General features: G+C 43.1%; 8 protein-coding genes across 9 annotated transcripts in view; 3 read left to right on the top strand and 5 right to left on the bottom strand.

Moving 5' to 3' along the window:
- The window catches only part of dpysl3 (dihydropyrimidinase like 3), a 73,583-nt gene extending 48,566 nt beyond the window's left edge, over window positions 1-25,017 (bottom strand). Inside the window, exons 1-5 of the mRNA XM_083776991.1 lie at window positions 24,810-25,017; window positions 7,842-7,930; window positions 4,413-4,597; window positions 1,160-1,324; window positions 477-538 (exon numbers count right to left, since the gene is read on the bottom strand). Of these exons, the coding sequence (XP_083633117.1) occupies window positions 477-538; window positions 1,160-1,324; window positions 4,413-4,597; window positions 7,842-7,930; window positions 24,810-24,857 (549 nt within the window). The 5' untranslated portion in view covers window positions 24,858-25,017. The remainder of the gene's footprint in view (window positions 1-476; window positions 539-1,159; window positions 1,325-4,412; window positions 4,598-7,841; window positions 7,931-24,809) is intronic.
- Window positions 25,018-46,546: 21,529 nt separating this feature from the next.
- Window positions 46,547-47,746, bottom strand: LOC310854770 (E3 ubiquitin-protein ligase rnf8-like; the record flags this gene model as incomplete). Its single annotated transcript, XM_083759450.1, has 1 exon — window positions 46,547-47,746. The coding sequence occupies one exon, from the start codon at window positions 47,744-47,746 to the stop codon at window positions 46,547-46,549; it is 1,200 nt and encodes a 399-aa protein (XP_083615576.1).
- A 7,797-nt stretch (window positions 47,747-55,543) lies between these two features.
- On the bottom strand, window positions 55,544-129,367 carry jakmip2 (janus kinase and microtubule interacting protein 2; the record flags this gene model as incomplete). The annotated part of the gene is made up of 23 exons (XM_083767779.1): window positions 129,288-129,367; window positions 100,751-101,002; window positions 95,508-95,762; window positions 94,486-94,728; window positions 83,442-83,657; window positions 81,631-81,729; window positions 80,517-80,663; window positions 76,326-76,466; window positions 75,354-75,410; window positions 74,781-74,903; window positions 74,012-74,140; window positions 73,224-73,307; window positions 73,037-73,099; window positions 72,141-72,239; window positions 63,043-63,144; window positions 62,459-62,512; window positions 62,276-62,341; window positions 61,652-61,720; window positions 60,562-60,639; window positions 59,857-59,907; window positions 57,152-57,304; window positions 56,436-56,501; window positions 55,544-55,594 (listed from the first exon to the last, which is right to left on the bottom strand). The coding sequence occupies exons 2-23, from the start codon at window positions 100,877-100,879 to the stop codon at window positions 55,544-55,546; spliced, it is 2,475 nt and encodes an 824-aa protein (XP_083623905.1). The 5' UTR covers window positions 100,880-101,002; window positions 129,288-129,367.
- Window positions 67,418-69,087, top strand: LOC310860695 (E3 ubiquitin-protein ligase TRIM21-like; the record flags this gene model as incomplete). The annotated part of the gene is made up of 1 exon (XM_083767793.1): window positions 67,418-69,087. The coding sequence occupies one exon, from the start codon at window positions 67,418-67,420 to the stop codon at window positions 69,059-69,061; it is 1,644 nt and encodes a 547-aa protein (XP_083623919.1). The 3' UTR covers window positions 69,062-69,087.
- Window positions 129,368-131,255: 1,888 nt separating the features above from the next.
- Window positions 131,256-176,076, bottom strand: LOC310867280 (prolyl 4-hydroxylase subunit alpha-2-like). Of its 2 annotated transcripts, none has more exons than XM_083777204.1 (15): window positions 175,938-176,076; window positions 158,798-158,900; window positions 157,021-157,117; window positions 154,426-154,577; window positions 151,870-152,007; window positions 150,101-150,340; window positions 142,701-142,903; window positions 141,608-141,784; window positions 140,479-140,549; window positions 138,333-138,432; window positions 137,481-137,534; window positions 136,267-136,326; window positions 133,830-133,898; window positions 132,593-132,689; window positions 131,256-131,985 (listed from the first exon to the last, which is right to left on the bottom strand). In XM_083777204.1, the coding sequence occupies exons 2-15, from the start codon at window positions 158,880-158,882 to the stop codon at window positions 131,915-131,917; spliced, it is 1,614 nt and encodes a 537-aa protein (XP_083633330.1). In that variant the 5' UTR covers window positions 158,883-158,900; window positions 175,938-176,076; the 3' UTR covers window positions 131,256-131,914. The 2 variants fall into 2 exon arrangements, with proteins under 2 accessions (XP_083633330.1, XP_083633329.1); XM_083777203.1 differs by lacking the exon at window positions 136,267-136,326 and adding an exon at window positions 136,130-136,195.
- Window positions 143,887-145,683, top strand: LOC310869277 (serine/threonine-protein phosphatase 2A regulatory subunit B'' subunit gamma-like; the record flags this gene model as incomplete). Its single annotated transcript, XM_083779931.1, has 2 exons — window positions 143,887-143,892; window positions 144,310-145,683. 2 exons carry the CDS (start codon window positions 143,887-143,889, stop codon window positions 145,681-145,683), a joined length of 1,380 nt encoding a protein of 459 aa, XP_083636057.1.
- Window positions 176,077-187,547: 11,471 nt separating the features above from the next.
- LOC310854761 (beta-1,3-galactosyl-O-glycosyl-glycoprotein beta-1,6-N-acetylglucosaminyltransferase 3-like) lies at window positions 187,548-190,698 on the bottom strand (the record flags this gene model as incomplete). Its single annotated transcript, XM_083759438.1, has 2 exons — window positions 187,548-187,606; window positions 189,498-190,698. 2 exons carry the CDS (start codon window positions 190,696-190,698, stop codon window positions 187,548-187,550), a joined length of 1,260 nt encoding a protein of 419 aa, XP_083615564.1.
- Window positions 190,699-196,554: 5,856 nt separating this feature from the next.
- On the top strand, window positions 196,555-198,723 carry LOC310854754 (bifunctional UDP-N-acetylglucosamine 2-epimerase/N-acetylmannosamine kinase-like; the record flags this gene model as incomplete). The annotated part of the gene is made up of 1 exon (XM_083759428.1): window positions 196,555-198,723. One exon carries the CDS (start codon window positions 196,555-196,557, stop codon window positions 198,721-198,723), a length of 2,169 nt encoding a protein of 722 aa, XP_083615554.1.
- Between the last annotated feature and the right edge of the window lie 11,277 nt (window positions 198,724-210,000).

The raw sequence follows: 210,000 nt of genomic DNA, 5'->3' as shown, positions 1-210,000 counted from the left end.
TAGTAATGAACAGCAATAACTTTGGTCTGACTGATGTATTTATATGTGTTTCAAGCCTTATGACCTGCTGTAAAACCTTTTGCCCTTGGGGACACCAACCTTGAACCTTGAACATCATTGAGACATTCCTTGTATGCACAACCTCATTCTGATCACTTCCTAATGTCTTTGAATCATGAAACTTGAACCCCTAATGCTCACTTACTGTGAGTTACAGATCAGTGGTTCTCAAACGTTTTAATTCAAATGACATACATCTGAGAGTGTACAAATGTAACCAAATTGACCTGTAAGTGTCCATTCAGTTCCATCTGTATAAGGAGTTACAGACCTGTAAGGGTCCATTTGGGTAGATGGAACCCCCTCAAGGAACACAAAGCGTCCCTGGCCCGGACCCCACTTTGAGAAGCACTATTCTAGATAGCAGTGTCAGTTTAAGTCCCATTATGTGGATGTAGATGTTAAAGAGTTCGTACCTCACTGTTGGTCATCTGGTAGTAATCCTTGTACGCCATGTACACCTGGAAGGAGTTGACACCTGCAAAGGTGGGGTGGGACAGGGGATTTTTGAAAACATTTTGTGCCAGGGACCCCCATAAGAGAGGACGTGTGTTTAAATGATTAACAATTATTCAAAGTGTTTCATAATTCTTCAAGATTTTTCAAAAATGCACCATCTACAAGCTCAGAACACATTTCCAGTGCGACTTGTTGTTTGTATAAAGTAGGATTAAGTGTTTAAACCCATGCTATATCAACACATGTGGAATCCCGTGGACAGTGCGGGCAGCCATTGCAGTGCCGTCTCATGGAACCCGCCTTGGTTTCTTTCTTTTTATTATATATTTTTTGTTTAACAAATAAGTCCAAAACTAGTCCAAAAGACAGGAGTCGGATTCAAACTCAGCTTCCAAGTTTTTGTTCCATTTGTGAGTTATAGGATCTATATTCTATAATATCAATCGTTTAGCTGGGAAAACAGAATCACTGTCATATAAAACCATAGTAGCTACCCTGGTCAATCCCGATAACGGGTCAAATTATAGTTTCCACGATTATTGTTGCGTGAAGGAAACCACTGCTGTGGTGGGTTCATTCACGTTTTCTGTCTTTCCTTCCCAAAGGTCATTGGGATATCCGGAGAACATTGACTACCTACCTTTCTCCTTGATGAGAGTCTCCACCTCCTGCCTGACGCTGTCGCTCCAGTGTGTGATGTCCACATGGAGGGCGTAGTCACAGCAGCTCTTCTCGTCCGCCCACTGCCTCCACTGGTCATAGGCCTGCAGCAGGCTACTGCCGGGCTCCGGGATCACATGGTCCACTGCAGGAGAGGAGAGGAGAGGAGAGGAGAGGAGAGGAGAGGAGAGGAGAGGAGAGGAGAGGAGAGGAGAGGAGAGGAGAGGAGAGGAGAGGAGAGGAGAGGAGAGGAGAGGAGAGGAGAGGAGAGGAGAGGAGAGGAGAGGAGAGGAGAGGAGAGGAGAGGAGAGGAGAGGAGAGGAGAGAATCAGATGAGAGGAAGCGCGGTAGCAGATGAGGTAGAGGGCATTGTTAGGGTTGACAGGAAGGATGAGTGAGAATGGAGGGGCGATAGAAAAGGAGAAAGTGCAGAGAGAGAGAGACAGAGAGAGAGAGAGAGAGAGAGGGGATTTGTCGTTGGAGAGAGAGGATCAATAAAGTAGAAGATGAAAAGGTGGAGAGGAGGCCGGAAGGGAGGAACGGACAGTAAAGGAATTAACAGGGAGGTGAGAAACACAGAATAGGAAAGGGAAGAGAACAGTCAGCATGTGTGTGTGTGTGTGTGTGTGTGTGTGTGTGTGTGTGTGTGTGTGTGTGTGTGTGTGTGTGTGTGTGTGTGTGTGTGTGTGTGTGTGCGCGTGTGTGTGTGTGGGGGGTATTTTATCTTACATAACCCTCCGGTGTTTCCAGCAGTGTTCACTCAGTCAGTGGGAACCAGTCCTGTCATATGTCATGCTACGTTTGCAGTGTCTTAATTTCTTGGCTTATACTGCAAGTTCCTTGAAGGATTTGGGACCGTCTGTCGCTACTGGCGACGTCACAAAGCATTGACATGATTTGTGGTGACCCACAGACTTCGTCCATAACAGCAGAAGTGTCACAATATCACTTTTACTTTCACTGCAAGTTTGTAAAGTTTCAAGATTTTGCTGAAACAAATCGGAAACATATAAATGGAGTATATCAGGTTTACAATTAACTCTCCATTGATCCAACATGTTTCTGGCTCTGTACTTGGTCTGCTCCTTTTTTTCCCTCTACACCAAAACATTGCTGATCTACAAGCTATAGGCCGGCTACTTTCGTTCGCCCCAGATTAGGAACGTTATAGGGTTCATGTGGTTACGTTGCCATCCCTTCTTAACCATACAGTACCACAATTCTTCTGCGGTAGAGCAGGGCTGCCTGCTGGTCTGCCATCTGACCAGCCTCTGTATCTCATTAAAAGACGACCCAATCTGCTTAGAGCCTGTTTTGCATGTTAATGGGATGAGGCCTGCAAGCCGCAGCCAAAGAAAAGCCCTCTTTGTCTTCAACGGGAGCCGGTATGAAATGCTGTCTTGTTCGCCCGGATGCTCAGACAGACATGACAGGGAATGGACCGTTGATAGAGACGAAGGGTAGTCACTAGTCAGTATGTGTAAAGAAGAGAGACGAAGTTGCACATGTATGAGATATGTGCAACCAGACACAAAACACACGTGCACATGACAAACATCACACATACAGCTACGTGGGCATGCGCTTTCTTGCTCTCATTAATGGACACACGCACGCACGCACGCACGCACCCCTTTCATTTACAACCCTGACTGATACATGCCTAACCTTAACCTTTACCTCATGAAACTGCAATAAAAATCCTTAAAACCTTTCACAGAATGCTTAGAATTCCCATTTATCGGAAGAAACAACATGCAAAACAACTGTGGGCTCTGTGCATGAGTGTAGTCCCAGGCTTCCAGAAGGTGGCTTCCTGTTTTAGTGCAGTAGTGCCCCACAGCTTTGTCTGATTGGCTCTGCATCAGAATTTAATGGGAAACACCTGATTCCCGTTCAAATCTGCTGCCGAGCCAATGAAATGGGGAATGTGAACCGGAAAAGGGAAAAAAGGTACAGCATATGTCACCTTAACACACACAGGAACTTAATCCCAGTATGGATGGAGCCTGTGAATAGACCAGACTACAGTGGCGTGGCTGTCTCCTGAAGCAAAGAACCAGGCTGCCAGGCACTGGGCAGGCAGTACAGTAGCGGTCAGTTCAAAAGGAGTCTGACCGCAGCATCCGGCAGCTGTCAGCTAAGCCGGGACATGGTCTCAGATCAGATCAGCGCAGTCACACAGACACACACACACACACACACACACACACACACACACACGGTTGATCTATTTCCATAGGGATAAAGTTTCAGTGTTTGCGTGTTTCTATGTCTGTCTGTGTCTCTGCCAGTCTGTGTCATAAACATCCTACCACCCACCGTTGAGTCCTTTGTGCTGCTATTTGGATGGATGCCCGTGAGAACAGCCCCCTTTGGGAACACAACAGACATCCCCAGTACACACCCCACCCACCCTCTCTGTTTGTGTGCTTCCGGCTCATCCAAATATGGGTGATGTTGATGTGATGGTTTAATCATTTTTATTTCAGAAAAGGGGATTATTTACAGCGTCAAAGGAAAAAGACAAAGACAAACGCAACCTCCCCCCCCCCCCCCCCCCCCCCACACACACACACACACACACACACACACACACACTTCTCTTTTCTTTATTACCTCTATTTTAGCTAATTTAATTTCACATTTAATTTTGTGGGAATGCCACATAAAACAAAACAGTGTGCCAGACAACTTTTGCTGTCTGGATTGACCTGATGGGGGGCAGCTAACCTCACCCACCGTTTGATTAGCCTCCAAGGAGGCTAATCAAACGCTATAGGATGGATTAGTAAATATGGTCTAATAAGGGGCTAAGCCCACCCGCCTGGCATGCCATGGAGGAGGCCTGCTGTAAATCAAAGGCTATAGCATGGATGAGTAAATATCGTCTGAGTAACATCTGCATACAACCAAAGAGAAGCAGCGCCTCCCATGTACAGTACACTATGTATCTGCAGTATACCATTCATAGACTCAACCTGTACCAGCCATCAGCTGGGTGAAGTTGGAACTGAATTCCCCCCCCCCCCCCCCCCGCCCCCCGGGGCGTCCGCTGGCCAAGTGGTCCAGGCACATGCCACATATATAGGCTCTGGCCTGACAGCGTGTCACGTGTTCGAGTCCCGTTCATGACAACCCTTGCTGCGTGTCTCTCCCCTTCTCTCTCTTTCCTGTCCATGTTCACTTGATGCTATCAATAAAGAAAAAATACAAATCTCCCTCCTGCTCACCGATCATGGTGGTTCCTCCGACCAGCGCCGCCCTGGTGCCCTGGTTGAAGTCGTCGGCGGTGACGGTGCCGCGGTAGGGCATCTGGAAGTGGGTGTGGATGTCGATGCCACCAGGGATCACCATGCGCCCGTTGGCCTCCACGGTCTTTATCCCGCCGGGCACGATCAGGTTGTCTCCAATCTGCCTGGAGGTGGAGAGGTGTTTAGGGGCTCGTTCACCAGCAGAGGGCACACGCACAAACCTTAACAGAGGGGCTTTGTTGTATAGTGTGTGTGTGTGTGTGTGTGTGTGTGTTCAATGAACTCTGGGACCCAATCTACACTTTCCTCATGTGTTCATTTAACTCTGAGAGTGTGTAATTGCAATTGGTACCAAATTGACTTGTAACGGTTCATTTTACATTATGTATAATTTCTGAGTTACAGACTTCAGTGTTCATTTGGTTCCTAACGGTCAATCATTTACTGCACATAGCTGGGGACCCCCAGGAAACACCTCATGGACCCCTAGCCCCAGACCCCACATTGAGAACCCCAACTGAGTTTTAATAGTTCTAATTTAACCTCTCTGCCTTGGCTTCATCTATTCTTTCTCTTCAAGAAAAAAGTGGTCGAAATGGGAAAATCCAGCTGCATTCTACTTGGTCATGGACTATTTTTGTTATGAATTCTTTGTGACACAAAGAATGTATAACGTACTGTGTACTGTATACCACCTAGAAGACACGGCTCGTTGCTTATGATGCTAATTTAGCTAAATAAAATCAAGTAGCCTAGTTTAGAATTAAAAAAATAATAATGAGTGCACTGTTTGGTGGTAGAACATTGTGAAGTTCCAGAAGGAAGTCATCTTTGGCTGTCATTCACTTGTTGAAAGATGCTGAATTTAGGGTGAGCCTGAAACAAATTAATCCTGAAGCAACAACATGTCATGCTGTCACAACTCTGACATCCCTATTGTCATAGGCGTGTCAGGCAAAAAAATAATAATTAAAAAAGAAATTGTAGAAAACGCTTAGTTACATACCGACGCTTGGAACACATTGTGAGCTTGTATAAATGTGGGGTTTTCATACTTTTTTTTTTTTTTTTTTAATGTTGAAACCTTTAAACATGTTTTTAAATGGGGCTCAAGTGGTTACAAAATACGTACACCCCTGCAATGCTAAGTATACCACACATGAGCAGAGGGTAGTGTGAGTGTCTGCCCACCGCTATAGCCGTAACCCAGGCTAATTATTATGCAAGTCCGAGGTTCCTGTGTGTGCGCCTGCCTCAGTGAAGAGATGGGTGGTGGTGGTGGGGGCACATGAAGGGGACAAAGGGACTAATTGGCAGATGGAGTGGGAACAAGGACAAGGGGGTGTGTATAGGGAACCAGGCAGAGAGAGAGAGAGAGAGAGAGAGAGGCAAAGAGGGAAACAGGGACAGGCAAAGAGAAAGACAGACAGAGACAGATGGGGAGGAGAATTTGGACACAGAATGAGAGAGAGTGTCTTCCTGAGCAGAGTAAGCATGATTCCTATAGTGACTATCCCTGCATGCCTCTTGTCTGGTGGGACAGTAAAATAAATACTTTCCCTGGTAAATAGAAAACAGGGACTATAGGCTGGGCGTCAGCAACTGGCCCAACGCCCTATTGGCAGAGAAGTAGACATGAGTCTTTAATCCTGTAGTGTAGGTCCCTGGTTTACATTTCAAGGACCCCCAGTTTGACATGCATTAGGCCACAGACCCAGACATTTACAGGCCTGTAAGGGTCCATTTGTTGGTTCCTAACTGTCAATCTTTTATCCCTGGACCCCACGTTGCTGTAAGCTGTATTGTGGATTTAAGCAATATTACACGAGAGGGTGTGGTTTAACGTGATTATTGCCACCACAGTGATGAGGTCAGGAACGAGATGTAGTCGAGTTCCGCAAGCATCACTGAAGTGGGAATAATCATGTTAAACCACACCCTCTCGTGTAATATTGCAATGATACAACAGTTACCCTTAAAACTAAGAAAATCGCATGTTTTTTTAATGACAGATGTAGTCACTACGACCACAAATGTCCCAAGAAACTAGCTAGCCTAGCCACAGAGTTTGCTGTGCTCTGGGAAAACAGAGCAGCTTCTTTGTTTTGATTAGGTGTGGAGTGGTGCTCGTTTGAACCACGGCTAGAAGGCTGTTTCAACCAATCAGATTGCTTCCTCGAAACGACCTGTTGTATAATGTGTGATCACTAGGGGGGAAAATAGATCGGACACTGAGCAAGTACACAGTAGACAGAGTGGTGATAGTTTAAGTTTAAGTTTAATCATGAGATAAAAAAAAGTTTTTGGTCTGTTTTTGGGGGATCTGTTTAACTCACTACTATACTAGAATTATGAGAATGATGTTGAAATCGTCTCCCGATTTATCAACTCAGGAATATATCCACGCTCAGATCAATTTAAAACACCAAAGTCACTTCACAAAAGTATTGTTATGTCTTCATGCCCTGACAATGGTGTTTTAACATGTCTTACACAATTAATCAAAACAAAAAAACACTGAGAGCTTTAACTAAAACCAGGAGAAAAGAACATTATTACTATATTATTCTTTTAGGATTGCTCTAAGATTGTACTGATTACTTTGAAGGCACATCATGGCCTCATGGCGTTATTAACCCCTTACGAGCCTGTGTGCAGCCTCATCCTTCGGATTATATCAATGCACTGAATCACTTTAATCAGACTATTGCATGGTCTACTGACCTACTGTACAAGATCTCAGTAGCTGCATTCTGTGCATTGATGACGGCTACTCCTTTGACCGCGACGGAGGGGCACCGTCTCAAGCGACCTTGAGCAACGAGAGCCACCACCGATTGAGCTAAAGCGAACAAGTTGCCGTGGCGAACGTTGCGAAGTTCGCTGGAGCCGACTCGATGGACAGTTGCACAGAATCGTAAATAATGTTGTGGGGAGCACATTCGCCCCAAATGAGATCTATAATGGGGTGAAAGCCAAGCCTTTGTCGCTGTCAAAACACTGAGATCTGGGCCATGGCTCAATGGTCCAGGCACCTTGGCTGGTAATCCAGTCTGGCAGTGTGCCGCGGGTTCGACTCCCGATGTCGACGGCCTTTACTGCATGTCATGAAACCTTTGTCGCAATGATGAACGATCAGCAAGGCCAAAAGGTCAAGATGATCATTTTCATGAAACTCGTTGAGAATTACAAGACGGCTGCCCTCGAAAGACAAGCTTAATTTAAGACACGGTCATGATTAAGCTTTAAGCGCAAAATTAAATCGGCCATACATCAGGAGCGGAAAGACGTAGAGCAAGTGCATTTTTTATTTTGTTCAGGAAGGGAAGGGAATGGTGGCGGGAATGGTGGCGGGAATGGTGGTGGGAATGGTGGCGGGAATGGTGGCGGGAATGGTGGCGGCCTTACTTAATGACGCCATCCTCCATGTAGATGTCAGCGTGGAAGGACTGGTCATCATTTACGATCCGCCCGCCTTTGATCAGAAGCCTGTCGCTCTGCAGAGGATGAGAGAGAGAGACAGTGAGAGGTAGACAGTCAGACAGACAGACAGACAGACGGGGGAGGAAGAGGAGGACCTTATAGCACTGACCTACTTTGAGTTAAAATGTGCAGGTTAACCACTTTAAACTTGGCGTCCCTATTTTTGTCATATTATAGAACATAAATATTTTAAAATAAATACAAAAATGTAACACTGAAACTATTTTAAAGATAGCCAGCCTCCAAAAATTGCAGATCAGCTATTTTCGCTTGTAGATTGACTACTTTCGCCATTTATTGTATGACAATTATCTTGACCTGAGGTTAACTTCACCACAACTTCAAGCAGGATTTTAAAGTGCAGAGATCTTCTGCCTTGCGCCTCAGATGAGGTCATGTTGGATGTGCATGCAACTCATCATCAGAATTCCCCCCATCTCTCTATGATTTCCTGCTATTTTTTCCGCCCTCTGCAGATGTGCTCTTGGACGGTGTGTTTCCTTAGCAGCTAGTGGGAGAAGTTGGGCTGTTGTCATGCACAGCCCTGCCTCAAACTCCCCCATCCTACCCCCCCCCCCCCCCCCCCCAGACACACACACACACACACACACACACAGCCTTTTCCCTATACTGTCATTGCAAATGTATTCCATTCAATACCAACATATGATGAATGATGTGAAACGTTCAGCATCGAGATATCGTTCATAATTTTATTTTCATTGTATCGTTCCACAAAAGTACAAAAGTAAAACCATTTCAGATGACAGACTGTGAAGTAAGGAGAGTCAATGTGATACATGGCATTGCTGTGATTTATGGTAAGTACATTCCAAGTAAATCCCATTTCACAGCGACTATGCAAACTCCATTATGTGACAGCTGAGCCAGAAGGCAAAGCTCTCGATCTATCAGTCAATCTCCATGTTCTACACTCACTATGGTCGTGAAATTGGGGCCATCATGGCCGAAAGAACAAGATTGATTGATTGGAGTATTTATTAACCGTTTGCAGAATGGGTGTATACACTTCACATGGAAGCACAACTCAATACAAAGACTGTTACGACGCACTATTAAAGCATTACACTTGTTTACAACAGGGTCCACCTTTGAGGATACGTTTTCTCAGGAGTGTGGCTGGCATATCTCCCTTACGGATATAGGGCCATCTAGTAAGGATGGTTGCTGGGCACCTCCCCAGGGAGGTTCTTCAGGTAAACCGCCGCAACTGGGAAGAGACCACACTGGGCAGACCCAGGCAGGACCATGGGTGGAGGGTTTACTCTACTGTATACATCTACCTCAGGATCCCACAGTTAGAGCTGGCTGATGTGGCCACGGAAAGTAAGGTCAGAGTTTCTCTACTGGTACTGTACGACCCGACTCACTCCAGATAAGAGAATACAGATGGATGGATGTGACAGACCACACGTCCTTGAGTCTTTGTAATATAAAAAACCTTTGAGTCTTTGAGCCACGGCCCTCTGAGTCTTTGTGTGACCATGCCGTGCCTCTTTTGAGTCTTTTTATGGTACAGACCAGACCCAAATGGAGTGATCACAATCATCCTTCACACATCACTTCATGCTGGCATCTTAATGTTTCAATGAGGATATAGTGACACGTGAGATCATTATCATCTTGTAATGTTAAGAGCAGTTATTACCAAAAAGTGGTAATAAAAAGTGTTCAAAAAAAGAATAATACCATAGACGAATAACAGTTTAAGTCCACACTAATTATCCATAATGTATAAATGATGGATAAGGGGTCAGGACAACGAGGCCTTTTCGTGGAGGGGTCAGAATAAAATTTGGACTTAAACTGTTATTCGTCTATAGTACTTATCACTTAGTTTCTATCAAATGCATTGTATGTATGATTAATTACAGTATGTGTGATACTGTGATTAATGCTCTGTCTACAGTATAGTGCAAACCTACAAAGTGATATGAAAAATTTGATATAAATACTGCACAAATGTGAGGAAAATAATCACTTTAGAAAAACAAAAGCCTCAATGATGAGTCAGTTTATACAGTAACCATTATTCCCCGTGGTGTTGTATGATTAGACACACACACACACACACACACACACACACACACACACACACACACACACACACACACACACACACACACACACACACACACACACACACACACACACACACACACACACACACACACACACACACACACACACACACACACGGTCATTGGCTCCCGGTCGCTGCCCGCACAGAATACAAAACTCTGATGCTGGCATTCAAAGCAACCAAAGGTATGGCTCCCCCATATCTTACAAGTATGATTGAACCCTACAAACCCTCCCGCGCACTCAGATCAGCCAACGCAGGGAAGCTGGAAGTACCCTCACTAAAAACGCCGGGACAACGCTCCACACGTCCCAAACTCTTCTCCCTTCTGGCTCCAAAACTGTGGAATGCACTTCCCATTGCAGTCAGAACTGCAGCATCACTCCCAATCTTCCGCCGTAGCCTGAAAACCCACCTTTTCAGACTCCATCATGGCCCTTAGCACTTACCCTAAACCCTTAGATAGCATTTCTGTTGGATTATATAGCATTTGATACAGACTTATAGCATGTTATGTAGACAGCACTGTAATTGTATTGTATGTAGTCATAGCACGCCATAGTACACATATATAGCATAGTAGTAAAGATGTATAGTTTATATGTATAGTGTATGTATAGTTTCACTATATAAATATTCCACTGTTACTTTCTTAGCTTATGCATGTTTCATGATAAATGCTTTTTATGTGATGTATTCCCATGCTTTGTTCTTGCTTAAAATGTAAGTCGCTCTGGATTAAGAGCGTCTGCTAAATGCCTAAATTGTAAATTGTAAATTGTCATTTTACAGTCAAGTCCATTACTTGAGGTGTCCTGAGACCCACTACGAGTCTACGACAGTCATAAAGTAGTAGTCTCTTCCTCTGGTGTTGTTTTATGGAGGAGACCTACAGCAGTCTCACGGATAAAATTTTTACAGTAATGGGTTGCCGATAGCCAAAGTGCTTAAGGTACATAGGTGACCATATAACGGTTGACTCTGAACGAAGATGATTGTGAAGATGTAACATTGAAACGTTAGTCGTCGTCTTGTGTATACTGTGTGTGTGTGTGTGTGTGTATGTGTGTGTGTGTACAGTATATACTATACATGTCTTGTATATACTTAGCCTATCTTAGCTTAATATTACTTGCACAAGTACTGTAATCGGCTGGGCGTATGTCTGTGTTTTCCGACATAACTACGGTACGTTTCGTGATCGGCTGGGTGTGTACAGTATGCATGCATGTGTATGTATGTATGTGTGTCGGGGTAAGAATGGTGGTCCCTTATTGGCTGTTGATGGTGACGTAACTAAGGTACGTTTCAAGGTTGATATAAGGTCAATAACGGGTCTAAGGGCTTCAGAACAGCAGTTGTAATAGACATTAGTTAGTAGCAGTACTTGCACGCTCTGCTACTAAGGCGCAAGTTGGCAGCTCGACAGAGTGCATTTCTAGTTACTTGCGCGAGAAGTGCAGTTAAAAATTTACTTTTTCTGCTTTTATACAGTGAAGCGTATTCCTTGTGGTGTCGTTTGATAAGACCTACAGCAGTCATAGTGATACGTCTTGGGTGGCTGACAACAGATTCAAAGTAGATTTTACAGGCTGGCTGAGATCTATCCACCCGTCCTAAGTCCTTAATTAAAGCATACATCACTTCACTTTAATATGTTAATAACAACAGGCAAAATAGTAATTCTACTCTAAGTAGGCCTGGATCTGCTCAGATAGATAGTCTACTCTAAATGGATACATTTAGTTTTTTTATTTATCCTTTGACAACAATAAATAAAAGTGTCTCTAGTAGGCCATAGTATGAATCACACGTAGGATACAGTAACATAATCATGTGCAGCGAGCACAGCTGCGTCTTTGGCTGCGAGCAGCTCTTCAACCATCCCTCTGATAACATGGTGTGATTGGGGCGTTGCCACGACTACACAGACACAGTCAGACGTTAGCGATGCTGCCACTGCGCCGCAGACGGCCACTAGCAGGCCGTTGCTATGGTGACAGCTTAGCTGCATTGAGGGAGAGCCGGGGAGAAGGTTTGTCTGGCTGAATAGCTAGCTGGCTGGCTGGCTGGCTGACTGAGGGGCTGCTTAGTCTACTGACAGGCATGTGGCCTGCTTATACTGGCCTGCTGAGCAGAAAGAAATGGTTACATGGCTAGCTGGGTAGAGGCTTGGATGGTGAGTTGAGTGAGGTTTGGCTGAGTGGTTTAGGCAGCTGGCTGATCTCCTGGCTGTAAGAACAGTTGGATGCATAAACAATCAAACCGCAGACAGTAACTGTTATAATTAAAATCCTGCTGACTGTACAGTACATCATACTGTAGCAGCTAATTCTACCCCGCAAATTGCAGTAAGTGATTTTTCTTGTTAAATTATATAAAGCTCTATGATCGGATAGTTATTGATGCTACAGCGTGTTTGTTCATTCAGTAACAAGAGTGTTTCCAGATCTTTAGTAATCAGAAGCAGGATATAAGAGTGAAAGTGATGACAAAATAGATTAGTAGACATTATTGTAACTGGAACACTAACTAACACTAACTAATTGAAGCTTATCAGTTTATCAGCCATTTATCAATAGGTAGGCCACTAGGCCTACTCTCTTCTGAATTAAATGGGCAACAAAGCCATTTAGTTTGAACTATACAATATCATTTACACGACCTTTAACAGCACCATACCACAACAAGCATCTTATACTACTATTGTCTGCTTTTATATAAAGTTCTCACTTGATGCCAGAAGGAGCTGGTAATCTAATCCAGAGTTCCAGACACAGTTGTCTATCTCAAAAGCCACCGCTGCCCCAACACAAGGCCTGGGTGACTCGGTTCAACGATGAGCCAAAATCAAAATGAGTCCCATGAGCCATGGGGCCTCAAGAGGTGTTTTAGGACCATCATAATGCTAGTCTGGTCGATACACATTTATGCTTCATATAATGCTCTCACAAATGGGAAGGTTATAATTAACAAATAAGCATTTAGCAGATGCTCTTAGCCAGAACTTACAGAAGTGCAAGGTTGAAATAAGCATCATGAACATTTTGTCAGGCTAATGTGCCCATGGGATTAGTGGCCAATGAGAACACATGTTACGACAGTAATTGATTGAGATTGAGTAAACAACACTCCTGGCACACAACCCTTTGTCAAGTACTAGTGTGGTGAGAGGACCCAAAAGCAGGACAGCCAGGCAGGTAGTGGTCAAAACCCATGGTTGGAAAAGGAAAGGAAAGGTACTATGTTTACCCAGGGTAACTGGACTAAGCTCAATAACTTGTTTACAGCCAGGCCCTGCTCATAGAACATTTCATGGTAAGGGTTCAAGGGCACTTCAGCGGTGGTAATAACGTGCCGGTCCGGGGATACGAACTAGCGACCTTCCGATATCAAAACGCAAACCGTTCGGCCACCGTTGTCTCATTGTGAACAGAAGAGATTAACACAAACTAACATAACATGACACCAAACAGTGATCCAACAGGGACTGAGGAATAAGACTAACATATACACAGGAGGGCTAATTACATGAGATACACCTGTGGAAGACAAGAACGTAGAACCATGAAAACTAGAACATGAACATGAACATGAACAAAGAACTATAGGCAAGACTCAAGACGGGTACAGTCTGACTGACCCTTGCTCCGGTTGAGAGTTTGAGGTGCAGTCCGAAGAGGTTGGTTTCAGAGGTTGTCCATTACATTGGGCCACTTATTTGCATTTTCAAGTTTCAACCAAGCTTTTGTTAGTTTCAAAATAGATCCTTATCCTTATACACTGTTGATAAAGTTGTTAATTATCCAGTGTAATTCAACATTAAATCGTCGGTAAAAGTGCTTTAAACGCTTTAAGTGTACAGTATGGCAAATAATAAACGTGTCTGCCTAGGATGAAAGACACACAGACAGTGGAATCAGATGCCTATTTCAGGGTGATGGAATCTTTGAAAGAGAGCCTTCTTCTCCAAAACGAATGTCAGAATCGGTATAGGCATTAGTAAGATCCATAACAGATGACCACGGGTTGGCTTTCACAGCAGGAATGAAATGGCAGTTTACACGTTCTACATGTTCCCATGAGCGCATCATGTGTGCAGTGATTTACTGTCCTCTGGGAGACCCCGGTCAGTGGGAGGGGTCTGCAGCCCCTCCCTTTGCACCTCACTGAGTCACTGCACTGTACTGCATGTGGTGATGTAAGACCAAGACGTGAGCTCACACACACACACACGCACACCAACGCACACGCACACACCAGACAACGCAACTACACAGATAATGTGTTGCGTTTGTGTTGTGTGAATGAATGCACTGGTCCCTTGTATTGGTGTTATTCTGTGTTGTGTCTTGGTGCTCGTGTGGTGTGTGCGTGCATGGTGCATGTCGTGTGAGTGTGTAATGTCCATGTAGAAGTGAGACTGATGGAACGCTCCTTTCCAGCCTGCCACGCCCTGTAGCTCTACGGTACATTTCAGCATCCAGCCCTCAGTGGTTGGACCACGTAGTGGTGACGTTACTGTAAGCATAGATCATCATATTCTATGTTAAACCTCATTGGGTTACACTTCATTTCCTCCCAGACAGCTCCAAGTTACAGTATCACACCCTATAGTGCACTACGTACAGTATTAAAAGACAAGCAGCTTAACCCATTTTGACCTGACGTCGATTCTACAAATGGCTTCTAAAATCACGACGAAATCGGTTCTCAAACATTTTCATGTCAAGGACCCCCAAAAATGTATGTACTGTAATTGGCCACCAACCCCCATCTGAAAATATGTTGTTCCAGGGACCCCCCAGAAGTAAAGATTTGAGTTAAAAACGTTTATATATTCAAAGGAATATATATTCAAAGATTTGCGCCACAATTTCACGATTTCTGAGTGGTGCAACCACTCCCTTACGGAGCTATGTGTGTGGGTGGGTGGCTGGGTAGCTGGGTAGCTGGCTGGCTGGGTATGAGCACGAAAACAACATGGTTGTTTTTCACCACCTGTGCGCAACCTAAAGCACACACAAACACACACGCACATATTAACTGTATATATGATGCTTTCGGGTGTGCCAGTACAGTACAGTGACAGTACAGTACAGTATAGTAGAGGGACTGCCACACGGTAACTGTCATTTCTCAACCATTTCGGACGCGGGGTGGCACGCCGGAACCGGCCGGCCCCCTGGGCACGTTCCTGGGGGTCTGGAACTCCCCCCCCCCCCCCCCCCCACACCCCTGGGGACCCCCACATGGTGTAACTGTCATGTCTCTACCGTTTAGGACGCGGGGTGCCTCGCCGGAACCGGGCCGGCACCCTGGGTGCGTTCCTGTGGGTCTGGAACCCACACGGAGTTGCACCACTCACTTCACACGGGTGTGATTTTTCTAAAATAGTAGACCTACAAGCTCATAGCGTGGCACTCAGTGCCGCACTATGAGCTTGTAGATCTGCTATTTTTTTAATAGCTAAAGTTTAACATAATGCTTAAAACACCAAAAGGGGTTCCCTTAAGACAAGCGGAATGCAACCTGATTGACCACTTCAACCTTCTCTTTATGTCCTACTACCCAAAATTTGAACCCGGGTCAACCATGCAAGTGCTGACATTTTATTTTACGACTGAGATTGCTGAGACTGCTGCTGTTTTTCGGGGGGAAAACAGTGGAAAAGTCATCAGGGACCGTTACTGAGGGGATTCGGGGGAAACATTGTCAGACTCTACAACTAGATATCAATTTCTCAATAGAAGACCATGGAGACCAAATAGAAATCACCGCAATCAGTCATAGTTAGCACGTAACGTAACTATAACTTCAACATTGCTTACGGGACATTACCGGTAGATCTTTTTATGTATTCCATGGAAAAGAAACACCCTTGATATAGACAAAAAAACTGGGTTTTGTCCATGTAGGCCTACAGTACATGAAACAGAACAAACAGGCCAATAGAATACAACATAATTATGAATTATCATCTACTTGGCTAGAGGAGATGTGTGTCTTTGAGTACCTGAGGGGAGGCAAGCCCTTTCTTTTTCATTAGCCGTTAGGCTGGTCGATGGAGGGGTCGTCTATATGGCCTGGCCCTGATGTACTGTGCTGCAGTAGAGGGTGTGCCCCTGCCCTGGTGCATGGGTCCCTTATGCTATACTGCAGTGCCATGCTAATAAGCCCTCACAGATGCATGTGTGTGCACGCATGCAGACATCCCGCACACACGCGTGTGCACGTGCGCGTACACTTCCCCCACTCCCCACCGCGCCATGAAAGAGAGCACAGTCACTGTAAAGATCAATAGCCTTCCATTACCATTGCAAATCAGTAAACCTTAGTCTGCTAAATGAAACATTACTTCCCCTTTGACTCACTGCAACTCATTACACGCATATTTATCATTTGCGTGGATTGGATTTGAGTCTTATTTGAATTATAAAATAATTTCATTAGGCACTGAAAAACAAATATGTCAACTTGTCAAATAGTAGACTATGCAACTATATTGATACAGTATAGAGCGTCGCATTTCATTTCATTTTCCCCATAGAAATTTCAAAAAGTATTTATTTAAAGACCTTTTAAGCCTCGTACAAAGCCAGCTCGAGTTGTGACAAATCATGACAACAAACAATGTTTTGGGCCGGTCAAATAATTAGTAAGAAGAAAAACAAAACAAAAAGTGTTGTACCCTGCCTTTTTTTCTTCTTTCTAATTATTTCAACAATCAACACGATCCGAGTTGGCTTTGTCCACGGCATAACAGTCTTTAAATAAATAGTTTTTGAAAAGTCTATGAGGAAAATAAACAGGAAATTATTTCCTGGGTGATCCTCGTAGGGGGCGGGACTGCGACGTTCTATCGTTTGAGCTGCAATGAGGGGTGACCAAACAGTCAGAGCCTTTTAAAAGACACATTTATTTTGTTATCTCTAGGAATGTGTAAGAACTGCATTAAATGTTACTAATTTCCTCCACACCATGATATGTTTTATCCTTTCATAATATGCACATGACATCCTTCCATTTAGCTACTGTTAGTGGCACAGATACACACAATGTATCCAAACAACACAACAGTTTTAATTTCAAGGATGCCCAGTTTGATTAATTAGGCCATGGACCTCTATTTGATATGATTTCTATCTCTTGAGCCCCAATCTACACTGTAAAATCAAATCTCCAAATGAATGAAACCATGGTTTCATGTGTACCCATGGCCATAACATAAGGGCCCATTTCGTTCCTAATTATCAATTAGTAGCTGGGGACCGTTGAGAACCATTATTCACTGTATCACCTTCTGTTTCATCATACCAGTTTCTATCAACATACACGTAACTCTTCATATTACTGTCACTAGATGCATGCAAGCTACATTGCAAAGGTAATTCTTTCAACCAACACTGTGGCACCCTCATTATGATATTAAGAGTTTCAGAGGCAGAAAAGGCTAGATACAGTCATTATTGCAAGGCGGTTTTGGCTAAGAAAGGCATGTAAGTGATGGCCAAAAGTTTAATCATAATGCTTAGTTAATTCCCGTTGGTTTCAACTGTAAACCAAACTCCCTCATTCGTGAAAGCAGTACATTCCTCTCTCTCAGTCCGTACACCATTATTACAGAGAAATTACTTTGTGGTTAGCAGCATGAAATATGCACCCTTTGTTACAACATTAATGTAACAAAGCAACACCCACAGGGTGACAATAATACATATGCAGTACTGTAGTCTGACTGTACTCCGAATTTATATTATACCAGCCTAATCAATTCGGCAGTGGTTTGGTTTAGCGTTCTTTAAATTTTCTGCGGGCAGAACGTTTCGACGGCATTTGATGGAGGTTTGTGTGCAATGTGCATACGTCACATGATAGCAGTCCTAATCCCACAGATGTTTTTGGACGGCACGCCACTGCTCGGAGATGGCCAATTCAGACGTTATGACATCATACAGTAAATATTGCTGATGTGCAACCCATGAAAGATTTCCTCATTTGAACGTGTTCCAGCTTTCTTTTTTTTTTACGATTCTCCTTTAACCACTTGAACCTTGCAAAAACACTAGGAGATACTGCAGATAGACACTAGATAGAGACAATAGATAGAGTATGCTATATAGAGAGTAGCCTTAAATCTGCTTTCTTCCTCAAAATGACAAAGTGAATGAGATTAATTTCTGAACGTGTTCTTTCTGCTAAATAATAGTGATTAGGATATATGACATATCTACTTTGTTTGTCACTGTCAGTCTCATCAATCTAGCATATGGTGCTGCATTTTACCATAATCTACTCATATATTCTGCTTTTTTGTGTTTGAAACATTTAAAAAGACCCATCTTGTACTACACCATAGTACAAGATGGGACACCATAGTACTACAAACACCATAGTACTACAAAGTACACCATAGTACTACAAAGTATAAAACAGGAGATCCAGACAGCACAAACAACATTACCCATGTTGCCTCAGGCTGTCTGATGTGGGCATGGTTAAGTGCCATTACATCATCAGTGAATAGTGATCCTTCAGCTGGTCATTTTGCTCTGACCTTCACTAGGAGTCTAGGACTAGGTCATCGACATTATAATGTCCTCGCCTGTCAATCATGGAAATGCTACACAGCACAGAAAGAGTAATACAACCGTGAGATACAATTTAAGGCACCATTAGAGAATAAGCCACAAAGCTCAACATGCGAAGCACACAGGCTACAGTTGCCATGGATTTAAAAACTTAAAATAGAAAAAAGCGAAGCATTAAAGCCACAATGGAGCAATAATATTGTTTTAAATGATCCAATGTCACTTGAGTGGGCCAATAGCGAAGCACTTGGCTGACGGCTATTGCTTTTGACAAGGAAAATGTATGGAAGACATTTGAAAATGTTTTCTCGTCATCTTGTCATCCCGTATATTAACACTTTATGGGAGTATCGATAACCATAGAGAGAGAAATCTGAGAAACATATATTGAAGAGTGGTCCAGTTTCCCTTGGGTTTGGCGACAAATGGTATTCAGTTGCTCGTCGGCGTAGCCATTGACAGGTCTTTGAAAGGCATGGCGGCTCATGGGAGAACATCTGTTAGTGCACATTTACATTCACAGTTTCAAACATATCGAGTCACAGGGGAGGAACAGGCCACACTCATTATTCCATCTCTTGAAAGAGGGATATTCAAGCATGGCAGATATCTTAAGGCTGACAAAGTTAATAGAGCATGCACATCCACTCTAGCCCAGGTGCTGGACAAATGGCAGTACAAGAGAAAGGAATAGAGTCTGCAACACTGGTAAGGAAAAAACTCAGCTCCACTGGTTTATTAATTCAACGTTTTCGATCACTGGGATCTCCTGAAGAAGATCCTTTACCTTCTTCTTTTTTCAGTGTTTTTTTTTTACCAGTGTTGCGGACTCTATTTCATTCTCAGATATCTTAAGGATCCCACACAAAACATGTGAAAACTGTCTGGAATATACTGCAAAACATAAACCAATGTTTTATCTATGATGTACAATATTCAGCCAGTGAAACAATGCAGAGACAGTGCTCTCCCAAAATAACAGGATTTTAAGCCAAGTCAAATCTTATGTTTGGGAGTCCTACAGTAAACATGTTTTGAGAGATGACACACAAAGAATGTGGCCCTGAGGATTATTAAAACTCCTTGCTCTTCCGTGGTTAAATTATTTTCCCTTGTCCACTACTGATGGACAAAGTAATCCACAGTATAAGACATTCTTCCTGTCTGGACACAAGCAAATTGGCTAATGGTATTTTAGGCTGCTGTCTTGTGATAGAAGATTCAATTTAAACCAAAGGAAACGGGGAAATGGAAGGCAAAACATTGTCGACTCTAAAATAATTCTACATTGTAAGGCCTTTGTGTGTGTGTATCTGTTCACCAGTGTTTAGCAAAGTGTGAGCACTGCGGCGAACATTTAACAGGCCACCACTGCCTATGATGAGAGGCATCACACCCGGAAGTTATCCGGGAACACCTACTGAGTGGCAAAAAACTACTTTCTGGCCTTGACATCTGATTGTATGAAATGACATTAAACAACGTTAAACTCACTTTGCCACTAACTTTGCCACTCACTTTATGCATGCACATATGCATACGCATGCGCATACAGTGAAGAGGATCATTTCAGATGCCATGAGAACACGATTGTCTGTAAATTGCCAGCCAGTGATTCAATGAATATATCCATATCAATTTATGCATTCGATACAGATTCATAACACAAAATCCCAGCACAAAGCTATTCAGCCATTATTATTTGTTAGAGAACTAAGTAAACAAAAAAGGTTTCAAGATAAAGACGTGTAATTTTGATTTATGGTGGTGAACTACCAAAAACCTGACCCTTCTAGAATCACAGGAATAGTACCTTCTGTAGAACTTCTCCAATAATCATAGGCTCCTATTTCAGCCTATAGCACCAGCCTGATATCTGAAACCTATTCAGAGTTAATTGAAGACAGGATACTAAAACTATCAGTTCTGTCATGTACTTTATACAAAGACAGCAGCACGGGAAACTGTCCCTGCACCACAATCAAAAAATAGACCACAGGATGTGCTGGACTGCTGGTACAGTAGCATGCTGATACACAGTGACATCTACTGTATCAGGATGAAGCAAGAAGCCTGATCGCAAACTGGGACACGAGCTAATTGGGGGGGGGGGGGTCATGTCGCTCACTGGCTTAAAACAAATAATGATACGAACAACCGTGTCCTGTGTTTCCTAATGTTGCAAAACAGCAGTGCCAGAAACAAACATGCAGCCAGAAGCCAGTGACAGGATACGAGTTCTCCATTAGCTCCGAGAGAGAAAGGGAGGGAGGGAGAGAGGGGGAGAGAGAGAGAGCGAGAGAGCGAGAGAGAGAGATTTCTATGCATGGACAGTGGGCGTGAGGGCGGGGATGGCAAGGACACAGGGGAGGGAAAAGTGGAAGAGGAAAGTCATTCTGCATGCGCGCCAGTGCTTCTGCTTCAGCCCTGTTGCCTGGTGACCCCAAAATATTTACACTTTTCTCAAGAGCGCATGGGATTTTTTTTCCCTGGCTTTTTTTTCTCTCTTTTTCATTTCTTTCTTCTTTTCTTTTTTTTTTTTTACATGTTGGAAAAGTCAAAACAATGAGGCTTATCAATCTAAATCAGGCTCCAAATCAGATAGAATCACACAGATATAAATTGTGGTGTTTTAGGAATCTGGAGGCTCACACTGTGTCCTGGTCGCCTGGGCACGCGGAGGCCCTGATTCGCTTCTGACTGCCGACACGTTCTCTCAAGTGGTCTGAGGAGAGTGTGTGTGTGTGTGTGTCTGAGGTTTAGGCTTTGTGTGTCTGAGTATGAGGGAATGTGTGTGTGTGTGTGTGTGTGTGTGTGTGTGTATCACATCATTTCCCCTGCAAGGAGACCTGAGACGCACGCGGGTGGTGTATTTTTTCCTGACATCAGTTCTGTATGCCGGTCACCATGGTGAGTCGCACGGCAACCTGTGGGTGGTCACACACACACACACACACACACACACACACAGCGCTGTGCGTTGCGTTCTCAGTCAAGCCCCGCTTTCCCCCCCCCACCACCACAGCCCGCGTGGGGCTGGCATGGACCCCCAGTTCTGTGGCGTGCCAACAGGGGTAGGAGGAGGAGGCGGAGGAGGCGGCGGGGGGTGGTTTGGTTTAGAGAGATCCACTCTCTGCCTCGCCTGCCGCTGCCCACAGATGCTCCTTCCAGCTGGAGAGGGATTATTGATGACATGCACCAGCATGCTACACACAACACTGTGGCTACTGTTATAGCGAATGAAAGAAGGAAGGGAGTGGGGGTATATATACAGTATATAAAATAAATAAATAAAAAGCAAGAGAGCCACACCTTGGAGTCAGAGCCACCGTGGCAGCGAGCAGCAGACATTGAGGAAATGGCTGGAATGGAACCGACCAGCGGCAAATACAGTAGGAAAATTATTGAGTGTGGGCTAAGATGCTCGCCAGTCAATGTCCTCTCACTCGCCATGGCAACAGATGTGCTGCCCTGTATTCCCTATACCGCCAGGATATATACAGACAGTTCATGGTGATTTAGGTGCTGGAGGTGAATTTGTGGGGCGGGGCATACTGCAAATGGAACAAAATTCACATCCAGCGGTATATGTGTATAGCCAACGGTCAGTTCTATGGCTTAGGGCTATCTATCGGCTGTGTGCAGTCTTCTTTTACACCGTGAAATCCTTGAGTAGGGTCCACTCATTTGCACACCCTCATAGTTAAATGAACACCAGGGGGAGGTTTTACAGTATATGTCACACATGTAGCACACGATCGCATGACCAGGCAGCTCAGTAATCTCTGGATATCTCCAACCCCAGACCAGCACGGCAAATCCCCCCGAGGGTTTATTGTAGTCGACTTGGTGAACGCGGAGATCGCGTTTCGGGCTCTGATCTGAATGCATCTTGTGGACGTGCATCAGCAAAAAAAGAATGCCCCCGTTACACAGGATTATGTTTCTGCTGTGCGGCAGAAATTCTGAGAGTGGAGAGTCGTTGGGATACTGGATTGGAAAACGCAGGGACCATTTAAATCCAACAATTTAATCAGGGCAGTTGCCACGAGAGTAATATTTTATGATTTACTTTAATCTCCTGTTAACGGATATAGGGAGCATCAGATGTAGGTCCACCAGAGGTATACGACAAACAAATAAAACCAGGGAGGGAACAGATATGTCAATGGACCTCAATTTCCATCCTTTCTCATGACATTTAAAAAAAAACGTGGATGGAAAATATTGACCTGGTGCTTATTATAGAAACCCAGCATCTACTTTAAAACACTGTCCTGTCCTATTTTTGATCTACCACAGAAGCTTAGAGTGATGCTGCTCTCAGCTAAAACACCCCTGCAGGCCGGCTCTGTATTGGTCTCTCCCCCAAAATCTAAAGAGCTGAGCAGAGACAAAGGGTGTCTCTCTTTCTCCTGGGGAGGAGAAACACACCCCTTTGCCTGTTTGGTTGCAGGCATGCAGCCTGTGCTGCAACAATGCACTCACTGGCCAGCATGTCTGTCTCACTCACACTCACACTCACTACACTCTCTCTGACACACACACACACACACACACACACAACACTCTCTCTGACACACACACACACACACACACACACACACACACACACACACACACGCACACACGCACACGCACACTCACTACACTCTCTCTGACACACACACACACACACACACACACACACACACACACACACACACACACACACACACACACACACACACTCACTACACTCTCTCTGACACACACACACACACACACACACACACACACACACACACACACACACACACACACACACACACACACACACACACACACAGTATAGGCTACTATAACCCCAACATGAATGTTAACTCCCCATTTCTGTTTTAACGACCAAACAACCATTAACACCTGTCCTCACAAGTAGGCTATCGTTTACATTAGACGCGCGTGCGACACACACACACACACACACACACACACACACACACACACACACACACACACACACACACACACACAGAGAGAGAGAGAGAGAGAGAGAGAGAGAGAGAGAGAGAGAGAGAGAGAGAGACAGAGAGACAGAGAGAGAGAGACTACAGAGAGAGAGGGGGCTGTAATGTTCTTGCGCATCGACACAAACCCACCCATCCGCGACAGATAGCGCGCTCACGCGCTGCTCTCCCTCCCTGAATCCAGCCCACAGACCCATCGCTATACTGCAACCGGCATGAATCTCAGTCAAAATGCGTTACGAATCTGCAGTGCTGCTGCTATAGTGATGATGATGCAGAGTTCCAGTCCAAGTGGCCTATCTAAAGGAGCGGCTTCATCACTCACAACTCATGACACATCATGGGCGTGGGGGAGTTCTTTTTGCTCTGCAGCTCAGCCCCAACATGTAGCCTAGCGTGTAGTACGAGTAGATAGATCAGATTTAATAAGGCTTAGGCTAAACAAGGTCGGAGTGACTTTAGAACAAGAAGAGTAAGCACTATATACGGTTTACTGTTGCGTGGTGTGGTGGATCAGGATCAGCATGTCATGTGACGTTAGTGTCTTGCTGTCACTTGCATGCGGGCAGACGGCAATAAGCCACACTGTGAAATTGTCATAACTATACGAGGCCTATTGTCATATAATGAGTTATTCCGATTAATTATTTAAAAATAAAACCATTAATTTGGGGTACAATACAAGAGCTGGACTGCTATAACGTGAGGCACTTTTTTTTTTTTTACAATCCATGGCCTCAGTCAAATCCTTATCCATTTAACCAAGTGGACCCTCTTAACTCATTGGCAGTCGTCACATGCGGAGTCAGTGCATGCATGGCAACGCACCTTAACAAAGGATGCCGGGTACCTTTAAGAAAACGCCTTGCCTTGTCTCCCAGACTCCCATGCAGGCTGGCTGTCACTGTGGCAGCCAGACAGACACTATTTCATCATATTCTGCATGGTTTTCCCCCACCGGCTGCCAAGTCCGACAATATTATGAACGAACACATTACCCCAACTCTTTAATTTACACTATAATCTATAATAATCTACAGCAGCACCGTTGCACCAGGGCAGGCAGGCAGACAAGAGAACCTATGCAGTGGTTTTCCACAGACAGCTAGTGCAGACATCTAAGTTCTTCTGACAGAAGGACAGTAGGACACAGGAGCCAGCCAGTGAGGCATAAATACACTGTCGTACTCACTGTGATCTTCGGGATATTCTTTTTGCCTTGATAGGACATGTTCGACATGATCGCTGCCGCCTCTTAACCGACGCTTTATATGATGAAATAAAATTAAAATTAAAAGTGATATTCCCTTCTGGGTGGATGCTGCAGAGCGGGCCCTCGGCTGGATAGGAGAATCAGTGTGCTGGGTGGTGGTGCGATGGAAAGTGCGTCTCGCAACGAAGCTGAAGCTAGGAGCGTCTACTGTCTGATCCACCGGCCCCTCCCTCAATAGGGTGCTCTGCTTCGATCTTTCCACGCGAGGGCGCAGTGCAGCAGCTGGCGTCCAGAAGACCATTCTCTATGAGTCTAACTATGGGACAGTGCCCACACATCACACAGATTTATCTTTAGAGATACTTCTCACACGTTTTGCTGTACGTTCAAGTCATTGTGAAGCCAATACATTTATCTTCATAATAAACGTAGGCCTACATTAGTTTGGCCGGACCTGGTCGGTTTACATTGGATTGGTAATATCTAATATTGTTCACTGGAGTGACTGGACAGATCTGTTCAAGATTAATTTGTGTCAGTCATAGAGATGATGAATTGGTGGAGGACAAAGCTAGGGTCCTTCTGAGTAACAAGTTAACAACGCAGCCCAGCACAATGTTCTTAATCAGACAACATGCATGATGATTATATATTTGTCTGGATAGGTTCTTATATTCTTTATTTTGTTTTACTGAGAATAAGGTTGGAAATAAGTTTAGGTTTAGACATAGTTTTACTGAGGTTAAGGTGAGGAATAAGAATAGGTTTAACCGTTTAAGCATAATTTACTTATAGGTTACTTTAGGAATACCAGGCTGCACAGTTCCGCCGGCTGTGCGCCCGGGGCGAGTTGGTAAAGGGGCGAGTCGTCTGGTATTCGTCCAGGACAGGCTTCAGACGCGATAGACGCGCCTCCCCCCAGAGACTTGGCTCAGATCTGAACCCATTTGATTTGGCGTTAGGAACCCGTTGTGACCGCATGCCCTCGCTGACGTGGACCCCAGGCACGGTTCGAACCCACAACCTACAACCACAACTAACACTATAGGAACAGCGTGTTGATACTTATATCACCATGATCAAATGACACTGTGTTCTGTCCCGTTAGGAATCTGTGTATGGATGGATGTAAATAAAATCTCATCACCCATGTGGAAGCTACAATGTCACTTGTCTATCTTGTCAGTTATTGAATTGACCCGTAGGCCTGCCACTAGGAGGAAGGTGGTCTCTATGGCAACCGGGTTTATAGTAGGCTATAATCTAACTACTTAGAAAGTGATTAGCTAACATTGCCTCCATTTAAACTTGCACAAGGAATAAAAAGTCAAAGTTGACCAGGCAACAAAACAAAATAAAAGCTTTGTAATCTCTCTGAACAGATTGCAATGGCTTCCGGGATTGATTGCCAAGTAGCTGTGGATTAAACCTGCATTTGCAAGACATTTTACAACTTCTCAAAACTATGCATAACAGTCTGAAGTATTGTAGACTACACGTGACGTGTGATGATCTATATTAGTGTTAGTATTACATTTGACCAATTCATACTGTAGTATTGTAGACTACATGTGATGCGTGATGATCTATATTAGTGTTAGTATTACATTTGACCAATTCATACTGTATCTACAAACTGAGCTACTGAAGTTACAATATGACAAACATGTATGACAAATGTGTGTACGCCTGTAATCTACAGCTGGGGGGAATTTTGTGTATGGTTTGTTCTTTCATAAGTAGGCTATAATCCTAATAATCTGAAGGGAGAGTTCATATAAATCTTTTGTGACAGTGATCTGGCTAATTATTGTCTGGACTGCTCACTGTTGTTTTGATTAACTCAGGAGAGGTCTGGAGTAGCAGCTGTTAGCCCCTCCTCCCAGTACACCCTACACATAGGCCTACACACACGCACACACCCACCCACCCACCCACCCTCTATTGTCTGGCACTCTGGCTCTCAGCCCCACTTCTCTACTCCCCCACACTATTCCATTAAATGCCCCCCCCCCCCCCCCCCACACACACACACACACAGTACACACACGTCACTAGGTCCTGTCCGGTATAATGTACATGAGTGCTCACCAATATATTTCTAAATCATACAGGCTAGACAGTCATAATATAAGATCAGATAAGAGTATGGTAACTATGCTGTTAAGGTATAATGTTTAAATACGGTATAGTCAAGTTGTGTGTGTGTGTGTGTGTGTGTGTGCGCGCGCCCATAAAACCGACAGACTTAACCACTCTCACTTTCATCATTTAAAAAAAATAGATCTTCACGTTCACAAGCTTTGTACAGTAGTTATTTTCACTACTTTTGTTTGACACGGTATAGGGCATTAATGTACAGGAGAAAATGTTTTATGCCTGAGTTTCTACCCGACAGCAACGATATCTCAACCTGGTATTGATTAAACATTGATATGTGAGTGCTTCGTTGATACTTTACCCTCTTCTACTCCTGGCTACTAGCACCCAGCACCCGGCTGTCTGCTGCTGACGTGTCCTTTCATGGCAGTAAGACATTGAGACATTAGCCTTCCGAAGCATTCTCAGGCCCTAGAGAATGCATCAACAATGTGCTTGGTAATTTGGCGTACACGCTTCCTCAACACGTGAGCCACGCTAACCACCTGGACATTGACAGACAGGAGCATTCACAGGTCTGTTAGACTATGCATGTGTAGTCTGGCACCTGTATTATTTGGCCTGTATAGCCATAGTAACAGAATGATGGTGGTCTGTGTGTTTTGGTGGCCGTGGGATGTGGGTGGTCTCCGCATAAAGTGCCTGGTATAATACATGTACATGCTTGTTTGGGCAAACTTACAACCTGCATGTTTATGTATGGCTCTACATGTAATTGTATACTATACGCATGCACAGTAAACATGCAGAGAAAATTAATACTTTACTGCTTGCTTCTAGGTCAGCGTGTATGTGTGCGGGTGTGTGTGCGCGTCTGTGCGTGTGTGTGTGTGTGTGTGTGTGTGTGTGTGTGTGTGTGTGTGTGTGTGTGTGTGTGAATTCTGTAAAAGCCCCCATCCCATAAACAAACACCCTGACAGACAGAGGACAAAGAGACCGTTCCTCCCCTGGTCCTGTGGGCCTGCCTGCCATTCCTCATCAGACTCCATCATCTCGTTACCAAATTCATGGTTTCTATGAAACGTGGTCCAAGTTTTAAACTAAGTAAGCTGTGCCGCTTTACTCACACAAATGATTCCATTCCAGGATAAAATCCACACACAAACTACTGTGAGATATCATATGACACAAAACTGACATTCTGAATTGAATGGGCTCAAAGCATGTATTTGGAGTCCACATGAGAAGATTAGTCAACAAAATGAAAACATGTAAACACCTGGAACCCCCCCTCCAAAGGATCCGGTCCTCGGACCCCACTTTGACAACCAGTGGCTGCCTTCAAAGACCATACCAGTGGTCTGGCATGTTTAGCCCATTGCATATGACTCACAGTATATATATTTGACATTACTGCCGACCATTTTCCAAAACATGCTGCAGTGTGTTTGATTTTAGACTAAGCCGTTGGATTCCGTTCATTTCAGTGCGGTAGGATACCAACGTCGATGAGAACATAGGTATTCCCACGCACAAAATATCAAGGCATTATAAAGTGCTGATTCATTTGTTAACAGTCACTGCATGGGGATTGATTCATGAACAAAGTTAGGACACGTTTTAATTACTTTGGAGGAAACAAACAAATATATCTACAAAATAAAGCCATTATGTGCGCTGTCGCTATATGACCAAAGCTGTGAACAGACAAGTGCATCTTGTGGGTATGGTCCTTTAAACATAGGGTATAGCCCAAGTAATATTTTTGTGTTAAAACAAAAAGGTCTGTAACTCTTGAGTGTATATTATGGGTCCATTTATACACACTCAGTTATGGGGGTCCTTGAAATGAAAAAGTTCACTAACAAAAACCTTGCTGATAGCACTAATGCTGACCTATGTCCATGCACGTCCAAGGGAAAGGAAACAACCATGACGTAAGTAGGCTACCCCTCGTCTGTGCTGTCAGTCTGATGTCCTCACGCCATGTTAGGTTCCTGATTCAAGCGACAAACACTCATAGCCTCACTGTCTCGCTGTCTGTTCCTGCTGAGTCAACCATCCCTTCTGGAGATGCACTTTTGCACTTTCATGCTCAGGCCACATGGGGGGGAACCTACAGCTGCACGCCATGCTAGACATGTCCAAGGGACTATTATTATGTAATGGAGTTAAAGGGAAATGTTATTGAAGTTAAGGTCCCTTTGTTTATTAATTTTTTTGCACTTCCGGCACATATTGCTTTCTTTTTCTTTTACCATATTGTTGTTATTATGTACACATGTGCAAATAAACTAAACTAAACTAAGGTAATAAAAAGGAGGCCACTTTCAGGGTAACTAAATTAGTTTATGTTTAGGACTCGTTAAGTCCATGCGACATATAGCGTATGGATGTACTTGCACATCAAGCTGCAGCTCTACAGAAACAGGAGTTAGGCTCCTGGCTGGCAAGGCTTACTATAACTTAGAACTATAGGCTTACTTACTTAGGTCTATAGTTAGGATCTTCACAGAAAACCACTCACAAACCGCTAACCCTGGATGACAGAGCGTTAAATGAAAATCATGGTTTCGAGTATCACCAGGGGTAAATTGTGAGGCCATTATCTTTAGCCACATGGGAAAACAGAATCGATGGGGTCAAAAAGTATGCCCCAAATATTATACCACTCAGTTTATTATGTATTGTGTGTTCTGTCTAGAGGCTGTGTCCTGACTCTCTCAGACAGGTACTACACTGCCATTGGCTATCACTGTATGTGTGTGAGAGAGAGAGAGCTAGAGAGAGCACATATAACATCTACAGGCGTGTTTCCTCGAGAGTACATCCTTCTCCCATCCGGCCTTCGCTTGCGAGCCCCCTGTGCCACAAAAAACAGGCACACACATTCCTTTGTCCCGGTCTCTATTCACACACTGAATGCTGCTGTGCGTAGATCGAGGATATAACCTTATGATGAGCACTTTTACTTTTTACTGTATTATCTTGTGCCTATGTCTATGCACACGCACTTTTATGACCTATCGCATAGCACTTTAAACGCCTGCACTTTAATGGTTGTGTGCACCTTTTACTCTGGTATCCGCTATGTGAACCGTTTGTTGTCTGTACTGTTTTATTCATTGTTTAATGTACTATATGCTGCAACCCAATTTGCCCTTCGGGGACACTAAATAAACTTGAACCTTGAACCTTGAACCTTGAACCTCTATGTTTTCAGTTTGATCATTTCAGACTGAAGTTGACATGTTGTTGGAACATATCACTAAATTATGATGGTACGGGTAGTGATGGGGGTGTTTGTGTATGTACTGTATGTTATGTTGACGACCTTGTAATCACTCTCACTTAGTCTAATAGCTTTTCTCCTCTCTGAGCCAAGACACAACTGCTTTGTGTGAGTGTGTGGGTGTGTGTGTGTGTGTGTGTGTGTGTGTGTGTGTGTGTGTGTGTGTACACAGTACAGTAGGGTGTGTAGGGTGTAAAACTCTTACGTCCGTAACTCTTTTCAGGATTCTAATTCAAAGGGAGCAGATCAACAAGCTCTGATCTGCTACTTTTGATGCTTTTTCCACAAAAGCATCAACAAGTAGCAGATCCACAAACTCAAAAGGTTGTGTGTGACGCTAGGGCAGTGGTTTCTAAAGTGGGGTCCGGGGACCCCCAGGGGTCCTTGAGGGAGTTCCAGGGGGTCCCCAGCTAAATCATAGTTAGGAACCAAATGGACCCTTATGGGTCTGTAACTCAGAGAGTGTACAGATGGAACCAAATGGACCCGTACACTCTCAGTTAAATTAACTTTGATTTTACAATATAAATTGGGGGTCTCAGAGATAGAAATACCATTAAATGGGGGTCTGTAGACTAATATGCATGTCAAACTGGGGGTCCTTGAAATTAAACAGGTTGAGAATCACTGCTTGAGCCGTCAAAATCTTCTCTTATGGGGGTCCCTGGCATATATTTTTCAAATGCGGGTCCTATCTGATTGCATTAAACAACGTTAAACAATGTTAAACTCACTTTGAATGTTGCTTTGCCACTCGATTTGCCACTCGACGTGCCATTCACTTTAAGCATACGCATCCACCTCAAGTCCAAATTCAAGTCCAAGTCAACAAAATTGTGATGAGTTACACTAAAATCTAAGTCACATGACTCGTGAATCCACATTAATTCAAAACATTTAGCACAAGATTTAATGCAAAATATATTCATAGGAGATAAATAATAAGAAGCGTGGCGGCACTGGCGGGGCAATAAGAATAAGTGAGAATGACTTGATGAGATCACATACAGATTCATAATATCTTGTGAGCAATGCACACGTTTGAATCCAAACAGTTTCAAAACATGTGTAGAACATGATGCAAACAATAATTAGTGAGGATCTACAACAGCCTATTGACAGCTATAATGTGCACAAGAAATCTGTACGGTTGAGCGGCTCGGGAGCTCAGGACTGACACACAGACTCTTATAGACAGCTTAGCCTCTTTCAGTGGAAAGAGACTTCAGTGCTCACTAGGGAATCCCAGTTGCAAAGCATTTATTAGACCTTTCTATCAGAGCTCTTCATCAGCTCTAAAAAGCCTTTCGGACATACAGACACTGAAATGTCTCGGGCTCAGAAACCTCTTTGGGTACGTGTACAACTGTCCCAAACATTCCTCCTACTTATGTTATTGCATTGCACTCACAATGCACTGTAAGTAAAGGGCGCTAAAGCCGCTATCACTTTAACAGGGGCCTCAGATAGACAACATTTAGATCAGTACATCTGATGAATGTACCAATGAACTCGCACCAAGCGTAGAATGCAGAAGGTGATTGCCGACCCCTCTCGCCCTGCCAGCTCTCTTTTTGCACCCCTAGCCTCTGGTAAAAGACTTCGGTCGCTAAAGTGCAATACCTCCCGCTTTAAGAACAGCACTTATCCTGAGGCTGTTCGCCTCCTGAATGCTGACCCTCGGCCTCTTTTCACTCGCACTTTACAGCGTGAAGCTGCTTTGTAAGAACGATGAACTGCGAGGAATTGCTATTTATTTACCATGAACTGTAACGTTGCATTCTTCTCATTTATTGGTCTCTCTCTCTCTTGTAACGTTTTGCATTCTTCTTATTTATTGGTCTCTCTCATATGATGTTTGCACTCTTGTATCTTTTTCTACTGTCTGAATACGTGATGTGAATATGTGTCTATTTGTATGTCTGTTTTTAGAGCACTGAAACAAATTCCAAACAACTCTGTTGACATGCCAATAAAGTATTGCATCTTGAATCTTGAATAAAGCTGTCTATAACAAAGATCTCTTCGATAAAGATAAGATCATTAACATTTGTTTTTGTTAATTAAATCATCACCATAGAGTGGATATATACCTGCCCAATAGGTCCACAAATGACAACGCCGCACAGTTTTTGATCAGTGTTGAGTGAACAATTGTTTTACCTGTAGGGATTTAGAATGGGAAAAACATGAAAGGTGTGTGTAAAATGAGTGTAAATATCACCAAATCCAAAATATAAGAGCTCATGACACTGTGCACGTGTCTGACTACACTTAAGTCATTTGACCCTCAGTGACTAATTCATTGAAGTCACTACATACATATCCAATATACCTCCCTTTGTAGTAAGAGGTTGTGGATCTTCCCTCTTCTAAGGGATACCTTCTCTTTTCCCACATTATTTTAATGACGCAACGGAGTGTCCCATTTTATTTAGGTGTATGGCCAGTGGGCTTGTGGGATTTGTATTTGTCCTGATGCTGGCTCAGTGTTCACCGATACCTGTCTTTAGGGCCAAAATAATGTGGTCCCTCATAGAGACCACACAAATGTCACACATGGACACTGCACACATGCTGTGATGGAAAAGGTCCATCACATCACCCAGTCGCTGTGCTTAAACTCCAGTAGAAAGAATATGGAGATGGAGAAAAGAGCCTGCTTCTAGACTTATTCACCATTGGGAAAGGAAATCAACAACATGATTTGCATTATTATTTCCGCAATTGTTTAAATAGGGCTTGCACTCTAATGTCTAACTCTAATGTCTAATTATTATACTTCAATGACTGGGGGTCTAATACTTGGTCCCTATCTTTTTCCCCTCTACACAAAATCTCTTCCCATGTTTTGGCCAAATGTTCACCTATTTTGTGGGGAAAAAACCTAAATAAAATTACAATGGGAAGTATGATACACATAGTACATGCTGTAATGCCCTTGAGGCCATGCCTATGTGGGACAAACTAGCAGAGCCATAAACAATAAACACCCATATCAGTGAACACTGATCCAACTTCAGTACAACAATAACAAATCCTGAACGCCCAGTGGCCATACACTGTATACAGTATATGCTTCAATAAAATAGGCCATTCTGGTACGTCATTACTTGCGCAAGCAGAGCGTGCAAGTACTGCGATCGACTGTATGTATGTATGTATGTATGTATGTATGCATGTATGTATGTATGTCGGTGTCCTCCAACAGCCAATAAGGGACCACCATTCTTGGTGACGTAATTAAGGTACGTTTCAAGGTTGGTATAAGGTCAATAATGGGTCTAAAGGATCTAGGACTCAGAGCAGCAGTCATACAGCAGCAGAGATTTGCCGACAATGAATGGAGAATTCAGGTCAAATGTCCGCTAAATCCTGTCCCCAAACGTCTCAATATTTGCCATTAACAATGAACGGAGAAATTACGTCAGAATTCCGCTAAATATGACGTAAATTAAACATCAAATACTGTACCATTGACATTGAAGGGAAAATGTACGTCATAATTATGTAAACGAGCAAATAAGCTATATAACCAATAACAGGCATTCTGATTGGCCATGCAGTATGAGATGATACATGATGATAAGAGCTGACAATTCACCTAAATAATGAGTAAATTATACATCAAAACATTAAACGCCATTGACATTGAAGGGAAAACTTACTGTACGTCATATGTAAACAAGCAAATCGGCTAACCAATTGGGATGGAGTTGGCGTTGGTGGGAGCGCTTGGCCAATAAGGGACCACCTTATGTACCTTACAATGTCCGTACGATGGCAAGAGCGCCCCTCATTTCACACTGGTGTGATTTTTTTGTATTACTTGAATTGATTGTGTCACCAACATGATGAACTCACTGCTCACTGTTTCCACAAAGACAAAGTGCAACCTGTCTGGGCAAATGTTTTATTTATTGTGGTATCAGCCTCTAAAATATAGGCTAATAAAATAAAACGTGTACAGCTATAGCCAGCTATAGTCTTCTCATCTTAAAAAAAACGACTTTAGCTGATAAGAATTCTTATCAGCATTTAATATAAAATAAATATCAAATAAATATCATATATTTAGTAATTGATGAAGTGTCCAAAGTTAATGAGGTCTTCCAGCCTATCGGTAGCCTATAGTCAACAGTATGTGTTCAATAATTGATATAGGCTATACTTATTATATAGACATTTCACAATGTCTATGTCAGACTCAATTCAACAGCGCATCCGGATGCTCTTGGCACAATGATGCTGCACATTATAATCATCCCAGGCTAAATATTGACATATAAAATGCATCAGCACCAACAGTTACAGAGTCTATGGCGTATTTCGTGTTGAATTCCCCCTTGTGGAATTACTTTCAACAGAACTTGCGGGCGCGATGGATAATCTGAGTTCCCAGAAGTTTTCGCCAGCTCCCGCATTACAAACGGGAGGGGCGAGTCAACAGGAGTCGAGTCAGTCGACGCGACACATAATATGTGCACCAGTTAATATCTGCAGCTTGATGATGGTGAATGATATCATTTCAAACTAAGTTATACGGCTCACCTTCTCGTCTCCCAGATTCTGCAGAACCTCTTTGCCGCCAGCAGTTGTGATCTCAACGCCAGAAGCTTTCACCTGCTCCTGGCTGCTTGCATTCGGGGAGCTCATCCTCACCATCACCACCGTGCCACTTGACGGGCTGTCCTCTTCTTTGGCCGGGTCGCTGCGAGCGCTGCTCGGCGTGCGCGATCCCCGGCTCTGCTGCCCGACGCTCAGGGCATCGAAATCCAGGGTTTTATTCTCGTAGGCTCCCTCGACGCTGGAAAACATGCCGTCGTATTTGCGCCTGGGCACCTGGTCGGCGGTGCCGGGTCGGGCGAGGTAAACCGGAAAGTCATCACGGTCCGCGGCGGCGTCGCCCTGTCCCCTGTCCCAGTTCCGCCTGGTGCGTTCTGCCATTGTGGCGCTCTGGTGATGGTGTGACACAGAGAAGTATAGAGTCCTGAAAGTGCTCTGCCGTGTCTGTGTGGAATAGCCTGGAGCTGCGGGAGGGGGCAGCGGAGTTGAGTTCAGAACCAGAGGTGGCACTATAGACTAGAAGAGTCTAGACTTAGACAAGACAAGACAATAAGGCTATGCTGCGAGGCTTGCGAGCACACACACATGGCCCTGTATCGGTCCTCGATGGCAGTTTGTTATCACCTTTATTACAAATTAAACTGAACTCCTTAATTGATTAAAAACAAAACAACTTTCAGTTGCACATATAGGGCGTGGAGTTGAAGCCTATATGGGACTGAGCTCATGATTTGTGTTCATTTCAGACACGCGCAAACATATACGCACGTGCCGTATAGGCTACGCACTGCTCTTTCACATAAGCTATAGCCTATAGGCAAATACGGTTTTTTTCCCCCGCACACACTTAAGGAGTCATATCATTTGTGATCCATCTATATTTTAGTCATTTTGAAAATAGCCGCAATCGCTGGAGGCACGCCGGTCTTTGGCGCTGTCCTTTCAGCACCCCTTCAAAGGCGTTCGATACCGACACGCTTTCCGTAAAGTAGGCCCTATTTATTAACAGTTTGCAGAATTACAGTACATTTCAAGCTGCACAACTCAATACAAAAACTGTTAACTGTGGACGACAACACCCTAAAGCATTACACTCGTTTACAATAGGGACCGGTCCACCATTTTCAATTCATCAGAACATTTAGAGACGTATACAAAGATACACTTCTTTAGCCAAAAACAGGAAATAATCGTAAAAGGATCGGTAAAAAAAGGGGGGGGGGGAGACATATAAAGTGACGGGGAAAGGGGTGGGTGGGGGATTCAGATTTTACAGGGGCCTGCAGTTTCGTCTTGCAGCCGTCCTTATAGGTGCCCTTTGAGAGCGGTTTTGAAGGAGTCAAGGGGCCTGTTTGCAGACAACCGCGACACCCCGAGTGATTACTTAAGCACAAATGAGACAGGATGGTGGGTGTCAGCAGCTGAGTGGAAGACAGCTTTCTGACACACCGCTGAGTGCTGAGGGCAGCACAGCAAGGGATGCTATATAGACATTAACAAACAGACAGTGATGATGTAATGTAACTGGGCCTAAAGCCTACTATGCTGAAGTTAAGTAGGCCTATACAATTATTAGGTCCTTTGTACAGTATAGGCTGCCTACTTTGGGCATACTTGAGTATTTCCATTTCAGGCTTATATCTAAACACAATTATTAGACAGCATTACGTATTATAGGCTACAAAACATTAATCTGACTCTGCCAGACATAGCCCATGCCATAACTGATCAATTATAACTATTATTATAACTACCCAGAATTCAACTATACATTGAATTTGTATTCAGTGTAAAACGCTTGACCCAGTGGTCTGAAAATTGAGGCCTATTTGTCAAGAGTGTTATTTGGTTTCACCGTGAGGTGAAATACTTACTGGGAGTAACACTGCCAGTAACACCTTAAGTAACACCTGGCTGTTGAGACATCACAACTGTGTATGCGTGTGCAAGTGTGCGTGTGTGTGTCTGACATGAGGACAGTGACAGAGAAGGAGTCTCTCAAGGTCACTGCATGCACATTAAGATAAAACAATGTTCCACTGTCTCTGATGTCTCATCTTATCACTGAAATAAGGCTTGGCATGCTGTTCACTGTGCACTGTGACCAAACCAGACACTCATGCTTTATTTCCTGTTGTAACACAACTCCGGTCAGGAAACAAAGGTTCTATGTTGTTTTCAAATGACTATAGGCCTATTAAATAATTGTATTTATTTTTGAGGGGCACTATAGAACGCGTGGCTTTCCGAAATTACGTCATATGCCAGCCATGTCTATGGACGTTTTTCAGAGCCTAATTATACATTTCCAGTCCCAGGCAAAGACTGAGAAAGAATGAGTGCCGTGATTTTTGTACTTTTTCTGTTTTGCATGAGTTAACATTACTCTAATCTAATAGAACAGCAAGTGTGGTTATAATATTCAAATAATCTTCCCTGTGCATTTTTGGTTTCGTCCTGAAAGCTGAAAACCTTTGAGTCAAAAAGGCCCAATCTAAATAACACCATGCATTTTAGTGACATCATAACCCTAACCCCTCCCATATTATCATACAACAGCTGTGGGCGAGGCTTAAGTTCAGGTGGGTGGTGCTAAGTATGTGGCCAGTGGCGGAACAACATTGGGCCGGGCCGGGGTGTGAGACAGCACGACCGGGCCTCACCGAACATGACTCCCAACAGCACCCCCCCCCCCCCCCCCCCCCCCCCATCGGGGGAAAAAAAACATTTACGCTAACAGTTGCTGCAAATTTGAGCAGGCGTGCATGAGCGAGAGAGGAGTTGTGTGTGTGAAATAAATAGGCTACTACTCATCTTTGTGTTCTGTTTCACCTTTGCTGAGTGATCGCACACAGGGAAAAGCAACAAGAAGGGGTTTAGAATCGAAACAGTCCGTTGTGGAATCACACAGAGTGATTAGCCTACTAATGAGTGACAGGTCTTGCCACTTTTGTAGCCCTGGCTGGACCTCTTACAGCGACTCTCTCTCGGCAGCGCGGTAAATTAAATTCTCATCAGACAGACATGATATTTTGTTAAAGTGTAGGCTATTATAGGCTATATAGGCTCTGTATCTGGTTAATTCAAGATTCAAGATTCAAGATTGCTTTATTTGTCATTCTTTAATTCCAACTGCAGCAGCAGAACAAAACGAAATTGCGATGTGCTGAGTGCACGGGCCGCAGCAGCATGGGTCGCGCAGCTCGCGCTGCCACAAACTTCTCTTTACATCAGAGAAAAAAATAAAAAGAAGAAAGCGACCGGCGACTTCTTCAGAAGCAAGAGGAGTTAGTTAGTTAATTGTGGGAGCCTATGCAGGATTCGCGGGGGCCCGCTGGTTTTATCAGTCGTGAGTGACTGTGTAAAAAATCGTCCATCGATCATCTGACAGTCCGGGCCCTCAGGAGGTCCGGGCCGGGGTGTGACCACCCCCCTACACCCCCGGTAGCTCCGCCGCTGTATGTGGCCACATTAACATAATTTTAACACTTTCTGTACACCTTCCTCCTAGTATAATCATATATTATCTGATGATCATGTTTTTGGGGAGGGGAAAATCACGGCACTCTATATTTAATGTTTGTTTAGGGTAAATTGTGATGTAATTTGTAACACAAACATTGAAGACAAGGTGAGGACGCAAATTCTGATTGGCCGTAATGAGATGATGTATGATGATAAGATTGCCCCTCACTTCACGGGTGTGATTTATTTTATTATACAGTAGGGATAGGGAGGGTAGACAGTTCTTAACCCATTTTGACCTGGTAGGTAGGTAAAGTTAACTTAAGTTGTGGCAAATCTGCAAAACAAATGCTTACCACTAGCTTTCTTCACAGATGTGTTCATAAAGGTGTCTACTATCACAGAAAAAAATATTCCAAACTTTGTGACAGCTGCTGAAGGTTGGGGTACCATTATCAACCAATATAAGGCAAAGAAATCCAAATTGCATTATACTTTAAGTAGCATGTGACATTCTGAATCCATTGCAAGCATTCGTTTTGCACAAAAAAAACACTCCTTTGCTTAAAAATGCCCATAGCCGTCATCACAAATGTGATGAGGTCAATGTGATGACTCATTAGCCTGGTTAATAAACCAGACCGAATCAGCCGTTGGCAAAAAAAATTGTCTACCGGGGGATTACCCGCGGATCCGTGCGATATTAGTCTGGTTTATTAACCAGGCTAATGACTCATCACATTGACCTCATCACTGATGAGGTCACATAGTTTGTCATGTCACATGCTACTTAAAGTATAATGAAATTATTTGCCTTATATTGGTTGATAATGGTACCCCAACTTTCAGCAGCCATCACAAAGTTTCCCAAGGGAGTTTGGTTGGAACACATGTTTCTGTGATAGTAGCTAGACACCTTTATGAACACATCTGTTAAGAAAGCTAGAGGTAAGCATTTATTTTGCAGATTTGCCACAACTTAAGCTTTACCCAACTATGGGAACGATTCTACAAATGTCTTCTAAATCCTGACAGTTTTCTGAAAAACCCTGTTTCTGTATCAGTGACATTTTCATGTCAAGCACCGCCAGAATTATATGTAATTGGCCACAATCTGAAAGAAAATATATTCCAAATTTTCCACGACCTACAAGCTTGTAGCGCGGCACTCGGTGCCGCGCTATGAGCTTGAAGATCTGCTATTTTTCAATAGCTAAAGTATAACCTAATTCTTAGAACACCATCTTCACCCATGCAGCTGATGGCTGTGCAGATGCTTATGATGAGAACTCAGGTGGGAGTTGTTAAGTGGGTTAACTGTCTTGCTCAGAGACACTGTGTCTCACAGATATGTGCAGGCCAGGAGGCAAACCTATATGACCTTCTGAATCAAGAAGGGATTATTAATTTACTCACAGGTCCAAGCAGCAAAATTGTTAGTGCATGTTCCGCATAGACTGATTACCAAACAGCCTCTCTACGGGTTTACCATTAAATATTCAATATTTTATTGCCAAAAACAGCTTTAGAATTTGTTTTGGTGCTCATATATAACAACAAACATAATACATACCATAAATGTCCACACATTACAGTATTGCAAGTGACAAATTAAAGTGCATGGGCTTACAGTAGCTTACTGGTGAAGCATTTAGAAGTGTGCTGGAAGCGAGATGTCTTCTCGTAATACTGCAGTCAATCTTTTTTAGTCATACTATAATTTGAGGAACCATCCACGATTCCACTAACAAGAAAGTCAGTTGTTCAATCCCCCCGACAAGCAATATTGAAATCGACCACCCTATCCTGTACTGTTTGTAACAGTGTGTGCTACTGAATCCAACTCAACATGACATACTGTACTGTACCGTACCGTACTGTCTGACACATGTGGAAAGCGAGAAAAAGGAGGAGTGCCATTTAAGGTAGGGCAAGTGATATTCTATTTCTAATCACAGTACCTATTTATCAGCTTAAATGTTGGTGTTCCATGCAGTTCTGTCTGCGCATTTCTTTGTGTCATCCTCACTTCCCATTTCACTTCTTCATGCTGCATGAATTCTCTTTCCTTGTTGGAGTTTGAGAGCATGCAGGGGAGACCCATGTCACTGAGTGATCAATCACCAGATAGAGCTCTTTAACACTTATTTTAACAAAAGGGAAATAAATTACTTACATGCATCTTTTTTTTAAAGCCATTCCACAGCAGTATGGCGCTCACAACGATCCATCGACAGTCGTTCACTGATGGCAAGTCTGTCTTTTTTGTTGTTGCAGGAAATAAATTCAGGTAAATGTATTCAGGGGATAAAAGCTAGCTTTACTTCTCCAGTGACGGGATACAGGAACAACAAAGGTAAGCAGAGATACTCTCAGTACAAGAACAGATAATCAGACACAGACAAACCAGTTCACAGGGTTAAGCCCTGGGCTAACAGGCTAACAGGATACAGGTGGACACACTCAGCACAGGTTAACACATGACACAGACAAGGGGACGGATAGAGAAAGCAAGGGAGGGACACGTGATATGAAACAAAAGCACATGGTGGACCAAAACAATGAAGGCAGGACACAGCTGACAATCAGAATACTACTGGAAGGCAAAAGAAAATCTCTAGGAAATAACATTGCTGGAAGAGAAGGGTACTGTCCCAACCCTACATCAGGCTATACAGCAGTGATTCCTCTCAGCAGGGAGTGTTGGGTGGGTGGGGCTCCTCTATGGCAGGTGAGTCAGGAGAAAAAGGGGAGAAACCCCCCCCCCACCCCCCAGAGGAGACTTGTGTAATTTATTTAGTATAAGTTATATATATATATATTTTATAACTTTGTTTATTGGTTTTTTTCATAGAAGCATTATTGAAATACTGAGTTTGAAAAATAATAATTAACATTAACAGCTTCTCTTAAATAAACCCCACAAGTATGACATAAAAGAGTAAACACATTGAATTTTCACCCCAAAGAAAAAGGACAACAGAAAACAAGACAAACAAACCTTAAATACAAGATCAGTAAAAGTTGAAAAATAAAAGGCAGACAAAAACAGACAAAACAACAGTACACAACATCCTATATAAAAAAAATCATAGGTACATGATACATCCATAATCCAATCCAATACAATCCATACAATCCAATCACAGTATAAGCTACTTTTAAAACAAAAGTCCAGCAGACCTCACTCATCCCCAAGCAGAGACGGATTCAAATTCTGAATGAATTGAAAGAATGGGCCCCATATCCTCCCAAACCTATCGGAAGAACCATTCAAGGAGTGTCTAATCTTCTCCAGTTTTACACAGTACAAGGTGTCCCTAACCCAATGAGTGTGAGAAGGGGAAGTGGGCGATTTCCAGTTGGTCAGAATTAGTCTCCTAGCTAACAGAGTGACAAAGGCCAAAACATCCCTCTCTGGTTTAGAGAGCGACGGTATTGAGGGAAAAACACCAAACAGGGCCCCCAAAGGTGTGGGCTCCACTCTTTGCCCGACTATCTTTGATAAGGAATCAAAGATATCGGTTCAATATTTGTGTAGAGAAGGGCAGAGCCAGAACGTATGGATGAGGTCTGCGGGAGCCTGCCGACATCTATCACACTCAGGAGACACATATATATTCTAGACAACCTGGCCTTGGTGTAGTAGACACGTTGTAGTAATTTACATTGAATAAGAGCATGCCTCGCACAAATAGAGGACCCATGTACCCGATGTAGAATTGTATCCCAAACCTCCTCAGTTATCTCCTCTCCTATATCCACCTCCCAACGAGCCTTTAATGAATCCAAAGACTCTGGGCACAAACAAGTTATATTATTTGGTTAAAACGTTTTTTTGTGTGTGTAATGATTGGGAATCTGTATTTTCAGTCTGTTTGTTCAGTAACAGACTGTTTATTCAGTAACAGTCTCTTCAGGTCTTTAATAGGCTTAAAATACATGAATGTTTATGGATAATGCTGCTCAGGCAAAGCAAGAACTGTAAAAGATGTTGAAAGATGTATGGGTGATAATGGAAAGACTGAACAGTATTAAAAAAAAAGTTGGATTTTGGTCCCCCATGTCTAATTTCGGACTTCAAAAAAGCTGGATATTTGGTGCGTATGTCTGTCTATTTTCAGACACCACATGCTGAATATGCGACAGTGCTGAATATAGCACTGTCACAGATCTGTCACAGGTCCTTTGGATCACACGATGTCAGGCCAGTAAGAACAAAATCCCCGTCACATGAATGTGATTAAAGCATCAAGGTTTCAAGAGATGCCCTTATCTTTTTAACATTATTGCGACTGTAGGTCGCAGATTACTATGAAAACCTGCAAAACCTGTCAGTAACTCCGTCACACCACCATATATGGTCGTCAGTCCGCCACGCCTCATGATATGCTTCATACAGTACGTACGTACATACGTTCATATGGCCGTCTCCATATATGAAGATCACGACACTTCAAACCCTGGATAGCCATACATGGATAAGACTGGATTATCGCCTAGATCTGCATACTGTATGGAGCCGGCCAGCAACTCTACATCTGACCTCAAACAATTAGATCGCCATATATGGAGCTGACCTGTTCTGACATTCCATGTGTTGATCCTACCCCACCCGTCCTTCCTCTTCGAACTCATTCAAACTCTAGACGGGCCTGCCCCAAAGTTATTAGTGCAGCTGCGCCTGGCAGCCGGCGAAAACTAGAGTTCTCAACAGGCCTACCTGGGCCCTCATCAAACCCTGTACACTCAAGACACTGCCCCCACTGCCACCCTTAGATCTCCATATATGGAGCTGACCTGTTCTGACATTCCATATGTTGATCTGACCTCATGAAACCCTGTACACTCAAGGCACGCTCCATATATGGCTAGACCTCATCAAACCCTCTACACTCAAGTCACTGCCCACACTGCCACCCTTAGATCTCCATATATGGAGCTGACCTGTTCTGACATTCCATATGTTGATCTGACCATATCAAACCCTGTACACTTAAGACACGCTCCATATATGGCCAGTACAGAATTCATTCCATAATTATGTTGATCTGACCCCCCCACGTCAAATCGCCAGCGCTCGCCCAGCAGTCTGCTGTCACCTAGGATGCGTGCACGCGACCACAAGTCGTCTTACTGGTTGTATAACTGTACCTCTGTACTTTTTGCAAACTGGTAATTTAATCAATCAATCAATCAATCAATCAATCAATCAATTTGAGTTTAGTAGTTATTCATGTTTTGAGTTTTGTAGTTATTCATGTTTTGAGTTCTGAATTTAGTAATGAGAGGAGTTTTTGTATTTAGTAATGATATATTTTGTAGTTCGGCATCTGGTATCAGAGCAGCTACTGTACACACAGTTTGTGCACAAACCAGCATAAGCATAACACTGACTCATCTGGCAGTCAGTCAGAAACTTTATGCTATCTCACAGGATATTGCTCTCGCTTAATAAGCTTTTAGACCAACAATGATACTCAGTGCTGGAGAATGGAAGGATATTATCACCCATCCCATTATTAAAAATGGATGAAAGCGGAGGGGAAAATTAATGCCCCATATAAGACAAGGGGTCTTGGCTTGAGTGCATGTTCGTTCAGGCAGGATAACATGCTGCCAGGCAGGACACACTTTAACACATTCAGAACGGGAACCCCTTTTGGTGTGAGACTTATGTTATACTTTAGCTATTGAAAAATAGCAGATCTACAAGCTCATAGCTACGAGCTTGTAGATCTGCTATTTTTTTTAAATCATGAAAATGTGGTGCAAATCGTTTATTATATTATTTCACAGCGAACGCTTTTAACTAAAATCTTTGCTTCTGGGGGAGTCCCTGGAACAACATATTTTCAGATGGGGGTCAGCAGCCAATTACATATAATTTTTGGGGTCCTTGACATGAAATATTGAGCGCCACTGACATAGAAACATAGGTTTGAGACATTTTTAAGATTTCGACATCAGGCCTAATGGGTTAACACATTCACACCCAGCAACCTTCATGGATGTTGGCATGCAGGGCTGCAAGCCTTTAAATGCGTAAGTAGGTCGCAGCTCACTAGGCGTTTACTCAAATGCCAGGCGTCAAAAAGGCGTATGAATAATTGGCTGACAAAAAAAATCACACTTGTGTGAAGTGAGGGGCGCTCTTATCATCATACATCATCACATGTAAAAAACGCCCATATGAACATATACATTTGGCTTAACTAATCTCTGTGGGGAAGAAACCTCTTAACTCCATTTAATTTTTCAGGAAATGAAAATGATAGATTTTTCAGGAAATTAAGAAAACCAAAGCAATACTGCCTCATCAAAGTTGGTGTTGTGAGTTTATATATTGTCAAGTACTTGCATGAGAGGGGAAGCGGTGGTGGAGTTAGTTGCTTTAGCAGACAGTTTGAGGGTCCAATGGAGTTAAGAGGTTTTGTCCAAAGCGTTTTTTACTACTTTCCATTGGTTCAATATTTTTGAAACAACACGTAAAGGGTCTTCAATAGCACTGATTTATGCAAAAATCTAAAACCTCAAAAATGGAGTTAGGAGGTTTCCTCCCGACAGCAACGTTCAATACAGTCTATCATTGAAGGAGGTGAGTAAGTCACACAATGTATTGAATTAAATAATGTTTGTGTACATGACTGGACTCCAGCAAATGTGCATTTGATAATTTTGTACAAATAAAAAATAAATACGTTAGTTTAGAAAGCATATGTACTGTGGAGAACAATGAAGTGCATAGTAAACTCAGAGTGAAATAAACACTGAGGATTTGAGTGTGTGAGAGCAGGTCATTGATTAGGAGCTGCTGGCCAGAGCAGACAGAGCAGCTGCATCCGTTCTGTGGACAGTTTGGCTGCTGGCCGTCTGTTGCTCAAACAAGGTTAGAGAGACGGTAATGATGTAGCATGAATGAACGATTCACAGATATGCACAATCACACAGAGGGCCACACACACGCGTGGGCACGTGCACACACATGCATGCTACAGTACATGCACTCTCAGATCTTTGTTGTGCTGTACACACTGTATATGCAGCATGTATGTATACAGACGTGTGCTGAATATTCACTATGAATGAAGAGGGTTTTACATAGATCCAACATTACTTGTTGAAAATGTAATAATCTGCTTAATGCCTAAAAGTTTTTTTAGCACAAAGACTGCTGGTAAAGCCCCTACTTTATACAGCATGCATGCATGACGTGCCCCCTCCCAAAAATGGGATCATTTTGGCAATTTCCCCACCTGTGTTGTTATTTTGAAGGCGTTGGTCTGCAAGAGTCTATAACTGTGTGTGTGTGTGTGTGTGAGAGAGAGAGAGAGAGAGAGAGAGAGAGAGAGAGAGAGAGAGAGAGTGTGTGTGTGTGTCCGCAGCTAATCTTACAAACTGCTGGACAGATCAGCACCAAGGTTTGTGTGCACACATCGCTGCCAGTATAGGACACAGAAGTGCCTAGACTATTTACCTATAGAATTAATATTTAATAACATAAATGTTGTTATAATTGAAGTCAGGAGCCCTGAAACCTTGCCCACATTTGGTGTCATACGTCTTAGATATGTCATAGATGATGACGTCATAGAAGACGCCACACTCAGATGAGCCACATTGGAGCCTCATTGGTTTTTTTTATTTGTTTGGCCTAACTTATCTTAATTGCCTTTTGTTCAATACGACCGAGACACGCAAACGACTGTAAGAGCAAAAAAAAAAGAAGAAAAGCCATTAACCTCTCACAATTTGAGCATTGGACCTCCACAGGCACGTGCACACATAGACCTCAAAGGGGGCTTGAGCCCCTGCCCTTTTACCCGTCTGTAGAACACAACTGCCCTTTTACCAATCTGTAAAACACAACAGCCCTTTCCAGACCACGGAATGCAGCATTTACTATGGTGAAAGAAATGCAAATGCCGGAAGCACCATTCAGGAGAATTGCTCTTTTTCCTGAAATCTCCTGAACTTGAACGCAGCATTTTGCGTTGAACTAATTTGTTTCAAAATCTATGTCGCACACTGCATCTCCAGTAGATAAAGAGTGCTGGGTTGCGCCCCTAAATAGCTGATCTACAAGCTCTCAACGCCTCGCAGCGCGACGCGTTGTGAGCTTGTAGATCTGCTATTTTCGCTATTTTTTGTCAAAAAGTGCCCTCTTGCGGGGATTTCAGCCCCTGCCTCTCTAACACTCTCTGCACGTCCCTGGACCTCCACAAAGAGGGCAAGCCCACATTTCTGTAAACTCCTCAACGAGACAGTCGGGGGGAACGGAACGAACGTCCACTTACTCATTCTCTTCCTCAGTATCACTACTACTATTGTAAATGATGCGGCGGCTCAGGACCATCCAGTAGTCATCGTCCTCATCAACCTCATAAGAATCGCCCTCATCAAATTCAAAATCCTCTTCAAAGTCCTCTTCATAGTTCACATCATCATCATCATCATCATCAACTAAATTATCATCGGTATAACTACTGGACCCACTGGACTCGACGGAGACGTGATTGTCCTCATCAGGGATCACCGACACTTCCTCTGGTTTAGTGGCCTTCCTCTCCGAGACCAGGGTCTGGCGCCTGGCTCTCATGTCGATGCTGAGGTTCTCCACCATGTGTTCAATGCAGTTGTCCAGTGCCAGGCAGCGGGTCTGAGACAGGACCGTCTGACGGCAGATGGGGCACTCGTCGCTTCGCTTGCGCCACTCCCTGATGCAGTGCGTGCAGAAGCTGTGGGAACAGTTCAGGATGGCTGCCTCTATGAAGAGCTCTGTGCAAATGATGCACTGGAGTTCATTCTTCAGGACCTCCGTCACCTGGGTTGCTACTTCCACTTTCTGAGCTTGTGCTCTCTCCTTTGTCGTCTGCAGCTCCTTGTCTTTGGCCAGGAGAACCTCCTCGAAGCCTTGCTGAGAGAGGGCCCACTCTTCCATCATATTATTGTGCTCCTGCAAGGCGTCTTCGAGCAGTTCTTCCCGGTGTGTTTTCTCTGCCTCTATCTTTGTCCCCTGCCTCTCCAACGTCTCCACCGTGGTCCTGAGCATCTGCAGCAGCCTGAACTGCTCCTCTCTGAGCGGGTCAGCGCACGGCGGCTCTCCCTTCAGCGACGCTACCTGCCTCTGGGTGTCGTCGACCTGCTCCCGCAGCATCCGGACGTTTTGGCTGAACCTCTGCAACCTGTCCAAATCACAAGGATCGCCGGAGCCTTCCGAACTAATGTCTACTCCGTGGAGATGTACGCTTGAGCGTGAGATGTGTGGTCGTTTTGATCCATCCGGCCTCGGTTGGTGCTCCAGCACAGGGCCTGACTGGGCAGGTGAATGGTCTGGGCTGGAACGATGATAGTGCTTGGGTTCGGGTGAGGTGGAAGGCTCAGTTTCATCTGTAATGTAGTTGTATTTCCTTTTGCTCCTCAAACACCACACCTTCTCGTCACAGTTCTCGTCCCCTTCGGCCGCAGAAGAATCAGGCGCCTCGACGTACATTTTACATTACCAACTACAAACGAGAGACGGCTTATTGTTATAGAGTATATTTGCTATATTCAGTGAATTAAATACTATACTAACATTACGTTGTGATGTCATGCCACGCCTTTTAAAGTTGCTAATTTATGTAGCCTATTACCATAAGATCAGACACACACACACACACACACACACACACACACACACACACACACACACACACACACACACACACACACGCACACACACACACACACACACACACACACACAGAGAGACGGACAGATAACCGAGATTTTTGTTCCTGGACATCCGCCTGTCCAACCTACTTCCCCCTCTTCACAATACACCCTGGGGTCCTCGTCGACAGGGACGGCAAGTTTGAAGTTGTTGGCTGGATAGTGCTCGACTTATGCTGGGGACAGACAGACAAATAGACAGACAGACACAGAGATTCCATGCATTTAGATGCATTCTTTAATATTTGTCCTTGCAGGAATTCAATTAGCACCAAGCATATTATAGATAGGTTGATACCCATCGGGAATGCATTTCCCGTCAGTTATGCAATACCCATTACATTATACCCACCAGTGCCCTACCCGTTATCATACTTGAGGCCAGTCTATGACGTGTGCTATTCATTATATATGGGGATTTGTCTTGCCCCTCACTTCACACGAGTGTGATTTTTAAACTGATTTACAGCACAATTACTTTTGTCCGTGAAACACTTTCCTGGATGATTGCTGATGTGCATAAATAAGCCCCAATCACTCACCACGTCAGACAGTGTGTAACTTCACAGCCTCAGAGAGGGATGGATGTGTCAGTGATACTAGCTGCTGAAAGAGGAGTGGACAGATAGTGGAGCTCGTCTTTGGCAGACATCCTTTGGCATACAGCGCTGGTCCATGGGACATCTCTCCTACCTTTCCTTGTTTTTGTGTTCTGGAATTGGCAAAAACAACCAGGACTAAAGTGAAAAAGCAGACTTTATCCCGGATAAAATGACAAATCTCCTATGATGTCCTCTGAATCTCACGCAAACAAAAACCCCAACAGAATGAAAATCTTGGAAACGCCTCCAACATAACTGGTAGGTCTTATGATTCTCATAATGCATCAGTCCAACTCTCTCAATTAAGGGCCTCAACGCATAAACTGTAAAATGAATGTAGTCCTTGGAGAATGTCAAGTGGACCATGTGTGCAGAGCACATCAGATGCTGTAATAACCAAATAAGAGACCTGAATGAGCTCTCACCCTGAGCAGCAAACAGACACAATGGGACTATGACAGCAGGAACAAACAGAGTAGGCCTGTCACAATATTGCATACATTATTGGCTGATTGCAATTATCTCAGCTAATCACAATTGTTTCCCATAATAATCATTTCCATCCATCTGTATACACACAGCTGGATGAAATGAACAGAAATGTCATTAATCACAATTACTTGTATGACAAATTAATCAACAATGAACATAAATGTCATTAATCACAATTACTTGTTTGACAAATTAATCAACACAATTGTTCAACAGCAGAACAAAATGGTGGCTATGCAGTGAATGACTTATTGAAAACCTTGTGTAAATCGTTGTGTATAGGTTGGCTTAGTCATCTTATTTTTGTGTATAGGTTGGTGTAGTCAGCTTATTTAAGTAGACATGTCCCATGATTGTTTAGCTGAATTATTAGACTTGACAGTTCGTAGTGGTACTTATACTACTTGGTGGGATCGGATGCAACAATACATTATGGTGCTCAATTGGATTTAGGTCAGGGGGATGAGAGAGGGTAAGTCACTAGCAACAATGTCTTCATCATCTATATAGGAACTGTCTACACATCCTGGCCAATGGAGGCCAAGTATTGTTCTGCACCAGGAGACCCACTGCACCAGGAGACCCACTGAACCAGGAGACCCACTGCACCAGGAGACCCACTGCACCGGCATACAGTCTGTCAATACCTAACAGCACTGAGGGTACCGTTGGCTATGTCATGGAGGTCTGCATGTGCAACCCTCCACAGATATTATATGACTCACGACGAGACCCACCACCAGAATGGTTACACTGGATGATGTTACAGGCACTCCAGGCTCTTTCATGCCTGTCACATGAGCTCAGTGTGAACCTGCTCTCACCTGTGACGAGAACGGGGCACCTGCCAATTCTGGGTGTTCTGTGGTGAATGCCAGTCGAGCAGCACATGCTGGGCTGTGAGCACATGGACACTCACTACAGCACTGGTTCCCAAACACTGGGTCGGGACCCATTTGTGGGTCACGGACACATTTTTATGGATCCCATTTTTTTTGTTTCCTATACTCAAAAAGAGAATTACATGAATTAAATACAAAATAAAAATATTTTTTCAAAGTAATATCATGAATAAATAAAAGAAACATCTAAGATATTCCATAAATTAGAAAACTAATGTTTAAGAACTAGTGAAAATAGCCAATCTACAAGCTTGTAGAACAGCAATTTCTGTCTATTTTCACTAGTTTGGGTCACGTGTTGATGCACATTTGTCCACACAAAACGTAATGTAAATTGTATTAAGCCTAGGGCAATATGTAGGGGGTGTGTGACAATAACAATTATGGTTAATTATGGTTAAAAATCATTTTACATTGTATTTCACTCATTCTATTCAGGTGTGTAAAATATTTTTGATGACCCAAAATAATTTCGCGACCCCACCATCAGTGACCCGAGACCCCATGTGAGGTTCCGACCCCTACTTTGGGAACCAGACGATGAGACCTTGGTCTGACAGTTTGGCCAGAAACATACACACCAATAGCCTGTTGGAGTTCATTTTGTCAGGGTGTGGCAGTGCTCCTCCTCATTCCTCCTCACACAAAGAGGCAGATACCGGTCCTGCTGGGTTGCCAGGTTGGTGACCTCCTATACGGCATCAGTTTGCCTATGAATGAAGTGTGGGTAAAATTAATGAAGGTAGTGAATGGAGCCCAGAGGCCTAAAATGAACTACCTTCAATTATGCAACTCTGAGTTACACATAATATACCAAAAATACATGAAACAAACAACACTTTCGCATTCAAGATCAAAGGCAATGAACTTTTATTTTTTTTCAGCATTATTCCTTTTTTCTTTTGTTCATTTAATAATATACACGAAAGTAGGAGGGGGTTAAATTCTTATTGGAAGACAAAGGGTATAACGATAAAAAAAGAAGGGGGGAAATAAATCAATCCTCTGTGAAATAAAAACGATATAGATCACATTATAATATATCAACCGCCTGAAAAAATAACCGTTAAAAACGGAACATACAAATTGACGAGGGGGAAAAAAGCGCATTTAAGGCAATTAGCTATAGATTAGCTGAGTTTGCACAAAAATAGTCTCAATCATTCCCCTACATGAGATAAAGTGAGGGAGGGGCCATGTATAGCACTGTAGGTAGACAGATGTAATGAGATGCCAGAGGCTACCCTAGCCCATTCTGGGCGGGAACCCCTTTTGGTGTTTTAAAGCATTATGTTATGCTTTAGCTGTTGAAAAATAGCAGACCTACAAGCTCATAGCCGCACTACGAGCTTGTAGGTCTGCTATTTTTGAAAAATCGTGAAAATGTGGCGCAAATCTTTGAATATATATATTCTTTCAGAGTGAACTTTTAACTCAAATCTTTGCTTCTGGGGGGGTCCCTGGAACAACATATTTTCAGATGGGGGTCGGCAGCCAATTACTGTACATATACTTTTTTTTGGGGTCCTTGACATAGTTTGAGAACCACTGACATATAGAAACATAGGTTTTTCTGAAAACTGTCATGACCGAACTTGGGTCTAAATGGGCTAGACGAGTGAATGTTGCCAGGTTGGGGGAATGGATGGGGTGGAGGTAATGGATACACTATAGCTCAGGTGGTGCACTGGGAACAAGCAGGGCCAGGTAGTTAATATTGCAGGAGTCGGGGCGCAGTTAGTCAGCTTGGGGAGTGAGCAGAGAAGTCAGCGTGGGTATAGTGTTACGCTATAACTTTCCTCTATTTTCATTTGGAAAAGGGGGTGCATGGAGTCCTTCGTTAAAGGGCCGTACAGGAAAGAGGGGTCAAACCAATCACCCCACCAGTGTGTGTGTGTGTGTGTTTGGAGAAGGGGGGGTTCATAGCATTTAAAAAGTATTAGTAACAGTGAACTGTGGTTAGTAAAAAAGAATGGATGGGGAACTGGATAAGTTACATTGCACTGCTTTTTAAGTTACAGCATTCTTGTCGACGGTGGGGAGGGTTTGAGAAAACTGAGGTTCCATATAAATTCCATTGTCTTCCCGTGTATTTTAGCCATCCAACAGTCAGCTCTTGAAAATAACCACTGTCTCGTAAACCATACTATTGCTGTACTGAAAGTCACCTGACTTGGATTATTGATTGCTGAAGTAGACCTAATTAGATTTGAATTTGAACAGACTTTCAACTACTGACCAAGGTTGACCAAGAAGTTCAGTAGTTAGCATGGACATATTTACAGATTTGTCAATAGATTATCACATTAAATGTAAAAGGGGCAAGTGGAATATCAGTCAGACGAAAACCAACACCCTCTGCTGGTCAACCAGAGACACATCCTTTAGCAGTAGAAAATGGAGACAGGGCACAAAAGGGGAAGGAGAACTGGCAAATATTCCATATTCAACGTTCATATTCCAAATATTCTTCCTGTCACAATCTTTAAGGAAATAAAGTTCATCTCTGCAGCCGTCACCACAATAAAACCCGAGCAATTCATATACCTTTTCGAGTTAATTTATAAACTGCCAGAAACTGTTCGAGCTGCGGGAGAGAATAGAGAGGTGTAACTATTCACAGAAAGAAGAGAAAGAGTGACTACTGGAAATAACAGAGACACATGTACATATCAACAAATGTATATATATATATAATATACACAGCAGTACAGATTCAGGGACCTGCGTGGAGAGTCTTGGGTATGCAGCGACTGACTGTGGGAAGGGCAGAACTGTAACAAAATAAAACAGAAAAGAAGATGGAAAAATATAAAACCAGAGATTCAAGTTTATTCGGTCTGCTGGTTCTTTGAGGGGGAAAAAAACAAACAGACGCCAAGAGGTTGTTTCACAAGCCCTGGTGTGGTAATGGAGATCACGTGGGCTTGCCTTACAGCATGGGAATCCTGCGTGGAAAATCCTTTTCTTCTCCATATTCGTTTCTTTCTCTCTCTTTCTCTGTCTCTCTGCTCCCTCTTATCAGGCGGAGACTCGCGTTACACCCACAGTCGTCCCCCTACAGTTATAAGAGAGCCAAAAAGTCTTTGCACAAAAGTCTTTGCACAGAGGGCTCGCCTGTATAGAGCGAGCTGAGGCCAGCAGAGGAGTGTCCAGTTTGATCTGACTTGAGGCCAGTCAGTCTCCGTACTCAGAGGCCCAGAGTCTGCTTGCTGCATGTTGCGATTGAGAGGACCGTTCTGTCAGGTTTGGAAAGAAACGAACAGGAGAAAAGGAGAGGGTGCGTGGTTCAGTGAGGTCAAGGAGTGTCTGTTTGTTGAGCTGTCTGTCTGTCTGTCTGTCTGTCTGTCTGTCTGTCTGATAGTGTATTGTTACCCTGCATGGCAGAGAAAACATCTCCTTGACTTTGCTTTGGTTTTGTCAACAGATTGTTTGCATACGTGTCGTGCATGTGGGTGTGAGTGCTGTGCGCATGTGTGTCCTACACTACATGTGATTTGTGTGTGTATGTGTGTGTGTGTGTGTGTGTGTGTGGGGGGGGGGGGGTCAGTTTAGTCGACTCATCTTGACATGTTGCCAGTATCCACCTCTATGTGTATTTATTCCATTGTACTGATCTGTTCCGGTTCTTCTTCTTCCCAGCTGAGTGGGGAGTTTCCACGCTCCCCAGGACGGCATCCCGGAGTGTGTATAGAGAAAGACGCAGCCCCACACCCCTCACACCCCCCACCACCCAAACAAAAACGGGTCCAAATATGTCCTGGGACCGTCTGATGCCCTTACAGACAAGAGGTGACCATCAGGACACTTAGCAGCCACCGCTACAGTACGTACACCATGTGCTCCACGATCTGCCAGAAAATAAATAACACTGCAGTCACAAACTATATCTCCAAGCTGCCACACCACCTGGACAAAGAGAAAGAGAGGGGCAGAGTTAAGGCTATGCGTATTTAGGTCTAAGCTGTGTGGACTGCCAAGCAAGCACTAACTGAAGCCCAGAATCATGTCAAAATGGGAATGTGCACGGCTGCACGCGCCTATGATTCTCAACAGAGATGTACAGTGTCTGCTACCAACACCTCCTTTCAAAGCCAGAGTTGAGCTATGGTGTGCTCGTCATCTCCTCTGATATTTGTCTCAGAATCCAATACAATATACGAAAAAATAATAAGTATATGTTGAATTTGGCTTACAGTTAACTGTAAGCCATCATGTCCCCTTCTGACATTTGATCAAGCTCTTACTAATTAGCAGTATACTCTACTACAGTATAAACTGTAAGTTTGACAGATTTTGACAACAGTATGTCTTCGACATTACAGTTACTTCACATTAACATACAGGTGGAGTTAAATTTGAATACTGGAGCCCTTTGGAAAGCCAAGTCTCATGTGATGGGATCTATCTAGTAAGCCACAGGCTTAAATGAAGCATGGCCCATGTAGGGAAAACACACTGAAGCTAAAATGACAATTACTGTCTAACATGTGTTCCAAGAGATGAGAGGGAACATAGATATGAGGAAAAATAAAAAAAATACAGGCTAATGGCAATAAGTTCATGTCAAAACTGGTCAACACAAACTTTATGCCCCGGAGAAAAACCTGTAGGGAAGAAATGAACTGTGTAGACATTGAAGATAATATGAGACAATGATGGAACGCCAAAAGACGTGTGTGAAGAATAAAGGGAAGGATGATGAGACATGTAGAATGGATAGAGAGATGACAACAGACAGACTATGGCATGGAACAGGACAAACATGAGTCAAATGCTATTTGAAAATCATCTTTTTTTGTTTGTTTAAGCTTGCAGAAAGTATCTGATCTGATGTGATCTGGGGCCTGTACAACAACGCCGGATTTGGGGGTTAGCAAGATAACTTTTCAGGTTTTAATCCTAGATTTTACTTCTTGCACGCTCCGGAGTAGATTATGTTTGAGATGAGAGATCACGTAAAAAAAAGCACCAACAATCGTATTGTATTCTAATAACCTGGGTTGACGTAACGACCTATTAAAAACGGGAAAGCATCCGTTTTCTTTTAGATTTGCCATAGCACAAAATCATTTTAACTAATTTATCCACATTTCATAAATGGCTATTCAAAAATAGCACATATGCAAGCTCACAGCATGTCACTTTGTGCTGCACTGTGAGCTTGTACATCTGCTATTTTTGAAATTTCTTTAAAATGTGTTCTCTTCTGGTACAACACGTTTTCAGATGGGGTCTGCAGCCAAATACATATTTGGCATGCAACTGGCATTTGTAGAATCGACCTCAGGTCTTAACGGGTTAACGTGATTGTGGTTGTTGGCCTGTGAAGCCAGATAACTAAAACATATCCTGGGTGTGTTAAACTTGTTTCATATTACAGGCCTCTGATCTCATCTCATATGTGATTGTCAATTCAACCAATTTCATGTTATCGCAATAGTCTAGAAACTCCCTATTACGCAATTGGATCAGGAGGTATTTCCAAACACTACTTGACCAAGGTCTGCTGATGAGGATGTTTTTGTTTGACTTCACAGCCCATGGGACTCACCTCGGCAACAGGACACACCACAGACTTCAAGGCCAAAGGATAAAGGCAAGAGAAAAGAACAAGAACAGAAACAAAAACTGGAGCGGGCAAGAGAAAGAGAAAGAGAGAGAGAGAGAGAGAGAGAGAGAATAATGAAAAGAGGGGAACAAAGAGGAAGAGATAGTGAGCCAATTAGGACGACACTCAAGACATGTTAGTAAAAAGCACAGAAAAAGACAGGTTAAAGTTATAGAGGAAGTGCCACAGCATCACAGATGGTCAAGAACAGACCGGTGCAATTTGGCAGCGAATGGAAACGGCAAATCTGACATAATATAAAGGTAACTGTATTTCTGGCATTTCTTCAGGTAGCATTTGCAATTTTTGCCTCCTCCATACAGTTCCTAAGGAAGTAGCACTACCTTAACTGTCTTCGTGCTTGAATATTACTTTTTTGCGCATTAATAACTCTGAGCAAGCCCATAACTTTCTTATCTCATACAACATTTAAGTGTAACTTTCAAAAATAGAAAAAGAACACACCGCTCACACGGCATCAGACTTACAGCTGCAGGTGCAGGAGCTGAGAATTATTAAACTGAACGAAACATTTTGAGTGTGCGGATGCTCTTTCCATTGAAGTTGAAGTTTAGTTTCCATTAAAGTCATGGCTGTTTTCATTGAGGGTACAATGCACAGGTCAGGGGTACAGTTGCCTCAAGGAAAGAGGCTCCTGGGTTTGAAACCGACTGATGCCATTCTCTGAGGAGCTCTCCACACGGTACAGTACATACTTCTGCCAGTGCCCTTTGAAGTGGTCCCTGGGTGCTGTTGTTCAGTGGCTGCCCAGTACTCCGGTCGACAGAGGACCAATTCCCCTGTGGTGATTAATAAAGTATAAGATTAAAAAAAAAAATATATATATATATATATAAATACCTTCTCCTCCAGGTCCTTGATCTGTCTTCGCTGGATGTCTGTCTTATCCTCCAGGTCACGGATTCTCTAAAACAGTCAGAGAGAAGCAAGGTGAGATCTAGCCCTGGGATTGGTCTAGGTTGCTGTGATACTTCCCACTCCCAGGTGTTATGCATGATCATTAATCAATGATCTTTTTTTCTGTCATTGTAATATTTGCCTGATGAAGAAGACCTAGTAGGTCGAAACGTTGCAATGTGTTGCCTCTAAATAAAGTACCTATGTCTCGGAGCTCTAGAAACTAGTGTGCGGATGTTCTTTCTCTTCCTTGATGTTCATTCCCTGAAGAAGGCCGAAAGTTGGATAATAATAAATATACAGCATCGTGGCTACGAGTGTGCTGCCTTTTTCTCATTTTTACTTCTTCCTTGATGTTTGCCTTGACGCCTGACATCCACCACCTGGCCTATAGGCATTGGGATGTGCACATAATCTCTTCTCTGTGCATGTGACAGAACACATTTATATACAGACACCCCCAAGACAGGCAGACACACGCACGCACACACACACACACACACACACACACACACACACACACACACACACACACACACACACACACACACACACACACACACACACACACACACACACACACACACACACACACACACACACACACACACACACACACACACACACACACACACACACACACACGCACACACACACACCTGGTGTGCCTGGTGCAGTAGCTCCATCCTCTCTGCCAGGATCTGACAGTCATATTCTCTGCTCTTCCTCAGCATCTGTCTCCTCAGCTTCTCCACGGAGTTCCGCAGCTCGTCCCTCTGCATCTCGTCCAGTGGCTCGCCGTATTTGATCACCTGACCGGCGGTGGCGTGGGGGAGGAGTTTAGGACATCTGGTGTTGCTTTGCTGTGCATATATAATCCCCAAACTGACCTGAGATCAGATTCTAAAAATGTCTTCTACATCCTGACAGTTTTCTGAAAAAGCTATGTTTCCATGTCAGTCGTTATTCGGTTTTAAAAAAATAGTAGACCTACAAGCTCGTAGCGCGCCACTCAGTGGCGCGCTATGAGCTTGTAGATCTGCTATTTTTCAATAGCTAAAGCATAACATAATGCTAACACCAAAAGGGGTTCCCGCCCAAAATGGGATAATCCCCAAACTACTCAAAAAGGGAGAGACAGCCAACTCCATGCTCACGGTACAGTCAGGGTTTTATTTAGCTTTTTTGTCTTTGTATTCTTTTCTTTCCTCCTTTTTTTGTTTTCTATAAAAGAAAAATGTAATTCATATCATGTTTATGTAGCAATTTATAATCTGTTCTCAATAAAAAACCTGTTTGACAAAAAAAAAAGGTACAGTCAGTGTCAATGTTCCCCCTAACGTGCGCCCGTGCGCGCGCGCGCACATGGCCAAATGCTCTCGCGCACAACTGAAATCTGTCGCGCACAGACACCGACGCTGGTGTAAAAAAAGTTTTCTTTAAAAGAAAAAGGTGTTCCCCCCCGAGTATCATCTACATTACAGTAATAGGCCTAATACCTATCCCGAGTCGACATTTGCCCACACTTTTTTTTTTTTTTTTTAGATATTTCTTTTTTTGCGGCTTACGCCTTTTATTGATTTTTGAAGGGACAGACAGTAGGCTGACAGGAAACGGGAGAGAGATGGGGGGATGACATGCAGTAAAGGCCGTGTCGGGTCCGGGAGTCGAACCCGCGGCACACTGCGACTGGATTACCAGTCCGGTGCCCAGACCGTTACGCTACGGCCTGGGCCCACACTTTATTTCTATTTACTTCAGTTTATTTAGATTACACACACACTGAGGCGAGGCGACAGACAGGTCTCCTCCCCTCCTTTTTTGACTCTTTGCTCTCCTCTCCTCTCCTCTCCTCCTGTGTATACTGCGCCCAGTGCGTCGTCTGCGCGGCGAGTGAGGACCTTGTAGGTGGAGACGTAAGGAGCAGGCAGCACTGCAGTGCAGTCAGTGTGTGAAACCCCAAGAACCAGATAAGATCGCGTTGCGCCTTGGACCCGTGCGTTGATGGGACATTTAGATTTAAAAGGCGAACGGATGGAAGTGCGGCTGTGCGCAACAAGGAGAGGGGGAATAACGTTAGCTTCGCATTAGCTGGTTAGCTAACGTTGTTATCACTACAGCACAACAAGCCTCCGCAGTCCAGTGTACTTGTGAATGAAACAACATGTGGAAGTTAACATTAATCTCTAGCGGTCTAGTCCCATATGGAACCTCTCTCTGTAATTATCCAATCTGTTAATACAGCTTTCTTCAATCAATCAATCAATCAATCCTTCTGCTATGTAGAGCTACATATAATAATATATTATCTGGCGTAGTAGGGGCTGCTGACGTTCGACAATCTGAGAAACTATAGGAGTTGACACACCAACAAACTCGGTCTTAGTGTGTGTGTGTGTGTGTGTGTGTGTGTGTGTGTGTGTGTGTCCCAATAAAGTTTTTACGGTTTCTCATGCCCCCCATGTAATCGTTCTCAACCTGTGGGACCCCAGATGACAGTGAAGTGACAATTTAAGGACTTTTAAGACTTTTATAATGCCTCAAAGGCTCTAAAAGAAAAAATACCATTACTGCATCAAAAGTAATCAGCAAACCATGCTATAAAAACTGGTCAAACTGGTGAAAATAGCCGATCTACAAGTTCACAACGAGCTTGTAGATTGGCTATTTTCACAATATTTATCTGTGGAACCATTCTGTTGCTTGTCTGGGTGGGGGGTCCCCAGTTCAAATATGATTACTTTGGGGGGTCACAGCCTGAAAAGGTTGAGAACCACTGATAACTGAATATTTCTAAAATTGCTAGCATACCACCTTGATATAAAATAAAAATGTTGTAACTTGCGTAACCTTATGTAACTATTCATTGATTCACTCGTATACCAAAATTCATTTTGAAAAAAGAAAGAAAATCACACCTGTGTGAAGTGAGGGGCGCTCACTTCGCATTATCTAACGTTTGGATAGTTGGTGTCAAGGTGACGTATGTTTGCTCAGTAGTTGCTGATGTCTGCTCAGGAGGTTTGAGTGTTTGCTCAGACCGATTTCTTTTTAGAGGGAACATTGGTCAGTGTTCAGATTTAAAGCTAAAGGGAAAGGCAGATCGTAGATGTTTCCATCTTGGGGGAAATGGCATATTCACACTAGTCTAGTGACTATAGACACTCTGTACTCCCATGGTCCTCAATCCCCCTTTACCCGCCAAGCAATGCACTTTTACCCCTGAAGTAAATCATACATGTAGTCTACATATGTAGTCTTATGACTGACATGATGATAGACATGATTCACAATTCTTTAAGCCGATTGAGCAGAATGAATATTTAAAACTTTTACAGGTGTAATAAAAAAGTGCTGTGATCACCTTGTCCTGCTGCAGTGCATTGTATAACGTGGCCTCTAGCTCCTGGATTTGCTGCGGAGCAAAGACAAGAACATAAGGTGTATAATTTCTGACCTCCGAAAACACATGCAGAACACCTACACATATACAGTAGACACATATGCACACAGACCCTCTCAAACATACATGACAATCATTAAAGATGGAGTGCCACGATTATTTTCCACCCTAAAACATGATTATCAGGTATTATTATAATATAAGGAGGAAGAACTTTTTCCAAAAAGTGTTCAGTATTTGTTAAAATCATGCTTTTATGTGGACACGCCCACCAGTTCATTAAGTATGCCTGGTTTGCCTGGTGGGTGGTGATGGGTGGTGATCCACCTGAACTGAAGCCGCACCCACAGCTGTAGTTGTATGATGAAGGGGAGGGGTTAGGGGAGGGGCTGATAGTGTGATGTCACTATATTACTGTTTATTTCATTGGCCCGTTTGACTGTCAAGGGTTCAGCCTTCAGGAAGAAACCGTAAATACAAAGTTAATACACCATTGCACATAAAAACGACTCCAGGGTGTCTAATGAAGCACTGTCACCTCATAGACACATGAAAAACTGGAAAAATACAAAAATTGTGGCACTCCATCTTTAAAAGGCACACACACACACACACACACACACACACACACACACACACATCCACACGTGTACACGATTTTCTCACCATATACGCCTGGTCCAGGGACGATTTTCTGTAATCAAGCTCCTCTTCTAGATAGCCTTTCTGCTTACAGAACATCTCCTGTATCATCACCACATAAACACACACATTCAACTGAGCTGTCTGACATTCCACATTCCACTAGCAATGGAAAGTCTTACTCTATGTCATATGTCATATAGACTCATATATAATTTATACAAAGCCACATTTTATAATTCAGATATTTGAAAATAATAAATAAATAAAGAATCTACAAGATCCTGTAGATCCTGATCCTGCTATTTCAGAGACATTTGGAAGAATCCTGAACAACTCTGAACACACACTTTTTTTTTAATGTATGCCTTTATTAAAGGTTTTATGACATTCATTTTCATTTATTTTTCTTTTTTCTTTTAGGTTTTATAATAATAATACATTTTATTTATATGGCGCCTTTCAGGTCACTCAAGGTCGCCTAACAAAACAGAAAAATACAAAACAATAAAGCAAGTTTAAAAATACAGCAAGTTTAAAATACACACAAAAGGCCTGCAGCAGACTTCTACTCAAGGTGGGAGTAGGCTTGTCTGAAAAGGTGAGTTTTGAGGTGCGATTTGAAGGTGGGGAGTGAGCTCAATTACACCCAAAAAACCTGAACTTTGAACATTCAGTGGATTTTCTGTGGTCTGAAGTTTTCTTTGGGGTTTGGAAGCCTTTTGAGCTACAATGAAAACAGGCAACACAGTGAAAACAGTGACATCTGCTGGCAAATCCCATTGACATATATGGGATTTGCAGGCTCTTACATCACAAACTGCCGGCAAATCAGAGCACCTGTTTGAGCCAGAAAACCCCAGATCACAGAAAATCTACTGAATGTTAAAAGTTCATGTTTTTTGGGTGCAATTGAGATTAGAAAACCTAAAAATAAATAAGAACAATTCCAAAAGCTTTTTTTTAATGTCACAATCCCTTTAAATACATGCCCAAAATCAGGACGTCAGGGTTAATATAGTTAATGGACTCTCTCACTACACTTGTCATGTTATGTATGCTTTTTAAATTAAACATTTTGAGCTGAGTCTCCACTAGATTTGTCTTAACTCACCATCTCTATCTCCAGGTCCATCATCTTCTGATGCAACGCTGCCTCTGTCCCCTCTATCTGTTGGATCCACTAGAGGGCGACAAACACACAGAACATACAGAGGTCAGCCAGAGTGCTGGAGGCTTTTCAAAGTTCACCAAGTATTATGAATAGAGCACCGAAGTCTGACGTCAATATTGGTAGAGGGCGCAACTCCACAGGTTCATGTACTTTTTATTTGCATTATAATCAGGGGGATTTTAGATCGCCTCATATAAGAACTGTGTTTGAAAAATAAACATGTCATCCCGGCCGTTTCACTCATATGGATATGAACTCAACTGACTGAGAGAAAACGCTAATGTTACTGCTACTGAATTAGTTACATTTTCGCTAGAAGCAGACTGTATCATATATGACTGACTGTTGCAAACGATACAGAGACACCTCCCTGACAATAACGCTGAGACAGCTTGTTTATTTTTGGACCACAACGCTTATAGTAGACGATTATTAAGATCACCCCATGTTATTCTCCATAGAGAAATTACTTCTGCAAACCAGGGGAATCAAAGGGATGAGCGACTTATGTCAGGACAGTGCTCTATGGAAACAAACAGCCAGGCAGACAGATTCAGTGCTTACCTTTTCAGCTAGCGACAGAACCGTGCTGGCCTGAATAATCGCCACTTGTTCCTCATTTCGTAAATTCTAAAGAAAGAGAGAGAGAGAAAAAAATATATATACATAGATTTAGGCTATGTTTAACAAGGAAACACCTTTCTAGAACACTGTTTGGGGTCATGTGACATTATAAAGCTCGCTTACCCCGTTGTCGCCCAGGATGTCTAGGAGTTTGATGAGGTCTGGTATGCACACATCCTGTGGAGGGTGATAAACTGCATTAAACCTCAGGCTCAAACATTTGCATTGTTCCTTTAACCCATGTGGCTGATTCCACCAATGTCTAACAGTGTTCTCAAAATGGTTCTATATCAGTGGTTCTCAGTCCTTTTCACACAATGACACTCACTAGCCTGCGGACTACATTAGAAAATATTTATAATATAACATAAGAGAAGATTTGTACGGCTCTGGCAGTGGTTTTCATTTCAAGGACCCCCAGTTGGAGATGCATTAGGCTATGGACCCCCATTTAATGGCAATTCTATCTCTGGGACCCCCAATTTATATTGTAACATCAATGTTAATTTAACTCTGAGAGTGGACAAATGGAATCAAATGGACCCTAACGTTTAGGGTCCATTTGATTCCATTTGTCCACTCTCAGAGTTACAGACCCATAAGGTTTTCATTTGGTTCCAAACTATCATTTCGCTGGGGACCCCCTGGAACTCCCTCGAGGACCCCTGGGGGTCCCCGGACCCAAAGTCCCGCTGTGTGTAGTGTACCTTGACTCCCTCCTTCATGCAGTAGATCTGTAGGGCGCTGACTCCTTCAGCGAAGGGATGCATCCTCAGGTGGTTGAAGGGAGGAGATCTCCTCTCTCGTTCCTACAGAGAGAAGAACGATTGACGACGTGAGATTTTAGATACATCATTTATAGGGCAAAGAAAAGAGGCTATTAAGAGTTCTTCTGCGTATCAGGACCTTTCAAAATAAAGACATTGAAATGTATGCAGCATAATGTTATGCTTTATTTCATATGACTATAGTTCGTCGCAGTCCCGTCCCCTTTCAGAACGACGAGTGGCCCAGGAAATTATTCTCCATAAATTTTCTCCATAGGCTTTTCAAAAAGTATTTATATAAAGACGGTTACGCCGCGGACAAAGCCAACTTGGATCGTGACAAATCATGACAATAATTACAATGTTTTGGGCCGATCAAATAATTAGTAAGAAGAAAAACAAAACAAATAAGTGTTGTATCCTGCCTTTATTTTCTTCTTTCAAATTATTTGATCGGCACAAAATATTGTTTTTGTTGTCATGATTTTACTTGAAAAGCCTATGGAGAAAATGAATGGAGAATCATTTCCTGGGCCACTCGTCGTTCTGAAAGGGGGGCGGGACTGCAACGCTCTATAGTGTAGAGAGACAGGAAACCAAGGGCAGAGAGAGGAGGCACACACGAGACAAGACTGGGGTCCCATTTGAACCTGGGTTCTCACCACTCACCACCACCAGCGCAGCATTGTGCTCTGTGTGCACAAACACACTGAACCACCAGGCCAGCGCTGCCCTTCTTGAATTAATTATTGCACCACCGTGCATACTGCAGCGTTAACTCCCTTGTGAGTGAGAGAGCGGCAGAGGGGCCTCTACTATTATTCTCCTCTGTAAACACTAGGGGGCAGGCCTATCCCGCGTCGGCTTGATTCAACATCTGCACTGCAGCAAGACAAGTGCAAAAAGTGCACTGTCAGCTGAATTCTTGCCTGGCTGACTGACTGCCTGGCTGACTGACTGCCTGACTGACAGGCTGGCTGGCTACAGTAGCTGCCTGCCCGCCGGGCCTTTAAAGGCTGAACGCCTCACTCCGCTGTTGTTACAACAGTCACCACTGTTGTTTCAACAGTGGGGGGAGACTGCAATTAAATAGTGGCCGTGATGGCCGAGCCTTTAGACTCTGAATTGTGGACCTGGACAGTGTGTACATAACAATATGTTTTTGACTTGTCATTTACTTTTATGGATACAATTAAGGCGCATTATAAACCCTGTTTCTAAAAAGGCTATACACGTCTGCATGTTTTATAGTGCGTGTCCCACGAGTGAGGGAGAGAAAGAGAAGACAGAGATGGAGGAAACAATGGAGGGACTGAGACAGAGGGAGAGACAGAGAGAACACGATAGATACTTTGAGAGATGTGTGAGAGTGAAAAGACAGAGAGAGGGAAAGTTTGATACTATGAGTTTAATGCTTAAAAGTTTTATAACCAGCATTTCATGTGATTCGCCTTAGGTAATCATTGTGCAAGTGTTACCCTTCCATACATAAGAAAATCAATTTATGTCAGCGGAGATCAATACCACAGAATATAGAAATTATTTTTGTCATGATTTTAATTTATTTAGATAGGAGAGTGGAGAGAGACAGGAAACAGATGGAAGACATGCGAGACATGGCGTCATTTGAACCGGGATCCTTGACTCCGTGACTCACACAACTGGTTTCTTTCTTCCAGGAAATAAAACGTCTGGGTTTCCGAGGCTACACAACTGGCTGCTTCATCAGACAAGACACCCCACGGTTTTCATCTCATCTGTAAAGCCAATACATCCACTGAACCCTGCAAGACACCGAGGATCATCTCAGCCCATTTAGACACGACCTAAAGCAAACACTTTTGGGAGAAGTGTGGTGCACTGGATGTCCTAGGATGGATGAGTGGGTAGAGACAGGACGTCTGGGAATAGGACGGAATAGGACAGCCAGCCATGTGTCAGAAGTGTCCCACTTAACCCATAACTTCTCCCTGGGCACTGTTAAAAATAGTTTCCCCACCACAGACTCCTAATAGTTAGGATGGGTAAAAGGGTATAGAGTCTCCATTTCAAATGTACTTGACTAAAACACCCCTACCCACACAAATCATCAACCATCTCTCTACCATCCTCCGGCCTACAAAAGGTGAAGCAAATTAGGGACTAATGAGGTTAGTAATGAGGCTCCACATACTATAGCAGACGCCAAAGGACACTCTTTCTGCACGTGAATGGAACGTAGCATGCCACAGCGCACAACATTTAAAACAGTAGAATGTAGAATCCCAAAGAATTGCATGCTATGCTTAGTGCCGTGTTTTGGTAATTCATTCCCATGTTTGGTTACTTAAAAAAGATCAGCCATAATCCTGTTGATCCGTAATGGGAAATTGGACCATTAAACTGGGTCATCACATCAGGTTGCCCTGAACTGTGGGTAGTTTTGGCTTGAGTAATTGTGTCCAACTCAATGTTATGCTGTTAGGCTAGCATTAGTAGCTAAGAAGTGACACCGATTACTTGGCTGACTTACTAAATAGCCAACCTAGAGTACAATGTCTTCTATAAAGATGCCTTCCTGGTCGTCTCCCCAAGGAGGTTTTCCAGGCACGTCCAGGTGGGGAGAGGTCACAGCTGGGCAGACCAAGTGACAGGTGGAGGGATTACAGGTATATCTCCACGCCGCCCCAGGGAACCCCAGGATGCCCCGGTCAGAGCTGGCTAATGTGGAAGGTATGAGGTCCCCTGCTCAAACTGCCACCTCCACGATCCGACAAACCTCGCACACACTAGCATCTCTTGTTATAGCTGTCTATTATGAACTTGACCTTTGACCCTTTTGACCCAAAACGTTTACCACTTTCAACCTGGTGTCCAATTCTATTTTGTTGACATTTATCAAAATGTTATTTTAAATAGCAAATACAGCCAATGTACTGTACATGACAGACAGGTGGACAGATTTTGATAGTTACACTGTCACACATGCATGCAAGAACACGCACACGCGCACACACACACACACACACACACACACACACACACACACACACACACACACACACACACACACACACACACACACACACACACACACACACACACACACACACACACACACACACACACACACACACACACACACACACACACACACACACACACACACACACACACACACACCAGGGCTGTCAACATTGGAGTGTCAGAATTCAGGAGATTTGGGGGGGGTCTGGGGTAGCCACGCCCCCTTCAAGCCACACCCCCAGCACACTCACACAACATATAAAATACAGGCAAGACTTTGAAAGTAAAATCTATTTGAAAGAAGTCTGATTTAATTATTTTTTGATTTTCTCCAGTTTATCCCTTAAAATTGTGTTTTCTGATTGTTAAATTAAATTTTTGTTTGTGTTCCTGTTGCAATACTTAGATTTATAATTGGCCTATAATTTGTTTTAAGACTAGGTTTAGTGTTTAAGTTTACCATAACTTTTAGGTTTTTTTTATAGGTTAGGGTTAATTCACCCCATGGCTCCTCATGGTGAAACTAGCCAGTGGCAGGTTCATGACTAGCCTGTGGCTTCCTGTGAGGTTATAGGTTTAGTGTTAGAGTGTAGGGTTATATTTGGTCTATTTTTTTAAACTAGCCTATATATGTTAATTGTTTTGGTTATTTGAGTTTCCTCTATTTTTGTAGGAGCTCACTCAGGCATAAAGCCTTTTCTTCTAGGTTACATTTACATTTCAAGGCGTCTCTGTCATGTTGTCCTCCTTGTTTAATTTTGGAGTGTTGACAGCCCTGACACACACACGCACACGCACACACACACAAGGAAATGCAGGATGTGTTTCACCCCTCCCGAGGAGGGAGCAAGGGAAGGACAAAGAGACAAAGGACTGGCTGTGAAGGGTTAACAGCTACACAGAGGAGTTTTTCCAGTCTGTGTTTTTCAGTGATGCAGTGATGCATGAAAGTAGTGTTATTGAAGGGCACAGTGGCACACGACCGCTACAAAACATTCATTCAACAGGACTTTTGCAGAAATACTGAGAACTTAGAAAAAGGTGAGTACAACAGATTATTATTATTCATTATTACCAGAGAGAAGGTTTAAAGGGATATTAATCATTAATCCCATATGTCCGTATCGCCAGTCTAATCTGGTTAAGAATGACAGGTTTCTATTAAGTACACTTAGTACAGTAATCTGTCAACATATTGTGCTCTATTCCAATACGATCCAAATCACATTCGTACCTTAATTAACTTAAGCTGTCAGTATCATTAAAGAGCAACATTTGATTATTTCACTCTTATTCTCTGTGTGTAGAAATGGCTTCTGCCAGCAGTCTCATGTCCGAAGAGCAGTTCCTGTGTTCTGTCTGTCTGGACGTGTTCACTGATCCAATCACCACTCCATGTGGACACAACTACTGCAAAGCCTGTATCACACATTACTGGGATACTAACGGTGTGTGTCAGTGTCCACTGTGTCAACGAGTCTTCCATAAGAGACCGGATGTTTTTGTCAACACATTCATTTCTGAGATGGTTGATCAGTTCAGGAAGTCAAAGCAGGTGAAAATACCGAAAATACCTAAAATACCTAAACCTGCTAAACCGGATGAGGTGTCATGTGACGTCTGCACTGAGATCAAGCAGAAGGCTGTGAAGTCTTGCCTGGGGTGTCTGACCTCCTACTGCGAGACTCACCTGGAGCCTCATCAGAGAGTCACGGCGTTAAAACGACACAAACTGATCGACCCTGTAGCGAACCTGGAAGACATTATGTGCAAGAAACACGACAGGCCTCTGGAGCTGTTCTGTGAGACTGACCACACGTGTGTTTGTCAGTTCTGCACCGAGTTAGGCCACAAGTTACACCAAATTGTTCCTCTGAAAGAGGCATACGAAGGAAAGAAGGCTGAGCTGGGAAAAACAGAGGCTGAAGTTCAGCAGATGATCCAGGAGAGACAATTGAAGATTCGGGAGGTCCTATGCTCAGTAGAGCTCAGCAAGAAAGATGCAGACAGAGAGAGAGCAGACAGTGTGAAGGTGTTCACATCTCTGATTAGCTCTATTGAGAGAAGCCAGGCTGAGCTCATTGATGTGATTGAGAAGAAGCAGAAAATAGCAGAGAAACAGGCCGATGGTTTTATTAAAGAGCTGGAATGGGAAATCACCGAGTTAAAGAAGAGAAGCTCTGAGCTGAAGCAGCTCACACACACCGAAGACCACCTCCGGTTCCTCCAGAACTTCACAATCATCAATACTCCTTCACCCAGCAAGGACTGGACAAAGGTCAATGTCCCTCAGTCATTGTATGTGGGGACCGTGAGGACGGCTGTGGCTCGGTTGGCTAAGACACTTAGTAAAGAGATGGAAACGTTGTGTGATGCCGAGCTAAGGAGGATCCAGCAATATGCAGTGGATGTCACTCTGGACCCTAATACGGCAAAGTCTAAACTCATCCTGTCTAAGGATGGAAAACAAGTGTACTGCGGAGATACAAAGCAGAACCTCCGAGACAACACGGAGAGATTCTCTCGGTCTACCTGTGTGTTAGGAAAACAAGGCTTCTCCTCAGGAAGATTTTACTATGAGGTTCAGGTTACAGGGAAGACTGTGTGGGATATCGGAGTGGCTAGAGAGTCCATCAACAGGAAACTGAAAATCCAATTGTGCCCCAAAGAAGGTTACTGGACTATATGGTTGAGGAATGGAAATGAGTACAAGGCCCTTACTAGCCCCTCTGCCCTCCTCCACGTACGAGAGAGGCTTCAGACAGTGGGAGTGTTTGTGGATTACGAGGAGGGTCTGGTCTCCTTTTATGACGTGGAGACCAGGGTTCATCTCTATTCTTTCACTGGCTGCAACTTCACTGAGAAACTCTATCCATACTTTGGTCCAGGTAACAACCAAGGTGGTAAAAACTCTGCTCCTCTGATCATCTCTCCTATCAATCACACAGATTAGACTAATCCTACATGAAAAAGGGTTCATTGACAGGTCTACTTTATCAAGACATTCGGTTGTGCCTATTGACAAGAACTTAATCTTAATCTTAATCTTAAAAACGTCAAACACTCCATTAAGGCAAGCATGTAGATTAAACTAGTATTCCCTGTCTGAGACTGTTGAGAGACTTGTTTGAGTTTCTTAAAATGTTTGGCATTCGTTAATTACTCTCTTGGCTGCATATAGAAGATGAAAAATGTGACTCGTCAAAATGTGCCTGTGCATTCCTTAAATTGTTACGGCAAAGATGAAAATTAAACTTTAAAGAATGACACTCATTTAACTTTTTTTCTAAGAATGTAGCCTAGTACTGTATGTACATTTTGTTTCAACTTATACACACTTTTTGTTACATCTGGGCCAAATGACCTTACTGGGAAATATTTGTTCAACATTACACCATGCATGGTCTAGTTTAACCCTTTCAGCATATAGTTCTTCATAATTATGAGAAACAGCAAAAAAATTGCTAATCTATAAAATAGTTTGAGCTCAATCATTCTGAAATTCTTCTTGATATCTTTTCGTGAATATTAAAATGTTTGATCTGAATTCTGAAATCCATGCGTAGTATTGGTAAAGTACAGTATTATATATATATATATATATATATATATATATATATATATATATTGTGATGTTCCTGATGTACAGGTGTGTAGGGAAACTGTAGTGTGGAAGTTTGACTGGTGCCCATGACAGTCACAGCAGCAAAATACTACATCCCTCTTCACCTTATTTGGAGAAGCACACAGACTGGGTGGGGTACACACTACACAGCACCAGTGGGAGAAAGTGTCACTCTTGTGAACCCATTATTTGCACAGCCGATAAACATGAAAGTTAACCACCATCAAACTAGAGGCCTCTATAGGTTAACAATACATTATATTTAGGTTATGAGTTTCGCAAATATAAACAATAGTTTATATTTGTGAGAGTAACCAGAGTCAGTGCAGTGCTGCTGCACAAAGCACCCAAAACAAAGGTTTTAAGGTTTAATTAAGTGCTGAACCTGTACAACAAAAGGCAAAGTCATGAATCCATTTGTAATATACTTTTGTCTTTAAATCCCTTATGTTTTTCATAATTCATTTATGCATGTTATCATGCATTCATATTTATGTGCTAGCATCTGCTCAACAATTCATGACTCTTCTTTGCACAAAGGTTTTCGTTTAATCATCACTCTGTGACTGCAAGCTGGTCACCATGCAAGATGGTGAGGCTGAAGTGGAGCTGGTCAGCTAAAAATCCAGACACACTGCCTATAAAATACTTGGCTGGACACACAGGGCCCACCATCCACGCTGGGATACTTAATACTTAATACTTAATACTTGGCTGGACACACAGGGCCCACCATCCACGCTGGGATACTTAATACTTAATACTTGGCTGGACACACAGGGCCCACCATCCACGCTGGGATACTTAATACTTAATACTTGGCTGGACACACAGGGCCCACCATCCACGCTGGGATCTGGACACACAGGGCCCACCATCCACGCTGGGATACTTAATACTTAATACTTAATACTTGGCTGGACACACAGGGCCCACCATCCACGCTGGGATCGGGCCAACAACTCCTTATCTGTTGCTGTCTCACTTCCCTTCTTAACAAAACACAGTATATATTTACAGGAGGGGACACACGTGAACCGAGAAAGAGAAAAAGAGGAATATTCAGGAAAAGATCGAGGTGAACAACAACTACACAAGCATGAAGTGGAGAGTGCTCTTCCTGTAGGGGAAAGTGGCATGTAAAGGGATTAACCCATTCTGACCTGAGATCAGATTCTAAAAATGTTTCTATGTCAGTCGTTCTTTGATCTTTCAAAAATAGCTAAAGCACAACATAATGCTAACACCAAAAGGGGTTCCCGCCCCAAAATGGATTAATGCCGTGACCACCAGCACAGCTGACATGAGCAAAAGGAAAATGGAGAGTGGCACTGGTGATGTACTGAAGGGCATTCTCTGACCTTAACATCGTCTTTGCCTGACTGACTTGACGCTGAAAGTAACACTGTCCTTGCTCCCCAATTGAACGAGTCCAGAGAGTCAAGAAGATAGCCTCTGCAGTGCATTCTCCAGTGCAATGTCCAGAGAGTCTTAAAAGGATGCAATAACTATATTTTACTCAGATTAGTTACTAGGAAAACACAAGTACTAACTCTCCATTTATTATGGGAACTTTCCTGGTAAATATACTTGATTTCCATCTACGTTCCTGGTAAACACCTGGAAATTATGGGACTGTAAAATTAAAGAGGTTACTGAGGTATTTGTTTGGTGTACTACAGTATATTAAAGCAAAAAAGGCACAGGAGGCCGTGGTTTACAGTAATGTTACAGCTAAGTGATGTTCTATCTGGTGAATCATGCCATTGAGGCATGATTTGCAGAAACGTGCAATGACCAACGTTTCTCTTTGGCCATAATGGTTGACATCATTTTGCAGTGAGTGGAATGGATGTTTAAACTTGGGTTAGGCACCTGTTAACACAATCCCTACTTTTGGTGGAATGCTCCGCCATAAGGAATGTAATAACCTTCCGCTCCTGTCGGAATGCTCCGTCAGATTAGCTTTATTACAAACCGGATCGCTGATGTCTATTTTTTCATTATTATTTTGGCTCGGCCTTTCCTTCTTTAGCGATCCTAGACCGGATTGCGCATGCACGCTGCCGTCCACCTCTCATTATACAGGCAGACTAAAAGCTGAATAACTCCTAATCTACGGAGCTCTCCATGGTTTGGTCATCATTAGCGCGATGTTCGGAGGTCTTTGCTGATTATCCGGTGGTCTAGATGGAAACATTGGTGCTTTCTAGACCTAGAGCAAGGATGGCTATATTTTAGCTCGCTAGCATTGACGCTATTTATTTAGCACAAGATGGACGCCCACAACATCCGTTTCTGTGCTGTGTGCGCAACCTCTAAATCGCCCCCACAGACTGTGGCAGTCAGAAGTTGGATTTGCGTCCAGCAGGTGGCAGTGAACCTGTTAAATATGCTTTGGTCTCACCTCTAGTTCCAGTATCCTGAACTCCAACAGTTCATTCTGGTCTTTGGAGTCCTGAAGCTCCTGTTGCAGACGACTAGACTCCCCGTCCAACTTATCCACCTGGACATAGCAGAGAGAATGGAACAAGTTATTCTACGAGTTACTAGTTATAGAATGACTAGTTGTTATTCAGATTTTACTTGTCACCATGTCATTCCTATGCTTTATTTATACTCCATCATAATTATGACAGTGTTGCTTGCAGAAAATAGCACAACTACAAGATCACAACACATCAATCACACTGTGTGTGAGTGTAAATCCTGCTTTATAGTAGCTAATGAATATTAAGTCATATTTTATTAACTCTAGGTAGTGATTAGTTTCTGTAACAATAGCGTTTTTAGGGTTGTTAGCCCTACGCCTAACCTAAAAGGGGCAGTGATAGATATGAGATATCAATTTGAATTTTTACTAGACATTTATTTGAGATACTATGAATTTAAAAAGACAGCTGTAACTCTTACATGTTGAGGTTTTAATGGTCAATGCGAACCTGTTGATAGACTCAAAAGGTAGTGATGTCATTTTTTTCTTTTCTTTTCTTTTCTTTTCTTTTCTTTTCTTTTCTTTTCTTTTCTTTTCTTTTCTTTTCTTTTCTTTTCTTTTCTTTTCCTTTCTTTTCTTTTCACTACTAGAACTTGTGATAGCTACCATTCTCAGCTGTGTACTGTCTGTCTGGGAAGGTTTCCATAACAGCATGCATTCATATCAGATTATTTGACTGAAATAACCCAACGGATAAACAGCGATAAATTGTGTTTGTACTTACTTAGTGCACACACAATAACGATCATGAAAAGTAGACTCTAGTAATAATACTGTATCTCTGTGACTGTCGTAAAGTTGAGGCCAACCTTTTCTAGGAGCTCCTGATTCCTTCGCATGAAGAGCTGCTTCTCTTCCACCCACCTGGAGTCCTGAGAAAAGGCAGAAACACGAATAATATTAAAATGGCAATGAGTAGGAGTATTTGTACGTCAAACAGCACGGCAAGTGACACCATCGTCCTGCGGTGTAAGCATTAGGCTTTAAGCTCTCTACCTGTCCTTTGAAGGCCAGTTCCTTCTCCAGGTCTTCTATTTTGGCCTTGTACCTGAGAACATCAGCGTGAAGCTGCTCCTGAGCCTAAAAAAAAAAGAATCACACCTGTGTGAAGTATGGGGCGCTCTTATCATTAAACATCATCATACATGATACATCATCTCATGAACAACTGAGTTCATGTGATTGGTTAGCCGATTTGCTCGTCTACATATGACGTAAACTTTCCCTTCATTGTCAACGGCATTTAATGTTTGTGTTGCCACAAATTTATGTCAAATTTGGCGGACATTTGACCACATTTCTCCTTTCGTTGTCAATGGCAAATATGAGACGTGTGTGGACAAAAGCTGTATATATAGGAGGGGCTAGCGCAAACACTGGTCAACACAGACACATACTGGATACAGAGTAGTACAACAAACCCAAGACACAATGGAACTTATTAGCTACCGGTATTCATCATAGTCAGTGCCAGCATGGCCACAGGCTCTGCGATTAAGTGGCAGGAGGGGTTAGAGATCAATAGTAAAATTATTTTAAATTGTGAGCTCTGTTTGAACACCGACTTGGTTCACAGAGTTTCTACTGACTCTTATCGGCATATTCCATCAAATGTAAGCCAATCAGCGGTTCGGCTATAATTGCATTGATACGGAGAACCTCAGAGACAGTGGAAGTAAACCGTAAAACTTTCCTGCCTAGGAGTAGAAACATTGATATTTCTACCACAGCGTACATGTCGGCGATGTTTTGTTTGGTTGCCATGGTATTGTACAGGACAGTACCTTGGCTTCCATCTCGGCATCCAGTACGCCTCCTTTCTGCTCCTGCAGGAGTGCGTAGGCTCTCTGTAAGGCCTGGTACTCCCTGGTCAGCTGACGGAAACGCAGCTCCGACTCCTCATTGGCCAGGCCCTGGAGAAGATACAATAATAAGTGGGAGTCAGGGACTCAATAATCATTTGTGTGGGCCGGGGCAGAACAAACAAAAAAAAAACGTTTGTTCACAAACTGCGAGTCAGCGCTGTGCTTATATCTTCCCTGAAGTCTGAGGACATTTTGTGCTTCCTAAACTGGCTGAATGGAAAATGTTTTCAATTTAGTTTTTGGCGTGTTATCAAGGTTACTGTACTGTATATACCAGCATAGTACCACCCTTGGACATTCAGAGAGAGAGAGAGAGAGAGAGAGAGAGAGAGAGAGAGAGCTAACATCTCAAAACAAATGTTTTTGCCGTCATTCTTTCTCACTCTTCTCACTTTTGAAAACTCATTATGGCATTAAGAAATCACACCCGTGTGAACTGAGTGGTGCAATCCCCCCCCACACACCTCTCTCTCTCTCTCATTAGCAGGCAGCAGGCACATCACTATCTCTCTCTCTGTTTCTGGCGCCCCCTACTGGTACTAATAAGTCACATACTAGTGCTCATGACGGCCACTGATACATAGATACGCACGGACATTGCTGGTTGTAGGAGTGGTTGCACCACTCAAAAACTGGAGAAAACCTCTCAACTTTTTAAAGCATAATACATCTGAAGATTGGTTCTCACCTCATCCAGGTCTTCATCAGGGGTGGCAGGTGTTCGATCCATCCTGAACGATGCTACCGAGGATGACTCCGAGTCCATGGACTCCTCATCATAGCCGAAGAAGGTGTCTACTACGATGTGCCTCTGTGGAAGAGATGGTAAATGGTCTCTACTGTCTGTCTAAGGCTAAAGTGGAGGTTTTGTGGCTATATTATTTAACTGGTTTTGAGGTAGGTTGCTCTGTAATATTTCCTAAACTGTTTCAGCTAGTATTTTGCTGTTCACCACTGCTTCTGAGAAACACCCATTGACATTTTAAAATCCCAGCAATCCCTGTAATTATATTATAATTTAATTTAATTACAAATACAGTATACAGTACTACTATACTGTAGTCTGTTTTAAATCATTATTTATGATGGGTAATACTGTATAGATAAGTAAAGTGCAACAACAGCTGTCAAAATGTTCTCATTGATATCTCAGGTGAAGATGGAAATTGTTTTCCTGACACCTGGATGTCAGAGAATTTAAAATAGTATACTCTGATGTTTTATAAGGTAGGTATACTGTCACAGAAACAAGTTTTACTACCTTTATTGGCCTGGAGCTTCGTTTATGTCTCTTCTTCCTTAGAAGTTTTTCTCTATCCTGGAACAAGGTCATGGGGGAAAAAAACAACAAACAGGAAAGAAAAAGTAAATCAGCTTTTGATGGCTATAGTGTGCTTTTTGTAGAGTCCCAAGACCAAAACCCTTAATATCTCCCCCGGGAGATACAAGGGAGATTCCCTTTTAGGTTAGTGGTTACGATGTTTGTCATCAGTGTATGACATGGTTTATCAGAACCTGAAAGAATGAGGCAACTGGAATGGAGTTCGAGGGGGTCCCCAGCAACATGACAGTTTGGAACCAAATGGACCCTTACGGGTCTGTAACTCTGAGAGTGTACAAATGGAAGCAAAAGGACAGAGTTAAATGAACATTGATTTTACAATCTAAATTGGGGGATCCCAGAGATAGAAATGCCATTAAATGGGGGTCTGTAGACTAATGCATGTCAAACTGGGAGGGGTCCTTGAAATTAAACGGGTTGAGAATCACCGCTAGAGCCGTGAAAATCTTCTCTTATGGGGGTCCCTGGCATATCTCTTCAAATGGGGGTCTGTTGGGCTAATTAGTGTCAATTTGGTAAACACGAAAACGTTTGGGAACCACTGCAGTAGGTTACTAAAAAGTCTTGTAACGTACACATTCATTCATGTCTAACCCATTTTGGGCCGGAACCCCTTTTGGTGTTAGCATTATGTGATGCTTTAGCTATTTAAAAATAGCAGATCTACAAGCTCATAGCACGCCGAGTGGCGCGCTAAGAGCTTGTAGGTCTGCTATTTTTGAAAAATCAAAGAACGACTGACATAGAAACATAGCTTTTTCAGAAAACTGTCAGGATGTAGAAGACATTTTTTAGAATCTGATCTCAGGTCAGAATGGAAAACTGTCAGGATGTATAGAAGACATTTTTAGAATCTGATCTCAGGTCAGACTGGGCTAACATAGAACGTACTCTCGTCAGCTCGTCGATCATGTTCTGCTGTTCGAGGACCTGCAGCTTGAGGAAGGCTATTTCCTGGTCATCGTGGGCCTGGTCCAAGTCATTCAGAGACTTCAGCTTCTTCAGCGGTGGGTGGGAGCTGATCTTCTCCTTCTGCGGATGACACAGTTCACACAACTTTCAACCTGCAGGTGTTCACATTTTAGGCTGTGTCATTCCAGATGAAAAATGTTTGGAATTTTCAAAAATGTCCAGAAAGTTTAAAAAAAATGTCCCAGACATTTTCAAAAAATTCCAGAAATGTCTACAAGCTGCAAGGTTGTAGATCTTTTGGTCTGTTTGGCTATATGGCAGATCTACAAGCTCATAGCGCGGCACCGAGTGCCGCGCAACAAGCTTGTAGATCTGCTATTTCTTTTAAATCGTGAAAATGTGGCGCAAATCTTTGAATATACAGTATATTCTTTCAGAACGTTTTTAACTCGAACTTTGCTTCAACAATATATGGAACAACATTTGGTCCGCAGCCAAATACAGATAATTCTGGGGGTCCTTGACATGAAAAAGGTTGAGCACCACTGACATAGAAACATCGTTTTTTCAGAAAACAGTTAGGATTCAGAAGCCATATTTTTTCTAGAATCGGCCTCAGGTCTAAATGGGTTAAGGACACACCTCTCTACACCCCCCCCCCCCCCCCCCCACACACACACACACACACACACACACACACACACACCCACACACACTCAATCATATTATTGACCAACCCTCCGTTGATCACCCTGACAGTCCATTCCTCTGAGCCCACTGCCTCGTCTGAACCAGATAGCCAATAGCCACGTCAGATAAGGTATCCATTGGCCAATCATGAGGTTCACTGTAGCTCAACCAACACACAGTCAATGTGAGGGTGGTCAGGAGATGTCTCTGAACTAATTTAAAAGGTTTGAAGATTGGAACCAACGACACGCTCTGGTTGGCTGTTCCACATCTGGACAATGTGCATGTTTTGGAGCCTGGGAGGCTGAGAGCATACATGTTCTGGTGTGGCTGGCTGTGCATAGGCGAGTGTACCATCTGGTATATAGTGGAGGGAGCATATCCTGGAGGTCTATGGAACAGTGGGGGGGACAGCAACCTGTCTTCTGTGGCTAAGGCTAGGGATGGAGAGTGTTGTACTGCCATTGACGCAGGGTTCTCTCAGGACAATACAGCTGTCGCATTGATGAAAGGTTTCTCTCTGACTAAGGTGGGGAATTACTGCAAAAAACAGACCAACTGTGGAAACAAGGGAAGTCTCGAGTGTGAGAGGTACCTTTGTGCGTAGTGACGCAGACTGATACATGACTGAGAAATGGACTCTGGTTGGGGTTAAATGGTAACTGCTGTGTGGTTGAATCTTTGTTTAACACAGTGATTCTCAACATGGGGTCTGGGGACCCCCAAGGGTCATTGAGGGGGTTCCAGAAGGTCCCCATCTAAACCCTACCCATTCTGACCTGAGATCAGATTCATACGAGGTTTCCACTGGACACACACTGGTCTGATGAACCCATTCTGACCTGAGATCAGATTCTAAAAATGTCAGTCGTTCTTCGATTTTTCAAAAATAGCAGACCTACAATCTCGTAGCGCGCCACTCGGTGGCGCGCTATGAGCTTGTAGGTCTGCTATTTTTCAATAGCTAAAGCATAACATGATGCTAATACCAAAATGGGTTCCCGTTCAGAATGGGTTAATGGATTAAGATCAAGACTATAATCAAGATTAAGATATCACTTTATGAATATCTGACTGATACATTCTCATTATATTTCATGTATATTTGATATGTTACTTGATATGCTGAATAAGACACTGCAGAACACTGTGACGCACTTCTATAATCTATTATGTGTTATTTGTTTTGATATTTGATATGTGGATATCTAAATAGATATCTAAATAGATGCCTAAATATAGCCTACTGTATAGCATTCATATTCTGTGGCAAAAATAGTTCCTGATGGCCTGGGCCGTGGCTCGGTGGTCCAGGCACCTTGGCTGGTAATCCAGCCCGGCAGTGTGCCGCGGGTTCGACTCCCGAGCCCGACGGCCTTTACTGCATGTCTGCCCCCCATCTCTCTCCCCATTTCCTGTCAGCCTACTGTCTGTCCCTCTATAAAATATATAAAATAAAGGCAAAGGAAAAAAAATAAACAGTAAAAAAATAGTTCCTGATGTTCCTGATCCATTTGAAATATGTAGACTGACACAGGACAGCTGACCCTAAACCTTTTGTATCTGTCAGGAGTAGAAATGTGATGTAAGCTGTCATCATTTTGTCACGTCACATTCACATTTTCCATTTTGCTATGCCACAGTAAAGAACATCTAATATTGTCTTCCGTGTTGACAACAATTTGACCCAAACAGGAGAGAAGTGCACAATCCTCTTACCTTTCACAGACGTAATTTGTTCACTGGGCTTAATTCGACTGCATGTGCGTCAAATGTACAACCAAGGGCACGACATGAGGTCTTAAAAAGCATCCTGGGGGCTGAGGCTCAACGACATGAGGTCTTAAAAAGCATCCTGGGGGCTGAGGCTCAACGACATGAGGTCTTAAAAAGCATCCTGGGGGCTGAGGCTCAACGACATGAGGTCTTAAAAAGCATCCTGGGGGCTGAGGCTCAACGACATGAGGTCTTAAAAAGCAGCCTGGGGGCTGAGGCTCAACGCTCTGTAATGTGACTACATGAGGTCTTAAAAAGCATCCTGGGGGCTGAGGCTCAACGCTCTGTAATGTGACTTTGTCTTTGTTTAGCCTTTTGCCACGTGCTCTTCACCTTTAGATCCGCCCTCTTTTTGCTGATTTTAATCCAGAGAGGATTTGGTAGGTCAGAGCATCTTTTCCACGATTTATTGTGCATACTGCAATGAATGAACCAGGGGTGCCCACACTTTTTTTTACTTGAGAGCTACTTTCAAAATGACCGGCTCAACAAGATCTATACCCACCAAAGAATATATTATCCCATTGTTGAAAATAGTTTAGCGGCGCTGGCGTTAAATATAAGACGAACAGGAATGGGAAATAGAGAAGGGGGGGGGGGATTGGAATTGGAAGGGTTTTGTGGTCTACTGGTAGATCACGATCTACCTTTTTGGCACCCCGGGGTCAATGAACAGACTCAATGAACAGACTTCATTCATTCACTCACTCACTCATTAGTACACAATATTTTGTGTACTGTATGTCAAATACAATAAAATGCTGAAACCTGTGAGCTTATTAATAGCTATGGGATGGCTTCTTCTCACTATAGCCGCCAGACCGATATATAGGGAATTAATGGCCGATTTTGTCAACATCTGTATCGGCAACTACACAGCTGATGTACACATATGTTTGTATCCACTTTAAACCAGATAAAACGTTTTAGTTTTTCGTTTTCTTTCTGCAAGCTCACAATGCGTCGGTTGTGATGCGTTGAGAGCTGCTGTATTGAATAACACCTAGAACAGCTAGGGGTCTTCAACGTTTTCAGGCCAAGGACCCCATAGCTGAGAGACATGAAGCAGGGAGCCCCCACTACAAATTGTAAAAATTGCATTTCTTACATTTAATTTTGTTACACATAATATTTTCTATTAATATGTTGGATTAATTTAACCACTTAAACCGTCAATACTTTGACAATTCACCTTCAGCAAAGCCCCACCCTCTCCCACTTAGACACTCCCACTTGGACACTTTCCAGCCGGGCTCATTCATTCCAATGTAAATATCATGGATTTTACACATTAAACACTGGTTCATTTTTGGAACCAGACCTTCAAAATCTCTTCCAAATCCGTCAACAAGGCCTGTCATATGCACTTGGAAAAATATGTGTGTGACATTTCTTTTTTAAAACATTGTTTTATCATATAGGAAAAATATTGGTGGAGAGGTTTGTCTAACCCATGTTATGCTTAGCTGTGATTGGACCATAGCAGTTTGGGGAGGGGCTTAGCTATAGGTCAATTGGCTCTGTACTTGGCCTGGTCCTTTTTACCAAACCTCTTGACTGAAAACAGACAATGTTCCCCCCACAATAGGGGGATGCTATGTCACACTGTAACTCTAGAACCACGAGCCTCCGCTGGACGACGGAGGGTGAGCTATTAAGGAGCAATGAGGAATGAACCCTCCGAGCAGATCGTCTCCCACTAACCATCTCCAGGTTCTCCCTGGCCAGACCCTTGAGCTTCTCCTCCAGCCTCTGCATCGTCTGGGTCAAGTCGTCGTTCCTCTTACTCATCAGCTTGTTCTTCTCCAGCATCGGCTTGCACTGCTTCTCCGACTCCCGCGCCCGCTTCAGCTGGGGGGGGGGGGGGGGGTAGAGAGAGAGAGAGCAGGAGAGAGAGAGAGATGTCAAGACATCCACACAGGCACACAGAGACAAAGATAGCAGTAAAACAAAAACATAATAATAATGATATTTCATCAAACTTGAGCACTTTTATAGGCACTCAAAGATGCTTTATGATACATGATGTGTGTAAACCACTCCCCGCTGCCGTCTGCCGTCTTGTTTGATATGATTTAGGCTACAGACCCCCCATTAGATATGATTTGTATTCTCTGGGACCACAATCTACCCCAATGTTAATTTACGTCTCTCTGTGTTACAGACCTATAAGGGTCCATTTGGGTCCTAACAAACTATAAATAATATGAATTGATCATTTGTAAATGCAGCTGGAATTGCATCAAGGATCCCTGGGGGTCCCTGGGGGGTCTCAGGACCAGTTGTTGAGAAGAGAGCCAGTGCTGTATATATACAATAACTCAGAGTTTCATGACATGCTCATGATCACAAATAAGGAGGTCATAACAGTGGTAACAAGACAACTCACCCCGTTTCTGTTTTCCTCCCAGAATTCTCCCCAGTGAGGGGTGGGAGAGGCTGGAGTAGCAGACGGCTGGACTTGAATTTCTGAATTTCTCTAACTATAAACTTTCATGACAGCAGAACAGCCTAAGTACAAATATAATTTATGAAAAGCTACTGCAGTGAAGTCTGTTCACAGAAGTTGTTGTAGGATATGTGGGGATTATCTGACGAGGTACCATTTAAGTGAGCAAAACCTTACATATACTAAATAATACTAAATTGTTTATAGGGTCAATATAAGTAAAATAATATAGCCTTTCCACAGGAGTATCTTTTTATATTTTTCCAAAAAGAATACAAACAGCCAATAGCATATTACAAAGTTATCCCCCTCACTGGTGACAAAACAGGCAAGCACGGGGGTGAGTTGTCCAGTATTCCATAACAGTACCAGTTCATTTCTTTCATCCACCAGCAGTGAGTTGCGGTCCTCTAGTTTGCGTATGGTGGCGTTCAGGTCTGCTATCCGTCTCTGGTTTCTCCTCATGTCCTGAGGCAAGCGTGACAGGTTGAAAGAGCAAAGGGTTACGCACCGTCACAATATTTATTTAGCATGTAGTACAAGAAATAGACAATAACATATCAAAGAACAAAAATACAATGCAAGGAAGGGAAGAAGCCAGCTGGCTTATTTGGAATCCTTTCCTGAAGGAAGAGGTCATTGGTTTACACAGATTAAAAGTTCATAAAGAACAGTAAAAAAGTCTTCAAGTTGGCAAAGGGGGGCAGCTGTGCAGTAAAGAAATAAAAACACAGACTGCACAAAAAACGGAAATAAACAATACAACAACAAACACACAAAAGAAAATATAACGCATCAAAGTAAAACATGTAATCTACAGAGAGGAAGAAATAATATATTTCTTTAGATGTTTTTTTAATATTGGCAAGGATAATGAGGATTTAAGGATAATGAGGATTTAAGTGAAGCATCTAGGGAGTTCCATAGATGAGGGCGTACTCGGTGCATGCTCTTTTCCAGGTCAAATAAGCCTAACTTCCTACATCCTATTAAGCCTAACTTCCTACCTCATATTAAAATACACGCAGCACTCTAAATCCATGACGACTTATCGTGTTGTTTGATGACTGCTATCATGCCATTTACATCAACTTTGCACTTTCCAAGTCGATCTGGATAAGAGCGCCTTCTAAATACCAAAATTTTACACTCAACTAAGATTTACATAATCCAACGTAGAGTCCATTGAAAAGCCCTTTCATCACTATTTTGGTCGTTATTAAATATAGGCTAATGCATTGCGAAGCCTTGTGAGCTATCAACCTATAATTCCTATAGTTCTGTCATGGACATTTTCTGTCCTCGGAAATATCTCCTCAATGCCTGCAGAAATTGATCTGCCTTAGCACGCAGGCATTGACCATTATCTTATGCACGGTGTCTCAAAGCCCTTTTTCACTTTACCAAATTGTACGCTGTTTATTACAGTTTTTGTGATATGATTTGGTTTAGAAACAAGAAGGGAATAACTGAGCAGGTCTTTCCTTGTGTGTGTGTTTGTCAGTGTGCACATACTGTACCGACTCATTCACAGTGTATGTACCGGTATGAAGATGTATTCCTGACTCTCTACACAATGTGTCAAATTGTGATGTTTTAGTATTCTTCTTGCCTGTTCTGTATACATGCTGCCAACCAGGAAAATAAATCACAGATTGAGGTTTTAATTGAAATGGCTGAAACTGGTCGTGACGACTGAGAACTTGAATCCATGTTAACCCATTTTGGTGTTAGCATTATGTTATGCTTTAGCTATTGAAAAATAGCAGATCTACAAGCTCATAGCGCACCACCGAGTGGCGCGCTACGAGCTTGTAGGTCTGCTATTTTTGAAAAATCGAAGAACGACTGACATAGAAACATAGCTTTTTCAGAAAACTGTCAGGATGTAGAAGACATTTTTAGAATCTGATCTCAGGTCAAAATGGGTTAATTCCTGACTCTCTCCATTCCCTGATGAAGGCTTAACCACCGAAACGTTGGATTAATTAATAATTAACCTGCTGCGTTCTAATAAAGTATTGGCACTCTTGCTATTGGCGTGTGTGGCTCCACTTTCTTGTTTTTTCAAGATTCCCTCCCTGCAGTTCTCTCCCGTGGGCCGGGCACCGCTATAAGGACTTTGGCATGCGTTAGCATCATTCTGCACAACTCCTGACTCTCTCTCTCTCTCGACCTACCGGACTGCCACAGTGCTCGGCTCCGTCCCCTGCTCCGGCCCGCCCAGGGATCTCTCGCTTGGGGCTCCCCAGGCCACACTCGGCCTCCTTCACCAGGAACAGCTGCTCGTCCAGCGCCTCCTTCTGCAGCTGCAGCTTCTGGAGGAACCCCGCCGTGTTCTCCAGCTCCTTCTCCAGAGAGAAGATGGTGCGATCTTTAGACTTGATCTCGTCCACCTGGAAGAAAGGCAAGAGAGTAAAGGGTGAAAGGTTGTGTAACGTTGGGAGACGAGTCACACTTTTTGCGCAGGAATGTGTACTGGAATCTGTGGACATATGCTCAAAACCAAATCACAACAATGAATAATGAGGCAACACAAGAATTCGGAGTTATAGAGTATAGAGATTTTACTCGAGCAAGGAGACAAGACTTACATGAACCAACCCCATGTATGGAAAACCCAGTCTGGCACCCAGATTGACAACCAACGACAGCTTTTATAGCTCTTCTCTTCTCCCACACGACAACCCCCAACATAGCCACAAGGCATTCACCACATGGGCAGTGACGTCATAAAACACTTGGAGTATTCTTACAATGTTTATCTCTAAACTTCCACGACATTACCCCACTTTTAAACATTTAAAAACTCATAAACACCATTTTATCAGTACATTGCAGATGCAGGCAAAAACCTGGAACACAAAATAAACACTCACTCATATCGTACGGGCAGGCGAAAAACCCCTTTTCATACAACATTATCTCGTAACGTTCTGGGAAAATTCCTACACCGGCCTATCTCATAAGAGAAAACGACCACCACATGGCTTACGACATGATAAAAACATAAAATCCACAACATAGTATACACAACAAAACACATCAGAATACACAGGTATTCAGGCACAAACATAAATCAATATACAGTGACACAATGGTTTTATAACAACAAACAAATAAGGCAACGCCAAATTAAACATACAATAACCGTTGCCGACATTGGACCCAAGAAAACATCTCAGCACCATAGTGTGTCCATTCAGAATTGTCCATCAGCCCACTTTGAGGAGCAAGCCAAGTCTTTTTAGTTCTTTCACAATGTGCAGGGCCCAGACATGTTGCGAATTTGCAGATTGGCCATTTTCAACAGAACAGCACACGTCCCGGGCTTCCCAAAAGACCAGAAATTGTCACCCCACAGGTGACATTCCTGGGGCACATGACCGCACATGATCGCCGGATTCAGAGTTCAGAGTGCTAACAGCACTCTCATTTAGGACCCTCAGTGTCATAGTAGCAGACATGATCGCACATCATCACCATCATCATCATCATTCATCATCATCATCATTCATGTTGTCGTCTTCATAGGATCATATGGAGCTGGAAAAAACATACTACAAACCAATTTTTTAAAAGGCCCTACTCTATCTAGTCTAGAGTGTTGACGGTGGACTCAACACTTTGTAATATGACGGGAATATGATAATACTTTTAACATGGACACATATATATATACCAGTCAGCTGTTACTTTATAGACTGTTGATTCCTTACTTACAGAAGGTGTAAGTGGCACCTTGACTTATTCAGCCTGCTTTTTTACTAGCCTACCCTGCTCCTGATTTTGTCATAACAAGAGCCAGCCATGACAATATAACTACAATATAACATACAGCAGTATCAAGGAAAACTCTTCAGAACATCAAAATGTTGCATTTAATACTTACAGATCTGATTTCCACAATCCAATGATACTCTTTCCTGCAATCACAGCAATATATATACACTTTCGACGCGCATGCACAATTAGGTTAGCCATTCCATTAGTAATCATGCTACACACATGTGAGGGATCAATAAATCAATCTCATGACACAACACGCATCTGCTCGCCTCCTCCTTCTTGGACCTAATTATAAACTGAATCAAAACATAACATTTGTACAGGAAACACACATGTATTTCCATACTCTGTCTTTATTTCCGGGGCGTCCCCCGAAACAATGACTTGCCAGACATCGTGATCCACTATTATTCCCTGTTTTTATTATTTTCCCGGATATTTCCCTATGATGACACAAAACAGCTTACAGAGCATCAACCATTATTTTAAAAATGTTCACACCGGCCATATGTAGTCAGATCAACAGAGGTCCATAACCCTTCCCTAACTTAGTTCTATCTAATCTGTGGTATACAGCCCCTTATCGGACCTTTTGAATAATCGAACAATGTATAACTCATAAATATAAGCCTAGCCTATTTTTAATAAGCCTAGCTTATTCCGGCTTGATCATATTCTGACCATGTAAACAGGTTATCCTAGTACAGTATGTTTTACATTTAACTCACACAATAGTAGTCATAATCACTATTATTTTCTTGTCCTGATGTCAGTGTCTTTCCCTTATTTATTTTACTTATTTAAATTGCATCGCTCTTACTAATGAGCATTTGCCTGTCATAGACATGCACAGAGCAAGTTCAGTCAGGGAACCTCAGTCAGCGCGCTGGCCGTTAATTGGACCACTGCAGCATCAGGCTCTCATCCACATGATTCATTCAGCCAATCACAGCTCACCCAATCTCTCATACCGGCTATTTTTAACCGAAGGTTTTGCATTCATCCTCCTTCTTGCTCGCTTACTGTTGTTGTATCAGCGTGCTGCTGTCACACAACCTGCACTCAATTCTGCTTTCGTTTTGGATCTACTGTTTAGGTACGGGGGTTTCAGAGTCCCTATGGTCGGGACTGATGCGCTTGACCTGAGTACCTAAAAAAACAGATCCAATACATCGCCAAACCATAACAGATATATTGCATTGATTATCTTACATCAATAAATATATATATTACATCCTCCTTGAGTTGTCTGACTGAACTGTATTGAAGGGTTGATGCCGAAAACACTTTCCGCTTCTGTGACACACATTACACTAATACTATTCAAATCACTTGTTATTTAACAAAACTAGGCCTCAATATACTGTACTTATCCTAATTAATTCTCTAACCGATCCAATACAATGTAGGGTTTGACTGATTTTACTCTGTTCCATTGTTGATGACATAACAGGGACGGATCACTATACAACCCCATTTTGTGATTATGTGACGGATTTTGATCCAACATTTCCGCAAAATGGTACACCGCCGCTTTCCCAGCGGAATCAAGAAACATCTGCAGCGCCCCTGTCTTAGACTCAGCTGCCTTTTTTCCATAGAGTCTGCAAACCAATTTCCTTCTGATACTGTATGGATAGTGACTGATTATTTTACCTCGACGTGACCTATATGACTGCAGTAGAATTCTAACTGTTCAACTTCTTATTTGAGTGCACACACATACCTATTTCTCATGTAATACTGTACTATTGAACTGCACTAATTTATTAGTATTGTAATATCTAAACTCTGACCACCTCAGTTCAGTGGCCTTGTGGTTAGGTTGTCCGCCCTGAGACTGGGAGGTTGGGTTCAATCCCTGGCCGGGACATACCAAAGACTGTAAAAATGGGACCCAATGCCTCCCTGCTTGACACTCAGCATCAATAATTGGACTGGGCAAGTTCCCGCGACACACTAGCGTCATGTCCAGGGGGTGTACTTGTACATCAGATGCCTCACGCTACAGAAACAGGAGTTAAGCTCCTGGGCCTTATGGCCTCATGGCTCAGCAAGCCTAGCTCTGAGCAGCTGATTATGCCTTGAACAAGTTGTAAAATCATTAACATTCAGGGGGGGGTTTTACTGTCTCCACTATTAACCATGTCGGAGGAACTCAGACAAGTGCCTTGCGACAGCTGGAACCCCCCAGTTCTCTTTTAAGATAAGTTTACGTCCTGTCACTCACAGCAACCACAACCTACTGTTTTCCATAGCAGCTACAACTACACAAACGCAACTCTACTCACTCACTATCATTTTGATCCCAATGTACACCTGTCAGCTTCACCTCATCCCTCCATCACTGCAGAGAAACACAATCAGTCACAAAAATAGCTTCCTTTGCACTCAGTTGTCACAAGCAGGTTGGTTCAAGAATCGTACTCCCAGTTTTTCAGCGATTCCCAGTCCGCCAGTGTTTTCCATCTCACAATGTCAGTTCATCAATGTCCATTTAGTGACCAATGTTCAATGTTCAGTACGTTGTATCAACCCTCTTCATACTGGAAAAAAACAAAACCAGTAGGTTGGATTTGATCGTGGTATCCTCTTCTCAACGGAACAGGATGAAGCTTTGTTGACAGTTGTACATTTATCTTTCCATAATATTGCAATCCTTTGCATACTAAATTTTGCAATTTGTAGTTGTAGCTGTTATGTCCCCTCCCGTATTTTAACTTTTGGGTTCCTGTCCTTCAAATAATCTCATAATACTGTTACATGCTCATTAAATGTAGTTTTTCATGTCGGCATATCTGGTTTATTCATCTCTGCATTCACTAACTAGTGATTGTGACAAGACCCTCCCAACTGGCAGTGTTGCCAGATTTTGGAAGAGAAGCAAGCAGCCATGTCTATTGAAACAAGCCCAAAAGAAGCCTGACTAGGCTATTATAATACAAGCCCAAAAGCGCTTATAATAAGCGGACATGGCAACACCCAGCTGCTCCGTCTCTGTGACAGTGGGGTTGACAGTGAGAGAGACGCTGTGAGCACTGATTTTCTTCCTATATAGACCACCAGCTGTTTCTTCCTGTTGACTATTTCAACTAACCACTACTACCCCCCCTCTGGGGTCACTGGGACAATCACCAGCTGGGAGATATGGCCGAGGCCGACACCTGGGGGCACATACCGGTGCATGTCGATTTGAACCATAGTTACTTTTGGACGTGACTGCATGTGGAACCAAGACAGTTCTTGTCTATATGCCACCAAAGATGAAGAAACTTTGACCAGCTGTAGCAGCTGAAAGCTGCTTTGAGTAGTATGCAACTGGTCTCATCTGTCACCCTGTTGCTGTAACAATACAGCACTATAGCCTAACCTTATCCTTCCATCCGCATTTCTTTAACCTCCTATTTTTACCAAGGCAAGAGGTATTTATAGTTCGGCCCACATGCTTTTATCTTAAACCTCAACCAGTTTGACATTAACAACATACTATTATCTGTCACTATTGCTTTTCCTTTTCTCAATCAACAACATACTATTATTCTCAATCTGACATGTCCACAATTTCTTACACAGTCCAATATATATTTTTTTTAATCTTCAAAATATCCTTGCATGAAACTGAATATTTCTCTTGGGGATTTACTCCTGTCCATCATATCCACTAAATAGTGGATATAGACACTAGACACTAAACTTTCACACAGTCACACTGTGACACACTCATGCTCCTCTCCCTTAGTCACAGACATGCATACTCATTTGCATACTGTCCCCACAGAATGAGTATAAACTCACTTCAAGGACAACATTCAATACTGTCTCTCTCACACCATCCACACAGGAAAGTGTAAAATAAGGAAATTAGAAAACTATTGACAGTATCAAACCGTAACTCAAAAAACAAACAACCATAGAAATGCTACAAGGTAACTATCCTGGAAGTAATCCTTTACATTCATAATAGGGGACCACCTAGCTTTGGTTAATTTCTACAATGGCTTCATAATGTACTTACTCTCCTGTCTGTAACATGAGCCGTCACACTCGGAATAGCAAATAAACAATAAACCAATCACAGGGGTAATTATCTCACAGCATGACCCCAGGCTAGCATCAACACTAATTCTCACCGTTTCAAGCAATACCTCATTTTCTGAACATCCAAACAGACCCATATACTCACTTGCGCGACGTCGGCCCAGCCGAAAGACAGAACTTTACCCCACCGGGCCGACCCGCCAAGCACAGCACATCTCGGTGGAACCTCCAAATTGTACTGGAATCTGTGGACATATGCTCAAAACCAAATCACAACAATGAATAATGAGGCAACACAAGAATTCGGAGTTATAGAGTATAGAGATTTTACTCGAGCAAGGAGACAAGACTTACATGAACCAACCCCATGTATGGAAAACCCAGTCTGGCACCCAGATTGACAACCAACGACAGCTTTTATAGCTCTTCTCTTCTCCCACACGACAACCCCCAACATAGCCACAAGGCATTCACCACATGGGCAGTGACGTCATAAAACACTTGGAGTATTCTTACAATGTTTATCTCTAAACTTCCACGACAAATGTACACGTTAACACAATCAGCCCTGGGATTCCTTCAACATAGGAGCCATCCATCAGATCAAAACCACGGAGAGCGCTCTAGATTAGGAGAGACGAGGCCGCGGTACACTAGGAAGTAACCGGGACTGCTGGTTACGAAGAGCGAAGCGTACGGTGGCCTACTAAAAATATATATATAAATATTATTATTCTCTGGCCTGATATCATTGAAGATGCGAATCCGTCGGTTGGATTCCCTAGGGCGTGTGGACACGTCGGATGGACGGAACCTGTTAAAGGTGTTGTGTATGTAGACAACATTCGGCCTCTAGATGTTACACTAAACTCCAAATCTAGTTGTATAAGGTTCCTTATTTCCCTGACTCATATGCACAAGGCAGCACGCAGTTTGCAGCATCGTAGCAAGGCGGCTGCATCCATGTTTCTCTGAAGAGGAAAATGAAACTACCTTCCCTAACAAAAACGGAAGCAGCAGGGATAATGGGCAGCTTTAAATGGGCCGAATTACAAAATCCAACTGTGTTTTCAAGCGAGTAGGAAAAATCACACTGATGTGAACTGAGTGGTGCAACTCCCCTCCCCCCTCCTCTCTCTCTCTCTCTCTCTCTCTCTCATTAGCAAGCAACAGTGCAGCACCTGCAGCACTATCTCTCTCTCTGTTTCTGGCACAACAGAGCCCCTACTGGTACGAATAGTCATACTGGTGCTCATTAACACATACATAGGCGGACACATAGGTGAACACATAGGTGAACACGGACATTGCTGTTCCTTGGAGTGGTTGCACCACTCAAAAAGATGGATCAACAAAATACTCTGATATATTCAGTCCCATTCTGAATAGATATGATACAAAATACAATTGAATATAATGAGTGGAGATAATTTTACTTTGGGTTAGAGTACTGCAGATGCATTTAGAATTAGACAACAGTAAAATGGATGATTTAATCTAGGTCGAAGACAGACAGACGGATGATAAGCAGGCATGCAAGGAAGAGATAACGTGAGGACAGACGAGACATGGTGCATGGTGCATCATGTTGTGCTTTAGCTATTGAAAAATAGCAGATCTACAAGCTCATAGCGTGCCACCGAGTGGCGCGCTACTAGCTTGTAGGTCTGCTATTTTTGAAAAATCGAAGAACGACTGACATAGAAACATAGCTTTTTCAGAAAACTGTCAGGATTTAGAAGACATATTTAGAATCTGATCTCAGGTCAGAATGGGTTAAGTTCTGAGATAGTTTGTACGTGCGAAGGCAAAAATAAATACAATACAAATCAACACAAATCAATTAAGTATACAATCAATGAAGCACCTGCTTTGCATAGGAGCAGAGGCATGGCTACACACACACAGTCACCATACTGTACATACCAGAGGCATAGCTACACACACACAGTCACCATACTGTACGTACCAGAGGCATGGCTACACACACACAGTCACCATACTGTACATACCAGAGGCATAGCTACACACACACAGTCACCATACTGTACATACCAGAGGCATAGCTACACACACACAGTCACCATACTGTACGTACCAGAGGCATGGCTACACACACACAGTCACCATACTGTACGTACCAGAGGCATGGCTACACACACACAGTCACCATACTGTACATACCAGAGACATGGCTACACACACACAGTCACCATACTGTACATACCAGAGACATGGCTACACACACACACAGTCACCATACTGTACATACCAGAGGCATGACTACACACACACAGTCACCATACTGTACGTACCAGAGACATGGCTACACACACACAGTCACCATACTGTACGTACCAGAGGCATAGCTACACACACACAGTCACCATACTGTACGTACCAGAGGCATGGCTACACACACACAGTCACCATACTGTACATACCAGAGGCATGGCTACACACACACAGTCACCATACTGTACATACCAGAGACATGGCTACACACACACAGTCACCATACTGTACGTACCAGAGGCATGGCTACACACACACAGTCACCATACTGTACATACCAGAGGCATAGCTACACACACACAGTCACCATACTGTACATACCAGAGACATGGCTACACACACACAGTCACCATACTGTACGTACCAGAGGCATGGCTACACACACACAGTCACCATACTGTACATACCAGAGGCATAGCTACACACACACAGTCACCATACTGTACATACCAGAGACATGGCTACACACACACACACAGTCACCATACTGTACATACCAGAGGCATGGCTACACACACACAGTCACCATACTGTACGTACCAGAGACATGGCTACACACACACAGTCACCATACTGTACGTACCAGAGACATGGCTACACACACACAGTCACCATACTGTACGTACCAGAGGCATGGCTACACACACACAGTCACCATACTGTACATACCAGAGGCATAGCTACACACACACAGTCACCATACTGTACGTACCAGAGACATGGCTACACACACACAGTCACCATACTGTACGTACCAGAGACATGGCTACACACACACAGTCACCATACTGTACATACCAGAGACATGGCTACACACACAGTCACCATACTGTACATACCAGAGGCATGACTACACACACACAGTCACCATACTGTACATACCAGAGGCATAGCTACACACACACAGTCACCATACTGTACGTACCAGAGGCATGGCTACACACACAGTCACCATACTGTACATACCAGAGGCATGGCTACACACACACAGTCACCATACTGTACATACCAGAGGCATGGCTACACACACACAGTCACCATACTGTACATACCAGAGGCATGGCTACACACACACAGTCACCATACTGTACATACCAGAGACATGGCTACACACACACAGTCACCTTACTGTACATACCAGAGGCATGGCTACACACACACAGTCACCATACTGTACATACCAGAGGCATGGCTACACACACACACAGTCACCATACTGTACATACCAGAGGCATGGCTACACACACACAGTCACCTTACTGTACATACCAGAGGCATGACTACACACACAGTCACCATACTGTACGTACCAGAGGCATGGCTACACACACACAGTCACCATACTGTATGTACCAGAGGCATGGCTACACACACAGTCACCATACTGTACGTACCAGAGGCATGACTACACACACACAGTCACCATACTGTACATACCAGAGGCATGACTACACACACACAGTCACCATACTGTACGTACCAGAGGCATGGCTACACACACAGTCACCATACTGTACGTACCAGAGGCATAGCTACACACACACAGTCACCATACTGTACATACCAGAGGCATAGCTACACACACACAGTCACCATACTGTACATACCAGAGGCATGGCTACACACACACAGTCACCATACTGTACATACCAGAGGCATGGCTACACACACACAGTCACCATACTGTACGTACCAGAGGCATGGCTACACACACACAGTCACCATACTGTACATACCAGAGGCATGGCTACACACACACAGTCACCATACTGTACGTACCAGAGGCATGGCTACACACACACAGTCACCTTACTGTACATACCAGAGACATGGCTACACACACACAGTCACCATACTGTACATACCAGAGGCATAGCTACACACACACAGTCACCATACTGTACATACCAGAGGCATGGCTACACACACACAGTCACCATACTGTACATACCAGAGGCATGGCTACAAACACACAGTCACCATACTGTACATACCAGAGGCATGGCTACAAACACACAGTCACCATACTGTACGTACCAGAGGCATGACTACACACACACAGTCACCATACTGTACGTACCAGAGGCATGGCTACACACACACAGTCACCATACTGTACATACCAGAGACATGGCTACACACACACAGTCACCATACTGTACGTACCAGAGACATGGCTACACACACACAGTCACCATACTGTACATACCAGAGGCATGGCTACACACACACAGTCACCATACTGTACATACCAGAGACATGGCTACACACACACAGTCACCATACTGTACATACCAGAGGCATGGCTACACACACACAGTCACCATACTGTACATACCAGAGGCATGGCTACACACACAGTCACCATACTGTACATACCAGAGACATGGCTACACACACAGTCACCATACTGTACGTAACAGAGGCATGGCTACACACACAGTCACCATACTGTACGTAACAGAGGCATGGCTACACACACACAGTCACCATACTGTATGTACCAGAGGCATGGCTACACACACAGTCACCATACTGTACATACCAGAGGCATGACTACACACACACACAGTCACCATACTGTACGTACCAGAGGCATGGCTACACACACAGTCACCATACTGTATGTACCAGAGACATGGATACACACACAGTCACCATACTGTACGTACCAGAGACATGGATACACACACACAGTCACCATACTGTACGTACCAGAGACATGGCTACACACACAGTCACCATACTGTACGTACCAGAGGCATGGCTACACACACACAGTCACCATACTGTACGTACCAGAGGCATGGCTACACACACACAGTCACCATACTGTACGTACCAGAGGCATGACTACACACACACACACAGTCACCATACTGTACATACCAGAGGCATGGCTACACACACACAGTCACCATACTGTACATACCAGAGGCATGGCTACACACACACAGTCACCATACTGTACATACCAGAGGCATGGCTACACACACACAGTCACCATACTGTACGTACCAGAGGCATGGCTACACACACACAGTCACCATACTGTACGTACCAGAGGCATGGCTACACACACAGTCACCATACTGTACGTACCAGCCTACGGATGTCCTTCTCGCAGTCCCACTTGATCTTGGAGATCTGCTCCTGGTGCTGCTGGTGCTCCACCCGCAGGTCGCCTGCCTTCATCTTGTCGGACTGGATCATGGTGCTGAGCGCCTCGTCCGTCTGCTTCTTGGTGCTCTTCATCTCCTGGATCTCCTGGAGGAGCCGCACGCGCTCCACGTCGAAGAACCGCCGCGCGTCCTCCTTGGCCTCCAACGTCAGCGACGTGCGTATCTGTGGGACGGGAGCGTCGACGGGACGAGATATATACGATGCGACCGCATTAGCGTGCTTTAACGCGCTACGATAGATCAAAAGGTTCGCTCGGTGGCGTTCGACTGACATGTCGTTGCTGTCGGGCAGAAATCTTGCGTCTCCAAACTTTTTATGTGATTTCATCATTTAATGTCCCACTTCATCATACGAAAGTGTCGCGCAAAAGTAGTGAAAATAGCCGACCTACAAGCTCATCGTGAGTTTGGAGATCATCTTATTTTCACAATTTCTGAAACATCTGGTTTCATTTCCTGAAAAGTAACAGTTTTGGACACGGACAAGGTTTCCACCCAACAGCAGCCATATGCTAAAGCGTAACTAAAATGGCATTATATATGCCACAAAAATAAGTCATATCTTTGCCGTCCGACACTATAGAGACTTCCATTTACTGTACATGAAATGTCACACGTCGTCGACTTCAGTCGGCGAAGAGAGCTAGCAAGGAAGTAGTCGACTCCTTTGTGTGTGAACAATCAACTATGTAGAAGGGAGGAAGAAACCAAGGCATCGACAAAGTTCTTCACAATAAATAATGAAGATAGTACTGTAAGAATAGATAAGATACTGTAGAAATCGTGTCATTCATCAACTTGTGCCCTCTCCCCCGGCGGTCCACACACACACACACACACACACACACACACACACACACACACACACACACACACACACACACACACACGCACACACACACACACACGCACACGCACACGCACACACGCACGCACGCGTACCTTCTCCCCGCTGCCGTCTCGCATGGCACTCAGCGCCGCCTTGAGCCGCTGGTTCTCCTGGTCTTTGATCTTGGCGTGGCGCGCCAGCTCCAGCTCGTGCTGGCGCCCCAGGCTCTCCCTGAGGGCCTGGAGCTCCTTCTGCTTCTCCTCGTGCCACTTGGCCCGCTGCTCCGTCAGCGTCGCCGTGTGGCGGTGCTGCTCCTGCTCCCGCACGCGCTTCACCTCCTGCACCTTGTCGCGCTCCAGCTTGTTCACCTTCAGGAAGGAAGGAGATGAAAACCTGTGATTTTAGTATTTATTTATAAATAAACGTTTATTCACATTGTCCTGCGTTTCCTGTTTCCTGTTTGCTGCACCCAAGGGATGCTCTGTTGCTGCTGCTGCTACATTTTAAAGATATTTCTACTGTTTTTAAAGATTTTTAGTCAATATATATTTTAATATATTGATATTAGCAGTCAAGTGGTTTAAGGCAACAAGTGGCTGTGGATCGACAACTGCTTGAGGTGATATTTGGTGGATTCTGTTTGAGGCCTACCTGAAGCCTCTCCTGCTGAAGCCAGGGCCTATCTGAGGCCTACACTGTGCAAACCCTCCAACCTGCTGTGGGATGCCTAAAGGTGGTGACAAAGGGGCAGCTGAAAAGGTTGCTGATAAACCTGTGCCAAAGAAACAACTCCGATCCCATCAACCTGGGTCGGAGAGTGTGAGTGAGCCGGGTGGTGTCATGGAGGTGGATGCATCAGTGTTTGAATCAATCAATGCCAGACTGAGCAAGTTGGATATACTGGACGCATTACAACATGACCTCCGTGAGCTGAGAACCAGCCTGGAGTTCAGTCAAAAGCAGATTGAGGACCTGAGAAAGGAAAATACCTTCCTTAAAGGTGTGGTAGAAAAGGTAAAACAAACTGTAATCTCTAACACCGTGGATAACAAGAAAATGAAAGAGACATTATTGGATTTGCAGTGCAGATCGATGAGAGATAATCTGATATTTGCTGGCATTGCAGAGGGTAATGCCGCTGCCAACCCTGAAGAAACTGTAAGACACTTTATGACCAACAACCTCGAAATGTCCCCTGAGGTGGTGAGAGACATAACCTTCTCTAGGGTTCACAGAATGGGCAGACCTGTGGATGGAAAAGCACGTCCAATAATAGCTTGTTTTGAGCATTACAAACAGAAAGAATTGGTGAAGAGCCGAGGTAATAAACTGAAAGGGAGCTCTCTTTGGCTAAATGAACACTTTCCAGCAGAGATCAATAACAGAAGGAAAATACTGCGACCAATAATGAGAGAAAACTGGGCCCTGGATCATAAAGTGGCATTGTCAGTCGATAAGCTGTATATAAATGGACAACTCTACAGGGACTCAAAGGTGACCCCCTGGCTCTTTTAGTAGAGGCCTATGGGTCGGTGGTGAACAGTAACCTATGGATATGCAGTCAGACGACTCAATGTCACTCAATCTACCAAAGAAGGGGTTAAAGATTGCACATATTAATATCTGCAGTCTACGCAATCAAGTATATGAAATTGAGAGTCTGCTGATGTCTAACAATGTTCACATACTTGCCATATCTGAGACACATTTAGATGAAACATGTGATAAGGAATTAATGGTACATGGGTATAATATCTACAGGAGACAGAAATATTCATGGTGGGGGTGTGGCTTTTTATATTTTAAATGATATTCCAGTAAAGAGGAGAGATGACCTGATGATTAGTGACATTGAAGCTCTATGGCTACAAGTCCACTTGCCTAATATTAAACCAATATTGCTGTGTTGCTGTTACAGACCACCGGATTCCAATTCTCAGTACCTAAGCAGTGTATGTGAAATGGTGGACAGAGCATCAGACAGTAATAGGGAATTGTATATACTTGCAGATATGAATATTAACTGGTTCTCTCCAACATGCTCACTTAAGAAAACCCTCCATGCTATTGCAGATACATGTAATTTAACACAGTTAGTAAACAAGCCAACAAGAACACAAATAACAGTAAATGGCATCTCCTCCACCTGTATTGATCATATCTTTACAAATGCAGCTGATCTATGCTCAAAGGTGATTTCTGTTGAATTTGGATGCACTGACCACAACATAATAGCTTTTACGAGAAAGGCAAAGATCCCAAAAGCGGTTCCAAAGGTAATTTACAAAAGATCCTTTAAAAACTTCAGGGAGGGCTCATTTCTAGAAGAACTTGAAAACATACCATGGCATACTGTAGGTGAAGAGGAAAATCCAGAGATAGCTTTGAATTTGTTTATGCAGTTATTTTTGTCAATAGCTGACAAGCATGCTCCAGTTAGAAAACATACTGTTAAATCTGTAAGAGCACCTTGGATTGATAATGAAATTAAAAACTGCATGGCTTTAAGAAATACTGCTAAGAAAAAGGCAAGTGAATCTGGCAGTCTGGCTGACTGGCAGATCTATTGTAAATCAAGAAATAATGTTACAAAAATGAATAGGAAGAAAAATAAATGTTATTATCAAACAAGGATAAATGAAATCAAATCGGACAGTAAAATGCTGTGGAAAAACTTTAAGAATGCTCTGGGTAGGGGCTCTAATAGGGCTTCCTCCTTCATTGAGGTGGATGGGGCTTTTATCACTAAGCCATATGACATAGCTCAATACTTTAACAACTTCTTCACCAGCAAAGTAGAAAGGTTAAGAAAGGATATGTCTTGTAAGGATGTGCATTGTGTTTCCTCTATATCAGACACAATTATGAATAATAAGTCCTGTATGTTTAGTTTTGAACCCATCAGCTCTGAGGTGGTGGAGAAACTGTTACTTTCAATACACAGTGAGAAGTCTGCAGGCCTGGATAACCTTGATGGCAAGTTACTGAAGCTCGCTGTACACCTGGTAACTAATCCAATTACTCACATTTTTAACCAAAGCTTGCCAAAATATGGAAGGAAGCTAAAGTTATTCCAATACCAAAAGATTCTAAAACAAACATCACAGGAGTTAACAGCCGCCCTATTAGCATTCTGCCAGTTCTTGCTAAATTAATGGAAAAATATGTATTTAACCAAATTCAATCATATTTCTCGGAGAATGTGTTAAATACTGACTTTCAACACGCCTATAGAGATGGGCTTTCTACATGTACAGCACTGACACAGTTAATAGATGACTGTCTAATGAATGTGGATTCTAAGAGACTAGTGGGGTCTGTACTGTTAGATTTTAGTGCCGCGTTCGACATTATTGATCACAATCTATTGCTTGACAAACTTTCATGTTATGGTTTTACCTTATCTGCACTAAGGTGGATAAAAAGCTATTTATCCAGCAGATCACAGAGAGTATACTATAATGGGAGTCTCTCAGACACTAAACATATTCACTGTGGAATTCCACAAGGAAGTTGCTTAGGTCCTTTGTTGTTCACTATATTTACAAATGACATGCCACTGGTCTTAGACAGGGCCAATATAGCCATGTATTCTGACGACACTACTTTGTATATGTCTGCCACTAATGTGGAAGATCTGTCTGTAGCTCTTAACAAGGAACTACAGAACATATCAGAGTGGGTGGTGAACAATAGGATGGTCCTGAACATCTCAAAGACCAAATCCATTGTATTTGGATCACAGCATATGCTCAAGTCAAAACCCAAATTGAATCTGAATCTGAGCGATCTAGCAGTTGAGCAGGTAGATGAAACAAAACTACTTGGGGTTACATTAGATAGTCATCTAACATGGTCTACTCATATTCAAAACATAACTAAGAAAATGGGAGGGGGTTTGTCCATGATAAGAGAGGTGCTGAGTTTTTAACTCCAACATCTGCTGTCCAGGTCATCCAGGCACTAGTGATATCCCACCTTGACTATTGTCCAGTTGTGTGGTCCAATGCAGCTAAAAAGGACCTGCGTAAATTACAAATAGCCCAGAATAAGGCAGCTCGCCTTGCCCTGAACTGCAATACTAGATCTAGTACACTGTTAAATCATCAGAAGCTGTCATGGCTGTTGGTGGAGCAGAGATTAGCTGCCAGTCTGGCTGGATTTTTTAGGAACATTTGTTCAAATAAAAAACCAAAATGCTTATATAAAAATATTCATTATACCAGCGATAGACATATACATAAAACCAGACATGTTGCAATGGGTCGATTTACAGTGCCTAAGCCAAGAACTGAAGCAATGAAGAATACAGTCATGTACAGGGCAATGACTTTCTGGAACTCTCTACCAGTATGCATTACAGAAATTAAGGGTAAAAGGCATTTTAAGAAAAGACTGAAGGACTTTTTATATATATGGTAAATTGTAATTCTGTTTATTTTAATGTAATCTAGAGTGAATGCACGGTTGTTGCATGGTTGTTATGCTTTAATGTTTTTATTTTGTGATATCTGTAATGTTGTTCTTATTTCAATTTTTGTAAGTATATTATTCTGTGAGGACCCCAGGAAGCTGTTGCCAGGTGTAACAGCTAATGGGGATCCTAAATAAACTAAACTAAACTAAACATCTGCTCTCCCCTGTGTAGTGATACAGCTTCTTCAGTTTATACCACAGCATGGCAAGCAGCAGCATGGCTGTATGATTCTGTAAAGCTCTGAAATAAAGACCTTGCTAATTCAAGAATCCTGCAGTCCTCCGTCCCCTGCAACCTAGTCTCGCGTTGCCAGACTGCCAGTTGCCTCAATTTTCAAATTCTTCCACCATACAGTCTGGAGAACGAAAACCCTGATCATGAGCAAGCCATAAAGCAGAAGTGAAGCCTCCTCCCCACTTCCGTTTCCGCTTTGCAGTCGCACAAATGTATCTTAATATAAATTTAAATCATCTAAGCATGGCGTGCAATAGCAGAATGAAAACTTCAAGACTCTATATAGCATTCGGAGATTTTAGAATCGTTGCCTGGGCTACGTGAGACTACCTGCAACCAAACGTGTCACAACAACCAGAACATACTGGTCTGGCAATGATGTGACTTTTGTGACGATATCTGCATATGAATTATTTTTCAATCTGGTGTCCATATTCTTGTGCATACATGTGCATAGGTGAAAATGTGTTCAAACATATTATAAAATAGCAGAACTACAAGCTTGCAGATGGTGAATTTATGCATTTCCGGTTATATATTTCTTACTTTAATCAAATCAAAGCAAATGGATTTACAAAATCTCCACAATCGGGATGAGACCCAAACATCTGCCATCGGTCGGGGCTCTCTCCCTGTCGCACATACCTTGCATTTTTCTTGGTGCAGCTCGATCTGAATGTCAGTCAGCTTAGACCTGAGATCTTCGTTGGCTGCCTGGAGGGCAGAGATAAGCGCCTCGGGCTTCTCGCCCTTCGTGCGCCCCTTCTTGGCCATTGAATCAAACACTAGAGGACCCCCTCCTCCGATGCTTTCATTGAGACTTCACAGAAACGTTCCGAGGCCCTCCTGAAGTTTCCAGTTCCTCCTCTTCCTCATTCTCCTATTGGATGTCGGGGGCTGTGGTGGGGAGAGATAGGGACACAGACAGTGAGAAAAGGCACCAGTAGTGAGGCAGGGTTGCATACAAGCACACTGGTCCTCAAAGTGGGGTGCCACGTGACGACCACCAGGGGTCCTCGAAGGGGTTCCAGATGTCCAGCAAAATGAGGAACAGTTTGAAACTAGAAAGAGGCAATTCTGGGAAATTGCAAAGTGTGGTTGCCCACATCGCACCCGTCGAAAATGGAATCGCTTTTGTCTCTGCGTTGATGAAACCACCCTCGACCTGTGATTCAAATTTGGGATGGATCGGACATTCCGTGCGTGAATTGTGGCGTTTTTTGTAAAATAGGCCCCTCCCACTAACTTTGGAAGACGATTACGGCCGAACGATACAGAAGATCTAAATTCTGTCTGTGCTGTTTTAATGGGATAGGTCCCGAGATCATGTGTACTGATTTTTGTGAGATTTGGTCAAAATCTGTAGGAGGAGGAGCAAAAAGTGTGTTTTGAACAAAATTCAAAATGGCGGGAAATCTATCTAGACGCAAATGGGCGTGGCCTGTATGGGGAGATGTGTCATGACCCAAGGAATCCAGGGAATTTTTTTTTTTTATTTTACGACCTACGGTTCAAGAGTTATACCCCAAAAGGTAAAGTTGGCTGTTATAGCGCCACCATGAGGCCGACCGATATACTTCTAAGGTAATTAATTTTAGTAATTATTATCTCCTCCAAGTCTTGTAAGTATAGCCCTTACGGTCTCAGAGGAAAAAATACTTGAAAGTGAGTCTTTGCATTTTCCCATTCATGTCTATGGGGCAATTTAATGCACGAATTAATTCATATCAATTAAACTATTCAACAAATGTCTTAGCAAAATACACGCACACGATTCCCGATGTAGCCCGTCGTTTTGACATATGGCTCGAGTGCGTGCGACAAAAACTGTGGGAGGTATAACGCGACAAAATAAAGTTTATCTATAAAAAGAATAAAAGGTCACTAAAACAATAGTATGGTTGCCTTCAGGCAACCACACTAAATAGCAGATCGCGACACATTGTGAGCTGCTGGATCTGCTATTTCCGAAACATTTTGACAATAATGTTGACAATCTTATGGGTCACTCACTGGCATAAAATCTTTTCAAATTTATGCATATCAATTCAGTGGTCCTTGACATGAACATGTTTGTGTGTAGAAGGAAGAGTCAAGTAGCAGGACAGTATTCATATACTGTATGTGACACAAACTGTCTGCTTTCCCCCACTGAATAAAACTCAGGCCCACCTCCGCAAATACCCCGGTTCAATTCCAGACTGCGGCACCAGTGCCAGTGCTTCTGGTATAGGGCTGTCGCTGTCAATTCCCCCTGTAGTGATTTATGGTGGCTCCGAGAAATATGACTGAAGTTAGTGTTATATGTGACATGAAACGTTTGGTGACAAATGTTTTAAATGAAAAGATCTTCTCTTAAAATTGTACTATATCTTCAACCCCTTCAAGACAATGGTTAATGTCTAGGGGCGGTGGCGGTGGCTCAGGGGTAGAGTGGCTGGATGATAACTGACAAGGTTGCCAGTTTGAACCCGGACTCCCAGAGAGTTAGTGTTGCAGTGTCCTTGAGCACGACACTGCACCCCTAATTGCTCCTGATGTGCAGGTTTACTGCCTTGCATGGTTTCCGCCGGCATCGGCGTATGAATGTGTGTTTGTGAATGGGTGAATGTAATGCACAATCTACGTGAAGCGCCTTGGATAAAGGTGCTATAACAATTCACCATTTAGTACATTCTGAGTCATTTCAGGAAGTCTGTTTACTTAGCAGCAGAAGAAGCGCATTACTATTCACCGCCAGCATCACAAGTTAAAGTACTTATTGACTGAGCGAAGAGCTCGATCGTTAAGTGGAGCTGAAGGGTCTTTGTTCCCAAATACTCCACTCTGGCTGATTGGAGACTTTAACATCGAGCTACTCCCTGCTATCTATGTGTGTGACCAGAGTTCAAATGGCTGGGGGGGGGGGGGGGGGGGGGGGGATCATGGAAGGATTCATGCCTTTGTCTGATTCGGGTCTTTAAAAAAAAGATTACCAGTGGAGTGGTTTATCCCCGTTTCTGGTCAGACTGTAATTAAATACATGCACTTCCTTTCGAGAAAGTGGTTATGAAAATGTTATGTTATGTTATGACTGCACCTTGTGCTGTTTACATTTCTGTCTGTCTAATAAAGTATTCAATAAAAAATAAATGTGTGAAGCAACTGAAAGAGATCTGTGTGAAGAACCTTCCCTGGTGAATGATCCTTCCACCTCTCCTATAGCTGTGTAGCCAAAAATGCAGCTAGTATATTTAATATTATTTATGTGGTCAGTTCACTTGCTTAGCAATGGATCACAATTTGGGGTGCAATAGTTAATGGAACTATTCAATTTAATCGATTATTAAAAAGTATAAATTGTAATAAAATCATTTGCAAACTAGATAAAGTGCCAATCGGCACAGGTCTCCACCAGGATTCTTCCTCAGCCTAGTGGGAATATGGTGCAAAGTTTCATCACAATCGGACGCTGCGTTGAGGAGTTGTGGACATTTGCTACTCCTGAAAACTGTAGGAGCCAATCGTGGCCAATCAGGATGGAATATGAGAAATCAAACAAACCTGTCTTGATCACATGACTATGGAGATCATGTGTACCGATTTGCGTGAAATTTGGATAAAATGTGAAGGAGTAATAATAGAAAATGTGTTTTACATATCGGCCTCCTGGTGGCGCTATAAAGAGCAGATGTGAAAAATTCCAGGCAAAGGTTTTTCCTTGGCCTCTAGGGAGTTGGCATACAAAGTTATCCACAGATCCGTGCAGTTAGAGGTAAAAACACTTTTGGGCCAGTTATAGCGCCACCTTGAGGCTGAGTTGAAATTGTTCATGTGGCATTTCGTCCTCGGCCTAGTGGGAATGTGGGTGCCCAATTTCACGGAAATCACGCGATGTGTTCATGATTTGCAGCATTTTGTTTGAAACTGAGCACTCCTGTGAATTTTGGAAGCCAATCTTAACCAATCAGGATGGAGTCTGAGAAATCTGAAAGACCGGTTTGGTTGCATGGCTCTAGAGAGACTGTGTACCAATTTGCGTGATGTTTGGACACAATCTGTAGGTGTACTGTGCAAAAACTTGTTTTGCACAAAGCGGCCTCCTGGTGGCGCTATAACAGGCCGTTCTGGAAAGTTTGGGGCAGAGGTTCATGGTTGGCATCCAGGGAGTGTGTGTGCAAAATTTGGCATCGACCGGGTTAACGGTGGCCGAGATTAGCTGCTCACGGACGGACGGACACACGGACGGACACACGGACGGACAGACACACGGACGGACGGAGTGCAAAACATACTCCACATCTACAAGCTGACAACACCTGGCAATGTGACACGTTGTGAGCTTGTAGAATCACACATGTGTGAAGTGAGGGGTGCTCTTATCATCATACGTCATCTCATTCCGGCCAATCACAATTTGCGTCCTGACTTTTGTCTTCAATGTTTTTGTGTTTATGCAATATTTTAGGACAAACACTCAAAACTGTCCATTCATTGTCAATGGCCTTCAAGGGTTGTGTTTACACAAACCCTCAAAGCTGGACATTGGAGGGGCCTCAAGAATAGGGCATAAGTGGATAAATTTGACTTATAATATTATATTCATAAATAGAATAATAGCTAAGAAAATAATAAATCGCAGTGGCAGTGCTAAAAGATAATCACCAGGCCTGAAAGACTACAGACAGCTCTCTCACTGCATGGGTTGTTATAAATGTGTGTGTGTCTGTGTGTGTGTGTGTGTGTGTGTGTGTTTGTGTGTGTGTGTGTGTGTGTGTGTGTGTGTGTGTGTGTGTGTGTGTGCGTGCGTAACAGAATAGTCCAACATTGCCAGGCTTGCTTTAGACATCTCCTACACACTGAGAATTATAGGAGTCATAGCAATATTACCGTCATCGTCTTTACTGTATCAGGGGAAACACAGGCCTAAACTTTGTATGTATATGAAGAACATATTTCTATGCATAGACATGCAAATCCATTATTGATTCAGTGTACACGTGTGCATGCATGTATGTAATGTATGTACTGTAATATGGACATACATACTTAAAGTACATACATATATTCATTGTATACAATTGTTGCTGTCGGGAGGAAACCTCCTAACTCCATTTCAGAGGTTTTTTTTTTTTGTCTTTTTGCATAAATCAGTGCTATTGAACACCCTTTACATCTGTGTGTCGTTTAGAAATTGAACCAATGGAAAAGTACATGTAGTAAAAAACCACACCTGTGTGAACCGAGTGGTGCAATTCCCCTCTCTCTCTCTCTCTCTCTCTCTCTCTCTCGCTCTCTCAGCACTACCCCTCTCTCTGTTTCTGGCACCCCCTACTGGTATTAATAAATGCACGCACGCAGCATTACCCCGTGTTCCAATTTCACGCATGCGCACACCACTCGTGCTCACCACTGATACATACATACACACGGACATTCCTGGTTGTAGGAGTGGTTGCACCACTCAAAAACGCTTTGGACAAAACCTCTTAACTCCAACTGTCCTCAAACTGTCTGCTAAAGCAACCACCTCTTCCCCTCTCATGCAAGTAATTGACAACATATAAAGTCACAATACCAACTTTCAAAATATAATTATAATCAATTTTTAATTTCCTGAAAAATGTACATTTAGGTGGTGAGATATTATACCAGTGGTTCCCAAAAATCTGACAAAAGCTGAGACCTTCAGATGCGCGCACGCACGCGCACACACACACACACACACACACACACACACACACACACACACACACACACACACACACACACACACACACACACGCGCACACACACACACACCTGTGCTTTTGTTTTAAAACGTGTTAACCACTTATGCCCTATACACTTCTCATACAACAAACAGCGACAACGACATAATGATTAAAAAGTCATGATTTTGTTCAACATATTAAAAACGTTGTACTGCCTCTAAACAGACATACAAGGCCTATTATGGGGTTCCTTTCCTTCTACTCTGCCACCACCACCCAAAGCCTCCTGACGGGGGGGGGGGGGGGGGGCATCACTGCTAAGGGAATATACAGTATGCTCCCAGGATCTGTGAGTTCTATAAGAAAGATGATGCGGTCGACTGAGCGCACCACAGGGAGCTCCATGCAGGACGCACGCGAGAGCAGGTGTTTGAGCGGAGCTAAAAAGGTTGTGAAGGACTGACCCCACCCTAGCAACCAAACCAACCAAGCCTCCAGTAAGGCTGGCCAACGTTGAAGCCGCGAGACGTAGTGGTCAGAGCTGGAACTGCAGCTGTATAAGTGTACTGATACGGACCATAGACTGTAAAGAATATGGACAAAGCGTTATCCGGGTCTAACATGGACGTAAAATGAAGCCTGTTATTCATTGCACTGTAAGTCGCCATCTTTCTAGATCCGTTTGGGCCCAGCTGGCCATTGGCTGGCCCAGACAACGAGGCAGGACTGGAAATCTGATACTAAATGACCTCCTCATGGACAGTTTCATCTTAAAGTGCAATGGGACCTCCCTCTGTTAAGTATTAATCTATGCCATGGATGGACTCTGGCCAATGGAACATGTGGATGTCATTGCCTCGATTTGCTGCTGTATGCCAAAAATCAAAAAATAGGAGTTAATCGCCACTAAGTATATACAGCTATTCTGTTGAAAAGCATTTTAATCAAAGTGCTCAGTCACTGCTCTTGTGCACAGGCGGCGTGCAGACCGAAACATGGAAAGCACACGTGTATACTAAACGAGATCCTTGAAGTCCGGGTGCTTAACGTAACGTGTGATGAATGTGATCTCTCAAGACAAGTCCGTCGGTGGGAGGATTCCGTGAGTGAATGCAATCAGAATGCCTTAATTCACCATCACAGTCCAACACATTTGACATGGATCTGTCTTACGGAGAAATACCAACAACATCAACGGTAACACAGAACCTATACTGTTCCTTTATAATAACTCCTAAGGGCGAGAAGCGACCTCGACCCTAAACGGGCCTAGTGCCCCAAAGATCCGTCCGGATCAGATCCTGCCTGCTGGAAGGCCCCGCCCCCTGTAGGGTGGATATAGGGCCAACCTGGTGGTGCCTGCGGCTTGGGTGGTGTCGGGGAGGTGGTGGGTGACCTGAACAGAGAGCACGAGTGAGACAAGGAGGGCCTCTGCCAATCAGCACTATCGACTAATCTGATTGGAGCAGGACCAAAGAGGTCGATTGAGTCGACAGTGATATGGAATGGCGGGTTCCCAGGTCTCAGTAAAACTTTCGTTTCGTTTCACTGAACTAACTTTCACAATCGCTTCATTTTCATAGTTTTGTATTCTCCTCTGTAGTCTAATCATGTCTTAGATTATCAAGTATTTTGAATCATGTTTTTTTTTTTTATATATACTGCAATCATGTCTACTGGAAATTATTTATATCTTGTTATAAAGTCTGTATTGTATTTTATACAGAGAGGCCTCGTATAAGCCCCCAGGGCTTCTTGCCTCCTCCTGGCACTTTCTCTTTAAATTGTTTATGCTTTAATGTATTGCTCCATACTGTGCTAAAATAAAAATCTAAATAAAAAATCTAAACATTTGGGGGAAGCCATATTGAAGAGGTGGACTTTGAGAGCGGTTTTGAGGCACAAAGCAGACTTCATTTGTCTGCAGTGCAACATTCAGTCTCTAGGTACTTTTGGACAGAATGACAGACAATCTGGCAGATGTTGTCGAGGTAGAGTATAAGTGTATCCAGCAGTTTCACAGTTGAATTATTGATGAGACAGAGGGATCTTTCACAAGCTAATAATCTCATCAATCATCTCATATCCTTGTTCTCACTCGTTCCAGGTTGGAAGGGAAGGTCGTAGTAAAATATTATCTGGCATGAAACTGCATATTTAGAATTAGTGCTGTCCATAATACATTTGGTTGCATCCTGCTCATATGCAACACACACAATGCACTGCTTCTCTGTTTTTATCATTTAAGTTTGAGCCAATAAAAAAACATGCGATTAGTATGCGATTAATCGTGCAATTAATAAATGTAATCGTTGGACAGCACTATATTTAGAATGTAAAATGTAAGATTATAAGTGTCTGTTCCCTTACAACAGCTGCCATTCTACAATCATATTAGGGGATCTTGGTAAAGACTGGACAATGTGTATTGAACGCAACATCACAACTAATGATAATTAATTCATAATGCACCGTGAAACCATGTGCACACTGCTAGTACATTATGTACCATGCTGCCTCTGTGGCTAAACAATAGCCTAGTGATCTACAGTTAGATAAGATCATAAATGAGAACACACAGACAATCAGAGACACTTATTGATTTACTCATCCATGTTAATCTGTGCCTTACAGACTAGCAAAGTCTGGTTTTAGAACTTATACTTATTACTAGTATAATGGAAGGTTTCTGTGTTTTTGCATTTCATAATAGCATGAACCTCATTGTACATACACTTGTACAGTTATGTATTTTGCATTTGTTTATAGCAGTAAAACTGGACAATGCACGTGTAGAGTTACAAGCTAAGCCGATACCAGGCAGAGAGAGAATGACCATGCAGCATCCTTTCTTTCTGTATCTCTCCTCATACATACAGTACACAGACAAACGCGCACACACATGCGCACACACACAGTCGCAGCCACACACACACACACACACACACACACACACACACACACACACACACACACACACACACACACACACACCCCCCTGAGAGTCTGTACCCCTAGCTGTTATTAATCCAAATGGAGCCACATAGCGGATGTATGGCTGTAAAAGCCAAGGCTTGGGGGTCTGGGGTCTGGGTTCTGGGCTCGTATGGCACTGCACGATAGGGAAAGCTCATTACTGAGGGAAGGGGAAAGGGACTAAATGTACGCAAAGCGTGCCGAGATCACAGGAACAGAGCAGACATTTGAGCCTGTTTCAAGAACATGAATTAACTGTAATGCCATTTTTAGTTTCAATCCCATGTTGCAGCAACAGTTAAGCCTATCAGAAGCTACATGCAATGAAGTACATTTGACTAACAGTATAGTCTGATGGAACAGTAGACATGCCGTTTAAAACCTTAGCCTATATCACGATGTTGGAATACATTACACAGCATTGTAGTACATTTAACCGGCCCACATGTGCGTTCCTCTGCCACGTGCGTGCGCAGAGCAGACAGCATTACATTCACAGAAAACCGCACACTGATACAGTACTAGTAGAACCGCAGAATTCGGTTTTAATGTTTGATTCATCGATTAACGCTAAAACGTTAACATCGAAAAAGGTAAACAGTATGCCATCTTGAGAGTGAGAATGTGAGCCGAAACTACTCCCAATTTTCTCCATTCATGATCACTGCATACAATAGAAGGCCTATAACTTTGATCACTCCATGTATCCATATTACAGGTCGTTTCGAGGAAGCAATCCGATTGGTTGAAACAGCTTCTAGCCGTTCCTTGAACCAGCGCGAAGGATCAAAACAAGGATTTCAGCTGTGTTCTTCTCCCAGAGCACAGCAGACTATAGGCTAGCTAGTTTCTTGGGACATTTGTGGTCGTAGTGACTACATCTGTCATAAAAAAAAATAAGATTTTTCGGCGATTATCTTAGTTGTATAATTGCAATATTACACGAGAGGGTGTTCTTTATCGTCATTAATGCATGCCTGCGGTGCCGTGGGAACTCGTTCCGAAAGGTATCGCAGAAGTGAAAGATAAAGAATAAAGAACACCCTCTCGTGTAATATGGCTTAATTATGCCCCTGTGAGTAGATTACATGGGCTCCATCGGTTCTTCGGCCACTTATTTATCACATTACATTACACTGTGCATGGGAGTGTGCTGCTATGAGTGGGATTAAAATGTCGAAGAGAATTTATAATTTGCAAGAACGGCAATTTTCCTTATAGCCATGATGTTCATATGAACTCCTGTACCCAAGAGAACAGGCTAATTACAGGGTATTTTACAGTACCTTTCAATATAATGCAACATAGTAGTTGGCAGAATGCCTGAAAGAGCATCAGACAGCACACGCCATGTCGGCAAAAAAATATTGTTCATCAGGCCATCTCTTTCTCTGACATTAAGCATTGTAAATGATTACAATGTATATCCTTAGGCTTACTTCATTAGGTCTACAGTACTGGTTGCAAGGGTAATATCTCCCCCATCCCACACACATTCTCTCCCGAATAGTAATTTAATTTCCCTGTGTGTAAATAAAAGCAGTAATTTAATTTGTTTAGTAGTTCATACAGTTATTTGCAGATATATCATTCTTATGCATAACGAAACATACCCCAAAACACACACACACACACACACACACACACACACACACACACACACACACACACACACACACACACACACACACACACACACACACACACACACACACACACACACACACACACACACACACACACACACACACACACACACACACACACACACACACACACACACACACACACACACACACACACACACACACACACACAGTATTTTGTGCTCAGTAAATCACCCAAACCCAACATGGTTATTCTTATTGAACACACTGTGGAGCAGTTTTTAATATTTAAACACAGTTTAGAGCACCGTTCTGCTGTTGTTCTGAAAGGAGGGTTTGCCTAGCACCAAGTCCTTAACCATTTTCAACCTACCGGTATACAAACTCAAGCTAAACAGCTAAAATAGTACATCTATACAAGCTCACCGATATCCGATCCGATATCCGATCTCCGTTCTGATACCGATTCTGAATTTCTGACCGATTCCGATATTATACAGAGGACCACAATGGAACCAAGCCTAGGCCCTAGGTGTAGGGGCTTGGCCCAAAGCCTGTTAATAAAGTATTCAATCAATCAATAAATAGCCTATACTCTCTCGAATGAGATGAGATGAGTACACCGTAGGAAAATGTAATGTTTTTAGTTTTTACTTAAGATTTAAATTGACATCATATTTGATTTGGCTTTTGTTCTAGACTAGAGGTAGCCTACTAGACACAGTGAAAACCGATTAAATAATCTGTATTATTTTTGAGATATGGCATTTATTTTCATAATAAAACATGCTTGATGATTATTTGATTAATCAAAAAGCATGTTATCGATAGAATAATCACAAAGATATAATATAAGTCCACCTCCATCCTTCACCAAAAACAACCAACCTACCATCACTGCTAATAATGCTGTAGCCTGAATAATGCTGTAGATGAACTGAATCTGAGTGGAAGTGTAAATCTGACTAATGTCATTTGTTATTGTTATTTGGAAGGCAATGGGAATAATCCCATGGGTGTTAGGGATCCATTAAGCAATTCATATAATATGACATATAATATTACAGTTTTATGAGCTGGGGGCGTGTTGTATGTCATATTGCAATTTTGGGCATGTTAACACTACGAAGTCTGAAAAAATTTCACTACTACTCAGTCGGCTCACGGTCAGGACGACCGTGTTTTTGGTGCGATTTGATTGGCCACTCTCTCCCCCACTGATCGTCCCTCTCCAGCTGGAGAAGACATTGTTCATGTTCAAGCCTGCATCCCATTTCCAACGAATTAAATCATAATATGTTTCTTAACACATGTTTTCACTCCTAGAATGTATAAAACTAATAATACATGTGAAAAATATATATTTTGCCGTTGCCCGTTACTATATTGCAACATAGCCATGGAAGAGTGTCGCGTTGCTGCCTTTTGTTGTCCTTTTTTTTTCTTCCAAAAGAGCAAAGATCACTTGTCTTTTCTTGTGTGTTATCGATGTAATTAATACATGTGACCCCACGCGATGTACAGACTGCTTGACTAGGCATGTAAACATGACATAATTGTATTAATGTTTAAGTGTAATGATGTTATTGACCGGATTGTCCGTAGTCCTCCAGCCGTTAGCTTACAGTTGCTAATATTATAAGCTAACAACATTACTAAAGCCAATGTATTGCATTAAATGCGGCCTGTCCGCGGTAAATTACTTATACAAGTGAGTCGCGTTATATCTACCTAAATTACCAGCCAAAGTACATTCCAAATAAACAATTATTAGCCACGTTATGTTGTTATATCAGTTTAATTAATAAAAAACATCGCATTTGTCGGCCGTTAGCACTGTGAATTCAACATCCGGTGAGGAGAGGATACGGATCGTGTATGTATTGTGTATGGAAATCGGCGCATACAGACAGGTACACGACCGGATGTAAGCCTTGCACACTAAATAGACATTTACATGCTTTCCTGAGAGGGAGAGAGAGAGAAAAAGGAAAGTTTTGACTGACAAAGAGCTGGCGATATTGAGCCTATATGCCAGAACAAATTAATCCACAGCTGCAGGCCTACATACGTTCCACGTCGCTTGCAGAAAGAACTGTTCTTTTGACTGACAAAACATTTAGCGGTTCGGGAGGTCTATCTGGTTGGAATTATTTCAAACACTTTATTTTGTATCGCGCATCGGCAAGCGTTCTCGCTTCATGGAAAGTAAATGTCGGGTCGTAACCGAGCATTCAATAATAATAATAATAATGATAATAATCATTGTATTCATATTCCTATTATCTTATCAAAATAATAAACAAATTCCAAGTTAATTAATCAGCCAAACGTATATGATTTAATTCGTTGGACATGGAATGCAGGATTGAACAACAACAACAAGAATGCCTTCCGTTTGTGTTCTTTTTTTTTCTCCACTTTCTTTCAATCATAACTCGCTCATTTTTTGCTCATTTAAAAAGATTCAAAATACCATGTAAACTATGGAATTGGGGCTTTCATTTGGTATATAAATCGGTTGTGTAGGCGCTCTCTACGAAACGATATCAAGTGAAAAGGAAATGTCGGGGAATCACCATTAACACCATTATCAAGCAGCGCAAACAAAAGACGAGCGGGGGATAAAGGGGGAGAGCGGTCGATTGGGCCGATTATAGTCAGACTGAGTAAGAGATATATGCCTAAAATCATATTTACAAAACGTTTCAAATGGAAAAAAAAACAGAGATGATTTCAATCGAATATTTAGACAAAGTCATGCAAGGGGAACTTTCTCTGGACTCCATGGGCTAAGAAAATAAACGTTGAAATCTCAAATTCGGTCAGAACGGCTGCTCAGACTTCCTAGTGTTAAGAAGCGCTTTCGACACCCCGTGGATTGCGCAAAACGGCCTTGAATTAGTCATGGGTGTGTTTAAGGCGTGTTTGAGACGTACCCAATCAACATGTCCGTACTATTCTCTTTACCAGTCAGCTGATGTCACATACGGAATGCACACTTTGGGGATTCTGGTATTACATTTCTTCAGGCTGGCACCATAGAAGACATGACATGACTTTGTCACATTTGGGTTAATTATTCCTATTGCACTGCATGCTGTCACCTTTATGCCTCAAAATAATTTGTTTCTATTGAAAAACACCAGTAAAATAACGTTTATTATATTTTATTTCATTCAAGTCATGATGAAGGAATGAGTTGAATGCTGCTGCTTAATGCTGTGCCTGTGGCCCCGATGGTATATGGTCTTCGCTCGTAGCATTTTATTGAAGAAGACTTGAATCGGGTGTGATACAGCATATGAAAGCAAACTTCCCAAGGATTATGAAGATGTTTTTATTTATTTTTAAGGTTGAGAAATTAAAGAATTATGGCCTTTCTAATCTCAACATTTTACAAAAAAAAGACGCAAAAAGAGGCTGTTGCCATGTCTCATAGAAACAAGTAAATAGGTCTATAAAAATAAGCGCATATAACAGGGGTCTGTATTTGAACAGTTTGACTGTTTTATACGCTTAACCCGCATTTTAATCAACCCCCCTTCACTGCCGAGATTGTTGTATTACCTTTAGAGCATACGCTGAACTATTTGGGCTTTTAATCCGCGAAAATCGAGCGAAAAAAGCTTCCTCCGTTTGTTATGAACGATCGCACCACCCGCCATCTTGGTACACCCGGAAGACGCAGCACAGGACCCTCCTCCATGAGGCGTTGAACCCCATTCGTTTGCATTGGCCTCAATTTCCCAGAAGCCCTAGCAGCCCACAGCATGTGACGATTTCCGGTTTCATCATCAAAACAAATGCATCTACTCTCTTTCTCCGCGGCGAAGACGGATTTTCTTTTTATTTATTACATTACGGCGGATTAAACACATAAAACAAAAGGCGGGTATCCCGTATATGGCAGCGACATTAACCTGGAGTAATCCATTCCCGGCACGGAAACTGTTTTAAATGAAAAGCCATGTTTTTATTTTCTAGATAGTGAGTCTGCCATATCCAGATTAATTTTAATGACACCACATTAAAATAAAAAAACATATTTTGATTGTCCACAAATATAAAGTTCTTCCTTCTTTTTAAATATGTTCTTGCACATTGTTATAATGATCATTATATATATCCCCCTGCAGTATTTTCAAAAGTAATCTTGAAAAAAAAAGAAAAAAAAATTGATTAGCCGTCCTTAGTTGGGCAAATGCATTCATCTGGGGATCCTTGACATGGGAATGTGCTGTGTGAGGATCACTGGTTTAAACAACATTAGGAGAAAAGCCCAAACTAGAAAAAGTGCCCTTCCGGGCACAGGTCTCCACCAGGTTATCCACAGATCCGTGCAGTTTACCCAGGGGGCAAAGGGGGTTGACCTGCATTTGCCATGACCTCAAAGGTTGTCCACCAGAAATAGTATCTATGACCCCGTAGGATCACAACCTATATGGACAACCCGGTAATTTTTTTGCTGGAAGTCCAATATGGCCGCCGCAATATTGGCCCCTATTAGTTATAATGGGGGGTGAATAGGGCAAAATTTTAAACCAAAGCCAAAATCCACGAAACTTCTCAGGTTGATCAATGATATAAATATGATTTTTTTTTGTATTGCAAGTTTCCATGAATTTCAATATGGCCGCCACAATATGGCCGCCACAATATTGGCACGCAGAAAATAGGTTTGGCTCTAACTTCTGAACCAGATGAGCTAGAAACGCAAACTCTGTGTCTATTTCATGTTTTCTGACCATGAGAGACTCAATGGAATACCCATTTTCATTATTGGGTGTGTCTGGACCCTTATTGTGCATATTTACAAGATGGTGGCTACCCGAAATAGTGCTTTACCATGATTTCTACCATGATTGTTGACTGTTTTAGCAAACACAAGCAATATTAATCCATTGGCTAAGATTTATGACACAGAAGGGACATATATATTTGACCTTGCATATTGTCATTTCCCCTCAGATCCTATGTAGAGTTGTAGGAATGATTTCAGATAAAATCAGAGACCAAAACAATGTATCTTAGAGATTACTTTACTATGGGACTGATACTATGGGATTGAATGGGACTGAATGGGAGTGACAGTCCCATAGTAACAGTACCTCCCATTCACTCTCTCACTCCCATTCAGTCCCATTCACTCTGAATGGGAGTGAATGGGAGTGACAGTCCCATAGTAACAGTACCTACCATTCACTCCCTTTCACTCTGAATGGGAGTGAATGGGAGTGACAGTCCCATAGTAACAGTACCTCCCATTCACTCCGATTCAGTCCCCCATTCACTCCCATTCACTTTTATTCACTCCCATTCAGTCACATAATAACAGTACACCCCATTCACTCCCATTCAGTCCCATTCACTCCCATCGTGTCAGTCCCATAGTAACAGTACCTCCCATTCAGTTACATTCCCTCCCATTCACTCCCATAGTATCAGTCTCATAGTAACAATACCTCCCATTCACTCCCATGCACTCCCATAGTATCAGTCCCATAGTAACAGTACCTCCCTTTCACTCCCATTCAGTCCCATTCAGTCCCATAGTATCAGTAACTCCCATTCACTCCCATAGTATCAGTCAAATATTAACAGTACCTCCCTTTCACTCCCATTCAGTCCCATAGTATCAGTCCCATACAGTACCTCCCATTCACTCCCATTCAGTCCCATGCACTCCCATAAACGTTGCATGGATGCACCTGGGACGTATCCTCAGTGATGTATCCTGAGGTCAACGGGGTTCCGGGTCTCTCAACATCATACCCCTCACTCAGGCGACCCAGCCGGGGTTGATCAAGTCCCGACTTACGTCCCAGTAGCTATACCCTCAATCAGTCCCACTAGGGAAAAACCAGCGGCACACAATCCGTTGGAACTACTCCAGAACTACTCTGCCAGGGCTGGGAGGTACACTTCTGTCACATGGAGGGACTAGGCTCTGTGGGTTGTCTCCTGGTCGGGCCCCTCCTACGTCTCACCAGGTCCACTTCTGCTCTCACCAGGAGTAGAGCGAGGACCTGTGCGTTGCATCAGAGTCCCAGCACCAGACAGTTTATTCAGGAGTGGTGGGCATTGGGCAATGGTTCCGCAGGGTCATGGTGCTGCGGTTCCGCTTGCTGCTTGCATGGCCCTCCCAAAGGCCTCACCGAGGGTTGTTGGACTTCATCCTCACAGAGGACACAGGCTGGGGCACTAACCCATACTGCTCACCCGGGTGCCGTCTACATTCCGGCTGTCACCCGTCTCTCCGGTGTAACCAGACTATACCTGGTTGTCACATAGTCTATTCCTATGAGTCACTATATAAATAGAAGAACTATAACTAAAAAACATCGCATGGATGCACCTGGGACGTATCCTCAGTGATGTATCCTGAGGTCAACGGTGTTTCGGATCTCTCAACATCATACCCATCACTTAGGCGACCCAGCCGGGAGTGATCAAGTCCCGACTTACGTCCCAGTAGCTACCCTCAATCAGTCCCACTAGGGAAAAACCAGGGGCACACAATATGTTGGAACTACTCCAGAACTACTCTGCCAAGGCTGGGAGGTACACTTCTGACACATGGAGGGACTAGGCTCTGTGGGTTGTCTCCTGGCCGGGTACTGTTACCCATAGTAACAGTACCTGCCTTTCACTCCCATTCACTCCCATAGTATCAGTCCCATAGTAACAGTACCTCCCATGCACTCCCATAGTATCAGTCCCATAGTAACAGTACCTCCCTTTCACTCCCATTCAGTCCCATTCACTCCCATTCTATCAGTCCCATAGTAACAGTACCTCCCATTCAGTCCCATTCAGTCCCATTTTGAAAGGTGTGTTAAAATGGCCTAAGTCACATTTTATTATGACTTAGGCAAAATAATATGGCCCAAGTCTCCCTCTTGACATAGATAATAATAATAATAGGGTGTAACAGGAAGGCCTTTTACATTAGGGCTCGGGTGATTTTACCAGAGGTGGCCAGCATCACCAGGTGGTGATTTAGGCCAAAAAAGCAATTTGGCAAAAAATGACTTAGGCAATTAGTTTAATAAGGTGACGATATTCAAAACAGTCAACAATCATGGTAGAAATCATGGTAAAGCACTATTTCGGGTAGCCACCATCTTGTAAATATGCACAATAAGGGTCCAGACACACCCAATAATAAAAATAGGTATTCCATTGAGTCTCTCATGGTCAGAAAACATGAAATAGACACTGATTTTGCGTTTCTAGCTCATCTGGTTCAGAAGTTAGAGCCAAACCTATTATCTGGGTGCTAATATTGTGGCGGCCATATTGTGGCGGCCATATTGAATTTCATGGAAACCTTCAATACAAAATATGTTCATATTTATATCATTGATCAACCTGAGAAGTTTCGTGGATTTTGGTTTTGGTTTAAAATTTTGCCCTATTCACCCCCCATTATAACTAATAGGGGCCAATATTGCGGCGGCCATATTGGACTTCCAGCAAAAAAATTACCGGGTTGTCCATATAGGTTGTGATCCTACGGGGTCATAGATACTATTTCTGGTGGACAACCTTTGAGGTCATGGCAAATGCAGGTTTCCTAAAAAAAGGGTGGTTTGCCCCCTGGGTAGTTAGAGGTAAAAACACTTTTCGGCCAGTTATAGCGCCACCTTGAGGCTGAGTTGAAATTGTTCATGTGGCATTTCGTCCTCGGCCTAGTGGGAATGTGGGTGCACAATTTCACGGAAATCACGCGATGTGTTCATGATTTGCAGCATTTTGTTTGAAACTGAGCACTCCTGTGAACTTTGGAAGCCAATCTTAACCAATCAGGATGGAGTCTGATAAATCTGAAAGACCCGTTTCGTTGAATGGCTCTAGAGAGACTGTGTACCAATTTGCGTGATGTTTGGACAAAATCTGTAGGTGTACTGTGCAAACACTTGTTTTGCACAAAGCTGCCTCCTGGTGGCGCTATAACAGGCCGTTGTGGAAAGTTTGGGGCAGAGGTTCATGGTTGGCATCCAGGGAGTGTATGTGCAAAATATGGCATCGAAAAACTTGTTTTGCACAAAGCGGCCTCCTGGTGGCGCTATAACAGGCCGTTCTGGAAAGTTTGGGGCAGAGGTTCATGGTTGGCATCCAGGGAGTGTGTGTGCAAAATATGGCATCGACCGGGTTAACGGTGGCCGAGATTAGCTGTTCACAGACACACGGACACACGGACACACACACGGACACACGGACACACGGACGGACACGCGGACGGACGGAGTGCAAAACATACTCTCCCCACATGCCTTCGGCCTGGTGGAGACAATAACCACTTTAGAAACAAGAAAAGCAACCACAACTAGTACAACTAGTCAACTACCAATATTTACAAGCAACTTTACAGAAAAAGAAGCCGCTTATAATAAACAGACATGGCAACACTCCAGCAGCCTCCCAGAGCCGCTCAAGTGTAAAATCAAACAGTGCTTTTTGCGTTTATGAGGTGGTCAGACCCACGTCTAATCGTTATGCGCTGAGTGTTCTTAGGTCAAGGGGCTTAATAGCAAATTGCGCAAAGCGAAAATAATGAACATATGGACACTCCCACAATGCTAAAATATTCAGGAACGCCGTATGCCATATGTGTGTGCGTTCAACACGTTATTGTGTTGTTACATTACCCCATTGTAAAACGGATCTTCAAAATGGCACCCTTTGTGTTTTCTGAGAATATAATACAGCCGCGGACACATCTCACTGGGATAATTATCTGACGCACCGGATGTATCCACAGAGGCTGCGTGACAGCGGCCGGGCATCCTAAATCCGTTTTGTTTGTTGCATATTATGGTGGCTACACTTTCATTGTCACAATGACAATTATTTATTTCAGCAGGTTTAGGTACAAGGTTAACCCATTTTGACCTGAGATCAGATTCGAAAAATGTCTTCTACATCCTGAAAGCTTTCTGAAAAAGCCATGTTTCTATGTCAGTCGTTCTTCGATTTTTCAAAAATCACACCTGTGTGAACTGAGTGGTGCAACTCCCCTCTCCCCCCCCCCCCTCCTCTCTCTCTCTCTCTCTCTCTCTCTCTCTGCTTTATTATGGATATCAATGAACCTAGACAGTCAGCAGTTGGATTTGCGTCCAGCAGGTGGCAGCCATGTCACATACTTCTGTCGTTCCAATTTCACGCATGCACCACTCGTGCTCTTGACTGACTAAATTATAACATAATGTTTAAAACACCAAAAGGGGTTCCTGCCCAAAATGGGTGAATCAGAACATCAGAACCAAAATGTGAACCCAGAAGTATATGCAAAGACCGTGTCAAGTTAGTTTGAAACTGCTCTTTCAATATCACAAGAAAGATGGCAGAGGTATTCCTCCTGTCAATTCAATTAAAGCAGCACAAGGCATTATAAAATGCCAGGGGTCTCACACAGACAGAGTGCTACTTAACCTGCTTCTACTGTACAAAGGGAGTGAACATCAATCTTCAAATTACCTCTTACAAACATCAATAAAGAGAGAAATAAGGCAAAGGACGAGCAGGAGAAGCAGCCTACTTAAAGAAAGCACAGAAGAAAGCAACTGAACCCTTAGAACAGCTTCTGGCACAAGAAGATACAGCATACAGTAGCGCTATCTGAAATGAGGATCATTCCCTAAGAAACCTTACAGAGAAAAGAGTTATGTTCCTTGTCTTGAATTTTGGGTCATGCAAAATCAGTAGCAGTTTGCTGCTCCAAGAATCAGCTAGCCGGGTTCAAGCAAAGGACATACATTGCCAATCACACGTCATTTGTTTTCGTCATCATCACATTTTTAAGTATATCATTTTAACCCTATAAAAAATATTAACCGTGGCAATCAATTACTTTCGAGTGCATTCAAGTAATTCCCTGAGCTACACAGAACGCACGTTACAGGAACAATAGCAATGGACACTTCATCATTTTGAATCGGCAATAGCAGACAATCTTTTGTAGCTTAAGGCCCAAACCACACCAGCTGCAACTCCTTGCAACTACTCGCAACTCCTTGCAACAGAACAAACCATACCAACGCAACTCCTTGCAACTGCCATTGTGTGGTGTGGTTGTGGTTAGGGCTTAAAGATTAAAGGCATATATGTGACCAGACAGGTCATAGTTCAAATCCCAGCAAATGGTTGCAAAATAAGGGCACCAAAGTAATACTTTCTCTCAGCTCACACAATTACTTCCAAACTGCTCTTAAACAAGGCATTGTCAACATCACCTGTTCCTCAATAAGCTCTCAAGTTGGTCATACTGTAAGCCAGTGGATTTCATCCCTTTTCAGGACCATGATATGTTCTGCATTTGAGCCACGGACCTCCATTTGATGAGCCTCTCAGACCAAAGACTTAGAATATTTTGTTATCGTCGGATAGGATTTTGTCCACAATTCCCTGCTATATGTATTGATGATGGGGAACAGAGTGGAATTCCGATGCACCACCAGTCCGACTACGTGTCCGACGTGAGCATCGGAATGGCAGTGCTTCGGAATAGCTGGCTTCGGAAAACCGGTGTGTAACCGTATTGATGTGGTACCATAGGAGAGATAACAGGCAAACGTTGATCAAAATAACAATTCTTCCACATTCTCTAATTGTGTAGATGTCTTGTAAATTAAGTAGTGCATGTGTCTAACAATAATTTTACTCTTGAGAGCATAACACTCTCATGAGTTAAAGATCTATAAGGGACCATTTGGTTACCGACTCTCCATCATTTGGGAGCCACCTCGAACACGCTCAAGGACCACTGGACGTCCCCGGATGTAAGTGGACAAGGATTGCACAAGACAGGGACAGTGGTGCAGAAACTCTTTGCATGGGTGAATAAAGACAAAACATAACAAACATACAATAAGCTAATTAAATTAATCATGGTTTAACGTACATACATGTTATATACAGTAGCTTACATGGCTATGTATTGGCTGACAGAGCAGCATGGACTAATAAGAGAGAACAGCTTTAACAGACAGAGAGTAAGAAAGGGGATAATCTCCCTGACCACCGTCAGGGAGTTGAATAGTCCATATCCTCCGTGTGTGTGCATGTGTATGCACTGTGTCTCTTAGTGTGTGTGTAGCACATTAACCACCACATCACAAAGCACACTGGCACCATGACCCACTTCTCGGCTCCACTGAGACAGACAGATCCAGCCGCGTTGCAGCTGGACCGTCCAGACCGATTCCGGGAAGATGCCAGCCCACTGAGCCGAGACATGAAACTGGAATGTCAGTCTGCCTGCTTCTCTGACCAGCCAACTGGACCTAATGGAAAACTACCGATTGGCAGTGATGATGGCATTGGCAGGCACTGAGGACTAAGGAAGTGGTGCATGATGGCTTATTGATGTTTAATGGCACGGTTATTTATAAGAAAAACTTGGTCTGCTGGTGTACTGTAAGGTTGGTGTGTTTGTGTGCGTGCGTGCGTGTGTGCGTAATGATAATCACATTTTGTGTACACTTGCCAGAAATGTCAAAAAAAAGGCACAAATGTCAATGCAAATTATGTCACAGTGTGATCCTTCAACACCATAGATTACTAGAAAGGACCATATAAAGATTCATAGTGAAGTGCAACTCTGACTTGATGCCCTGTTTGTATTGTCTTCTGCACTGTTCTTTTATTCTCTTAGTATTAAGTGGTGCAACCACTTCATTAAGTAGCTTTGTGTGTGCCTGGCTGCCTGGCTGGCTGGCTGTGTCTGAGCACGAAAATAGCATTTGGTTGGTTTTCAAAACCAAGTGTCACTGTTGTGCAGCCTAACACACACATACATATTAACTGATGATTTCAGGTGTATCAGTACAGTACAGTACAGTACAGTACAGTACAGTACAGTACAGTACAGGGACCCCCACGGACCGTTTCGGACGCGTGGAGGCTCGCCGGAACCAGGCCAGCACCCTGGGCGCGTTCCTGCGGGTCTGGAAGTTCTGGGGACCCTCCAGGGACCCCCACACGGAGTTGCACCACTTACTTCACATGGGTGTGATTTTATTTTTTCACACATCACTTATTTCTTTATTGTATTTAAATGTACTTTTATAATGTGTTTCTTACTTTCTTTACACTGGCTTTTATGTAAAGCATTTTGAATTGCCTTGATTAAATGTGATTTAATGTGTGCTTTGCCTTTCGTTGTCTTGAATCGACAAGCCAGGCAGTGATTAGATATCCAAGTGCTCCACACTTGCTGGACACTCCTATAGTTACATAAGATCAGTCTTACGACCTCCACTCCTAAGAGCAACTTAATTCTAATAAATCTGGTTGTGACACTTTGTTTGATGCCATTATTATACAGACTGCTTAAGTAAAGCACCACCACCCTCAATGTTTTCATCTGGTATCATGTCTGCTGCCTTGCTATAGGCCAAGAAAACACATCACTACCAATCCATCAGACTGAGTGCAAAATGGCATCGCAGTTAATACAGAGATGCATGAAGACATTAAATGTGGCCATTTAGGCCTACATCTTTTCTAAGCAAGCAAGCAAGCTGAAACAGACTTACTTTTAAATATATTTTTTATCCCACGATTTTGTAACCCATTTTTCACCCCTGTGTCAATCATCTAATGTGATCCTGGGCTCTACACACCCTCCACCAACCTAGTCCCCATATATGGGGGACAAGGGGAGAGCAACGGACTTGAACTCATGCTTCCTTCATGCCTGAGTGTCCAAGTTGCTCCTGCTAAAACAGACTTACAGCTTACTACTAGCTTACTTTCCATTGGACAAAGGGATGGCACTATTATTGACAGAGACAGTTGTGAGTTGAATGTCTGTATTAAATCCTGGTTGCACCACTCAAAAACACCCAGAGAGAGTCCTTCATCCTGTTCAAGAGGACTCTGTTAAAAACCTTCCCTGGCACTGATAGCAGTGTGATCCCACTAGTCGATATGAAATAGGCCGGTCCGTGGATAGGTCGGCCGGTCTGTGTATAGGTCGGCCGGTCCGTGGATAGGTCGGCCGGTCCGTGTATAGGTCGGCCGGTCCGTGGATAGGCCGAAAAAAATAATATATATATATATATATTTATTTTTTTCGTGTACCGAAATGGTAACTCTGTCATTTCTCTACCGTTTTGGACGGGGGTGGGCTCATTTGAATCCTGTCGCCCCCCTGGAGGCGTCTTTGGGGGTCTCAAGGTTCGGGGACCCCCAGGGACCCCCAAATGGTAACTCTGTCATTCCTCTACCGTTTTGGACGGGGGTGGGCTCATTTGAATCGTGTCGCCCCCCTGGGGGCGTCTTTGGGGTCTCAAGGGACCCCCAGGAACCCCCAAATGGTAACTATCAATTCTCAACCGTTTTGGACAGGGGTTGGTTGGAATCGTGTTGCCTCTCTGGGCGCATTATCGGGGTTTAGGAGGTTCGGGGACCCCCACATGGTAACTCTTGACATTTTCATGATAGATCTTTATTGATGGGAGGGAGACAGAACCATTTATATTGATCTACATATTCTTCTTACTATAGCTCTCTCTCACACACACTTTTCAGATATCACTTGATATGGACATTTAACCAAGCTATTTCCCGATTCACACAATTCAAATGAGCCCACCCCCATCCAAAACGGTAGAGGAATGACAGAGTTACCATTTGGGGGTCCCTGGGGGACCCCGAACCTTGAGACCCCAAAGACGCCCCCAGGGGGGCGACACGATTCAAATGAGCCCAGCCCCGTCCAAAACGGTAGAGGAATGACAGAGTTACCATTTGGGGGTCCCTGGGGGTCCCCGAACCTTGAGACCCCCTAAGACGCCCCCAGGGGGGGCGACACGATTCAAATGAGCCCACCCCCGTCCAAAACGGGTTTTTTTTTTCAAACCTATTTAGGTTTGAATGGGTGTCTTACGGTGGACATGTTTGCCTGAAAATGAATTTTGAAATGTTTCATAGTTTTAGAAATATAGTGCTTTCAAATTTGAGACATTTATAGGCAGATAGTGGCATGTCAAAAAATCACTTTCACCTAGAAACTCCATTCACACTTTGTAAAATTCAGCTTACTGTGGAGACAGATGCTGGAACGTTTTACTTTGAAATGTTTAGTAGTTTCTGAGTTATTTAACTTAAGCAGTCAAACTGATCACAAACCAATGATGTTTTCCAGACTTATTCAATTATTATGGGTTTATGTAGCCGCAATTTGCAACTCTAGATTTTTGTAAAAAAGTTGCAAATTGCGGCTAGGGTTTATGTTGCCTTATTTGTATCGGTCTGCATTAAAGGACTAATTTAAGCACTATATAAAATCAAATAACCAAAATATATAGGCTGCACAACATCATGACAGCTTGTGAGCTTGTAGATCAGCTGCTTTTGGTGAATGTTCCCCAGAATAGGTTTGCTGTCGTGCAAGTGCACGGTTCACCCACTATTGAACCCATGACCCACAGTTCACCAGTCTGGCCCCTGTCTGGACAACAACCCCCTTCCCCAAAGGTAGCTCCCTCAGAGGACGGAGTTATGGCCAAATATCACAATGCGACAATATCATTATGCTTACAATATTAAGAATTCTGTTTTAAGTTAATAGTAGTGGTAAAATGTAAACTATATTTTTGGGGTAGTTAATCATTCAGTCTATCCACTATTGAGAGTATGTTCTCTCTTTAATTACAGCAGCAGTATTTATTTTAGAAGCTTAAGTCCTTGTATCAGTAAGTCTTGAATAGATTAGTAAAGATACTGAGATATACAGAAGGGGGCAGTAATGCAACTATTAAGGATGCAAACTGCCATAATACCCCATGAAGAAGAAGGATCAGTAAATCTGTGTTCCACAGAAGGGGTCTAGAGACAAAAATCTATTAAGCTAAATTCCAATACCGCAACTTTCACACTCGCTCACTCTCCTCGCGTCCTCCACTCGCTCCTCGGCTCCGCCCCCAGCGAGGAGGAGAGGAGGAGGAGAGGATTCAATGCGAGGACAGAGTGGTGGTCGAATTTTCCTCTGGAATCGGAATGTACTACGCTGTCATTTCAAAGCGACGGCACATTCCGCGATCACTAATGACGTGTTTCAATTCAATTCAATTCAAAGGGCTTTATTGGCATGGGAAAACATACGTTAACATTGCCAAAGCAAAAGTGGTGTCACACAGCTGGATGCCTGGATCACTGGAACTCCGAACAGAGCCGTACAGTCTACAGAATAGACAATTCATCATTTTGTACATGTAACCGAGGGTCCGAGGCCAATGTGTATGTATTGGTAACATGTGCAAGGCAAGGGTATTTATTCCTGAAATAGTGAATAAGCGCCAGGAGCCCAGGATGCGCACACGTATAAATCACCCCCCCCCCACTCCTCCGACAGTCAGTCCTCCTCCGCGGTCTTTGCAAATAACGGACACTATAACAGGAATTAGGTATAGTCTCTCTGACTTACATATTCAGTTCAGTCCACATATAAATAAATAAATTTTTCATTTTTGTCACCGTCATTCATAGCAGTCTGTGCATTCAGGCATGCACAGAGATAAATTAACTATATCTTTTGAGGTGCGCACAATATAGCCGGCCTAATTTATATATCCTACTTTTATTATGCTTATATCACACAACGCAATAAAGCCAGTGGCTTGTTGTGGTCCTTTCACTTTCACATAAGTAGGCTAGATAGGCTACTTTATCATTCTGAAGCTCTATTCATTCAGCGAAAATGTGTCTCTTCAACAAACAGTTGAACAGTGCGTGCATGTGTGTGTTGGCCGTTGGGTCGGCGACTTCAGCCAGTCAGCCGGCCGGCAGCTAGTGGATGGGGTGGGGGGTGCACAGTATCGGGTTTCATCAGTGTTTTCTGTGCCACATGTGGAGGAGGCGGACTTATGTCACTGGAGAAGGAAAAAAAACATGTACACGTGATGCGGAAATCCGCTGCGAGGAGACAAAATACCCCACCGAGCCTGCACCTGATGTACACTCGCTCTATGCGGTCTCGGAGAGCCCACTCGGCTCCTCCACTCGACTCCACTCTCCTCCTCGATGGAGCACTTTAACAAATGGAACGTTAACCATTTCCGGGTCACGCTGGAATGACCCCGAGTGACCGAGTGGGAGTGAGCGAGTGGCCGAGATTTTGGGTATTGGAATTTAGCTTTAGGGATGCCACCGAATAATCGATTTTCCGATTAATAGTTGCAGTCTCCGAAATAAATTTTAATATTTCATAATCGGGAAAAAAAAAGAAAAAATATTATAGCCAAAATATTGGCTAATAAGTAAGGCTGCATGATATATCGAACATGTACCTTCATCAGAGTGGAGAATAGAAGTATAAATCAAGTTGAGCAAAGCCACTCTTCTCTGCCCCTCTCTCTAACAGACACAGTTAACGATCGCTTGTTAAGTGCCTGCCAGACAGACAATCAGATGAAATGAAGGCAGGTGTAGAGTAGAGTGTAGACTAGTGAACTGAACATGTTCTCTTTATATCAAGTACTTCATACCAGCCCCTTATGAAACTACTTCTCCCCAAATCCAAATGGATTTAATTTTCATCCTGAATGGCACTGAGAAGATCTCCAGAAAGATTTACTCATCAAAAATGATTATAAAACTGTAACCATCAAAGCATGCACTCAATAATGGTTATGTGACCATGGCATGTGCATAATATAAAATCTTAAAAGTTTTATCTAATATATGTTTTTAATGTTTTAATGTTTTTTAATCGATTATTAATCGCCAGAGCTGTAGATTATTCGATTGGGCAAATGGTCACTTTGTGGCATCCCTATACTATTCTGCCAGTCTTGCTGATCCCGGCTCGTCAAATCCGCCAATTCTGAGCCTCGCTTGGCTTTAACGGAATAAACCAGGCTGTAAAGACCAGGATTGAAAAAGCCTGGTTTTGGCCTAAATCCTGGATTAGTTAATCCAAGTTTTGTGAAACAGGCCACAGGACCTTCCCAAAACAAGACAGTGTTAAGAATAAGGTCAGCATGTTGTTGATGCATTTTCCCTAAACATATTATGGCCTATATATTATTAATAATGACCACAACACACAGACGTCTGTGCTTTCTCAAAGTGGGGTTCGGGGACCTCCAGGGGTTCCTTGAAGGGGTTCCCCAGCAACATTTGTTAAAATAGCATCACTTTGTTTTATAATTCGGTTAAACAAAAACAAAATAGACAATCTACAAGCTCACAACATGTTGAGATGCATTGTGAGCTTGCCTTGCCTTGTACTGTAGATCTTTTTCATCTTGAAAAGATTTGACACATTTAGACATTTCGTGATTTTATTTTAACACAAATCTTGTCATATGGGGGTTCCCTGGCACAACAACCTTTCAGATGGGGGTCCGTGGCCAAATACAGGCCAAATTGGAGGTCCTCAACATAAAAAAGCAGGCTCTGTTGTGATATCTTGCCTCCATCTTGCATTACAATCAGGAGCAGGGCTGGACTGGAGCAGACGTACTGTATTGCTCTGCTGGTGTGTGTGGAAACGGGAAAGGATTGCATTTGGCATTCGATCTATAAACTATTAACTCATAGAGATTATTAACCATACAGTGCTGATCCAAAAACCAATGGCATCGCAAATAATGCCCCCTGGCCTAGCAGGCATGGCGTGTGGGGAAACTGGGACAGCGTAGAGACCCCTATGGCAGATGTAGGCCTAAATGAGCAATGTACAGACATAATCAATGTGGGCTAGTGGGTGTTATGAGTAATATGTTGGCCTCTCTCTCTCAAACACACACACACACACACACACACACACACACACACACACACACACGCACACACACACACACACACACACACACACACACACACACACACACACACACACACACACACACACACACACACACACCATTAGAGCTTTATTCTACCCTATAGCCTTGGATCAAGAGTAAGACTATATCATAGATGTCGATGATTGAGTCTGACTAAAAGTCGATAAAATACATGATGATATAGTCTTGACTCTTGATCCAAGGCTAATTCTATCCTAGCTCTGGTCCATAGCATGAGTCCTTATGGACCAGTCCAGAGCTAATTCTATCCCTACAGTGAATCACTGCCACGGTTTAACACAGGCCTAATAAGCTAGATCAACACAGCCTACACAGGCATGAGGCATCTACTGTAGTCTTCATGTTATAGAAAGCAATGCAGCAGGCTGCCATATACCCTCAGGCACAGTGCATCAACAACTGGGAAACCTGTGCACATTCTGCAATCTGCACATAATTATGTGCTGTGCAGAACGTGCACGCCACAAAGGGAACGGAGTTAGGGACGGTATACCTTGCCTAGGCTACACGGAGACCACAGACCAGTCAACGTCAACGCATCCGTGCACATCCACGCACCGTTTAAAATGGACCCCCTGGATGACAAGCCCAGTTATTATCCCACAGACAGACGGCAAGCAGCGGGCGGACGGAAGCAGCAGCATCCTTCCTCCACGGACGGACCTCGTCATCTTTGACGGTCTCTCTATAGCGTGCCCGATGCGTAGCGAACACGCAGGCCAACATCAGCCGCTTACAGTAGTTCTGACAGACAGACATGCTATATAGCTGATGCTACACGCCCATGTTAAGCATGCCAATAAGTAGGCTATTTACGTTATCTTTTATGCGATGACAATGGCAATATGCAAGTTGCAACGTTGTCAACACAGGCGTAATGAAACCAGTAAAGAGGCCCGCTAGCCTGCTACATAATGTCGCTTCTTCTTCTTCCATCCCTTCGTGAGCTCATCAACCTGACAAAACGAAAAGGCCCACGGATCCTCCTCCCCCCCCCCCCCCCCTTCTTCTCTTTCAGAATCCCGACAAAACGCAATTGATACGATATTAACAAACAAAGGATTATAGTAAACCTGGCCCTTACCGTGTAATCGATTGCAGCGTCCGGGTGTCTAATATAAGCAGAAGCGTCGTGTCCATGGCATGGTTTATTTTCTTTCCCCCCCCCTCTCACTCAGTCCGACCGGCAGGACCTCAGCATCAGCAGCCGTACAATGAAGCAGTGATGAGGGCTGATGATGCTGCCAGACCCCGCCCTCCTTCACTGTGTTCCTTTAAAGCCGCAATCCGGCATCGGCATGTGTCTTAATGAATGAAGTGTTACTTTAACCATTGGGTATGTACATGTTTATACAATATTATATTGGGCAACAATATAATATTGATCAAACATTAATCAAACTGATCGATTCTAAAAAAAAATACAAATAAAGTATAAGTGTGGTTCCTGCTTCCTGTAGGCAACAACACACTATTGTTCTTATATAGGTCAGAGAACTTTTGTGTCACCTAAAAGTCAATCTGAGAACCCATCGTCAAAACATCATGAGGAAAAACAGCACCCTCTTTTCCTTTGAATTTGATGCAAAGCAACAGTCTGTCTCAAGAGAATATACCTAAACCTGTTTCAAAGCAACAGTCTGTCTCAAGAGAATACCTAAAGCTGTTTTTTTCCTTGACCTTTTTTGTTCATTGAGTTCAATGTTTTTTGTAACATTTTCTGTAATCCCAAAAGTCAAATTTCTGATCAAATCAGCTCAGATCTGTGAACAAATAGGATCCAATCATCCACCGCCTGTTTTCGACCGGCGCCCGCCCCTCTAGACCAGAGATCACGCAGGCTGGGCCAGGTTAAACCACACTTGGTAGATAATCAATAGTATAGTCAATTAGTAGTTTAATAATATCGATCACTATTTTGGGCATGAATATGAACAGTTTAAAGGTATATTCAGTGATTTCACTTAATTCAAATATCACTTATTTTTTTGTTTTGTTGTGATAATCCTCCCTACTATAGAGTGTGCTGGCCATATAAGGAGTTCCTCCCTGTCCCCAGTTAACCCCTGGGGGTCAAAAAACCTTAGGTTTCGTTTTTGACTCTCTATCCTGATTGGACGAAAGGCTGGGTCCCACAGCCAAAAACGAAACCTAAGGTTTTTTGAGTGAAATCACTGAATATACCTTTAAACAAATTCCCCAAACTTTCAAATATGGTTGAAATAGCAGATTTACAAGCACATAGTCTCGCATATCCATACAACGAAGCATAAAAAAAAAAAAAGTGACAGTCACAGACCTGAGACGAAGCTCACATTTAGTTTGACTATTGCCATGTTCTGGAACCCACAAGGGAGAAGGAAGAGGGGCAGACCACGAAACACCTGGCGCCGTGACCTGGATGCAGATGTGAAGGCCAGATGTGGCCACACATGGGGACATCTGGAGAAAATGGCCCAGGACCGGGATGTCCTGGAGAGCTCTTGTTCGTGGCCTATATGCCCAAAGTTGGGCTATAGGCGCAAGTGAAGCCCAACACACACCGGGTGCGCAGCGACGCGGCACAGGCGTTGCCGCGAAAATAGAACAGTGGCGTATCGGAGCGTCAGGCGAGGCGGCAGCGCGTCGGACGCCGCTGGTGTGGGATACAGTAGGTTGATAGGTTCATTGAAAATAACGGAGGCGGCTGTTTTGCCGCAGGCGGTGTGTGTTGGGCTTAAGTATGTTGGGGGGGGGGGGGGGGGTCTATTTCATTTTCATTGTTCGCATTAGATGACATTTTTGGATATGGAATTGTCCTATATTAAATATATGTAAGTGATTTGACTAAATAGGCTATTACACATGTACATGTACATGTACTAAACACTTCCATTATTGAGAGGATCTGACAATACAGTACATTTTCTATTAGAAGATTCAATTATGAAATAGCGGTCCGGATGTTTGACAAACCTTCAAAGATATCAAAATAATTATGAGCAGTAAGAGAATATATTCTGGATATTTACAAAAAAAGACCAATAAGAAATTGTGGAGACTTAAGACAAAATTGGCAAAATTAAAATACTTTTAATAATACATGTATCCTCATTTGCCATCATCATCATCATCATCATCAATAATTTAAACATACTATATAAATAAAATAAATTGATGAATTTGTATCAAATGTTTCAATGGTAGACTGGTAGTCAGTATAAAAACAAAAGAGACAAACAGAACATTTTGAGCTTAAGACAAGACACAGTAATGACTCATTTATCACAATAGAAAATTTCAGTACAAAGTATCTCCAATAATTCCTTGTCCTCTCTTTGGCGATGGAAAAAATAAAAGTACAAAATGTACTACTTAAATTTCACTTGCTTCAAATAAAATGAGACAGAACCAGACATTCACCAGTGCCATAAACTAGGCAAATTCTTACTTCATCTCATGACCATATTGATACCTGAATTTACCTCTGGGGATCACTTTTAACGTTTAACGTTTAACGTTTAACTTTACCTTATCTTGTATTATCTTTAGCACAGCAAAAATGTCAGAATTTTCAACTGTAAATGCTAAGGCACAGGTCATAGTTTGATCACAGTTTGCGCTCATGCTTCTCTCATGCCAGAGTGTGTGCTGTGCGAAGTAGACATGTATGAGTGTAAGGCATTACTGGTTGATAGTATGTGAGTGCGTTCCAGACATAGGAGGCCAATATCAGTCAACTTCTGTCAGCCCACAGGGTCTCAAGAACTCCTGTCCTCTCTCGTGAATCCACTTGTTTGACACTGACAGAGAAGAAGAAAAAGATTAGAATCAGAAAGAAGAAATAAAGAAAAAGAAAGGAAACTTTGCTGATTTGTACCTAAATCTCATTCTTGTGAGGCTTTTTCTGCGACTCACTGTCAGGTTGTACCAGAGACTTAATGTAGTATGCGCCTTAACCAGCGCACCGCCACTATTCTGATGCAAGTAAGATTATATATACACAGGTAAACAGTATATTACCCATTTTATATATTATACTACGAGCCAGTCCTGCAAACCTTAGATGTCATTCGTATAGCCAATCAGGACGGAATATGAAAAATCACACCCGTGTGAAGTGAGGGGCGCTCTTCTCATCATGACGTCAAATAGACACTGTGCCTATTTGCTCAGACACTACGACGTAACATTCTCCATTCATTGTCAATGGGAATTTAACACAATCCCCGCTGGGATTAATTAAATAATTAATACTATATGCCAGGATAAAATAATAATAGGAGTAAAAATAAAAAAAGTGTTTTACATAACTCAGCCTCCTGATGGCGCCCAAGTTAAATCTCGGGCCAGTGATCTAAATTGAGCTTGAAGTTCAGACTTCTTCAATGAATGTTACATTTGACTCACCCCATTTGCTCCCGACTAGCACAGGACAGGCTGCGTGTCTGGTTCTGTAATCTCCCTCACCACTCTTGAACAGATTGTACCAGAACACTGCAGTCCCCTGTGGAGAGAACGACACAGACAAACACACTATAAACACATGGGAAAAGCCCAACATGGGCCAGGTCCAATTTACGATATGGATGAGAGCACCATGTGTACAAACTGGGATTTCACACTGTGCTCGAAATACGTGAGCATCAGAATGATATAAAAGAAAAAGATGGGCTTACGGTGGTTGCACACTGGACACGTTTTTCGGAGAAACGCAGCTAAAAATCAGAAAAACGTGCCCGGACCTTTACTGATTCGCTCTTCCTCAGACCGTGGCTTGGTCGGCTCGAACATTACCGATGAAGTAACTATACATTTGGGAGCATTCATTTGGTGTGTGAACTCTTTTTTTTAATTCTTATACAGTCACTCACCAGCAGCCTGCCTAGTTGGTTTTAGATGCGAGTGTTTGTTCTCTTTTTCCAGCTTGATTTCCTACTCCTTGAAACCTCAAAATGCTGCTGAAGTTAGTGGGACGGGCTGAAACTATTTTCTCCAGAAGAGATCGACTTTAACCCTGCGGTCCTTATTGTGGGCATGTCATTATACAGTGGGTGAAGATTTTAAATGTCACAAATACAGAGAATACAAGCGAGGCATCAGCTATTTTTTGCTATTCTTTAAACTCATTAAGTACAGTACAATATACAGTATAGGGCTTACGTGAGTCAAGATACGAGAGTCAAGATTATTATTATAAGAGAGAAGGATTCTTATGGCATGAATGTTTTGACCTTGGACAAAGATTGCATTTCAACATACTGTAATGGTAGCATGATGCTACACAGTAAAATCCTCAGTATTCATTTAGTATCAATTTGTAAGTCCAAGAGTGCACATACATATGTAACCAAATGCATCTGTAATGAACATGAATGATTTTACTGTGTAGGCAGTGCTGTGAGTTTCACCACAACATGCATTTATAGGATCCAATTTGGAAACACACACACACACACACACACACACACACACACACACACACACACACACACACACACACACACACACACACACACACACACACACACACACACACACACACACACACACACACACACACACACACACACACACACACACACACACACACACACACACACACACACACACACACACACACACACACACACACACACACACACACCTTTCTAGGTGTGATGGAAGCTCCAAAGTCAGGAAACACTGTGGCCCCGCCTGCCTCAACGTCACTCATCTGTTATGTGAAAGACCACATATCTATTAGGTCACAGAACTTCACAAGACCTCCATGTGCTCTTAGAACATGCCATGTCTAGCCCATTTAGACCAGAGTTAAAAACATTCACTCTGAAAGAATATATATATATATATATATATTCAAAGATTTGCGACACATTTTTACGATTTCTTAAAAATAGCAGACCTACAAGCTCGGCTTGTAGATCTGCTATTTTTCAATAGCTACATTTTTACATAATGTTTAAAACACCAAAAGGGGTTCCCGCCCAAAATGGGCTAGCTTGGGACAATACACATTTGATTCCATTTGGTATAGACATGTTCAAATTCAAATAAATCAAGGACACATTATGAACACATAATGTGTTAATAAATAAATAAATAAATAAAGATGAAACTTTAGCATTATTATGTGAAGAGTGACGCAAATGTGTGTCATTTCCAACCGAGACATACACACGACACATTAATCAGTTATATAATTAATCAGTCAATGAAAACCAAGGGGAGAAAATTACTGAACTTAAACTAAATTAAACCGAGTAGGCGAGTACATCGGTTGAGTGGAAAGAAAAAGTATTCACAAGATCTATGATCGACGTACATGCAGTGGACTACTGTTTATAATCTAGAATGTCTTATAATATGCCAGTAGATTGTATCTTTGACTTTGTGCTATCATCGTACAGCACATTGTAGCACAGTACTTATGTGAATGCGAATTATGAATGTCAACCATAGGTAAATCTGCCTCATCCTCGTCTTTCTTGTGCTCGGCACATTATAGGCACACAAATGTGACGTCTTGATTTTGTGGTTGATCTTGCACTTTCTACTTCAATACTACACATATTGGTTGAGCTAGGGAATATGTCGGCTCCATAAAGACTCTCCACAATATGTATGCTGGAACTCAATGACAAACAAGTTAATTGGAATTTTACGCATTACACTTCAGTAGTTTTGTCCACCATTACAACCCGTGATGCTACGTTATATATAGATAAACCATAGGAGATAGCATAGTACTGTATGTCAATCAATCCAAGTCCACAATTGAACCAGAGTTTATGCCAATGCAATTAATTACACACTGTGGAGTGGTGAACACCAGCGGGGCCATATGTATGAAGGGTGTATGCATAAAAATGATGCAAAGATCGACATGCATGAAACCTGACTCGTCTGAAGGGGGTATACAAGGAATTAACAGAGAGTACTTCAGCAACAGGAATTGTGAGGAGTGGGTGATTGTTGGCTGTCATAACTAAATTGTACTCTTGGTGACATGACTCATGGTGACATGACAAGTTTGTTATATGTTCTTTTTTGTGTTTTTCTTTTTTTTACTCAGTATTCCCATGTGGTTATGCTACAGTTTCATTTTAGGAATAGCAAGTACATATAGGACATCTTTATTCTTCTGCTGATGCAAACAATTATGAAGGACTGTGCTGATACACTTCACTCCAGGTTAGCGTCCATGTCCAGTGGGAGAGCGGTTCAGTCAGATAACTCACGAATAGATTTAACCAATATTTATTATAGAATGAGAATACATATAATATTTTATCTTGGCGTTAGGCTCTGCTACATTTTTCTCCCTGCTCGCCACAATTAAACATAAAGAGCATGGGAGATAGATAAAATACAATAAAATAAATGGGGAACATAAATAACAGAGCCCACCGGCGGTGCTGGGGTGGTGGTGGGAGCAAACATCACATAACAACCAGGAACCATATGCAGAAGGAAGGCAGGAAGAAGCATGCAGTCTAGTGAGCTTAAATACGCCGCCCAATTGGTCAACTGACTGACTCACACCAGCGATTGACAAGTGGATCTTGCACACACTGAATACACCCACATAGTAATGCAGCATATTAACCCCTTGAGTATATGTATGCGCCCATGAGCACAGCATGTCAGTATATCTGACACTGAACTAACTCTGCAAGCTACGTAACATTTATGTTTGCATGTGCTTAATTCCAGTGATGCCTTTGCCATGACATAATTTACGATGAACAACAGGTGCACAAACTGCATGTCTTTTCATACATTATGACAAAAATGTTGTCTGTCTGTATGGACAGAAGCACAGAACAATGTCTATGCATCCATTTAAGGTGGATGCTGGGCATACTTTCATACATATGGCCCCAGCGCGTGCAGCAAGCCATCTCACAAATCCAGGTAATAGCGACTCGACGCGCATATACTTACGTAGTTCAAAAAAGTGGCGACACGATTTCCAGTGCCTAATCTTTTGAAAGCATCAGGCTCATCTTTCTATGAAGATAAAATTCATAGAGTAAAAACACAGGAGGACGCTCCTCGCTCACACACACACACATACTTACATAAGTGAGGAAGGTAGCAAGCCTATTTCCATCGACCTTGAGGATGCTGTCAAAAGGACGCTGCAACAGACGTTTTCCACATTAACCCATGACTGCAAAGACTCACATTAGGAGCCCACCACTAAGGGTGCTATCTAAAGATATCATTATCAATGCATGGCAGAAATAGATTATTATTTATTTATTTTAGTTTACGTCTTAAAATGATCACTTAACAATTAACTAAAAAAAAATTGTTTAGTGTTGAATAATCAATCATCCAGCCAGCTGGTACTTTGGACATGAATCTCAAACAGCCAATGACTGAAGTTCACAAGAAGAAAACAACAGCCAGATTAGTGCATTAACAGAGGGACAACCAAAAGAACTAAGAGCATGCCAGAGCACGGTCAAGTTGGAAAGATTGCCTTGCTCGAAAACTTACCTCACTCATTTGTCATTTTGAAAACGACCAATGGCACTGATTTATAGTAGCCAATACACACACATGTATAGCAGTGATGGGAGTAAGTAACGTATTACAAGTAACCCATTATGTAATAATATTATCTTCATGACTAACCAAGCAATATAATGCATTACTTTTAATTATAAAGCTATATGTAATATTAAAGTTACAATGTTCAGTAATATAATGTTTAACAAATACCGTTTAATAAATACAGACAATAATCCATAAAATGCATTTATAGGCACGTTTTAGATTTTTAAGCTTCTAAACATTTGATGTCTAGACTTGTATTTAACTTTTCAAAATACATACCCTGAACCGATAGAGGGCGCTGCAGCTTCTAAGTTTGTGTTTCATCATTTTTACCATGTAATGTTATTGGTAGAATCCACTTTGTTCCCGTTCGTTGGTGTGCTAAATGTGTTACTTTGAGACACGTTTAGCTGTGCAACATTACATAAGCCAATGTGGAGAAGGTACTGGAGCAACTATTGAGACACTACTCTAGATATTTCACCAACATTTGGAGTTACATCATGGCAATGTATAACTATACAACCAAAACCACTACCAAAGCTAAATAATATATATATTTCCCAACACTGATATACACTGTGAACACACACTTGTGTGCACACACAGATATACACACATATGGAAGCAAGGGCACACACAGACACACATATGCACAAAATAATGCACACACGCATGCTCGCTCACAGGCCGTCACATACAGTAGTACACGCTCACACACTGCACTTACCCTGGAGAAGTCAAAATGTGGCTCATACTGTCCTCCAACTCCGTAATTAGCAACCTGATCAGACACACACACATATTGTTACAGATCTCATTCATCACATTATCAGTAGTAGTAATGGTGACAAACAATTAGTAGATGCATACTTCTGCAAATTGTAGCCTACTGTAAGTTTTACAAAACATTATTTGTCATCATTGTTTTTATATACATTTTGCTTCAATTATTACAATGCCTATTAAGTATGCTAAAGACAGGCCCGGACGGCTGGCGTAGCCGTCTGGGCACCTTACAATTGAGGCATTTAGCAGGCGCTCTTAGTCCAGAGCGATTTACATTAAGGCTACATTAAACCGTGGCTGGTAATCCAGTCTGGCAGTGTGCCGCGGGTTCGACTCCCGATGCCGACGGCCTTTACTGCGTGTCATAATCTTAATAATAATGTTTCAAAAATATCTAAGAATAAATCACTCAATACCAATGGACGTGAGTCTACTGTGATGAATGAAATGAAACGAGTTAAAAAGAGACTGACTCACGAAGCTGTCATAAAGTATACATCATTTCCATTGTCCTGCATAATGCAAGCTTGAGTGCGTGTATACTGTTGTGGATACCAGGGGTTTTTCAGGCCAAGCTGAGGAAATAGATGGAACAGGTACAGTGGTACACCCACACTATATATTGAATACAATTGTGTGGCAGATTTCATAGATAGCCCGACAGCACTATTATCATAAATATGTTGTCTGTTTGTTTACACATCTTTTCTAATATGTTGGATTCATGTTAATCTGTATGTTGAAAAATAGCCGATAACAGTAACTCAGCAGTATCTACTGTGATGTATTGTACCTGTAATAACTCAGCAGTCTCTACTGTAAGGCCTGTGATGTCTTGTATCCTCTGGTTAACTCTTTGTATCACAGGGTCATCCTCAGCTTCCAACCACGCACTGGTATAACACACACACACACACACACACACACACACACACACACACACACACACACACACACACACACACACACACACACACACACACACACACACACACACACACACACACACACACACACACACACACACACACACACACACACACACACACACATTTCAGGTTCAATTTAGTTCTTGCCACCTTTAAATGTCATCCCCAATAATAATACCTACAAAGACAAAATAACCCTAACCCACATCCTCCAAATTTGCTACTGAGCCAAACTGCAGAAGCAGCACAACCATAGAGAGTATAACTCACTTTAAAGACTTTATTCAAAACAGCAGGTTTTGAGGTCTTCTTCAGGTGATCCCCAAAAAACAAATACATTAGCAGAAAATGAATATGATATAGGATACAAGAGGCACATCCCACTGGGAGGAGACCCCGGGCAGACCAAGGCGCAGTTGGAGGAAATACATCGACTCACTGGCCTTGGAACGTCTCGGGATCCCCCAGGAGGAAGTCACTTATGTTGCCCTGGAGAGGGAAGTCTGGAACACTCTGGGGAAGCTGTTGCCCCTGCGACCAGACTACGGATAAGCGGTTGAAGATGGATGGATGGATGGATACAAGATCAATCTACATGATAACTGAATAACAATAACTGAATTAAAAATTTGCTTTTACAAGGCTCGAAGTCATTACCCAGGTGTACCATATTGTAATTGGTGCCGTCTGTGTGACTAACCAGAGAATGGATCAGCAAATTGTCATGACATTGGTGGGCATAAGTCGCTATAGCCTGGAAACTAGTCAAATCCGCCAGTACAAAAGAAAAAAAAACTCTGCCGATTAGTCTGGCCCTGGTTGTAATTGGATTTCACTGCTCCCAAAGTTGTACGGCACCAATCAGGGCCAAGTATGCAAATATGGGGTGGACTTATCACCATTTCTTAATCCGCCCCTTGGAAATGCAGGTTCCACAGAGAGATTTCTGTCTAATGTCTACAGCAGGGGTGCCCGCTCTTTTTTGACATGAGAGCTACTTTCAAAATGAACAGCTCAACAAGATCTACTCACTGAAAACATTATAATACCATTGCTGAAAATGGCTTTGGAATAGCACGACGCTGGCATTATATTTAAGACAAAAGCACTTGGAATGGGAAATGGAATAGGTAGAGGTTTTTTTTGCATTTCATTTGTAATATAGGCCTACCAACATTTGTGCGCAGCAACACTCTTGAAAACAAAGTATTGCATTATGGGTTTGAGCTGACAGGCACTTTTTTATGTCAATCAATCAAGTCAACTTAATTCAAGAGGCAGATGTCAAAAGTTGTTTTTATATTTAAATGTAATATTCTTTAGGGGCATGTCATGTGATCTACCTGCAGAGCCTTTGTGATCTACCTTTTGGGCACCCCTGGTCTACAGTATTATTAGTCTGGCCATGTGGTATAGGCTGCACCAATGAAATAACTCACTTTTGGGTGGAAAAGACCAAAGTCGAGGCCAAAACCACAAATGGATTCCAATTACATTTTGTGGGGAATTATCAGTAAATTGTCCTGAAGAGATATCAAGGTCATATCAAACCATACCTCAGGAATGGAGAGACAGAGATGTTGGTACAGGCATGGTTTGCACCTCCAGGTGTGTTTTCAATTAATTAAGTATGTATCTTATGAACACTACAGACAAGTACACTCTTGACTGCAGCCATTCATTAGTAAATATTTCCCAGCATATAGTGTGTTCTATCTAAGCAACTCAGTTGAAGGTAAATTTGTCCATGTTTTTCTACTTATGCGTGACTGAAGGATCAACATCGCTCAACGAGGAGTGGTGGCTCAGTCAGTTAGTGCACAGAGTCGGACCATAATGATCCTTGTGAGTTCGAGTTTGAATCCGACTGCTGTCATGTCTCGCATGTCTCTGACATTCCTCTCTCTACACTCTAATTAAGCAAAAATGATGTCTGAAAGAAAGAAACAAACACACACACAGGGTTTGTGACCATGGCAATTCACAGTTCACCTAAATTAATAATAATACCTTTTTGAAACTCTGTAGGGGGCTGTTGTCAGAACTCCTGTTTTGGGGTCTCGAACAGTGGCTCTGGAAAGCTTGAATGAGACAATAATCATTACATTTCAATTGAGTTTAAATGCTGATAAGTACACATATATCACACTAAAACAGTGATTCTCAACCTTTTTCATTTGAAGGGCCCCCTGTTTGTTATGTATTAGGCAGGCCCCCTTTTGATACGATGTTTATATCTGGTACCTCACTCTACACAGCCTACACTGTTCTGTTCCATTTGTCCACTCTCAGGAGTATACAGACAGATTTCTAACTATCGCACGTTGTAGCTGGGTACCAACTAAAAGTTACATCTACCGTACAACCTCTCTCCACCCCACCATATAAGGTTCAGCCTGGCAGTCAGAAAGTGATATGAGGTCACAGGGTGTTCCTTCAGTCCCATCTCTGCCCCTACAAGCTGCACATTCCCTACATTTACAGTGTGTGTATCAAATATTTGGCCGAGAAATGTTAAATCACTCAACAAGTCAACTAAGCTGTGAACGTGCTCTTGTCCCGTCTTGTTTGCAAATCCGCCCATTGGGAGTCTGAGAGCAGGAGTGTGTGTGTGTGTGTGTGTGTGTGTGTGTGTGTGTGTGCGAATGCACTTCCTACTGTATACATTTCTGTTTTCTAACAGTTCCGACAAATATTGCCTTTCCTGTTGTGGAATTGTGTTTTTTGTGCATAGTTCCATGACATTTTGTTCCAAGAAAAACAAAGAAAGGGAAGAAGACAGAGGAGGGGGGGGGGGGGGGGGTAAGGAGATCAAGGCAGGGAAAATAAAAGGCAGTTTGAGCGCTTTTACACACAAAAAGTACCGGTAAAGGGTTTTCTTCTGTGTGGATCTTAACCAATTTTGGGCCAGGAACCCTTTTTCGGTTTTAACTAAGCATTACGATATACTTTAGCTATTGAAAAATAGCAGATCTACAAGCTCATACGCAGATCTACAAGCTCATACGAGCTTGTATGTCTGCTATTTTTGAAAAGAAATCGTAAAAATGCGGCACAAATCTTTGAATATATATCCTTTCAGAGCAAAATGGGTTATAAATACATGTAAACGACATGACTTGTTCTCTCTCTCTCTCACCTTGGGCTTGGCCAGCTCCTTGATCCTCTCGATCTCCTGGTGAGTCATGGCCTCCAGGTAGCGGACGATGCGAGGGCTGTCCCACTCGTCCTCCTCCTTCATGGGCCTCAGCAGCAGACGGGGGTTCCGGTTGCCGTCCTGGTAGCGGCAGTGCAGGCGGCTGCGCCGGGCGGTGGTCTGGTGGTGGGGGGGACGGGACAGCGGTGGGGGAAAAACTACTCAATTGTTTTACGTAAGCGTTGTGAGCCTGTAGATCTGCTATTTGCTCTATTATTATCCCATTCTGACCTGAGATCAGATTCTAAAAGTGTCTGTTTGAAAATGAGTTTTCTGAAAAAGTCCTTCGATTTTTCAAAAATAGCAGACCTACAAGCTCATAGCGCGCCACTCGGTGGCGCGCTATGAGCTTGTAGATCTGCTATTTTTAAATAGCTAAAGCATAACATAATGCTACGAGCTTGTAGGTCTGCTATTTTTTTTAAATCGACTGACATAGAAACATAGCTTTTTCAGAAAACTGTCAGGATTAGAAGAATCGTTCCCGCCCAAAATGGGTTATTTAACATTTTTGAATGCCTATAAATGACATGCATATAATGGATATCAATTACTAAAGCGTTATAGATGTCAATTGCTAAACTGTTCTTTTATTAAAATCAATTGATTTTTTTTCTTCAAATTAGTTTTGAGTAACTGTTGCAACCCTACAGGGAGGGTGGCCCTTAGAGTATATATTAATAGAGACGGCACCGGATTTCTCCTCCCATCCACTTGCATTAAGTTGCTCAAAAGCGCATGAAGCGATTTCACTCCTCCTTCCGGGTATGGAACAGAGTGCATTCTGGGATTGATTGGGCCAAACACATGACTGCGCTGGCCGTTGACTATCATCTCACGCGTTCACGTGTGAAACAGCGTACACGTGTCATCGTGAACGTGCGCAATGATAGTCGACGGACCAGCGCGTTCATGCGTTTGGGCCCAGCACTGCAATACCAAATTCGGCCACTATGTCCATTTGGCCACAGGGTTTCCTCCGGGTGCCGTCTCTATTCATAATATACTCTAGGGGGGCCCTTTTCCCACGGCTCACCATTTGGAGCCCTTCCCCCCTGCAGAGGGCCTCGTAGGCCTCTCTCTCGGGGAGGTGGTCTCTGGGTCGGGCGTAGGTGTCCAGCTGGATGGGCTCCTCGGAGGCCGGTTCCTCGGCCTGGTTCTGGTCCAGCTCCGTCCGCTGCTTGAACAGCAGCTTCTCAAAGTAGCGCAGGTTGCTTCCGGCCCGCTCGTGGCCTGAGTCTGGAAGGGTCAGGGGTTCAAGGGGGCGTTTAATGTTGTGCATGTTCACACAAACAAAACCTTAATAACAATAAATTAGAAAAGGTAAAATAGCAGTACTAATTATTTGTTATTACTTGCACAAGCAGAGCGGCGCAAGTACTGTTTTCGGCTGCGTATGTCGGTGTCACCCTCGGCCAATCAGGGATTGTGCATTTTTGGTGGTCCCCCCGGGCCAATCAGGGATTGTGAATTTTTGGCGGTCCCCTCGGGCCAATCAGGGATTGTGTATTGTGCATTGTGTATTGTTGGTGGTGTCGCTCAGCCAATCCAAGCGGGGATTGCGTATTTTTGGTGGCGTCGCTCGGCCAATCAGAGCGCAAGTTGGGAGCTTGCTGCATAATGTCAGTGGCCTCATCGGCCAATTGGATTGGCTCCATATGTTGGTGGCGTCGCTCACGTAACCATGTATGTTTATGTAAAAAGGGTGGTTCCGAGGGACAACACCGACATACGTGGATGACTTAACCAATTTGAGTTTCAAACACATATATATAGGGAACTTAAAATATTTAGAACCCATTGTAGTGGTGAGAGATAAGTTGCGTGCTCTGCTCGCGCACAAGTACGCCATTCATGGCCTACTTGTGTGCGAAGCGCAAGTTGGAAGCTCGACAGAGTGCATTTCTAGTTACTTTTAGTTTTGAGGGGAGCTAGCCCCTCCTATGTCCAGCTTTATGTGCACAAACTTTGTCCTATACACAAACATTAAATTCCCATTGACAACACAAACATTGATATATATATATATATATATATATATATATATATATGTGTGTGTGAGGCTTATAAATACAGTAGGTAGTCAAGAACCACCAAACTGTATGATATGCCCAGAATATACAGTAGTATGGCCATATTTGGATCGATGACATCAGGGATGTCACCTGCAAGCTAGTTCAGGCAGATACACTCGAGAGGTTTAAACGCATGTTCGGCACTATATGCAGGTAATGTATGTGACGTAGCAAGCAGCTGAACAAATCAGCGGCTATTTAAGACCATTCATTGTACCTCCTCGTAGTGTCAGTGCTTCTGAGCGTCGTTTGCTCCCAACCATCATCCCAGCACTGCCAGTAGTCTCTGCTTTCACTAAAGCTTCCATTTTCCCCCGGAGGGTTGTTATGCATAATGTATAGTACTGTACATCTCCCTGATTGTAAATGGTTAGATGATAAGGTGCTGAACAGGAAGTAATAGCAGAGCCTGAACACCAGCAAGGATTAAATGTAATATTCACACATTTATTTATATATATTTTATTATAGTGAGTTATCTGACTGAAATTACCTTAAAGAAAGGGTGAAAAGGCAGACACAGATCTCCATCTATGGGCATTTTTACATAATACATTTTTTGATGAAAAGTTAACGTATGATAAACAAGATCAACTGCCCAACTGGTGGTCGAATGTTTTAAAAATGAGATTAGCCAACTCCAAGAAAGACGAGAGAAGCGAAGAGGAGAAACAAGCAGAAGAGAGAGACTCGTTCATCCACTCTGAACGGAGGGGAGGAAGCATCAGAGACAACAGCTCTTATAAGAACATCCCTCGCTTCTATTACAGGTTGCCAGCAGAGGATGAGATTGTACTGCAGAAGCTGAGAGAGGAGTCAAGAACTATGTTACTGCAGAGGAAGTGTGGAGAGATGCTGGACAACGAGGAGCTGCAGAACCTGTGGTCCCTGATGGATAAGCATCAGGTGCCTCCGCTGACCGGAGAGGAAGCCATGATCAGCTATGAGGCCTTCCTGGAAGTGGAGGAGCAGGCCGGGCCCAAATGCAAACAGTTCTTCACAGCCAAAGTCTATACCAAGCTGTTCCACGGTGACCCTTGCGGCCGAATCTCCGTCATGCAGTTCTTCACCTACGTCATGAGGAAAGTGTGGTTGCACAAGATCAGGATATGTCTGAGTTTGTATGATGAGGCGGGACGGGGCTACCTCAGAGAATCTGACTTAGAGAACTATATCCTAGAACTGATCCCCACTCTGCCGCAGTTGGATGGTCTGGAGAAGCCTTTCTACTCTTTCTATGTCTGCTCCGCCGTCCGCAAGTTCTTTTTCTTCCTGGATCCCCTCCGCACAGGGAAGATCAGGATCCTGGACGTCTTGGCCTGTGGCTTTCTGGATGATCTTTTTGAGCTGAGAGACAAGGAACTGTCCAAAGAGAATCAAGACTCCAACTGGTTCTCAGCTCCTTCAGCTCTCAGAGTCTATGGTCAGTATCTGAACCTAGATAACAACCGCAACGGCATGTTGAGCAAAGAGGAGCTGTCTCGCTACGGGACTGGCACTCTCACCCCAGTCTTCCTGGACAGAGTGTTCCAGGAATGCCTCACCTACGACGGGGAAATGGACTATAAGACGTATCTAGACTTCATCCTGGCGTTGGAGAACAGGAAGGAGCCCGCGGCGTTGCGCTACGTCTTCAAACTGCTGGACGTGGAGAACCGGGGATACCTCAATGCTTTCTCTCTCAACTACTTCTTCAGGGCCATCCAGGAACAAATGAAGATCCGCGGAGAGGAGCCCGTCGTCTCCTTCCAAGATGTCAAGGATGAGATCTTTGACATGGTGAAGCCCGAGGACCGATTCAAGATCACCCTCCAGGACCTAGTGAACAGTTGCCAGGGTGACACGGTCTGCGGCATGCTCATCGACGTCGACAGCTTCTGGGCCTATGAGAACAGAGAGGTGCTGGTCACTTGTGACAGCGACGGCGACGTTAACCCATTCTGACCCGAGATCAGATTCATACGAGGTTTCCACTGGACACACACTGGTCTGATTAACCCATTCTGACCTGAGATCAGATTCTAAAAAATGTCAGTCGTTCTTCGATTTTTCAAAAATAGCAGACCTACAAGTCAGTTTATAAGTGGTTCAGGCTAGTATGGATGCTTCCTGGCCGTCTCCAGGTCAGTGGTTTTCAACCCTTTTCACGTCACGGTCCATTATCCCTCACTTAGACTTGTTATTCTCTCACCTTTGGAATTTAATTTCATTATGTATTATTGGGCATTTGAGCCACAGACCACCATTTGATGAGATTGGTTGTCAAGGAGATTAAAATTAAGAAATGCAGATGTTTAACAACAATTTAACTCTTGAAAGCGTGAAATGAAATGATGGGTCCATTTGGTTTCATGTTGCACTCTCAAGAGTTAAATATCTAATAAGGATCCATTTGGTTACCAACTCTCCATCATTTAGCTTGGGACCACCTGGAACCCCCTCAAAGTTTTTGTTGTATCGAATTTTATGTCAAGCTTGGGAGAGAAGACAGAACACTGTATAAATTATACAAGTCTGTCTGAGTTATAATATTTTGAAATGTAATAACACGCTGTAATTGTGTTCATGGCGTTATGAACACTGGGCACTTTGTGTGCATGGCAGGAAAATAAAATAATCAATCATTAAATCAAAGATATGGGCATAAAAGGGACACAGACAGACGGGTACAACCGGTACCGTGACAATACGTATTGCTTAAGAGGCAGGGGGCAACTCCCAACTTCCATCGATTTGTTACAGAGTAGTCTGGTTGCCTCTATAGGAGTATTGTCCAATGAAAAGATGGCATGTATATGATATATTGTGATGTCACCGGCGTATATTGCCCAATCATGAGGGCAATTATAGGCAGGGCTGTGAAATCTTTGTCCAATCAGAGGAGAGAACAAAAAGACCAATAACATTAACAATAGTTAATAGTTTGCCTTACCAGTTACCACACTAATAATCATTATCATAATTGGGGAAGGAAATAGCAGAACAATCTAAAGTACATGTGGAAGTGGTGGTTCGGGGGCGCCCGCTGGCCTAGCGGTCCAGGCGCATGCTATAGGCTCTGGCCTGACAGCGCGTTGCGTGTTCGAGTCCCGTTCATGACAACCTTCGCTGCGTGTCTCTCCCCTTCTCTCTCTCCCTCTTTCCTGTCTATCTTCACTTTTTTCCTTTTGGCAGAAAAGCCAAAAGGAAAGAAAAGTGGTGGTTAGTTCTGTAACTCAAAGATAATGTTAAAGGGAGAGCGCAGAGAGCAGTGTCATAAAATTTTACACTGCACTCAAGTTTCTTCAACTTGGTTTTTAAGGGGCGCTAGCCCCTCCTATGCCCAGCTTTGTGTGTCGGTGTGTACCCCATATAGCGATGATTTGATTGGCTGAGGACTTAAAAAGTGAGGACAGAAAAGTGAGGACGCCAAAAGTGATTGGCTGGAATGTGAGGATGATGTATGATGATGTGTGATAATAAGAGCGCCCCTCACTTTGTACGATCTATGGACATTATGATTGCGCATAGGGACCCTAAGTCTGAAACTATTAAAAAAGTAAACATGTGAAATATGCATCAGTTGTTTTCTCTGTTGGGGGTAAGCTAAACAATGCCCTCTTCTGGTCATGGGACAGAACAGGCCTGACAAAGGAAATACAAAGTGGTGCTACTACCCAGTCATTTTTCACCTGTAAACAAAGCTGCCTCTAGTACTAAAATTGCTGGAACCACAAACGCACTCAGTGTATGTCAACTCCTTAAGTAATGCCTTTGTAATGCTCAAAAGCTTTAAAGTATGGACAGAAATGCTCAGACAGTACTACTATCACCTCATCACCTAGGGCCAGACCAGTGAGACAGTTACACCCACAATCAGAAACATCAAAAACAAAAGAAAATAACATAGGGTTGCATGGTTACTGTTGTTTATACTAAAGCTTCAATTACCCAAGGAATGTTCACAGATTACAACTTATTTTCTTTTTTCCCCCCCAGCAGCAAAACTCAACAAGGTACAGACAGTTTGGGGCGTCAACTACAAGCCGCCAAAATCACACCTGGGAGCTGCGAGCTGCCCAGTACGGACACGGGCCTTCCCTTCAGGACACTGTTTAAACACTTCCCTTCATGGGCACTTTTACTGCCACAATTAAATGTTAGGGGATGGAAAGGGAGACTGAACAATGACCCACCTTTACAACTATAATGATACACTGTAAATGTGTCCAAATTATCCAAACAATTGCTTTAAAAGCAGTCTTTTCCTTTTTTTTATAACTTAAATAAACAGGACAGGTGGTGGTAGCTCAAAGCAAGTGGAAGTGGAAACTCCTCGGTCCATTTAACTTGACTAGTACTTGTAGGCGGCGATTCATTGTAAACGGGGACACCACAGCCATGTAAAGACGGCCTATGCCTTACAAGATGTCCTGTTGCTGTGACTAAAATAGCAGCCAGAAGCCACAGGCACTTTCCCTGGATGGGCTACACCCTGCCACTCTGGCAAACCAAACACACACACACACACACACACACACACACACGGCTGCAGTGGCAAAAAGGAAGTGACAGCGTGAAAGGAAAAGAGAGATGGAAGGGAGACCAAAAAATGAGGAAGTCCAACCACATACTATGGGTTGGTGACAAGCATGCAAGCTTCATTCCTCTAAGACTAATTTACACAGATCTGCGGTTTTCACTGCACAACAACATATGACATAGAAATTAAGGCCTAAGGCTAGGCTATGTTCTGCTAAAACATCAATAACCAACATTTGGGACGCCAGGGTTAATGTGGTTAAATGTTTGAGGTTAGTACAATTAAGCAATATTACACGTGAGGGTGTGGTTAAACGTGATTATTGCCACGACAGGGATGCGGTCAGGAACGAGACGAAGTCGAGTTCCGCAAGCATCACTGAAGTTAATTTTTAATGACGGATGTAGTCACTACGACCACAAATGTCCCAAGAAACTAGCTAGCCTAGCCACCGAGTTTGCTAGCTCTGGGAAAACAGAGCAGCTGAGCAGCTGAATTCTTTGTTTTGATTAGGTGGTGAATGGTGCTGGTTTGATCCACGGCTAGAAGCCTTTTCCACCAATCAGATTGCTTCCTCGAAACGACCTGTTGTAGAATAGTACATAATATAACAATTATATTTATTTGTCCTTTATTTATTACAATGCACCTTTTTTCCCCCACTTTTTTTTGCTGCCAGAACCTATAGTGTTTTCAACAGTGGGCTGAAATTGTAAAAGAATAAGAAAATAATATATAGAATCTATAACTGATAAGTAGATGAAAAATAAATAAAATATTATTATTAGTATTATTTAATAATATTAACAATACATCAGAAAAGAAAAGAATGAAGGAAGAAGGAATGGACTCAACGCATCACAGTTCAATTCATGTATTATTCCTTCATATATCAAGTATAATGTTTAAAGGTGCGTTCAGACTTGGATGGTTAGAGCAGCACGATTGCATACAAAGTCAATGCAAAGACGAGAAGTTGCGCGAACGGGCGCGGCGCAACCTGGCGTGGCACAAACGGGGCGAACCGAGTGAATATATATATAGCAAGAAAGAAGGAGAGAGGAGACCCCATATCCCGAGAGGCCAGAGCTTGTAAAGAGTTGACGAGTGAGTGCCAATGTGTTTTACATATGTCGGCCTCCTGGTGGCGCTATAAAGAGCAGATGCAAATTCCAGGCAAAGGTTTTTCCTTGGCCTCTAGGGAGTTGGCATACAAAGTTATCCACAGATCCGTGCAGTTAGAGGTAAAAACACTTTTCGGCCAGTTATAGCGCCACCTTGAGTCTGAGTTGAAATTGTTCATGTGGCATTTTGTCCTGGGCCTAGTGGGAATGTGGGTGTACAATTTCAGGGAAATCACGCGATGTGTTCATGATTTGCAGCATTTTGTTTGAAACTGAGCACTCCTGTGAACTTTGGAAGCCAATCTTAACCAATCAGGATGGAGTCTGAGAAATCTGAAAGACCGGTTTCGTTGAATGGCTCTAGAGAGACTGTGTACCAATTTGCGTGATGTTTGGACAAAATCTGTAGGTGTACTGTGCAAAAACTTGTTTTGCACAAAGCGGCCTCCTGGTGGCGCTATAACAGGCCGTTCTGGAAAGTTTGGGGCAGAGGTTCATCGTTGGCATCCAGGGAGTGTGTGTGCAAAATGTGGCATCGACCGGCTTAACGGTGGCCGAGATTAGCTGCTCACGGACACACGGACGGACGGACGGACGGACGGACGGACGGACACACGGACGGACGGAGTGCAAAACATACTCTCCCCACATGCCTTCGGCCTGGTGGAGACAATTAGAAACAAAGTGGGAAGGCTGCAGACTGTCTGTCCCTTACCTATGGCCACGAGGCGGCGGGTGAGCTCTATGGCCCTGGTCAGGTCCTCCATCTGGTAGACGGAGTAGCTGAGGTAGTCCAGCGTGTCGGCCTTGGTCGCCGTGCCCTCCTCTCCCTCGTCGAGCTGCCGCAGCGCCTGTTGGAACCACAGCACCGCGTGGTAGTAGTCGCCGTCGTTGTATGCAATCCGGCCCATGTCGAAGCAGTCGTCCGCCGTCAGAGTGACGTTGGAGTGGACGCCTGTGGGCGACCAGAGACAAAACTCTAAGACTCGACTCTATTTGTGTACTCGTCAAGGCTTATTGGTCACACATGCGGCCACGGATGTGTCAAGTGTGTGACGTTTGTGTTTCACATTATACATAATGACCTAAAATCTTGGGTGCACCCAAATGAAAAGGTTTACGCACACCAGTGCAACCAAACAGAAATCTGGAGCCTACAGTCTCAAAACGATTTATAGGTCCACATTTAACAGTAAACTAAATTACACAGACTGTCCTTTGACTCACAAAGGACATGATAAACTCTTGATAAACTCTTGATAAACATGATCAACTCTAAAAAAAATACCTTTAGCAGAAAACGATAAGGAAAAACCTCAGAAAGGAATCAAAGGATCACAAAAAAGCTCAAGCTCTCAATGCCTTTGTGGTTTTTAGCTTCCCCAAATATCTCCACAGCCTCTTATACACATGCAAAACACTCTGTGTTCTGTCTGTGTTTGATGGCCGCCTAAATGCTTTTCCAATGGGAGTCACATGGTTTGACCAAACATTTGTGTTTGATGGCTGTGTTCTGCCCATAAAACTAAAATGTTTGGTCAAACCATGTGACTCCCATTGGAAATGCATTGAGGTGACACGTGCGCACACGCACAGGGATGGAATATGGGGAAGCGGACAGATCCGTGTTGATCACATGACTATAGAGATAGTGTATACCGATGTGCGTGATGTATGGATAAAATGTGTAGGAGTAATCTACAGAAATGTGTTTGGCAAGTCAGCCTCATGGTGGCGCTATAACAGGCCGTTATGGAAGAATTGAGGCAGAGGTTCGTCGTTGGCATCCAGGGAGTGTGTGTGCACAGTGTGGCATCGGCCGGGCCAACAGTGCCAGAGGTTAGCTGTACACGGATGGACGGACGGACACACATGGACGGAGTACAAAACATACTCTCTGCCCATGCCTTCGGCTGGTGGAGACAAACAAAGTCGAAGGTTTTTGCAACGATATCGCACTTTTGTTGCAGCTACAGAACAATACAAGCTTGTTTGAGGCTTGAATGACTTTTACACCATTCAAACTTTCTGTATCACTTTACAATCATTGGCCATTCCTGAAGCAAGTAAGCAAGTGTGTGTGGTGTGTGTGTGTGTGTGTGTGTGTGTGTGTGTGTGTGTGTGTGTGTGTGTGAGAGACACGTGGAAAAACAGAGCTCCACCCCCCCTGGTTTGAAACAAGTCACCGTTTTGTTGGCCAGCATGAGTTGGAGGAGAAAAAATAAAATAAAATAAAAAAGCTGACATTTTGTTCGCTCTACTTGGCTTAAAGGTACATTGTGGGCAGGTTAGGATTTGTAGAAATAATACAGTAGAGTATGTCAATATGTCATTCACACTTGTTCGCACACACACACACACACACACACACACACACACACACACACACACACACACACACACACACACACACACACACACACACACACACACACACACACACACACACAGGACAGTGTCCGTGGCAGACACCCAGGGACATACCTGGCAGCTTTCCCTTGGAGAAGCTCTCCGAGTCCAGTTTGTACGTGTCCTGGAGTCGCATGAGTGCCTTGGCTGCACCCTTCTCGTCCTCCTCGTCTGGGAGGTACTGCTTGTGTGCAGACATGTTGGAGATAAAACCTGGAGGGACACAAATAGAGAAAGACATTTTATAATAAAGTACTACTTAAGCTATGACTTAATTTGCTTACAAGAAAGAAAGAAATCAAACTAGAAAAAGTGCCCCTCTGGGCACAGGTCTCCACCAGGATAATAGCGTTTGTGATGATTGGACAAAATGTGCAGGATTAATATAAACATTTTGTCCCAATAATCTGTCGTCTGGCAATAAAAATATAACACATAACAGTGCATTCATAATGTTTAGTACTAGTGAATACACTGTGTACAAAGTTGTACACAGATCAGTGCAGTTATAGGTGAAAACATGAATTGGCCTGTTATAGCGCCACCATGAGGCCGATTTGAAAATTGCGTGAAAAAGTGCCATTTATTCCTCTGCCTAGTGGGAATGTACGTGCATAATTTCATGGAAATTCCACACTGTGTGCAAGATTTGAGGCATTTTGTTCATAATGGACCAAGGACCAATAAATTACGTACTTTAAGATTTTTTTTAAGTTAAGGTTTTTTAAGTTACGTTTTTTAAGTAATTGTTTTGTGTGTATGTGTGCGTGCGACACAATCATGTGACACAATCTCACCTGCACACATGCACAGAACACACAAAATATGTGTGCATGCGTGCGATTGACCCCAATTAGCTGACTGCTCAGTGTGCATCTGCAGGGGTCAATAGGTTGTGCTACAAACAGACATTCCGTGCTCAAACAGACAGACATACACATACGGCTGTTCTTGGGAGCGGCTAGCACCGCTCAAAAATCCCCAGTGTAAATAAAAATGTACCTGTAAGTATTCATTTGGGTTCAATTTACCGTTACAATATCAGAGTTACATTATGCACATGCATTTGAAGCGATAAAACCTTGATCTTACAAGAGCACTCACGCACGCACGCACGCACGCGTGCACGTGCGCATGCTCGTTCACTCACTCACTGCTGTGTAAGGTGCTGGCAACTGATAAGGAACTTGTGTGCACATGTATAGGACTGCAAACACAGCTGGACAATTATTTGACTTAGAAACACTTCTTTCAAATGCACTGTATCCCTACCACGCACACACACACACAGAGACGCGTTTTTGAGCGGTGCCTAACCGCTCCATTACGTAGCTGTATGCATGTATGTCCGAGCACGGAAAGCTGCATCACGGTAACTCTGTCATTTCTCAACCGTTTCGGACGCTGGAAGGCTCGCCAGAACCGAACCGGATGATAAGGCAATCCAGTACTCCCTCCTGAGATTCGAATTTTCCCTTTTCTGTGGAATTCCTTGACCTCACACTTCCCAGTAACTGACAACATTGACGCATCATCTTATTTTATCAGGTCATTTAGTGTACTGCTTCTCAAGTATAGTCAAAACAAGTTCCACAGCTGTTTTCGCCATGCAACATCATCCTACAAGGAAGGCAGTATAACCCATTCTGGAAGGGAACCCCTTGTGGTGTTTTAACTAAGCATTATGTTATACTTTAGCTATTGAAAAATAGAAGATCTACAAGTTCATAGCGCGCTACGAGCTTGTAGGTCTGCTATTTATTTATTTTTATCGTAAAAATGCGGCACAAATCTTTGAATATATATTCTTTCAGAGCAAAAGTTTTTTTTATTTCAAAGTCAGGCCTAAATGGGATAACTCAGGCTGGCCAAACCTAGCCCCAACCATAACATTAAACCTAATCTAAAGTCGCCAATGTCTAAAACTAACCCTTATACTCAAATTGAATCTTTTCATATTATTGTAACCCAAAACAAAACACTATTTATTTATATTTTATCCCACACTTTTCTTTTTCTAACCCATTTTTTCACCCAGGTCCCAATTGCCTAAACTGTATGATCCTGGGTGCTACTCTCCGTCTGTCATCCCCAAACTGGCTGACCAGGGGGGGGGAGACTGCATGACCAGGATTACTGCATGTTTTTGCGAGTGTACCTACCCTAGGGGACAAACTCCACACAGAAAGCCCTTTTGCCGACCCCACCTAGGGATTGGGCGGCGCCCATTCGGCGCTGATGACACGGAGGAGAGAACACCTCCCCCAGCGGGAATCAAACCCAGGACCTACAGACTGCGCCTCATGTGCCCATACAAAACATTTCTTAACCATAAAAATAACCTGTTCCCTCATGGGGACCAGAAAGAGGTCAACAGAAACAGAGGGGTTTTACTATTAAAAAGGCCCTTTCGAAACAAAGAGTTACATATTGTATGAAAAACATTGCATACCGGTAAAACTAATTTCAAACAGAAAAACCCCAGCAAAGCGGTCTGATGGTGACCAGTCCAGGGGACACAATAATTCAGGTCTGGAAAGTGGGGCCAGCCCGTTTAGTGTTTTACAAGTGATTACGTTTTAAAATCAATTCCACAGTAAATGGGTGACAGGTAAGTCCTGTTTTCCGTACCGTCAGAAGGGTCCTGGAGTACCAGGGTCTCCAGTTCAGTCCACTCCGTGTTGAGTCTCTTCATCAGCTTGTATGCGTTGACAGGATGTCCCAGGAAACCCTCTGGGTCTGAAGTGGACACTTTGGTCAGGGTGTCCAGTCTGTTGGCCCAGCTGATAGAGAGGACATGCACATGACTTTATATTAGTTTGGTCAGGGTGTCCAGTCTGTTGGCCCAGCTGAGAGAGAGGACATGCACATGACTTTATATTAGTTTGGTCAGGGTGTCCAGTCTGTTGGCCCAGCTGAGAGAGAGGACATGACTTTATATTAGTTTGGTCAGGGTGTCCAGTCTGTTGGCCCAGCTGAGAGAGAGGACATGACTTTATATTAGTTTGGTCAGGGTGTACAGTCTGTTGGCCCAGCTGAGAGAGAGGACATGACTTTATATTAGTTTGGTCAGGGTGTACAGTCTGTTGGCCCAGCTGAGAGAGAGGACATGACTTTATATTAGTTTGGTCAGGGTGTACAGTCTGTTGGCCCAGCTGAGAGAGAGGACATGACTTTATATTAGTTTGGTCAGGGTGTACAGTCTGTTGGCCCAGCTGAGAGAGAGGACATGACTTTATATTCGTTGTCTGAGCTTATAATGACTGAATATAGTTTATTTTTTTAGGAATTCCACAATATAATGTAGGCCTACTTGCTCAATTATTAGGGAAAATAATCAACAGCAACTACAAACATATTTAAAAAGGAGGAGAGGCCAAGAAAGAGAAGCTACAGAAATGAAGCAGGACATTCATTACTTTCAGGTGCATTATTATGCGTGATAACCATACCGATTCCCTCGTAGCTGTGACTTAATACCTCTATTAAAACAGTTTAAGAGCCATAAACGACAAGACGTCTAATTGCCAATTATGGACCGGATGCCACGGACGACAAGAAGTGCTCCCTCATTTCTTAAAAAAAAAAAATTAATCCATATCTAATCTGGTGTACAGGTGATGACATGCACATTACATGCATAATAGAATTACAATTTATTTATTTATTTTATAATGGGAGAATTGGCACTCAAAGCCTAAACTGGTGACCACCAGGTGGCGCTAAAAGTGAAAGACACTCATTGACAGAAGGACTGATAGTATCTTTGATAGGAGAAAAAAAGCCTAACTTTTCCATTTTCTTATTTTTTTGTACAGCATATTATTATTTGATAACCTTGCATGCTGATGAATAGTTCTCTTAGTTTGCATACCTAGTTCTGCATTGATATAAACATTGACAGTGACACAGTACTGGCTGACAAAATCTGTTATAACATTTTTAAATAAAACATAAATGTTTTACATGTACTGTATCAGGGCCCATGTCTGGGAGAATTTGTGTAGGAGATCAAGTTGCTGCTGTAGTCCTTCCTTGGTTGGGGACAGCAGCAGCAGGTCATCTGCGTAAACTCCGTAAAGTAAGCATTTGATGTCTGTGTTTGCCAAGGGGATGCCTGGAGCTGTAGACTGTTCTAACGTTTTTGCTAATTCGTTGATATATATGTTGAAGAGTGTTTTTGATTTGATTTGATTATCTTTATTTTGAAACCTTCAGGTAAAACAGTCAAATAAGACAATAATTATATATATATATATATATATATATATATATATATATATATATATATATATATATAACCACAATGCATGTATATTTCTTTTTTGAATGAAATAAGAAAAATATAATGACAACAATGTGATCATTGGTCTTGCACCTGAAGTTCAAAAAGGAGTAGGAAGAAGTAAAAACGTATAACTTATAATAAAAGTCTGTATGCTTTTCGCCTATTTTAACTGCGCATTTGTTGTTAGACTACAAGGCAAACAATATTCAATTACAATTAAATTGTGATCTCGTCTTTCTGGAAATATTTGCCCACTGCTTTGCTGTGGTTCTTAGTTATGAAAAACATATGCATTTGTAAAAATGTATTTTTAGTTATAGTTTTTCTATTTATAGTGACTCATAGGAATAGACTATGTGACAACCGGGTATAGTCTGGTGACCACCGGAGAGACGGGTGACAGCCGGAATCTAGACGGCACCCAGGTGAGCAGTATGGGTTAGCGCCCCAGCCTGTGTCCTCGTTGAGGAGGAAGCTCAATAAACCTCGGTGAGGCCTTTAGGAGGGCCATTATAATCCACCACTCCTGAATGAAGTGCCTGGTGCTGGGAGTCTGGTGCAACGCACAGGTCCTGGGCCTGGTGAGACGTAGGGTGACCAGATGTCCCGATTTGTGCGGGATTGTCCCGCATTTCAATGACTTTTCATGCGTCCCGCAAATTGAGACGTTGTCCTGCATTATGATAGACAGGCTCCAGTTTTCAAATGTGCGTCTGTGGGAGAACAGCAGAGCTGCGGAGGCTGTCATGACAGTTATTACAGTTGTTTGCACTGGTGCACCTAACCTTTTCATACGGGTGCATACATAGACCTACCTGTACTAAATGTAAGGTGCACTGGTGCAAACCGATGAAACATTTTAGTTACACTGGACAGATTTTTGGGTGGAGCCCAGGTTCCGAGTACAGAGAGACTCTCTAAGGGCATTTGTATAGTACCTCTTGACGGCAGCCAGCTTGATCTCCTCAGCTTTTATGTACTCCTTCAGAGACTTAACGAGCTCTTTCTCTGTGTAGATCAGATCTGTCATCTGGCCTGAGAGAGGGAGAAACAGGGGACACAATGGCAGAGGGAGAAATGAGTACGGTGCGACCAACTTGACACTGAAGACACTGAAGAACTCATGCACCTTAAAAAAAAAGTAATGTGTTCTGGTTTGTTAATCTATAATTCTTGATATAATAGCAGTGATATGAAATAATTTAAAGACAAAATATGTTAACAGAATAACAGATTGAGTATTGTTTGTATCATGTATGTACGGATCCCAAAACCACATTGGGATTTCTGCACAATTTAAGTTGCTCTGCATTAAAGCATTAGTTGAAAGCTGCATGTTGTTTTATAGTGTTCATAATCCAACAAGTGAGAGAATTAATTGACCGTGATAGTTCTGAGAGAATGCTTCATGTGGCAGTGGCTCATTCCTTTGGTACCATCATGGCCTGTAAAATGGATTTATGGGTATGAACATTTCCATACCAAAGATTCTCTTTGAGTAACAACGTTCTGTTCTAAACCTCTTGGTACTGGGCTGTATAGTATTTATTTATTAAAATTTATCCCATGATTTTGCAACCCATTTTTTCAACCAGTGTCAATTATCTAATGTAATCCTGGGCGCTACACTTCCTCTGCCAACCTGGGGGGGCAGCAGACTGACCTCATGCTTCCTTCTATGCATGAGGAGTCCAAGCTGCTTCTTTTCAGGGTTTCCCCGGCCGGACGTAGCGTGTGGAAGGAACACGTTATTCCGACCAGTTCCTTTCCCCTCCATCAGGCGCCACGGCTGGCCAGGGGGAGGTAGTTTAGAGACCAGGATTACTGAATGTTTTTGTGAGGGTACCTACCCTAGGCTAGGGGACACGGTGAGAACATGCAAACTCCACACAGAAAGGCCCTGTCGCCAACCCAGCCTCGGGTATGGGCACTGATGACGCGGAGGAGAGAACACGCCCCCCAGCACCAACAGCGTCCCCAGCGGGAATCGAACCCAGGACCTTCTAGCTGTGAGGTGGCAGCACGATACCGTGCCCCCGACTGTATTTCACTGTGAGGAAATTCTCACTGGGGGTGCTACTAGTCTTGAGCCTTTGAAGCGAGTAGGTTACTGCTGACGCAGTAGTGGTGTAAACAATGCCATGGAAACACGGTGGTCACCACGGAGAAAGCACAATCACACAGCACTGTGTTCTTTTACACGCAGACCGTAGTCAAACACAATGCTTTTATAGTGATAGTGTCAGCCAACAGGAGGCAGGCTGCTGAGGCTAGTGTGATACTTGTTCTAAAGGAAACGTTTGTGCAACTGGATAGCGTTGGTTCCACAGCAGGACTTATTAAGATATTAGATTATAAAGTAAGCATAACATGCAATGAAACTTGTTATGATGGTGCTCTACAAATACGTAATATTTCTTCTGTGACGGCTACAGAGAGAAGACAGCTTGTATGAGAACTTGGCCAAGTTCACATTCTACAGGGATTCTTTGGTTTTGAAAAGTCCAGACAGGTCCTCCCTCTCAAAACCTCAGTCTGGTCAACAAAAGACAGTAGTGCATTCTTAAATTCAGACTTCTCCTATGATATAAATATCCTTTTTGTGTCCACACATTCTGCACAGAACTGGCCATTCAGTAGTACTATACGATTTGGGTTTAAACAGGCCAACTGGCATTATCCATTATCCTACACACTGAGAATTTGGAGGCCTACCTATGGAGGTGAAGACCTCTGCCTGTACAGTCCAGCTGCAGCAGCAGAGCACAGCCCAGGAGATGAGAGACAAGCACCTCCTCATTCTGCTTCCTGTGATCACCTGTAATTAGACACAGCCACATGAGGATGATGAGGCCACAAACAAAGCGACAAAGGACAATGCTCCGGAGCAATGCTCCTTGCATAGCCAGCGTTCATCCTTCATATTGCCCGTGGCAGATTAAGTCTGGCCCCTCTCAATTGTGGGGGGACTTCACAGCCGAAGTGGTGACGAGCCAACCAGATTTGCCTGGAATCAGGCTATAACCAATCAGGGCCCACTATTCAAATATGAGGCGTGGACATTGCAGGAAAAATAATCAAATACTGAGAGGGACGACACTAATATCTACGCAGTGATATTAGCATTGATATGCTGACTTTTGAAATGTGAATGTCAGTACAGTACACAGGACTGTGAGGACCTGACACTGAATGTCAGTACAGTACACAGGACTGTGTGAGGACCTGACAAGAATGGTAAGACAGAATTGAAATGCATTTTTAAGTGTTAACATTAAAGGACCACTTCACCACTTTTCAACCTGTCGTCATATAGTAGGTCCTCACAAATAATCATGAAGAAATGGCGCAATCTTTTTCTACTGAGTCTGTGTCTCATAGGAGGGCTGTGGGCAGTTCAGAAACCGTCTTCCAGTGACATCATTGATGGGGAATACAAGCTAATAGAAACTGCAGGCTTTCTAGTCCTGAAAAGTTGCAATGCGAAAATGGAAGCCATCGTTCTCACGATAATGAAAATCTAAACATTTTTGTAAAAAGATCTTGTTTAAAAAAATCTGCCTAATGATGTCACTGGAAGACAGTTTCTAAACTGCACACAGCCCTCCTATGAGACACAGACTGAGTAGGAAGAAATCGTGCCTTTTTATCATGATTATTAGTGAGGTCCTATTATGAAGATAGGTTGAAAAGTGGTGAAGTGGTCCTTTAAAAAGGATATTTTTTGTATGAGTTATTAAACTTAAAATAAGTCATTCTGATTCTTTCTTTATTTTATTATTTGCAGCATTTATGTTAATATTTCCAATAGTAACATTGAGACAGAGAGAGAGAGAGAGAGAGAGAGAGAGAGAGAGAGAGAGAGAGAGAGAGAGAAAACATGCAAAGAGCCTCAGATTGTATGGCCGTTGAACAAGTCGTTGGTTGAACAACGGCCTGACGGAAATTGTTCCATATTCTGGTCGTATGACTTTTGATGCACACTTTATTTAGTCTAGCAGGCTATACTGCTCACATATACTGCATCTTCAATCATACAACCACACTTCTGTATGATGATGTATTTCCTCGCGGAATTAACAGACATTGTAAAGACGTGGGCATGCCGTTTCATAGTTTCCACTGAGCTCCATCTAAATGGGTCATTAGTGGACTGAGACACTTTGTCTCAATAACATCAAGGCTTCGATTGTTACAGAAAAAGAACAAAGAGGGGACAAATGCACTCTGTGAGAATGAGATGGAGTCACAAACTAGTCTGTCAACGTTATCCAGTTTAATGAGCACCACTGTGGGATGTGCACTGTCACTGTGCATGTTTCATACTGTCACAAGCTCCTGTGGTGGTATTTGTATGTCATGTCATTGTCCCGTCCGTCCTTCCTTCCTTCCTTCTACACTGTAAGTGTAAAGTGTAAAGCTCTTTCAACCTGGTGAATCCTTCCCCTCTCTTCTCTCTGCTCTGGTTGACATCTGACATCACCATAGCTGGTGGATTAGAAGTAGTCATGATGACTAATGCTGTGTCTAAATATAACGCTGACATTGGCCGTTCAGAAATATAGTACGAATGAACCATGAAGCTTTACTTACATGAGACTTACAAGTCAGTCTAAAGAGAGTTTTAGAGATGAATGATAAGGGAATATCAAATTGGGATTATACAGAGCAATTATTGCAATCCAATAGTTTGTTAATGTTCATTTGTGTTCACAGTAGGCTACTGCCGCAACACTTTTAATTGTAATTGTAATTGATTCATTATTTTTTGATTACTTGCTCAACCACAAAGAGTTTAGTTTACAGAATAGCAGCACTATTCAGGTGTGGAATGCCCTGACCCCTTCCCTTAAAACAAGCAAATCACTGGCCTCCTTCCCTTAAAACAAGCAAATCACTGGCCTCCTTCCCTTAAAACAAGCAAATCACTGGCCTCCTTCCCTTAAAACAAGCAAATCACTGGCCCCCTTCCCTTAAATCAAGCAAATCACTGGCCTCCTTCCCTTAAAACAAGCAAATCACTGGCCTCCTTCCCTTAAAACAAGCGAATCACTGGCCTCCTTCCCTTCCCTTAAAACCCCAAAGAAAACTTCAGACCACAGAAAATCCACTGAATGTTCAAAGTTCAGGTTTTTTGGGTGTAATTGAGGTCATAAAACCTAAAAGAAAAAAGAAAAAGAAAAAGAAATGAAAATGAATGTCATAAAACCTTTAAAACAGGCCTAAACTTTCACCTGTCAGCAGGTCAGAGGGAGAGGAGGTGATCGATTGCTGTTTTAGATTATTGTTCTTGACTGTATGTGTGTGAGTGCATGGGACCCGAATGGAAACAATGTCTTTCAATGCTGTTGGCATTTTTATATTGTCTAATAAAATAGTCAATCATTATTTTATATTATAATTATTATGATATTATAAGACAAAATGTATCTCTATTGATCCTTTGACTAAACTAAAGGTCAGATCCGATTCACAATGATGTGTCATCAATCTTGGTTTCTTTTTACTTATACAGCCTTTATTGTCTCCACCAGGCCGAAGGCATGTGGGGAGAGTATGTTTTGCACTCCGTCCGTCCGTGTGTCCGTCCGTCCGTCCGTCCGTGTGTCCGTGTGTCCGTCCGTCCGTGTGTCCGTGAGCAGCTAATCTCGGCCACCGTTAACCCGCTCGATGCCACATTTTGCACACACACTCCCTGGATGCCAACGATGAACCTCTGCCCCAAACTTTCCAGAACGGCCTGTTATAGCGCCACCAGGAGGCCGCTTTGTGCAAAACAAGTTTTTGCACAGTACACCTACAGATTTTGTCCAAACATCACGCAAATTGGTACACAGTCTCTCTAGAGCCATTCAACGAAACCGGTCTTTCAGATTTCTCAGACTCCATCCTGATTGGTTAAGATTGGCTTCCAAAGTTCACAGGAGTGCTCAGTTTCAAACAAAATGCTGCAAATCATGAACACATTGCGTGATTTCCGTGAAATTGTGCACCCACATTCCCACTAGGCCGAGGACGAAATGCCACATGAACAATTTCAACTCAGACTCAAGGTGGCGCTATACCTCGCCGAAAAGTGTTTTTACCTCTAACTGCACGGATCTGTGGATAACTTTGTATGCCAACTCCCTAGAGGCCAAGCAAAAACCTTTGCCTGGAATTTTTCACATCTGCTCTTTATAGCGCCACCAGGAGGCCGACATATGTAAAACACATTTTCTATTATTACTCCTTCAGATTTTATCAAAATTTCACGCAAATCGGTATACACTATCTCCATAGTCATGTGATCAACACGGAGCGCCACCATTTCCCATCTTCCATCCTGATTGGCTAAGATTGGCTTCCAAAGCTCACACGATTCCTCCATTTCGAAAAAAGGCCACAAATCACAAACACAGTGTGCAATTTCCGTTAAATTATACACGCACATTTTCACTAGGCCGAGGACGACATGCCACAATTTTTTCCTCAAAATCAGCCTCACGGTGGCGCTATAACAGGCCAATTCCTGTTTTTAGCTATAACTGCATCGATCTGTATACAACTTATGTATGCACACATGGAAAAACATTGTACCTGCATCCCTCCAACACGAACCTCCGGCCCAAATCTTCCTCAACAGCCTGTTATAGCGCCACCATGAGGCCACAACCTGACCTGCCCTGGTGGAGACCTGTGCCGATTGGCACTTTGTCTAGTTTTTATTTTTTTAATTGGGAGTGCTGTCCAGTGTTCCCTGATTCAATGCAGCATGTATTAGAGCCATCAGAACTGTCAAGAGTCCAATACACATGTTGCCACGTTGCCTGGGCCAGCCCTCGGTTTCTTAAATCATTTTTTCTAGTGTGAAAAAGATACTGGCTACATAAATAATGGATTTTCACAATGACAAGAGCTCCATAAATAGCGGACAAGAGCTCCATAAATAGAGGACAGACAGTGAAATCATCACATGGCAGCTATCCAACACTCTTGGACCACTAGCTGGGATCCATCTGTTTTTCCTCATCTGTTATTTAAGATGAATTGAAGCAGCGGCTGCATCGTTTTCATTTTGCTTCCACAAAACCTCAGTTCACCTTCTGCATAAGAATGAAAGGATCTGACAAAGGTTCTCAAGCGCAACTTCGCAGATTCCTTTCCTGAATCCTATTGTACTAGTAGTAGCCTATGTAAAACAAGAGCTTTTTTACCTTGTTTTATGTAGGCTGGGCCTGGCATTGATATTCCAGCACCATTAGGAGAAGAGTGTTATTTTTATTTTACATTTTCCACACAATAGAAAAATATGTTATAAAATATAAATAAAATCTCTGTTGCCCTTTAATGACTCTCCGATGGGGTCAAGAGTCCAAATGTTACAGAAGGAAAGTAAGGAAAGTGAAGTGACTCATCTTCAGTAACATTTTGGGTTTTCTATTGAAAAATAGCAGATCTACAATCTACCGAGTGGCGCGCTACGATCTTGTAGGTCTGCTATTTTTGAAAAATCGAAGAACGTCTGACATAGAAACATAGCTTTTTCAGAAAACTGTCAGGATGTAGAAGACATTTTTAGAATCTGATCTCAGAATGGGTTAAAGAAGAAGGAAGAATGTTTTTCTTGAATCAGAGTGGGTCTTGGGGGGGGGGGACGACACGACACACTACACCACTAGTTCTCAAATTGGGGTCCCCAGGGATTCTTGAAGGGGTTACAGTTGGTCCCCCAGCATAACTGATTAATATATAACCAAAATCAGTTTAACCATATTGTATACTTTGGCTATTCAAAAATAGCAGATCTACAAGTATTTGATTGATTGAACAATCACTAAGCAGATAATCAATAGCTGTTAACTAGATTTCACTAGGATATCCTTGTATCCATGCCTGAGGGAAAAGGGGAGAAATCGTTGTGGATTTAGGTGTGAAACAGGCTAGCATTCCTTGACTTTCACTACAGTGTCTCTAAATCCATCTATGTTTTACCGCATCATTCCTCAATGATTGCTGCTTACTGTTGCTCGTCTTTCTTAAGCACACACGACAACACACACACATCACCAAACATCTGTTATTACGTTAATGATACAGTCAAGGCTTTGCTCGAGTTGGATATGATTTATGCGACAGCTGCTGACAAAACATTACCGGACTTTCTATAAACCAAAAACGTACTGCGATACGTTTGTGCTATTACGAGAATGGGAACCTCTCCAAGGAATCCACTTAGTAGGTTCTGACAATACATGTTATTTGCTAACGATCTGTTAAGGGAACATGGAGACACAGCGATAGGCTTCCAAGAGGCAGATATCCATCATGGGTCATAGTGTACTGTAATCTGTGTCCACAGCGAGGGGCGGAAGATGAGATAGAGACAGTTGTGGTAAACATTACAAGTAGAGTCCAACACGTATCCCCATCTCCATCCTGTGTGGCCTGTCAGAACAGAATGGAGCCGAAAGGAATGCATTAATGAAACGGGACAGAATGGAACAGAGCGGAATGGAACGGTATGAAACGGAGCAAAAATAGCAGATCTTCGCTATTTCGTCAGACCACAAAGTATTATGTAATGTAGGGCTTACAGTAAGTGGTTAAATATTAAACATACGAATATTAGCTGCGGTGGAGCGTTCCTTCATTTACATTAGTTTCCTTAGAGGCGAGACTATGTCCTCCCTGACCCCAAGTTCAACAGTTGAATGCCTACCCCCAAGTTCAACAGTTGAATGCCTACTTGCGTGTGTAATATGTGCGCTCGTAATGTTTTCCAGTTTGAATTGGTGCAGTATAAAATGTATCACTGTTCTCCGATTTCACACAGCAGCATTGTGGAGAGGACCAGACTACTACTAACCCAAATAGCCTTTACCTACAGCGGCATGTGGATGTTAAATGGCTTACAAGTTATAGAAAGTCAGTGTGAATTCAAACCTTTCCATGGCATACATACCAAGACCTACCAACCAAAACCCTAAGCCTACTTTTTTTTCCTTTTTGGAGATAATTTTTTCTCCACTAGCCTTTGGTCTGACTCTTATCCCTTAATAAGGATGACAATGGAAACAAGCCTTTAGACTATTTGTGCTTTTATCCTTTTGAATAAATGTTCAATAAAGTGCTCCATCATTTAAAACTAGCATTTCCTCTGACTCTCACATTCCTATATTTTTTTTTTTGTATCATTTACAACAACAAATATCACATATCTTGTAGAGTCTTCAAGATGTCAAGCAGGCATGGTCTACTGTACAATTTAGTCAGACCATGCCTGCTTGAATCTGGCACACTTGTGACTTGCACATGGACTGGATGTACGTACAGTACACTGAATTAGACAGGTGCCTGTGAAAGATAACTGTTGTGAGACTCATTCATCCATTCATTGTTGTTAAGACTGTATACTCATAGTCATTGTTTAACCCATTTAGACCTGACGTCGAAGATTTAAAAATGTATTTTTAAAATGTATTTTTTTCTGAAAAACCTCATGTTTCTATATCAGTGTGGTTCTCAATATGTCAAGGACCCCAAAAATTATATGTAATATGCCACCGACCCCCATCTGAAAATATGTTGCTCCAGGGACCGCCCAGAAGCAAAGATTTTAGTTAAAAATTGAAACTCTGAAAGAATATATATATATTCAAAGATTTGAGGCACATTTTCACGATAAAAAAAAAAAAAGCAGACCTACAATCTCATAGCGCGGCACTCGTGCCATGCTATGAGCTTGTAGATCTGTTATTTTCCAATAGCTAAAGTATAACATAATGCTTAAAACACCAAAAGTTTCTTCCCGCCCAAAATGGATTAAAGACTCTACATAGTACATATCCATATTATACTGTATACCTGGTATCAGTCAGGCTCTGTATCTTACACGGTGGATGGATATGCTCTAAGCAGTGTTTCCCAACCGGTGTGTCGCAGAGCTTTGGTGCTCCGTTTGACGTGTCCAAGTGTTCCGCCTGATTTTACCTAACGTAACACTATCCCTGCCCCGAAAGCAATATTATAGCTACTGGGCTGGCTCGGCCATTGAAATGTTAATGCTTAGATGCATCTGCAGAGCGCATATGCACGTAGACAGCAGACACATACATGTCCCGACCCAAACACTGAGGAGCTAAAGTAAACGTGACGTTGTTGTGATTAAACATAATGTGCCACGAAAAATAGCTGTCCATAGATGTCAAAACATGATCGCCTCGTTTGGCCAACAAAATATATCTCCCTCCCTCCACAGAAGCGCAGTGATGCCTGATTTATTCTTCGTCGTACACGCGTTATGCTTGCATGCTGAAAATGGCTGATCGACAAGCTCACAACACGTTGCGGACGCAACGCGTTGTGAGCTTGTCGATCAGCTATGTTTAGCACGTGGAAAGATGCAGGCTGTGAGAACTGAGACCCTTCACAATAAAAGCATGCAGCTTTCACAAGTTGGCCCATAATAAAGACAAGGAAAAGGATTAAGAATTAGGTGGCATTTCACATTGCATATGAGCTATTTTTTCTCCAAAATGTATTTAAAAAAAAGTATATATATATAATAAGGAATTAATTTGGATAATGGTAATGGAGATATTGTAAAAGTTGTCACTTTATTAATCCCAACATGTATGTGTGTGTATATATATATATATATATATATATATATATATATATATATATATATACACACATACATACTGTTACGGACCGCTGTCCTTATGATTAGTATTATTATTATTATTAGTGTTTAGTTAATTTGGGAATAATTGTGATGAGTTGGAAATGTTGGTGGCCTGTGTTATATTGTTTCCCTTTTGTGTTCTCTAAGGTCATGAATGGAGGTGAATGGAGAATGTAGAGAATGGGTGTGGTGCTGATGACTTGACTGGTCAATTGAAAGCGGGTGGCTGCAATCATGACAGGTCCTACCTGGACCTGCCCCTTATTGTCTCCACCAGGCCGAAGGCATGTGGGGAGAGTATGTTTTGCACTCCGTCCGTCCGTCCGTCCGTCCGTCCGTCCGTCCGTCCGTCCGTCCGTCCGTGTGTGTGTGTGTGTGTGTGTGAGCAGCTAATCTCGGCCACCGTTAACCCGGTCGATGCCAAATTTTGCACACACACTCCCTGGATGCCAACGATGAACCTCTGCCCCAAACTTTCCAGAACGGCCTGTTATAGCGCCACCAGGAGGCCGCTTTGTGCAAAACAAGTTTTTGCACAGTACACCTACAGATTTTGTCCAAACATCACGCAAATTGGTACACAGTCTCTCTAGAGCCATTCAACGAAACCGGTCTTTCACATTTCTCAGACTCCATCCTGATTGGTTAAGATTGGCTTCCAAATTTCACAGGAGTGCTCAGTTTCAAACAGAATGCTGCAAATCATGAACACATCGCGTGATTTCCGTGAAATTGTGCACCCACATTCCCACTAGGCCGAGGACGAAATGCCACATGAACAATTTCAACTCAGCCTCAAGGTGGCGCTATAACTGGCCGGAAAGTGTTTTTACCTCTAACTGCACGGATCTGTGGATAATTTTGTATGCCAACTCCCTAGAGGCCAAGGAAAAACCTTTGCCTGGAATTTTTCACATCTGCTCTTTATAGCGCCACCAGGAGGCCGACATATGTAAAACACATTTTCTATTATTACTCCTTCAGATTTTCTCCAAATTTCACACAAATCGCTATACACTATCTCCATAGTCATGTGATCAACACGGAGCGGCACCATTTCCCATCTTCCATCCTGATTGGCTAAGATTGGCTTCCAAAGCTCACACGATTCGTCCATTTCGAAAAAAGCCCACAAATCACAAACACAGTGTGCAATTTCCGTTAAATTATACACGCACATTTTCACTAGGCCGAGGACGACATGCCACAATTTATTCCTCAAAATCAGCCTCACGGTGGCGCTATAACAGGCCAATTCCTGTTTATAGCTATAACTGCATCGATCTGTATACAACTTATGTATGCACACATGGAAAAACATTGTACCTGCATCCCTCCAACACGAACCTCCGGCCCAAATCTTCCTCAACAGCCTGTTATAGCGCCACCATGAGGCCACAACCTGACCTGCCCTGGTGGAGACCTGTGCCGATTGGCACTTTGTCTAGTTCCTCATTGGTTCCCAGCAGCTGGGTAATGGCCCTGCTGACTGCTGTCTATAAATGTGCTCAGTCTGTCCTGACTGCTGTGAGGATGACAGCTAATTCTGCAGCGGAGACTCCATCCCTCTTGTCCTCCACCCATGTTGCCTTTTTCTTTGGTTTGCTTTGCTATTCTGTTTCTTAGTTAGTTTGTCTTCAGTTCATTTGAGTAAGTTCTATTTTGTTATCCCAGTGTCATGTCAGTTATGAGTTCTTAAGTAACCTTTAGTATTTGCTCTTATTTTTTGATCGTCAGCTCCTTATTTATTGTACTTTCGTATTTCCCATGTAATGTGAAACCCTGCTTTACAATCCTGTAGGGGTGTTTGATAGTTTTGTTTGAATCCCATTTACTGTATTTTGTTAGTTAGTGTAGTGAGGTTAGTAACTGTATTTTTGTTTCCACTTTGTTAGGGACTTTAGTTAGGGGTCATTTTCTTTTCTTAGATAGTAAGTTTTTCTTCAATGTAACAGACACCCTGAAGCCATTATTTCTTTGAACCAACAAAGAATTTACAAGTTTTTGTAAAAAAAGGAGAGTAAACAAATCTTTTGTGAAAGCTGTCTCCTCATTATGTCACCTCCCCTTACCCTAGACAGGGGGTCGTAACACATACACACACACACACACACCCCCCCCCCTCCTCCCCCCCCACATCCATGACCAATACAGCAGACGGCTAATGATGACTAATTACAAAACATTTCTCAGTGTGTGCCACCGCATCGCCCGTTAATTTTTTCCAGCTCTCCAAAAAACAGATCACAACATTTCTATAAAAGAGATCACAACTTTTCCTATAAAAGTGAATCCAGGCCCAGTGTTTTTGCAGTTGACTTTTCCTACTCTCTATAATTAAGTCTTCTGTCTGCCCATCTCGTGCCTTGTAGACCAGACCCAAATTAAGGACATGGATGGGATGGGACAGCAGAAAACCAACCTACCCTATATTACTCCCTGGCTTTGCCCATACTGCCAGGACCCACGGTTAGCGGTAACAGTTTATATTAAGCATTAAGCCCACGTTTTCACAGGAAATGATTACTCAGCAGGTTTAATCTCCACCAGCTGCGCTGGCCGCTTGCCTGTTGCTCGGTTCGGCTGGACCCAGTCGACAGGGGCTAACCCGGAGGGACAGAGGTCAAAAGACTCTGTCAGTGCCATCCCATTAAGTTGTTAAAAACGTGAGCATGTAGGTTATACAGTACAGTGCATTCAAAAACGGAATGTTATGCTAAATTCAAGTCTGGGGTAATTGGGAACTGTTTAAAATAAACCGTTTGTTAGTCCACAGTTTTGGAAGTGGATGTAGCACTAAATCTGATAATTTGCAGTGCTTGTTATTTTTACTTATTTAAGTACAAAGAAGTATTTTCAAAACAATTTACATATATTCCCCCCCCCCCCCACATCCCCATGGCAGCACAAATACAAACAAAATCTTATCACAAAATGATTTGACAATAAATACAGAACAAAAATAATGACAAAAATAAAAATAAAACGAAAATAAAACACATTACATACAGTTAAATAAAACACATTACATACAGTTAAACAAACAAATGCACAGTTCCCTACTCCCACCCCACAGCTAGTGCTTGTTATTCTACCCGTTTGACCGTGATTTCATAGTCATACTGTAACACAAACTCTGACACACCTACAGTACACATACCCCTAGGCTACAAAGCCTGTTGGAACATTTTTCCCCCTGCACAGTTCATGTGTGTCATAAGCAGGTTGACTTATGTTCTCAATATGTAAATCATTTATTTTAAATACCTTGAGGCATAAGTAATTGTGAGGCAATAGAACGGTTTCTTTTTTTTTCCGAAATGTTTTATCCCACGATTTTGTAACCCGTATTTCACCCCTGTGTCAATTATCTAATGTGATCCTGGGCTCTGCCTCTACACACCCTCCGCCAACCTGGGGAGAGCAACGGACTTGAACTCATGCTTCCTTCATGCATGAGTGTCCAAGTTGCTCCTTTACACCTGACAGGGGGTGGGGGATTCCCTGTTTGGACGTAGCGCGTGGAAGGAACACGTTATTACAACCAGTTCCTTTCCCCTCCATCAGGTGGGTAATTTCCTGGAGGGGAGAGAACAGATGGTGGAGGTGAACGGAACACTGTCCCCCCCCCTCCCAGTGAGCTGGTCAGGCTCCTACTTGGCCTCACCCCCCGAACACACCTCACCCCTGCCCACTTTGACAGGCTGGGATGGCTTAGGGTCGACGACAGAGTACAGCATCTTGCAATGGGTCTGGTCCACAAGATTCGATACACCACCAAGATACCCATGTACCTGTCTAAATACTTCCTTAATGTAAACAAAGTCCACACCCCCAACACCAGAGGGAGTGCAACAAACCATGTAAAACCCAGATTCGGCACAAACAAGGGACTAAATTATTTTCGCTCCTATGCCACCAAAATGTGGAACGCCCTACCAACAGTCATTAAGACATGTGAATCCCTTGACTCCTTCAAAACCGCTCTCAAAGGGCACCTACGGACGGCTGCAATTCGATACTGGCCCCTGTAAAATCTGAATCCCCCCCCCACCACCCCTTTTCCCCTCACTGTATATGTATCTTTTCCCTTTTTGCTTCCTTTATGATGAATTCCTGTTCTGTCTTTTAACTATATAGAAGTGTCTATTTGTATGTCTCTAAATGTTTTGATGAATTGAACAATGTGGACCCTGTTGTAAACAAGTGTAATGCTTAATTGGGTCGTCCACTCTAGGGATGTCAGTAACGGATAGTTTCCCAACCGGTTACCCGTTAGGATTAACCGGTTCATTACCGGATAGTGGTTGATTTTTTTCTTTTTTTAATAGGCTACCCCAAATGTAATATGCATGTATAGCAGGCTACATAATTAAAGTTGGTAGACGAATGGCATACATTTATTTATGCTCCTTTTATAAAAGACAAACAAAAAAGCAACATTTAACAATATAAATAAATTGTTGTAGGCTTCTGGCTTAATCATCAATAAACAACGCATCGCATCTGCATGATGCATGCATCTGCGCGTCTACAGTACAGAGTTCCGCCGGTTCTAGTCCAACAAAACATAAATAAATCCAGTCCAGATCCGAGCAACCTATACCTATAAAGCCACTGGACGCATGGGCTAAGCCTTTTTTTTATTATTAAGGAAGATCAGCATGCATGTCACCGTGTTCCGTTTGTTGACTTTTCGCTGACGAGAAAACCCTCAAACATCGATAGCACATGGCTAACTTTTGATAGCCGTAAGCCGTGCCAGTGTGGAGACGGAAGCGGCAGCGGCGGCTGTAAACGTTCTCCCTCCAGGCCAAATGGCCAATAATGGATTTAATAATGTAGGTCTCTGCATTGATACGGTCGACATGTGTTCATCTCGTCTCGCTGTCACTCGCTTACATTTTGACTACCGCAAAGCTACCGTTGTAACTTGTAGCCAACTAGCCATTGAAGTACAACAGAGAACGGGGACATTGAGGGGGCAGAAAACAGAGCCCGAGCACTGTTCATGCAGCCTGGAGTGCGACAAGCTGGGCGGCGCAAATAGCAATTTTAGGCATGTGTGCAACATGACAACTGTTTTAAAGTATTGTACAGTGACAACTACAGTCTCTGTAATGTTTATGTTGTACTATTACTAAAAACGATCTAAAATAAAGGGATTTAAGATCAGAACACGCATTTATTATTATGCAAATTAACCGTTAAAGCTGATAAAAATATCCGGATGTTTCTTAACGGTCGGCTAACCGGTTAACCGGTTAACCCCTGACATCCCTAGTCCACTCACAGTTAACAGTCCCTGTATTGAGTTTGTGCTTAAAATGTACTGTTATTTTACAAACTGTTAATAAATATTTCAACAATCAAAACAAAAGGTGCCCCGGCTGGCCAGTTTAGAGACCAGGATTACTGCATGTTTTTTGTGAGGGTACCTACCCTAGAACGGTTTCTAAATAAATAACTCACCCCACATGCTCCGTCTCTTCAAATGTCATTAATACAAGATTGGAGAGGTCATATCTGATTAGTAAAAAATATGACCCATTTGCAGACTGATAGCCTAAGAAGCCACATGGCAAAAATGCTACTGCAAAGTCAGCAATGTCTTCATTTTCAATGAGCGAGACAATCTCCCTTATTTAGGCTATTAGTATTAACTGACTCCCTGTGTGAATTAACAATAATCCATTCACTCTTCTGTTTTAATGACGATAGTTATTTTAGTCACAGTAACATGATGGGGCACAATGTTGCTGGAAGGCAGTGGAAGCTACATATACCCTAGTAGTGAACGCTTTTTAACCTTGACAGCATATCCTATATTACTTGAAAGCAATGATGCACTTTATGCACAAGTTACTTTACTTGTAATTCTGTATTGCCCTTTAAAACGCTGATAAACTATATAGATGCACCTTTTACATTGTTTCATGTACACTGTATGTATGTTTGAAATGGATGAAATTTAGCATCTTTACGTTGCATTTGGTTGTAATGTTCATGAATATGCTTGTCCCATCGAAATAAATAAAGTAAAGTAAAGTTAACCTGACCATTAAGATTTTATATTTACTTAAACCCCTGTTCTGTGATGATTGTCTACCAGTTCACAGGTAAAACTATGAAAACACACTTGTGTGCACTGTGCGCATATTGCTTCATGATTTAATCCCCCTCCCCCACCCCCACCACCTCTGGGGTCCCGTACCTTCACTGAAGTTCACTCTCTCTGCTCTAACAGCATTTTTAACATATTTTGGATGGGTATCCGGAGAACTTGCCAGTTTACCAACTCGCCGCGATTTAGTGCATTTTAGTTTTACTTCAACTACATTTAAATTGCAATGAATTGGGAGAGAGAGGATAGTTGTTTAGAGACACTAGAGAAAGTAGGAATGCTAAAAGTCTAAACACCATGCCTGACTCTACATTCCCAGAGAGAAACATACAGTGATACACCATAAGCCTTAGTATGGATTAGGAATGGGGTTCATAATTTTTAACATAATGTTCCTAAAACAACATCAGACACGAGAGGTCGAGGAGAGAACGCAACTGAATTTTGAAACTAAACCAAGAGTGGGTTTTTTTGCAGGTATGCAATAACAAATATTAAAGGGACATTACAGACATTAAGACAATGAATACATACAGTATATACACACCATGGACACTAAAATGTGACAGATAGTATGAATATCATTGCATGAACGCTAGCGGTCAATGAAAAGCTGTATAGCTGACCATAGGAACTGGAGTTCCTAATGGTGTGTAAAATGTGTGTAAATCTTTGTATTTTATACATTTCTTTTTTGAATAAGCGAAGATTTTAACTCAAATCTTTGCTTCTTCGCGTCTCTGTCTGGAACAAAACATTTTGAGAAGAGATGGGGGGTCGGAGGCCAGCTTTTGGGGGTCCTAGACATGGAAATGATTGAGAACCACTGATAAAGCAACACAAGTGTTTCATAAAACTGCTTGGCATTTAGAAGACATCTGTAGAATTGGCTTCAGGTCTGCTAGGGGGTAGTTTTGACTTTTGACGTGGCAGGCAGATTGAGGTTGCATCACTGGCTGTCTGTCATCTTGCACAGAGCTGCTAGCCATGCTTCACCTCAGCATGTCTTAAAGACATCAATAACCACAGGGTGTGGGTATTTAGTTATTGCAGGCCATTCTTTAACATGAGGAGAGACAGACAGGCCAGGTCTCTGGTTCGTAACACACATGCCTTAGCTTACACAAGCATGTGCATGTGTCACGTGCACACAAACTACTGGTGGTGCACATGTACTGTAATATGTACTGTATATGTGCAACACATATGCTGCACAGACAAGACCATCAAAGGCTGTGAAAACGGGAACATTTTTATAGCCACACCAAAAAAAAGAATAAATATTTAGCAACAATTTAGCTTTATTTGAAATTCTGCAACGTATACCCTAGTGGATAATGTAGATAGAAAAGGGAGAGGGATTTACATTTATTTACATGTAGTGGGCTCTAAAAGACACACAGAAATGTGTTATTCTGAGAACACCTGCCATGTATGTTCCCTCAAGTCACGGCAGAGAACGTCTGCCGTGAAGTCCAATCAATCACTGCACAGAGACCCCCTTTCCACCGGTTGGTTCCCAATCCTCATCACCGCAGAGAACATCTGCCCAGTAGAATCCTGATCACTGCAGAGAACATCTGCTCAGAATCCTGATCACTGCTGATAAAACATGCCAGTCCAATCACTTCTGAGAAAAGAAAACCTGTCACCTGCCCTGACGTCCAATCACTGCTGAGAACAGTACCTTCCCTGACGTCTAGCATCGTCCCCAGCCTTTACTCGTCCCCGACGTCCAACCAATGCTCAGAACACCTGCTGCAACCTATCACTGGTGATTGGAAATGCCTCCAAGGCTCCGATACGATACAGGCTAGAATGCTGGATCGGGGATGGGTGAGAAGTGAAAGCTCTATTATGCAATGTGCACTGATCCAGTCAATGCACATGATTTCAGTTTCACCCAGCTGGTGGCTGCTCTGCTAATGTGCACTCAAGAGTGGTGTTGCTGTTGGGGGTTACAATATGTGTCTTGCTCAGGGAGTGACAGGGACACTTCGGCACGCACACAGTGTAGGCTATGGGTGAGCCAGGTGGCAAGGCAAACCCAAACCAGTGACTTTGTTTTGGTTATCAGACACTGGCCTCTCACTCTATACACACACTAAAAGCTATGACCATGCATGCACCCCAACTGTTTACTACAGATTAATGCTCTTAAGAATTCTGTCTTTCTTTGTATATGCTTCTATGACACCAAGTATCAATAAAGCCTTTGAAAATATGTGTTCCACTCCACCGTAAATAACAGAAGGAATGAGTATGCCTCATGATGACATTCCTTTTAAAACACTAAATGCAATTAGGTATTAATTAAGTCTAAAGGAAAAAGTATGAATGAATGAATCTTGTAAAAGTATTACTACACCATATAGATAAGATACGCGTTTTGAAATGTTATAAATGCCAAGAAACAACACCGAGACGTAGTAGTCTAGAGTATATTTATAATCAGAGTACACATCTGCTCAATTTATCCCCATCTGGAGGACTACAATAGCTCTCACGGTGACGTCAGCCCAAGACAGACGCTTCTAGAAGTACTGGAACTAGGACTTTCTCTAGAACCTACTGACTGGAGACGAAATCACTGGAAACGCAGGAGCAGCTGGTCTGGTCAATGATTCTCAGCAGAAAATAGGCTTTTTATGTCATATTTCGCTGTAGGAACAATGCTAAATGCTATAGTCAGTAGTCGCACCGTTACAAAAGTTCACTCATGCACTTTCAAAACTTTCCCTTTTCGCGGCGTTACAATATCACCAATCTATACCTGAACGGTACGTTGCAACAAAGCGATCGAGCAATAATATGAAATCATAATGACGGGAGCACCGCTAGACCACAGAATCTCGTGTTTACCGTTTATTTTCCACAATAAAGCCATAATAATCTAAATCAAAGTAATCAACACCTCAGCTATACCTACAATATGTAGTGGACCTTGTTGATATTGACAACCTTTCCAGCATGTTTTCACGACAACAGCTCAATCAGCATGCATGCATGTGGCCACTTCTGACGTTATACTGTTAAATGGTGCCATGACAGTCCAGACTTACCTTTATTTTCTTGTTTCAGAACGATTAACTTCACACCTAAACGCTGTCCGAAAATATAGTCGACTCCTTGGGGTTAAAGGAATAGAAGACACGCTCCTCAGTCTCCCCCTGCCACGTACAGAACCTCCTCTTATGTTAGTCAGTCGCCAGTCGAGAATAAATAACCCAGTTCGTATAATAGATGCGCAGCAACATTCCTTAGCTGTCTACTGCAATCATCCTGGAAAAATATGGACATTGTTGGACATTCTTTTGGTATTATGGTATATTGTAGGTCTTTACCAATAGTTACAAAATGTAGGTTACGTATTTTGGCTATAGCCATACCAAAAATGTTGGCTGCTAGAAAACCAAGAAAAACAGCACTGTTGTGACTAAAGTAGTTCATTGGACGAAGCCCTTGCCCCGTGAGTATAGGGTAGGTGGACTTACAGCCACGGTGTACAGACAGAGCATGGTGAATGCATTAGATGAAAAGCAGCCGTTTTATGCAGCCGTTTATAGTAACTACGGTAATACTATTCATGCTTCCCTGCACGTTTACATTTTGGATGGGCTGGAGTTAATGGAGTGTGTGAGCCTGGTAGTGGCAGTGCTGTATGTTGTGGATGTGCAACAGTGCAACCTACACCAGCTGGAGGAAACAGCTTTAGACTAAATACATTTACAGTTATTCTATACCAGATTTACCAGTGTTTATGTTTTAATCTGTTTTATAATTGAGATTTGATGTATGTTATATAATTGTTTTTTATTATATTAGTGTTTTCTAATATGTTTTGTGTGGACCCCAGGAAGACTAGCTGACTGCCAATGGCATCAGCTATTGGGGATCCTTTTCAAATAAACAAATAAACAGATAAAACAGGCCTACATCTGGAAATGTCACTTTGAGAAAGTAATTTATTATTTTATGTGTTATTTATTTTTACGGCTCTAGCAGTGATTTTCAACCATTTTCATGTCAAGGACCCCATCTTTGACCTGAATTAGGCTATATACAGCCCCCCATTTAGTGTATTGTAAAGTTAATTAAACTCTGAGAGTGTACAGTACTCTCTAGACTCAGTTACAGACCCATAAGGGTCCATTTGGTTCCTAATTATCATTTAGCTGGGGACCCCCTGGAACTCTCTCAAGGACCCTTGAGAGACACACACAAGTGTGTGTGTGTGTGTGTGTGTGTGTGTGTGTGTGTGTGTGTGTGTGTGTGTGTGTGTGCATGTGTGTGTGCGCATGCATGTGTGCGTGCGTGCGTGCGTGCGTCTGTTGAAAAAGGAAGGGGTGTCCTCACACTGAATTGTAGCTCCTAGGAAAATTAATTTGATTACAACATTTCGACCACCTGTGGTCTTCATCAGGTATTTTACCAGCTAATCTCCGGCACCGTTAACGCGGTCGGTGCCAAATTTTGCACGCACACTCCCTGGATGCCAACGATGAACCTCTGCCCCAAATCTTCCAGAACGGCCTGATATAGCGCCACCAGGAGGCCGACTTTTACTTAAGTAATCCCGCAAATCGTTACACACTGTCTATAGTCATGTGTTCAAGGCGGATCTGTCCAATATTTCATATTCCATCCTAATTGGCTGGATTGGCCCGTTTTGAACAAAATCATGAACGCAGCGTGCAATTTATGTGACTATCAGCGTAGAAGAGGCATATCTATTTGGATTTATGGTTACAGGATTTCTGCTGATTGGGCTGTGCCAATTGGAAAAATGGCAACGCAGAACGGAGCCCCTATGCTGCCTGCCATGGCCGAGCTGGGCAGGGCACTTGGGGAGATGCATCAGAAGATGGACACGATCTTGGAACAGGCCAGCGCCCTGCAGATGCATCAGAAGATGGACACGATCTTGGAACAGGTCAGCGCCCTGAGAGCCATAACAGACAGAGAGCCATAACGGACATAGAGGAGAAATAGCCATATTGCTATCCCTCGCTCTAAACATGAATCTGGATTCCCCCCCCCCCCCCCCCCCCCCCCCCACACACACACCTCAACCCCCACCCTCCCTGACACCTGTTGTCAGTGTTGTGTCTTCGCCTGGGCCGTGTTCGTCTCCACTGAACCCGCCATGATAACGCAGAACAATGAGGCAACGTGACATGACCTCCACTCCCCCTGCAGCTAGGTATCTTTTTTCCTCCCCCCGCGCAGCTCATCCCTTCGATGGCTTGCGTAGGAAGAGAGCTTTTTTGTGCCTGGCCCAAGCCCCCGCCACCCCCATCCAAAAACGTGCCTGCACAGCCGAGTATTATCATCTTAATTGAAATGTGATGTGATGTCTTCTTACCCCCCTCTATGTTTTCTTTTTCTTTTTCTATGATGCAAGAAAGATGTATTTGGACATAAGGGCTACGCTTGCATGCGGGCCCTTTGTCTAAGACAAATGTCTTCCTCGGGAGACAAATAATAAAGAACCTTAATCTTTCACAGACTTTCCTACTAGGCTGAGGAATATATCCCACCCTTTTCACATTGGCCTGAAAGATGTCACCAACAGGTGTATTGGTGTAAAACACATTTTTGGAAAGAAATGCCTCAAATCATCCAATTGCCACCCAAGGCGTATAAGAAGAAATAGCACCCTTTTCACATTGGCCTATTATAGCGCCACCAGGACTAGGAGGCCACAACCTGACGTGGCCTGGTGGAGACCTGTGCCCTGAGGGGTATATACTTTATCTAGTTGGGTTTCAGTTTCTCATTGCAGCAAAAAGACCAAATAGCCAAAAAAGAAGAAAACAGGGCTCATCCTCCTACTGTGTGGTGTGCGTGTGCACGTGCGTCGTGGGGGGGATTGCAATATGTATTTATTTGTCTCACGTGTTGTACTGTGACATCACCTGTTATTTTCATTTTGTTGTGTGGACATACTGTACAAGACAGACAATGGGGTAAGCTTTTCAGGGAATCTGGCCGAAGCGGCCGACGCGTGGGTGGAGCTTCATTTCCATCCACCAGCTGTCTAAAAACCCGGAAGAGACCCCGGCAGACAGCTTCCTTGGGCCGCACATGGAAGTTCAGGTCTGCTTACGGCTAGTCTAGGTGAGCTTAAATGAACTAACTCTGCAAGCTACATATCATTACATTGTATTTGAAATACGTATTTTATGTATTTTAAAAATAGAGAAAATATGTATTTTCTGTATTTTAAATTTTTTTGTAATTTTAAATTACATTTACAATTTATTTACAATAAAAATAAAAATAAGTATTTAAAACACTTGCCCATCTCTGACAACGGGAGGGCCATGCATTCCCAATGGGCATCGTTCCCGAAAGGCATCAGACTGGTATCTGTACTGTACAGTCATTAAGTCGGAAAACACAGGTGTACCACATTCCTGACATACCACGCAGGTGATCCATGCTGTATGCTGGTTCTCCCCTTGCAACTGACCCCCACACACGCACGCACGCACGCAATGCAGAGGACACATTTCCCCAAGGGGATCAATGCAATATTATAACTACTATAGCTGATCCTTTGGGAGGGTTAAAATGTCTAAGCGTAACAATATTGGTGGTTGAATGTTGTATGTATACCAGGTTATCTTGAAGCACCCTTTCCTGGCTGTCCCCCATCGTCCTTGGATACAACGGTAACAGGTCAACTCGCCCCCGCGAAAAGAGACGGCTCGCCCCGGAATTTCTAAAAGTGAAGACGGCTCGCTCCAAGCCTGCCCCAAAGCGTGGATATCTCGCCTCACAGCGTGGACATCTCGCCCCAAAGCACAGATATCTCGCCCCATGTTTGTTTGACCTTATTTCTCATATTAGAACATTTAGAATCAATATTGTTTGTCAAAGGAGAACATTTAGAACCAGTTTGTTGTTGTTGTTGTTGTTGTTGGTGGTGGTCAAATGAAAATGATGCATGGATAATGAATGGCTCACCCCCCTCCATTGTTCTGGAAATTCCATTCTGGAAAGGTGTTCCATTCCTCCATTACTGAAATTAGTTGTTGTTGTTGTTGTTGTTGTACTATTGTTGTACTATTCTATGTCTGCCTAAAAGTACAGTACTTGTTAGAGTTAAAGATTTAGCTGGGGACCTGGAGTCTGTGAAACTTACAGCGCCACCAACAGGTGGATTTTTGAAAATGACTCAACTGAAGGTACTGTATACATAGGCTGTATACCATCCATATGTGATTGGATGGTATACATACAGTATGTGACCTAATTATTGTCTTGCACTCCGTCCATCCGTCCGTCCGTCCGTCCGTCCGTCCGTGTGTGTCCGACTGTCCGTCCGTCTCTGTAGACAGCTAATCTCCGGCACCGTTGGCTTGACCGCAGCCATACTCTGCACACACACTCCCTGAATGCCACAGCTGAACCTCTGCCCAAAGGTTTTCACATTGGCTTCTTATAGCGCCACCAGGAGGTCACTTTGTGCAAAACAATATTTTGGACAGTACAGATTTTGTTCAAACATCACGCAAATTGGTACACAGTCTAGCTCTAGACTGTGTAAGCCATTCAACGAAACGGGTCAGACTGCATCCTGATTGTTCGCAGGAACTGCACGGATCTGTGTAAAACTCTGTATGCACGCTCCCTAGAGGCCAAGGAAAAACCAGGCCACCAGGAGGCCGACATATGTAAAACACATTTTCTAATGTTATTCCTTCAGATATTATCCAAATTTCAGGCAAATCGGTACACATGCTCTCCATAATCATGTGATCGGGTTTGTTTGATTCCTCATAATCCATCCTGATATACCTCTATAGACCAGTGGTTCCCAAACCTTTTCATGTCAAGGACCCCCAAATTGACACTAATTAGCCCGCAGACCCCCATTTGAAGAGATATGCCAAGGACCCCCATAAGAGAAGATTTTTACGGCTCTAGCAGTGATTCTCAACCATATTAATTTCAAGGATCCCCAGTTTGACATGCATATTAGTCTACAGACCCACATTTAATGGTGTTTCTATCTCTGGTACCCCTAATTTATATTGTAAAATCAATGTTAATTTAACTCTGAGGGTGTACAAATTTGGTTACTGAACCATCCTCTGTTCCGTATTGGCCTATATCACATGAAGCTAATTCGAAGTGAATTCTCATTGCAGATACAACTCGACGTCGACAGTCACCAACATTCCATCTACAGCCACCCTGTCTTCAAACAAACCATCAGCAATCAGCCCATTACTGTCTCAAGTTTGCCACACGACACTACAGTAACCTATGCAGAGCAGACTTCTAACAGGTAGCCTCCATTTTCTTCTTGGACTGAAGGACAGGTTACAAAAGGGACAATAGGGGGGGGGAAATCAAATAAATTATAAAAAGGAAACAAAAAAGGGAGAAAACAAGTGCAAACTATTTTCTGATAGGCTATGAAGCAATTTGAAGGCTATGTTGCACAGGTCTGTCCTGCAAGGCTGCAACTGCAGTATGAATGGGGTCAGTTGCAAAACAAATTTAAGAGTCAACACTTAATGATTTAAACTAAAGCCTTCACGAGGCACAAGAATATGAAAGAGTCACAGTGGAACTGTGAGTGCATGTGCATAACGACCTCACAAACGGGCAGAAAAACAGCTTCTTTCCAGGAGCTGTATCCAAAGCATAGACTGTAAAAGATATGGACAAAGCGTTCCCTGGGTCTAACATGAACGTAAAATGAAGCCTGTCAGTCCTTGAATTGTAAATCGCCATCTTTCTAGATCCGTTTTGGCCCAGCTGGCCATTCGCTGGCCCAGACAACGAGGCGGGACTTCCCCCCTTCTTCTTAGTTGGTTTTTATTTTGACTCAGTGGGTGGGGAATCCCGATCATAGACTGTAACGGTAGCCACACCCCTCAGAACATACGCGACTTTATGGTCTTTTTTTTAATAAATGGGACCATAATTTTCCAAAAAGAATATTATGACATTAGAAATGAGACTCTAAACTAGTGACTGGAAGCAGAAAGTATTCATGACCATGTTTATTACGGTAATACAGTCTAGGTGAAGTTGGGCCCAAATACATGGACTTCTATGGGGCTATGGGTTTTTTTGGGCCCAATGACAGCGCCACAACAGGCCATTATATGAACTTTCAGGACATCCCGATTTCCTTAGTGGCTTCACAAAATATCTGTCTGACTGCCCCCCTGATCCAAAGACAGAAAAGACACTCTAGGTGTCAGTGTTGGCCCACTTACTAATGCACATACCAGCTTCACACGTTACGTCTACTTGCCAGCCCATAGTAGCCTGGTGAAACCACTCCCCCTGCTGGAAAAACTCAATACTGCCGCAATCTGGCGAAGTCAGGTTAAACCCATAGAGCCCCATTGTGAACCTGGACATTTTGAGTAGCCTAAAGTTTTATGTTGGTCCCCAGCATTTAGAAACTACCGGGTGCTAACTTGCATACGTTGGGCAATTTTCATAATAGGGAGTTATATGTGACCATACTATTACTAACCGATATAAGGCAAAAGAAAATCAACTACTAGAGTAAGAGCAAACAACACAAAATAATCATCCTAAAAATGTGACTATCAGGAATATCTGCGCAAAAGAATAAAACCGTAAACTAACGTTATCCATAGAATTGCGCATGATAGAAGGACAGTTTACCTCTAAATAAAAGTGACAATTTGAGTTTCATAAAAATACGGATTTATCCGGCTCAAATATCCTCTCCGGCTCCGCTTTCCCCGTACGGACGATTATGGCTAAAAATGTATCCTCCAATTCCAAACCATGTGATTCTATTCATCCCCTGGCTGTAAAGACACTGGCAACAAGTTTAACATACTCTATGGTTTAACACCAAGGTATTTCCGCGCTCCAGACACCGAAGACAGACAGCCGAGGACATGTTTTCTAGAACCCCGTTTCACTCTCGTGGAGGAGAGGCGAGGGGAAACAGCACAGTCGAGGTCCTTCCTGGTTGTTGAATGTCCAAACCAAACCAGTGTGTTTGTTGTGTGTGTTTTAGTCCAGGAGAGAAATGACACTGTCATTTCTCACGGCTTGTCTTGTGGATATGTTCCCTGTCATTATGACAGGGAACATATCCACAAGACAAGCCGTGCGCTAGCGCTGCTGTAGCCTACTTAAATCAACCAAAACGCAATGCAGGCAACCGGCCGGGGGACGCGAGTACATAGAACACAAACTACGGCGAAGAGGAGGAAAACAACGGGCTGAATTCGCAGAAGCGTTTAACGACCGCAACAAATGTGCCCGTGGATGTCGGCTCTTTCTCCTCCCCTCTTCTCGTGACACAGCTTGCTTTTGGAGTGGAGAGAGAGCAACTGGAATACTGGATGCAGCTGTAGCGGAAATACTGTCCCGTCTCTCATTTACTGCGCGTCACAGTCGGGTCGCGCACTCCCTGAAGGAAGGGGGACTGAGTTTTGGATTTGAAGTTATAAAATATATATATATATTATAATATATATAAATATAGTTATCGACTATACACCGACCAACCAATGTCTGGCGACTCTGGTCAGATATGTCTACAGTCTACATAATTAGCTGGTTCATAAGTTACGCAGGCCACTTATTTTCGCAACTCACTCATTCTTGAGATGAGGGACAAAAGTGGAAAAAACATGTCCCACACATAAGAGCCTTATTATTGTTAAAAATAAATTAATTTAATAAAAATAAAAGCACTTGCAAAGTTACATGTAATACAGTTGTGCATTATTATGCCATTCATTTCATTATAATTGTTTTCATATGCCATCTGAATTAGTTAAAAGCAGGCACTGTACCCAAAAACGCCTGTATTTAGCCTGTCCCCAGCAAGTGGTCATAATTTCAAACTGCTAAAAAAGTGTCTAATACTGTCACAATCACATAAATATACATACTAAATTAAAGTAGATTGTCAACAACATAGCAAACAATATACACAATAATTTTAATTTATTTTTTCCATTAGTTATCTCATATCAAATGTGTGTCCCACGTCTCCCGTCAACTCCGTCAGGTTTTTTAAAAGTCTTAAATTAATCAGAAAATATTGTCGACAGATTTAGCCTGAAGACTCCTTTTCCAAGTCCCGTTTGTATTTGTTGCAACAGTGGAGCACCTGGTCTGACAAGCATTCAATTGTTTGATATTTTAAACAAACAATGTTGATATCAGGGTGGTCACAGCTTTTACATGTCAACTCCGTCAGGACATTATTATGATCTTTGTTAAGAATTCCAAAATAATGTTTATTATTTTAGTTTAGGGTTAGGTTTAGCTAACAAATGAAGCAAAAACAAAATGGCTACATTGTACTACAGAGGGTTAAGATGAAAACAAATGACATTTTGTCAACTCCGTCAGACGTCAACTCCGTCAGGTTTTGTGTCTGACGGAGTTGACATGTATCTGACGGAGTTGACAAAAGTGTTCCTAAAACAATAAAGTTATAGTTTTTGAATAATGGGACGTATTCTAATTCGGCACACAGTTAGAGCATGCCTTAAGGAACATTTTTGGCTATAGGGCCATCACAGATTTGTCTCGTGGTGACCATGGCAGCCATTTTCCAAAATTGCCGCCACCTGATGTTATTTTACAATAACTCAAGTTCTACACCACCTAGGATCTTGATTCTGGTGACTAAGACTACATTTTCAAGGATGAGGGATACAGTGGTACAATTTAGATTTTCCCTGTGACCATGGCAGCCATTTTTCAAAATGGCCGCCACCTGCTGTTATTTTACAATAACTCAAGTTCTACACCATCTAGGATCTTGATTCTGGTGACTAATCATACATTTTCAAGGATGTGGGATACATTGGTACTATTTAGATTTGTCCTGTGACCATGGCAGCCATTGTTTTTCAAAATGGCCGCCACCTGCTGTTATTTTACAATAACTCAAGTTTTAGACCACCTAGGATGTTGATTCTGGCGACTAATAATACATTTTTAACAGATGAGGAATACAGTGGTACTATTTAGATTTGTCCTGTGACCATGGAGGCCATTGTTTTTCAAAATGACCACCAACCTGCTGTTATTTTACCAATAACTCAAGTTTTAGACCACCAAGGATCTTGATTCTGGTGACTAATCATTACATTTTCAAGGATGAACTTTCTCTGGGAGGGGTCAGGGCTTATTTCAGCTGCAGGTTGAGTTGCTACTGACAGGACATTAAAAGGAGGTGGGCTTTCTGGCCTTTGACTTGTCCCTTTCAGGTACACAAGACGCACAGTTTGACTTCACTGGCCACTGCAGTGTGGCGTTGTATCTTGGTGGCCTCCTGCCAGTGTTTCTCCATCCTTCTCATGAGCTCTGTGTTCTGGGGCTCTGTTATAGTCAACTTACATTGTCTTGGCTGGAGATTGCTTTCCTGCAGGGTCCAGCCCAGTCTTGTGCAGATGGCTGCTGGCCCACCTGGAGGCCCCAACCTCACTTGTTCGGTTGGTGTGATTAGGTGGGGTGGTCTTCCCCAATCAGGATGAAGGGTTTGACCCTTTCAAACGGCAGTCTGGCCAAGTGTCTGTATTTAGTTGTGAGGCTAGATACAGGATACGATTGCTCACCCAGCCCCAGGTGACTTGAGGTGAAGGCTCCTTTGATTTGGTAACATTGCTTTGGTTGACATGCTGGGGACACAGAACGACACTGATGCCTTCAGTGTCTGCACATCCTGCCTGATAGTCCTGAAGGCAGATCTTCTGTCTTCAGTCTTTCGCTCACTGTTCACCTCAAGCAGGTCTTCAAGGTGTTTGCCTTTGCACAGGCTATATGGCTAGGACTCGTGCTTCAACCACTCAGAGAACTCCAACATGGTGTTGGTTGCTCCTGGGCCGCAGAGCATTGTGCGGCAGAATTCAGCTCTCATCTCTGGTGGCAGCTTTTTGAGGAGTCGTGCAACATTTGAGCCGCATCAAAGTTCTGTGTCTCCCTCTGGGCCTAGGGTAGACACTTGCTATTTTCCGTAACACTAATTGGTGGGGCTGTCCAAACTTGTTGTTTAGGTGTCAATCGGGTCTCTGTTGGTGAAGTCGGATCTAGGTGGTCTAGAAGATGAGTTAGTCAGGGGATTATTAATACAATCTGGTAATAAATTCCTTATCAAGAATTTTCTTCACCAATGTGTTTGGAAGGGTGTCTACTAACATATCCGCTGAAAGTTGGGGTACCATCAACAACCTATATAAGGCAAAATGTTCATTATGCTTTAAGTAGCATGTGACATGTCAAACTAGGGAGTTTGCATGATTCTGAATGCATTCCAAGCATTAGCTATGCACGAAGAACACTCCTTGGGCTGAAAACGGCCATAGCCGTCATCACAAAATGAGGTCAGCACATTTGGGCCAGTGGATATATGGCCGAATTTAGCCGAAGGGGTTTGACCCCTAGTTTGGCCATAGACTCCCTAGTTTGGCCATAGCCACTTGGTATGGTACCCAACTTTCAGCAGCTGTCAAAAATGCCCCTAGGGTGGTTCAATAGAAACCAATGTGGGATATGTTAGTAGACACCTTTACAAACACATTGGTGAAAAAATTCTTGGTAAGAAATGTAATCACAGATTTGACATTATTCTGATAATATTCCCTGACTAAATTGGTAAAATAATAGCAGGTCCACCATTTTTGAAAATGGCTGCAATTGTCACAGGATAAATCTAAATAGTACAACTGTATTCCTCCTCCTTGAAAATGTAGCATTAGTCACCAGAATCAAGATCCTAGGTGGTGTAGAACTTGAGTTATTGGGAAATAACAAAAAGTTGGCGGCCATTTTTAAAAATGTCTACCATGGTCACAGGACAAATCTAAATAGTACCAATGTATCCCACATCCTTGAAAATGTATGATTAGTCACCAGCATCAAGATCCTAGGTGGTGTAGAACTTGAGTTATTGTAAAATAACAGCAGGTGGCGGCCATTTTGAAAATGGCTGCCATGGTCACAGGGCCAATATAAATAGTACCACTGTATTCCTCATCCTTGAAAATGTGGGATTAGTCACCAGAATCAAGATCCTAGGTGGTCTAGAACCTAAATCAGTTAAACTTGTCAACTCCGTCAGATGTTCGTCAACTCCGTCAGACGTTCGTCCCGTGATGTTTTTGTTAATTTCCAAAGAAATAGAAAATTCGATGTTAAATATTTTGTGCATATGTATTGAAACACCAACTGAAATGATACGTAATGATGATTTTTTTTTTTTTTTACATGGTTTTCATGTTATAATATTGAAAATAGAGGTTGAAATGACGGATTTGAGAAATTGGATATTTCATAATAGTGTGATATTGGAAAAAAACAATATTAAAATAATTGTATTACTTAACTTGATTACTGAAAGCCAGTATAAGATAACTGAGGACTTTATATTATTGTTGAAATTATCAAATTCAATTAAAAAATATTTTAGTGTGTCTGACGGAGTTGACATGAATCAGGTATTAAGTGCATAAATGTCCCATTTTAGAAAGAAATGTTATGCGAAAAACCTGTTCCTTCTCAATATTGGTAGTTGAGACCTGTGTCTACAAATACATCCATTTGATTTGAATGTATCTTAAAAAAAAAAAAAATCCAGTTTGAAAAAAGTTTTGTCCCTTATCTCAAGAATGGGTGAACTGACAAAGAGTATGATTAAATCACACTTCCAGGCGCACCACTAGGCGGAGGCAGTTCGCTCGTAGCGCAGGTGCATACACTACAGAGAGGTAAAGGAAAATCCAAATATCCAATCCATATAAACGAATACATCTTCTATCCAATCCAATCCAATCCACTTTATTTATAAAGCACATTTTTATACAACAAGGTTGAAACAAAGTGCTGTACATAAATAAATACTAAAAAAGCAACAACAGTACATAGACAGGGCACATAAGGACACAATGCAGTGGAAGCAGCAACTCTTAATCAGTATGTTCAAATGCCAAGGAGTACAAGTGAGTTTTCAGACGTGATTTAAACACAGACAAGGATTGAGAAGCTCTGACATGAGGTGGAAGTTCATTCCACAGTGTGGGTGCTACAACAGAAAATGACCTATCCCCCCGGGATTTCAGCTTTGATTTAGGGATCTCGACATCAGGGCCCTTGTCGATACTTTGGGAGTTACAAGTTCCGAAATATAGACAGGTGCCACTGCCAACCCATTTACAGACTTAAAAGCAAACATTAAAATCTTAAACTGGATCCTGTAGCGCACAGGAAGCCAGTGTAGGGAGGCAAGGATCGGGGAGATGTGGTCATACTTCCGTGTCCCTGTTAAGAGGCGAGCGGCCGCGTTTTGGACTAACTGTAGTCGTGACAGGCAGGCTTGGGTAACACCAACATACAGTGCATTACAGTAGTCAAGTCGGGTTGATATAAAAGCATGTATGAGACGTTCAAAATCATTAAAAGTTACGGCAGACTTGACTTTCGCTAAAAGCCTCAACTGATAAAAACTGGATTTTACCACAGAATTGATGTTTATCCAACTTAAAATCACTGTCCAATTTGACACCAAGGTTTGTGACCACCGGTTTTAAAAACAGTTGCAGGGGGCCCAAATCCAGAGAGGAGGTGTCACAGGCAGTGCTGGGTCTGTCTGAACACCATGACCTCTGTTTTACTTTCATTGAAGTTAAGAAAGTTCAGGGCCATCCATGCTTTTATGTCCTTAAGACATTCCAGCAGAGTGTTCAGGGAGTAAATTTGTGAGTCGTCTGCGTAAAAGTGGTAGGGGATGCCATGCTTTTTAAAAATCAAACCCAGAGGGAGGAGATAAAGAGAAAAAAGGATTGGCCCCAAAATCTTCTGATACGATACAGGTGGACTGCGTACAGTTAAGAAAATCCGATCATTATCTCTGGCATGTTGCCTATGCTGGGCAGTGGTCCAACAACCACATGGCACTGGAGATGAGGGAAGTGATATGGTCAGACAGTCTCCTTTGCCACAATTGGCCAATGTCTGACCCGGCCGTTTTCTTTTTAGTTTGTTGATTACTTTACCGTTTCTTCTTTTTTGAGGTTTTAAAAAGGTCTTAAAAGTCCTTTCATTGTCACTAACCCGACAACCCGCGCCCACTTTTGGCCACGCCCATGTCATTTTCCAGGCAGGCACGTGTCACTTCACTGTTATAAGGCTTGGGTACGCTACGCTCATTCTGTAGCTCAGCCCCAATACGTTCCCTCAGTCCCTACGCTTGTTATGTAGCTCCGAGATGAGGTCACATCCACCTCATCTCGGAGAATCTAATAAAAAAATTCCAAATAAAAACAAATTCATAAAAAAAGTGCCCTTCCGGGCACAGGTCTCCACCAGGTTATCCACAGATCCGTGCAGTTAGAGGTAAAAACACTTTTCGGCCAGTTATAGCGCCACCTTGAGGCTGAGTTGAAATTGTTCATGTGGCATTTCGTCCTCGGCCTAGTGGGAATGTGGGTGCACAATTTCACGGAAATCACGCGATGTGTTCATGATTTGCAGCATTTTGTTTGAAACTGAGCAATCCTGTGAACTTTGGAAGCCAATCTTAACCAATCAGGATGGAGTGTGATAAATCTGAAAGACCCGTTTCGTTGAATGGCTCTAGAGAGATTGTGTACCAATTTGCGTGATGTTTGGACAAAATCTGTAGGTGTACTGGGCCGCCACTGCATTCAACGCTTTGAAACTGAGAATTGCCTCGACACATCTAATGGCAGTGTCGTCCACCTGTGGATCAAACTTGTTCGCCATGAGCTGGTGGTGCCAGGGTTGAAACAACCAGCGGAGGTCGCCGCTCCCGTACACACACACGTCTCTTCTAAGTATCGACTTGCATGGAGGACACGGGGCGGGTACATCACCCTCATGACAGCCCCAGTGCTGCAGGCGAGCGATGGCGGTCAGGTCAGAGCGGTGGTACTTGCTGTGGGCCGGCTCCGACCCGGGCACGGAGCTCAGCCTGTTCAGACTGGCCCAAAAGTGTTCTTCGGGGGCAAACGTGTCCTTGCTCCACTCCATGAAGTTCTGAGCCTCTTTGTTCTCCAGCACGTGTTTCACAAATTCTCTGGTGACCACAAAGTAATTGCTGCCTGAGAACATAGGGATTGGTGGGGGTGTCTTCCTGATTCTCGTTCTGGTATTGATGTAATCATTGTCATTATTGACTTCGTGATGGTACTGCCAGCGGACCTTCTTGCTGTCCGGCACGTCCTCGGACTCCAAACTGTTCTGCCCGTTGAGCACCTTCAGCGTCCGGACCATTTCCGCGTTAGTCTTGATGGGGAGGTCCGCGCCGCACGTGTTGAGCAGGTACTTCCACTCGACGGGTGACTTCAGCAGGTCGTCCATGCAGTTTAAATGGGCCTGAGTCATGGACCAAGTTCCCCAGGACACTCTTTCTAGTTTGCTTGCGACGAACACGTTGGGGAAACAGGACACGATCGCCATCACAGCTTCCTGGAACACCTCCGCCGACTTCTGGTCCAGATGCACACAATAGACATTTTGCGGGTGGTACACGGCACGCAGGAGCCGCTCAAACATCTCGACATCGCCGTGAATCGCCATGGAGTAGGCGATGGGGAAGTCTCGCTCTTCTGCGCTGAGTGGTGCTGCGATGAAGCCTCTCAAGACCTTGTATGCTTGGCAGTCCTTTGTCGTGCTACGATAAAACTCCTCCGATAGCCTCTCTTGAGGTCGTAGAAGTTGAGCAATCTCGTCTTTCTTGCCCACAAGCTCTCCGCGGATGAGAGCCGAGCAGACCGGCCGGTACTCCTCAGCCATCATCGGCGGAGAGTACGGCAGGGAATACTCAGCCATCATCGGCGGAGAGTATGGCAGGGGAGGGTATTCTCGTGGCCCCAACTCGTAAAGCAGGAAAGCACTCAGAAGAATGGTCCCCAATAAAGCACTTAAAAGTATGGCCCGGGGTTTTCTTCTACTAAACTGCCAAACTCGAAAGATCCATCTGTCCATCTCTACCCAAATTAAAATGCAGAAAGGAAATTCTCCCCTGCAGTAGTTAATATAGACAAGGATGACATAATGATGACATGTTGATTATGTAATTGTTACGTCACCCTTAACAGTGCCCCTGTAATGTTTTAAGGATGCAGAAATTAGAATCAGAATCATTATTACAATGTCAATGCAAAGACGAGAAGAGAGCCAGTATTGTTATTTAGAGTTGGTTGTTGGCCAGCGGTCCTGTTTCTTCACCCGTGTGAAGTGAGGGGGCGCTCTTATCATCGTATATCATCATGCATCATACTGGCCAATCAGAATGCCTGTTGCACAACTTTACGTCATATTTGGTGGACATTTGACCTAATTTCTCCTTTCATTGTCGATGGCAAATATGGGATGTGTGGGGACAAGATGACGTAAACTTTCCCTTCATTGTCAATGGCATTTAATGTTTGTGTTGCGGACATTTACGTCATATTTGGTGGAAATTTGACCTAATTTCTCCTTTCATTGTTGATGGCAAATATGAGACATGTGGGGACAAGATGACGTACATTTTCCCTTCATTGTCGATGGCATTTAATGTTTGTGTTGCGGACATTTATGTCATATTTGGCGGACATTTGACCTAATTTCTCCTTTCATTGTTGATGGCAAATATGAGACGTGGGGACAAGATGACGTAATTATTTTGGGTACAAAAGCTGTATATATATGTGAAGTGAGGGGTTCTCTTATCATCGTACATCATCATGACGTAAAATAGACACATATGGCCCTCATTTATCAACGTGGCGTACGCCCAAATATGGGTGTACACCGGAATCTTCTGCTTTTATTATTTCCGCAAAACCTTGAACTTGAACATGCACCAGGACAAATATCACGTCAGGTCGGGAGCTGTCATAGGCTTTATCCTCACCTGTTTTTCTATTGTACACAAGCGGAGCAGGATTGACTGACCAGCTGACAGGCTGTCACAGGCACCCCTGATGTCATTGTTGTAAATGAAAACCATAGAGAGGTGTTCATTCTCGAGGTCGGCTGTACCTTTGACTATAGCCTGGAAGAAGCCTTTCTAACCAAAGTGCTGAAGTATCAGCATAGTACAGCAGATAATAGGAACGATCTTTCACTTGGTGATACAAGCGTGAAATTTGGCATGAACATGCCTCTGGGTCACCTCTTTAACTTTTTTAACCGAGCCAACGAAAAATCCAATATGGCGGTCATTTTTCAAGATGGCCGCCAAATAAAAAAGGCCTTTTGTGGCGGTTCTGGACAACCATGCGGCCGACTCGAGACCGGGCACTGCACTCCCTGTGGGTGTGTGGAACGTGTGTGTCGAATTTGTGGCGAACGGTTCTCGGGTTACGTGGATTACAGATGTACACACGCACACAAAATTCGTGCAATATAGCAGATCATTGGAACGGTTGTTCGCTTGGTGATACAAGCGTGACATTTGTCATGAACCTTCCTTTGGGTCAACTCTTTAACTTTTTTAACTGAGCCATCCAATAATCCAATATGGCGGTGCTATTTCAAGATGTCCGCCACATCTAATTGTTAGCCTATGTCTACATTTCTTACAAATTTTAGGAAAAAATTCACCATTATAGATAGATAGATAGTTTATTTTTTATTTTGTATTCTTTATTTTTATTTTTTATATTCTTTATATTATTTTTCTTATTTTTTTGTTATTATTTTTAGTTTTCATACTGAAAATGGTAGCATGCTAATGCTAACTTAATGCTAACATGGTAGCATGCTAATGCTAACATGGTAATATGCTAGCATGCTAACATAGCATGCTAACATGATAATGCTAACATGCTAATTAGCATTAGAAAATGGTATAAAAAATAAAAAGAAAGAATAAAAGAAAGATTTAAATTTAAAAAAATAAATAAAAAAAATCTATCTATCTATCTATCTATAATGGTGAATTTTTTCCAAAAATTTGTAAGAAATGTAGACATAGGCTAACATTTAGATGTGGTGGCCATCTTGAAATAGCACCGCCATATTGGATTCTTGGATGGCTCGGTTAAAAAAGTTAAAGAGGTGACCCAGAGGCATGTTCATGCCAAATTTCATGCTTGTATCACCAAGCGAACAACCGTTCCATGCTATATTGCACGAATTTTGTGTGCGTGTGTACATCTGTAATCCACGTAACCCGAGAACCGTTCGCCCCACCGACTTCAAATTCGACACACACGTTCCACACACCCACAGGGAGTGCAGTGCCCGGTCCCGAGTCGGCCGCACCCATGGTTGTCCATGGCGGCCATCTTGAAAAATGACCGCCATATTGGATTTTTCGCTGGCTCGGTTAAAAAAGTTAAAGAGGTGACCCAGATGCCAAATTTCACGCTTGTATCACCAAGTGAAAGGTTCTCTCACAATATGGCTGTTAGCCGCTGTACTACAGCTAGTGCAGACCATCTCATAGCTTGGCTACAGATGTAAACTTTTAGTTTTTATCTTTGGCAGCCTAGGGCATGTGCATAAGTTGCTTGGTTAAAATGTTATTGATTAAAATAAAATAATAATTAAAAAAGGTTTCTATAAAAACTTTTTTTTTAAAACAATTACTAAAATCCTGGCTGCATGAAAGGTTAAAATAAGTTTGCAGCTTTAAGTAAACGTAAAACATTTACGCAAATAACAGAAAATAGTATTTCTGAGTTCTGAGCTAGATGAAATACAGTACAAAACATACAATTTATTCAACGTGATTATAACAAAACAAAACAAAGCAAAAACATCTGTGCTCTGTTGGTGGGTGGGTGGGTATTCACAGCCGTAGTCGGGGTAAATGGAACAGACACAAGGCCTGTAAAACTAAAATATTCAATGTCTGGATGTCTAGAGGGGACTCTCTAAGGACACAATGTTAGCGCCAGGCTGTATACTCGCACTCTCACTTATTAGGACTCTCTGAAGGACCTGTAACGCCTGCATACCCAGTAAAAATACTCCTCAGTGTTAATGTATCCCCATTTGTAACAAACACAGAGTAATACAAATGTAATCAAAAGAACCCTATATCAACTTCAGGCATACTTCTCGGAGTATACACATTTTACAATGTGACTCATTCTCATAGTGTCTCATCCAAAACTTTCATATTGCAGGAACATGAGGAAAACATGAGTGTAAACTTAAAATAAAAAAACTCCTTTGATCTACGATCCTATCTATGAAAGAAAGAGTGTAAATAGCCGGGGAGCCACAGGCCCAAAATTGGAGAGGACCTGTGATGTCATGCTGTACTTTTTATTTGTGTTTTTTCTATTAATTTGGTCATTAAAACACATTGGCTGCTACAGAAGCCAGCCAGGCTTATTCTTCTGGTGCTATGGACTTAACATTGAAGGAAAATCAAATGCATACATCAAAAGAAAGCCCACTTCAATTTAAAAAAGAAATTTTCTGGAGATATTGACCTTTTTGCAACACCTGCTTTTGCCTGCAAGTGATTATCTTGAACAGCAAGCAGAGTTATGGAAGGTTTAAAGTCACAGACATTGACAGGCAGATATAAAAATGAACACAATAAATATACTATAAATCCTATACACCGAATGAAAGCCCTGAATGTCTACTTTTACGAGAAAAACAGTACACATTGATCCCATCTACAGTTTGACAGTAATTGGTTATTGAATTCAGCTTGTGCCCACCAGAGATAACTTCAGAGAAGACATGGACCTGAACTCCTCAAGATTCACAAAATAAGGCCTATAGCGACATATAAATACTATATACCGTATGAAACAGAAGACTCTCTGCTTTCATAAGAAAAAAACTTCTACTGTAATAATAATAAAAATCACACCCCTGTGAAGTGAGCGGTGCAACTCTGTCCCATTCTGTTCTCTACGTATTCACTACAGCTCAATATATACGGACTGAGGCAGAAAGTAATGTAAACCTTTTATTTACAGTTTGGTCTGTAAACATATACTGTAATTAAAAAAATCACCCCCCTGTGAAGTGAGCGGTGCAACTCTGTCCCATATTCTGTTCAAAACAGAATATGGGACAGTTGCACCACTGATTTTTTTGTCAGAATGTTATTTTCTACTTTTTGTGTGGATATTCTTGATGCAGAAAAACAAAAATGCAGAATAGAGCCCCTACCAGGGCACAGGAAATTATTCCCCTTTCATTTTCCTCATAGACATTTCAAAAAGTATTTATTTAAAGACCTTTCAAGCCTCGTACAAAGCCAAATCCAGTTGTGACAAATCATGACAACAAACACAATTTTTCGGGCCGAACAAATAATTAGAAGAAAAAAACGGCAGGTTAAAACACTCTTTTTGTTGTTTTTCATCTTTGTAATTATTTGTTTGGTCCAAAATATTGTGTTTGTCATCATGACCTCTCACAACTCGAGTTGGCTTTGTCCGTGGCGTAACCGTCTTTAAATAAATACTTTGTGAAATGTCTATGGGAAAAATGCATTGGGAATTATTTCCTGGGCCTGGTGTCGTCATGAAAGGGGGCGGGACTGCAACGCTCTATTGCAGATGTTTTATGTTACAATGCAGATTTGTTACCAACACATTGTTAAAATTGCACATTGCATAAAAATAAATGCAATGTTTTGAACAAGTTCAAACAAGTCTTTCATTCATTAATAGTCTTAGACCTGAGGACAATTAAAAGACAGTTTTTTCATCAAGGACCCCAAAAATGATATGTATTTGGCCGCCGACCCCCATCCCAGAAGTAAAGATTTGAATTAAAAATGTGTGTGCTCTGAAAGAATATATATACAAAGATTTGCGCCACAATTTCACTGTTTAAAAGAAATAGCAGATCTACAAGCTTGGTGCCGCACTATGAGCTTGTAGATCTGCTATTTTTCCAATAGCTAAAGTATAACATAATGCTTAAAACACTAAAAGGGGTTCCCGTCCTGAATGGGTTAAGGGTCAAGGTACTTGGTGAGAATTCTCCTCACTGTCTTTCCGCTTCCCTCATTACAGTCAGTGATAGATACCTGTTGGGTCTTGTATTTCTTTGAGGGGCGCTAGCCCCGCCTATATCCAGCTTTTGGGGTGTGTGCACAAACTTTGTCCTACACACACACATTCAATTACCATTGACAATTAATGGAGAATCTATATCATGCTGACATGACGCAAATTGTGATTGGCCGGAATACTTGTTGCCACACGTTAAACAAATCACACTCATGTGAAGTGAGGGGTGCTCTTATCATCATACATCACATTCTGTGCTCAGCCAATCAAGTCATCGCTATGGGGTACACATGAGGGGTAGCACCCCTCAAAAATAGCAGACATACAATCTGATATTTTGAACATAAAAAAATAATCGCACCGGTGTGAAGTGAGGGGCGCTCTTATCATCTTACAACATCAATTACAACATAATGTTTGCAACGGGTTTGTTTTAGTCCTCAAAACATTAAACCTTAACATTAAATTTGTCTTTATTGTCTATGGTGTTTTCTTTTAGAGGAGATCCAATATGACATATGACATGACTACAATCCTATATATTTGGTAGGGGTAGACCTAGTGCTGACATCAGATAAATGTGGTAGAACCCATGGATAGATCTGATTGGCTTAGTCATCGTGACAAAGCATAGTCGGATAATATATATTAGAGGTCTGCTTAAGGTTTGCGGGCAGAAGAGGTGATCCAAGTGATTATGTTTATGCCGCAGAGGCCATGCCAGGCGGCCCACATGAAAAGGCATGTCAAGGTGTGTGTGGCTACCTCCAACCGGGCGGACTATTCCAAACTGGCCCCAATAATGCTTGGGATCAAATCGGAGCCAGACGCGTTTGAGCTGCAGGTGGTGGTCACGGGGTCCCATCTCATCGATGATTACGGATACACGGTCCGCATGATCGAGCGGGACGGTTTTGCCGTCGACGCAAAGATGCACACCATCGTGCGAGGCGAGGACGAGGCATCCATGGCGGAGAGCGTGGGACTGGCCCTGGTCAAGCTGCCCGAACTCCTGCAGAGGCTCCGGCCGGACGTCCTGATCGTCCACGGGGACCGCTTCGACGTATTGGCGTTGGCGATCGCTGCCGCTCTAATGAACGTCAGGATACTGCATTTGGAGGGAGGAGAGGTCAGCGGCACCATCGACGACTCCATCCGCCACGCCGTCAGCAAGCTGGCCCACTACCACGCCTGTTCCACGGACACCGCCAAGCGGCGACTCGTCGCGATGTGCGAGGACCCGTCGCGCATCCTGATGGCCGGATGCCCCTCCTACGACAAGCTGCTCTTGGCGCTTGACCAAGGCGTCCTCGTGGGCACCATCAAACGCCACCTGGGAGATGAGGTTCAGACACGTGACTACGTAGTAGCACTGCTGCATCCCGTGACCACGGACAACCCGAACTCCATAAAGCTCTATGGTTTGATGTTGGACGCTCTGAGGTCCTTCAACAAGAAGACGCTCCTTCTGTACCCCAACGTAGATGCCGGCAGTAAGGATATGGTGCGTCTGATCAGGGAGAAGGGCATCGAGAGCCACACTAACTTCAAGGTGGTGAAGCACGTGCCGTTCAATGATTTCGTCCAGCTGGTGTCCGGCGCCGGCTGCGTGATCGGAAACAGCAGCTGTGGCGTCAGAGAGGCCGGAGCCTTCGGAACGCCCGTCATAAACCTGGGCACCAGACAGACCGGCAGAGAGACGGGTCTGAACGTTCTGCACCTGAGAGACGCCAACACCCACGGTGAGATCTGCAACGCACTGGAGCAGCAATTTGGAAAGTACTACGACTGCTCTATGATCTACGGCGACGGACACGCCGTGGAACGCATCCTGGGGTTCCTGCGGCGCATCGATCTGGACGAGCCCCTGCGGAAATCCTTATGCTTCCCCACCGCAGCCACGGACCCGCACAGCTCACAGGACATGGTCCCCATCCCGGGGATACGCTGCGCTCTGGCCGTGGACCTGGGAGGAACCAACCTCCGAGTGGCCATCGTCAGCAATGGTACCATATTGAACACGATAATGCACCCCAACCCCGAAAAGTACGAGGACAGGATCCAGCTCATACTGCTTTTGTGTAAAGAGGGCTTGGTGGAGGCCTCTTCACGCAAGTGTAATATACTGGGCGTAGGCGTGTCCACGGGAGGGCTGGTCGACCACCAGAGGGGCGTGGTCCTCCAGTCCACCGAGCTCATCCCGGCCTGGTCGTCGGTGGACCTGCGGACCCTCGTCTCCAAGGAGCTGCACCTGCCCGTCTGGGTGGACAACGACGGGAACTGCGCCGCGCTGGCCGAGAGGGCGTACGGGCACGGCAAGGGAGTGGAGAGCTTTGTCTCCGTCGTCACCGGAACGGGCATCGGAGGAGGCGTCGTCCAGCGCAAACAGTTGGTCCGTGGCAGCGAGCACTGCGCCGGAGAACTGGGTCACGTCAACGTGTCACTGCTGGACGACGGCCCCGAGTGCACTTGCGGTGGCCGAGGGTGCGTGGAGGCCTACGCGTCCGGAATGGCCCTGCAGAGAGAGGCGGAGAGGCTGAAAGTGGGCGGGACGGAGCCGCTCAACGCCGGTCACCTCATACACGCTGCCAAGCAGGGCAACTCCGACGCCGTGGCTTTCCTTGAAAAGGCATCTAGGGCACTGGGCATGTGCATTGTCAATATCGTGCACATAGTCAACCCGTCCGTGGTGATCCTGTCCGGCGTGCTCGCCTCCTACTACCAGGGTCCAGTCCAACGCTTTGTCTCCCAGAGGTCCCGTTGCTCCAGCACCAAGGTTCTCACCTCTGACCTGGACGAGCCCGCTTTACTAGGAGCTGCTAGCATGGTGTTTGGAGCGCAGAGCACTGGCTCAGTAGAGAAATTCTCGTAATTCATATTTTGTATTCATAAGAAAATGTGTGCACCCGTAATTCATATTTTGTATTCATAAGAAAATGTGTGCACCCGTAATTCATATTTTGTATTCGTAAAGAAATGTGTGCTTGTAATTCATATGTTGATGAAAACCATGAAAAACGACATATACAGTACAGTATAATTCAGTGAACCTCATAGCTCCGAGTTTTGGAGGGTGAGCTAGGTTCCAAACGGGGCTATAGCTTAAATCGCTATAATAGCTATCTATCTATCTATCTATCTATCTATCTATCTATCTATCTATCTATCTATCTATCTATCTATCTATCTATCTATCTATCTATCTATCTATCTATCTATCTATCTATCTATCTGTCTATCTGTCTAATACTAATAGTATTTTATTTTGAAGTTGTAGAAAGACCAAGACCACGTGATGTAATCACGTGACCAAGGGAACAGAATAGTCACATGACTGGACTAATGGAGCAGTGCTGACTTTAGGGAATCAGACTGAATATTAAAAAAACATTTTACTAAGGTTCCTTGGCTGTTTCTTTTATTAGTGTTTTCATAATTTTTCGATTCAGAAGGGGAAAAAAATTTAACTGTTTCTGTTTGCTGGACTCAAACAGAATTACTATGACACCACCATTTTTGTGGTTTTTCGGTTAGCGTTTGCACATTTTTCAGTTCTGAAAAAAAGGAAAACTTAGCAAATTTGACATGACAAATTGTGATTGGCCGGAATGAGATTATGTATGGCTTGTGGGATGTCCCATTTGAAATCGGTAAGTCAGTGAGGGCTCAGTCCCTCCCCTTTATGTGCCCTTTGCCAAAGTCAACATCGATGCTGACTTTGGCAAAGAAATTACCCACAGTTCATAGTTACCAGGGGAATGAGGGGGATCCTCCTAACGTCAATCATTTAAGTATGCAAATTAGTTATGTATCGCGGTTAGAAAACACAATAGACAGTGCTTTCTCACTGTTCTCAAAGGGAGACGGAATGGAAGGATAGGCTATATATTTAATAACAATAATAATAATAAGGGAAACATGATGAGAAATGACTAATGACGTCTTGAGCAACGTAAAATAATATGGAAATGAAATGTATAATGAATATTATTATATATGAATATTACAACCCCTATCACACAGGAAAGTGTATTTATGAAACTAATAATAAAACGATCAGCTTAAATACTAAAATAGACATGATAGACATAGGCATGTACGCACTAGCTGTGAATATGGTGAACTCATATTCAAAGTGCTGTCCCATTCCTTTCACAACAATTTGGAGCCCAGACAGACAGACAGACAGACAGACAGACAGACAGACAGATTTCTATTCTAGATTCTCATAATATTGTTGTACTTACATGGTTTGGTCAACAGATGTCGCTCCTTGTTTGTTTCACAGAAGTGGTTGTTTGGTTCAAAGCTTGAATGTGATGATGTGGTACAATTATGCTACCTCATCTTGCTTTCTAACAAAGTAGATGATTTATCAGAAAATAGGCTATAACTAAGATAACGTTATGGCAAGCCCTCTTTCCCGCAAATACTGCCAAAAAAAAAAGCAAAAAAAAAGCAGAATAACAAATTCAATCATACATTTTGTCTTGTTGACACAACAGGGCGTCTCTGTTTCTAGGTAAACCCGAAAGGTATTTTGCTTACCACGCTATGGCCTTCAAATAAAAACATGCCAACAGGTATACTTTTCTCACACCTGAATGGGTGGGGGAGGGGTGTGTGTGTGTGTGTGTGTGTGTGTGTGCGTGTGTGTGATTTGGTAATTACATGTAGAGGACTGAATGTCTGGCATGTCACAGATCAAGATGCACAGAAACCATTTAGGAACGAAAAATGACGTGATATATTATGGAATGTGTCATCTAGTTCATTACTGTTGGTGGCAATGTGAAGCATTTACGCTTAATTTACGGAATCACGATACATTGCATTGAGAACTTGTAGATCGGCTATTTTTCTGTGCACGACACCGGCATTATGATGGTGTATAGCCAGGGATTCCACCAGACCAGTTCAGTCTAGGCACACCATGGATACTAAATTCATCAACACCAAGACTACACTTCAGAAAAACGCAGCACAATGGCAGTTAGTTTTTACATCATGCAGGACACCAACCCATCATCAAACACCCAATAGCCTCATGGGAGAGTGCACACTGGGACTGAACAAATTAATCATTAGCCTATCGCTATTTAGATATTTGGCACAAATATTGAGGTATGATGTTTTGTCCATATTGCACATGTGCAGCCCCAGGCCCATATTGCCCTCCAGTAACACCGACTGTTTTTCTCCTGCACAGAACCCTGAGCCTAAATCTGACTTATAACAGTGAGTTACCTTGTTGTGGCAAATGTGTCCCAGCTGAGCATAAGAGCCGCTGTGTGTGTGTGTGTGTGTGTGTGTGTGTGTGTGTGTGTGTGTGTGTGTGTGTGTGTGTGTGTGTGTGTGTGTGTGTGTGTGTGTGTGTGTGTGTGTGTGTGTGTGTGTGTGTGTGTGCGTGCGTGCGTGCGTGTGTGTGTCACTAAGAGCAAGATGACTGTATAAGCGCACTGTTTATCCACGTCAGACAATCAGGGGTCCAAAGTGTATACCCTTACGGATCTGTAACTCTGAAAGTCCCAGAGAGTAGAAGAACATTGTATCAAATGGGAGTGTGTGGCCTCTAATGCATATCAAAGCGGGGGTCCTTGAAATGGAAACGGTTGAGAGGCACGGCTATAAGCGCACACGGAGCAGCATCCCTTCCTTTTCTCTCCACCCAGTCATTTAGCTGAGGTTAACGTCTTCCAGATGTGGCCAGTGTTTCCATACGTCAAGGCTATACTCAGCTGCTGGCCATACGCTGCGAGGTTATGAGGTCAAAGATGCTCCGTGTCGCTCTGAAGAGACGATCTAGCAAAGATCGCACGCACGCACGCACGCACGCACGCACGCACGCACACACGCACACACACACGCACACACACACACACACACACACACACACACACACACACACTGAGTGCAGTGAAAGTTTGTGTGTAAATGCAATAGATGTGTGTGTGTGTGTGTGTGTGTGTGTGTGTGTGTGTGTAGCATGCAGGTGCGTGTGTGTGGCTCTGTGCAACCATGACCTTCTGGCTGTATGCCAGGAGGATTCTCTCTCACGCACACATGCACACACACACACACACACACACACACACACACACACACACACACACACACACACAGTTTGGGGTTTCAATGTCTTTAATCAAACTTCATCAGCAGAGCTTGACATTTCTGGTCTGTGTAATATTGACTACAGTCTGCTTCCGTAACATACGTAGACACAGGAAACAGTGTCTGTATGGTACATTCGTCCCAATGCCAACTAATTAGATAGAGGCAAAGAAAATACAAAGCAGACACGATTCCTGTGTGTGTGTGTGTGTGTGTGTGTGTGTGTGTGTGTGTGTGTGTGTGTGTGTGTGTGTGTGTGTGTGTGTGTGTGTGTGTGTGTGTGTGTGTGTGTGTGTGTGTGTGTGCGTGCGCGCGCGTGCATGGGTGCTGGTGTGCGTGTGCATGGGCAGCCTGACCCACTAAACAAAGTAAACACATCTTCAACCTCCAAGATCATAATTAGTTTTTGTTTTTTTCACCAATCTAATAAACAGCTAGCACCTACAACTGTAACAATGAAATGTATGCTTTTCTACCAGATATGATTTTGTTTTTGTAAAGTTGTGAGACATTTTCATTAATCTAATTTATATTGGTGTCAGATCTTGCTGGCTGAGGCTTGGGGGTCGTTTTTAACCGAAACAGTAGGCCCATATATATTCTGTGTTGTGTGTGCGTGCGTGCAAATGTTGAGAGTTAGTGAGAGAATTATAGGCACTTTCTTGTTTAGTTTCTGCAGTAAGCTACAACGCGAGGCTGCATCATTGAGATCAGTTTCTGCAGTAAGCTACAACGCGAGGCTGCATCATTGAGATCAGTTTCTGCAGTAAGCTACAACGCGAGGCTGCATCATTGAGATCTTTCAAGCTTGTAGAATATTGTTATTTCAGTAGTATCTACCCAGGCTAGTTGAACTTATGGATTCAAATAATGCATCTAATCTACAGAACTGTGATTCATGTGGTCTGTCTATAGCCAACCTGCGTATGTCTGAGAGATGACAACAAAGAGGGCTCTGTGTGTGTGTGTGTGTGTGTGTGTGTGTGTGTGTGTGTGTGTGTGTGTGTGTGTGTGTGTGTGCGTGCGTGTGTGCGTGCGTGCGTGTGCGTGTGTGTGACTGTGTGTGTGCGATTGTGTACTGTCTTGCATTACAAGTTGAAGTCCAGATGTCCACAAGAAGGATTTGAGTAATAGACATTGTGAGGAATGAGTATCATCATAGGTTTAGGGGTTTGTGTTGGAGCTATGCCTGGTTTATACTTGTTTGCGCACCAAAAACAACAGATCTACAAGTTCACAACGGGTTGCAGTGTGGCGCCATGTGCACTCATAGCTGAATGGGTAGAGAGGCTGCCTGGGAAACAGAACTGGGACCTTCTGTTTGATCCCCAGCCCCAGCAATGTGTCCCGAGGAAGGCACCCAACGAACCCCTATCTGCCTCCCCTCCACCCTGCGCTCAATTCAAAGGCGCTTTATTGGCATGAGAAAACGTATGTTTGCGTTGCCAAAGTAAGTGTCAATTGTCAAAAACATCATAAAACAATTTAAGAAACAAACTGGGTAAAGTATACAGTTGGTGGGGGTACAGCATTGTGTAAACAGAGCTATACAGTATATGTCACAATAACTGGCTCACTGAGCACTGTGAGCAGTGAGCAGTTATCAGTTGGGTGAAGCTGGAGTGCGTGCGTGTGTGTGTGTGTGTGTGTGTGTGTGTGTGTGTGTGTGTGTGTGTGTGTGTGTGTGTGTCCACCCTAATGACGCCAGTACCTAGTGACTCAGGACTGGCTGTTGTTCACAAGCCTCGGGTCGGGTTACATGAGCCATCCGTCAGCAGCGATAAAAATGGGCTCCCTCAGGACACAAGTGACAAAGCAGTGTTCACACCAGGCCGGGGTCAAATTGTATTTACAGATAATCCCTGGGCTTTGTTTTCAGCTGCTTGAAGTGCCACATGGGTGTGGTTGACTGTCACTGAGACAATACAATGAGTAAAGACAATACAATGAGTATCAGAATGTTTGGACAATCAACAAGGAAAGTATTTCTGTGAGAGGCAACTTGGTGGTCACTGTTTGGATTGTCCTGATTGAGTATAGACCAGTGCATGGTTCCAAACGGTGTGCAGAGCAGAGGCATATACTCACTGCTGTGCCATGAGACAAGCCCAGGTGTGCCTTGGGACTTTGCGTCAACCACCTTGTAGATAGACTATTTTTTGAATAGCTGCAAAATTCAAAAATTAGTTCACTATATCAATACAGATACCAATTTTATTCACATTTCTTTCTTCTTTTATTTTTTATTTTTTTTGTGACTTTGAACCTGGCCATGCCATTATAGGCTAAATCTTTTATTCAAATGTATTATATTTGTAATATTAACACTCAGCTACAGTACATGTTGCTTGCTAGAAGGCCAGTATTGCTTGTTAGAAGGCCTGGCCCTTTAGCTGACTGGATTGTATGGCACTTTGTGAATGGGAGTTCAGGGTTCGACTCTCGGCCACAGTCTTGTTGACCCTTGATACTGTATTTTACAACCCATGGCACTTTGTGGTGGGATGGTACTGGCCTGGGTAAGGGAAAATAACTGATCTACAAGCTCACAATGTGTTGTATTACAGGTGTGAGGGGAAAGAAATATAGAGTCCGCGACACTGGTAAGGGAAAACTCTGCAGCTCCACTGGTTTATTAATTCAACGTTTTGATCACTGGGATCTTCTTCAGGAATCAGGTGTGCCCATTGGTGTGCCTTGGGCACAAACAGTTTGAAAACCACTGGAGGGGCCCCACCCATCAAGCGATCCATGTCGAGAGAAAAAAAACACACAAAAACAGCAGTTGCCATGAAGTTACAGTATTTTCAAATGTGATTTGTCCAATTCAATGACTCAAACACAATGCTGACATATTTTCCTTTGGATTGGCATGATGCTTTCTGTCATCTGGGGTAAATCTCTGACCACAAAACAAAAAACAAAAGCAAAAGTCTGTGCAGTGGAGGGACAATGGAGACACAAATCACACAATCAGAATGGATCGTCTCTGACGAATCCATTCTTGGCATTTCTGTGGCCTATAATTGATCTCGAGACATGCCAATCACATTCTCTCCCTCTCATCTTCTCGCTCTTCTACCAAGTGTGTTCATGTAAATAGTAAATACACGTGTTTGCAAGGAAGTGTATCTTGTTTGCACACCGCTCACTTGACTAACGACCGCTGTCGCCGGGGCATTCTCTGACCATTCACGGTATCGCTGAATTATGACTCCACTAATATTGACACAGGCCTTTTCTTTCTGTAAGAGCAGGCAGACTGAGAGAAACAGATGCACGAAACAGGTCGCTATACTTATCGCAAGTTGTGAAATACAGTGGTGGTGAAGGACGAGAGGGACTGCACTCAGTCACGAGGCAGACGGCCGGGTCATACCCAGGGTCGTCCTCTGGGGGTGTGTTATATCCTAAACAATTCTCAGAGGGTTGTGTAGAGCAGAGAGACCCTACCCTCACACGCTACACCAAAGCACGTGGACATGTTTTCAGAGAGAGAAATAATGCACCCTAGAGCAGGATTCACATTTGTCATCGCTATGACATTGATGACATTTGCAAATATGTAACAGCTCCCAAATCCTCCTGGAAATGTGCGATGCCGCCGAGACTAATGACGGTGAATTAGTAGCCTACAAATGAGCCTTCTTCAAAGGTGCATTTTCCCTCTCTGCTCAGTTCAGTAAACACACCTTTTAGACTCATAAATACTGTCCCCGAGGTGCTTTACAGCGCAAACAAGACAGGATTAGTCTTACAACAAGAACATGATATTAAAAAACATGACCTGGGAGCTTCCATCTCAAGAGGCCTCCTATTTGGGTCCAGAAGAAGACCATACCATATGGGTTCTGGAAACCACCTCCCCAGCCCCCACCTGGGAGTCCCATAGCAGTTCCCACGGCTACAAAAAGACGTGAATGAGAAAGACAGACTGACAGACATGGACAGCTACAGTACAGTATACAGTAAAGTGCTTATATTCCATATGTCACAGTCCGGTTCACATGTAGTGTCCCGAGCGGTTAGGAGGTTGAGATCGACTCCCCATGCATGCCTCGGGGCGTGCTTGCATTTCTTATTGAGATATTATTTGCCACGGGGAATGATTAAGTGAGTTATGTTCATTTAATAATGTATTTCATGTGTGTATATTATTGGGGGAGAAACCATGACGTAGGGCCGTAGGCGTAGCTGCAGGGAGTGCACCCCCTCCCCCCTGACTGTGACTGGGTTTTTAATTGGTTTGGTACTTTGAGTGCTTGACATCCACAAACACAAAGGAGTGTTCCTGTCATTAGCAGTTGTTATATTTATTAGTTCATTACATCATATTGCCCAGGGGGCTTGGCAGTTTACTCTGAGCAACATGAGTCGACTGGTTTCTAATTGAGTATTAATGTAACTCTGACAGAAACTTTCTGATGTCAAGTAGTGGCACTTTTTTAAACTTTCAGAGTTAAAATGAACACCCAGGATTTCTCTATGCGCCATTGCACATACAGTATAAAATACAAGCCCACACAAAACCCCCACAAAAGCACTTTTTGGGGGCAGGTCCATGATTGTCCAATTTCATTTAATGGGCCCAAATGGATTGTTATTTGTCTACTTTAAATTACTGTATTAAACACCAAGTAAAATTTACTCTGACAATTTCACTGAGGGGTCCTCTGTTCTTGTTTGGAAAGGGGTGGTTGACCAGTAAGCGCTGTGAGTATTAGAATAACACGCTGCTTTGGACATGTGGTCAAACAATCATAGAGCCTCAGACGATGGAAACCCTTCAAAGAGGAGAAACAGAGCCCCAGGTCCAGGTGGAGCGAAATGCCTTCACGACTGACGACCTATGTCGCGACGTATATTTTTCCGTCGCAACGTATATTCGAGTACGTCCTGGCGTAAATATCAATTCGTCCCGGCAGAACGGACTCGTCGCGGCTATATCTACCCGTTTGCGACCTAGTAGTTTGACTATTCTTTTACGTCGCGACAGAACGGGACACGTCACGGCTATATCTACCCTTCTCGACGTAAAAGGTAATTCGTTGTGGCGTGTGTGGACTCGTCGCAACAGAACGGAACTCGTCGCGGCTATATCTACCCTTCTCGACGTAAAAGGTAATTCGTTGTGGCGTGTGTGGACTCGTCGCAACAGAACGGAACCCCTTGTGGCGTGAGCTGGCCTCGTCGCGACAGAACGTGACTCGTCGCGGCTATATCTACCCGTTTGCGACGTAATGGTTGACTTTGTTATATGCCCGGTGCGCGGTGCCCTGCGCGGTGCCCTGCGCTGCCCTACGCCCACCGCGTGCACCTTGCCGGTCCGCCCTGCGCCCTGTGGCCTGGCACGTGTGCACGTGTGCCAGGCCACCGCGTGCACCATGCCGGTCCGTGGAGCCCTTCGCCGTCCCCAGGCGACCCTGCGTTCCAGAGCTGTCACATGCCCACCGAAAATAGCAGATCTACCAGCTCCTCTCCTACATACGGGATGGCCCGACCCGCGTCTGTGGACCCCTGGGGGGGTGTGTGTGTGAGCGTCTGAGCTCCTATCTGTGTGCCTCCCCCCCCCCCCCCCCCCACCCCATGTGGACCCTTGCAGGGGGGGGGTCGGGGGGTCCCCCTATGCACTTTGTGTAGATGCTGCGTATCGCCTCATACTGAAAAAATTACTATTTTACGCACAGCGCAAGGCAATATGTGATTACGATCGTCCTTCTGGGGGGGGGGGGGGGGGGGGGGGGCTGGCCTACACAATAGATAACCTACCCTGGCCAACACAATAGATAACCTACAAGGACATATGAATTTAATTTATATACACGGCTATATTAATTTAGCCGATCATCAAAGCTCACCGCGCTCGTATAGCGCATTGACTGTCTGTCTGTCTGTCTGTCTGTCTGTCTGTCTGTCTGTCTGTCTGTCTGTCTGTGTCTCAATGACTTGCCTTAGGCGGATAATATAGACTACAAGTACTTTATTAAAGTAAAGTAAAAGAGTGAGTTCTCATTGCGTTCTCTGCGTCGTAGCGCATGCAGATAGGCAGATAGGGGGGGGGGGCAGTTCTATAGGCAAGGGCAGAAGGTTCCTATAACGACAGTGGGTGCGTGCCCACCTTAGAGTAGCCTATATATTTTAAGGCACCCGCCCCGCAACTTATTATTATTGGCTTATTATTTTGCCACCAGCGGAGTTGACGGTTGACGCCGTTGTCTAGTATAGACTATAGGCCTGTGCCAGGATGATTTTAAATAAATATGTCTCTGTCTCTGCGTCTCTAGAGCTATAACATATATACTGTAGCACACATCATGTGTGACACATGTGCACACACACACACACACACACACACACACACACACACACACACACACACACACACACACACACACACACACACACACACACACACACACACACACACACACACACACACACACCGAGTACTAAGTATAAGTAGCATATAGGGTACGGCTCTAAAAACATTAAATACTGCGGGAGCATTAGGCTACACTAAACAAAGTTGGATTTGTACATTGCAGAAACGTAACATAACGTAAGTGTTCTTATTATTGTCCGTCTGGGTTTTATAATGCAGTGTGAGTCCGCTCCGCGATAGCCGATCTGCAAGCTCACAACGCGTTGCGCTGATTGACAGTGCACGTGCAGCAGCTACTGTATAGAATTATATTTAAGTAGGCTACTTTTTTGTGTGACGTCTGTGTGTTATTGACTTCTTGTTCCTTAATGTGCAGGTTTATCAGAGCGATATAGTGCAGCTGTGAGTGAGTAGGCCTATAGCTGCTGCTGCTGCGTCCGTGCACCAATAGAGCGACCGCGGCAGCGGCACGTATGCTTGAAATATTAAATAAAAATATGTTGGGCTTCCGGGCGTCCGTTTCTGGACTGTACCAACGGGCTTAGGGCCGGACGGTCCCTTAACTCCACGGGCCCCTATATTTTAGGCCCGTGCAGGGCTCTAGTGTGTGTGTGTGTGTGTGTGTGTGTGTGTGTGTGTGTGTGTGTGTGTGTGTGTGTGTGTGTGTGTGTGTGTGTGTGTGTGTGTGTGTGTGTCGCATGCGTGCGTAAAGTTAGTAGGCTATCAGAAGCAGCAACCATGCAGAGCTATACCAATCAGATTAAATAGGCTATATGCCTTAAACGTTTGACAAGCAATATTAAAAATACAAATCCACAAGCTCGAAAACCACCTGACGGGCCGCCCAAACGGGTCCGGGGACCCCCGGGCGGTACGGGTCACCGTGGACCCTTGGGATCAAGGGGGGCCACGGGTGTCCACGTTTGCGGAGACGCTGCCTTCATATTAGCCTACTTAAATAACAAGCAGCTGATCTACAATTGACAATTTGACATGTCATTGCGTCGTATTCTGTCTTTCTTTCACGCACGCACGCACGCAGACATGTCACAGACCACCACATAACCATATTTGTATGGCCATATCGTTTATAGGCCTTATAGCTGAATAGCGCCGGCCGTCGGGGGTTCATTTGTTCCAACCGTCCCATTATGGTCAACACTTATGATATGCTATTGCATTCTTCCAACTAAAGATTTAAATATTAATCTGAAAAAATGACATGGCACGGACTGGCTCAGAAAATCTCCCTGCATCATTATATCAAAACCAGGCCTATACTGAATGTAGGCAATTGAATTCCATGACTTTTGTTTCAATCAACTGAACTAGACCAATAAAATAGTAGGCTAGTATTTATGTTTTTCGTTAATAATAATGCATGCTAATTATTATTGAACGGTAAGTACGCTGGTATGTATACGCTATGGTATACACTATAAGCTTGTAGATCTGTTTATTTTAAGCATGCCGCCGCATTCTGTCAGAATCTCGTGTGTGTTATTATTGAACCATTTCATTTCATGTCTGTCTGTCTGTCTGTCTGTCTGTCTGTCTGTCTGTCTGTCTGTCTGTCTGTCTGTCGGCATCTGATCTACAAGCTCACGCATCGCAGCGGACAGCGGTTGATTATCGCTGGGCCGCAGCGGGTCT

This window comes from Protomyctophum parallelum (genome assembly GCF_964188405.1).
Source record: "Protomyctophum parallelum genome assembly, chromosome: 1".
Lineage (NCBI taxonomy): Eukaryota > Metazoa > Chordata > Actinopteri > Myctophiformes > Myctophidae > Protomyctophum > Protomyctophum parallelum.
This window is presented reverse-complemented; position numbering and strand designations above follow the sequence as displayed.

Coding starts and splice junctions, on each gene's coding strand:
- LOC310867280 (XM_083777203.1), bottom strand. CDS start 158,882: ATGAGGAGGTGCTTGTCTCTCATCTCCTGGGCTGTGCTCTGCTGCTGC. Junction 154,578..157,020: donor AAGCTGGCTGCCGTCAAGAG/GTACTATACAAA, acceptor CCTCTCTATCAG/CTGGGCCAACAGACTGGACA. Junction 131,986..132,592: donor GCTAGTCGGGAGCAAATGGG/GTGAGTCAAATG, acceptor CTTCTCTGTCAG/TGTCAAACAAGTGGATTCAC.